The sequence below is a fragment of the Gouania willdenowi genome, chromosome 16, assembly GCF_900634775.1.
Source record: "Gouania willdenowi chromosome 16, fGouWil2.1, whole genome shotgun sequence".
Lineage (NCBI taxonomy): Eukaryota > Metazoa > Chordata > Actinopteri > Blenniiformes > Gobiesocidae > Gouania > Gouania willdenowi.
Genome location: NC_041059.1, coordinates 6,124,978 through 6,413,335, shown reverse-complemented (window position 1 = coordinate 6,413,335; position 288,358 = coordinate 6,124,978). Strand labels below are relative to the sequence as shown.

Below are 288,358 nucleotides of genomic sequence, written 5' to 3'. Positions count from 1 at the left end.
ATCTTAAATCACTGAGAGATGGCCACATTTAGTACATCTTTTCTCACCATGTAATTTCAACAAATGGTCTCATTGTTCCATGATTATTTAATAGACACACTGTAGATTTTTAGTTTAATTGGATGAATATTTTTTTTCTCCCCCCCCCCCATTTTCAGCTTCCAATATCTCAGGAATTACTGTACATCACCAAGGAAACTGAAATTTGGCATAGTAATACAGCTCCACCTACTTTCTCAGAATATACAAGAAAATATATCTGGTGGACATGCCAGCCCCTCAAAATTGGAAAAAGGTTTGTTGGGGTTTGGGGATGGAACATGTTTGGGCCTTCAGTAAACAACATAGCATATGCCTGAGCTCCATGTGATTTGATCAGCTTTGAGCTATGAACATAGACTGTTCACATCACTGATGATTAGTCACATATACAGTATGCATTGGTTTTTGGGTGACAGTCTCTTGAAATTTGGAAACAAATTTTTTTACTATTTTCATTGGCCCATAATTGCAGGTGGGAATGTAACAAACAAAATATGATCTCAGTTTTACGTAATTTATAGTACCAATATTAAGGTTATATACTCTTTCTTGGGATATGAAACAAATTTTCTTTATGCAACTTCAAGATTTTGAAAAAAAATTAAAGAAAGGGTTGTTCAATGAGAAGGTGCTACATTCAACCCCTTCACTAGTTACACAAACAGATTATTTCTACACTGAAAAAGTCTGATTAGAGAGAGAGAAAAAAACAACGTACAACATAAGCAGGTGGGTTAGCTGATAGTGAAATACATAGAAAAATAACAATATCAGTCAGACTGGCCATAGGCTGTAAAGCTTTGATCTGAGACTGTTAGCGGCACAGCAGGAGAAGGATGCAGAAAAAGGACAGAAAGAGAGAATAAAGGAAAGAAAGTGCAGAACACAAGCCGTAGAGGTTCAAAGGCAGACAGTTTTATATAGAATACTTGCAAAATGGAGACATAAGTGAATCTCAGTCCACCAGAGTACATCTCAATAGTATTCCATGGCCTTTTATCAAAATACATTACTCAATATTGGTTGTTTTGACTTTACCTGCATCAAGAACTAAGCTACTCCCTCACAGAGCCATCATTATTAACCCATAAACTGAATATTGTATTTATTAAAATAGGGAGAATCACGTTGGTATAAGATTTTTAAAAAACTTAATATTTGTGAAATGCTTAAAATTAGTAAAGAAAAGACTTAATTTGTGAAAACTATGGCGGCAATTACTAGGGGTGTGTATTGCCTGGCATCTGGTGATACGATTCATATCCCGATACATAGGTCACGATACAATACGATATATCCCGATATTAAAGTATAAGGCGAGTATTGTAATCTGTAAATGAGTACATCTTCATGAGAACATTATGTATGAAATATATTTTATTGGCATATTTTACACTCAAAACATTGGCTTTAACATGCCATGTGCCAACAACTTAAAATAAAAAAGTAACATGTCCAGGTTTCAGAGCACTTCTTTGTGCAGGTACAATGTTTCCTGCAGTGGAAAAGACTTTCAAAAAAAATAAAATAAATATATATATATTTAAATTAATTATCAATATGGATGCATTTAAAATCGATCAGAAAACTGTGCGACGTAATATCGTGATATATCACAGAATCGATTTTTCTGCAACACCCCTATTATTTACTATTACCTTTTCACTGTACACAATCCTGTTAATTCACTTAAATTAGTTAAAACATTTTAATATTATTTTTATTGCTATTTTTTTTTTTCATTGCTTTTTCTTAAAGATAAAGGGAGTAAAAAGAAATCCCATTTTCAATAGGGTTGAAAATCTCTTTGGGAATAGATAGATTCAATAGATTCAGAAGCGATATATTTGAAAAATTCATAGGATTCGATGCCGTGTTCAAATGATACGATATATATATGTTTTTTTTGTAAAAGACCATTTATCATATATCCATTATTTTAGGACAGGGACCCAAAAAAAGACGAGCTGAGTGAACATCTTCAAGATTTGTTGTGCTAATTGTGTGGCTTTTGTCGAGTTTTTCGTACTTCATGTAGAAAACCAAACACGTTCCAAACTAGATTTTTGTTTGGCTGTTGTGTTGAAAATCTTTTGCAGTTACATCCATTTTAGTCCCAAGGCATGGTAAGCTACGGAGCATGTGCAGCAATCATTTCGCGGGAAGCCATGACTGTTACGTTGTTTTAGGGATACACTCGCCAACCAATGGCTAGTCTTGCGATATACGGTCCATGTCACTACAACCGGTTCATCTTAGGATTCATGGATGATTCATATTGATTGAGGAGGCTGCTAATGACACAGCTGTATCTCTGTGACTTGTCAAACCGGATACCTGGTCATATTGGTTTATCGTTCATAACCTTAGTTTTAATTGGTACCCAAGCTGAATTGTTCAGTGTTTAAAAAAAAAAAACTTGGACAAACCAACAAGACTTTGTTGGCTTTGATTTGGAGATTGTTGTTTATTTTTGTCAATTCTTTACCCAGCAAGAGTTTCAGAGTAAATATATTTTGTGTTATTGCTTCTTAGATTTAGTCAAGACAAGGAGAAGTCCTCTGTTCAAAACTGATTGGACTGTTCTTTTTTTTTTTTTTTTTTACTTGTCTGCACTTGCTGTTATTAGGAAGTGCAATCATTATGAGACAGCAATGCATATTTTGTTATTGCAATAAAATACATTGATTTATTTTATTGCTTAATTGTGACCATCACCAGCCCTCCCTAAGGAAGGGTAAGAAATCTTTTATTATAGGGAGGATATAGAAAGGGAGAGCAGTGTTACACCTAAGTGGAGGGGGAGGGGTAAGGGGAGGGGAAAGGGAGCAGGGAGGAGAGACTCAAGACAGGAAATGGAAAAGGTGGGGAAGAATAGAAGAATAGCATATGTGCAAAAAAAAAAAAAAATTGGACTGTTCTAAGTAAATATCTGTGCTCTTTAATGTTGTTAAGATGTGAGAGGCAGGAAATAGTTTGCACAGTGCTGTGCCAAATATGAAATATTTCAACAGTGTTTCTACAAAGCAATTCAAAAATGCTACCTACTAAATACAAAGATCAGACTTTTCATTGGAGAAACCAAAGTAACTTCAAACACTCCTATGTGTCACTTTTTTTTAGTTAAGTGATCGTTTTCCACAACAACAAAAAAAAAAAGAAAGAAGTAACCAAGTTGTTCTAAAATTACCAATGCATTATTCATGCTCGCTGTGGACACTTTGGTGTCAGAACTAGACAACAGAATAGAGACAAACCACAAACAGTCTTCTGAGCGTGCAAGTGGAAAAATTTGCTTTAAAGCTTTTTTCTGATTTTCCGCTGCTCGCCACCCGTACGTTCCTCGTGCTCAGCAGAACGGGCTTTCGTTTCACTTTGTCACCTACGTCTGTGTAATGTGAGTAAAGAGAAGGTGACGGCTGATACAACACAGGGATGGTTTTGTTCTTCCCAGAGCCAACGTTTGACTCTGAATCATTGATACGCCGGGTAAAGAGGCAGTCTGCTGATGAAGCGTTTTGCTGGATGATGAAGCAGTTTCTCCATCTAATGAGTTGGACATGGTTTTAGCTCATATCACTTCTCTCTCTGCCTCTCACTGCTTTTCCTGACTGTGTCAAAAGGGGGACTCAGTACTTCAGAAATTAGAAATGGAAGTAAAACAAAACTCACCATTGTGTGCCAATACTTTTGATTTAGTATTCATACTTTTCCACTACGTAAGCCAGTAGAAAACAAGAAGAAATACTCTGTCAAAGTGTCCCAACCCACTGCAAAGCAACGTTGAAACAACGTGATGGCCGAAGTTGAGAAGACGTCTCTGGCAGGTTCAGAGTGAAAGTTTTTACAACATCATTTTTGACGTCTTCTAGATATCAGCATAAGAAAGATGACCTAGGTTGCAGTCCAACCCTGACCCAATGCTTTCAAGGGGGCTTATCTATTTTGATCCCACCTCACAAATTACAGTTATCCATAGATTTGCAGCCAAAACCTTGATGTATGATAGATAACACAGAAAACTGTAGTCAAGGAAAAGGGTTTCAAGTAGCACATTGTTTTCTGTAATCTGGGTTAGCAAACAAAGAAAATAAACAGTCTATATGTGGTCTATGGCTTTAACCTGGTTGTAGTGCTCTACTGTTAATAGAAGAGCAAACTGTATCTGTCCTTTAAAGGAGCATAGAGCAGGATTTGAGAAAAAATAAACATATATTTTAAGTTTTTTTTTAATGCTAATGGCTGATGAAGCGCTCTTAACCCAAGAGAATGAGTCCACAGACATTTCTACCTTTTGCCTTGAAAAGATTGTGTGATACATTTTGTACTGCTGTTCTGGGTCCGATTTCCCCGCACAGTTCTGCAGACGTGAAGTCAAATGACGCTGGTGAGCATTCTCGACGGCTTAAAGAGACGTTCCAATACCGAAGATACAAAAAGAATGAGAAGAAGACGGCTTGAAGGCTGAAGAAAGACACGCACAGTGGACTAAACTACTGTTTGGTTCCACAGATGAATGCAGAGGCCTGTGCACAGGTCTTGCAGTAAACAGTCACATGAACGGCGAGTAAATACATAACCGTGTCACAGCATCAGTGTCACGCACAGGCAGAGCCAGCAGTAGTCTCTCTGACGTCACTCTTGTGACTTTCTCAAACCGTGGATGCCGACACACACTCCTCCACACAGCACAGGTTAAACCAAAAGGCTGAATAACTAATGTGGTCTTAAACTTCTGAACGACTGAAAACGATCCAGCACCTCCGCCTGTCAGTCGTGGACCGATAATGGCTCCTAATCACTGATCCAACGCTGGTGCACACAGACTGCACCACCCACGCGGCACATGCACACATACAGGCAAACGCACACAGACCAAAAACAGACACACAGACAGCGGTGTTGACAGATGGGGAAACACACACACACACAAAGATTGGGATCCACACACACACCACAGTGATCAGGTCGCCTGTCACGCAGACACCTAAACACAGAAAAAGACAGACAGCTGACTGAAAAAACACGGATGGAGGCACAATGACAATCAGCTGCACAGCTATAAAGTTCACGCGCACTCCCGAGCCGGCTTGGCTGATGACTGCAGTTACAATAACAACCTTGGTGTCACTAAGGAGTCTGATTTCTAGATCCTGCCCTATGCTCCTTTAAGAGAAGTACCGTCTGTTCTCAGGCTTGATCTCCTATGTTTTTCCAGCTTCACATGTCCTTATATGCTAGCACGTTAAAGGTAAAAACTGTGAAGATTTACACTCAATAGAATTATTGATACCCTCACATTACCCAATAGGTTGTGGGCGGTGCACATACATTTACAGTAGCACTCCAGTAATGAAGCTTGTGTGCTGGAGGAGGCTCCCAGTGAATAGCAGCATGTCAACGAACAGATTTATGAACACAGACCTTAATTTAGCTCGTGTGCTTCAAACAGTGAATCACAAAGCAGATGCCGCTCGGACGGTTTGCTTTCTTATTAATCAAGTAATTTACAAACATGCAATCTCGAGCAAATAAACGTGATTCATGAGGATTGTTTCCATGTCGTGTGTGTGTGCGCGCGTGTGTGTGTGTGTGCATGCACGCACTTCTATTGTGTTGTGACGAAGTGAGCAATGGAAAGAGATTAGACTACGGTGGAGAGGACTATGAGGGTTCTTTGAAAAAACACACACACACACATGCTACAACAAATATCTAACTCAACGGTTCTGAACCTTGGAGCCAGGGCCCCATGGGGTCGCGAGACCCTGCGAGGGGTCGCCACATGCCTTTAAGAAACAAGAATATATTTTTGAACAATTTGAGCCCCTTTTTGCTGATTTTTACCCTTTTTTCTGCAACTACACCAAACTTGCCATATTGTAACCTATTTTCATAATTTTTTTCTTGCCGTTTTTATTCTCATTTTAATGTATTTTTGCTACATTACTCCCATTTCTGCCACTTCACCATCAAATTTCATTCCTTTTTTGCACATTTTTTCTCCTTTCAAGACATTTTTGGCACTCATAAACCCTTTTCCACCACTTTTCCCACCTAATGTCACATATGTTGACCCATTATTGTCACTTTTTACCTCTTGTCACCACATTTCATTGTTATTTTTTGCCAATTTAACCATATTCACGAACTATTTGTTCCAACTTTATCCCCCCATTTCTGCCACTTTTAAGCCAATATTGACACTATGAACCCTTTTTACCACTTTTTCTGTCCATTTTTGAACACTATTTTGCAACTTTTAACCAATTTCTGTGGTTTTTAAAATTTAATTTTCACGTACTTTTCCACCATTTTTGGTCACTTTTACCTCGTTTTATTTCTGATTAAAACAAGCATTTTCCTCTTTACGATGACTATAGACTATAGCACAAATTAGACTAAACTTCCCTGATAATGGTAGATAATATTCAGATAAATACACAAATGTGGTTATCACAGATTCATAGAATAGGTTTGGTATTTTGCTGACTTTATGGATGTAATGTGTCATAAATTGAAACTCTAAGATTTGTTGCAGTTTTAAGTTTCTAATTTTAGAGCTTGATAAACGCTGAAGTCTTTTTCCAGGAAAGGTTCAATCCCCAGCTCTGCATGTCGTCAGTTTGATTGTAATGAACAAATCTGTTCAGCACAAATTCTCCATCTGTGAAGCGCTGTTCATGTACAGTCGCAACAATATCTTCTGACAGCATCTGTAAGAATGTCATACTAAAAAGCTTCTATGAAAGACAGACGCATTTTGAAAGAAAAGGCTTGAATATTGTAGTTCCCTAATTTCAGTTTTCAGTTAATTTGCTCCGTCATTCATCTTTGTTTTTATTTTATTCATTCATTTTCTTAATATATTTTTTCACTTGGTTTGTCTGGGATTGAAATTCTCTAAAAAGTTGTAAATAATACTTTGCTTGGGTTTTAGGTCTTTTCATTGCACTATAAAACCGGTGAACTATTTTGTGGATTTTCATTTTACGACGCTCGAGGCTGTAAAAGGGTACTTTCACACCGGCCTTGTTTGGTCCAGAATGAATGAACCATTAGAACATGCATCATAAATCATGCCATAATCACATATTTAATTGATATCTATAATTTTACGAGTTTATTTCCTTTTTCTGTCATATTTAAACATGAAAAAACACTGCTGCATGCAATGAAATTTGGGTTTATTGTAAATGAGATATGACAAGAGACATCTGCAAAGTAATTATTGCACATCAATAAAAAAAAAAACATTACTACACCATCTATGGTCATGATGCTAAAGCTAATAAGCTAACTAATAATCAGGTGTGTGGTGTAGTGTCACATTTGTATAAAATAAATGCATGTTTTTTTTTGTGCAAATATTGCATTGTGCACAACAACCTTTATTTTACACTTTATTTCTTTTATCACATGCCACACAGAAAAAAACCCTCATTTTTAGCCTTAAAGAGTAACAAATCACTGCAGGTTTTTTTTTTCAAACTTTATTTATAGTTTTTCACATGTTACAGAATAACCGTGTGTAAAAACATATATAGACAAAACAAAACACACCCCATTCCACCTTTCATCCCGTCACTTGGGAAAAGCAAAAAAACAACAGCAAACATACCAAAAATGACTTAAAATAAACAGTAAATGTATAAATAAATTACAAAAGTATAGAAACACTTGACATGCATTTGTAAAATATTTATCTTCAAAAAATTCCCAAAATGCCTTGTTTTTGTGACAAAAGTTTCCTCCTAAACCTCACCGACCTCCAACATACCATTGTAATAGCCTGGTTTCAACCCATAGAGGGCAGTCATTCTCATTTTTATTACAACAAAATACGCCAAATTGAAATACTTTGACTGAAATGTTCATAAGAGTTGAACAAGAATGGATCAATGACATGACTTTATAGACAAATACATTTCATTTCAACTTTATTTCAGACCAATTTGGTCCATATAAAAGAGGTACAAACAACAATAAGTACAATATATTCACATAGCGCATATGATTAAAACACATTCACACATTGGTTTTGGGGACTAGTTACACTTTAGGATCAGTTTTTGTCATCATGATCCTCATTGTAAACTTTACATTACATAGAAATACATTATTTATAGAAATAAATCTATTCAGGAAGCACTAAATACTCAATCATTCCATCATTATGCTCTATAGTTGTTATCTTTCTTAGAATTCTGAGCAAAATGTTCTAGTCAGACAAAGGGGGTTCATGGATTCAGAAATAAGAGAAAGGGGTTCTTGAGCCAAAATAGTTTGTGCTCCTGTACGTTCATCTAATTTGATTCAATTCAACTTTATTTGGATAGCGCTATTTACAACAATAAGTAATCTCATAGCGCTCATCACAAAATATAATATAGATAAATATAATATCTGATAGATGTAACCAATCATTTCAGTCAGTCTATGAATTCAGTTGTTGTTCCCTACGGTACGACTATGGATAAACATCCACAAATCTGTTGCAGTGTTACTGAATTAGGATGATGTATGAATGTGGCCTTTGTTGATTTTCAATCATTGTTCCTTTGACTCAAATAATATGTGTTAATGCTTCAACACCAACGTGTGCTTTGCAAACAAGATGGGCTAATAAGCAGCACAACGCTATTTTATCACAAGCTTTTATTTACAGCCCAACACAATAGCTCTCAAGTTGTAGCTCGCAGGATAATTTACAGACTCGATTGCAGTATTATATTCTGCCGACACCCCTCTGGCACTAATGCAATAAAGAGTAATATTGAGATGGTAGCTATTACTGTATCAGTTTTTTTAGTGGTAAATATTTAGTGAAGTGGCCATCAAATATTTTAGACTAAAATGCTTCATTGTAAAGCAATGCAACTATTCATTAATTAGCAATTATGTCACTGTTGTGCTGAGTCACTGCTTCTCACCTTTTGTGTGTGTGTGTGTGTGTGTGTGTGTGTGTGTGTGTGTGTGTGTGTGTGTGTGTGTGTGTGTGTGTGTGTGTGTGTGTGTGTGTGTGTGTGTGTGTGTGTGTGTGTGTGTGTGTGTGTGTGTGTGTGTGTGTGCGTGCGTGCGTGCGTGCGTGCGTGCGTGTATACATTATCTTTGCCTCTCCTCAGTTTTACTTTTATATCCCACTCCACTGTCATCAAACTCTCCTATTATCCCTGAGGTCCATTTGACCCCATTCAATGTTTATCATTCAAAAAGTAATAGTTAACTTCTTTTTTTTGCTTCATATTTTATGACTTTTCCTAATTTGATGGGTACAGTTGATTAAGTATAAAATCATGATGATATTTTTCAGTGCTAAATGTATATTGCACGCATTGTTGTTGATCTGGGGTCAATTTGACCTCAAGTTGTCTTAGCTGTAAAACTTGTCAGTCTGTGTGTGACCCATGTGACCTTACATCCCCACACCTGCAGGTGCAGAGTTGATACTTTTGAGATGATACATGACATTGGGGTTGGGGAAGAAATAATATCTCATTTTGGAACAGCTGTTTCACAGTGAAAGTGATGTAGAGGAGACAGAGGACTTTTATAGTTAATAACCCAAAATATGTTACATAAAAATAAGTGAATATATATGTTCATGAGAGGAAAGGGGGGTCACCAACATAAATCAACATGATTCATTATTTGAAAGTCATGAATGTGCACCCCAAATTAGAAAATATTTGGATGAAAGCTTTTCAAGATTCACTAACTAATGGTGGCGCTGCAGGAAAGGTCATATCATCACCACAACCAATAGGGTTCACACTCTTGTGGTCATTAATGTTGTCATTAAATTTGAGAAGATTTGGATAAAAACTATTCAAGATAAATTAATTCTAAATTAAACGTTTGGCCTGATGGTGATGCTAGAGAACAGGTCAAGATTTAATTATCAAGGGGTTATTTATGTATTTCATAAATAAACAAAGTGCCTGACATACAAACTTGCTCAACAATTTTCTGAAAATCATTTTCTGGAGGCAAATATTTCTGGGGTCAGATTATTGACCCTAAGGGTAAAAAGTGTAATATTTGAGGATAATAGGAGGGTTCAACACTGTTCTGACTGAAGCAAACTATTGTTTCAATGTGGTTTACATGAGGTTCCTACATTTATAATCATAGATTATATGTAACACGTTGAATGTTTGATATAAATGATTTTTGCTGACAAAAATCTCCTTTCTGTGCTTTTTTTTTTATTATCAGCTATTCAAGAATAAAGTGCTGGAGCTGGGAGAGAAACTGCTGCCTGCCTTCAACACGCCAACAGGAATCCCCCGAGGAGTCATCAACCTGGGAAGGTGAGTCTCTGCACCAGTCTTACCCTCCAACAGTCCTCCAGATCTGCAAAAGATAATGCTAAGCTGTCAAATGCTTTAGCAGTCACACTAAAAAAATGTTTTTTTCATCACCACAGACAAAGTGTGTGTTTAAAACAGCTGGGGACAATAAATACAAATGCATTAACACAGATGAAGACATAGTTCAGACTCATGGATCAATAAATCAGGAGAAATTACTTCCAATGGTTGAAATAAACACAAATAATTGGTTTATTGAAAAATCATCATGTGACTTGAACTTTGGAAAAGTGGATTTGGAGTCTCGTAGAAGAATGGAAGCCATCTGTTTCTTCCCTAACTCTTTTTACCGTGATTTCTTCTTCACCAGACAAGCAATGGCTGTGTTCGAAATGTCACACTAATTAATGTACTACACACTACAATCTCAATAAGTATATACTGTCGACTATAAGTATTTATTCATTTCATTTACAGAATTTGTTTGTTTCTAGCGGGGACAAGAAAGAAAAACAAAAACCTCTTTGTGTCGAAGAAAACTCCAACAGAGAAAACGATGTTCAAAATAACATATACGATCCATGTACACTTATAATTGCAAAAATATGTTTGCTCGAGGGGTGGGAAGTAGAAAGACTTATTGAATCCGACCCCCATTTCTTAAATACACAAATACTAAACAGAATTGGAAAAAACTGACTAACTAATTATCAAAATTATGATTATGATGATGAGCATTCCCACTGAAGTATACTTCTAAATTTCCCAAGATGCATTTAGAATCTACGACAAAACTAATTAAAAACAAGAAGAGATGCTTTTGTTTTGAAAAGAGGATGTTTGATTTATAGCTTGAAGCCGGTCCCAGGACGAATTTTACGTTCCGATCGCAATGCGTCATGGGGCGGTTGAGTATGACTTGTGTGCCCACTGTGCACACTTAAAAGATGTCCCATTGTAGTATACATCCGGGTATTTCTCATGTACTCAATCTTTTCAAACGCACTACATTCTAATTTTGATGTCAAATATCTTCTTTATTCGGGTGTTTCCGTAAAAGCCACAATATCAACATCCACCATTGTTTTGTGAAAACATCAGAAGTGTCTCTTTGGTTGTGTTTTTGGGGTCACACCAGCATCAGACGTGGATAAGAACAACTTTAGGATGAAATACAGGTAGTGTAGGTAGGTAGGGAGTCGAAAATGTTTTTTATCAGCCCCAGCAGCTTGAAAAGCAACATAAAATCTGCGGCAAAGCCTTTTCACAACACAGATTGTAAGCTTTAATTCACATTTTTTATCTGCATTAGACGACGTAGGCATGGTGGAAAGTCGTATCTCCCAAAATCGTATATTGTTCCATTTAAATTCCTCTTTATTTCAGCCTTTTCTCCAGTCTCATTGTTTTCTAAGAGGCTTTCTGGCACCTCTGCTATCCACCTGCTACTAATTAACCCAGCAGCCAAACTGGACAGCTGCTGGCCGATTTAATTACCTTTCCTTACAGTTAATTCTTGCAGCATCTTCAATATGTGCTGGCGGTGAAGATATGCCAGAGGTAGCCATGCATTTCACAAAGAAGGTTACTCATACATTTAGTGAGAGAAAATTGGTTTAGGTTATTCTTGTGTTGTTCTTCTATCTTTTCAGGACTTAGATTGTTTTCTTGATAACAACGTGAGAAGAAGTGCAGACGTGAAGTAATTGTGCTTCGATTTTGCAGTCAAACATTACTCTGTCTTATTGGCTCTATAATATCTTACGTTATATATTCATATACGTATAGGTTTCTTTAAAATGATCAACATTTCAACAGCTTTGAAGTTAACACTGTGATTACCAGTGTTTGGAATCGCAGCGTTTAAAATAACGGTGTTTTTTTCAGTAACGGGGTAATATAAGGCGTTACAACGCCGTTAACGTTACTGAACGTTAAATGTGGTGCGTTACATGCATTGATTGAATAAACTGTTATCCAAAGCACCCCTGGCTTCATACGCAGCTGAAGTGAGGAGGTGGGCTAAAAACAAGGTGAGCGATTATGATTGGCTAAGGTGGCTTCATGTTTCATGGTAGCCAATCAGAGCCAGTGTTTTTACACATGTGGCAGCACACACACACACACACACACACAACCACTACAGATTTGATGAAGCAGCAGAGATGGTGAGTGTGTGCAGTCTGATGAAAAGTTGTCATTTTTTAAGGTGACGATACTAACACTACTTTAAATGAATTGTGATCAAAGACAAGAACATACATCTGAAGTGTACATTATATCCAGGAGTGAAGACTTTGTCCACATTTGTTGTAAGCAACTCAAATTTAATGAAGCACCTCACAACAACAGACGCATCTAAAAAACTGAATTCTTTGACATATAACAACTTTTTTTTTTAACAGTAACGCAAATAGTTACTTTCCTTGGTAATGAGTTACTTTTATTATAGAGTAATTCAGTTACTAACGCAGTTACTTTTTGGAACAAGTAGTGAGTAACTATAACTATTTACTTTTAACCAACACTGTTGATTATAAGTACATTCAAAACCAAGTGAAACCAGTGAAAAAGTGTAATGCAAGGTGGGAAGTGCATGTGTTTATCATTTTCCTTCTTTGTAAATTTAGCTTGTGTTTCATATTAATTAATTGTAATAAGAAGTCCATGACACAACCTGTTCTCCCTTTTGTCATCAGACAGAAAGTACAGAAGCACTGTACCCTGTTTACAACGTTTACACTGTTAAATGATCACTGCCCAGAGGTGGGAGTAAGTCACTAAATGCAAGTCTCGAGTCAAGTCCAAGTCTTAACGTCACAAGTCAAGTCACAACTAGGTGAACAAGTCATACCAAGTCGCACGCAGGCTTGTTTCACAAAGCCTTATTTAAATACAAAATTGTACAACACACACAGTTTATGGGTTGCAAAAGTAAATAAATTAACCTAAATGTATTAATTACAATAGCTTTAATTTAAGAAGCACTTTAAAATGTACTGAAATGAAAATACAATTAATAAAGATGAATTAAATGGACAAAACTTTGCAATGGTAATATACACTGTCCATATGGTGTTTATTAAATAAAAATGAGGTCATTTAGTCATAGTGCACATTCTACCTGAGGCACTCAGTTTAGATTCACCTCAAAAATATGTCGCAAAGTATGAACTACCTCTAGGGGGCAGTGCAGTGCTCAGAAAAAAATATAAAATGAAGGCAAGGCAAGGCAAATTTATTTATATAGCGCATTTCATACTCAAGGCAACTCAATGTGCTTTACATGATAAAACATTCAATTGTTTAAAATCAATAAGAACATTTAAATCAATAAGAACATTTAAAATCATCAGTAAAATCAATTAAAATCATCAGTAAAATCATCATTACATCAACAACATGACAAAAAATCTCTCTCTCAATCATACGCAGTAGAGAAAAAAAGTGCCTTTAACTTTGATTTAAAAATGTTCACATTAGATGCTGACTTCAGCTCTGCTGGCAGTTTGTTCCACTTCTTTGCAGCATAACAACTAAAAGCAGCATCACCATGTTTACTGTGAACTCTGGGCTCCACTATCTGATCTGTGTCCATAGATCTGAGAGACCTGCTGGGTTCATACCTGACTAACATGTCACTGATGTATTCTGGACCAAACCCATTCACAGATTTATACACCAGCAGCAGAACTTTAAAGTCTATTCTGAGGCTGACTGGGAGCCAGTGTAAAGACTTTAAAACTGGAGTAATGTGCTCTGACCTCTTTGTTCTGGTTAAGACCCGAGCTGCAGCGTTCTGAACCAGCTGTAGCTGTTTGATGCTCTTTTGGGGGATTCCTGTCAGAAGACCATTACAATAGTCCAGTCTGCTGGAGATAAAAGCATGAACCAGTTTCTCCTGGTCTTTCTGAGCCATTAAACCTTTCACTCTGGAGATGTTCTTTAGGTGGTAGAAGGCTGTTTTTGTGATAGATTTGATCTGACTGCTGAATGTAAGATCTGAGTCAATCAGAACACCAAGGTTTTTGACTTGGTCTTTAGCTTTTAAAGATCGAGACTCAAGATAAAAATAAAATAAAATGAATAAAAAACTTTTCCCATCTTGTGCTAGCCCTACATGTAGTTATTTTGCTGTGATGTTTTGATGTCTCCTATCAAAGTGTAAACTAAACAAAATTGTTCACAGTTTCAATTTAATCTAATTAGGCCAAGATGAACAAGCTTAAAAAGAACTTAGAACATATCTGGGCTTTTCTTATCTTGTAACGTGTTCGGCGAAGGTTTGTACTCTTTTATTTACTATTTATTTGTACACATTAGTCATAATAGATATGTACTTTTTACATATTTATCTTTTTTTGTTTTATCCCTTTATTTCAACTTGGGCAATATGTCACAGAAAGAAACACAGTTGTTTCATTTACGTAAATACTGAGGAAATGACAGATAAAAAGAACCGAATGGGTGGAATAATCTATAAGAGAAGGGTTTTGTTGTAAAAGTTTGTGAGCTATTAGACTGAAGCTTGAACTATTAAGGTGCTTTAATGGCCCAAAAAAATCAATGATGTTATTGGATGGTGGGATGGATGGAACAAAAATATTCTGCTTTGGTTTTCTTTTGCCATACACCTTTGCTGAAATTGATTCTTCTTAAAAGAGAAATTAGATATGACTGGGGCTGTAGCGACTAATGATGCAGCTCCCACAAACCTTTAATGGCTGCATTCATCAAAGGGGGAAAAACTCTTTGATTTTCATCCAGCCTCACACAAAGGTAACCTCCCAGTTAGCCCACACGTTTTTATCCCCCGTCTTTAGCTCAGCTCATTATCCGATATCCACCAACAACTCTGTATCTGTCGAGGCACATGCTACGATTTAAATAATCATTGACAATCTTTCATTCACAGATGTTAACGAATTTCTACCTTTTTCAAGTCATATCATTGAAGTGAAATAAAACTACAGCTCATGTAAAAATGTTAGGTCACTAATAACCACACACTACCGTTTGGTAATTTCCAGATATTTCTTCTGATTAAAATGTAATATAAATATCAATCACACTAAGCAGGAATCTTTTTTACCGTAAGGGCAGATAAAGGTAAAAGTTCTTCCTTACACTTGTGATTAGTTGAATTTCTAGCAAACAGAAATTCAATTTCCTTGACAGCAGATAATTAATGCTTTCGCTGCCCTAGCCAACCTCAGCTGCCAAGGTAATTTTATACATTTTAACTACGTGGTCTTTGAGAAATGATCCATTCGTCCTAACGTTCACTTTTCACTGCCAACTTTGAATTTAATATCTGCACTGAGCTGCCTTCAGCGTGTCACCCAGGGAGAGGACTTTAATATTTTACTGCCCAGAAAGTTTACCTCTCGGTGATATTTATCTTCAAATGTCAACAACTGCTTCTCATTGTTGTTTTCTCTACTTAGTCATAGAAGCTTTTCGTTTTTTGTTCAGCTCACAAGTCAGCAGACTGTCCCCGTGTTTTCATTTCAGAAAAGCTGATAAAGCTCTTTTTCCCCTTACACAATAATTGTTTTGGGACTTGTCCAATCACACAAAGCATTGTGCACATCCATGACCATGTGTGCATTTGTTGGTCCCTTTTGCTCAGAGACTGGTCTGAACAGTTAAGTAAGACATGGGTTCATATCTCGCAGGCATGAAAGATTAAGTCATTGCTAATTTTTGACTTGGTCTTACGCGTTTTTGTTGAATAACTAACGAATCAGACTCTGCACCGTTGTGGCCATGTTACTAAAACTGTGTGATCTTGCGTATTTTGGTGCACAGTCATTTTGCAGACTCTCAGAAGACCAGATCCCACAAGTGTCATTTCTACACTTTGCTGTTAGACATTGGACTCTGGTCGACTCTGTCCTAAAATTGAAGGTGGAGTTCTCTAAAAATCCCAATTTCCACTGGATGCGTAATTGCTGCGCATCTGCTGCGTGACAGTAACGGAGCTGATAGGTTTCCATTCTAGTCAATGTGTCAATTTCCACTGCATGTGTATGCGGTCCATCACGGCTGCATAGCTATTCCATCAGTATGTAGCCCTCCGCAGCACATACGCAAACCGTCTATTTTTCCGGGCGCCAGAACAACAACACATTAATGCAGCAAAGATCACCCTGTGCGGGACTGGAAGTAGTGCACAGACACAGTATTTCCATTCATTTTCCAATCCTCCTGCTCCTTTTCAGAGTGGTGGGGGTCTGCTGGTGCCTATCTCCAGTTTTCTTCAGGAACTAGGCGGTAAATCATATTGAACATAAAAATATTGCACTTATATATGGTTGAATCACAATAATCTCCACAAAAACGGAAGATCTACAGGCCAGTACTGAGTCGGTTTTCTTCTACTCCTCTCCAAGAACACAATTAACTGTTTGTATGGCTTTGTGGTTCTCTTTGTATTGACTACAACTCGTGTGAATTTTGGAGCTATGTTGGCATTTTGTGTATTAGGTTGAGGCATCTAGTGGTATATAGCAGGGCTATGGTTAAGGTTAGCATTAGGGTAACGAATAACAGCATAATGTCAGCCTCATGTATAAAACTTCAAGTAAAGCCTTACCGAAACGACAAGTATACTTAGTTAATATGAATGATTTCCTTCTCTGTTGCAGTGGCACCAGTTGGAGCTGGGGATGGGCCTCAGCAGGAAGTAGCATCCTGGCTGAGTTTGGGACCCTTCACCTTGAATTTGTGCATCTGACCGAATTGTCCAACAGCCCCATCTACACAGAAAAGGTTTGACGTCCTATCTGTTCTTTATCTTTTTCACAGAACTGTAGTATTCTTTACAATGATTAAAGAACAATACCACTTGGTGACAGTTCTGGTGTATAATCACGGCTTTGCTTAAAAGAGGCATTATGTCTTTGCAGGTGATGAACATCAGGAAACTTCTGAATAAGATTGAGAAACCTCACGGCCTGTACCCAAACTTCCTCAGTCCAGTCAGCGGCAACTGGGTACAACGTAAGTCAATGTTTGCAAAGCGTCTACCTATACTGAGTGTGTTCCCAGTTTCCCAATCACAAACCAACAATACAACAACTTCTGGTTTAATTTTGTCCCTTCGACACAAACGCTTAAATTCAGCTCACGTGTCAAAACACTCTCAGGTCGTCCTTTTGTGCTGCATCTTTCTGCCTCTTTTCATTCCTAATATCAGACACATTCAGTGGCAGCGACTCCATGAGTTCTATTGCACAGGGTTATTAAAATGATAATGAATTCAATCACTTCAGGAAATTGCATCTTTCTGATTCACCTGAAAAGAAAGTGAGAAAAGTTATACGGGGACTAAAAGTGCGACAATGTGGATGTTTAGATGAGCTCATTGTTGTGGCAAAAGAAAACTTTACATGAACTCACCACCAAGAGAAAGAGTGTTTATAGCCTTCTCCATCTGTGTGAAGGTTGATAATTTATTCAGTTATTTCATTTAGTTATTGAAAGCAACCAAAATCCCCCCAAATCTGTCAATTTAAGTGTTTGTTTTTTTGTTTTTTTTCCCACACAGCAGCTTTTCAATCACTTTAATCCAAATTAGAATCAGAAATACTTTATTTATCCCAGGAGGAAATTATTTTCTTACAGAGGCTCAAGTAATATTACCAATGAAAAGAATAAACACTAAAACACGAAAGAAAGAAAGAAAGAAAGAAACGTACATAATTAAGTAAAAGATGGTTAATTAAATAAGGATTTAATACAAGTGCACACATTAAAGTAGAAAAAAAACAAGATAAAAAAATAAAATAGTCATTATACAAATGTACAAATATAATATAGATATAAACAAGAACTAAAACGCTGTCAGGTAAATCCCTTTTTGACCACAAAAGTGTATGTGAGTATATGTACACTGAGTATATACTGTCTACTACTATTTACTATAGATATGATGATGATCATTCCCACTGAAGGATACTGTACTTCCAAGTTTCCCAAGACACACAGGCTAAATATCTCTGTTAATTCTCTACCTTTGAAAGTTCTGAAAACATATAAAATGAGGAAGTGAAGACAAGAAGAGATGCTTTTGTTTTGAAAAGGTGATGTTTGATTTTTAGCTTGAAACCGGTCCCAGGATGATTTTACGTTCTGCTCGCAATGCATCATGGGGCGGTTGAGTATGACTAGTGTGCCCACCGTGCATACTTAGAAATGTCCCAATATAGTATACATCCAGGTATTTCTCACTTACTCCATATTTTCATACCATCTAACGTGAATTTTTTTTGTCAGACTTAGTATGAGTAGTGCGTTAGTATGACATTTACAACACGGACCCAGTTTGCTATAAATTTGATGATTTTTTTTTTAGTTTTAAAAGAAATAAACTGCTGTTAAAAATATTCCATATCACAACCTTTATTTTAAGATTATTATTATACAGTGTGTACATGACTTTAAACCACTGCTTAGCAGAACACTGGTGTTTAGTCCAAAAATATCTAATTTCAGTGAGTTGGTCACACAATTTCAAACATAATTTATAATTTTGATTGATACTTTGTGATTTGGTTAAATATGATTAAAAAGCATTTATGTCCCTTAATACCTTTGTATTTCAATCACATGGAATATAAAATGCATTTGTTGTCATGAGTCTGCTTATTTAGTCACTCCCTGTTCCTTGATTTTGCCTGTTCCTGTCCATGTTTTCCTGCCTGCCCAGTTTTCCTGCTCTCCATAGCTGCTCCTCATTCCCTCGTCAAGTCGGAGGAGGTTATACATACTCCCTCAGTTCAGTCAGTCTCTTGCTAGATTGTTGACCTGTGAAGAGAGACTTTCAAGCTCATTGAAATTATTGAGAGTTCCTGATTCTGAGTGCAAAGTGTGGAATCTGTGTTCCTTAATAAACAAATCCGATTGGGGCATATTTCAGTTATCCTCCTTGTTTTGTTTGGGGCCCGTTTATTCAATCTGTAGATATTTCAGTTTCTTCCTACTCCTTCCTGCGTTGCATTTGAGTTCTTTTGTACACCCGTGACATTTGTGGTGACTTAGAGAGAAGTTTGAGAATCTTGTTTCTTGACAAGACGAAACTTCCTTTTTTGTTGAGAAAAGAAGACGTGTTCAGTTGGTTTTTGATGGATTTTATGTACTGCATCGAAAACATATACAGTGCACGTGAATGTGTGTGTGTACGTTTAAAGAAGACCCTGCTAAAAAATCTGTGATTATTTCTCTCTTGTTTTAGATCATGTTTCCATCGGTGGCCTTGGGGATAGTTTCTATGAGTATCTGATCAAATCATATCTGATGTCAGACAAGAAGGACGAAGATGCAAAGAAGATGTACTACGGCGCACTGGAGGTAAGGAGATCGCTATCTTTCCATGAAAACAAAGAGGCATGTTAACTTTATCCGAGCACTAATTAAAAAAAAGAATCTGCATAAGCTAATGATCAAACATGGAGCGCTACATCGATAAAAATGGTAATTAATACTAGAATGAATGAACGATACACAAACATTACGGATTCCACCTCAAAAGTTTTTTTATTTTTTTAATGTTTTCAATATTTTTCAATTTTTGTCTGGTCATTAATGCTATTTGTCTTCATCCTCTGGTATGCAATGTATGTATGGATATAAAACCAGTCAAGTTTTCATACAAGAGCGGATTCCAGTCATCTAAAAAACAAAAAATTAATTAAAAGCACTAAGACACGTAACTCTTTAATCCCTATATTTTTTAGAAAAAGATTTAATAAAAACAATCAGATCTGCTCTGGTTCTTCCACTCTCTATTTTTTATCTCATTTTTTTCAGATTGTTTATTTTGCTCAGGCACCTCAGGACTCTACGGTTGTTCAGGCCAAGGTTTTAATCTGATCCCCTCAGCATTGCAGTGTTTCTCTAAGATCAGATCTGCTAAATGTGGACAGATAATGTTTATAAAATTCACTACGGATGACTTTGTTTGAACTTAGAGGTCACAAACAGCAGGAATGCATTACATCTGCAAGAAACATGCAGGGAACTTTAATTACAGATTGGAACTTTGATTAATAAAGATATGTTATGTTAAGTTAAAATGAAACTATAGCTTTCAGATCATTAAATAATAATAAAAAAAAATAAAAAAAATACTTGGATTTAAAAAAAAAAAAAAAAAAAAAAAAAAAATTAGTATAAAAATAGAAGAGAAAATTAAAGTTTTTTAAGAATCAGAATTGAATGAAAAGAAGAAACGCTAAAACATAGAAAAGAAAGGAAATAAATGAAGAAAAAAAAATGTACATAAATAAATGATTGTTGATTAAATAGGGATCAAATACAAGTGCACACCTGCAGGAAAATATACTACAAATGTACAAATATAATGCAGATAAATACAAGTATAGTATAGTGAGCCATCTACCAATTAAAATACTTAAAATACATTTTAAAACAAAGCAATAATTACACAAAAAGGTTAAATACATGCATTTTATAATGAATAATAATTTATTTATCACTAAACATAGTTTTCTCTTTAATTAATCTAATCTAATTTCTCCTGTTACAATAATATATTAATACAGGTTGGGCCCTAAGTTTATAGGATTTCCTTTGTTCTTTCTAAAGGTCAAACCACAGGCTGAATCACTAAATATAGCCTCTAGGACCACGGATGAAGTAGCATGTAGCATGTTTATAAGGATCATCAGAGGTGTAAAGAGTACTGATATATCCTACTCAAGTAGAAGTATTGTTACTTGATTGAAATTGTACTCAAGTACTAGTACAAGTAAGTTATACATCAAATTCTCAAGTACAAGTAAAACGTAGCTCAGTTAAATAGTACTCAAAGTAAAAGTTTCTAGTGACTTTCACCCCCCACATTTATTTTTGGTAATAAATCTCTCCACGGTTCCCTTGCATACAGTAAACATCTAATGTATAACTTAAAAAGGAAGAGATGAAATCTTGCACAATTGTAACTTAATGTATTTTCCACAAAGGAGTCTGTATAAAATAACACCAATGAATTCAATTCAAAATTATCTAGGTATAGCTACATTTATAAACTCTAAAACTGAGGAAATAACCTGCATTCAATGCTGTTTTGGTGCCGTTCTTTACGTTTAATCTGATTGGTCGGCTATGATGTGATGCATTTGATTGTTGTGTGGTCATTTTATTTTTTGTAGTTTCACAATGTCTGTTAATCATTTTAAAACCAAAGATCATAATTAACTTAGTAACGATTGGGTGTAGAAATGTATCCAATTACTTTACTTACTTTAAAACATAGTTAAGTACAGGTTAAACGACTGATTTAGAAATAAACTCAAAAAAGTACAAGTTCAATTACAATAACATGAGTACTTGTAACCCGTTACTTTTACCTCTGCAGATTGGAGGTGAAAGCACTGCACGACTCATTATCAAATCAAAGGCAGGCATATAATTTAAACACATGGTTGCATTATAAATATCTAATTAAACTCCAGCTTTCTTCCTATAGATGAATAAAATATGACCGTGATTAGGTGACACCCTTTAAAAGGTCATTTTCTGTTATTGCTTGTTGAAGCGGTTGCAAACCCTCTTTAGAATAAGAAGTTTCAGAAAACAGTCAGAGAAATACTTGATGAAATGGACCTATCCCTTAGAGAGCTACACATAGATAGATACAGATAGAAATGAATAGCTGAACCTGAAGTTTCACAAGGTCCTTTGTCTTGTGATTCTCAGACTCCGTGTGGCGTCCCTGCTTAATGTCATAGACCGACGAATTTAATTAGGCAGCGTGAGATAAGACAGAAGGGAGATATGAGACAGACGGAATGTGCTGAAGAAGTAATGAACCATTAAGAAGTCACCTCTTGAGGTGTCCTTTTGTATTCTGTTTTATAAAATATATCCTACGTTTGAATAATAAAACTCTGCTCCTTGAAAGTGGTGAAACTTTCTTTTTTAGGGAAGTAACAGGATCCCCTTATTACATGGGAGCTTATTATATCGATCAGGATCAACTGGTAGATTAACGACAGTGCTCTCGACCACATCTATAAGATAATGTTCTGACCATATGTTACTGTGGAAACAGCATGTCAGTAAATCATGTAACGATGGGCTGTCTACAAACAAGCTGGCTTTATGAACCAACCCCTGCTGTTTGGAGTTTGGTTCTGCGTTTGGTATTGATAATGTGCACATGGTTTTGAGAAATAATATTTTATTTCTGCATTTTTTAAATGTCTGTCTTGTAGGCTCTGACACTCTCTTGCTCTGTTGAACTCAAGTACACAAGTTGTGCACTGTTTTCACATGACCTCAAGGTCACTGAGCGAGTGGAGCAGAGCTAGAATGCCCTTTAGGGATGTAACGGTATCTAAATATCACAGTTTGGTATATAACAGTAGTAACATCATGGTACGATAATTATTGCGATATTGTGGGAAAGCTCACGGCTTTATAGGAAAGCACACAATCTGCAGCAATGCTAACATATCCACTAAAGGCAGGCAAACACTGCGATTTTTGACCCATTTTAAGCCGATCTTTGACTCGTGCGTCTATTTTTGGGATTGCTAAGTCTCTGCTAAGTCTCTGCTAAGTCTCTGTCGTGCATCGTGTTGTATACATAAGGTCATGAGAAGTGATGAACACCTCACGACCAGCTCCCGAGCAGCAATCGTATGGTCGTAAGGAAATCAAACATGTTTGAAATCCAGTCGCTCCTTGTGAGGGTATCGTAAACTCTCACACATGCGCAAATACCGCAGGACCGCTGTAAAATTGACAGACTGTACTGCCCACGTCTGTCCAGCCAGCTCCTGGTCCATCACATCGCCGTCTTTTCTTTTTTTGATGAGATTTGCGAGTGTCTCTTCACTTCCAGGTTCTTCTTCTTCTGTTTTAATGGCAATGCTTCAGAGGTCTTCTTCTAATTTGTATGTTGCATTTCCGGACCAGACCAGACACAAGACCAGTGTGAGAACTTGCATCGTGAGCTGCGCACATTCGGGCTCTGCAATTGAGTCGCACATTTTGAGCTTGCCTTAAGCTTTTAAAGCCCTCATTGTCAACAACAGAAAACAGTCGTAACTGTGACGTCTCTTGTTATTTCTTAAGCCCTTGAGCTGTTCTGAAGGAGTTTGGTTGTAAATGCTTCCTTTACAGTTTTTTGTTTGACACAATCCTTAAACTGACCTTGCACACCATTGGCTCAACTGCCTGTAACCTATGACGCGGACCTAAAGCATTTTGGTACTTGTAGTTTACTCTGAAAAATTCCGCTACAGCCAAGCAAAAAACTTAATTATATGCGCAACGGCGATATCGAGGCTCTTGTACTACACTTGTATTGCGATATCATCAATACTGTGACATTCCTAAAGCCCTGTGATATACGGCTAGATCATGGTTGTACCAGACACCGCTTTGCATGAAGGCGGGCCAAGCCAGAAGATAACTGTGCTTGCTTTTTTGTAAACTTTTGAACAGATAGACAGATACATGCAGAAACAGAGATAGACAGAGACACACACGCATGGGCTTCGTCTGCTTAAAGTTTAATTGTAACTGTAACTTGAATAAACCGCATTGAAATTATACGACTCTTGTCATCTGTCCTCAGAGCTGTTCAATTTAAAGATCCGGGAAGAAGATAGAAAAACACCTTACAGTTTTATTGTTTTGTTTCATGTTCCACAAGTTTAAGACAAATGATAAGTAATATTCTTTGGTAGACAAAACTTGCATTTCCAACTGATGTCCCAGTTTTTGCAGGTGTTTGACAGATGAGGCACTCAAAGATTTCCAAAGAGGCAGAACAATCAGTGATGCTGATGTTTGAAGTCACATTACAACATGAATTATTCAGGAACATTTCCAAGTACTTCTCTTTATGGACACATTAATGAAGTTGAAGAATAGCAGATCAATGCTGGTCTAGACTGGTCTTGACGGAAAATCCAGAGTCTGACCAATACGAGAACAAGACCTTCAAAAGGTGGTTTTGAGTTCTACCACTCTGGATCACAGCTAAATCTATAAATAATTTAGTAGGAATTATGTTAAAGCAAACAAAAGGTACTGCAGAACTTTGCCAAGGGTGGGCCAAAGCAGGCTAGTGGTGGGAATTCCGGCAGTGTTACTCATTTTTACCCAGTGGACATTTGTGTATAATTGATAGTTTGTGTGCACTGCCAATGCTGCTGTTTGGCTGAAGAACATCTCACAGTGTTCAACTATTGTTTAATCTGTGCTTTTTCTATCTTTTAATTGGGTTTGTTTCTTTGTGCGTTTGTGTTGGTGCAGGCGATCGAAGCTAACCTGGTGCAGAAATCACCTGGTGGCCTCACTTACATGGCCGAGTGGAGGGGAGGGATCCTGGACCATAAGATGGGTCACCTGGCCTGTTTCTCTGGGGGAATGATCGGCATCGGGGCAGACGATGGAGCACCAGAGAAAAGGCAGCACTACCTGGATCTGGCAGCAGAAATCACACACACATGTCACGAGAGCTACACTCGCTCAGGTTGGTGGAAATGTCAGTGGTGGTACTTAGAGGGTGCTGACACTTTTTGCTTTTGAAGATTAGTCAGGATTTAGATTTTTAAGGATTTATGTCTACAGTGTCAACCTAAAAGAGTCTTCTGGGCTGTCTATTATGTGCATTTTAAAGCTAACCTTATCAAAGTTTCTGGTTTTTAAAGATGTGATTGTGTTTTTACATCACTTTGAAACATAGTCAATAAGAAAGTATCAGATCATCATACATATTCAAATACAAGATACAAAAATAACCTATGTTGTGTTTTCTTTAATCCATAATTCTAACTTAATCCATGAATTACAAGTATTGTGAAATTTTTCCACCTTCTTTTATATTTAATCCCCCACCACTCATGTTTTAAACAGTGCACCAATGCACAGTATCTTAAGTATCTTTTCCAGGTATAATCTACACTCCTGTGGTATTTTTGTCAACTAAAAATACTCATCATAGATTTCGTCAAGGACATTTTCTAACGTACAATAACAAGACAATTTTCTTTTTAAAGAAAACAACATGTTAACAAAAACTAAATAAAAATATATGCATAGCCTCATCTATGAAACTCTAATTTTTACACATTGATCACATTAAATCTCTGTGTGTTTACAAACATTAAAATAATCCTATATCAGGTTTATCAATAGTAATTGAATCTTGGGAAAAAAAAAAAAAAAAAAAAACTTGTGCTACTACTCTTTGAAGCTATTTGATAAAGTTTGGGCCCATCTAACTACATACTGCTAACTATACAGTTATTAGTGAGGATGTAGGCAAAATGCTATTGCTAGGCTAATGTTAATGCTAGATTAATGGTGTAGCTAGACGAATGCTAATGCTAGGCCAATGTTAATGCTAGGTTAATGTCAATACTAGATTAATGATAATGCTATTGTTAGGCTAATGCTAATGCTAGGTTAATGTTATTGATAGGCTACTGTTAAGCTAATGCTAGGTTAATGCTAATATTAGGCTAATGCTATTGCATTAGAGCTAATGCTCTTGCATTAGTGCTAATGCTAGGTTAATGCTAGGCTAATGTTATTGGTAGGCTGATGCTAATGTTAAACTAATACTAATGCTAGATTGATGCTGTAGCTAGACAAATGCTAATGCTAGGCCAATGTTAATGCTCGGTTAGTGTTAATGCTAGGTTAATGCTAATGTTTGGCTAATGCTAATGCTAGATTAATGCTGTAGCTCGTCGAATGCTAATGCTAGGCCAATGTTAATGCTATGTTAATGTTAATGCTAGATTAATGCTAATGATATTGTTAGGCTAATGCTAGGTTAATGTTATTGATAGGCTACTGCTAAGCTAATGCTAAGTTATTGCTAATAATAGGCTAATGCTAGGTTCATGCTCGGCTAATGGTATTGGTAGTCTAATGCTAATACTAGATTAATGCTAATGCTAGGCTATTGTTATTGGTAGCCTAATGGTAGTACTAGATTAATGCTAATGTTAGGCTAATGATAATGTTAGGCTAATATTATAGCTAGGATAGTGCTTTTGTTAGGCTAATGCTATTGCTGGGTTAATGCTAATGTTAGGTTTATGTTAGGTGATGTTAAAGGTAGCTAATGCTATTGTAATGCTAGGTTGACGTTAATGCTAGGTAACATCAAGCTAATGTTTTGTAATTCTAGCTAATGCTAATGCTGAGGTAATGCAGTGCAACATGGGCAATCACCTGCATCCTCACTTACATTTTCTTCAGGAAATGCAAATATTCTAGTTATCGTAGCTTTGTCTTTTGCATGTCAGAAAACAAAAGAGTGGATTATGAGTTTTCAAGCAGCACAAGCATGAAGACTTTGTACATTCTCCCTGTGATGTTTTAATTATGTCTGTGACCAAAAACAGCCCAAGCTGGACACTTATTTTCTGTATCAGCAGGTAAAACAAGGCCTAAAAAGCCTATTTTTGCTTATGTGAGAGAAAATGTACCTTCCCCCCTTTCTCACGCTGACAGCTAATCTAAGAGCTGCTAAGCACCATCCAGTCCCTGCAAATGAGTGAAGAGGAACCTGGCAGAGGAACTGTAGAAAATAAAAGTTATCAGCGTCTTCAAGATCAAAAGCATTCAGGGAACCTGCTCTGTGAGTCACATTAGTCGACTGGTGCGGGGAAGGACGAATCCTCTCAGCCCACCCAACGTTGAATAGGGAAAAAAAAAACAAGGATGAAATTAGGGAAGAACATTATTGTCTAGGCCCAGGCACATGCCAGGAAGGGGATCAAAGTAGGGTCTATATCTAAAACACAGGCATACAGTTAACTCTCATTGACTTCTCCTTTAATAACGGATAAAAGTTTGGTTTCCGATCATTGCCGTGCACTCATGAGCCGACAGTAATTGTGTTTCTTTCCAGCTCAGCCTTTTCTCTTTATTTAAAACTCAGTGAATATCAGTATTAAACACACTTAAAGAGTTCTGCCTACAGCAGTGAAGCATTAGAAAATAGCCAGTTTTAATCCTTAGCAGCTTTTTATTGGACCTGTCGTCTTTCTGTTGAAGTGAATCCACTGATAAAGCTTCTCTTTTTGAACCAGGGCAAAATTAAAACGCCTCAGGTACTTTTCATTTACTGCCTCCCATTTCTAGACTCAATTTTCTTTCTCCAAAATCCACTATGACCTCTCTTAACACAGTCTTTATATTTATATTCAACCCTAACACAGTTAACTCACTGGTTTACCCATGTGGCTCCCTGTTCATGTAATGCAGGGGTCTCAAACTCATTTTAGTTCAGGGGCCAAATACAGACCAGTTTAAACAAAGAGCAATTTCATAATTAATGTGCATTTCCAGGTATAAATTACATATAAAGTATATGAGACCGACAACATTCAAACTTAAATTAACTTACATTTCCTTGATTTTATCAACAATTGTTGTTTAATTATTTGAATAAGTTGCAGGATTTGAAAAAAAATGGAGGTATTTCATCAATTTGAGAACAAAAAAAATTACTTCCATCATGTGATATAAGCCTGGGAAATTTGTAAATTTGTATCCATGTGTATTTGGATGGGCTGAGAAATCTACAACTGAAATATCGGCCAGATTTGGCCCCTGGGCCTTGAGTTTGACTCATGTGATATACAGTAAAGTAAACAATTGTCAACTAAAAAAGAATGTTGCTTCAAGATTGGAAAACTATCTCCCACCAATCCGTCACCATTTCCATACAATGTCTCCAAGCCTTTCGAAACAATTCTTTATATAAACATTTTCACTAACCTTGTAAGTTGTGCTTCTTAATGTTGAATCAATACAGTTTTCATGCATATGGTTGAGAGAAAATCTTGCTTTTGATTTTTTTGGTTTTTTTTGTCCATATGATAACACGTTTTTATTCTTCCTGCCCTGATTTATGGCCTGTGCCGCTGGTTTGACAAAGCACTATATTTTCTTTGAAATTGAAACCACTGACTTCTTTGATATCTTCCTTTTCTCCTGGCAATGCTCACTTACACACTGTAACGATGGCGCTGACGGGGAAGCCCTGCTGTTCGTCAAAGCTACTTCTCATTTGATGATTTTTTCTGTCCCAGCCGCTCACAACCCCTCAGTGACCTCAAAGATGTTTTATCACCTAATTGTAGTTCTAACACTTTGTGGATGAACTACACACACAGATTTTATTTATCTTTGTGGATAAAATCTAAGATCAAGTTTAAAATTCCAAAGCTAACAAAATATTTTATGATCTATGATATAAGATGCTCCAGTCTGGACCTTGACAAGAACGGAAGGGAATTGTTTTGAATAATAGTCTGGATGTTCATAAAACCAATGATAAGAAGATAAAAGTCCCACAAACCATCTGGACAGCTAAGGAGAACTTGTTCATATAGAATGGAATAGAATAGAATAAACCTTATGCAATTAAAAGAAGAGCAGACATAGGATAATAGTGCAAAAACATTTGTGCCACAAGTAACATTGAATTGATGAGTTTACTCTGATTATGTGTTATTATAATAACCATGTTGAGTCATTACTGCTCCCTATTGAGGTAGTTTTATCTGAATGAGAAAGCTGCTCAACCACATTGATGACATTTTGTGAAACTACATGTACTGGTATGTTATCCAGAAGTTGTCTTTATCCATTACTGATGCTCGTGTGACCCAAAGGGACATGATTTTAAATTCAATTCAACTTTATAAGTCATCTCAATGCGCTTATTAAAATATAAAATTCATAATAAGACAGAAACTGAACAAGATCCACATGGAAAAGCATTTAGCGACAGTGGGAAGAAACAACTCTGGTTCTAACAGGAAGAAATCTCTGTTAGAACCAGGTTCAGAGGTGGCAGCCATCTGCGTCGACAGAAGGACCAACAGAACAGGATAGAGAGGTAGAACATCAGAGTGTCCCAGACTAGTTGAGATGTGAACCACAGATCAGGAACTGCCATCATCAGCTTCACGACACCTGAAATAGAGAAGAGCGAGGAGAAGGCACTGACTGCAGAAAAACATGATACATTATTATCAAGTCAACCTGCCTTGGCCTTGGGCTTCACTCCCAGTGGCCTAGTCAGCACTTATTATAAAGGTGATGAATCTCTTCCCGTTTATTGGTAAGTTAACAGCGACTCCAAGGTCTGTAAATGCGACCATTCATTCACAGATGAGCCCATGTCCGGTTCGGTGATGTTATGATTCAGTCCTGTTTATGCGGACTGTAAATCATAACCAGATACATTACAATTTTAATGTTGTATTCACGGATTAAAAGTTGTGCCAAAACAATGGCGGATGTTGATATTATGGTTCCCACAAAAACACTTGTTCAGGGACAAAATCATGGGGAACATTATATGTCATCAATTGAATCACTGTCGTTCTTGTCTAGTGAAAAAACACAATAAATCACGGTAAAAATGAAGTAAAAATGCTTTTTTTTTTTTGGTCTCATCGTTGCATTCTTCCATGGGACTCCAAATCCCACAATGCAATGCACAACATTTTTCTAAAGTTCAAGTCGTATGACAATTTGACAACAAACTTTATGTAATTGGTGAAATCAATAGCAAACTTTCGAGTTGTTTGTGACTGAATCCCTATCAGAGGTTTGACTAAAACAACTTCTGGATGACATAGGTGTACATTTTAACGTGGATAATCACCTTTAATAACAATAGGAACATAAATTATATATTATTGGAGGATTAGTTCAAAATATTTCTTTGTATGTTGGTTAAAAATTGTGACAACTTGTCTTTTTTCCGTCTCCGCAGCCACTAAATTGGGACCTGAAGCCTTCAGATTTGATGGTGGAGCTGAAGCTACGGCCACCAGACTGAGTGACCGCTACTACATCTTAAGACCAGAAGTCATCGAGAGCTACATGTACATGTGGAGACTGACCCACGACCCCAAGTACAGAGAGTGGGGCTGGGAGGCCGTGGAGGTGAGTCCATCATCAGTTCATACAAACTGTATACAGTACCCTGATCCAGGTGCACATATGTCCTGGATTTTCATTGTTAGGAATATTTTCTCTTTGTTTCCATCAAAGTCACGACATAAGGCCTCCCAAAAAGCACTTTTCATTTTTGAGATGTGCAAATATATCCCAAAAATAAATTCAATCATACCTAGAGGGAAATGTTAGCAGTTGTTAAATATGTTTTAGCATTACTCACTTCTTTTCATTCCTTTATTTGATAAGAAGGTAAAAGGTACAAGCACGTCATTCTCACATCTAACTCTCGGTTGCCTGGCAACAATCATTGGATCTGTCAAACCTTCTGTGTTTGTACTTTGTCTTGTAACCGTGGAAACGTATAACTTCGTTTGGCTTTAACTAGATGTACAATGAGTTTTTTTTTTTAAACTGTGCCGTTTTATAATGGAAATGAGCAAACATACTCATGTAAGGAGTGGGTAGACGTCCTTTATTATAGGAGAAGGACATTTAGTTTAGCTGCCACATCATCCACGCTCTGCTTTTATGCAAAGGTCTTTTGACTTCCTTGGGGGCAATTAATATATGTTATATATATATATACTGTATTATTATTATTACTAGTATTATTGTGGACTTGTGTGTAGGATTTTTAAATCCAGAACCACACTGACACTTCATTATTGGCTTATTAAAACTCCTGCTGAAAACTCATTTTTTAATAAATAAAGCTGTTTTCATTTGCATCAAGTAACTATAGCGATGATGTGGTGTAAAGCAGAGATTGGCAACCTTTATCACATTGGATGCCACAAAAATTAGATTTTTCCTAATCTGAGGGCCACATTATCAACATTCATGTCAGAATTTAGAATAATGTACAATATGAGCAATAATGCAGGAAAGAAAAAAGGGTTTGTGTGTTTTTGTCATTTTGTATATTTTTGCTATTGTTTTGTGTATTTTTCTGTCATTTTGTATGTTTTTGTTGTCCTATATTTTTGATGTTTAGTATGTTTTTTTTGTTATCATCTTGTATAATTTTGTCTTGATTTGTATATGCTTGTCATTTTGTATATTTTTGCTATGGTTTTATATTTTTTCTGTCATTTTGTGTGTTTTTATGGTTTTACTTTTTGATGTTTTGTGTGTGTGTGTGTTTTTTTTTTGTGTCATTTTGTAGCGTTTTGTGTATTTATCTGTCATTTTGTGTGTTTTTAGAGTCAATTTGTGCATTTACTTTTGGGGTCGCACAAAATCATACCAAGTGCCTCGTGTGGTCCAGTTTCACATGCCTGGTGGGCTTTAGAGCGAGGGTGGACCATGCTCTACCATTGACATAGAAACCACGGTCCAGAGTTTCATTTTGTGCCCTGCCCCTGTCCTGAATTCTCATTTCATAAATTGAACTCACCCACTGTGTCAGAGGCTTTTTACGTCTCCAATTACCCTCAAACCACTTCCTTGATATTTTTGTTGCACTATAATACCATGTGAATCAAACATTCTACATGCGGGAGTTAAAGGTTGTGCACAGATTACAATTATTAATGTTCCAATGAATGATACAGTATTAGTAGTGGTAGTAGCCTCGTGTAGAGGATCGCTGTAATAGATGTACTATTTATTCAGTGATGCCTCCAATTATCAGACTCAAAGGTTAAAGGTCATTACTTCTTTTCATGCACATCATGTGTAACATCTCATTATGTTTTTTTTGTTAATTAGAACTTAAGGGCCAGCCATTGGTAACAGGGTTAGTAATGAGCTAACATGCTAGGTTCGCTCAACCATTAGCACAGTTTTAGAATTAATGCCTGTAATTATCAGAATCAAAGGTTAAAGGTCAGGGATGGGTAACTGTATCACAGTGGGGGCCACAAAATGTGATTGTATCTGATCTTGGGGCCACATTATCAACATTTATGTCAGCATGTAAAATAATGACCAATCTGAGTATTAATACAGGGGGAAAATGGGTTTTGCCTTTTTTTTTTCTTTGTGGTTTTGTCAGTTTTTAGTCATTTTGTGTTTTTGGAGCCATGTGTGTTTTTATTTTTTGTATTCTTAGTGTAATTTTATGTATATTTCTTTCATTTTCTGCATTTTTGTTGTCGATGTGTTTGTTTTTGGGGTCACTATCTGTGTTTTTGTTCTTGTTTTGTATATTTTCCTGTCTTTTTGTGCAATTTTGTTGAAAGTTTGGAGTTATTCTGTAATGTGCTGGTTGTTTTTTTGTATTCTTGGTGTAATTTTGTATATTTTTCTGTCATTTCCTGCATTTCTGTTGTTGATTTGTGTGTTTTTGGGATCTCATTCTGTATTTTTTTTTTGTGTGTGTAATTTTGTGAACAGTTTGTGTGTCTTTGGAGCTAATCTGTTTAACGTGTTGTTTATTTGTGTTTTATAGTCATTTTGTGTATTTGTTTTTATTTTTGTGTACTTTTGTGTGCATTTTTCTGTCGATTTGTGTGTTTTTGGAGTTATTTTGTGCATTATTTTAAATTCTATAGTCCTTTCGACTTCTTGAATTACTGTTTTTGGGGATTTGTTTTGGGAGCTGCAAAAAATTAGGCCGAGGTCCACATTTGGCCCCCGGGCCACCAGTTGCCCATGTCTGTTATTATAGGTCATTACTTTTTGACATGCGTCATGTGTAACATCTCATGATGTTTAAGTAGAACCTATGGGGCGAGCCCTTTGTAGCAGGGTTAGCAAAAAGCTAATATGCTAGGCTAGCTCAACCACTTACCATTAGCGCATGTTATACGTGGTTTGTTCAGCTGTTCATATGTTTGTTCTTTTTCTACCTGTCGTCAGGCTTTGGAGCAACATTGCAAAGTGGAATCTGGCTTTTCAGGGATAAGAGATGTTTACACCACGATGGTCAGCCACGACAACATGCAGCAGAGCTTCTTCCTCTCAGAGACGCTGAAGTAAGATCATTTTTTTTTTATTAAGTTTCCTAAAAAATATCTTTCTCAGCTCTGAAACATAAAAAAAAAACATTATGAGTAACCTGTATTTTTATTTTTATCTTGTAACTTTTCCCCCCTATTAAAACATTTAAAAATGTTCTTCTAATTTATTTGATTCAAAGGGAAAATCTTTTACCAATGCTTTACTAAAATAACATTCAGATATACTGTATTCCTCTGTGAATATTAAAAATAGCTGATCTTTGAACAAAGATTTGTTAATTGGCCTGAATGATTTGATTTACAACATTTAGCTTAATGTCTTTTACCCAGCCTTTGTGAGAGTTCAATATGTATCCAGACCCGTATTGTTGTAAAGAAAATTGTAATAAAACCCAAAATGTAATAACTGGTTCATAATGTAACAAAAGTGCTGAGCAAAAGGTGAAAAGTTTTTACGTTTTGAGCTTAGCATCTTGTTACAATATTGACCAGTTGTAACGTTTTGGGTTTTATTACATTTTTCTTTGTAACATTTTGGGTCATTGTTACATATCAGGCTCTAACACGCCTTGTTCAAACTGTAAAATGTGAATAAATAACTTTGATTTATTTTAGAAGACAAACTACATTCCTATCCATTAAATGACTGATGAATTCAACATATTTCAAATGAAATTGCATAGAAAAGTGTAGATAAAAATCAATAACCAGGTTAGCGTATTTAAGTTTTAACTATTGTTTTCTCTGTACTTTCCTATTATAATAACTTGTCCCCCAATTTTAGTGAGATTTTACCGACCCAGAACACTAAAGACAAATGGCAAAATTAAATTGAATGTTTCCCATTCAAATCTATTGGAACAGTGAACACAGCACCCCCTGCTGTTAGTCATTATAATGCAGTTTACTGTATTTATGATTCTGACTCCGAGGGGTTCAGCTTCTCTATCCTCTCTTGCTTTTTACTTGAGAAATGCAGTTCTTCTAAAGCAGTGATTCTCAACTGGTGGGTCGGGACCTAAAAGTGGGTTGTGGATGTGTACTCGGTGGCTCGCGAACAGCTGGTCAAAATTAAATAAATGCTTAATGTCTGTCATGTTGTATTTTATTTTGAAAGAAACTTTTCTTTTGATAGGCATGCTGTGAAATGCATGATACACAGGAAAATATGTAGATTTATGTTGGAAAAAATATTATATATTTGTTTTCAACAGCTATTTTTGAAAAACAATGTTTTGTTGGTAAAAAAAAAAAGTGGAAAGTGGGTCGCGATTTAATGTCTGTGGCAAAATGTGGGTCCCAGGGTGGGACCAGTTGAGAACCACTGTTCTAAAGCACATGTGTCAAACTCAAGGCCCGGGGGCCAAATCCGGCCCTTCAGAGTATCTGATTCAACCCGCAGGAGAAAGTAAAAAACAACAGAGAAAACATGAATCATTGTGTCTGATTCCTCATAATTCAGTTATAAATTGTTGTTGAAAGAACTCAATGTTTTTCTTTCAAAATGCTGCAATTTTTCCTGAAATGATATCCCTAAGTTAAATAAAAATTGGAGCGTCTCTCACCTATTGATGACACATTCTTGATGCCTTTTATACTTTGTCTGATTTAAGTACAAACTTGGTCACATTAATGTTGAACTTGTTTGTTTTCCTGCTAAAAACCTGCGTCTCATCGTGTGTTGCTACAGTCAGAAGTTAAAGTAATGGATTACAAGTACTCACGTTACTGTAATTGAGTTGCTTTTATGGGTACTTGTACTTTTTTTTTGAGTATATTTCTAAATCAGTCATTTTTACTTGTACTTAAGTATGTTTTAAAATAAGTTAAGTAATTAGTTGCATTTCTACACCCAACCGTTACTGAGTAAAATCTATTTATTTTTTATTTTTTTGTTTTAAAATGATTGACGGACATTGTGATTCTACAAAAAATGAAATTTTGTTTTATTCCGTTATTACCCACATGGCACATTTGGCACTGTTTTAGACTTCATATTTCTGAGATTCCCTGAATGAAAAGTGTGTTACAAATAAAATGTATTATTATTTATTATTATTATAATGTAGCTATACTTAGAGCCTGAGAATTTTCTTTATTTTGAATTTAATTTATTGGTGTTATTTTATTTGTTTTTTTAAATTGTACATTTTGACAAACCTTTTATTTTACACAGATGCCTTAGTGGGAAAATAAATTAAGTTAAAATTGTGCCAGATTTGGTCTCTTCCTTTTTTATGTTTATATATGATATATTTACTGTATGCAAGGGAACCGTGGTATGATTTATTACCAACAATAAACATGGGGGGTGGTAGTAACTGTAACTTTTACTTTGAATACTATTTAATTGAGCTACTTTTAACTTGTACTTGAGTGTATGCGTGACTTACTTATACTTGAGTATAATTTCAATCAAGCAGTACTTCTACTTGTAGGATATATCAGGACTCTTTACACTTTTGGCTACAGATTCAAGATTGTTATTTGTCACATGCTCATACAAATGTGCCGTGAAATGTAAAAGACTGTCCCGCAAGGCCATGCAGCAACAACAGATTTAGTAATACGCTTAAATGCAGAAAAATAGAACACAATTACATACAGTTTCTGTTCAATGATTAATTCCCACCTAACGTTGCTTTTCCACCTCAGGTATCTGTACCTGTTGTTCTCAGACGACGACCTTCTTTCTCTGGAGGACTGGGTTTTTAACACCGAAGCCCACCCGCTGCCCATCATCCGTAAGAACTGCCTGCAGGACCAAGGATCACCACAGGATAACACGGCGTCAGAATAACAGTGAACACCTCGGTGGACACGTGCGCGCCCACAGCCCAGTGGAAGGATGGGATCAGGCACTTCAGCGCAGAACCAGAATGGTTTTTCAGGGGTGTCTTAGACGAACTCACAATTCCTTTTCCAGCAAAAAGGATGTTGTCATTTTACGCTGTGATTGTAAATCTTTTGGCCAGGGTTGCCGTCAGCTGGCTCCTCTTTTCTTTTTCTTTTTTTGTGGACAATCAAGGCAAACATGAAGAGCACCTTCTTTCTTTCCTTCTTTCCTCTGTGAGGAAACCAGTATAATCCTGGAGACCCAAATGTCAGGGTGGGAAGGTCGAACTTTTACGTAAAAACACATAGAAAACCACTTTAATTTTTTGCTTCTTGTTTTCGTTGTTGTGAATGATTTCCTTTGATCTCCTCTGTGCGTATACCCTCTCTGACCAAAGCTTTCTTTGCATTTGTATTTCCCTTTGTTTGTTTTGTTTGATGATGTGATTTGATGGTAGGTTTTAATTTTTATCATTGACTGATGTACAGAGAAACTTGAAATGTGACTTTTGCAATTACACCTCTTAACTAATATTGATGTCAAGTTTTTAATGAAACAAGTTTGAATTGTTTAGGTTTTTCTTTCCGATTTGGAGGGAAAAAGGAAAAAAAATATATATATATATTATGCATCCAGGGAACATTAAACTACGGAAGAGGATTAGGGTCAATTTTGATGGAGGAAATGATTTTGGCAAAATTAAGAACAAAATTGAAATGTCAAGAATAAAATAAATATCGTGATAAAAGTTTTGTCACATCTACACAGCCTTGTCCAAACTGTAAAATGTGAATAAATAATCTTGACTTAATACACAAGACAAACTACATTCCCATCCATTAAATCTGGGGTTCTCAACCTTGGAGTGAGGACCCCATTGGGTAACGCAAGACACTGGTAGGGGGTTGCCAGATGCCTTCAAGAAACTAAGAATATTTTTTTTTATAATTTGAGCCCATTTTTGTTTGTTTTTACCCTTTTTCTGAAACTACACCAAACACGTCATATTTTAACCTCATTTTATCACTTTTTCTTGCCTTATTTTGGCTCCTTTTAATGAAATTTTGCTATAAAATTGAAAATACGAGAATGAAATCAAATACATATTGTGATAAAAGTTGGAGGTTTGCTAATAAAGTCAAATCTACGGAAGCGGACTAGGGCCAATTCACCATAAACAACAGTCTCCATCAAAACTGGCCCTAATCTGTTTCCGTACAGTTTTTGGCAATATATCTTCAAAGTCCTTAAAGAGATTACAATGCTGTGTTTATGAGCTAAAAAAGAAATAATCTCTTTGTTATTAAACCCAACTAAGAAGTATAGTTTATTGTACGTGTCAAGATCAAGGCCCGGGTGCCAAATCCGGCCCTACAGAGCATCAAATTCAGCCCATAGAAGACAGTAAAATTATAAAGAAAACAAGAATTATTGTGTAAATGACCAAATAATTCGGTTGTAGATATCTCAAATTCACAAATTCAATGAAACTCCACAATAGTTTTAGGGGTTTAAAGTTTTCCCATGCTTATGTCACATGAATGCAGTCATTTTGATTGCAAATTATGGAAAGAAATCTCTTTTTTTTTTAGATCCTGCAATTTCTCACAAATAACTCCACAAAATTCCACAAAAATTGGTTACAAATTAAAGAATTTTTGAAGTGAAAATTCTGCAGGAACAATAATGTTTAAATTGCTCTTGTTTTACACCCACCTAAAATCTGTGGCCCACTTGAGATTAATTGATACACGGCACTTTGTAGACGGCCATGATCTGCGTTCTGTTGTTGTATACCGTGAATTGGCCCTCGTCAGCTCCCGTAGATTTGACTTCATTACCAAACTTTCATAACGATATTGTATTTTGAGTTCACTTTCAAAATGTCAACTTTAATTTTGTCCATCAACTTTACCGTAATCTATAGCAGTGGTTCCCAAACAGGGGTACAGAAGCACATTGCAGGGGGTACTCAGAAATATTTAACAACTATTTTGAAAATAAATGGGAAATGTTCCTAGTTCTTTTTTAGGCGATTTTTTGGACAAATTCACCACAAACTAACAGAACTAAAGCTCAATAAAATACTATATTTTCTTGTAGTTTCTTGAAACAAGATTATTTTATGCTGTAGAGGCCATTTTATCACACTTCTGACAATAGGAGACAATCATTATATGACCATTCTTACTTACTTATTGAATTAATTACATAAAAGTTGTAGTTTAACTAAATAATGAAGCCTTATGCCATATGAAATTATGGAGAGGGTACTTATAATATGAAGAGGGGGTACACGTGATTTCACAGAAATTCAAAGGGGGTACACAGGACAAAAAAGATTGGGAAACACTGATCTAGACATTACATTTCAACTTTGTTCTCAAATTGTCAACTTTAATCGTGACATTTCAACTTTATTCTTGATTTGCCTAAAAAAAATTTCGCCATCAAAATTGGCATTAATCCTCATCCGTAATAAACAATGGAACAACAGAATGCTGGAAAGCGTTCACAGTGTTTTCACTTATTCAATTTCAACTAGTGAAGAACTGTAGACATTAGGTTGGAGGACGACAGCTCTGAGGTTACAGATGGTGGAAGTTCAAGTTTTTGGGCGACAGGGATGAGTTTCCTCCTCCGTCAAAGTTTTGTCCAATCCCTGCTGTTCTGCACAGATGAGGTGTGAATGTGCTGTTCATACAGACAAAGTGGGTGACCCCCTGTCCCCCTGTATGTGTGCGTCAGCATTTTATTTCATGTGTTTTCTCCTTTTAAAAGAAAAGAAAATCTTCTTTATGTTTTCTCTGGTTTCGCTCATGATTTGCTTCCCTCAGGTGTTTTCAGTATAAAATTCATAACAAAAATGATCGTAAAGAGTTCCAAGTCGAGTTATTGATGATATTATTGATTATTCTTTATGTTGGATTTAACTTTTATTGTGAAATATTTTCAAATACTGATTAAAAAAAAAACCTGTGCAACTTTGTACATTTCAATTGATTTGCGTTGTCGTTTTTTTTGACTTTGACTTGGATCTTTGGTATTTTTAATTTTCACTGATACAAAAAAAAACACCCACTGCTCACATTTGTTTCAATATTCGCTGCCAAATGACTTGTTACAGACTAATTAAAGAGGGATGTCTCCAGTTTGTAGGAAGTTAAAGAATCCCAATCAGGAAATTAAAAATGCAGCTCTGCCTGCTGTTCTTCTTATGGGTTCCAGTGAGTTCACTTTTGGATTTGCTCGACTATATCTCATGTTATTACCATCAGTGTTTTCAGCTGCAAACAAAGTTTCACTATGGTTGATAGAAAAAGTGAAGGTCCATCCACTGGCTCTTGATCAGGGACGTACAGGGCGATGGTGAACATGTGAAAGCACCCGAGGGTGACAGTAAAGGACGAACATTACAAACAACCTTGTCTTTCTCTCCATCTGTGTCAGAAGCTTTGCAGGGCTGCAGAAAAGAGAAATGTCTGACTGAGCTGGAGCGTCACAAAGCAAGTTGAGTCATTACTATTGATGTGTTACAGTCCGTTAACAGGAACAGCACTGTTTCACGGAACATTACCGGTACTCACTTAATCCCAAAGAGGATTTAAGTGACTAAAAACAAATAGACAGAAATCATATTTTAATTTTTTTTTCTTTTTTTTTTTTTTTTTTTTTTTACCTTGTCTGCACATGCTGTCGAAGGTTAACACTACAAGAAGTGCAATCTTTTGACAGCAATGCATATTTTATTATTGCAATTAAATAAATTTATTTATTTCATTGCATAATTGTGAAATTATGAAATCATATTTTATACAACAATTTTTAAATCCCTAAATCTCTTATCGTTGGTGAAATTTCAGAAAATCATATCTGAGTTTGTAAATGACTGATCTTTATGAAATTTGACTCAGTCATGTCAGGTTGATTTCTTATAGTTACTCCAACAAGTTTCATCCAGATCAGATGCAGTTTGTTCATTTTATCACACACAAAAAAATGTGGGGTGTCTGTAATGATAACCATCAGGTTCACTGATTCAGAAAACTGCCAACATCTGACAAAGGCCATATTTGGTGCTTGGCAGAGGTTTGCGCTCTCTGACGGCTCTTGTTCTTTATGCTGCATTTGCAGTCGATCTTCATCAACTCCAACTTCCGTGACAACTGTTCATTCTTTTCGTCCCCAACACGTTTTCACCTGAACTAAACATTATAAATATACAAACACAGGCAGGACACCTCAAACTGTCTGACATCAATGCAACACAAAACTATAGGAATATGCTCTCAAAAATCCCAAATCAATCAGATATGATTTCAGACGCTCATTGGCCAACGTTGAGATAAAGGAGCCAGTTTCTGTGAGAAGTTGGAAGGCTGGAGGATGTCAAAATGTTGTAAAGTAATGAAAGACAAAATCTGAATGGTTTCTTCCGACGAAAGTAGGACTAAAACTAAAAATTTTACCAGAACATTAAAACGTTGAATTTGACAAAAAAAAAAAAAACTGAAGTAGCTCCTGTAAATGTTAATTTTAATAGGGATTGGTTGAGCATATGTTCATCTGGCGTTGCTGAGTGAAAGTGCTGCAGTTATAAGGACCAGAAGTTCATTTAACGTGGATTTTGTGTGGCACAAAGCATCTGTGACTTCAGAAAAGAAACGTTTCAGAGAATAATAAGCAGACAAAAAGCTTGGCAGCTTTAACTTCTCTTTTTTTGTTAGAAAAACGGTGAAGTGACAGGTTCAGTCGTCATATTCTTCCTTTTGTTCACTTCAAAATCCCTCAGATGTTTTTATCTGAGACACAACAATGTCATTCCAGGCAGCCTTCAAAACCAACTCATTTCACCTGAAATGTCACAAACTGACGAAGAACATTTTTGGAGACAACTTTTTCCATCGATGTCACTGCAGAACGCGTTATCCTTCTGATTTTTAGTGCTAGAAAAAATACGTTTTATAGCGATGATGCAGTAATATAGAAGATTGGTAGAGACGTTCAATAAATGTATGTAATCTTCCACTCTGCATAATGCAAAATTTACTAAAAACAAAGATTGTATTTTATTATAGTTCTCTACCAGCTGACATAACGGGTACCTGGGTGTACCATTTTAATTTTTGCACTTTCGATAACATAGTGATATCTTGATAATTTTCCCATACCAATATCGGCACAAATCATACACGCTTTTATTGCTCCCGGTAATTTTCGAGTGTGGAATGTTATATCACTCAGTGAACAATAGGTATGAGAAAACCTGATCCTTTTATAAACCAATGGGTTACATACATTTTAAACTTAAACTTAAGAATATACTACAATTGAATAAAATAAATAAGAACTACTTAAGAAAGAAGATTAAAAAGCAGTTGTGACCTGAAAAACTATCTGTGACTGAAGGGGGCGACAGTTCCCACACTGTGGTTTTGTAGTTGACAATTAAGTAGAGAAGAAAAGGAACCTTTACTCTCCCTTAAACAGTGCGCAGCTGATGCTCTAGTAGCTGAAGATGAAGGACTTCTATCCTCAAGGTTTGTGTGTCTTCAACATGCTAAAGGTCCCTTAAGAGAGCTCTTCTTCTCTGCTTCATTGTCTAAAACGAAACTAAAGAGTTGGAACTGTCACCCCCTGCGGTCATAGATCATTTTCGGCTCACAACTGTTTTTTAATCTTCTTTTGGTTAACAAAAGAGGATTACATCGACATCTTTATCTTTTTGTGATTATTTAGAGCAACCAAAAGCAGCACAAGTTTCCATTTTGACTGAAAAAGCTGCTAAATGATCTAAAAATCAGGCTGAATGTTTCACTCCAATAGAAAACAATAGGATGTTTACAGGTAGTGGGGCCGTGTGACATCATCAATCATGTGATTTCAAGATGGCGGAACACAGGCTCTAAAACTGTAACGTAATCCCATTAGTAAAAGTTAATAAAACAAATATAGTGCATAATATTCTGTTTTGTTCAGCATAGATATTCTAATAAGTTCATTTCAAAGATTTTAGACCACATTTGTATAAACAGCAGAGGATCCCTTTAATCACTTTTGGAATAGATCTTTTTTTTACTGTCAGAAATGCTAAGGCAAGGCAAGGCAAGGCAAATTTATTTATATAGCGCATTTCATACTCAAGGCAACTCAATGTGCTTTACATGATAAAACATTCAATTGTTTAAAATCAATAAGAACATTTAAAATCATCAGTAAAATCAATAAGAACATTTAAAATCATCAGTAAAATCAATTAAAATCATCAGTAAAATCATCATTACATCAACAACATGACAAAAAATCTCTCAATCATATGCATTAGAGAAAAAAAGTGCCTTTAACTTTGATTTAAAAATGTTCACATTGGATGCTGACTTCAGCTCTGCTGGCAGTTTGTTCCACTTCTTTGCAGCATAACAACTAAAAGCAGCATCACCATGTTTACTGTGAACTCTGGGCTCCACTATCTGATAACCATTACATCACCCTGCTGCTTTTAATTATTTTATTTTTTTTTTTCACTTAATTTCTGGGTCATTTTCCTTATCAAAAAAAACCTTGGCTCCACCGCCAATGTCACTCAAAATGCTTGGATTATACAAATCTGAGCAGCATTTAAAATCCTTTTTACAATGATTTTTAATTAGCGGAACATTTGTTTATGCCTGGTTAACTGGATGGCAAATAAAACTACATTATTCAGACATGTTATTATTTAATCCTAGAATCTAATTACTAATTGTAACGCGAGCTGTTCGTCTGCTTTCTTGGCAGCGAATGTTTTTAGCAACATTTTCTAAATGCCAAGTAATTCATCACTGACTTGTTGCAAATAGTCTTTAGCATGGCCAGTTGTCATCAGCTATTAGAGTGAGCATGCATATCTTTTTTTTCTGTAGATGGACGCACAGATCTGTGTGTCTTTCCCTCGCTTCATCATCATCATCATCATCATCGCACTGCCAGCAGCTGATGCTTTTCCTGTCCTGACCTCTTCACCCACACATGCAGGTACCTTGTTAGAGCCTGGAGGAGAAAACACAACTGCTTATTTAGCTGCTTAAAAAATATGAAATTAACAGCCAGATAAACAGCTCTCATATATTATTATTATTAACAGCTCTTGTATATCCAAGTGTGGATTGGTGGTAATGTAATACACATTAATTTTCTATATCATAATCCCAGCAGCCCAGCAGCAACATTTACATGCACGGATGAACTAATCTGAGGAATTCTGACTGGTTTAGTGACGTAAAATCACTGACATTACAAATATTCATATTTCACACTTTTTAGATTTAAGAGCAATTGTATTTCATGAACATTTGTCATGAGGTTTATTTTACGGGCCTTGAAAGCACCATCCTGCTAACCTGCTAATCCTGCAGTAAAATCTAAGTTTACAAAATAGGGATTCTCTATGAATTTAAATGTTTGTAAGAACCAGCAGGATAATTGCATTATCAAGTAACTTAAAGTTAAGCCTGCAAGCAGTGATAACGGGCCCTCACACCTGCCGTGCCCGTCAAGGCACGAGATGACTCCTTCCTACCTGCCGCGTTCAAAGTCAAACTTTATTCTGTACGGCACGAGGTCTGGTTGTGGAGTGGGGCATCTGTCTGAACGTCTGTGTGGTGCCGGAGAAAATGATTATGTTTCATAAAATGTCCACAATCCGTCTGCCCCACATACCGAGTCAGAGAGAGTATTAACAGATGGGATAAATCACTTGTAAAACTAAGAGAAACATTATCCAAGGTGGAGAGAACATGTACAATAAATCTACAGTCTGGATTTGGAGTGTTTGTCTCCTCTGCAGCTGGGATCAGGAGGTGGAGGAGTGGCTGTGAGCCTCTTAGTGTCCTCACAGCAGTGAGTGATACGTGATTTCATGTCTCTAAAACATCTCCAATAACACAAGATAAAGGCCCTACATTTGTCACTAGTTTCTATTGAAGAAAAAAGTCACTAAGAGCTGCACAGTTTGCAAGGTTACCGGTAAGGGACGATAGGATTCAAAATAGGGAGGGGAGGGTGGAGCGTCTCATGGTTCTACATACTGCAGCTTTAAGTCAGTGTGTAGTTCTGTGTGTGAAGGCCTTTGTGTATGTAATCTGACACCCAGGACCAGGGTAAGGAGGAGTGAATGATCACTCACATGCATTTCCTTTGTAAAATATAGCAAAAAAGCATAACCGCTGCTATATTAGGGTCAAGTACCTAATTAACAACATTTTGATGTCGGCAGACATATTGGTTTATATTTTTTCCATATCATATACAACTGGCAATATAGAAGGATATATGTGTTCATTGACTACCTTGGAGTTATTGTATTTTGTTTAAATGGCCTTAAAGCAACAGTCATGTATAATGGCATATAAGAACGACCCCGTAAGTCACATTTTTGGGTACAAGATGGTGTGAAATGATGTTATCAGAGGATCACGTGTAGCCAGGATCATCTATTGATATGGATACCACCTTGTGACTGTCACGTCTTTGTTCCCCAGAGGCAGAGGGCTGTTTACTTTTAGAAACAAGCTGTGTCTGTTGATTGCAAGCTTGCATTTATGATTTCTTTTTTATTTTATTTTTTTTATTTATGACTTCAACTGCAACTCAATCAAGTGCTTGGATCTCCAGCTAATGGAAAACCACACGATTTGATGAGTTCTTGAATACAAAAGCTGTTAACAGGCTGTAATTCCAGCACTCAGTGAGACAAGCAGTGGTTTGTTTGACAAAAGCTTTGAGAAAATAGAAGCGTTCATACATGTTTATTTTCTCCATTGTAGGATAGTCTTTCACAGTGTCAATCAAAATGCAAATATTGTGACTGCGTCTACCTGCTGTGGTCATGATTTTCAAGCACCGGTAACAAGTGTTGTGTCTATTCATGTATTCACAATACATTTACAACAAAGAATAATCAAAGGCAAGCAAATGACTGCATAAGATTGAATGAAGCCAAACATTAAATGTGATACGATGACAATAAAACAGAACGTAAACACACAAAATATTCAAACATGTGTAAATAGCCTGCAACGTGAACAAGGAAAGCAAACAGAGGCAAACGCAATGTGATGCTAACCACATTAAGGCCCATTTCTACTTCAAGTTTATTTACAAACTCATTATTTCAACTTTAAACATAAAAACAATAGGAAACCTGAATTTTTTCGACCTCGATTACTCCTCCCCAGGCTGACACAGCAAAAATAAAAGCTGTCAGAAATCGCAAACTTCCACCGAGTCCTAAATCTCCGCTTTGTCAGATTTTGTCAGTTGTCTGAATCAATGATTGAAGGAAATCCATATCCCCATTAATAACCAACAGTAGGTCCAAATGTATGGGTACCCGCATTTATTTTTTGAAAAATTGCGATAAAATGTGCAATCCATGTCCAATGTGGATTAAACTTAGTGGAGTAAATGAGGAACCAATCTGACATGCATTTGTCGGATTTCATGAAGATCGGTTAGTTACGAACTAAGATCATTTAGGCAATGAAAACAGATTTATTGGGATTTTGTCGATTTTTGAAACTGATCTAGAATCAGTTTGTTGATCTGGAACAGAATCTCCAATGGCATAAGGTCTATCTTTGGTTACATTTTTGTCGTCATTTTGACATTTGATGTAATCCTGTTTACAGTCAACAAACAAAAAACTTAACGCAGGTAAAAAATATTACCTCCTTGACAGAGGTAATGAACAGGTTGCAAAGACTCGACCTATGAGTCCAATCATGGTGCAGCCGCTAAATAACCTTTAAGTCTCTAACAGTTTAAAAAAGAAAAAAAAGGTTTTCAAGACACTTTTTACCATGTTCTGTTTAGTTCTAGTTTACTTTCACCCTCGTGGTTCTCTTTTGGTTTTTCCATTTGTTTATTCTGTTTAGTTTTTATTCTAGTTCTTGTTTCATGTTTGAAGTCATGTCTTTTTGTCTCCTCCTCTCAGTGACGTCAGTGTGATTGGGTTGTGAGTGATTAGCTCCTTCATATTTTGCACCCAGGTGTAGCTCTTTCCCAATCAAGCATAGCTATTTAGCTGAGTGTGAGTGTTTGGATGGATACTGCTTCACTGTCGAGGGCGGTGATCCTCGATTCGGGAAGTTTGTCATCCAGGTAAGTCGTGACATTTCTGCCTAGCAGCGCCAGTCGCCATATTTGTTTGGGGTATGACAACATGTTGACTCCCGTTGTAACAGAAGAGGTTTCATATCTGTCAACTCTCCCATTTTGGCTGGTAAACTACTCTATTTTACCTCTTTCATCCGCCATCCTCCCGTATTAGTATTGTCCCTTAAATATTCTGTATTATAATGTAATAATAATTCAAACATAAATAAATAGACGTTCATCTGCCTCTGTAAACTAAATGCTGTCACTAATCTCGTGGTAACTGCCACCTGAAGTGGCCTGGGTGGCAGTTTTTGCGAGATTAGATTAGATTAGATTAGATTAGATTAGTGCCGAAAGCAGGGACAAACCTGGAAACAACTAAGCATTCTGTAAGATTTGTGATTGCAATTTTAGCATTTCCCACAGGCGAAGGAACGACGTAAGTCAGCATGAAAAAATACACCAAGCACATGCGCCACAAATGTACATTCCTTTCAAAAAAACGAAGGCAAAGTTTGCAATAAATATGCATAGTAAGTAATTAGTGAATACCAGAAAACCACATGAGTGAGCATGATACATTAAAAAATAATGTAAATGTCTAACTTAAAGACAAATGTGAAATTAACAGTAAATATGAAACGTGTTGCATACATATATATATATATATGTGTGTGCTTCATATGCCTTTTGTTTTCATTTAGGCTATATTATAATGTCGGAATGTTCACAGCATTTCAATATCAACAAAGGTAAGCCTACCACATTGTATTCACCTAATTGTGTTGAGTAAGTGGTTGACAAGTTGGTATTTTAGATTTCTTGCATACAAGGGATGCTGGAGCTTGGTTGGGGTGGTGGGACGGCTCGTAGTGGGTGACAGAAAACGTATCTTTTCAAATTCAGAACTTGACAGGTACGCTTCAAAATTGAATGATGTTTTTTCAAAATATTTACTGGTGTGGTCCTAAAAATGTGTCAGTTATTACTGGTTGTGAAAAATAGGAAGGTTTGTATGGGTCCTCCATTGATTGTGTAACTGAAACACTGAATAACTCTAGTGCTCGCCAGTGTTTACCAATGGTGTTCACAAGTTTAAGCAAAGAGTAAAGCAAGAAAACAAAAGATCTCACTGATTATTTATTTACAGGCTTTACTCATATTTTGTGGCAGTTTGAACGCAGCTAAAAGACGGCTGAGGAAGATAAAGAGAACATGCGTCTGCTGCAAAATGACAGTCGATACAGACATCACTAGTGTGAGTCTTTACTGCTCCAAGGAATGTCAAGTTCCTCTGGAACTGGGAAAGCTCTTTGACAAACCCAGTAGTGCACACACATGCTAGCTGTCTGATGAGGGACACAGGAAGTTGGCATGATACCAGCCACCATGGATGAGCCTCCAAGCTGCCAGCATTGCGTCACATGAATTACAGATACATTAATCATGTCAGCCCCCCCCCATACCCTCTCATCTGGGAAAAATAAAAACACCCACGGCGTCGTTAATTAAGCAGGATATTGCTTTTATGAAAACAGAATGTGTTGGGACATTTAAAACTTTATTACTGATAATAGAGCGCACTGCCTGGAGATGCTGCTGCAACTGATTAATTCATTAAGGTCTGACAAGGACACAGGAAACACTATCTCTAAAGACACATCGCCATCCTGGATTCACATCAGTGGAACTTACCATCAGACAATCTTCGTGCAGATGAATTGATAAGTTTTTGTTGAGATTTGTGATATTTTTCTACTGATTTAAACAAGGCAACATCAAAATAAGATCAACGGAAAAACAAAAAAAAAAATAAAGCAAAATACAATGATTACGTTTCATAAAAAAATATTAAAAAAAAATATTTGGCCAATAAACTTTAAATCAACTCAAAAAACATATTTAATCTCAATTGTCACGTTCTCAACATTATTTTTAATGGCATAGTGCTGTTTTTCCACTGAGAAACTGAGTCTTTCAAAACAACTTCCTTTTCTAAAAGAAGGTACAAATATTTGACTTTTTTTTTTTTTACTTTTCAAAATAAAACTTGGGTTTTTTACACAAAAACAGAAGTATCGTCATTTTTTTCCAATTTTTTGGTCAACCCTTTATCAATATGCCAATAAAAACCAAGGGTGGTCGCATACACCTTAGCAGATCTTTTTTTTTTTTAATAAATTTGTGTAATTTGCAAAATCAAAAATGCCAAACTAAGCATTGGCAAAAAAAACCAAAAAAAAATCAAACCAAACCAAAAATAGGAAAACAAATTCATTTATCACAATGCCCCTAATTGATATGAAACACACAAGTAATTCAGAAAAGAATCAGTCCAAGTTTTTACATGTTCACTATGGGCTCTCTATTCTACTATGAGCGTAAGTCATAAAAAGCTGCGCTGTTTTTGGCCGTGCGCTCTTCTCCCCCTGTACTTAAGTCAGTCACTGCGCGCCTCCATCCCAGTTACACACTGGGTGGAGCGACCTTGAAATGTGAGCGTTCCCATTCAAATCTGGCCTTATGCGCATTCTCCCGTCTGCTTAAGTTATTTTCCTCGTACGCACTTCTAACCCGGGAATAAGTGCAGGGTTGGATCAAGTCATGATCTCAGAATTTTATAGAAGTTCCACAGTGTGGATAGGAAAATGAATGGGATACAAATATATATATTTATCTCTTGGTTGCCAGAACATCACCAAAATGGAACCACCTGTTCCTTGTCCCATTTATCAATTTTCCTGAAAATATCATTGAAATCCATTCATAACTTTTCAAGTTATCTTGCTAACAGACACAAACGGAGAGTAAAACATAACCTTGCGCTCCGTGTTTGGCGGAGGTAATAATACAAAATTAGGTAATTGACACAAATATTTATCTAATGTTTATTTTAGATGGATGGAGAGAGAAAAAAAAACAACAAAACTTGGACATACACCCTAAAAACAACTGTTTCTAATCGTCAGTAACTTGAAGACTAATGGGAAAACTTTAGACAAACCAGGTTAGACCTAATCTGTGTTTATGTCACATATTTATAGTGAGAGCAATAGTAGCTCAACACCTGTTCTGGTAATCCAATGATTCATCCTTCCTCATTCTAAAGACAACAGAACGCTATGAAAACACAAGGATTAGCTGTTGTTTAAACTGTTTTAACATTTCATCCCATTTAAGGGCTTGAGGTTTTACCCTTTAAAAAACAAACAGCACAGTAAAAACATCTGTTGCTGTGGATTTTGACAGCTTGGTTTTACATGTTTCCCCATGAGATGAACCTGTCGCGTCAAATATTGGATTTATTTTTTATTCTGCTCAAGATTGAATAAATCCAAGCATTAGAGGATGATGAATGATTGCTGTCAGCTTACTTTAAATGAAGTACGTTTCCAGATTAGATGACGGTGGAGGGAAAGCCCAACTGATTTAATAAATATTCCTCCCTGATTTAAGGTGGTGACCCATCCTATTACATTAGTGTGTGGATGGTTTATGCCTGATGTTGCTTTTATTATATTGAACTCAATAATGCTTTAATACATTTTATTCCAAAAAGAAAAGGTCACTGATCCTTTTTGAAAAGAAAACACCATAAAATATAAATGTTTCCATCATTGGGAACATTTTTTTTTTTAGAGTAATTATCACATCACTTCTTCAAAATCAAATTTTACTTTGATCTCCTGACATTTTTCAACTGCCAGCAGCCAGTCTTCCTCAGAGAGCTTTGATGTGTCCTTATGAGTTATTTTAGGGTGTGGCCAGTTGTAGAGCCTCTTAGCATTATAGGATATAAAGACACAATTCTTCAGGAATATGTTCTGTATATATGTAACATCTTTAAGAATTTGCTTTTACATATTCCCCTGGGAAATGTATTAAATAAATGAGTAAACCATATGGGCCATGTTCTATCAACATGCCAAACCATACATCCCTTTCTTTAAAAACATTCCTATAATATGTTAAGTGCAGAAAAGCTTCTAAAATCATCCTTAATTTAAAATCATTCTTAATTATTGACAATATTTTCAGTATATACGACACTAGCTCTACAGACGACACTAGCTTTTATTCTGAAATTTAAGATTAGGGGGCGTGTCCTTCAGAGCACCAGACAGGAGTCATGATACTGGAGTTATGAGACGTGAACTCCAAGGATGCGGCCGTACACTCTTGGACAGAACTGCTAAATTGGCCACGCCCATGAGGAGCTTGTAAGGACACATCAAAGCGATCGGCAGATACCTCTGAGGAAGATTGGCAGCTGGCTGTCAAAACATTTTGGGAGATGAAAGTAAAATTTCCTGAAAAAAGTTGTCTGAAAAAACTAAACCTTAAAGGGATTTTCTACTGTTTTTAAAAAATGTGGCTTAAAACCTTTACAATGTCCTTATTAGAAGTTCTATGCCTAACAAAACCATATTTGTTTTATTAACTTTTAAATCTGGAACAACTTTACCCTGTGCGCCGCCATGTTGAAATGACATCATTGATGACGCGAATCGCCCCTTCTTTTTTTTTTTTTTTTTTTTTTTTTTTTTTTTTTTTTTTTTTTTTTTTTTTTTACCTTGTCTGCACATGCTGTCGAAGGTTAACACTACAAGAAGTGCAATCTTTTAACAGCAATGCATATTTTATTATTGCAATTAAATAAATTTATTTATTTCATTGCATAATTGTGACCATCACCAGCCCTCCCTAGGGAAGGGTAAGAAATACTTTATTAAAGGGAGGATGTAAAAAAAGAGAGGGCAGTGTTTACACCAAGGTGAGGGGTTGGAGGGGGGTGGGGAAGTTAACAGGGAAGAGGGATACAAGATAGGATATGGAATGAGTGGGGAATAGTTGTTAGGTTCCAAGTGATGCGATGTGAAATTGTGGTTGTGTATATTGTGCAGTTTGGTGACCAGTGTGCGGTTTAGGAATAATAGTGGTGGCTGTGAACAGAGGAAGAGGTGAGTGGAAATTCCATAAAACAGGTATTTGGGAACAAGGTGTCTAAGGTTGAGCCCAGTATGAGTGTTATCCCACAGCCCAAGGCCAGTGCATACATGACAAATGTATTTCCAAGAACCGCCACTGCAAAACCCACGAGCCGCCCCCGGGCCCGAAGAAGCAGTCAGGCCAGCAGCGAGAGCGGGCAGCCTAAGGGCCCCCGGCGACCACCCCACGGCCAAGCAGCCCCCCGCACGCCCCCAAGGTCCCAAGCCGAGAGGCAGCCATCGCCCCCCCCATACACACCCGAGAAAGCCCCAAGGAGCCAAGGACCCAGCGCACCACGCCACCGATCCCACCCCCAACCCCCAGACCCCCCACCCCACCGACCCCCCCCCCCCCACACACACCCCCGCGCCCAACCCCCCGAGGGGAGGGCCCAGAGAACTCCCTGCCCGAGGCCCCAGCGGAGGAACCGAAGCCCACGCCCAGCAGACGACCAGAGCCGCGCCGAACGGGCAGCCGGCGGGCACCCGCCGGCGAGCCCAGAGCCAGCAGGGGCCCGACCCCAGGCCAGAAGGACCCGGAATGGATGCAGCACCAGGAGCAGCCCGCCCAGGGAGGACGACCACACCCCAAGCCGCATAAGGCACCAGGGGGCCGCTGGGAGTCCCCCTGCCGGCCCCCAGGCACCCCAACCTAGCCCCCCATGGCGCCCCAGATCACCCCCTGCTGATGCCGCCCGCGCCACGAGCTTCAGTTTTTTTTAAAGCCAGGGCCCCCCCCAAGGGCCAAGCCAGACCGCCCCGCCGGGATGTGGCCCCCTGTTCGGGCCCCGACACCCTGCCTCACGGGGCACTGCCCAAGCAGGGGCCGTACCAGTAGGTACGCAAGGGCGCGGCACGCGCCACCCGCCCCGAAAGACCCCCGCCACGACCGGCCCGGCCAGCAGGCCAAGCACCCCGGGCCCCAGGAGCACCCCCCGGGAACAGGACCCCCCAAGGGCAAGCCCCCGGGCCAAGCCCCCCGGGACGCGCCCCCCACCCCGGCCCAGGACCCGGCCACAGCCCAGCAGAACCGCACAGCCCCAGACGGCACAAGGCCAGCAGCCCAGGGCCCGCCGTCCCCCGGACGGCGCAAGCCACGGGGCAGCGCCCCCCGCCGGCCCGCGAGCAACCGGCGACCCCCACCGCGGGGACGGAGGCACCCCAACGGCACACATCAAGTAAGGGACAGCAGCCCCCAGCCAAAGATGCCCCGGACCCACCCACCAGTCCGCAGATGGCAGGACGTACCCACCAGGCGGCCGAAAGCAACCTCAACCACCGGAACAGCTAGCGCCGCCCCCCCAGTAAACAGCATCATCCCGAGGCGCCAAACAACCCCGCCCCAACCCCGGTGAGGACACCAGCACCCCCCCAGCACACCCACCCCCCAAACCGGCGAGGCAGGCCGCCCCGGGCCCGCACACCGCGGGGCCCGCCCCCAAGGCCACCAGGAGACGAAACAAGCACCAAGCCACACCCAAGGGGGAGAGGCACCCCCGCGCCCCACCAGGCCGACACCGCCCGGAAAGACCCCGCAAGGAGAGACCCCGGCAAAGCCCCTCCGAGACCCACCGCCACGCCCGACCGCACCATCGTGATGTATTTTTACTCTATGCAGTGGCCCAGCCACCAACAGAGGGGCCAGGCCCCCACCGGAGAGGCCCAAATGTGTGTACCAACCCACCACCCTGTTATGGTGCCTCTCCATTCCCCAATGGAGAGGCACTTCCCGATCCCCTGTGTGAATGTGTGTGTTTGGTGAATGTATGGGGTGTGATTAAAAGAAGGGGGATGGAGGGGAGCGGTGCTCCCCATCCAGCCTCTGTGGATTTATGTGTATGTGGTGTAATAGGCCGGAGGGTGTAAGTGATAATACACCCTCCGGGGGGTGGCATGTTGAGATGTGATTAAAATTGGAGGGATTAGTAGGGCAACTAGGGTGGGAGTGCCGCCCCCACGCCACTACATAGTAACACAGGTGGCGGCCCCCTCCACCCCCAGCCCCACCATCCAGCCCCCCAAGGGTTGGGTATGGGTGTGTGGTGCATTTTGTGAGTGAGCCAGACCAGCTGGGAGTGTGGTGAAGTGAACATGTAGGAGGCCTGTCCGGTGTGAGCCGGGCCCGTCCGCATGGCGGGCCACGCGAGAGGGTAGATGGCGCAGACGGGCAAGTGGCACTGTGGGCCCCGGAGCAGCACAGCCAGAGACCCCCCCCCACGGCACCCCCCAGACCGCGCCGGCCCCGCGGAGCACGGCGACAACCCCCACCCCCGGGCACAGCCAGGCACCAACCCCATCCCCCGGCGCCCCAGGGGGCGACCCCCGCCGCACGCCGGCCCGGAGCAACGCCACCCCGCCGCCAAGGGGAGCGGCCGAGCAGGGGGGAGGCCCGCGCCCGCACCAGGGCCAGCACAGGCCCACCCGGCGCCACGATACAACACTCTCCACCGGGAGGCGGCCCCGGCCCCCCCGACTAGAGAGGACGCCATCCACCGCCAAGCAGGGCCATCCCGCCAGCCACGGACCGGCAAGCCGGAGTACCGAAGCACCCCCAGCCCGGAACCGCCCCCCCCCCCCACCGGCGCCAATGGAGCCCCCCCCCCCCCCCCACGGAGGCGATCCCCGACGACCCACGCACCGGCACGAGACACCCCCCCGACGCCAGCCCACCCCGGACGACAGCGGGCCCGAGGCCACCAGCCCCGCCCCGCCCAAGGCTGCGCAGCGCCGCCACGAGCCGCGGCCGGTCCCCGGGCAGATGGCAGGAGAGCACCCCCCCGGAAACGTAGACCAAGGATCCGCCCCCGGGGCACCCCCGCCCCGGAATCGCGCCCACGGCGCCCGGTGCACCCAGCCAGCAGACCAGCCAATCCCGACAAGGATCCACCAGGCCAAGAACCACGCGCCGCGCCCCCGCACACCCACCCAATACGACCCCCGGGGAGACCCCATAGCACCCCCCACCCCACCCCTCTAGCCGTAACGGCCACACCCCGGCCATTGCGGTCAAACAAAAAGCCCCGGAGGGGGCCCCGCCTGGCTCGCCGCGCAAGCGACATCCCTGGCAAAGGCGCGCCCCAGGGAGCCAAGCCTAGGACCCGCAAGGGCCGACGGAGCAACCCACAGCCACACCCCGCCACCCAGCGACCCAGGAGGCAATCGCCGACCCCGGGCAGCAGCCACCCCCAAAGCCACCCCCACCCCGGATCCCCCCGGACCGGAGCCAAGGACCCCACCACCCCAGGCCCCCCAACGAGACCACCCCCCAGCCAACCCACCCGGCACGGCACCGCCCGTCCCCCAGGCGGGAGCCACAGCCCCCCCACCAGCGCCCCAGGCCAACGGGAGCCCCCCAAACCCAACCCAACAGGATGGCGGGCGCAAGAGCAAAGGAGGAGGGGGGGGGAGGACGAGACAGGGGGACAGGGAGCAAGGGGAAGGAGCGGCAGGGGAGCACGCAGGGCCCCAGCCCCAGAGACCAACCAGATGTGCACGCGAGGGGCAACAGCGCCAAATCAAACAGCCCCGGGACCTCGTGAACACCCAGAAGGAATGCACACCCGTGTCGAGGCAACAAGAGACCCCGGCAACCCACCCCAGCCACCCCGGCCAAGACCACCCCAGAGGCCCAAGGTGGCCCAAGCTTACAGTTGGGCTAGTGCGTTAGTAAAGAGTGGTGCTGGCAGTCGCTTGCAGGCTAGATCATCAGGGTTTTAAAAATTTAGATTTAATGCAATTAAAAAAGGAGTCCAACGCTCCTCAAAGCACGTTATTTTTTTTTGTTTTCTGAGAGCAGACATCTTTTCCATGGAAATAAATTCTGTGAGGAGATTTTGCCATTGGTTTATGTTTAAGGATTTTTTGTCTTTCCAATTTAGTAATATTGTTTTTTTTGCTATGGCTAGTGCCGCAAGGATTGATTGTGATTGGTTTGCTGGAAGTTGAAGCATTGTCAGGTCTCCAATCAAACAAAGATTTGGAGATAAAGGAATCCTGCAGTCCAAAATGGAGGACAGTTTTTCAGTGATTAGAATCCAAAAGTGTTGAACTGGGGAGCAAAGCCATAAGGCATGTAGATAGGAATCCGCTGTATTCTGGGTGCACTGAGAGCAGATGTCTGTTGCTAAGAAGCCCATTTTATGCATTTTCTGTTGGGTAGTGTGGGATCTGTGGAGGACCTTGTATTGAATTAGCTGAAGGTTTGTGTTTTTTGTCATCTTAAAAGTATTACAACAAATTTCTGTCCAGAAATCAGTGCTCGGGGTGATTGAGAGTTCGGCCTCCCACTTCGCGATTGGTAAGTAATTACAGTTAGTGTTCGAGAGCGCTCTGTATATTTTTGAGAGTTTTTTTGATTTTGTTGAGATTTTTTTCATATATATAGCCAGTTCTGGAGGTTGTAAAGTAGTTAAGTCTAGTGGAGTATTTTTCTTTATTGTCTCTGTTACTTGTAAGTACTGTAGAAAGTTACTTTTATTTATATCGAATGCTTGGGTTAGATTGTTATATGGCCTGATCTTGTCATTTTCAAAAAGGTCTTGGAGATGAGTGATTCCACTCTCTTCCCATGTTTTCAGATAGAGTGGTGTTTTTTTATTTTTAAAGTCAGGGTTGTGCCAGATTGGAGACAGTATACTAATTTTTAATTGGACATTTGTGATGTCCAGGGCTTTCCACCATGCAGTCAGTGTGGAGGCAATTAGTGGGTTTTTAAAGCAGTTGTGATGTTTGAGGGTCGCAGTGATAAAAGGGAGATCAGAGAGTTTAATGTGTTTGCAGTCTAACTGTTCTATTTCTAGCCAGGTGTTGTAGTATTCTTTTGGTTTTAGCCACTCTGTTAAATATAATATTTGGTTTGCTAAGTAATAATGCATGAAATTAGGGGCTTCTAAACCACCCTCGTCTTTGTTTTTTTGAAGGGTTGAAAGGCTTATTTTAGGTTTTTTATTTCTAGTATAGAATTTTGTAGTTGCAGAATCTAATCTTTGAAACCATTGTTTTGGTGGTTTCAGTGGTATCATTGAGAACAGGTAGTTTATTTTAGGTAAGATTTTCATTTTAACTGAAGCTATCCTGCCAAGTAGTGAGATGGGGAGATTGTTCCATCTCCGCAGATCTTCTGTGACTTTGTCCAACATCGGATCATGATTTAGTTTAATTAATTCATTTAAGTTTGGTGATATATTTAAGCCTAGATATTTAATTGTATTTGTGGTGGAGGGGTGTTGTGGATTTTGGTTTGCAGGATTCCATGAGTTTTTTGTCAAAGGGAGGATTGATGATTTTGTCCAGTTAATGGAATAGTCTGATAATTTAGAGAAGCTGTTTATTAGATTAAATACTTCCTCTAAAGAGGATTGCGGTTCTTCCAAATAGAGTAAGATGTCATCCGCGTAAAGATTAATTTTGTGTTCTGAGATGGATGAGTGGATTCCTTTAATAACAGAGTTCTGACGTACAGCTGCTGCGAGAGGTTCAACGAATATTGCAAAAAGCAAAGGTGAGAGTGGGCAGCCTTGTCTGGTTCCCCTCTGCAGTGTGAAGCTTTGGGATGTTATTTGGTTTGTGGTTACTGAGGCCTTAGGTTTATTGTACAGGGTGGAGATCCATTGTATGAATGATTCTCCGAAGCCAAATTTGCCAAGGACAGTTAGGAGGAATGACCAGTTTACTCTATCAAATGCTTTTTCTGCATCGAGTGATAAGATTATTTTTTTCTTTTTAGAGTTCTGTGCCATGTTGATCACATTAAACAGTCTTCTCACATTGTCTGTGGAGTGTCTATTTTTAATAAATCCTGTCTGGTCTTGGTGTATAATTGACTGTACTACTTTCTCTAACCTGGATGTGAGTGCTTTGGAAATAATTTTTAAGTCTGTGTTAATAAGTGAGATGGGACGATAGCTTGAGGGTAACATGGGGTTCTTGTCTGGTTTAAGTAACAATTTAATGTTCGCTGTATTCATGTGACCTCCTACATAACCTTTATTTTTGATCTCTGTTACTACTCTGAAAAATAGTGGAGCCAGCATTGACCAGAAATGTTTTAGGAATTCAGCAGGGAACCCATCTGGACCTGGTGCTTTGCCTGTTGACATGCTGTCTAAAGCATTTTGTAATTCTTGTAAGGTTAATGGTGAGTCTAAGGTGGTTTTCTGATCTATAGTGAGCTGTGGTAGGTTTAGTTTATTAAGAAAGGTTTTAATATCTTCAGTGTCAGGGTTTAAATTTGATGAGTATAAGTTTTGATAATAATCACGAAAAATTTTATTAATGTCCTGAGGTAAGTTTAAAGTTTGACCTGAGTTATTAGAAATTGTTGCTATAAAGGAATTTTCTTTATTGTGTTTAAGCTGATTTGCTAAGTATTTGCCTGATTTATTATTGTAATCAAAGTTTTTGTATCGTAATTGTTGCAAAATGAAGTCGGTTTTTTTAGATAAGATGATATCCAGATTAAGTTTTGTATTTTGAAGTTTTTCCCATAAAAGTTCAGATGGGTTAGCTGCGTATTCTTCCGTAAGTTTCTTAATTTTTTCTTCAAGTGTTTTTTCTGCTATCTGTTCCTGTTTTTTCTTAAAAGAAGAGTATGATATAATCTTCCCTCTAATGACAGCCTTGCCAGTTTCCCAGAGTAAGGACGGTGATATTTCCGGGGAGTCGTTTGTCAATAGAAAGTCCTCCCATTCTTTTCTTATTATTTTTTCAAATTCACTGTCATTAAGTAATGAGGTGTTAAAGCGCCATAGAGAGGATACTTTCTGATTAGAGTCACACTGCAGGGTGAGGGATATTGGGGCATGATCGCTAATAATTATAGGATGTATTTTAGAGGACATCTTATGTATGATGGAATTATTTGAAAGAAAAAAGTCGATTCGGGAGAAGGATTTATGCGCGGGGGAGAAGAAGGTATATTCTTTTTTAGTTGGGTTATTCAGTCTCCATACATCTCCTATTCCAAGATCTTCCATGTAATCAATTAATACTTTAGCAGATCGAGATGGTTTTGTATTTGAGCACTTACTAGATCTGTCCAATGATGTGTTGAGCGCCAAATTGAAGTCACCTCCGATGATTAAAGATGAGTCTGCAGAAAGGTCTGAGAGCTCTGAGAAAATTCTATGGAAGAAATCAGGGTCATCATTGTTGGGGGCATAGAGGTTTAGAATTGTGAAACATTTATTATAGATTACTACTTTGATAATAATATATCTACCCTCTGGGTCTATGACGGAGCTGATTATGTTAACAGGTAACCTTTTGTTGAGAAGAACCGAGACTCCTCTTTGTCTGGAATTGAAACATGAGTTATATATTTTATTAAAATTTGAATCTGTCAGGGATTTTTCTTCTGATTTAAGTAAGTGAGTTTCTTGAAAGAAGACAATGTCTGCATTTAATCTTGAAACATAGTCAAATATCTTAATCTTTTTAGCCTGCGAGCGAATGCCACGCACATTCCAAGAAGTTACTGTAAACTGATACATAGAATGAGGTGAATGTTAGTCCATACAGGTGTAAGCATATCTGAGAATCTGTGGTCATTTGTGCACAACTGTGTTATAAAAGGCTTGGATGCAAGAAAAAAAGAAGAGGAGACACACTTATCATGCGATAACACCACGTGGTAAATGACTGGATCAAAAAGGTTAGTGAAAAGCACAAACATACAACAACAACAATAACAACAACAACCAGTATCAAAAGAGTAAAAGGAGCAAGGGGTAATTATAGGAGGTGTAGGAGGTGGGGGGTGTTGTGGGTGTTGAGTGAATGTGAAAGAAAAAAAAGAGTGAGGGGTGGGAGAAGAGAGAGTTGACATGACGGTAAAGAGTGTCCTGTGAGAGAGTACGTGCCGAAAAGTGTTTACCAAAATCTAAGCTAATATGTAGCATACATACAAACATACATACATACACACACACACGTGTCCATATATACACCTATCCGTGTTTTTTTTTTTTTTTTTTTTTTTTTTTTTTTTTTTTTTTGGTGTTGTTATTATTTTTATGTATTTATTTATTTTAATTATTATTTTTTTTTTTTTTTTTTTTTTTTTTTTTTTTTTTTTTTTGGAATTATCATTATTTTATTTTATTTTTTTTCCCTCTATTTTTATATATACACACACACACACACGCACGCACGCACACACACACACACACACACACACTTTTTTTTTTTTTTTTTTAAATGTATTTATTGGTTTTATTTGCCTTTTTTTGTTATATATATATATATATTTTTTTTTTTTTGTTTTGTTTTTTTTTAAATTATATATATAGATATATACATACACACACACACACACAAACATATACATACACACGTACATCACATATATTTATTTTAACTTTAAAATAATGCCACCTTAACTTCACCTTAAGTGGAGAATTATCCTTTGAGTGTTAACTCACATATCACGTGTGCGTTTTTTTGTTTTGTTTTTTTTAATTTATTTATTTATTATTATTTTTAGATTTGTCTTTCTCAGTAGAGCCAGGGGGTGATGTTTGAATCCCTAAACAGTTGGCCATCTATGTAAAGCTTGTCTACAACCAGTTTGGAGTTTTTGCCTTTCTGTCGGTTTTCCTTAAAGATAGGATACAGGGTTTTTCGACGTTCGTTTATTTCCCGAGGGAATTGATCGTTCATGCCGAATTGCGTACCTTTAAGTTCCCTACCTTTACTTTTTACCTGGATTTTCTGTTGAAAGTGCTCAAATTTGGCAATGATGGGACGTGGCCGGTTACCTCTACGTGGTCCGAGGCGATGGACACGGTGAAATGTGATGTTTTTCACGGTTTCTGCCGGGATTTTAAGCGCAGACGACATGAAGTCTTTTAGCAGAGCATCTGGGTCATCGTTGGGGGTTTCTGGGATGCCTGAGAAAATCACATTGTCTCTCATACTGCGAGATTGGATATCCAGGACAGTCTCTTTAAGAGACTTGTTTTCATTTTTCAGCTCTTTTACCTCGGAGCTCACCGCAGATAAAGCCGAATGGATATCATGGTTGTCTTTTTGTAAGTCCTGGATTTGTTGATAGGCAAATTCCAGGCTGGCTTTCATTTCCTGAACGTCTCGGTGCAGTAAATCGAGCACATCCAGCCTCTTAATTATGGTTTGTAGGAGTTCCGTGTGGGACTCTACCTCGAGGTCTGACGTATCGGTAGCCGAATCGTTTTTTCGGCGCTTGGCCGACTTACCTGATGTACTGGCTTTCGGTCCGGTCTCCATCACGTACTCAGCGTAATATCTATCGATGAAATCCTCGAGGTCCTCCACTCTGGCTGGTGGGGGGGCGCGTGGTCGGCTCTCGTTGGTGGCGTTGATTTAACGGTAAAAATCGTTAATATGTGCACGTAAGCAGGATCGGTAAACTAGTCTCGGCGGCGAGCCGCCATGTTGAATTTTCACAGATTGTCACGTGACTCTCAGAACATCACGTGTGACTTACCTCCTTCTCTGTCCGTGTGACTTACCTCCTTCTCTGTCTGGTTTTAGAGCAACCCAAAGCAGCACAAGTTGTCATTTTGACTGAAAAATCTGCTAAATGACCCTGAATGCTTCACTACTATAGAACTCAATGGACTAAAAGGGGCGATTCGCGTCATCGATGACGTCATTTCAACATGGCGGCGCACAGGCTCTATAACGGTAAAGTAGTCCCATTTTTACAAGATAATAAAACTAATATGGTGCAAAATAATGCGTTTTGTTAGGCATAGATCTTCTAATAGGTACTTTTTATAGGTTTTAAGCCACATTTGTAAAAACAGTGGCTGATCCCTTTAAAGTATTATTAAAAAAAAGACAAAATGAACTTACTAGAATTATACAGGAACCTTTACATTTTAAAATGGACAAACTATCACCCTGAATAACACTGATCTGTACACACTGACAACCTTCCCTGCTAACCACAATTTAATTTAAAGATGCATTTTCATCCAAAGAGAAGAATCTATTGTTTATTCCAAGTGAGAAGAAAGAAATATTGTGATGACTATCAGCCCACACTCACGTCTCTCTAATTGCCCATGAAGTCATTTCCATAAATTATTGCTCCTGTTTATTGCAGAGGCTCCATCTGCCACACAGGGGTAATCAAATGAGCACGCTGACTTTGAGTAATGGCGATGAAAGGCCGGTAGTGGCATACCGAGCTGCAAAGTAAATGAAGTGTGATTCTCTGCATCGCAACAAAACACCGCTTTCCACTGGGTGATACATTCCTAACACCTTAAGTTCAAACATCATTAAATATCTGACTTTAAACACAAATTGATTAGAGGTGATTCGTTTTAGTCCAATTTGCATTTCCTAATGACCTTCATGATGTATTGTTACAAATGTGTTTAAATGAATAAAATGACATTAATGGAAGATATGCCTAATATTTCAGAGTAAAAATACAGTTCAGTATTTATTATAGCAGGGCTGTTTTCGTCTTTAGAAATTAATGTGAAGCAAAAGAGCCAGAGTTTAACCAGCAGCACGGCCCCACAGGAAAGTCAAGCAAATTTAAAATGCTGAAAGTTACTCAAACAGCAGAACAGCATGAAAGCAAAATCATTTCACTTTAGTAGTTTAGTCCATTTTAAGCTGTCACACAACGCCTGCATCATTTGATTGTAATAACAGTAACAATAATAGTGGATTGGATTTATTAGTTTTCTGATTGTGAAAGTCAAAGAGTGAAACTAAATACTTTACATCACTGGGGATGGAGAAGTAGCATCGAATAAGCAGTGAATTAAACAGATCAACCCTAATGGAGAAAAGGAAATAATTATGTAAATCAGTGGTTCCCAATGTTTTTTGTCTCTTGTACCCCCTTTGAATTTTCCTCAAATCATTTGCTAATTATTGTCTGCTATAGTCAAAAGCAGGCCCAGAGTGGCTAATCGGGAGGACTGGGACAATTCCCAGTGGGGTGGTCTGATGTTTGGGCCGCGAGGGCGTATTCTGCTACCGCTGTCCCTGGGTCGCCTCCGCTGGCTGCTTTTTGATTTTTTTTTGGGGGGAGGGGTTTTTTGCAGACGCATCCTGAAATGACACGTCCGTGCACTCAGTCGGTGGTGTTTGAAAAATGGAAAACAGAAGGAACAAGGGTGGCACGGAGAAGGCAATACAGTAATTAAAAAGAGGAAAGCTCTGGAAACAGATGCAGCCCAATGTACTAGGGCGACCGTGGCTCAGGTGGTAGTGGGTTGTCTTCTGATCGAGAGGTTGGGGGTTCGATCCCAGTACCAGTACGTGTCGAAGTGTCCTTGGGCAAGACACTGAACCCTAAGTTGCTCCCAGTGGTCGACTATTGCCTTGCATGACAGTCCTGTCCCACTGGTGTGTGAATGTGAGAGTGATGTGTGCTGGGTCCAGACTGCAATAGCTCTATTTTTAGGAACAACCAGAAAAAGTCAGGGCCCTATGGAGTTAATGCAGCTTCTTTAATTCCTGTGGTGACAGGTAACACAGGTAAAATTGTGAAATTAAAGAAAAGCAAAAAGCTTTATAGAGATAAAAATTTGACTCCTATAACATGTCATCCAAAAAGTCCACCAGTGTCTCCAGTAAAGTCTTTAAAATTAGCTCTTCTTAATGTTAGATCTCTTGTTAACAAGTCACTAATAATTAATGATTTTATTTTGACACATCACTTGGACTTTTTATTTCTCAATGAAACATGGTTGAATGATGGTATCAGTAATACTATTCTCAATGAAAGTGCGCCACAAGACTTTATTTATTTAAATAAGTGTCGTACTTGCAGGAAAGGTGGTGGAGTTGCTGCCATTTTTAAATCAATATTTCAGTGCAAAGAAATAACATTTGGTGATTTTATCTCCTTTGAATATATGTCATTCTTACTGAAGGGTGATTCAAGAGTTCTGTTTTTAGTCATTTATAGGCCCCCAAAATATTCTGGAGAATTCATGGATGAGTTTGCTGAACTGCTGTCAGTTGTATGCACTGAATACAACTTTTTAATAATAACAGGTGACTTAAATATTCATGTAGACAATAACATGGACAATACTGCCAAAGAACTGTATGCTTTAATGGATACTTTTGGTCTTACACAACATGTGACTGGTCCGACACACACTCAAGGTCACACTTTGGATCTGGTCATCTCTAAAGGTGTTGATATCTCTGCTGTTGATGTAAGAGACTTAGCTCTATCTGATCATTTCTGTGTCTTTTATGACCTAGAGACTGTAACATCTGTTCCCCCTAGTTATGTGTGTTTAAAGAAAAGATACATAAATGAGAACACAAGTGCACAGTTTATGGAAGCCATAGCAATGACACCAACATTGAGTGCTGAAACAGTTGATGATCTTCTGGATGAGTATAATAGAAACGTCTGTAATGTCATAGATGTGGTGGCTCCAATCAAAACTAAGAGAAAACCAAACACACAGAAAACACCTTGGAGGAGGACTGAGATAATGCAGAATTTGAAATCTGACTGTAGAAGAGCTGAGCGTAAATGGAGATCAACAAAACTCCAAATTCATCTAGAACTGTACAAAATAAGTCTGCGAAAATTCAATGATGGCTTGTTCAAAGCAAGGCAGCAATACTTTTCTGAAATTATTGCCAAAAATGTCAACAACTCTCGCACATTGTTTTCTGTAATTGAAAAGCTCACAACCCCCCCAGATCAGATAGCCCCTGAATTACTGTCAGCTGGAAAATGCAATGAATTTGCAGTATATTTCAATGAAAAAATACAATCAATAAGGTCAAACATCAGAACAAACCAGCAAAATCACAAAAAGCTTGAACAGCTTCAACCACTGAGGGATGAGTCAATTACAATGTTAGAGTTTATTACAGTGAACCCAAAAACAATAGAGGAGACTGTTCAGCAGCTGAATCCATCAACGTGTTGCCTTGACACAATACCCTCAAACTTCTTTAAAACTGTTGTAAAGTCAATTGTCACTGATTTGTGTCAGATAATTAACTGCTCATTCCAATCAGGCACCGTACCAAAATCCCTGAAAGTAGCTGCTGTGAAACCGCTGTTAAAAAAGAGAACACTGGATGCCTCTATACTGGCTAACTATAGACCAATCAGCAACCTTCCATTCATGGCCAAGATCATTGAGAAGGTGGTCTTCAACCAACTGAGTCAATTCTTAACATTCAACAAAATATTTGATAAATTTCAGTCAGGTTTTCGTTCTCATCACAGCACTGAAACTGCTCTTATCAAAGTGATCAATGACATAAGGTTGAACACTGATTCAGGAAAAGTATCTGTTCTCATTCTGTTGGATCTAAGTGCTGCATTTGACACTGTAGATCATACAATTTTTGTTGCACAGATTGCAAACATGGGTTGGACTAAATGGAAAAGTAATGCAATGGTTTAAGTCATACTTGCAGGAGCGAAGCTATTTTGTAAGGATTGGAAACTTTGAATCTGACAGATTACCAATGTCCTGTGGGGCTCCTCAGGGATCTGTTCTTGGACCCCTTCTGTTTAACCTTTACATGCTTCCTTTAGGACAAATTTTACAGAACTGTAAGGTTGATTATCAGAGCTATGCAGATGACACACAACTATATCTATCACTGAACCCAGATGACCATGGTCCCATTGAGGTGTTGTGTGACTGTTTAGAAAAAGTAAACTGCTGGATGAGTGAAAACTTCCTTCAACTAAACCATGACAAGACGGAGGTGATTGTCTTTGGTAACAAGGAAAAGAGGACTGCTGTCAGCAATTATCTTGAGTCTCGATCTTTAAAAGCTAAAGACCAAGTCAAAAACCTTGGTGTTCTGATTGACTCAGATCTTACATTCAGCAGTCAGATCAAATCTATCACAAAAACAGCCTTCTACCACCTAAAGAACATCTCCAGAGTGAAAGGTTTAATGGCTCAGAAAGACTAGGAGAAACTGGTCCATGCTTTTATCTCCAGCAGACTGGACTATTGTAATGGTCTTCTGACAGGAATCCCCCAAAAGAGCATCAAACAGCTACAGCTGGTTCAGAACGCTGCAGCTCGGGTCTTAACCAGAACAAAGAGGTCAGAACACATTACTCCAGTTTTAAAGTCTTTACACTGGCTCCCAGTCAGCCTCAGAATAGACTTTAAAGTTCTGCTGCTGGTGTATAAATCTGTGAATGGGTTTGGTCCAGAATACATCAGTGACATGTTAGTCAGGTATGAACCCAGCAGGTCTCTCAGATCTATGGACACAGGTCAGATAGTGGAGCCCAGAGCTCACAGTAAACATGGTGATGCTGCTTTTAGTTGTTATGCTGCAAAGAAGTGGAACAAACTGCCAGCAGAGCTGAAGTCAGCATCCAATGGGAACATTTTTAAATCAAAGTTAAAGGCACTTTTTTTCTCTACTGCATATGATTGAGAGAGATTTTTAGTCATGTTGTTGATGTAATGATGATTTTACTGATGATTTTAATTGATTTTACTGATGATTTTAATTGTTCTTATTGATTTAAATGTTCTTATTGATTTTAAACAATTGAATGTTTTATCATGTAAAGCACATTGAGTTGCCTTGAGTATGAAATGCGCTATATAAATAAATTTGCCTTGCCTTGCCTTGCCTTGGGTGAATGAGCTGATATGTAAAAGCGCTTGGAGACTGCTTCAGTGTGGTGATAAAGCGCTATATAAAATCAAGTCCATTTGCCATTTACTAAAATTGGCAACTTTTTCCCTAAAACGAGCTTGTGGTTTGAAACGACAAATGAGGACAATGAAACGGGTAAGGCAAGATCTTTGACCTTTGCCTCCAAACCACTGTTCAAGTAAATTAATTATCAAGTCAATGACTTGTGTGGCGCTGTGGCATATAACCTAACGTTATATAATTTAAATAATAGTATGATGCAATGCCACATAACTGGGAAACTTTGTCTTGTTTGTAGCCCCTCAGACTCCTTCCATTGAACAGCAGGATGTTGAACTAGAGCAAAAACTGTCCTTTGTGTTCATCTCATCCTCTCTCAGTACAATCTGCTACAGTAACTCATGCCTACCATGTGATTGGAGTGGCCCACATGTTGCTATCAACACTGTCCATCACACAAGTAGCCTGTGAGAGACGTTTTTCAACAGTGAAATGGATAAAAAACAGACTCTGGAGCACTTTTACCCAGAGGAAACTTGAGGCATTCATGCTCATGTGCACTGAGAAAGAAATGTTTATGTCTTTGGACAATGATACTGTAATAAACAGTCACAGAGGTCAGTGCACTGCTCAGGGGTTTATTATTTGTTTTAGGGTTGGCCATGTTTCTTTGAAACTATACTAAAAACAATAAAAACAATAATGGCGTCATCAGAAAGTGCAACAATTATTTTATTCATTATTCAGGATTTGATATCTGTGAACACTAATTTGCTAATTTGCAGAAAAGGACATTCTGATGTTGTAAAGAATAGTGTTGTGATGGAACTGTTTCCTTGCAGAAGAAAATCAGATGATAGTGTTAGTTATTTTTTTTCTTATTTCATTTTTAAGGTTTGGATATCTGTGAACATAGAATATAGATTCTGATATTGTTGTAAAGAATAATGTTGGAGATGTGCACTCATGATGAAATAAATCTACATTGTGACACAACCCTTACTTGCACTGAATTGGAAATAATTTAGAAAACACACTGAATTACAAGGCTTTACAGAACAGTGCGCTATTGTAGACTTAACATGTAAGGTTGTAATAACATGATTTTAATAATAACAGGTCATGATCTAAAGTGGGCCGGCCACTCCGGCCCTGGACAAAAGCGTGATAAAATGACCTCTACAGCATAAAATAATTTTGTTTCAATAAATGACAAGAAAATATAGTATTTTATTGTGGTGAATTTGTCCAAAAAAACTAATTAAATCTTTCCAAGTACCCCCTGCAATGTGTTCCTCTACACCCAGAGGTACACGTACCCCTGTTTGGGAACCACTGATCTAAATTATTGTTATGTGCATTCAGCTGTTACTAAGAACTTTACCTGTTAGGCATGTTTGCACGTAGTAGTGACGTTTTTGTAACTAATACTTTTGGACAGTCGAAAACATGTCAAACTCGAGGCTCGGGTGCCAAATCCGGCCCTTTGGAGCATCCAGTTCGGCCCCGCTCGAGAAAGTACAAATGACAGAGAAAACATGAATCATTGTGTAAATGAAACTCAACAAAATTTGCAGGTGCTCACAGTTTTTGCAGTGCTTTTATTGCATGATTGTAGTTATTTTAAATGTTAAAATAAACCCTCAAAATTTTTACAAAATTTATTAATTTTCCCCAAATTATTACATAACAGTTTCCTTAATTAAATAGAACATGGTCACAAATCTTTGACATTTAAAGTGAAGATCCTGTTTAGAATGATATCTGTCACTTATTGCTTGGATATTGTCATTTTTTTACATATTTAGTATTTTATGTATACGTAAAAGTACAAACTAGGGCACAATAATGTTGAAATGACTTGTTTTCCTGCATAAAATCTGTGGCCCTCTTTAGCTCAAACTGGTCCATATTTGGCCCCTGAACTAAAATGAGTTTGACACCCCTGGTTTAAAAAAATACTCACTGAAGTTGAATAAGTTCAATTTAACTTCTAAATATTTCTATTTTAGTTCCTGTTTCATATCGTTTACTGTAAGTGGCATCAAGTAAAAACCTCTGAAGGTGAAACCTTTAACGTCAAGTTGAATTTGGAAGATTTTCAGTCTGAATGGAATGTTCTTTTTATTTTTATTTTTTATCATTAGATGGAAAATGACAGATTTTTTCCCCTAATTTTCTAAAATGATGACTACAAAACGAAACACAGTTGCAACCTAAAGAAACAATTTTTAGCCTTATCTTTCAGCTTTATGGGAAAATATTTTTGTGCTACAAAAGTGAATATGTATTTTCACAGCAGATGATTAATTCCCTTTGTTTAGAATAACTCTGTCGTTTAATGACAACGTAAGCTCCTGTTTTCCACGTCGTGTCGATGGCAGAATATTTTGGATTAAGGGAGTGACTTGATTTGATTTATTTATTTTTGGACATGTAAAAACAAAAACAATACACATAAAATAAAAGGAATGTCACAAAACAAGTTGACTTCTAATAGAAGTCAAAAACACAAAGAAAGAAGATTTCAATAAAACATTTACACGTTGAAAACAGGACTTAATATTTTTCTTTGTGAAACCACTTATCCAGACCGAGGATGCCTGTAGTGGGTGTGTGTAGCAAAGTAATCTCCTTTCTTGCTTATATTTTTACTAATATCTTTACTGATATTTTAGCAATTAAAACCTTTGCGTAACCAGGAAAAAAAAGATCATAGTGTTTTTTTTTTGTTTTGTTTTTTAAAAACAACACTTTTTCAAGGGAGTGCTGTCTGGATATGATGTGGGTTGTGGGATTTTGTTTGTTTTCATAGTTATATTATGTGAAGGGTTCATTTATTCAGTCTGAATAAATTAAACTTTAACATATTATCCAAAAAGAAGAACTTTCTGGAATTATGATTTACTTCAATGCATGTGTTAGTTCTATTAGAAAATGTGTTTTTAGTTTGGAGTATCACAGGAGAAGTACAACTTTCATTCTGTTTTAATTTGTGTAAATATTGATATCAAAAACCATTCTGGCATGCAAAAGCCAAAGATGAATAAAGTTAATATTGTCTACACATTCCCATTTTGTTCAGGCTCATATTTTCCAAGCTTTTCTCCCTCTTTTATTCAAAGCAGAAAGTTTTCTCTGGTTTGTTTCATCTCCGATGCATTCCGTACGTTGATGAATAGTGCTCTTTGCAAGCAGCAGTGAGAGCATTAGGCTTTGTTGGTCACTGTTGTGGCCATGCAATGTGACTTTGCATGTAAATCACTATGTGAGCCCAATTTTAGTTGCTAATAAGGTCTCCTGAGTTTTCATGATGCGATGCGGCTTGCTGCCTAATAGAGTCTGTGATTCATCACGAGAGGGTTTCTGCATTTGTGGAGACACAGCCTTAGGCAGAGAGGCATCTAATGTTACCGTGATAAACAAATCAAACGCTACCGCTGTTCCCTGATGGCAGAGATTTACCAACTCACCCACTGAACAGAGTCTCAGTGCGTGACCAGGTACTAAAGGTGACTGAGAGGAGTAGATACTAATGCAGCTTAATTACATTTTATCCGTTGCCTCGTGGACACTGTGCATCTAAACAGGAACGCTTCACCGAGATGATGCAGGCATAGGAAATCCATAGATGCCACGCCCCACACTCAGACAGGCAAAGAAATCAGATTACCTCACATGCAAACGCACTCATAAAGACACTCGCCTGTGCGACTATGTAAAGGCAAGGCTGCTGCGTAAAAGCCCATTTATCAATATTTATTAGAATTGTTTGATTCTGACCTCAGATAAATAAAAAAAAAAAACAGTGTAGGCCTCATGGATCAATAAATCAAAGATTATTTGCTCGAGAAAAAGATGTAAAAGGTTGAAATTGTTGATTGGAAGTTTGTTTTGATCTCTACTGTAAACACTGAATTGAGGTTTACATGGAAACACGTTCTTTTGCCTTTATGTGTGTGCGCGCGAATGTCTGCATTTTTATGCTTTCGTCCATCCACTTTTCTCATTATATCCATGTCTTCGAAGGCTCATATTAAATAAATAGTCTTGGCTCGCCTCCAGGCGGCCATCTTGAACTATGTCGTCACTTGCGCGTTATCGCGACAGGACAAGAATGCGCAGAACGACCGGCATGAGTTTAAAGCGGAATGAACGTTTACAAGCTCGAGGAATTATTCCACTCGGAATTAAAATCTGAAAAAACCAGCCACTTACTTCCGGTTTTAAGTTTAATTCGGAATGACCATTTTCATTCAGATTTCGGTGTTTACAAGGTGATTTTGGATCATTTTTAATGAGGATTTAACTTATATTCAGTATTCCACGTGATATCACCTCACTCCGTGAGACGTTCAATATCAGATGGATTTTAACATTTCTAACTAAGCACCAAAATAAACATCCAACATTGTGTTTCTGCAACTTTTATTCCGTGGAAACCCCAGAAATGCTTTGGGAAGTCACTTTGGTTGAGTTTTTGAGGGCAAACACAAGAAATCACAATAAGAATGAAGTAAAAACACTTTTATGCATCAATCTATGGGACTCCACCTCCCACAATGCATTGCCTGAAACTTTTCAGGCAATGTGAATCTTTACAGTAGCAATCAAAACACATTTTTGAGAGGCAATTTCAACCTTTTGCTTCCTATTTCCTATTTTGAGCTCATAATCTTTAATTTATGGATCTATAAAGCCTACAGTGTCTTTATCTGATCAAAAAAAACTTCATTTTTATCGTCTCCAGCAGCTATAAAACGAAAATGAAATCACAAACTTGTTTCATTTTCATTTTATTGGCTAAGATTATTACAGTGGTTGCAAAAAACATTCAGTGATTCATTAAAAGTGAATTGTAATTATTGTGCAGCTGCAAGAGAACTAAAACATCTAGTAGAATGAATTTAAGATTTTCGGACACGAATTAGGAAATGTGCATGTAATTAGTTTTGGCTCAACTGTGAAGGTCGAGGCCTGAACATTTCTCTGTTATCTCAATTTGTTCTTTCCTCACTTTAATTTTGGATTATTCATTAAATACAGACATATTTTTATTTGTCTGGCTCGTTCCCATCGTATATGAGCTTCCAAACTGCTTTGAAACTCTCATCAGTGATGCTAGACTTTCAAATACTCAAGGATTCTATTCAGATAATGATTTCCTGTATGACTGAATGACCCGTCGACCTAAAATTGTGACATACAGTAACTCATATGAATACTAAATTTTCTGAAACAAAATAAGACAAATAAATGAATTCCAGACATAGGAACCATTTTAAATGAAACCAAACGTGTGAAATATTCAAGGAAATATAAAGTCAGACATTTTTGTTCCCCTGGAAAACAGACAATAGTGACTGGGCAAGGAAAGGAAACATAATCCTCTTGATGCTATTGTTTTCATCTTGGCTGTTTGTGATTAATGACGGGCTCAACCTTGGCATATCATCTATCACCTGTGATCCCGTGAGAGATTATTGGAAGGAAGTAAAGATAACTCTCTTTTATTGTGATCATGGAAACACCTGAGTGAAAAAGATCAAAAGGAAAATAAAGGATGAATGATTGAGTCTGGGTTTCAGTGTAGTGGCATTTACCCTTCATAAGAGAACAGTTCTATATAAAGTGGATCCTTCTAAAAGATGAAATGATGATTAATAGTGGCGTTCTAAATCATTCCATACATCAGCAAATGAACTATAGGCTTCCTGCTCGTCGCTTTAAACAGCTGCGTTTGATGCTGCTTTGAAAGGCTTTTGATGAATAATGTTTTACTTCTTGAACAACTAACATCAGTCAAGATCGTATTAGTAAGAATGAAGTAAAAGCACTTATTTGCATGGGTTTACAGGACTCCACATCCCACAATGCAAAGCGGGAAACTTTGTGTTTACAGTAGAGATCAAGACAAACTTTCCAGTGGCACTTTTGACCTTTTACATCAAATGTGTCAAACTCAAAGCCCGGGGGCCAAATCTGGCCCTTTAGAGCATCCAATATGGCCAACAGAAGAAAGTAAAGATTTTAAAGGAAAATGTCCAAATAATTCAGTTGTAGGTATTTCAGTAAATACACAAATTCAATGAAAGCCCTACTTTAGAGCATTCAATATGGGCCGCAGAAGAAAGTAAAGATTTTAAAGGAAACAACTCATTGTGTAAAATACCAAATAATTCAGTTATAGGTATTTCAGTCCCTATAAATGCACACATTCAATGAATCTTCACAATATTTGAAGGGCTCACAGTTTATCCATATTTATATAACATGATGGCAGAAGTTTTTAATCTGAAGTTGTTGAAAAAACTCTCACATTTTACAAAATCCAGCAATTTTCATCAAGGTGTTCCACAAAATTTCCCCAAAATAAATAAGAAATTGTCACAAAATGAAGGAAATATAAGTGTAGTTTCTGCAGGGACTGATATCAGTCACTCATTGCTTGGAGATTGTTGGTGGTGACATACTTTATATATCATTTAAACGTGGAAGTGAAAACTAGAGCACATTAATGTTAAAAGTGCTTGTATTCCCGCCTAAAATCCGTGGCCCACTTGAGATCAAACTGCTCCGTATTTGGCCTCTGAACTAAAATTAGTTTAACACTCATTTTCCATCTTTATTTGAAGGAATGATATTTGATTTATTGATCTATGAGGCACACACTTTGTCTCCCACAACTATAAACCTTTAATACCTGTATTCCAATATCAGCTGCTACAGTAAGTCTTTGCCTGGGAAGCTGAATAAAAGTCTGTAAAACTGTCATTGTGTCTGACTGAATTCTGCATTAGTCATGGTATGTTGGTCATACTAATGTACTACTCATACTAATTCTGACATAAAAATTAGTATGTAGTGCATTCACATTAGATAGTATGGAAATATTGAGTATGTGAGAAATACCCGTATGTATACTATATTGGGACATTGGGCACACTCGTCATACTCAACAGTCCCATGATGCATTGTGAGCTGAACATAAAGTCGTCCTGGGACAAGTGTCGTACTGAGATTGTATACATATATGCGCACTACCAAAAAATGAATTTTTGCTAAAAAAAAAAAAAAATGATTGATTTATGTTTATTTTTGTTTTCAAAGTGAACGAACACATGTTTTATTTGTTTATTGGATTATGTTAGGGTTAGGGTTATGATCTCAGTATGGAGGTAAACTCAGACCGTGACACCAGCTTCAAGCCAAAAAAAATCAAACATCTTTTAAAAATAAAAGCATCTCTTCTTGTCTTCCATTAGTTTTTTTTTTTTTTTTTTTTTAACACTTTTCTAAGTTGGACTCTTGTTTTGAAGTTAACAGGAAGTTTAGTCAGTTGCACAAAGTAAGGTCTCCAAAAATATTTCATGTACACTTGGTCATTAATTAAAATATTTTCAGAACTTTCAAAGGTGACGAATCTACAGAGATATTTAGCCTCAATGTGATTCAGGTTTTTGTTGTAGATTTGAAAAGCATCTTGGAAAACTTGGAAGTATAATTCAGTGGGAACGGACATCATCCTAACCACACTTATAGTGTATAATAAACAGTATATACTCATTGAGTTTTTAGTTTTTTCTCTACTGTGTAAGCCTGAGGAGGAGATTTTTAATCATGTTGTTGATTTAATATTTATACTGCTGATTTGAATGTTCATATTTTCATATTATACTATACTGCTATATTATACTTATATACAGTATACTCATATTTTTAAGCTGTTGAATATTGTCTTCCTTGTGTATGAAATACACTATATAAATTTGTCTTACCTAGTGTATAGTACGTAGTGTGCCCTTTCAAACACAGCCTTTGTCTTTGTCTGGTAACATTTTACTCTTTCCAGCAACTTTAAGGTAAAGTTTAAATATCTGATCCAGTCTGGTTTTTATCATCTGTCCTGCTAATTCTTTGTCTGGGAAGCTGAAAAAAAAAGTCTGTAAAACTATCAGAGTGTGTCCAAATGAGTTCTGCGTTAGGTCGTGAGTGGGCGTAATCTTAACAATGTTCTTCTGATCTGCTTCTGCTCATCCTAACTATCTTTTTTTTTTTTTTCTATTATCTGAGTGTCGAAGCTGCTCCTCAGCAGCAGTAGTTGAGCTTCCAGCTTTCACTCTTCAGCATACGTCACCAGGTCAGCAGGAGACAGCTCGTCACATTTTAAAACACACTCTTTCCAATCAGAGGGCGTAGGAAGAACGTGTGATTGAGCGCTCCGTGAGCGACGCTCTGGCATTACGTCGGTTCCCTCCAGAGAATGTAGTCGTCATTTAGAAACATTTTCCATTATCTTTATCCCACGCATCACTAAGTCCAACAATTCATGTTGGAGTCCTGTGGTTGCAGTCATTAGCATCAGGAGAAAATCAATAACAAACAGTTTGATATGCCTGGATTTAATGTCACCACCAGTGACAATAATTTACTTCATCGAAGTTATGACTGATGTTTGTTTTTTAGATGGATTAATCCTAAAATGTGGTAAACACCCTGAGTTTACTGAGCCTACAGAGACACTGTGATTTAAGACAAATTCCCTGGTACATAAAACAAACGTTAGCAATGATGTCACGCAGCTAAATGGTGTATTTTATTACACATCCCAGTGGTCAATTTGTAGGACAAACACATTTTCTAGCTGCCGTTTTTCTGGTGAGTACTTTATATCCCTTTAGTGCCAGCGAACCTGCCTGAAGGAAACCAGATCACTTAAATCTGTCCGTCAGTGAGTTTGCTAATGTTTGCTAACGTGGTAGCACCTGAGACATTAAGAAATCAGTTGATATCAGATTGATATCAGCCTGATTTGCTGATACTTTTAGCACTTGTTCCTTAATAATTCATTTGGCACAATATACTGTACATTTTTAGTTTTTATTTGATTGGGTGAAGACTTTTTGACATAAGACCAATTTAGTGAGGATGTGTCGATTTTCGTGCATCCTTCCATTTTCAGGATTTTAGGCACAGTAATACAGCTCCACCTACTCTCTTAGAATATACAAAAATATATTCTATAAATATACAGGTTACAAGTGGATGCAATATTATAAGACACAGAGGAAAGATACAATGGCCTCATGTAAATAATTTTAAATATACGTGAGTGGTGAAATAGCCCCCAAGTTTGGGGTCCAAAATAAAAATGAAGAAGTCACATAAAGAAAAATGGTCTTCTATCCCAAGAAAAAATAACCTTTATACTATAAATTAAAATGGATCAGATTGTTTTTCTTACATTCCCACATGGAGTTATGTGCCAATGAAAATAGTAAAAAGAAAAAACAGATTTCAAGAGCGTGTCACCCAAGAACCAATACATACAGTATATGTGACTAATCATTAGTGATGTAAACGGTGAACAAAATGCCAAGGCCATTTTTTGGTCCCAGTCCAGCCCTGCCCCTCACTAAATTGGCCATATCTCAAAAGTATTAATTCGATCAAACTAAAAATTTACAGTGACGGAACAATTGGTAAAAAAATTCTGAATATTTTGAGACCAAAGTGCGTGGCCCATTTGTTGAAATGTACATGTACCCATGTAATGAATCCAAATGTCACGTGTGTCAAACTCATTTTAGTTCTGGGGCCAAATACGGACCAGTTTGATCTCATGTGGGCCTTAGATTATAGGTGAAAGAAAAAAGAATAATTTTAATATCATTGTGCCCTAGTTTTCAATATCATTCCATTCACTTAAAAAAAAATAAATCTTGATTTCGCTACCAATTTTTTGTGTAATTTAGAGCAAATTTGTGGACTTGTTTGTGAGAAATTGCAAGATTTGTGGAAAAATTGAGTTCTTCATACAATTTGAAATTAAAAATGACTGCATTTATGTGACATAAACAAAGGAAAAATGCAAGCCCATAAAAATATTGTGGAGTTTCATTAATTTGGTTAATGTGAGATATCTACAACTGGATTATTTGATCATTTACAGAATAATTCATGTATTCTTTGTCATTTTTTGTTCTCCTGCGGCCCGAATTGGATGCTCTAAAGGCCCGGATTTGGCCTCCGGGCCTTAAGTTTGACACATGTGCCTTATGCAATGAATATATTGTGATATTGAGACACAAAAGATCCAACAAATCCCCTGACACTTCCAAAGTACAAGACGAAGAAGAGAATACATAAAATCATCAAGGCTCAATACTTTCTCCTTCATCTTATTATTCACAAAGTTTCCTGGAGCTGTGTCTGCTCGTCTCAGACAATAAATAAGCCAAAATGTTTCTCCCTCCACCTCTTGAGTCTCTCTTGTTCCTGCCTGCTTAAATAACACCTGATTATCTTTGGTGTGGAGCTGTGATATGCCAGGTCCATGAACACTTATAACAGGACCTTTGTTTAACAAGCTGTGACTCGGCACAAAACGCATGCATTTAATCCTACTATGCAGTGTGGGCGGCAAAGACTATTGTGAACATTGTGTAACTTATTTGAATGTTTTCCTTTTATATCATGTATTTATTACCATGCTGTCATTTCTCCAGTCTGCCGTGCTAATTGAGAACAACAATAATTGTGTTGTGTGTGAGGGTGGTGTTAAGTGGGAGCTGAATCAGAGCGCGTGAAACAGCAGGAGTTCTGGATGACATTTGGTTCCCGTCTCGGCCATCTGTAGCTTGATGGTCATTACATCTGTTTGTGAGATCTGTAACACTCTGGATGACACAACATGTGCAACGGGGCGCTTGTGTACGTATCTCCAATGAGGATTTAACACTTAGAATAGAACAGAATACTTGTATTGTCATTGCACAAGTACAACAATATTGCACATGCGCCCCCTCCCAACAATGTATAAGTACACTTACCTCAAAGATTCAAGCCAAACAGACAATCATCATAAAAACAACACAAGTTACGGTTAAAGTCTGTAGGAATGAAACGTTCATTCGTATTCTAACCAGGGTTGGGGTCAATTACATTTTTCAGTTACAATTACGTCTTCAATTAGGATTACAGTGACCAGCATTTTTTACATTTAAACTACAATCATTTTTTGTCCTCAGTCAATTAAATTACATTCTTAATTAAAAAAGTTCAATTACAATTAATCATAATTACTGAGCCTGAAATAAAAAACCTCCAAATAAAAGTTTTAAAACAACTTCTTGTGTTAGCTTTATGATAACGGTCCTAAATCAGCTGTAAAATACACTAAAAACAAATATCTATCATCTCATTTATTTCATATCGATTGGTTACCTTGTTAGGCTTCCTAATCAATGAAAACATAGGTTTTAATTTTTATATTTTTGGTGTCGTGTTTGAACCTTATCTGTTTCAGTAAACCACGCAATTTAATTTTTTTTTGAATGAAAAAATGTGGTAAAGCTTGATATGAAACACATTTTAATAATTAACTACATATGTGTAGAACTGTACATGGAACTATAACGTGGTTCCCCAGTTTTGCGTTAAATCATAATTGACATTTTTTATAAAATTTTCATGGAAATTACAATTACAAAGTAAATTATCTAAACTCGATTACAATTTAATTATGATTAAGACTGCAACAGATTTGCCATAACTGTAATGATCAATTACATTATTATTATATTTGACCCCGACCCTGTTTTTAACCCTCCTATTATCCTGAAATATTACTAACATCCCAGGTATATTTGCCTCCAGGATATGATTTTCTGAAAAATTTTGACCAAATGACCCCAAGAGTATGAATCCTATTGGTTAAAACCGCTGGGGGTCAAATTGGCCCCAGAAAAACACCAATGCATATAGTATGTGTTCAGCACATTGACCAAATATTATTAAAACGTTATGCTTAATCAATTGAACCATCAAATTCGGGAAAGCCCTTAATTATGAAGCCAAAAACAGTCAACTTGTTGTTTTTTGAATGATAAACATTGAGTTGGGTCAAATTGGGAGGGTTACGGTGAAGGACATACGTGAAACATTTGAGGCCAATGTGGTACAAATTAGGCTTGTGATGAAGCTAAAAACAAAAGAAAGGAAAGTTTGGACACTTTTGCACAAGTATTCCATCATGCACTTCACATTTGGCTTGTGTATCTCTACAGAGACGACAGAAAACCCACATCTCCATGTTTGTGTCAAACACTGCCAGCTCACACTGAGTAACCTCAAGCTGTTCCCTGGGCCAATGGAGAGATTAAATCACTTTAGCGGGTCCTGAAAATGACTTTTGGGTCTCGTCCTAGTCTGCTGTGTCTGGTATACCAACTAAGACAAGGACAGCAGAGAAAGTATTTTAGTCGGGTGCCAAGAAACGCTGCGACCTTGATACTCAGTAGATTCAATCAAAACCAATAAGCTACAGTCAATCAATATGTTTTACCAGATCTTCATTCACTGTTAAAGATTCTGCCAAGTAGTGTTGTCAGCCAGTGTGTATTAACATTTATACCATCAGCTCTGACTTTTATTTCTAAATCTTTTATCAATATCAGCAATTAAAATAAGATAAATCATATTAGCTTCATAAAAAAGGAATAATGTATACAATGTTTACAACTGCTAGGATATGACTCACGATATTCTGAAGCAGATGAGTTCACAGATAGACGGATTGATGCAGCTTGGTGGTCCGAGCTAAACCAGAACACCATTTGGTAGATGGTTCAACCTGCTGGGTAATAATACTGCTCACTCAGCAACTCCTGTGCTCTTGCCAACCAATTAAAAAGAAAACCTCGTACTTGAACCCTAGCGTGAGTTGGTCTGCGTGTGAAGGTTTTATGTCAACATAAAACCAAGTTTGAGATTAAATCTGATACCATGACCATGAGGTATCGGGTATTCTTTCAATCGTAGCAGCTCATCCTAGCTTTAAACTGAGCCTCTGTCCATCTTCCCTGGTCTCAATGTCCATATCTTCTCTTCTCTCTGTCCCCGAGTCCTCCTCATGTCCCCTGGATAGTTCTCCTGTGTTGTCAGTTGGAGGCAGGTGCTCCTGCATTAGCATCGTTGCTACGGGTGTTACTCGCTACGCTACGCTAACTGCTGCTGCTCTGCGATTTCCACAGAAACTTGGAGTTCTTTACCTCAGGCTTAGCTTCACTTGTAACTCTTGTAATTTACCTGTTTTCAACCATTTTCTACCATCTTCCATGCTGACAAGAGACAATTTTTGCGTAAAATCACACTTTAAATGCTGTGTCTGCATTAAATTTTGCGTGAACAATGGCATTTCCTGTAATTTCAACTCAATAAAAGACACAGCTGTCCAAATATGATACTTCTAAATTGAATCAAAATACATAAAAGCAAATGAGATGTTGGATCCAATCAAATAAGTGTCGGTCTTAACTTTTAAATAAGAAACGAAAGAACAGCTTTTCAACTTACTTCGTCGTGTGTACTTCCTGTTCCATTCTAAAATAAAACACCATATTGTGTTTCATTTAACTATGTATTTATTAATCAAACAGTACATTGATCTATTTTAACTTTAAAAAAAATAAAATGAAAGATTGGATTTTCAACTCTCTTCGTCATATGTACTTCCAGTTCCTTCAAAATAAAATGTCATCGCGTTTTATAGTGTGACAGTATGAGTTTACCTCTGTACGGAGATTCTCTTACAATCTCAGTACGTGACACCTACGTACTGAGATGTACCAGTGATGGATTAGTCATGCACAGAGATTGCTGTACTGATTTTTTTTTTTTTTTTTAAAAAAGTGCCTAAAACATTACATGAGTCAACCATCAATAAAAAATTGACCAATGATAAAAAAAATGATTGTCATGATCAGATTTATATGAATACAACAGCTTATTATTGTAGAGTTATATTAGGTTAACTGTTATTTATTGCAATGTATAGTATAATCATGTTTATTTGTGGTGTTGGAACCTCTCCTGCCTCACATATTGAGCAGTTGTACATTTTTCCCCAAGAAAAGGAGCCATTCAGCACTCGTCAAATAACATTAGCTTTGAACATTAGCTTTGAAATTGAGTTTTCAATCTCAGCACGGCGGAAGTAGCAAAAATTCATTTTCCGGTAATGCGCATACTCATAATCGATCTCCGTACAAGGTAAACTCTGACCATGACCCCGAACTGAGGCCGTTGAGTTTGACTTTTATTTTGAAGCCTGAGGCAATGCCATTTCACAGCGTTTGCTTTGACAAGTGAGGCCGTTTCATTTGACGGAGGTTTTGCTGAATGTCAAAATGAATTTCTGTGATTGCAACCATGTCGGAAATGAACTGAATAAATAAATAAATAAATAAATGAGTCCGTTTGGTCTGATAAATTAGGTTGACCTGATGCCTCACTCTGGGAACTGAGCATGTGCTAAAATGTACACCATACCTTAGATTGCTTTCTGCACAAGACGATCATCAAAAATAATTCTGCTGACAGTTGTCTTTACATGGCAGAACAGCAATTATTTATTTGTCTTTTCATTAGCAATGATATCTCTCTATTATTAACAGGTCACCCAAGTTTTATTAACCCCCCAATAACTAGATTAAGCTTCCATTCATTGCCTGAGGTTTGTTTTCAAATCCTTTGAGTCTTCCACAAGGACATCAGATGAGAGTGGGACCAAGTGAGGGATACAGTTTACAGCTCAAAGTCTGCTTGACATATTTCATTTTACGCAACACGAGGCAATACTACCAATACGCGAGTGTTGCTCATGTTGTGCCCCGCACTTCTTTGAGTTGTGTAGACTTGCTGTAGTAGCAGCAGCTGACTCACACAGCACTGATGGTAGTGAAATCCTCCCTGTGATCGGGAACCTAAAAGTGTTGCGGTTCTTCCACAAGCTGTTTGTGTCAAAAAAAAAAAAGAAAAAGCAGGCTGGGTGCTGTTCGGCAGTGCTCTAGAGCCAGAGGGGTTTTAAGTTGTGTGTATTTTATCACAGAAGTGCACAAAATACACAAAAATGAATAAAAGAAGTCTTTTTTTAATGTGTTTTTATTTATTTATTTACTATTATGTGCCATGGTAGTGCTCTCAAAATATACAGGAGACAGCGAAGTGGCATGTTGAGTGCTTGGGTTTTTTAAAGATGTATTGCATCTATCGTATCTGAGTAGTATAATCAATGCTAGCCAAGTTACATTGTTTGGTTGGCTAGCTCTAGCTCTCCTTAAGGCTAATTCTATCCATCAACTGGACAATGATAAAGCTGTTGTTTTCTTTCCTGGCAAAATGTAGAAGAAGGGTTTGCATTTCCTGGACGAGTGGTCACATTAAAATTCAAGTAATTAGCTCAGGAGCAAGCTAGCAACTGAGATGGCAGAAAAAGTCTGTTATCTGATAGAAGTTTTACATCAACAGCACATTGCACTGCATGATGATGTTTGCTCTATTTATAATATTTTAAGTAAGACATTAGTCTCTGAACTGAACTATTATTAAATGTGATCGCTTCATAAACTGGATTGTTAAAAGGTTGAATTAGCAAAGACCTGACGTGGTGAGTTGATTTAAAATTATACAGTCCAAGCAAACAAACCACACATTATTGATTGTTATTGCGAGGTGTATGGCCTGCTAACAATCATAAGAAAAAAAATGTTTATCTGCAAAACACCAACTCTGTCCTTTAATTATTATTCCTCATGTCCCCTTATTTAAAGTCTTACATGGAAAAATAAAAACTATTAAGTATTGAAATAAATGATGTAGCAGGCCATAAACAGGTCTACGGAAGCGGATTAGGGCCGTGAAATTAAGAATAAAGTCAAGATTAAAGTTTACATTTTGAGAATAAAATTTAAATATGTAATTCTCGAAATTTCATTGTTGACATGTTGCCCAAAATTTGAATAAACCAAAAGTGATAACAGCGTTTTTAATGATTTTCAAAGAAAAATAGAAAAGTGTATTTTCTTAGCAGATTCTGAAAGTATTTTTAGGTTTTTATCTTTTTTTGTTGGAAACTTTCCTCTACTTCAATGACAAAAGAAGAATAATTTGTGCCAGAAGAAATCTGGCTTGCACCCTAAGTAAAGTAGGACAATCTTCCCCTAGGTGTTGATGATGGATAGAGAAATTATTGGATAGAAGAACAAACCTTTCCAAAATAAAATCTGCCTAATGGTAAGGAGTTAATGTATACAGCTTGTCCATGTGATGTTTTATTTATACACTATATCCAAATATAAAGGCTACAATTAAGAAAATACGCAGAGAAAGTGCCTCATTTATAGACCTCTTCAACAAAACATATACAAAATGTGTTTTTGAGTACTGCTGAGAAAAGTGCCCACCAAACAGAAGGGAGCTTTGACAGGCTTTGAATCCAATTATGAGTCCATCTGGCACTTTCATATTAGCTATAAACCAGCCTTTGTTTATAACATTGATCTTTTTCAAAAATATAAGAGGTTTTATTGAAGTTATTTTACCTTCGCTTGAAATGTCACAATTTGTTTCACTCTAAGAAGAAAGGTAAGAACACCCTAACGCTATGCAAATGAGAAAAACTACAAAAGGTTTTGAAAATAAAAAGTATGCAGATTCCTGTGTGGTGTCTTCAATACATGTAATTATTTGTTTATATCAACAAAGCTAGTGGCGACTAGCACAAACCTAGCATTAGCCTAATATTTACCTAGTGATAACATTAGCCTAGCATTAGCACTAACCTAGCATTAGCACTGACCAAGCATTAGCATTAGCCTAGCATTACTACTGACCTAGCATTACCTAGCATTAGCAGTAGCCTAGCAATAGCATTTGCCAAGCATGAGTACAAACCGAGCATTAGCACTAACCTAGCATTAGCATTTGCCAAGCTATAGCAATACCTTGGCATTAGCATTAACCTAGCAATAGCACAAAAACACCTCCTGCATCCTCACTAATACACTTTTTCTGACACTGCAAGTATTAGTATTAGCATTAGCCTAACATTAACCTAGCAATAACATTAACTTAGAATCAGCATTAACATAGCATTACCATTAGCCTAGCAATAACATTAGCTTAGCATTAGTGCTAACCAAGCATTAGCCTACCAATAACATTTGCCTAATATTAGCATTAACCAAGCAAACAGCGGTAGCCTAACAATAGTATCCGCCTAGCATTGGCATTAGTTTAGCATTAGCTTTTGCCTAGCATGAATACTAACCAAGCATTAGCATTAACCTAGCAATAGCAAAAACTGATGTTCTTTTTTTTTACTGATTTATATATTTTTTGTTTTAATCACTGTTTTTGCTATTGTTGTTTTAACTTGTTTAGTGTTTCTGAGTTTCTTGAAAAGAGCTTTTAAATGAAATGTATTATTATAACAAAAGCGAGGATGTGTCCTGAATCCTCACTAACGTATTTTTCATTTCTCTGCTCTTTCAAAGTGACTCCATGCAAATAAAAATGACTGCTGCAGCTTCTTATTTGTCCCTTTGACCATTGCATGCTACACCGACACAAATTAATTACCTCCTCATTGGTCACACAGAGGTCGTATATTGATGTTTCTTATTTCACAAGCCTTTGATTTTTCTTGTTAGTTTGTTAGAGTTGCCAGTGAAGCCCCACGGTCTTGAAATAGCTAATGAGCTGCTCTGTTTGTTCCTGCTGCTTTTTTAAAAACACTTTGTCACTGCTCCCCCCTCTCAGCTAACTTAATGTGCACCTCAGGAGACTCTAAAACTGTTCTCCGCAATACAGACCGAGATGATCCGTTCTGTCTGCGCCGCTTCCAACTGAGAATGTAATTAAGTTGCGCTGATTGAGCCATCAAGCCCACTCCATGTGTGTTCTCACTCATTTAAATCCTACAGGCAAGTCATAGTGCAATATCCGGCGAACTTCTGTTTGGTTGTTGATGAAAGTTATTTTCTTAATCCAGACTTCCCTTTTTGTTTCTATTTTGGGGCATTAAATTAGGTGATGAAACAAGAATGTCTGACACCCGTGGTTTAATCCTCAGAGCTTTATTAGCAATAATTCAGAGTTATTTCGCCCCGACTCAGTGTGAGGATTGAACCACTCAAAATGCATGCAGCCCTCTCTGTTTGGCTAAATTATTACAGCCTAAAAAACACCCTTCAAAGCCTTTTGTGACTTATTCCAACAACCCACGAGTGCTAATTTCCATCCATGGGGTTTGACTGGGATCAGATGGGAGTTGTTAGAATGTTTTTCGAGCCAATTATGAAGAGGAAATAGAAAATCTGTATTGCCCCACGGGGACAGAAGTGCAGCCCACTGATCTTATCCTTTTAATTTTAAAATGTAACAATCAGTTGATGACCATATGACAACGCTCTAATATACAAAAATGTTCAATGAGACATTAACCCTTAGGCAAAGATATTTAGCTCTACTTAGATGTTCGTTCTACCTCAGGTGTGTAGTATAAGTTTTCAGTGAAATGGTCCCAGGCAGCGTCCGAATAGTCCCTCCTATCTCCTTTCATATCCACTTTTCCTTAATCCCCGGAAGTGTTTAAGTGGCAGCCATGATAAGGAGTGTTCCAATTCTCTAAAAGCTAAGGACAGGAGGCTCAATGTTTCCTTTATAACCTCCTTTAGCCTCAGAAACACTGATGCTTCCTTCACCAAAGGTTACCAGATACTGCTTTTCACTTTTGTTCCTCGTATCCTGGTAGCCTCTTTTCCTTTGACTTTAATTCAAACCTTGTGGTATTTGAGAATATATCAGTCATTAGAGGCCCAAAAGAAAGTGTTATAAATACATTTTTAGTAGTTCATTTTGCAGCTTTTTCACCACGGCAGACGTCACTAACCTTTGCCGCAGTCGGTTTCTTACGTCACCTAATGGAAGTGCATCTGATTGTCAAAACAATGTGATGACCTTTCTCCTAACTCCTTTAGGAAGTCTCTGAACACCTTTCCTTAACCCTGGTGACATCATACAAGGGGTTAAAGAAAAGTGGATAGGAAAGGAGGTAGGGGGGTCTATTTGGATGCAGCCTCAAACTTTTGAGACTTTAGGTTGGTTCTTCCTTCTTCTTCACAATGTAAATGGTGAAGTGACACTGCACCCAGCAGTTCATGTATGGTACTGCAGCAAAAAATAAGCAGAAAGCGACCGCTGCACTGATATTATCCTGAGGTCTATATATTTACTACTATTTTTCTTTTGCCCTCCCTAGCAAGAATGTTAAACTCCGCCTATGGCCTGAATGTATAATTGGAGTTTCATGGCTTTGTTCAGGTTTTCCCGTCCTTAGGCACCAGCAGACCCTCGTTATCCTGCTCAGGATAAAACAGGCACAGAATATAAAGTCATGAAGTCGAGGGACATCACCAAAACAAATAGTGTCTTTGTTTGATCTTATCTCTTCTTATAAAACAGCTTTTTATGTCGTTTGCTTAGCGGGACTAGTCATTTTATTGCAGAGAAGCAAAACTAAAGTTGCAGCTATAAAAACCTGACATGACTTAAGTGCACAGACACATTTTTCAGGTAACACGCTGTGTTGTTGTTACAGGAGACGAGGAGATGAGAAGCTTAGGCTTCTAGGCATTGTTAGAAGTAACAGGCTGGAATGGAATGAGGAGAGACAACAGTGAAATGAATCCTGGTTGGTCTCTCGCTTCAATTAATCAGATAACAACAAATCGCAGCAACGCATTGGGATCAGTCAGCAGGAAGTCACTGCATGAAAACTCTGCAAAGAGGTGAACCACAAAGGGATGAAAGAAGCGTGTTTGAGGTATGAACGAACGAGTGCCAGATTATCTGTCACACCACCAGGTGTCAGCAAATCAAAAAGCTATCCTGGACACACTAAATGAAAATTTAGACAAATGTTTCACCCTCATTTAAAAGCTATGTGATTTAAAACCTCACAATAAGTGTTCTGATTTGTGATCATCTTCTTCTCATCCATGGATCTATAATGTCAAAATTAATACAATGTTGTGTTTGTGTTTGTGCTCTATGCAATGTGACACTGTTTACTTCAATTTCACGACAGATTCTCATCAGTGCCTTAATTGAACATTAAGTCAATGAGTAATAAATACTCCTCACTGTCAGTAGATGGCAGTCATTGGTCCACTGTAGCTGCTTAATGTTTGTCATTGACGAGGTGTAAGAACTCTTTCTAAAGGTGCGTTCACACTGAACGGGACTTCAGTGACTCTGGCAACTAGATAGACATTCAAAATCAATGTAAATGACGCAACGTCAAGCGACACGACTCCAGAGACTCAAGTTGAAAATTTGGAACTTTTCAAACGACTTCGAGTGACGCTGTGTCGCGACATCCAATCGGCAAAGAAGCGATAAGGCGAGCAAAAAGCACAACTATATTCGAGTGACTCATCGTGGGCAATTTAAGCAAATATATTCGCTTTTTAGAAAAATCTGATTTGATTTTTTTTGTGCCCCAAATTAATGTGAAATGAATGTAACCCTAAAGTGACCCCCATGCACTACAGAGGTCCTGAAGTACTACGTGACTACATCTGTGTGTAGCACTGATCATATGTATGTACATAGACTATCCTACTGTCTATTTCCCACTCCGTCCTTCACCATGGCTGTTTTTCCCCTCTGCTGCTCCTCCTGTGATGCAGAATTGTGACATTTATCACATTTCTTTTAATGTTTTTATGAAGGATCCCCATTAGCTGGTACATTAGTAACCAGCTAGTCTTCCTGGGGTCCACAGAGACAACAATAATATACAAATACAGAACAATCCCATGAGCAACAATATGTGAAATTACAAATACAATTCATAATATATTACCCGATGTAAAAACAAGAAATATTACGACACACATTCAATAATCCTAATGAATAAAATAAATAGAAATCCTTTTCTGAAAACTGAATTATTTCATTGTAATATATTATGAATGTAAAGGTGCGTTACACATAATATAATACATTTAGGACCACATATAAAAGTATCCTGGGTCGGATTTGACAAAATTCATATTTGTGATTTTCAACAAGACAGGTACTGTATATACACAGCTATTCAAACACTCAATACACCAAAAACATTTAGCAAGCCATCTTTTTGACTACATTGCATATATAAGCTCCTAAAAGTGGAAGAAATAGTGATAAAGAATGACCTGGGATAAACAGGGGTCTAAGGAAATGTGAGATTGATTAGTTTGTTGGATCATCTGTTAAATCTTTGCACTGCCTTGGACTGACAGCAGCATCATGTTATTTTAGCCACACCTCTCAGTTTCTAATGAAACTGCAGTCAGGGTAAAATAGTGTCTTCCTGTCCACCGTTCTTCATTGCTTTCCTTAGATTTGCAATTATCACATTCTCAAAGTGTCTCACATCATCTCTGAAGGCTAAAGGCGAATCACTGTGTCTAACATGATGATTGACAGCACCATTGACAACAAATTATTGAGCTAAAAGAACACAATCACACACAGGAATCACCTCCTGCCTTCTTGTGTCCGTCATTGCTGCCGTGTATTTCTGAGCGTGTTGCGGAGAGCGCTGCAGAGGGCTTCAAATCATTGTCAACCCTGACCTTTCCTTTTAAAAATTGGCCCTCGTGCACAGCTTAAAATGCGTGTGGGGGCGAGCAGGAGATCTCGCTGCATATTTATAGTGTGTGTTAGCCACACTCATTACCCGTCGTTTCTTTGGGAGAAAAAGTTTACACAAAATCAATTTGCAAAAGGTCACATGTGACATTTCAACACTTTTCTGATTCACACATATTTTGTCGAGCCTGCCCCGTCTATACCTTCACTTCTTGCTCTCTTCAACACCATCTGCTTCGCCATTTTAAAACCATCCTGTTTGGCTAATTCCATCTCTGGCTCATCTGAGTATTCTTTAAAGATTGATGCCTGAATTAAATACCTAAATGAATTACAGTAACACTCTTGGGTCCCTGTTTGACCTGCTTCCACCATTTATTTTGCTCAGTATTATAAATGCTATTTTGTTAGCAAAAGTGTAATTCATTATTTGTATACTTTAGGTTGCTCAGGGCAACTGTTATGGCAGTGTTTTGGTTTTGTATGTTGTATCTTTTTGGGAGGTGAGTGAGTGCATCTTTGCATGTGAAAGTAAATTATCTCTTGTCTAATGTGAAAGAGTACTATGGCTGTGTTGTAAATGTCATACTAACATACTACTCGTACTAAGTCTGATGTCAAAATTAGTATACATTATATAGTATGAAAAGATTGAGTACGCGAGAAATACACAGATGTATGCTATATTGAGACATTTCCTAAGTATGCACACGAGTAATTTATACTCAACCGCCCCATGATGCATTATGAGTGGAACATGAAATAGTCCTGGGACAGGCTTTGAGCTAAAAATCAAACATTCCCTTTTCAAAACAAAAGCATCTCATCTTGTCATCCTGTAGTTTTAGAACTCCTTTGTAAATAGGGCTCTTGTTTTGAAGTTAACTGGAAGTTTTATCAGTAGCACAATGGAGGGTCTCTGAAACTCTCCAAAATGTCGGTGTGAAGTGTGTTTATGGATCAAATGAGCACATGTTGATATTCTACTTGGTCACTTTTCAAAGGTGGAGAATTAACAGAGATATTTAGACTGGTTAGTGTGATTCAGGATTTTAACGCTGTAGGTTCAGAATGCATCTTGGGAAACTTGGAAGTATACTTGTGGGAACACTCGTCATCCTTATCCTCACAGCTTGATTGTTGTAAATATCGGTATCATATTTTTGTATTTGTTATTATTAGTATTATCTATCTTACTTTATTTTTTACTACTGTAATGTGTGTGTTTCTAATCCTTGTTTTTAACAGTCTTTTACTTAATTCTACACTTATTTAACATTTATTCTTTCTTTCGTCTTTGTTTAACATTTATTCTTTTATTTGTGATACTTTCTTGTGGCTGTAACAAAAGCAATTTCCCCTGGATTATTAAAAAAATTCTGATTCTAATCCTGGGTTTTTGATAGGTGGTGCTGCATGATTGGTGGAGACAAACGGCACTGATTGGTCCTCCACGTATATCCACGTAACTCGTCGTTTGTTTCCAGCCGCAAAGGAATCTGAGATTTGTTCGAGAACAGTTTCTGTTGGTATCTCAGTATGACCTTAGTTATGATTTTGTTTAATTTTTCTTGGTTAGTCCAAAAAAACACACTGTGGAAAAATCAACTGTTTTATTTTTCAGTGCTAGACTGCCTCCTTTGGATCCAGCCTTTTGTTTGACGGTTATCTGTTTTGCTTTAGTACATTACTTGTAAAAATCATAAATTCCGAATACCCTGTTCCCTTGTTTTTGATCATTTATTTGGGGACTGTAGACAACAAAAACAATTTTTTTAATACTGGTATGTTACCTTCCTCCAAGACGGGTGCATAACATATTTTGGGGGCTTGTCCGGGCCTGGACCTGGACCTGAAACTTGCCCTTAACATAAAAGAGGTGGAGGTCAAAACAAAATTCTGTGTGCTTGAGCTCATGCACCTCCGTATCTGATTTTACAAATACATTTGCAGCAATTATCGCACACAGCCGTTTTTGCGCTAAGTTTAGTGACACACAAAACTGCGGGCACTCAGTAAAATGATGTCTTAAAGATCCCTGCAGCCCAATACAGTAACAAACTTCTTTTTTTCCTCAGTCGTCCCAAACATGAGGAGATAAACTAGGATTTATATCAGATTATTATGAAGTCTAACTGCAGAATGAAGAAAAGGAGCCACGGATGATAATGTAGTGACGTCTTTATTTGTCATAATCAATAAATCGATAAATATTAGTTTGAACCATGATTTTACATTTCTCCTGTCCCTGCATTGAGAGAGCTAATGAGAACATGGCTTACTTAGAATCAGCTTCATTAGAAAATTAAAGTGAATGATACATTAGTTTGTCAATGGTTTTTAGAAATATGATCAAAAGAATGAATAGTGCAACGTTTTGAACCACAGATTAAACTAATTCTGTAAAATGTGAGTTGGCTTTTTTCTGCTATTACTTTAGGGCTTTTTTCCCTGTAAATTATGACTTTTTCATAAAATGTTGTAATTTCAACCGGTGGATGTAAAATAAAAATGTTCATTCATTTTTTTTAGCCAAAAGCACTTGTTTGGTTTTGATGCATATTATTCAGTACAACATACAATATTATTGTCATGCAAATAATAAAAGCGGTTTAAGCCTGAGAATGTTTTATACATTAATAAAAACTTTGACATTCACTGCTTTATGTGCTACAGAATTTAATTAACATACAAGGAGTATCCAGAGACTCAGAGGACGGCAGCCTTATGATTCATAATTACACTGATCTCCATAGGAACAAAAACAAGCTGTGATTAATTAACTATTTAGTTAATTTGTGCTTTGTTGTGGAGTATTTACATAATTTAAAAATGCAGACGGCAGCTTTTGAGGCTTCTTTAAACCAAAAAAATAAATAAATAAAAAGGTTAACGTGGAACACAAAATGCTCAAGGATAATGGTAAAATTCATTATACTAATTTATTAAAGTAGTTTGATCTATTGGGTTCACCCAAACAAGTTTGTATCAGTATTTATTGCCATGTCACATACTGTACGTGGTAAAACTCTGAGTCGCGACCACAGACGCAATATCAGACAAGGACTTTTTAAAAAGAGAAGTACAGTAGCAAAGTACAAATACTTCATTACTGTACCTAAGTAGTTTTTTTCTAGTATCTGTACTTTACTTGAGTATTTATTTTTTTGGCGACTTTTTATTTTTACTCACTTTTTAAAACAAATATCTGTACTTTCTACTCCTTGCATTTTTAAAAATGAGCTTGTTGCATTTAAGACTTTCAAAGATGGCGTCACAACTTAAAAAGACACAAACCAACAACCAACGAGCTTTTCAGCACAGCACGACTCATTTTCAGACCAAAAAGGACACGTCTCCATTCCAGAAACCTGGAGAACATGATTCTGTTGAGGCTGAATGAAAAATGTTGGTAGTTTCAGCTTTTTTCTGTTAGGCAGGCCCCATTTTCAAGTTTTTAAAAATGTTAAACTCAAAACTGTTCTGGATTTAATTGAGCATTTGCTTTTTCTTCTTCTTCTTCTTGAAATACTTTATTTACAAAGTTGATCTATGAGTGCTACATGTTCCAGGTGTTCAAAAAGGGAAACGGATTTAATGTATTTCCATGTACCAGTTTTCAATTAGTTCTTAAAAAAAAAAAAAAAAAAGATATGGATATGGAAACTTTTGTTTTACTTTTCACTTTTTTTTTTTTACTTATGTACATTTCGTAGCATGTACTTTTTTTTACTTTTACTCAAGTAAGGGAGCAACGTCAAAACTTTAACTTTTACCAGAGTCATTTTTTATTTAAGTATCCATATTTTTACTTGTGTACTGAAGACTAGGGCTGGGCAATATGGACCAAAACTCATATCTTGAAATTTTTTCTCAAAGAGGCGATATACAATATGAATCTTGATATTTCATTGCATTATGTGGTTTGTACTGTGATTGTATAAATAAAAAACAAGTTAAAAATAGATATATCTCGACATAGGTGATATTGTCATTTTCTATATCGCCAAAACTCGTTATATCTTGAATCATGCATATACTGTATTGCCCAGCCCTAATGAAGACTAGTGCTTTTGCCACTTCTGGCGACCTGTGAGGAAATCCTTGAACATGTGACTTGGAGGTGTCCCTGTTCTTTTGGAGGACATGTTTATGACTCTTATAATTCAATTCTCCAGATGGAAAGCAGATCAGTCAACTTTCACAGAGGCCACTGACTAGAGGGCCGTTTGCGCCGAAAAATTGTCACATTTTGATTTGTGATTTCTCTGAGAAGCCCAGTAAAGACTTGCATTCACTTACACATTATTCTATTTTTGATGTATTTTATCTTTTCTCCCTGTCCAATATGCTGATTTCCTTGGGAAAAAAAAAAGATGGATTGCAGTTGTCCACAAAGGATGACACATGGGGTCTGTGGTTAACTCTGTCACTGGGCTGTATCATCCTCAGCTCTCACTGGAGTGGGATGTTGAATGAAAAATGGCTTTGATTAAAACCCCTACAGCCCAGTTCACTGGAAATTCATATTGATATTCATAAGTTAACTCATTGCATTAATGCATTGTATCCTAGTTCTTCAGATCTGCCATAAACATTATCATCTACACCAATAGATAGCCCATATAATAATGAACAATTCACTTTATTTATTTCAGATCTGTCACTTTCCTCTCTCACAATCAGCATTATTTTTATTTTGTAACAGTGAATTTTATTTGCTAGAATCAAAACGAAATCCTGTTGTCATTTCATAGTTTTTTTATTCGTTGGACGACTTCAGAACGATACATTCCTTGAACAGACGAGAGGAGGTGGGACACAACCTATCCTCTATCTATAATCTCATCATCTCTTACCCGACGCCTTAACACTATTTTTATTCGGGCAAACCCACAACCTTTTATTTTGCTAACAAGCCACACAATATGTAGAAATAGGTGGAGTTTGAGATTCTTGCCAGGGGAAGCAGCAAAAAGTAAATACTGTAAAAGTAAAAATTAAATACATAGAAAGTCTCGAGTTTCACTTCTAAAATAAGGAATGAAAACAAATGTACCAATCTAACTTTTATCTTTATTATAATCATTTCTGTAACATAAGTTTCTAAAGCTGTGTTATGGACCGGCCAAAATAAATCCAAATTCCAGCATGAAATGTTCAGCACCCACTGTAACTTAAAGAAGGAGAGAGTAAAGTTGCTCAAATGAAGCAGTGTTGTTATTTATGATGTTCTACATGATGTATCATACAGCACTTGATACATGTGCTTTAATATGAGATACACTTTAACATGGAGGGACAGACTTGCTGTCAGTTGTATATCACTAAGTTAAACAACAGGTAGGAGAGAATAAAAGCATCCATATTCAATCCAACTTTATTTGTGAAGCACTTTAAAACAACCAAAGCTGACCAAAGTGCTGTACAGACAAAAATTTAAAAAAAACAAAACATGGTAGCTCATGTGAGATATATATTTTTAAAAAAAACTACATTTGAAATACAAATCAAATTAAAAGGCATAAAACATGAAATATAAAAATAAATTAAGAAGCATAAAAAACATCAAGGAACGTAGTAGAATAAATAAAAAAAATAAAATTAAAATTATGTCTTACTAGGTGTCAAAAGCCAAGGAAAAGAGATGGATTAAAAGCATTTAAAAGTGCAGCATAGATTACATCATTACAGCATTAAAAGTCTCTAACAACGGTACTACACAGTCCACATTCGCTCATTGTCTATGTGCTTCCGCGGCCGGTGGATGTCGATTTTGACGCGGCATTTTGACCCATAATTTGTGACGGTGGATGTTAATCAAACGACTCATCGACGCAAATATTTGTACTCAACATTATCAACTCGAGCACTCGGACAGCGCAGACCTCCACCAAGTAGCTACAGCACGAGTGCAGGGCGGGACATACACACAATGCACATCCCTACCACTACTACATTAAAGGTGTAGGCTCAGGCACAACTCCTATTTTCCTATTTTTTTTATTTTCTCATTTTCGGTAATCCAGAACATTACCAAAATGTAATCACCTGTTCCTTGTCCGATTATCAACATTTCCTGAAAATGTCATCCAAATCCGTTCATAACTTTTCACATTATCTTGCTAACAGACAGAAAGACAGATAAACGCAGGGTAAAACATAACCCTCTGCTCTTGGCGGAGGTAATCATGTCACTAGTCATTTTTGTATTATTCTCTATGTTACACACACTGTGGTTGGAGCGAATCTCGAGACGGTCTATATATTAATTCTATTTTTTTCTTTTGCCCTCCCTGGTAACAATCTCAAACTCTGCCTATGATTGCAACATAAGGTCTAACAGATAAACTATTGACCCTGGAATAGCTGAAGCAGGCATAGAATTAGTTGGAAAGACGTGTTTTTAACTGCTACCATAGTAAAACACCAGATTTCTCATGAACTTTGAGCTTGCTGTAATGACATGCTAACAATCACACCATAGAAATTATACACACGTTACACTTTTAAATTATTCCACTTTTCCCCTTTGACTCAAAGTGCTGTTATTACAATAAGCAGCTACTAATTGATAGGTTTGCAGAATGCAAAAGTGACAGGGCCAGGCATGCATTACGTAAATCACTCACCTGATCAAAAAGAGGAGGCCCTGCTGCCCTCACACATTATAGATGAGGTTTACATCAAAAAAATAAAATCATTCCTTGTTAATTTATGAAAAGGGCATGTCTTATAACTCCATTATGTAGCCATTATTGAGCTCCAATCGAACTCTACCTGTTCAGAATGAATGCACAAAGAACTTCATTACTGTGACCTCTCTGCTTCCTGGTGGGTAATTAATTATGTTATGTGTAAGGTAGACAGTATGTTTCCACTCAGGCAATAGCAATGTGCGGCTCGAGTAGATTAAACATCATTACTAATGATTGTAAAAACAATGAGGTTTTATGGACTTACTTAAGGGTTTGTATTTTGATTTAAATGTATTTTAGTGTCTTGTAAGGGCTGGTTTGTTCCCTCAACAGCTAAACCAATTTACCTTTCAACCTTTGGAAATCTATTTTAATACTTTTTTTTTTGGTTTGCCCAGTTGCTGAAATGTTGTCTAATGTGTCATCACAACACATTCATTTTGAGTCATCTTTATATGACTTACCCTGAAAGCTTGTGAGAGCCTGATAAGTAACAACGACACAAAATGTAACAATGACCTGAACTGTTAATAAAAAAAAAATGCAACGCAACCCTAAATGTAGTAACTGGTCAATAATGTAACAAGATGCTGAGCCCAAAACGTAACAACTTTTTGCAGCGACTTGCACAATTGTAACAACTTGTCACATTTTGGGTTCTTTATTCTATTATTGGGCAGGCAAAATATTTTACCCCTAATTATGCGGCACCGATTGTAAAGTTGCGCATACTAAAATAAACAGTATTTAAATAAACAACATTTAGCAACATACCACATTTAAAAAAAACCTATGTTAATTTTCTTTTATGTTCTTTTGGCCAGATTTACAGCAATGTTTGAGAAATTTGTGATATTTACTTTTTTGGTAAAAATATGTCAATGTTAAATCTTGCACTATTGTACAAAATATATATTGAATGTGTATTGTGATATAATATTTTAGTTTCCTATATTATCTAGAGCATGTTTCAAACTCATGGCCTGGGGGCCAAATGCGGCCTTTTGGGGCAATCAATTCGTCCTGCAGGAGAAAGTAAAAATGACAGAGAAAACCTTAATTATTGTGTAAATGAAACTCAACAATATTTGCAGAGGTTCTCGGTTATCCCAGCGATTAAATCGCATGATTGCAGTCAAACTCAAAATTCTTGAATTTTCCTCAAATTATGACTAAATATTTCCCTTGATTGAATCAAAATTGGTTACAAAATCAAGGAAATTTAAAGTGAATATGTTGTTGGGACAGAAATCTGTCACTTCTTGATTGGAAATTGTTAGTTTCTTATGTATTGTGTATTACATGTACTGTACATGTAGAAGTGTAAATTATAGGCACAATGATGTTGAAATTATTTGTTTTTCCTGCATAAAATCTGAGGCTGACCTGAAATCAAACTGCTCTGTATTTGGCCCCTGAACTAAAATGAGTTTGACACCCCTGAACTAGAGAGATTTGTTTTGTTTTTTTGTGATGGGATAGGTGCGTGTACAAGCTTTTTGCTTCTTTTCGACTGATTAGTTGAACAATTGAATTTTGTTTGTTCTGTTTTGTGTTTTTTCTGAAGACCGTCAAAAGATATAAAAAGAATAAAAATAAATAAAATGAACTTGTCCTATATAAACTGGGCCTCTGCTGGCCACACATGCAGTGATTTCAATAGTTAGAGTTACAGTAGGTTCAGTGATAGAAACAATGTTTTCACACAGATGATGACGTTCAAAAATCTTTATAGGAGAATAAATAAGACTTGAATCTGTAAGGGTTACCTCCTCTTCCATCATGTGAAAATAATTGCTCTCTGACTCACATAACAGTGACTCAGCACCAATCCATTCTATGCACTTTAGTTGTCTCAGTAATGTCACTATAGTGTAGAGCTACAGGTTTATCTATTGGTCACATCTGCATCAGGGGGCAAAAGGTGGGACATCATCAACAAGATGCCTTTAAATTAATCAATTTGTTGTGTTTTTTTTTAATTAGCTTTTCACCCTTTTAATTGTAGGAAGGACTTTTATGTATAATATCAGTTAGAATTAGATTGAAACATATTTCATCATGATTTGCAGTTAATCTGTTGAAAGTATCAGTGCTTTGTGGTTGTTTGAGGAAAGAAAGTGACATCACAGAAAGAAAAAAAAATCACAAAAAGAAAGATGGAGATTTTACTGTTTATTGTGGTGGCTGACAAATTAACAATTTTGAAAACAAATCACATAATTATCCAAAAAATACTAATAGCGAAACACTTTTACAAATAACTCAACAAATTTACAATTTTGAAAACAAATTTGTTACAATTTTGAGCAGAAATTTGTTACATTTTTGAGCAAAAATTTGTTAAATTTTTGAGCAAAACATTGTTACATTTTTGAGCAAAAATTTGTTACATTTTTGAGCAAAAATTTGTTACATTTTTGAGCAAAAATTTGTTACATTTTTGAGCAAAAATTTGTTACATTTTTGAGCAAAAATTTGTTACATTTTTGAGCAAAAATTTGTTACATTTTTGAGCAAAACAAATGTACAACTTTGAAAACAAATACACATAATTATCTAAAAGAAATACAAATGGCAAAACACTTTTATGAATTCCACAACAAATTTATAATTTTGAAAACAAATTTACATACATAGCAAAAAATAAATACAAAATTACAAACACAAAACACGTTTACAAATGAACAAATATGAAAACACTTTTACTCTTTCAATGCGTCATTGTAAATGTTTTAAACATCTGTAAAAGTGTTTGGCTATTTGTTTTTTTTTTTTTTGTTTTTTTTAGTAATTTAATTAAATTTGTTTTCAAAGTTGTTTAATTTTGTTGTGGAGTTTGTAAAAGTGTTTTGAACTTCTCAGCCACCATAGTTTATGGTTTAAATATGTCAGCTTGTTTATTTTCTCAGCCTCTTTATTTAAGTTTAAACTTGTGCCTGGTCTGTATGTTCAGTAATAAATTGATCATGATAGTGTGAATGGGTTGATAAAAACCTAGGTGTATGTACTGCTTTTGCAGCTTCTACTCATCATCAAAATTGATTTAAGGTCAAAATCTGGCCTTGATTAGATCAAAGGTTTGGCTCAATGTTTGTGATTCAACGAGGGTGGTCAGTGGTTGGATTTGCAGGATCAGACCCAACGATAGTACCTTGACGATGGCCTTGAAGTCCAAGACACACATTACACCATCCTAGTTTGTGTCCAATAACATCAAAGGACTTCAGCTCACAGGGAAACCTTCAAAGTGAATTAATGTAGCAACAGCGAGAAACAGGAATGGTTTCCTTACAGTATTCTCCTTCAGAAAAATAAGATTAAAGAATAAGAATAAAAAAGCATCTGGGATGTTTTATATCATTTTTCTTTTCTTTTTTTTAAATCTGGATTTTATTCCACATTTTATTCATTGAAATGCATCTGAAACTTTTTCCAAATCTAAAAAAGAGTGATGAAAAAAATATTTATTGTGAAAATTTCTAATTTTAACCACAATAAATGGTCTGTTCAAAAATCTTAAAAAAAACAAGCAAAAAGGATAAAAAACAAAAACAAAAAAGGGGTAAAGAAACAATTATATCAAACTAATTACCTTTGTTCAAACGCTAGACCACATTTTGATCAGTTTCATTGGATTACTGAACCATTTGAGGACAATAGTACAGTATTTTACAGGTTAAAGGTTGTCATTAATGGGAATTACACAAAGTAAAAACACTATATCAAGATTTTAAAAAAAAGTTGTCTTTCATTCATAAATAATGAAAATACCTGTGGTATTTATTAAATATACTTTCATATTTTGCAATGTTTTTCTTCTCATGTTGTTTTGAGGCACACTTTTTTAACTTGCAAATTAAGTATTTTACCTTCCATATTGTTCATCTTTTATTTGATTGTTTTGCTGTTAACAGACTTGGCTGGGTTTAAGATAAAAAACATAAGAATATGTACTCTGCTCAGAAAGGGCAAAGATTTCATCTTATGGAATCAGCTTCTCCATCCTTAAAACTGCTTGACCTGATAACTGACATTTTTAAATGTACCTGTATTTCATCCAAAAGTTGCTCCAGTCCACTACCGATGCCGCTGTACCCCCCAAAACACGGCCAAAGTAACATTTATGGTGTTTTCACAGATTTAAATTTCTTACCAAAACAGCGGAAAAACCCAAAAACGGCCGAATTTGGACTGAACGCCTTTCATACGAAAGAAAGGCACCAAAGGAGACAAACTGGGTAAACCAAAACAAAACTGGTGTCAATCACTGTCTTCCTTGTCAAGCAAAGAAACACAAGAAGTCATGGTAAGAATGAAGTAAAAATCCCTCTTAAAGAAAATTTTCCGCTTTGTAATTTTCTCGGGGATTCCCAATCCCATAATGCAATGCACCAAAATATTTCAAAGTTTAAGTCACATGGTTATTTGTCAACAAATCTATTGCTTATGAGGGATAAAATACAAACTTTGCAGGTTCAGGGTAAACAATAGTACCTTGACGATGGCCTTGAGGTCTAAGAATCTACAGAAGCACATTACACATCAAAGGACTTCCTGCTCACAGAGAAACCTTGAAAGTGAATTAATGTAGGAACAGTGAGAAACAGGAATGGTTCCCCTACAGCATTATCCTTCACAAAAATCAAATAAAAGAAAGAGCAAAACAAAACTGGTGTCAATCACTGTCTTCCTTGTCAAGCAAAGAAACACAAGACGTCGTGGTAAGAATGAAGTAAAAATACCTCTTAACTTTTCTGCTTTGTAGTTTTCTCGGAGATTCCCAATCCCATAATGCAATGCACTAAAATATTCCAAAGTTAAAGTCACATGACCATTTGTCAACAAATCTATTGCTTGCGATGGATAAAATACAAACTTTGCAGGGTCAGGCTAAATGATAGTATCTTGATGATGAGTTGAAGAATCTACAGAAGCACATTACACCATCTTAGTTAGTGTCCAACAACATCAAAGGACTTCCTGCTCACAAAGAAACCTTCAAAGTGAATTAATGTAGCAACAGCAAGAAACAGGACTGGCTCCCCTACAGTAATATTCAGAAAAACTAGATAAAACCATAAATGGTGTCAATCAATGTCTTCCTTTTCTAGCAAAGACACATAACAAGTCACACAGTAAGAATGAAGAAACAATACCTCTTAAAGAAGGGTTAGGGTTTGTAATCTTCTCGGAGATTCCCAATCCCACAATACATTGCACCAAAATATTCCGAAGTTTAAGTCACGCAACAAATCTATTGCTTATGATGGAGTAGAGAAGTAATTTCAACCTTTGACTTGATTTGTTTGTGAGTAAATCAGAGGATTACTTTTGGATGACATACAGTACAGGTAACGTATTGTAAATGTTATTTATTAGGTCAAGCAGCTTCAAAATTAAGTAATGTAACCTTTCATAATTATTCCAGTATTAAGGTGACCTAATGGTCAGGTTACCAAGGCTTAGTGCTGTATTTTGGCTGCTTGTATGATTGACTGTATTAAATAACTGTGTGTGTGCTTGTCTGCTCGAGTTACACGCCTTCACACATTCAGTAAACGTGACTGTTGCCTTTTTACTTTTGGTTTTGCTGGATTCCCGTAAGGATCATTTCCAGTACGCTGCCGGTCCCTGAAAAAACCTGAAAGACTAGGAGAGAGAGAGAGAGAGAGAGAGAGACAGAGAGAGAGAGAGAGAGAGAGACAGAGAGAGAGAATAGAACATACATAGGGAGTGAGAGGGAAATTGAGATTGAAGGGAGTGTGTGGCAACATTCATAAAGTAGTAAAACAGGAACAAAATGTGAACATAGGCCAAAGTACACCTGCTCACCTGAGGACAGCCACTCCTTTCCCCCGAATCACAAGAGATGGCTGGAAATTTCCAACACTTTACATGCGATTTATTTTTGTTAGTCGGATACCATTAATGTTCTATCGTTTTATGGGATGTAGATTTTACAGAGCGTATTTTCAAAAGGAAGGCAGGTACGGTCTTATCGGTAGTATGTGAGATTTGCCCCAGACCTGATGAGAATGTGGTCGATGAACATTATGATTCTTCTTCTGTTCTGCTATGGTGAGTAAAAACACAAAAACAGCTCCTTTTTGTCAGAATGTGGTTTGGATTACTGATCAGAATCAAGACAGACAATAACACAAACATTTTGTCTTGAGTAAATACTAGATCTGACTCATGTTCGACAAAAGTTGTTTTTCAAAATGATTCAAGAAGTCTTTCATAACTTGGATGATAAATTTTAAGAGTTAAAACCACTGCATGGTTTGTATATACATTTTAACATTAGGAATTATATCAATATACTGTAATTCGGTATTGTTCCTCTTACCAGTCACTTAAGATAACATGGACATTAGAAATGTAAAAGGCTTGTTAACACCAATCTTTGTCAATACCAAAGATGGGCAACTTTTATCAAAGCAAGGGCAATAAAACTGTGATTATTTGATTCAATGGACACAATATCAACATTAATGTCAGCATTAATACAGAGAAGATTAAAAAATGTGTGTATTTTTGATGTTTTTACTGGTGTTTGTCCATCCATCCGTCTGTCCACTCATGTGAATGTTTGTTAGCATTATATCTCAAAAATTTCTGGAGGGATTTGAATTAAATTTGGTGTTCTGGTAGACAATGTCAAATGGAAGAAGGCATCCAGAAGGCACTGTAGATACAGTAGCTCTTAACTTGGTGGAGGTTTGCGCTGGTTTGGTTTGTCTTTGGTGTCATTTTGTGTATTTTTCACTCATCCTGTGTATTGTTCTTCTTCTTTAGTTTGTTTTTGGAGTCGTTTTGTGTGGTTGTTCGGTTTATTTTTCTGTCATTTTATGTATTTTTGTTGTCCTTTTGTGCATTTCTGTTGATGTTTTTCTGTCATTTTATGCTTTTAAATCTTGTCTCGTACACTCTTGCCAATAAAAAATGTCATTTATTTCTAATATTTAACCAAGAGAAAATGTAATAAATGTCTTATAAGAGTAATGCATCAACAAGTGAACTCTAAGTGACCTGAGACAACAAAGTGCATCTGAAATCATCCCCATCTGGTTAGTTTCAAAACTAAAAAAAAAACATCTAAAGCAGTGGGTAGCTTACTTCTGCATTCAGAATCAAAACAACCTGGATGACAGACAGTTTTTAGGTCCTGTATATTACAATAACACTGTGATTTTCACTAGTTTTCAAAACAATAAAGGATTTTTTATTTGGACAGGTGATGAATCATGTATCTCTGTTGTTTTTACAGCCTGTGTTTCCACCAGCAAAGGCAAAGTTTATTTTGTTTCAAAGAACTTTTTCAACGTGCTTCACTGGGATCCTCTGAACAAGGCTTCTCCTAGCGAGAATTTTCACTACACTGTCCACTACCGAAGGTAATAAAAAAACAACAAATGATGGATTAAAGAAAAATGCTTTGACTTCTGCTCACTTTACAGTGTCCATATGGGAATAAGGAAAGAGTCAGACAGGAGAAATAAGCTCACAATTCCTCTTAGGAATAAAAAAAAGAATTCTGAACATTTAAAAAAAAAAAAAAAAAAATGTTATATTTATGCGGTTAACCTCTACAAACCACCTTTCTACTTTATTAACAAATTGTTTTCAGACACAGCATTGCCTTTGCAACCACTATCTCATAACATTTATTGTTTACTGTTTTCTAAGCCAAGCAGCCAAATATGGCAAAAAAAACAGCATTTTAATAATTTTTTTGGATTCTAACAATTAATTTTCTGAAAAGTCATTTAGAAATGAACTACATTTGCACTTTTATTGTTGCACATTGAATTGCCTTGTGCATGACATACTTTATCCACATAAATGTGTCTTGCCATTTGATCCAGATTAAGTTGATAACTTTCTGCATGCCGCACGGCAACATACAGTAAATGACAGTTGATGGCAGACAATAAGATGCGTTGAATTATTCCCTCCCATGGGTTTGGTTCTAAGCTCTAAACCATCTCAGCATTTGCAGCAATAATGTCAAACTTGGACTTTGCCAAGGATTATAAATGATCTTTTCCCCTATTTTGGGCGGTATACAGTAGGTTCCTAGTTTGACAATATATGCACGGCAGAAAGTGTGTGATACAATACAGAACATGACATTAAATACCAATAAACAAAAAAATGTAGTTTTGTGCTAAGTTGTAGAATATTGTAGAGACAAACCTAGAGCCAAAGGATGAGAAGTTGCATGTCAGATATACACTGAATAGGGCTTATTATCAGTGGCTGCTGGTGCGTCTTTCTCCAGCCATATGTAATAGACTTTTCTCACCTAAATTTGAGTGTTGGCATGCTTGAACACGTTTTCACAATTAAACCCAACCAGCACAGAATTACAGTAGTTAGAGTGTTATATTGACTTTGGAAACATAGAAGTTCCTTGGTACCAGACTGGTTTCTTTTTGTAACTGCAGCTGTATGTCATAAGGGTTCTGATTCCGGCTCCAGTTCTTTGACAAATGGGATTTTTACCACCTTTAGGTTCACGGTAAACATTTGTTGCTTCCTCTCTTTGTGCCAGACCTTGGTCTTGATGATCCACCCGGAAGTAAAATTACTGATTTAGAAATATACTCCATAAAGTACCCATAAAGCAACAGTATTGTGAGTACTTGTAATTCATTATTTTCACCTCTGCTGACAGGTTGAGGTTTTGCAACTAATTTAAGGCAGCAGTTTTGTAATTAGCCTAGTTCTAAAGAGCCTTAAGGTCACTTTAGGATCAGGGTCAATAGGAGAGAAAAGAAACAGTGCGGAGACCAGGGAACAGATCACAGATGGAAAAGTCACATGCCAAACAATAAAATGGCGAAATGCATGGAAACTCTATTATGTGTCTAAATAGTGACTAATAGTGTAAAGCACTTTTAATAACCATGTGAGATAAAGGACTTTCTATAGTTTCAGATGACTCTGACTCATGTACTGTTGCCTAAATGAAATGTAGCAGTCTAAGTCTTTACTTTTCTCTTTCTGCATTCAGCTCACAGGAACCCAAACACGTTAGCCACTTATCTAGTCTAATTACGCCTGATGGAAGTTCTCAGACAAATGTCAATAACTTCCTGTTGACTTTTCTCCCTGGTGGTGTTGTCGAGAATCACTTGACTGATTTCCAGCATCAAATGAGATAAAGAAAAATCCACTTAACCCATTTGGGGTTAATTATATATTAGTATTTAGTATTTATATATTTATATATTAGTATTAGTTTTAGTATTTGGTATTAGTAAATGTTTTATCTGTTGTAAAAATTGTATGTCTACCTTAAGTATAGGAATGTCTTTTCTTTTGTGCCTGAGCACTTTATCTGTTCACCGTGGGAAGTGAGAAACGTCTTCTCGATTCCCTTGTATGTTTGTGCATGTAAAGGAATTGACAATAAAGCTGACTTTGACTTTGACTTTGACTTTGATAATGACTAATAATGACACTTTGTATATTACTTTTTCCTATCTTTCCTACCTTGTACATATATATATATATATATATATATATATATATATATATATATATATATATATATATATATATATATATATATACCTTTATTACTTTTTAAATGATTATAATTATTGTTAATATACTTTTCTTTGTTTTAGTTTTGTTCTTCGCTTGAAATGTGTTTGTTTTTTTTCTTTGTGGCATTAAGTGTGGACAGCAAAGTAAGAATTTCATTGTACAGGGAAACATGATAATAAACACCTTGAATCTTGAATTTGGGTGTATTTAGTATGGAAAGATTGAGTAAGCATGAAATACCTGGATCTATTCTATATCGGGACATTTTTTCAGTATGCACGGTCAGCAAACTAGTCATACTCAACCGTCCCATGATGCATTGCGAGTGGAACCTAAAATCGTCGTGGGACCGACTTGAAGCTAAAAATCAAACATCTTCCATTAGTTTATTAACACCTGTAAATAGAGCTCTTGTTTTGAAGTTAATGGGAAGTTTTATAAGTACCATAATGGCGGGGCTCCAAAAATCTCCGAAATGACAGCATGAAATGTGTATATGCAAGTTTTATGGATCAAATGAGAACATGTTGATATTCTACTTGGTCACTTTCTTACTTAAAATGTTTTCAGAACTTTCAAAGGTGGAGAATCAACAGAGATATTTAGCCTCAGTGTGCTTTGGGTTTTTGTCGTTGTCTATTTGAAATGCATCTTGGGAAACTTGGAAGTATACTTCAGTGAGAACGGTCATCATCCTAAATATTCTAATAGTATATAGTAGTCTTGGTAGACAGTATATACTTAATGAGTTTGTAGTGCATAGTATGTCATTTTGAATACAGCCTTAGTTTAGTGACAGTCTCTCTTTAATTAACACAGAAAGTGAGCAATGAAGTGTTGCTGAACAGCTGTGATTTTTATTAAAGAGCCCATTTACCTCCATTTTGCATTTGTGCAAACATTAATGTTGCAAGTAAAAGGTTTGGAAGAATATTTGCTTAGTCGAAGGTTTGGTACAAAGCTAACTATTAAGTTTGCATTTCTAACATTACCTCTTTGACTTTTGCGTGTTTGCATTTTGGTGGTGTGTTATAAAAGCTGAATTACTGAAGAAGAGAAAACAACATAATCCACAAAACAAGTTCCTTCATTCCTTCAATTCTTTCAATTACATTTTAAGGCACATATGTCAAACTCAAGGCACGGGGGCCAAACCCGGTCCTTGAGACCAGTGGTTCTCCAACCTTTTTGGCTCAAGTACCCCCTTTTTCTTATTTCTGAATCCAAGTACCCCCTTTGTGCGACTACAACAATTTTCCACTCTCCCTCTCTCTCTCTCTCTCTGAAGTACCCCCTGTTGTGCGTGCCCCCATTTGAGAAACACTGCTTTAGACTATAAAATTTGGCCCACAGGAGAAAGTTAAAAAGACAGAAAAAAAACATACATTATTGTCCAAATGACCAAATAAATCAGTTGTAGATAAATCCGCTCAGATATCTAAATACACAAATTCAAAGAAACTCAATGAAGCAATTTTCCCATGCTTTTTACACGTGACTACAGTCTTTTTAAATTTCAAAGAACTCAATTTTTATGAAATTATATCACACAATTTTGTAAAAATTGGCCACAAAATCAATGACATTTAAAAGAGACTTATTTCCTGGATGTTTTTACATACCGGTACTTTATGTACAATTTACACATCGTGTAAAGTACAAACTTAAAATCTGTGCCCCACTTTAAGGGGACATATCATGCTAAATCCACTTTTTTAGCCCTTAAATGCATTTTGTTGTATATTTAGAGTGCTTAGAAGTACAGAAAAAATCAAATAAGTCTCTTTAGGTGCTCCGTAGATCTCTTTATATTCTGTTTTGCTCATATTTTTCAATCTGTTTTGATTTTTCTATTCTCTATTACGTTTTTTGAACTATTACATCACAGTATTTGCAGCGGAACTGCCAAATTAGTACATCAACTCCAGGTCCAACACTTCGAGCAATCCGCCATTTTTATTTCTTGCTTTTATTTTGTAGTCCAAGCTCAAGGATGCAGAAGTTACGAGAGGATAAGTCAAAATGTTTGGTTGTTGGACATTCAAACAAGCATGACTCACCCTCTGATTTCATTCTTCAGGCACGCTGAAGAACTACATTCTGTGAAGGAGTGTCAGAATATCACAGCTTTATCCTGTGACCTCACTGCATTCACCCCAACACTTCACGATGTTCGCTACTACGCTCATGTTTACGCTAATGGACGCCCACTTGGCTTCACCAAAAAATTTTATCCTTTGACAGAAAGTAAGTATTAAATCTCGCCAGGGTTGGGGTCAATTACATTTTTCAGTTACAATGACGTTTTCCATTACCCATCTTCAATTACAATTCAATTATGATTAGTGACCAGAATTTTTTTCAATTACAAATTACTATTATATTTTAACTTCATAAAGTCAATTACAATTACATTCTCAATTACAAAAGTTCAATTACAATTAATTACAATTATTGAGTAAGAAATAACCTAATAAAAGTCAACCTTCCTCTTGTGTTAGCTTTCTGTTAGCATCTCTTATGATAACTGGTCCTAAATCAGCTGTAAAATACACTAAAAACAAATATCTATCTTCTAATTTCTTTCATTTCTATTGGTTACCTTGTTATGCGTCTTAATTTTTGTGTCAGTATACCCCTCGATTTTTTTTATTTTTTAAATGTGGGGAAGCTTCATATGAAACATATTTTAATCATTGTGAACTACATATGTGTAGAACTGTACATAGAACTGTAACATGGTTCCCCAGTTTTGCGTTAAATTAAAAATGACAATGTTTATAGAATTTTCATGGCAATTACAATTACAAAGTCAATTATCTAAAATCAATTGCAATTTAATTACAATTACAATAGCAACAGATTTTTTAAATTACAAATGCAATTGTAATGATCAATTACGCATTTGTAATTGACCCAAACCCTGAATCTTACACAACATTTCAAAGCCATACTTATTTAATTCTGACATGTATTAATCAATTATTTCTGTTTTCTGTTTTTTAGCTCATTTTAGTTCCCCAAACTTAACGATCCATACAACAGCGACGCATCTACATGTTAAAGTCACTTTGCCTCTGGGGCCAAATGGAGTCTCTATTGCAGACATCTTAAAAGTCGGATTCCCCAAAGTTGTGTTTGATTACAACTTAAAAATCACGAAACCAAAGTGGGCAGCACATGTGAGTGACAATGTCTTTAAGTCTTCTTATAAATTTGCTTCTTGAAAAAAACACCAACAATAGCCTTATCTTGTTTAGGGCTTTATTATTCTCATTGATGCTCCTGAATGAAACTAAACTAATTTAAACTTCTTTTTGACACAAATTCTTCTTTTTTTTTTCCAGGAAATCCGAAACAACACAAGTGGCCAGTTTAACATTGCCTTGAGGAGTAACCAGACGTATTGTGGCTATGTGGTCTACCGACCCTCTGTGCAATGGAACCACAAAAGTGAAAAAGCAGAATTTTGTGCCACTCTGCCTAGTATACCTGCAGGTAAGCAACATCAAAATAAAGTAAAGACAATGTAGCAATTTATGTTGTTATATGTGTTCTGTTAACATGAAACTGATTTTTATGAGGTTTGATTTCTTATGAATTCCTGAAATACTTGCAGAAAGCTGATATTAAGGATTCTCTTCATCTTTAATAGGCTACGTGCATTGTATCAAAGTGCACCGATAAATATACAAGAGAAAAAGTGTCTTTACTTTAAAAACTTGCTCAGCTAAAAAAAAAAAAAGGCTGTTTTGTGGTTTATTGAGTTACACGTTTTGGGAAAAGTCAGAGTTTAAAGAATGGTATCAAATATTCTAGTTTCAGCAAATGCTTCCTCCACCCTTATCATCTTACCAATTCAGAAGTCGTAGAGTCTTGTACTGAATGACAAGATATTGACAGTTTGGCTAGAACTCAACTCAACTCATTTTCACCTCCGTTTATTCATGTTTTTGTTGGTCTCTTAGCAGAACTGCATCATAAGTACTCAACAGATTAAGACACAATTTCAACCAAAGATGGACCTTACGCAATGGAAGATTCCATTACATTTAGGAGGGGATACACATCAATAAACCAATTCCTCTATCAGTTTCAAAAGTTTGAAAAATCGGTTATGTCTGGTTGGTTCCTCAATAATCCCATTGAGTTTATTTAATTTCATCAAATTTGTTTTATTTTATTTTTTTAATGGGGTTGCCCATACATTTGGACCTACTGTATCGTTATTGATATGGGCATTTCTTACATGACTAAAGTTTAAGGTAATAATAATACAGTTTATTTGGAACAGCGCCTTTCCGGTCACCCAAGGTCACTTTACAAGGGCAGAGGTGGTCAGGTGAGAAATGTTATTGTATATAGGTGAGTTTTGAGTCTGGCTTTAAATTGAGGAAATATTAATAAATGATAAATAATAAAACAAACTGATTGATCATGGTACCATGACATTTCCAGTGTTGTGCTAGTTACTGAAAAAATGTTACCGTTACTTGTTACTTCATTCATTCACAAAGTAACTCAGTTATTATTTTGATTACACACAGCTGTCCGTACAGCTTCACATCAGTGCTGTATCAGAAAATAATCCACTGTTGATCAACTCTGCGGTGGAGGAATAGTGGTTAAGGAAGCTGGCTTTTAACCAGAGTTTTAAAGGTTTGAATCCAGCCTTCCACAACTGCTCCTGTATTAACTTTGCTTTGGATAAAAGTGGACCAAAGTGGACCAACCCTACAGTTTCTAATCTTTTGCATTCACAGTACTAAACTCTGCTCAGTGTTAGTCTTTACAAACACCAATCTGACGGAAACACAAAGTATTTTTTCAATGCCAGTTTGGCACGGCATCCCGTAAAAATATGTAGCGTTACGGTAAACAGGAAGTATACTATAGCTAGCCAAGTAACGGACTTTACTTGTTTACTTTTTTCATCCGAGGCCAACAGTCTTTCCAGACTACACATGTGGCGAAAGCTGATGGGATCGTCCTACCAACAACTTTTTCTCAGTTTGTTTTTATTGGCATCGCTATCTTTAATATCTACAGCTCCTTATTAGCACTGTTGTGTTCCTATCACACCTACAAGACATTTGTGCAGGTGTACTTTCCCCGAGAGCGTGCACAAACTTGTTTGCTGAACAGAGAATTCTCAGCGCTCCAGGGCATCTACTTTTACAGGAACAATGCGCCAATAACTCTTCTATTCTTCTTCAGGCAAACCTCCGATATTCCTGCCCTGGATTGTCCTTGGTGGTGTGGTTCTGACGGTTCTTATAGTGCTGCCGGCTGTATGTGCGTGTATCTATATGAAGGGTGGAAAGCCAAAGACACCGCCGCATTCACTGGTAACTCCAATGTTTGTTTGCTTTACTTGGAAAGTAGTTTCTATACATAATTTGGATCATGCACCTGAAAGTAATGTAAAACTATTGGCATTACACAGAAGAAAAAGTTTATTAGAGACTGTCTGAAGTTGCTTTATTCATCTCTTATATTGCCTTACCTGGCCTATAGCTCAGAAAGCTGGGGTAATACATGTAAAACATATATAGATCCATTAATGAAATTACAAAAGAGATCATTAAGAATAATACATAAAGTGGAATTCTGTCATGTAGTATAATAAGGCCATGTAGAATAATGTATTAATAAGTACTTGATAATGACTAATTAAAAGCCAATATGTTACTAATTAGCAACTAATCAATGGTGAATATGTGTACCTTAATATAAAGTGTTATGAAAATTATTTAAAAAACAAAATATTTTGCCCCTATTGAAACATAAGTTGATAAAGTGATGAATAACACTGTTATTGAGTTGTTTCTATTGTGTTTCATATGATGCTGTTTGGGGATGGGCTCTGATAAGCAGTTACTGCTTCAGCACATGCCATTTTTGGTTGTTAAAATGTGTGTTCATTCTTTGTATTGTATTGTGTACTGTATGTTTGAAGACAGCCAAGAACAAATTAAAAAAAAAGTCTTATCTGTTCACACAGGTGGCAAGTACTGGAAACCAAGACATACTACGTTTCCCAGACAACAATCTGGTCATTTCTAAACTGGTGATCTCTGAAAGTGAAAAAACTGTCTACGCAAAGATCTTGGTGAATCCTATTTCATCCTCTCCCGGGGTTGTACCTTATTCCCCCCAGGAAATCCCCCGCCCCTCCTGGCAAGACATGGTTGGTTCATCCAGTCCAACCCCAGATGCCGGGAACAAGAGTTCCCAGTTCTCTGAAATCTACAGCTCTGTCGCTCATAATGTCCCCGATGAGGAGAAGGATGAAGAGGTTGAGCAGGTTGAAGAAGACATGGAAACAAACCATACACCAGTGGCTGTCAGTGACGAATCCCTGGATGATAATAGCAGGAGTCTGAAACCGACCTCACAACATGTGTCAACGGTACCTGATCGTTCCACTGTGGAAAACAATCCAGACAATCAGATTATCTTGCACACGTTTCGGGATACCGAGGGGAATCTTGTGTTCCCGTCACTGGGTTTTGAGTCACATGGCAGAACAGGTGATGCTGAGTCATCATTAACTGCAGAGAGGAAACCTCTTTCATCAGAGCATCTAAACTCAAATGGAGGGCCTTTGTTTGCGTCTTCCAAGAGCTCAGAGTGTTCGGACTCCGGGTGCGATGACAGCACATTCAACACCCCGACAGATTTGTTCTGCAACACCAATTATTTCCCAGCTACAGTTTACTCTCCCAGCATGCACCTGGAGCCTCAGAGCAGACTGCTTGGTAACGGCTCACTGGGAACAGACTATAAACCAAACTGGACACTTTCTGTCCATCATGATCCTGCAGAGGCGTTGAATTATCCTTTTGCTTGGAATGGTGACAGGATGGAGGACGAAGTCAGGGGACACGAAGGCAACATGGAAGAGGAGGATGTAACAGAGATTTTACTGGGAAACTGGAAACTACAAGTACAGGAATGAATGTACGTGATGGCAATGACGAGGACTATAAACGTATGTAATTTAATATCCACTGTATTTTTGTAATATGAATTCATGCTTACACTTTTATTTAACAAAATGGATTGTTTACATGATTCTAAAAATTCTACATCTCCATGAGTTATTAGATAATCAAAATAATCCGTTCTGAAGAATACAAAATATTTTAATCTAATTTTCAGTCTGGTTATTTTATTATGATTATTATTATTGTTATTATTATTATTATTATTATTATTATTGAGTACATATCTGTTTATCTGTGACATCAAACTCAAAGTTCCGTCTCGCCATGTTGAACATATTGATGCATGTGTTTTAAAGTTAAGTTAACTGTAGTAATATGGGAACTATCCGTATATTGAATTGGTTTATAGAGGTACTGTATAAGGATCTGCTTCTAAAATTGTGATTGTCGTTTTAAAGTCCTGTAATATGTAATTATTTAAATACATCAAAATTCATGCAAGTGCAAACAAACAAACCAGGTGTGGCCAACTGTATATACACTATACAGTATATAGACCATTTCTATTGGAGGGAGATCAAGAACTGATTAGTGTGTTTACATTTGACGATTGAATTTACTTATTTTGCTTCATTTACTGTTCAAAGACATTGTTTGTCATAACATTGGACTTATTTGAATTCCAAACAATGTCAAATGTTGGAATCTGTATCTAACTTTAACTTTTATATGAGTGATCATATGAATGAAGGAATGTCATAGGGAAGAACGGGAATACTCTGGAAAAAGTCACTTTTATGGATGATTTCATTTCAGTCCAGTGAGAAACTTTACTTTTTTAATAATAATAATAATAATAATGACTTGGATTCATACAGCGTGTACAGAAACCATTATGCAGTCAGACCAGTCATTCATGTCAATCATACCTGTGGTGGTAAGCTGCAATGTAGCCTCAGCTTCCCTGGGGCAGACTGACAGAAGCACCCAGGGAGCATTTAGGGTTAAAAGACCTGCTCAAGAGCCACGTTTACATGAGAGCTTTAGTTCCTATTTATTTCAGAGTAAAGGTTAAATGCTCTTTAAACTGAACTTGTAAACACTAAATTCCAAATTAAACTTAAATCTGAATAAAATGGCTGGTTTATTCAGTTCTAAAAAATTGTAAACACTTAATTCCGCTTTGATGGGCCATGTTGGATTCAAACAAAACCATTTCCAGTTACAAGCTTGATTCCTTAACCGTTTGCCCACCACTGCCCATAAAACCATTTTATCTCTCACCACTGTGGAGAGATAAACACATTTTTATCACGACAATGTTGAACAAACTATTAGACCAGGAATCATTTTAGTTCAGGGGCCAAATACGGACCAGTTTAATCTCAAGTGGGCCACAGATTATAGGTGGTAAAACAAGCTATTTTATCATTCCTGTGCCCTAGTTTGCACTTACACCTGTAAAAGTAATTAAAGTCAAGTATGCAAGGCGTCAAGGCATTTTAATTTAATTTGAGGAAATTTTTGGGAATAATTTCAGGACAATTGTAGGATTTTAGAAAAATCTTACATCAATTTGAAGTTAGAAATTAGTGCCATTATTTAGATTTTTGGCATGGGAAATGCACTGGAAAAAATCTGCAGTTTCATTGAATTTGTGTATTTGGAGGTACTGAGTTGGCGATTTACACAATGAGTCATGTTTTCGCTGTCATTTTTTTCTACTTCATCTCGCGGGCCGAATTGGGAGCTTTAAAGGGACGGATTTGGCCCCCAGGGCTTGAGTTTGACACACAGGTATTAGATGATGTTCTTCTTTTGGGAAAATGAAGTAATAAGACTGAAAATCCTTAACCTCTCAGTGTTAACGATAAAAGCCATCTGCACATACACAAATTGAAGACATTTTTTTCAAACGGGAGATGTGTGTGTCTGTCTGTCTGTCTGTCTGTCTGTCTGTGTGTGTGTGTGTATGTGTGTGTGTGTGTGTGTGCGTGTGTGCGTGTGTGTGTGTGTGTTAAACATATTAAAAGGAGGGTTTATGGTGCGGTCTGCGTCACACTGATGACAGTAAGGCCGTTCATCAATCTTTCAAACCCAGCTGTAAAGCCATAACTTGGTGAGTCATGTTTGAACACATTGTGTACGTATATATATTGCAACATGTTTCTATATAACATGAATCTTGCACTTTTCTTCATATGCTAGGACTCTCTTTACAAGTTGTAATGTAAACGTTTCATCTGCAGTCTAATATAAGACTATAAACTATGCCTATTGTGTCTGTTGTGGATTATTTTACTGTAAAATTTTTATTCACTTTGATTTTAATGCAACAGAAATGCAAAAACAGGTCATTGTTTTGTACAATTTTGTTGAACTTTCTACAGTATTTGTGGTTGTTGGTTGGAAAGAAAGAATCGTAACAAAGAGGTAAAGATAAGGGGTGACCTATATTCAGCTGAGGTCAATAAGTACGTGGGTTGGTAAAGATGAACAGACAATAAAACTGTTCTGTTTGGATGGATGAATAATCCAAAGTTCAGTTTAACAGCCTGTTGCTATGAAGCACATTTAGTTTAGTCAAACAAAGCACACAACGCAGCTTAGCTTTGACTAATTGAGTCAAAATTTTACTGCGAAGTTGTTTTAAATGTCGAACGTGCATCCTCCTTCAGTCATAAACCACTGCCTTACATTCTTTGGCATTGTTTTTGACAGAATTCCCAGAATGCAGCTTGTATAATAGGGCAGGGATTTAATTCTAATGTATAAATAGATCTTTTCGTTCAGGGAGAGGAAGTGTTTGAGACATTACTGTAAAAAGGTTTGATAGACAGGTTTAACAGTCTTCATTTATTGGGTATTGTCAAAGGAAAGTTATATAATTACCCTCCTCAAGATCAAAGCTTTCATATGTAAATCCCTCAGTATCAATTGTCATTATTAAAGGTAGAGAATGCTCCTTTAACATAATCTAGCTTTCCTCAATAATAGTCATGTTCCAATCATTCTTTTAACGTACTGTAATACACATAGAAAATCAATTTTTGCAAAAATCAACAAACAGGCAGTCGGGCCAGCCTCCCTTGTCTTTTGATTTTTTATGCAGACAGTTGTTGACCTGTAACTTCAGGATAAGTATTGGCTCTGAGGGCTGGGTCGGTCGAGCTGGAGTGTGAAGCGGGGCTGGGCTCGAGCAGCGGCTGGAGGAGCGGCAGCCTTCGGCGCCCTCCTTGCCGAGTTGGTGGCGCTCCCCCCTACTCCCTGGCCTAGCCGCCGTCGTTGGTCCCCTTCTCCGGGGGTCGGCCGTGGTCGGGGCGGACGAGGGAAAGGCGACCCAGTGTGCGCGGGGCGCTGTCCGGTGCCGGACAGAAGGCGGGTCGGAGGAGGGGGCCAGGTCTCGGCCATGTCTTTTTAGCCTCCTCAGAAACAATAAAGTTTTTGCTTGCCTCGACCATGTCCAGGAGTCGAACAGGTGGAAAAATAGTAGCAAAAGCCTTAGCTCAACAAGTATATCCGAGCCTGTGGTCACGTGACTGCCGTAAAGTGATACGTTTTCCAGGCATTCTCCAGGTCACATGACCTGGCCAAAGATGGTCCGTCTCTCCAAACTTACATGGGCGGTATTTCAAGAGGGAAGCCTCGCTCGGAGCATTGTTACTGTCAAGTGTTGAGTAATGGTCTGAGGAATCATTTAAAATAACTCATATGGGTCAACTCTATAGGTCACAATGTCCGCGGTGTGCCTTTAAGGAGACATCACACGAACTGTCTGCACCAGGAGAAGGACACTGACCCCGGGGACAGGGCGCTGAGACAGAGCCCCAAGTCCAGCCAAAATGTACATTAATATCAAAGCATTTTTTAATAAGTTAAAAACATCAAGATTAATATAGTATTTGCCATTTTGAGTAAAAATTGGTCCATATCGCCCAGCCCTATCCAAAATCACTGTATTGATAACGATTCCCCCCAAAGTTTAATGGAATCTTCCATGGCCTTTTGACATAATCCTACTGACAGACAAACAAACAAATAAAATTAACTAAAATTAACTTCCTTGATGGAGACAAAAATAACTGATTTAAAATATAGGCTGATGGCCAACCTCAGTAATCACATATGGACACTTTTGAAAAGACATATATGTTGGTATCTGGACATAGCAGTCATGACAACAAAACATTTTATGGAGTTATCTCGACGTTTCTATTGGGGGAGGGAGATATGTTGCTGTGAGTGTTCCCCCTCCTCCCCCATCCCCCCAACCCCTACAAGTGATTGTCCATTCATTCTCTGTCCTTTCTTGGCTCCACCCCGGGGCTGTCGCCTCCCTGATCACCAAATCACCTGCTCCTGATTCCCAATCAAACACCATGTTGAGAAGTCTGGTGAAGCTTCTCTGGGTCCACCACCACCATTCTCCTGATACCAGTGGTTCCGGATGGTAGTTTCTCCATTCTTTGTCTGCTCCATGCTTCTCATCTGTGAAAGAATAGTTCCCCCAACAACATTTGCTTTTTCTATTTCCCTCAAGCATCAAACTCATCTACAGTCTCTCCCAGTCATGTGGTCCCTAATCTTCTCCGTAGAGAACCTACCTCGAGCTACCGGTAGGTGTCAATACTAAGTACTCCTTTCTTTCTTTCATTATGTGATTTAAAATGATTGATAATGGTTAGGAGTATTCACATAAAACCTTGCACATATAGGTTCAACATTTGAAATCGCTGCACAGCACATTTTTATTGCCTGTGGTCATTCAGTGAACCCTCCCCTTAAAAATATCAGCATGGACAATGTTTTAATTAAAGAAAATGTAATTAAATTTAATTTGGTGACCTCTAATCATTATTGAACTTCAGGTTCAGAAGTGAGCACAATGTTACACATGAAGCCATAAAAAAAATAAAAGGGATTGTAAAGTTAAATCCACGAGTGTCAAACTCAAGGCTGGGGGGCCAAACCCGGCCTTTAAGAGCATCCAATTCAGCTCGCGGCAGCAAAAGTCAGAGAAGCCATAAATCATTGTGTAAATTACCAACTAATTCATTTGTAGATGACTCCAAATTAATACAGAAATTCAAAGAAATTAGCAGGGCTCACATTTTTCCCATGCTTGTATCACATGATGGCAGTCATTTTTAATCTCAAATTATTAAAAGAATTCTGAATTTTGTCTTGCAATTTTCTTCAAATTATTCCACAAAATTTCCTTAAATTACTTAAAAATAGGGATCACAAAATCCAATAAATTAAAAGTAAAGATCCTGCACTTACTTATATCTGTCATTTCCCAGATAGCATGCATACGTCTCGCCGATGTCGGCCTCAGATTGTGCGTCGGCATTCTACTCCTAATGCGTCATTTTGTGTGTTTTCCCCCCAAATCGGTGATACCACTTATAAAATTGTAAAACTGTAAAATGTCACTTCCATGAAGCTGTTTTTGTGCTGGAGCTCTTTTGGCTATGCTGCTGAAAATGCATTTATGATCATGAACTGTCTCTCTTTTTTTTTTGTCCACACACAATAAGCTATTTAGTGGTAGTGTATTGTTTTGGGGGTTTTTTGTTCTTGTGATATTGTCATATTCCTATCAGATTTAAGTAAATACTGGACTATGGATACTGAGATATTTATACTAAATTAATGATCCGAGCGAAAAAAAAAAGAGTAATACAAGCTGTAGGAAGGCCGCGCTGAGCATCTTTAATCCATCGTTCAAACGCCAATGTCTGCCCAATGACCAAACGTTCTCCATAATACTTCATTCATCGTGCCGACGTAGGCGAGATGTGTGTGTGCTATCAGGGTTATTGCTTTGATATTATCAGTCCTGTACATACTTTATAATTTATTTATAAGTGGAAGTGCAAACTAGAGCCCAATAATGATTAAATAACTCATTTTCGCAGCTAAAATTTGTGGCTCACTTAGAATAAACTGCTCCGTATTTGGCCCCTGAACTAAAATGAGTTTGAGACCTCTGGTTTAATCTGAAATGAGAGCAAATTTAACTGTGAACCTTTATAAATCAACATGTAAGTTTAATAGAAAGACAAACATTTGAATAAAACAATTAAAAAGAGAGAAAACCACTTACAAAATAATCAAGTATGATGTATAACAGGTAACCCACAAAATACTTGAACAGAAAGAAGTTCATGAGAGGGTTATTTGTCTTTGTAAGAGATGAGACATTTTATTGACCATGTTGTCGAGCTATTTATCATTCTTCCCTCCACATCTTATTATGTGATGCTTCATGGGGGAATTAGTCCTAAAGAGCGGCCCTGACAGGCTGTATTCTTTCTGTCTGCCTGGAGGCTGGCTTTGTCCTTTTCAGATCCTCAAGTCTCCAGAAGATCGAACAGGCGATTGCATTGCGAACCCTCGTGAGTATTACTGTCATGACGGAACTTTGAATGGGAATTCTAGTTTAGCCAAACTCTGCTTGTCTGCACAAATAGAGGTTCAACCACAGCTGAGTAAATGAGCTATATTGAAGCTCAATGTCTGTGTAATGGTGGATATTTTCTTGAAATTCAAACCAATGTTTTAGAAATCTAATGTAATGTATATTGATTTTTTTTTCAAGCTTCCATTACCACTAAGGGCAATTTAGTAAAAAATAAAATAAAATATGCAGGGTGCCAGGCCATGAGGGCATCTGTACCAAAGCTAATATGGTTTCATGACAAACAATGGCGCCTCCACTGTAAAAATGAGCTGCATTGGAATGAGAAAGCATGGACACATTGATTTGACTGACACGTTTTGACCTTGACAATGCTGCTAGAGGACGAGGGTGTGGAATATCTCTAGCCATTTTGTTGAATGTTAAAATAAACTTCTGCCTGTAACAAGCATCAATAGTAGCTGAGACTTTGGGGTCATTCCAACATCCCACGCATGCACTTTGGTCTAAAAAAATTCTGAAATTTTAACAAATTGTTCCGTGATTATTCAATAGGCACACTCTACATTTTTAGTTTGATTGGACACACACTTATTGAGAGTTGGCCAGTTAGCGAGGGGGGTATGTGTCCATTTTTGTACATTTTTCCCTTTTCAGCTTTCAATATCTCAGGAACTACACCACATAGAAAACTGAAATTTGGTATAGTAATACAGCTCCACCTACTATCTCATATTATGTTAAAAGATATGCTATACTTCCTATCTGGTGGACATGCCAGCATCTAAAATTTGGAAAAAAGTTTGTCTAAGTTTTGGGTTCTAACATGTTCGGGCCTTTAGTAAACAACTTGGCATATGTCTCAACACCCTGTAAAAAAAAATCGGATCATTTAACTTCATTATTTTTGACCCCAAATTTGGGTCTCTTTCACCACTCAACAAAAATGTCAGTTTCTTATGTGTTTGTGTAATTTTTGAGATTTTGGAAACTGGAAAGAAAACCAGCTTAGACAACAAGTGGCTTTTTGTGAGTTAAAACGCAAAATTATTATGAGGGCAAACATCACAGGTTCATTACAAACACAAAAGTATCTACAATCATAAAATATCTGTTATATGGTGTGGGAAAATGCAATAGATGATATTATGCTCATGATAATGATACAATAGGTTATTTTTAAAAAGGGGAAAAAAGACCAAAAAAACTGCATTTGAAAAAGTATTCATGCTTTTATTTGGCCTAAACTATGGACACATTTACATACTTACTCTGGGTACGACTTTTTCATTTCAATAAGAATATAAAAAACCAAACCATATCAAACTGGTATGTGGAAGACTGTGGGGATTTTTATTATCTTCCCCAAACACCCTCCCACAGTACCACTCTTACTCTTGAAGATACATCTTGTAATGTTTTATTATTGCAATACATTCTTGCACAAATTTACGAGTTGTAAACTACAGCTATAGGTGCAATCAGACCGAACGCGACTTTAGCAACTACAGTTGCATCCCCCGTGATGTCACTTGAACAGTCACACTTTTTGCTTACTTCATCGCTTCATCTGCCCCCCCAATTTCATAGCTCATTTCTGGCTCAATTTTAACATGGCTGATCTACCTCTGTACTTGTTGAAGAAAATCTAGTAACTCCGGGAGGCTAAACGCCCTCATCTTTAGGTTCATTAGATCCTATTTTCTCCATGTGTCTCCAGTGACGTGACGAAGTGACGCAGAGAAAAGCACAACTTAGAGACACACAGTCACTCAAAGTTGCTTAAAAATGTTCAAATATGTCAACTTTGAGCACCTTCCAATGACACAGATTGCCCAATTGAGTCGCTAGAATTGTGTGAGTCACAAGAGGTCATTTCGTGTCATTTAAATTGATTTCGAATGTAATCTAGTCTCTGAAATTGCTTTCGCTAAGGAGATGCTGAGTTCACATTGGATGCGTCACGAAATGTCCATACGTCCCGATTACATACAAAGTCAATGGATAGATGCGTACCAGATGCAAAATCTGCAAAAAATGCGGTCTGATCCGCATGTCAAGTGCGTTGGCCGTGCAAGCGCGCTCCCAATTTTACGCATATACGCACATTCGCAAGAGTTGAAAATATTGAACTCCTGCAACCGTTTCGCATGACAAAAGCCAGTTGGTCTTTGTTGACGATGACGTCAGGCCGTCAACACGGATACCAGTTTGTTTACCCATTCAACCATGGAGTAGAAGCTGTGTGACCACCTGGAGCTGTATGACACGGCCTTTATAACCGGGACCGGACTAGGAAGGATTTAGCATGAAGGAAAATCAGCGAATAGGCGCTAGTAGCAGGTAAAAATTCTCTCTGTAGTTTTCATCTTTGGAAGTCGGCACTGAGCTAGGAAGCATTTTTTGATCCTGCGGTACGTTTCATACGGCAGATGCGTCCGGTGCCGCAGAAGACACATTTGGTGTTAACGCAGTACAGTGTTTAAAGGACACTAATCAAACAGATGCTTCCCTTTTTGAAAACAGCACTAAACTATTTAAACCAAACGAGCATTCAATAAACTATGATGGAGACATTCTTTCAACTGTAAAAATGTTAATAGAATGGACAAGATAATAGTATGGGATGATCCCAGTGAGTCCAGTATCTAATGCGTCTTCTAAATAAGAGCTAATAAAGTTAGCTTCCAGCTGTTTTTATCCTGTAGTTATTTTTGGCCTGACAGTCTCTGTTGACATGTTAGAAGAAAGGAAGGCCTAGCAACGCAAGCCAGTATTGTCTGTTGATCTTCCATAGGCAGGTGTGCCAACTAAATGGCTTAATAATAACCTTCATTCAACACTGAGGTCAACAGGGATTGGCTGTTTGCTTCTAGCAATCTGGAAGCTGTTTTTGGACCCTGTCACTCAAATCACAACCAGACGTAGGGATGGACACAAAGCAATGAAAAAACGTTTACTTTTTAAAAATGTACAGTTAATTTAGTTGACAAGAACAATCTGTATTTACTTCATTTAGGTTTAAATGGGAGGAAAACAGGCTCAGTATATTCAGGAAACAAGGCAGAACACACCCTCCAATGATCACATTGCAAACCTTTATTTTTAGAAAAGCCTGAGCTTAGTTTATAATTAAACTGGTCACAGAAAGTAATTAAAAACAAAAGGGAAAAGGCGAGTCCTGAAACAATGAGAGAGCCACCTAATTTATTCAACATAAGGAAAAATCAATTAACTACCAACTAAAACAAATGGAACAATAAAGAGGTTATTATGAAACATAAATCACTAAATAATAAGCTACAAGACTTCGACATATTAAAATGCAAGTGTACAAAAATCAATATGTTGCATTGATTTGTTAGAAGATATTAGGAGTCAGTCAGTTTACTGTACATCAGACAGACAACCGGTGGCACCCCTGGTGCAGCCCTCAAAATGGCACTGACAACACACAAAATGACAAAAATACATAAAATAATGGCAAAAATCATACAAAATTACAGAAAAATAAACAAAAGGACAACAAAAATAAAGGAAACTACCCCAAATTACACAAAATGACGACAAAATATACAAAATGACTCAAAAAAACCACAGAAAATGACTAACAACCACACAAAATTATGACAAAAATATACAAAATTATGACAAAAGCAACATGAAAAAACTATTAACTATTAAACTCTTTCCTAATTCCTTGTTTTTCTTATATTCTGAACATAAAAGCAAAGAGGAAGTCCTCTGAAATGTTGTCTGTAGTTTGTAGTCTGTGGGGGATTAGTTGGAAATGAGCTCCAGTGCTAAATCTGCCATACCGTTTCATCCATTAAAATACAATGTCCCTTCCAAATAAACAATTTATTTCAATATTAACCTCAATTCGTTAGAAGAAACAAAGGCTACTCAAAATGGGACACTTTCCAGTTATTGCTTCTGAACAAACAATCCTCAGGTGGGATTGTTTCTACAGTAAGTGGTTCCTCTGGAGCCAGTTGTTCTCTAGGGGCCAGTCCAGCTGTTCTCCTCAGCTGCTTGAGGCTAATTGCAGAGAGAGGAATCGTGTCATGTTGTCAGCTGTTTGTCTACAGAGATGTCTGTAAATCGAACAGGCAAATGGAGCCTTTGTGAGGGTGTCATCGGTCTATATATACCTCCTTTAGTACGACAGAGCATTGTGTTGTCCACATACTTGGCAGTGAAAGACATTTTGTTTTCAGGGTCATCGTCATCACTTCATAAAGCGAGAGACGGGGAGAACAGTGCAAGACAGACAGCAAGAGGTAATAAAAGACCAAAGCCCATCTTCAAGGACAGAGAGTGAGACGGGGAGAGGACGTGATATATTTGTCCTATAGATCTGACACCCAGAGGACTTCACCTGTTTCTTTACGAGAAAGCGTGAGTGGCATTTACTCAGGCTTGGCCTTCACCTCTACGCTGTATGTCAGAAACAGCATTAATATCTGCCTTTCAACACCCAACTCAGGCTGCAGATTAGGGTGGTTCACAATAGGATGGTTTACAAATTTTGCCAGATTGCATTTTGCCTTGTTCCTATTGACATCTGTACCAAAAATTGAGTCAATATAACGTTGGTTAAGAGTGGCACACTTTTTCACCATTTTTATTGCTCACCCGGTGAATGCGTAACTTTCACAGATACCAGAAACTTGAACAATATAAAGGTAAGTATTGTCAATAATAGTCTCTTCCTGTATTTATACTAAATGAGTAAGAACATTAGAGTTCAAACACTATTCCTGAAAATGAAAAAAAGTCAACATTATGAAAGTGTGCTACCCCTAAATGTTTAGCAATTGAACAGATGCTAACAATGTCAATGTGAACAAGGCAAAAAGCGATCTGGCAAAATTTGGTGAAAATTAATTTTGTGAACCACCTTACTGTACAGGATTTAGTAGACGTGTAACGATTCATTTTAGCGTCGATTCGACTCACGATTTGTTGTTGCTGATTCGATTCAAGGACGATATTGGTTAATCTAAAACGATTCAGTGACTTTTTAGCCAAAATAATAACTCAACCAGTGTGACTGAAATAAATACCTTGATATTGTACAGACCAGGTGAGGTTTTCTTGTAAGGGAATCATCTAACAGGGGTTCTCAACTCAAATTCATAATAAGAAAGAAAAAACCCAACAAGATCCACATGAACAAGCATCAGCGACAGTGGGAAGAAACAACTCCCTTTTAAAAGGAAAAAATCTCCGTTAGAACCAGGTTCAGAGGTGGCAGCCATCTGCGTCGACTGGTTGGGGTTAGTGGACAGAAGGACCAACAGGATACAGAGATAGAACATCAGAGTGTCTCAGAATAGTTGAGCCGTGAACCACAGATCAGGAACTGCCATCAGCTTCACGACACCTGAAACAGAGCAGAGAGAGAAGGGCGAGGAGAAGGCACTGACTGCAGAAAAACATGATACATTATTATCAAGTCAGCCTGACTTGGACTTGGGCCTCACTCCCAGTGGCCTAGTCAATACTTATTGTAAAGGTGATGAATCTCTTCCCGTTTATTGGTAAGTTAACAGCAACTCCAAGGTCTGTAAATGTGACCATTCACAGACGAGTCCATGTCCGCTCTTGAGGTTGGGTATGTTATTAAGTCCTGTTTATGTGGACTGTAAATCATAACTAGCTACATAAGAATTTGAATCTCTTCCTGTTTATTGAACCAGTCTACTGTTTAGCCCATGTCCGCTCTAGCGGTTAGGTTATGTTATGATTCTGTCTTGTGAGCAGTGTTGTGCTAGTTACTGAAAAAAAGTAACTAGTTACCGTTACTAGTTACTTCATTAACAAAGTAACTCAGTTACTGTTTTGATTACTTACACCAAAAAGTAATGCGTTACTGGAAAAAGTAACTTGAGTTACTTAGAATTAAAGAATGTATTATTTATTTTGGGTCATTTGTGTCCATACAGCTTCATATTAGTGATGTAATAATAAAATAATCCACTGTTGATCAACTGCTATAAAATAACCATAAATTATGTGCATATAAAGCACAAAACAGCTGCTCCAAAATTAAAACAGTAATCCAGCTGTCCACAACCAACCCAGTACAAGTCCACGACCCACTTTTAGGTCCCGACCCACCAGTTGTGAATCACTGGTCTATAAAGTAATTAAAAACACAAACGAGAAAGTCAACAACATTTAATGGCAAATGTATTCACATTGTCTAAATTAACGGGATGTTAACTTTTCTGTTCTCATTTTCAATAATCAATACGTTATCAATAAAAATACGTATTAGGATTACCTGACTGTTTTGCTTGTTTTTTATACTTACAAATAACACAATGTTAATATAAAAAATGAGGTTAAAAGAGCAGTGGTTGAATCTGACACTTTCTATTTTAACTTGATGATTATCATGAGGCTTTCTACAGAGCTAACGCTACATGTGCTGCTGCTGCAGTGAATGCTGCCTGAGGGGTCAGGTGGTCGAGGGTGGACACAGTGAGCGACTCCTTCAGAATATCTCCAACTGTGTTAAAGCCTAAGTGTTTCCACACACTGCGCCCATTTAAGCAAAATGCACTGCTGCTCTCTGGGTCTTTTCTGTCAGTGACGCGACTGAATTTGTAAAAAACCAGGACAAATCAATGGTTTGGGGGAAGTCGACCGGGACATATAGGACATAACCCTGAAAACCGGGACTGTACCAGGTAAATTGGGCGTCTGGTCACCCTACCTCATGCGCGTGACGTCACAGAGTCGCAGAAACATCTTTAATATTAAAAGCGCTTTTGAAACACATCCATTTAAAGTCTGCTGTGCTTAACAATGTCTTATTTCCTTGTATCGATGCAGTGAATTGATTCCCTTTTTAAATGATTTTAGATTGATTAATGTCATCCAGAAGGCCAACTAGGCGAGCACAGATTGATCTAGTTAAATCGCAGGAATATAAGTCGATTAATCAATCTCATGGATGAATCATTACACCCTTAGGATTTAGAATTTCTGATCAACAATCCTGATTTATCAATTGATAAATATCTTTCGAAAGGTTTCTGCTCATATGTTTCTCCTGAGAGTGCTTTGTATGGCCCGTTAGAGCCTAATGGCTGTTGTTTAATGGCTTTATAGTGGATGTACCACAAAACAACCCTCCAGAGACTGCATAAAAAGAAGCTTCAACAGTATTTAGGTAATGCAACAGTAAATCATCTCCCTTCTCTACAGGATATGATTTCTATTATCAGACCTGGAGACAATTTTTTTATTTTCCTCAAGAGACCAAAAGCTGCATTGTGGGTAAAAAAACAGAGGAAAAAAATGCCCCCAGGCTTTTTCTTTTTTTCCTCCTCCAAGGATGCAAGATCAAAGCCATACCATGGAGACTGATCAATTTTAATGTGCCACAGGCTGACATGCCATTGAGATTAATGCAGTAAACTTTTTTTTAGCATTATTATAGCTGTTTTTTTTACAAGTTCAACAGTTCTATAATGTGACGAACAGAGATAAAATGAAATAACATGTTGTGAGATAACTGCAGTGGTTGAAGTTGGAAAGGCTAAACATGATTAATGGTTAGCTACAGTACAACGGTCCTCATTTGATGAATTATTAGTGGCTCAGCAGTCCCCGAATGAATGACGCGTTATAATACATGAGTGTAGTGCAAGAACAGCCACAGATGTTTGCATGACTTTGAATATTTTGATCATCAAAATGATTTATTTGCTGAAAGTTATTGCCTTTCATGATTAAAAAGAAAGGACTTTTGTTGATTTAATTATGTACCAATTCATATAAGTACCCTAAACTCGTTTAGCAAACATAAAACACAATAACTGCTCGAGAACCAAAACCGCCCCACAATCTTGTATACGCTGTAGTTCTCATCTATCAAACTGCGAAACGTTAGCCAGATTTATGACCTCGATATGTATATATATGTATAACTTAATACATATTTTAAAACTTGCATACACTTGAAACTCTATGCAAAGTGCAAACAGGGCATTGGGAAATTAATTTATTCAAAATATTTTTTTGACAACAGGGAAATCAACAATTTCATAAGTTGGAAATTATGTAATTAAATTATGCACCTCTGATATTGTGATGCATTTTTAGCATTGATCGTAAAGTCCTGGTTAATTAGTGGTTCAATGTTGGCCTCTTCTCTGAAAAGCACATACCCATAACGAATAATGTTTTTCAAAGCTTCTACTTGACCTACATGGTGATTTTTTTTTTTTTTTGTTTCAGATTGAAGTAGGACCCTTAGTGGTTACATATGATGTGAAATTTGGAAATATATGATACTGAGTGACAAATCATGTTTTAAATACACAAATCTTAGTCCTCCCAAAAAAACCACCAGAGATTTTCATCAAATATAAAGCCAATTCTCAATAGGGAAGGCTACAAAGGCATCGACTCAAGCAAATTTGGTGATAATAATAAATATGTATATTTTGTGCTGCATATTTAGTCATTTTTGCTTGTACTGTTATTGTTGCATCTCAGACCAGTCTCACGAGGGAAGGTAAATTAATCTATCTACTGTTTTCTGTTTCAACACGATTATCTCATTTGTTTTATGCTGATAGGAACAAATATACTTCTGGAAGCAGATTAGAACCAATTTTGATGTAGAAAATAATTTTGGGCCAATCAAGAATGTCAAAATGTCGATTAAAGTTGAAATATAATGTTGATATTAAAGTCAAAATGCAAGATTAAAGTAAAAATTTCAGAAATAAAAAAACAGTGTTGTGATAAAAGTTTAAGGTTTGCTAATGAAGTCAAATCTATGGAAGCAGACTTTGGCCAGTTCCCCATATATGACAACTGTCAACATCAAAACTGGCCCTAATCTGTTTCTGTAGCTCCTCAATAGCAGACGGGACTGACAGTAGCAGCTGTTGGTACCAGAGCCAAAACAGCCATCTTTAGTGTCCTTAAAGAGATCACAACACAGTGTTTATGAGCTAAAAGAGAAACAGTCTTTGTTATTCAACCCAACTTCGACGTATAGTCGCATTCATCCACACACAGCGTTTTGCAGCCGCAATCTTCTGTTTGTCGTCATATGGTGATTTGACCCTAGTCAGCTTCCGTAGATATAGCTTCATTAGCAAACCTTCAACTTTTATCCCGATATTGTATTTTGAGTTTACCTTTCAAATGTTGACTTTAACCTCGTCTTTTCAACTTTAATATTAACATATTTCAACTTTAGTCTCGAAAATTCAACTTTATTCTCATTATTTTGACTTTATTCTTGATTTACCGAAGTTCATTTTTTTCCATCAGAACTGGCCCTAATCCTCTTTTGTGCATATTTCCTGCTGCTTGAAACAAATTTGATCTGATGTATTTAAAATGAACAGTAACCTTAACTATTTCCTCCAGCCCTAATCCTAAACACGCCCCCCTCGCCCAGATATCCAGAAATAATTTTAGTGATTTTTAATACTTATCTATGCAGGCAGGATTTTTCTTAGCTGTAACACATCATTTTCTATAACTCCTCCTATAGTGCAGTGGTCAAAGCCTCTATCTTTCATAGAGCCATCAGAGGTTTGATTCCCTGTGTGACGTTTCCCATCTGAAGCATATATTTATTTTTCATTCTTTTAAAAATACTATTTAATTTTGTTTTTATTTTTTGCTCTTTTTCACCCAAAACACCAAAAGGCAAGAAGAGAAATAACTTCTAACTGAAATTCCTCGTTTCACGATCCGATCATGGCTGCTGGACTAGAAATGGCAACTAGTTATTCCTATAATAATGTACTTTTACATGTTCGTTTGTAGTAATCTGAAATCTAAAAGTTTCCATATGTAGTCGTTTATCTCTTAATCTTTTCCAATTGGGCTTCAGCTAGACAGTTTTGACAAAATTCTAAATAACATGAACTACTGCATTCCAGATGACTCCACTGTGAGGTGATTAGTCTGGTTATTATAAGCAGATATGTAAAATAATAACAGACTAAGACGCTCACACAACAGCTCTGTTGGGGTTGAGTATAATTCAGAAAACTACAGTTCTCTACCACAGGATATGTTGTGAGCTGAAAAACAACAGCTCAAAACCGCATGATCCAAACGTTTGAGACAAAGGAGGAAGGAGGATTCAGAATTTTCTGCTAAATCTGTATAAATTAAAATGACACACTGTACGAGTGGCCAATTGTGAGCCCTCCATTCCTTTCTTGGGGAGATCTCAGGACATTTGAACTGAATAATGCATTTCTTTCAATAAAGCTCGACCACCATTGACACGTATAGGAATTCCAGTCTGAATGAACTACAGAATGTGACAAACACAAAAAACAATCGTTGGCTAAAATTTTAATAATCTAATTTGCAACGTAATCAATGTCTTAATGCTATTATGTCGTCAAGGTTATTAAGATAATCATTAGGCAAAAACACTCTACAAAGGGCAGCTTTGTTACAGTAAAATAAAATCCACAGCCAAAATAAATATTAAAACAATAAACCCAATTAGGACTATTAACGTGGTTTTAAAAGGACCAATACAAATGGGATTTTTTCCCCAATGAAATAAATTGGCTTGATGTTTTAAAATGTACATTTTTGAAGAAATCATTTTTTCTGGTGCATCAAACTCTACATTCATTTAAATGTGAAATTATGAAGCTTTAGCTGAGTGCTTCGATCACAGAATGAGCTTTCTCTTCTCTATTCTCTCTCTGTCTGTCTCTGTCTGCGCTGTCCGGCAGTTATCTGTCTGTAGAGATGACAGTTCCTAAACTGTAATACCCAGAAAAACCAGCTTGTGAAATGTTGACTGATGATATCTCTCTATCCTACTCTTTTTCCTAACCCAGTATAGAAGCAGGTGGCAGCCACTGTTGAGTCTGCTGCAGGTTTATTCCTGTTCAAAAGAGCTCTTACCCTTTATCAAACCCTTATTGTTACACACGTAAAAATGTCCAGTAGTTTTTATTTTAATAGCTATTTTAGGTTGTGCAAAAAATAAATTTCCACGTGGAGAGGGCGTTTCTTTTCTCAACTTCAGGGAAATCCTCCTCTATACCTTCAAACAAATAAGATAAAACAAACAAGATCTTATCTTTTACAAGTTATCTTCTGTATTTGCTTCATCTTGTACAGGTTATGGGGGTCTATCTTAGGCCCTATTAGACCCAATGCAGGGTACACACGCCACAGTAGGCCACTCTGTTGCTGGGCCATTGTAATATGCACACTGGGCACACTAGTCCTACTCAACTACCCCATGATGCTTTGTGGGCGGAATGTATAATTGTCCTTGACCGACTTCAAACTAAGTCAAACATCCCCTTTTCAAAATAAAAGTATCTCTTCTTATCTTCCATTGGTCTTTTAAGGATTTTGTAAATATGGCTTTTGTTTTGAAGTTACTTGGAAGTTCATTCGGTAGCACAATGGAGGGTCTTCGAAAATGAATGAAATGCGTTTCCGCAAGTTTCATGGATCATATGAGCACATGTTGATATTCTACTTGGTCACTTTCTCACTTAAAATGTTTTCAGAACTTTCAAAGGTAGAGAATCAACAGCGATATTTAGCCTCATTGTGATTCAGGTTTTTGTGGTAGATTCGTAATGCAAGTTGGGAAACTTGGGAGTATACATCAGTGGAAACGCTCATCATCCTAATCATACTTTTAGTATATAGTAGACAGTATATACTCATTGTGTAGTGTATAGTATGGAGTGTGCAAAAAGCTGTGGGCTGTTTACAAACAACAAACAATCACTAATACAGTTTGTCTGTCCAGCGACTCCCACTGACTTGGTTTTGTAAAAACCCAGCGGACGCCCATGTATTCTCACTTTAATCTCACGACTCATCCTCTCTCCTTCATCCTATGTTCAGGTACCCACTGTAAGACGTTACCATGGAGACTAGAACGGTGACGCAGCGGGAGCAGGAGGAGCAGTTGTCCCAGTTGTCTCACAGCATTCAGATGTCCTCCCAGATCAAGAAAAAGACCTTCACCTCCAGGTGCATCCATCCCTCACATAATGCATACCGTTAATGTAAAGCAGCAAGGACATGCTTTTGAGGGTTTTTTCAACACAAAAAATGAAAAATAAGACGTTCGGACAAAAGTTCCATAACCATTTTTCAAAGAAGTACACAATACATCTTTTTTCCCTGCACCATGTCAGCAAACATCAAGATCCAAGAACAGGCAGTAAAAGATTTCAAAGAAGATAACTTTCAGATATTTTCCTGTTCTATCCACCTTTTGAAAATGGGCTGCAGTGACTTACTTTGAACTTGAAAGGATTTAAGAAAAACTGGGAATATATTTTCAGTTGGTCTTTTTATAAGCTTCTCTGTAGTGTGGAGAAGAACTTGACTTTTTTTTATTTATTTTTTTTTAATCCTGCTGTTATCCTTGGGGTTAATTTGACCCCATTCAATTTTTAAACCTCTAAAAAATGCATGACTACGTTATTTTTGCTTCCATTTTCATGAATTTTCCTTATTTTGTGGGGACTTTAACATGACGTTTTCAGTTTTCTGTTTGCATAGATTACGCATCGGTGTCTTTTGGGGTCAACTTATTTTGAGTATTTTTTATTTATTTAATTTTTTCCAGGTAATTTTATTGGGTTTCATATTTATTTTTACATATATTCTTCTCAAGGTACATACAACTATTTTTTGACACTAAACTGTAAATGCACAAAAAGAATAAAAGTAATAATAATAAAACAATTCCACTGTATACACAAAAAATGAATAAATAATATAGCAAAATGACAAAATTATATCAGACAAACAAAATCAGGTAAATATAGTGAATTACACAAAAATATGTAATTTTAGATATACAAAATAATTATGGTGTTTTTAAAGTTGGTCGGTACGACCCATTAATATCCCATTACACAAAACTGTAAAATAATGGTCCTGCAAAGATGACATATTATTAACTAAAGAGAGAAAAGGGCCCCAAGTCTTATTAGAATGGTCTCTTCAACCTCTTATACTGAACTTTGGGGTCAATTTGACCCCATGCAGTTTTTAATGGATAATGTTTGTAATGAGAGATAAGCATAAAGTGCCTGATACACAAATTTGGTTAACATATTTTGACTAAATATTTGATGTTGCTTTTCAGGGCTGGGGTCAAATTGACCCCAATAATAAAACAAAATGTGTGGGTAACAGGAGGGTTAAAAGGAATGGCAAAATGATTATTCACCATTGTGTAGATATAATGAAAAATGTTCTGTTGCCATTACCAGCTCGGTAATAGAAACAGTTCTGGTATAATATACCCCTGTTGCAGAGTCGCATCAAGTTTTCCATCATTATTTTGATAAAAACTTTTTTTTTTTTACCTAATTAAAATCACACCAAGACTTTATGCAAACAGATAAAGACTCAATTTATTAACAAATAATTTTAGATAAGAAAATGAAAGTTTGTTTTTTTGTGGGGGGGGCGGGGGGGGGGGGGGGGGGGGGGGGGGGGTTAGGGGTTGTCATAGTTTGGTAGAAAGATAACAAAAAATAAAAATTTAGTTTTGGATCAACAGTAAATATTTGTGGGCAGAGACAAATCAAAGTCTTTATAATTCAAACTGCAAACACACACATTCTCTGTCCGCTTGTACTGCGGTGGATGACAAGAAAGACAAATATCTCAGTGTGAGCCAATGATCCTGGATGATCCCAGTGAGATCAGACATAAATCACTTCTGGTTCGCTCTAATAGTCTCAGGCCAAATTTGGGTTTATTTTCACAACTACCCCCAATGCTGTGAAATATTACACTAGGGTTACCATTAGGTTTCCAATCACTACAGAAGAAAACTAGAATTGGACACATTTGTCTCTTTAGGGGATGATGGACACGAATGGTTAAAGCAAGAGAGAGCAAAGAGAAAAAGTTGAAATGCCAGAGAAAAACTTTATCGGGAGCCCATATTTATTTAAAGATGGCCTATGGGTAGGTTTATCTAACTGGATTTTCAAAGTTTTGTATTTTTATTACTAATAAGGCCCCAAACAGTGACTGAAAACTCTTACCTCCTAACCCAGATATAGGCAACTGGTGGCCTCGGTCTAATTTCATGCGGCTCCTAAAGTAAACATACAAAATGACAGAAAAATACACGAAACAAAAGCAAGAATGCTTTAAAAAAAAAATACAAATAATGACAACACTGCAGGAAAAAACAATAGAAGACCAGAAAAAACACAGAAAATACTCCAAAAACACACAAAACTACTACAAAAATGAACAAAACAATAACAGTAATACACAATTTACTCCGAATGACACAAAAACACACAAAGTGACTCAAAAAAGTATACACAATTACAGAAAATAAAAGTACACATAAAGACAAGCAAAGCACAAAAAATGACTCTGCAAACCCACAGTACGAACAAACAAGTAAAAGGACAACAGAAATACCCAAAAATTACTCCAAGTAATGCAAAATAACATAAATACACAATATGACTCCAAGAAACATACATTTTACACAAAAAATACACAAAAGAACAACAGAAATGCACAAAATGCATTTTTTTTTGTATTTACCAGTACTTAAAATAAGCTTTACATCTGGGATTTTGCTGCTGCTAAATAAATTAGTGAGTACAACTTCAATCAACGGTACTTCTACTTGAGTAAGATATATTAGTACTCTTTACACATACGAGCCATGTAGTATTTCAAAATGCAGAAGCATGTCAGAGTTCCGTGTTTGTGTCCCCATACAAGCATAACTCCAGGCTGTATACCGGTGCTCTATCGCACAGCTTCACATTGTATTATTCAACAGGCTGAATTACACAACCTCAGCCGAAGCAAAGTCAAACAAAAGAAAAGCAGAAGTTGTCCTCTGAGAACCATGAAATAGGGAAACGTCCCCGGCTACAAACAGAGGAAAATGAGAAGTTGTCGATTTGCATTTGCCATTTGTGAAGTGTGTGGTTTAAAGCCCTGCCTGAGGCTTGATGTCGGCAGCGGTTTATATACCAACGCACCTGTGTAAACGCACAAGCTGAGCTCATCTAATCCTGTATTTACTGTTTTAGTTTTGTTAAACTTAAACCGCTGTCAACTTAATGTTTTTAAAGTATTCCTTCACTACTATTGTTCTTCTAGTGTGGCTATTGTAACTCTTAAAGCTTCTGTTGTTACCATTGCCCTTTAACCACAACACACAGTGTAACCAACAACAGTTGCTCCTTATCATTGAGGATGTGAAGAGAAAAGGTCACACACTAGTTTGTTGTTGCTGTTCTTCATGCAGACTTAATGAATCCATTATGACTCCTGTCACAAAAAAATGTTTTAAAGTTGGTTCTTTTATTTTGTCTTCCACAAAAACATTTCTTAAATTCTCATAATTTTGGAAAATAGATTTTTGCTAAAAATTGCTACAATAGGCCAATGGAAAGAGAGATGAACGGTGTAAATGAGTGCAGTGGTGTACCAATGACTGGATACTGGTGATCTGCTTTTCATATATTGTCAGTAGGGATGTAACGATTAATCGTAAGTCAGTTAAAAATCGATTCATAGGTATCACGGTTGATATCAATTTTCTGACAATTGAATTGCAGTACTTTTTTTAACCAGCAGAGGGCGCCATCCGGAAGTGTTGGCGACGGGCGGAGTCTGCTAATACTTTCTTTCTGGCCGCCTTCCACTCTTAAATATGTTAATAAATGATTCATTACCCCTTTAGCACCGAAAGAATATTTGTAATATTACTTGAATATCTGTAAAAGTCACATTTTTCTATTAGCTCTGTCTGCTAGCATCGCATCTCTTCTTCACTGCAAGATATCTGCATGCCAACCGACCACTGGGTTACCAGCGCCCTCTGCTGGTCCAAACAAATATGACGTAAATCAGTGCAATGACGGTTTTTTTAAAGTCCAATTGTTAAGGCACAAAATACATTTTCAGTTGCACTTTTAAAAGAAAAAGAACTATTATGCAGTTTTGCATTGTTTATTATAGAACCAGAATTTAAATTAATAGGCTTAATTTTCATTTGTATTATTCCTTTATTTATTTAATTCAAGATTTATTTTTAGTTAAATTGCATTGTTTTTAATAGTTTATCAAGGAATTCTTTTGACAATGAAAAATAAAAGGAAAATAATACAGTATTTTCTAGTTTTTTTTCCCAAAAAAAAAATTTGTCTACAGTCCCATTTTGTAAATGAAAAAATCGTGAGAGAATCGTATCGTGAATCGTATCGGGAGTTGAGTGAATCGTTACATCCCTAATTGTCAGTGCTGTTCATTGTTATTGTTCTCTATCTAACTGGATAAAAGCAAAAAAGAGAGAACATACAGTAAATGGAACGAATAGAAAAACAAAAGCTTCTAAATCTTGTTCCAAAAAACATAATGAACAGTAAGTAAATTTGTATTTTTATAGTGCTTTTCACAGATACAATCACAAAGTGCTGTACAGGCAAAAATGAAACTAAAACAGCAGCAACATCACAAAAGGATAATAAAACACAAGATAACCTAAAACAACAGGAGGAACATCATAAAAAGATAATAAAAATTAAAAGCAATTTAACCAAAAGCCTTTCTGAAAAGAACACCTCATTTGAAGGTAGAAAAGGTGTCATAATCAATGAAAAATAACAAATCATCATGCTCATATGTACACTTTTACTTGTTTCTATGGAAAATATCAATAAGTGACAATTAAATTGTGTTTCTCCCCCCCCCCAGTGATGAAGACGCTTCTCACTCTGATTTCTTCCCCATCATACCAGCTGATGTGATGTCTGTTAAAGAAATCCTCGGCATAGAAAACTTCCCCCGGCACCGCACATGGTGAGACTTTTGTGAACCTTTGCATTGCTGTAGGATGGGTATAATATAGACAGACTGATATTATACACCTACTGTGTGTATGGAGGTTTAAATACTCCATGCAATAATCATTTGGCCTTATCACATTAATCAAGTCATTGTTTACTGTTTGCACAAACTTCTCTAAAAACCTGATTTAATCATGTTTTCAGTTGGTGCCATAGGTAAGAGCAACCTTGTGAACAAATGAGGAAGCTTTAAGCACAGCAATTACATTTTTTTACAGTAGTGCTCCAAGCAGTCTGGGAACCATTTTTATTAGTAAACCATTTAAAGTATTTTGGCAACAATAACGTCAAACAAAAAACCTCACAAATGAGGCCGACCCTGCGTTAAAGAGGAACTTTAAAAAGCTTCCTCTGAGGCGAAGGCCACAGATTTCATGTCTGTTCTTATGGTTGTTATTGGTTAGTTTATAGAATAAGGCCACAGCATTACATTAAAGCATGGGAAAAAAATACTCAAAATTCTTACAAAATCCTTCAATTTTCCTCAAATTATTACATAACATTTTCCTTTATTAAAGAGAAATTGGTCCCAAAAATCTAAGAAGTGAAGAGCAAGATTTATTGCTCCAATATTGTCGGTTTCTTACATATTTAGTATTTTATGAAGTGCAAACTAATGCACAATGTTGTTGAAATGACTTGTTTTCCTGGAAAAAATCTGTGGCTCACTTGAGATCAAACTGCTCCATATTTGGCCCCTGAACTAAAATGAGTTTGACACCCTTGAATTTAGGTGTAGATTACCTTTATAAACATTTGAAATAATCTCTTTGTATCTGACACGCTGATGTGTTCATTTAAAGTTGGTATGCGGTGCAAAAAATTCTTACAATTCTTTAGATAATGTTTCTACAACTCCTATAGAAACACAGATTGTAAAGAGTGTTAAATGAGGACACTTTGTGTTATTCTGGGTGAAATTCCATCCTCAGAGTGGTAAACACATTATGTATTCAGAAAAAATAGCAAAAACGATCAGAGCTCTGTAGTTGTCGCAATCCTGTAAGAACTCTGACCAATCCCAGCCATTCGGTCCTTATGGAAAGAACCAATCAGATGCCTTCATGTCTAATCTGCGTTTTTTTTTTTGTCTATTCTCTATTATTATTTTCTTAAGATTCATTTTTAAAGACCCTTTTGTCCGGCTTTCATTTACGGTAGCCGTAAAAGCTCCGAACACAAAATGAAGAACCCCACAAAACACCCTGAGAGCTCACAACACGAAAGCAGTCCAGTAAAAATCCATGAAGAAGAGTGACAATAACATTAATACATTAAAAAAAAAAAAATCCATGAAGAAGAGTGATGTTAACTCTTTCAGTGCCATTGACGTAATATTACGTCATTTACGTTTTTTCACGGAGATTACTAGAATACACCCTGACGGAGGTCCCTCATCAATATCTAAGATGTAGTGACCAACTGTGCCCTGAAGGTGGTAGCAGTGCACCTTTAGATGAGAGATTAGCCACTGATGCTACCATTAGCTAAGGAGGAAGAAGCAGGAACGGGGGATATTATGTCGCTACGGAATCATATTGTGGCGTATCCAGCAGCTCACAGCCCCACATACTAACACAGAACATGTGTGGACCTGAGTGGATTATTCATAATGTTGCCATCGTGAGATAAAACCATCAACTAAACGGGTAATCTCTGCGTTTGTGGAGAATGACGGGGGGAGAGACTTGGAGGAATGCCAAAATGCAGTAAAATCCCCATTCAAGCCTGACATAGGTTGCAAAATAATAATCATTTTGCCATCAAAAGCCCGGTCTCAGTGTTGTTTTTGTAGTTTTATAGAAGGAAACCAATGCTAAGGGCGTCACTAAAGCAAAATAAATAAATAAATGCTTCAGTCACTAGTTTTTTCAGAAAAATATGTTTTTCTGAGCTTTATGTCACAAATTAGCGATTTGTGTGAAACTTTCCTCTATTCAACTGCGAATTACAGAAGAACAAAACAAGCGAGAAACAAAATTATTTTTTCATATAAAGAGACTTTAATCTTTAAGAATCAGAATTCAGATTGTCATCGTACAAAATATTCTGTGGGTCTTTAAAAATCAGTCAAAATGCTCTAAAACGGCTGGCACTGAGTGGGGTAGAAATTCTGAAATTGTTCTGGCACTGAATTTGTGTCAGTGCCCAATCATTTCCCAGGCCTGATCCTTTCCTCACTCTTCTTCGTGGATTTTTACCGGACTGCTTTTGTGTTGTGTTGCAGGGTTTGTATTTGTGTGTGCGCTTTAGTTCAGAATCAGAATCAGAATCAGCTTTATTGACCAGGTACAGTTTAGAACAATACGAGGAATTTGACTTGGTAGTTGCAGTGAAAGAAGACACAACACACCGGAGCAGCCATTTGCGGCGCCCACAGTTTTGCGTTGTTGTGCGCTTTTACTGCCACTGTATTAATGCAACTCTAGCCACATTTCACTGAGCCTGCTGAATAATACAGTAGTCTGAATTAAAGGGTTTATGAGGACTCTGTGTTTTACTTTGAGGGGACAGTGTAGCTATATAAAAAAAGAGTATAATCAACAACAAAATGGCTAAAATAAGTTTAATATGTTTGCAAATGGAATTCATTCAAGGAAAACCATTGACCATGAAGCTCCATCTGTGGTCATTGACAATTGAAAGCCATTTCATTCCAGCATGTAGTAAAAGACTTCAGGGGATGCAAAATAGAAACAAATGAACCACGGGATAGTCTTTCACAAACAGAGGCAAAGCTTTTACTTTTTCTCCAGAGGGACTTATTTCCTGAAACTCGATCCACTCCACTTATTTCTGGCTAGAGATTTGGTCAAGTTCCTCTGGTGCTTTGCACAGCGGTCTAATATACAGTGCAGAAGATTTACCAGAAATCAGCTTTTTTTTTTTGTTTTGTTTTCTCTTTTTGTGCACACTTCCTGGTTTGCTGAAAGGCCAGCTGGGTCCCTTTTCACTTGCTGCTCCACAGATGTTATGAAGCTCCAAAGCCACGGCCATTCATTCAACTGAGTCATACAGTGTTGGACAAGTAGTCATTCAGAAAACAAGCTTTTAGGGTTTGCTTCTATTTTTGGTGCATATGGAGGAGGAAGCGGCTTCTTTCAACTGAGAACACCAAACTTTTCAAAACATATTCTGTAATACTACATTAGTTAAATTTTGTGTCATTTTCAAGGTTTTTAGTTGTCATTTGTGCTCATGTGAATATACAGAGGGGAATTATATTATTATTATTATTATTATTATTATTATTATTATTATTATTATAATAAACTCAAGGCCCGGGGACCAAATCCGGCCCTTTAGAGCATCTTCTACGGCCCCCAGGAGGAAAGCAAAAAAAGTCAGAAATTACCAATTAATTCAGTTACAGATCTTTAAAAATTAATATAGAATATTAGCAGGGCTCACATTTCCCCCCATCCTAACCCTTATCACAGGACGGCAGTCATTTTTAATCTCCAACTGTCAAAAAAAAAAAAAAAAAAAAAATATATATATATATATATATATATATATATATATTTTCCCAAATCCTGCAATTTTCTTCAAATTTTTCCACAAGTTTTCCTCAAATTACTTAAAAATGCATCGCAAAATCAAATAAATTGAAAGTGAAGATCCTGCAGGGATTGATTTTTTTTACTTATTGCTTTGATATTATCAGTGCCATAAATATTTTATCATTTATCTATATGTGAAGGTGCAAACTAGAGCATAATAATGATTAAATGTTCCAGTCTAAAAGTGTGATAAATTGAACCATATTTGGCCCCTGAACTAAAATGAGTTTGACACCCCTGGTTTAAACAGTTAAAACATTGATTTTTTTTATTTTCTTTAGATGTTTTTTTGGACTGTCATTTTTAGGAAAACTCTCCACGATAGTCTATTAGATTAAGTTTTTTTTTAAAGAAAAATCAGCTGAGTAACTTTTCTAAAGCAGCATTATTACATAAATTTGATGGTTCTTGTATGTCATGCTGGAAATAAGCTTAAAAGCCTAATTTGCTCCTATCAGGTCATCTGTATTTAAAAAGGATTATTTGATCTATCTTGTTCAAGTCTTGTTATCATCTACCCAGGACAGAAATAGAGCTCTTCTGTCGTAATCGTAAAGAGAATGTCATGGAAGTAATGACAGAATCCCAGATGAAATAAGGTTAAGGTCACTGAGCATTGTAGCATTAATTGTCTTGATTTGCTTTTCCAAATTCCGTCTCCAGCTGAGGGGGCACCTTGTCCTGTTATATCCATGTTGGGATTACTTCACTATCTGGAGGCTTAGCAGCAGCTTTTTTTATGTTCCGCAATGCAAATAAAACAAGATTAAAAACTTTATTAGAATGTTGACATCATTTACTTTGACAGAAGTCATCAATGATAGAAATAAAACAGATGTTTTGATATTTATGGGGTTTTTACATGATCATGAAAAATGGACAGAAAACATGGAATTCCCATTTTTGAAATGGTAAATGTAAGGCTAGAACCAGGAAAAAAAAGTTGTGCGTGTGCAGAATGTAGAGTGGCTCCTATCAAGCTCATTAATATCAACTTACAGTATATACTTAAAATATCATAAAAACTCAGACATTTACTCGTATTACTAGTAACACAAAATTTGCAATTATGTTAGGCCTTTCCCGCTTTTTTATGTGTTGCAAATTTGTTTTGTTACACATTATTTTTCACAGTAAAAAGACCCATTTTTTCTTCTCTGATTTGGTGTTTTTGTGGGATTTTTAAGTTTATTGCATTTTTACAGTTTGTCAAAATTAACAATTAACTATGAATTCATACAGCTGAAGATGTGCTAAAAAGAATAATTCCAAACAAGGCCTGCTAAACCATTTTTATGGTGAGACGTCAAAGGGTTAGGGTTAGGGGGTTTGGAGGGTGGGATTTAAAATAGAAATAAAACATCCTTCATTCAGATTTTATCTACCAACAACATAACATATAATTGTCAAATTCATTTAAACCTAAAGTAAGACTCCACACACTAGAATCAATAGTTGCAAAACTGAAAGGTAGTCTTATGAACATTTTTTTTTTCATTCTCAAACTAATTTATAAAACACAACAGATATAGAACAGAACATGTTGTTTTCTTTCTTCTTTTTTTTTTTTGTTAGCAACCAAACAGTTCAAAAATCTCCTTTCTCTCCACTCCACAGGAGCACTACACTTTTTAAAAGCTCTGAAATACGGATGCATTACACAGCTCTTTATGAACTACTGCTGTGATAAAATGAAACAAAGCAGTGCAAAGCAGTAGTGAGAAAACGCAGCTGCTTCTTAAAAGTTTCCGCTCTGTGGCCATACGGAAACCTGACACCACACTGTCTGGCTACTTCTTGGCTCATTTGCATACTAACAGTGATTGGATGTTTTACTGAGGGCTGAGGGGAGGTGTCTGTGTGCGCTCACAGCGGAAGGACAAAGACGAGAGGAAGCTGAAACTATTGTCTTCGTGTCGCCTTTTTGGCGGATTTTTCCACTACTTCTAAAATTTTGCTTTGAGGGGGCAAGACATTTATTTGAGGGGACGCTGCCCCCTCTTGCCCCTGCGTAGAGCCGGCCTCACTGATTGGTTGTAACATTTTTAAAAACCAATGGTACTCCGGCTTTCCTTTCCCTGCCCCTTTCTTGGCATATAAAGTGGTACTAGTGACGCATTTTATTTTACTCCTGCACTAGTTAATCAAGTCTGAGTACATGTACTCCAAATTTTAGTATTAGTAGCTAGCTTAACTATGTTTGATGTCACGATTATCGAATTTATGCTGAAACGGCTTTCCATTTATGAATCCGCAATTTCCAGGTTGGCTAAACTATTTAAATTCATCTAAAAATCCAGTTTCTAACATATTTAGCCATGTATTTGGTTTTCTCCAGCTGCATGTAAACTCACTGACTGTTACAAATATATTTTCTCCCTAAATATACACTATATATGTATTTTGTAGTTTTTTGTTTTTTTTTTCTGTAAATTTCAGTTGATTGGGAGATTATTTTTCTTTTTGCTGTTTTGGCATGAAGGAGATTTCCCCTGTTCCATCTGGTTCACAAAGATAGAATTTTGCCAAATACTCTCAGGCTTCTAAACTGCATGTTACTTTCCAAATTAAATGGTTTTGTTCTCTTAGCTTCAGGTTAGATCATGCAAATGAAGCTTTTTCTGTTCTATAGGCAAGGCAAGGCAAATTTATTTGTATAGCGCATTTCATACTCAAGGCAACTCAATGTGCTTTACATGATAAAACATTCAATTGTTTAAAATCAATAAGAACATTTAAAATCATCAGTAAAATCAATTAAAATCATCATGACATCAACAACATGAATAAAAATCTCTCTCAATCATATGCAGTAGAGAAAAAAAGTGCCTTTAACTTTGATTAAATCTCTGTTGTTCTCAAAGATACAAATCACCGCTAAACGAAAGCTTCGTAGCTGCAATGTTTAATTTTGACCACCAGCACATTATGGGTACAAACAATATGCATGTGTACAGATTATGCAAGCATTTCATCTCACTGAATATTCCAGAACCTTCGTAGAGCCAGTCATGCTCTGGTGCCCTTCCAAGCTTACAGAAACATTTCACTGATTATTTAAGACTCAGGTTCTGTTGTGACATTACATTAGACAAAACACACCCTGGGTTAATGAAGCTATTGGGAATGTCAATCAAAGGAATATTTAGGATGCACACACCCCTCTGGAAATGAGAGTTATATATCAAAATGCTTGTGTTTAATTGCTGGCAATATTCATGATTGTACGAGCTGCTGGTGTGCGTATGTATGGCCATGCATATGGATGAAGAGTAAAGTATGCAGCCATGTGCATGTTCTGTACATACGCAGAATCCCACAAGCCGTGCCATGTGTGTATGCATTATGAACTACCTGTGGGCTAACACAGGCTGTATAATGAGTTTAAAGTGCCGTGTGGCACAAGCTTCCACGCACACGTCAACACTAAACCATCCGCACAAAGTCGCATCCTATGTTACCTTGCCACAGGGATAAAAAGAAGATGAAACACATGCCCCTTTCTGCATCATGTCTCCATGACAACCAAACTTGATGTAAAGGAAATCAAGTGGGTGACATAACTAGTCGCTCTTTGAACCGTCGACATCTGAAAGAATTCTGGATTGGTCGATCAGCGTTTTCAGTGCCAAAGGCAAAAAACTTTTTTTTCCATGTTTGAGAAAAGACATGTACACTAAAGCAGGTCCTCAAAGTAGTAATAGGCTCATTCCATGTCATTTCAGCACATTTTCAGGACATCACACACACTTTTACCAATTGTTCCTTAATTATTAAATTGGCACACAGTGCAAATTTGTAGTTTGATCGGATGAGTACTTTTTGAGATATGGCCAATTTAGGGAGGGGGAAGTGGGGGGGGCGATTTTTGGACGTCCTAATTTTTCTTCCATTTTCAGCTTCCAGAACCAATGCATATATTTTCCTCTCTCTGCATGACTTTAAGAAATGGCTCAAATCATTCTTTAAAATAATTCCTCTATTGCTTTATTCTTCTGTTTAGTTTAGAGCTCTCACAAAGTTTCAATTTGCAGAAACTCTAATTATCTTTAAAGTTAATCAAGAATAATGAATTGCCAAGGTTACATTTGCTGCTTCTCTGCGAGAGATTTTCAGTTTGAATAACATTATTTTAAATCAAAAGCCAGAATGTATCATGAAAAAGAGAAATCCTGTTCAATTATGTATATTTTAACCACCAGGGAAACCCTGATGGAAACCATGACTACTAATGAAAAGTACCAGCGACAGAAGTGGACTTTGTTTGGAAACGAGGCCGAGAAGACGGAGCTGGCCGTGATCAGGAGCCAACGTGTTTTACGTACACGTATAGATAGGATGGCTCTTCGTCAACAGGTATCAAACTTTGAATCAAATATACACACAATGCATTCAATAACTTCTTTATTTCTCTTTTTCAGGCTGAAAAGAAGGCAAACTCTCACATCAAGTACCTGGAGCAGCTGAGTCGGAAGGCCCCGGACTTCCTGATCCCTCTGAGGGCCCACACAGTGTGGGAGGGCATGACGGTGCTACTCTGCTGTAAAGTTCAGGGCTGTCCGACCCCAAAAGTCTCTTGGTGAGAAAGAAACGTCTTCAGTTAATGCATCAAGTCTCATGATCTCTTGTTCTAATGCACGGGTATTCACCCAGCCCATTCCTCAAACGTAATCTGCCCTTGGGCCATCTATCAATAGTTCGTGAATAAATTGTTTAATGTTCGCTAAAAACTGTACACACGCTGCTTTGCGACACTTCACGGCACTCTGACAGTTTGCAGCACTTTGATGTTTTTTGGCACTGCTGCTTACAGCGCATATTATGAGAAGGGTCTGTTGCATATTATGGGAAAGGCACTTCAGATAAACAGAAGGCATGACACATTCAAAGGAAAATATACAATGTTTGACGACCCACATCAACTGTGACTACGGCTATCCACCAGGTTCAGATGCTTGGCAAATAAAACTGTAACCACTTCAATGATTTAAACTACCAACAAAGCTTGGTTATCTTCTCCCTGCGCTTGCACGCTACAGCAGAAATATGATCAAAAACAAACAAAAAGTCTCTGGGGTCAACATAAATGTGATATAAAAATGGGGTCATGACTCGGAAAAAGCTTACCAGTTGTATAATACCTTGCCCTGTATTAGGTGTAGATGAAATTCCACTATTAATATTATAGTTGCCTTGATAAAGTGATAAACACTAGCAGAATGGTAGAGCTGAAAGAGTTCACAAAGTTGCAAAAGGAATCATAAAGCAAGGCTTAAAAATGACCATTTTACATTAAATTCAAGTCGAAAAACAGCAAACTTTGAACGTTGGGTACAGGTTTTAGTCTAGAGCTACACATTACTAAAAGGAGAGAAGCAAAGTCAATGTGTTGCTGACAAGAAAAAACTTGGTCAATGACACTCCTGCGTTGACATCCTGTGATGAATATCACACGCGATATTAATATGAAATCACCCGCAGTAATTCAGGCAGTCTGCCAGACTGTCGACCTTGATACGTCCACTCCTGTGAGACCTGCTGATGAAAAGGATTGTGGGTGCTCAGTATTCACCTTTAGATCTCCTGAACTTCTGGCTGATGGGTTTTGCCAACACATATGGGAGCCCAGCAAGCGGTAAAGTTGTGCTCCAAACAATGGTTCGCAGATGGTAGAGGGAAAGCTCAATGCCTTTACCCTCTCACTGTTTGACATTTCACTGATACTCCATTATTAGAAGGTAATCACGGCCCTGCACTCATGTCCACAAATCTAACTCAACACTTTCCACAGGTTTAAGAATGGAAAACCTCTCATCCCGTCTGCCCAACCGTGGAATTACAGCTTTCAACAAAAATTTGGTTTGGTCTGCCTCCAGATCAGAAGGTAGGTCACCTGTGCCTGTAAAAAAAAAAAAAAATCTGCTGCAATCTTTAGCAACATTAATAGTCTGGTCTAGTATGAAATTTGGCACACTTGTGGTTTTTGAATTCAAATCTGCCAGGAACAGGAGCCAATTCTCAATGGGGTCGCTCTATTGGACCATTCAAAATGGTGTCCACCCAAAAACAGTTTTTTTGTTACTAGCCAACCAAAAGTCACATAATTAAAATAAAATAAAAATTCAAAGGTTTTGGACAAAATAGAAGCCTGACATCCAAGATCAAGATTTCCCTAATTGATGTACCAAATCAGGCAAAATATAGAATGAAAAAAGCAAGAAACACATCTATCAGTTAAATGAACAATGTATTAATATTCCTGTCCAAAACCTTAGAAAAGTGTTTTGAATTTTTATCATGTGACTTTTTGTTGGCTCGTAATAGAAAAACCTGTTTTTGGGGGGCTGTCAATTTGAATTGTCCAATTCAAATTGCTCCAGCTCCCGGTAGATTTGAGTTCAGCACAATTCTTGCCCTAACAGGCCAGACGATAATGTGTTTGAGGGTTGTTGTGCATTTCACGTCAGAAGTGCAGGTGATATCTTTATATTTCAACATCTCAGAGTTAAAAAAAAATCTCTTGTATTGTCGTGGCTGGTTTTCAGATATCCTCTGGTTAAACCCATAATGTTTGCCCTGTGTGATGAACTCCACACTGAGACAGCTTTGTTGAAAAAGTCTTTATAAAATTTAAAAGGATGATGCAATTAAAAAATACAGAGACAAAGTCCCGTTCCCCGGAGGGGAAGAAATGTAAAAAAAAGCGTGTACACCAGTTCTGTGAAAAGGGCTTTCTGTCCTTTCATTCCCCAGATAGCACACAGATGTATAGTTTTTTTTCTCTAACTCGCCCAAAGTTTCTGTGAGCTGGTTCCAACCGGTTTGATAAGGTTGACTCATGCCGACTCCAACAGTTTCTTTATCAGAAGAGAAACATTGGCCATGTGTCCTTGTCCTGGTTGTGTTCCCGAGATAGTTGTTTTCTGTATAATCTCTTGACAAGTACAATGAATAATGCAGTCGTTGTGCATAAGCACATGAAAAATTGTACACATGAACACACATTTGATGATATGATGATAAATATAATAATTGCCGTAACTGTATCCTGCTGATTTTAGTGTGACAGTTGGAAAACTAAAATGCATGTCCACTGTGTGTATCTTCTACCAAAGGTGCTCTCCTGGTGATGCTGGCGAGTATAAAGTGGTGGCAAAGAGTTCCCTCGGTGACGCAATGACCTTTGGAACACTCGTGGTGAACTGTGAGCACTGTTTGCTCCACTTTGTGACAAAATCATGCCTGTTTTTTACATTAGAAACATGTCACGTTAATAGATTTGAACCAAAAAAAAGTTGATGTCAGGAACAACATCAAAGCCACTGTATTTGTACAATATGCTGATTTTGCATAAAGTATTCTAATTTTTGATTGAATCTTTTAACCTCAGATTTAATGACCTATAAGAAGGATAGGAATGAAATCAAGATCGTTACGGGCCAAATAGGCCAAGGTTTAGTTAAAGATGCTGCGTCATCTACGAAAATATACAATTATTTGCAGATGACCAAGCCCACGGTTGGTGACTAGCGGTCAGCCTTGGTACTAGCTGTTTCCATTACTTTTTTTTTTTGCAAACTAAAAGCAATATTTCTAAAGTTTCGACAAAGTATAATTGCGCTTTGAACTTGTTCATTAAAGGTTGTTTTGGAGTTTCTTAACTCCTGCGAAATCTCATCTCGCGAGACTTTGCTGCAGGAAGATGGACGCTCAAAATGTCATTGTAACACTCTGCATTACTTGTTTGCTGTCTAATATGGCAGTGATCATTTTAAAGTATAATGCTACGACATGTCTCAGTATCTCTTCTGTCAACACACACCACGCTGTGTGTTCTCAGAGAGGTGTGGTCATGTGACCTGATACGTCACGTTCTGACTTGCATTTGCGGAACAAGTGTTTTTATTGTGATTTTGCGACACATTTCAATATCGAAACATCTGAAAAACCTCCTCGTGAAAGTGTAAAAACTTCATAGCATTATTTTAGTGGGGTTTTTTTGCGCATTTCCAAGAGTAACGAAAGCTCAGTGCTCATTGCTTGACTTCATCTGGCAGGATATGGAATGGAAAGAGAGAAGACCTACAGAAAGATTGGCATCACTGACTATAGTACTAAGTGACAAGTATCTTCTCCGTTAGCAGATGATGTAATGTCGTTTAAATTAATGGTGTAACAGGTGTAGAGCCTCCAACTTTCCATGATCATGGAAAACGGAAGGAAAAATCTAAAATGAACTTCCTGTTTCCATCTTTGAGAAATGCAGTCTTCTTTTTTCTGTCAACCTCTTAAATGTTAAAATAGCCCAGGTTCATGTAATAAGTGACTGCCCCTTGTTGGATTATTTTCTCTGTATCTTTTACACCTTATCATTTTCTTTTACTGTCCATATCTCTGACCTTTGCTGTCTTCCTCCAATCTGCCCTACTCTGCCTCTCAGCGTACCATGGAGCCATGGCTGGATCCGATCGTTCACAGAACATCAGTGAGTTTCAAACCAAGGCTTCAGGAAAACTCTCCTTATTCGGTTATTCAGCATGCAAGAAATCCATCCAATCCCAACAATCATGTCCTTTAGCAAATTTATCTTGACCTATTCACACCACAAGCTTCCCAAAAGGCTTCAAATGCACACATACAGCAACTACCAGGCATTAATGCACCGACTACATACGGACACCTAACATCTAGACACTGAGCTGTGGAAAACATAGGCTGTGTTGGAAATGGTATACTAAAGTACTACTCATACTAAGTCATAATTAGTATGAATTGCATTCACATTATTAGATAGTATGGAAAGATTGAGTATGCGAGAAATAATCAGATGTTTTTAAGTATGCACGGTGGGGAACACTAGTCATACTCAACCGTCCCATGATGCATGGCAAGCGGAATGTAAAATCGTCCTGGGACCAACTTCAAGCTAAAAGTCAAACATCCCCTTTTCAAAACAAAAGCATCTCTTCTTGTCTTCCATTAGTTTTCTGTCAGGCTACTGTAAATAGGGCTGTTGTTTTGAAGTTAACCAGAAGTTTCCACGAGTTTAGTGGATCAAATGAGCACATGTTGATATTCTACTTGGTCACTTTCTCTCTTTAAATTGTTGATTTTCCACCTTGGAAAGTTCTGAAGAGATATTTAGCCTCAGTGTACTTCAGGTTTTTGTCGTAGGTTCAAAATGCATCGTGGAAAATTGGAAGTATACTTCAGTGGGAACGCTCATCACCCTAATCCTTCTGACCATACTTAGTAAATAGTCGACAGTATATACTCAGTTTGTAGTGTGTAGTATGGAGTGTGCCATTTTAAACACAGCCATAGTCTTTCAATATGTTGCTCAACTAAATAAAAGGAACCCTTAAACAACACAATGTAACCAGTTCCAAAACAACACTGAATATGAATTAATTTCATCTATTTTATTGGTTATTTTATTCCATTTGAAACTTGAAAAACTCATAACAAGTTGAAAACCAAACAAATTTTAATAGAACATCTTGTAACTTATATCATGAACTCAGTCCATCGACTGTCCCTGACTAACGTGTGCACAAACAGCACCGCCAAAGAATAATGGGTGTCAGTAACCTACGGATACATCCAACTGATCCACCAAGAACCCTAAACTCCAAGTCACTGGCTTTAAATTCATTTTCTTAATAAATAATTTTTCTACTCTGAACTTCCATCAACAGCTCTCTCACTCAACTATTATCAATGAAGAACCTTGTTGAGGCTTCATTGGTTCTGGATATTTGATGAAAATTTATAGGAGAATACCTGAAAATCGTAAATTTTAGTCCTTGCCTGATTGTCTACGTGATTTCTCGTTAATAATTTACATTAATATATGAAACATTTTCTACTTTTTAAACAATATCTGCACCTTATTTTTTAAAATACTACTTCCCTTATGTAAATACTTGCTGCTGTTTTTCTTTTTTTTAATCCTGCAATACGAGCCAATGCAACGAAATGTCGTTCTTATCTGTACTGTACATTTCAGGTTTGAATGACAATAAAGAAAGTCTAAGTCTAAAAGGAAACAACAGTTTGATTGCATCATGCAAAGTTTCAGATTTAGAATACAATGGAAGTAAAGGTGAGTGAAGTAATTCAGTAAGTTTATATTCCAGACAGACAATCAGAAGAAATTCTAGCCTACAGACATCAAAGACTGTTGCACATGAATATCTTTGGAATGAGCTGAGGATTTCTCTTAGTATTCATAACATAAAACACCAGAATGACTATGCATGATTCTTTGATTGTGTTGCTACCTCTGGTTTTTATCTTTTCAGTTTCACGTCATGGTTCCTACGACACAGTCTCAGAGTGTTCAGAGGAGCGAGCAGCATACGTCAACAATAATGAGTTGGTTTCATAATACCAACATTAACGCTACAGATAGAGCTCTGCTTTTAATGGTTCGCCAATAGTAGTGCGTCATTGACATTTGCAGCAGTCATCTATAACATATTGAATTATATATCTTACATATGGTTCAGGTCTCTTTTCTGTAACCTTTGATAAACCCATCAACAAAAGACCAGCTTACAGCTCCAGGCCAACTACGAACCTGTCACTGGTATCCAGGTTTTTGACATGTGGGCATTTCTTAGACCAGTGCTTCTCAAATTGGGGTATGTGTACCCCTAGGGGTAGGCAATGGTTCTTGAGAGAGAGCGAGAGAGTGGAAAATTAACAAAGTGTCAGTCTTGACAGAAATTAGAAATAAATCTATTCAGGAGTCAATAAATTAGGGTTTTTTAACCTTGGGATTGGGACCCCATGTGGGGTCGCCTGAAGTTTCTGAAAAATTAAACATTTTGAAGTGTTTTATTATTTCAAAAAAATTAAAAACATACTTAAAAATCAAAATCTTAAATCAAATCAAATCTAGCTTTATTGTCATTTTTCCAACCATACACAGTAGTGCAGACAAGATGAGAGAATGTTTCTCCAGGATCCAGTTAAAAACATACATATCTTCCATACTATACATGCACGCATACTGACACACACACACATCCCTGAGACGTCTTTATAGTTAAATAAATAGTTAAACTGTATTTCTATGCTGTCACTTTGTGAATCTTTTTATATCAAAATGGGGACACGATCCAAAAAAGGTTGGGAACCACTGCACTAAATACTGTTTCTTTCCACTTATTTACAAAAAAATGATTCAAAATGTTTATCACTTGTTCATTCCATCATTATGCACTATTGTGGTTTTTAAATAGTTTTCTAAGCAAAATCTTGTAGTCGGACAAAGGGGGGGACTTGAAAGAAGAGAAAAGGGGGTACTTAAGCCAAAGAAGTTCTAGATCCACTGTCTTAGACTGTAAAATGCTGCCAGTTAAACAACTACAAGCTTCATCTTTCCTTTATTTTGCAAGTTCTGCATCCAGACGCCCATTTTGACTTGTCCTTCCCTACAACCTGGGTAAAAGAGGGCACCAGTCTCACACTACAGTGCAGCTTTACCTCCACACTGCTGCCCTTTCAGCAGGATGTCCTTTGGTTCAGAGATGGTGAGCACAAAGAAAACACATGCACCATGCTTTGGAAATTAAATCCATATCTGTCATATTTTGATTAATTCTTCAAATAGGTGTGCAACTGAAGCAGTCTGAGAAGGTGGACATTATAACGTGTGAAAGCAGTTCCACCATGACTTTACATGCTGCACACAAGGAGCACGAAGGAGTCTATACAGCCCGGCTCAAGACTTGGGATGGAACACAGGACCACAGTGCTTTTGTGTATGTAACGGGTAAGGACCGCCACCTTTAAAACATTAATTTTCATGAGGGGAATGCTTATTAAAGCAAAAAAGGTCTTGGGTTCAAACCCTGAGGTGTACACTTGGGTTCTTCCACTGTGTGTAGTTTTTCACATACTATTGGTTTTCTCCCACCATCCAAAAGCATGTGTGTTAGGATACTTGAAAGCCTTGAGATGTTAGCTGAAGCTAGACACGAGCAGAACCCTGCAACCCTGAACAGGAATAACGTGATTATTTATTTTAAAAACAAAAAAAAACTGAACATGTACTGTATTTTAATACACATTGTCAAATATAAAGGGAGAATAACTTAAACTATTTTTAAAACCCACTATGCTGTTGGATAAAAGTCTTCTTAACTCCAAATGAGTTGATGAGTTGAAAGCAAAACCAAGATTAGACAATGTAGAGAAGGAAGATTTACTTTACCACACCATGCTATGTGAAAGCGGTATGCTAACCTTCCTCCTTCTGCACTAGGGGCTCAATACACACTATGCATGGTGCAATGTCAGAACGAGCCTGAAAACATGGCCCACCCATTAATGAGCCTGTTAGGGTTCTTTATTTATTTATATATATATATATATATATATATATATATATATATGTCTTTTGAGAAAAATCTCCGTTTTCACTATAACAAGCGGGCCAATCATGGGCCAACAAATGTAGTGTTGATCGATTGATTTTTGTCCAACTCTTGACATTTTAGTCAAAGTATTTAAATTTGATGTATTTTGTTGTTACAATGTAATAGTGGCTGCCCTCTATGGGTTGAAACCTGGCTATTACAATTACATTTAATTAATGGTTCAGAATAGTGGTTTGTGATGTTTTGGTGGATTCCTATGTCGCGAAGCAGCACTGTTGGCCCCAACAAAATCCTCATTATTTTGTTACTCTTTAAAAAGTAACTAACCTCCCTGGTTTTTGCTGACATGCCACTAGGGGGAAATTCAAAAAATGTCTTGATTATGGGCGGAGCTCCTGGAGCAAATAAGACACGCCCAGTCTATACTATCAAATCTCCAAATGTATACTAACTAGCTACTCAATACTCACTGTACTTCTCTATTCACAATTATCTCAGTCCAACCTACTCACCACAGATTGCAGAGTCCACAAGTGCCAGTTCTTAAAGAAGGGGCGGAGCCAACAGTAATGCACGACAGTCCAATGACATCACAGAATATTGATCTCAGCCAATAGCAAAATAAAATTGTAATAGTCGGGTTTCAACACGTAAAGGGCAGTCACTCTTACACTTTACACCAAAAAAAATGCTAAATTAAAATGCATTGACTAAAATGTTGAGCGCTGCACCAGGATCAATCAACAGCACTAATTGATACCCAAATACATTTGATTTCAGCCAAAACAAATGTATTTGTTCAGTTAACATATCAGAACACAGGCTAGTGTACACTGTGGGAAAGTCAATTCCAGAACTCAAATACAGAGAAACAATCAGACACAAGATCCATACTGCAGTTACTTAATAGTACCTGAAGAAAACCAGCACATGCTTTGTGAGAACACGTAAACTCAAATAGACTTGGATCTGGCTCAGATCGATGCAATACCACTACTTTCTATAGTAGAGGTACAGTCAGCATTCTGTTCTTTATCTGGGAGTCTAGCAGTTGTTAAAATAATCACACACAAATGCACATTTTTTCTGAAAAGTAGCTGTTGTCTTGGCAACTACTGATGGAACCTTTAATACACATCAAAATATGTTATCAATGTGTTCTGTCACTCACTGAATCACATCGACCAATTCTAACATTTCGCCCTGAGTGAAATGTTGCTTTTACTGTTTAGAAAAAAACTTGCTGATTTATCTGAGATGATGAAACCTTTGCATGTGCAAGTGTTTACATGGGTGGAGTCACCATCTAGAGCTGAAATAACAGTGTTTTGACCAAAGCCTCCCCCCCTTCAAACACTATTTGTATTCACCTGATTTTGGTTCCTTTTTCATTTCCTGTCAACAACCCACGATGATTCATACAGAGAAAATTACACCATCAATCAAAGTGCTCTAGTGAAGGGCTTGTTAACTTCGTCATATATGTTTCTCAGCTTTTTCTGTTTTTTTGTGTTTTTTGATACATTGTTTGCAGCAAAAATGCAGCATTCGTATGACTCGACAAATATATGAAAATCAGGCTGCCCTGCAAGGGAGATTATAATGTTTGTATCAAATGGTTGATATGAATGATTTATGTGTGTAAGCTTGCCTTAACTGCTAGTAAAGCTGTGAAATACACTCTGAATTATTCATTATTGGGGTGCGCGCACACACTCACACACACACAGAAACACAAACATGGGCACAGCTAGTAAATCACTCTGAAAAAGTTTGTTTTCTCATAAAGGAGCTTGTTCCTTACCAAAGCTGGAGGTTCTAATTACTGAATCGTAGAGCTTTGCTGTGTGTGTGCATTTCTACATTCATAACTTTCCCAACTATACAGCTGAGAAAGAATCATAGCAGAAATTAAATAAATGTTTCAATAGGCTGATAATAAACACAAGGAAGAAGAGAGAGAGGATGCAAATTTAAACTTTCAAAAAATACTCTGAAGAGAAAATTGAGATCTGCCAGGGAAGTGAGATTTTGCCATGTCGGAATATCACCTGTATATGTTGCAGAGTAACCAATAAGGTGACAAAACCTTAGCAATTTGAATATTCAATTTTATGGTGATTGTGTTAAAATACTCGTGGCCTCGAGACCACTCTTGGTCTTGTCTCGGATTTTGGCTTTGCAGGACTTGGGATTTTCTGTCAAGACGGGTTGAGACCAGCACTGATCTGCTATTCTTTGAGGTCTTTAATGTGATAACAAAGAAAAGCACTTGGAACTGTTCCTGATTAACTACTGATGTATTTTGACTTAAAAACTTTAGCATTGGCTTACTGATTGTGCTTCATCCTTTTGAATCTTTTCCAGTGCCTTATGTGTCATACAGCTGCAAAAACTCAGCAATCAGTCCATCTTATTTCTAGTCAGAAATACATCTGAACACTATAGGGGGGAAGGGAATAGGGACGAGAGACTCAAGGTCAGAAACGGAAAGGTTGGGGAAGAGTTGATTATTTTAAAGTGAGAGTGAGATGAGAAGTTGTAGTTGTGCATATTGTGTTGTGAAATCAAGCCAGTCTGGTGACAAGTGTGAAGCTTGGGTATAATGGTGGTGGCTGTGGACAGAGGGAAGGAGTGAGTGGTAATACCTAAAAAAGGTATTTGGGATCAACGTGTTTAAGGTTAAGACCAGTACGAGTTGTATCCCACAGCCCAAGTTATGCCAGTGCATCGTAGACCAATGTATGTGCAAGATATGTGTATGTGCTAATACAAACCCAATACAATTTAACTGTTCAACCTTGTCATTGTTTTTAGAATTGATTTTTAAGTACTTGGTCTTGGTCTTGACTTGATCTCATTTCCCGAAAGTCTTGGTCTTGCATTCTGGTCTCGGGCAAATCTTGATTTCCAATCGTGTGGTCTTGAGTAAAATGCCATGATTAAGAATTAATAACAATTTCCTTTAAACCAGGTTAGCTACAGTTAGGTCTCTACTGTACAATTATTTTCTTTAAGAACAAAAGCTGTCAGTTTTGTCCTCACTCAGTCCTCGTGGGCCACAGTCGTTCATGTGAGGAAATGAGGAGAGCTTTAAAACCTCAAAGACTGAGGCTCTCCAGAACCTTGTTTTGACACCTCTGCACCATAGAAACTATACACTTTTCAAAAAAGGGTTCAGCTTATAGCAAAGTATTTGTGTTGACTTCTTTAAGCAGGTTTCTATCCGTCTGTACTTGTTTGTCCTCTGACTCTCTGTATGAGACTCATGGCCTTCGTTTTGCTCCTCTGCTCTTTTAGATGCGTCCGCAGCCGTTCTCGGAGGTCCAGCGTCTCCTTTGGCTGTGCAGGTAACCGATATCAACAAGGACTACGTGTTCCTCTCTTGGCAGCCGCCCAGTGCAGATGGAGCTTCACTTGTTGAGGGTTATTATGTGGAGAGGTGAGAGTAAATCCCATCCACACGCCACTGATGTTCAGCATTTTAAACATGTAATCTCATTTGCACAAATCGAATCCAACAAACTTGGGTAAAAGATTGCTAATCTCACAGCATTTAAAAAGTTCTTGTTGTGGCTTGTTTAGTTTATGAGTAACTTCTGTAGGAAACCTCGACAGATGCTATTACAGATGCATGCAATTAATCAAGGCTCATGTTGGCTTTTAACAGAAGAATAATTCTATCAACAGTGAGAATGCAAAGTCTCATAATTGGCTAAACATTAGTCACTTGGATCACTTGCATTACTCTAAATCAGGGGTGTCAAACTCACTTTAGTTCAGGGGCCAAACACGGAGCAGTTTGATCTGTAGTGGGTCACAAATTTTATGCAGGAAAATGAGTAATTTCAACATTATTGTGCCCAAGTTTTTAAGAAACCGTCATAGATTTCCTAGATTTTGGCCAATTTCTATTTAAGGGAAATATTATATAATAATTTGAGGAAAATTGAAGGATTTTGGAAGAATTTAGAGGTTTTTTTTTTTTTTTTTTTTAACAGTTTGGCTGCTAACAAAATGGCTGCAATCATGCGATATAAGCACTGAGAGTGTTGAGTTTCATTTACACAATAATTATGTTTTCTCTCTAACTTTTACTTTCTCCTGCGGGCTGAATTGGATGCTCCAAAGGGCTGGAATTGGCCCCCAGGCCATGAGTTTGACACATACTCTAAATGGAACCAAACAAAAGAGAATCTACCCAATAACATACAAAGTTCTTTCATAATCAATCTCAACCATGTCCCCTTACTAGTGTTAGGTAACATAAACATGATATTCTATAAAACCAGGTTTTATTAAATTAAGGGAATCTTGGGTTAAAGAAAATCAAGTTCCTGGTTTAGGTTTTCCAATATAATTTTTTCAATTTTGATATATCGATATTGCAGCCTTGTGTATCGGCCAATACTGATAATTATTTTTAAAAAAAAAATCATCAGCTAATAATAATAATTTCCCCCGGGATCATTACAGCATTTCTGATACTGATATTGACCCGATACAGTATTGGCACAAATGATACATACTTTCATTACTTATTTTGTAGTGTGGAATGTTAGAAAAAGGCTTGATCAAGTGGTTTTATTTTGAAAATAATAGTCAGCAACAATAGGCATGAAAAAAACTGACCCATTTATTATGACCCAATGGGTTCTCCAATTGAATAAAATAAATAAAATGGAAGACCCTGAAAGATGACTTCAATAAATCCAATAAAAACAATGTATATTATATTTTAGATCATGGATGCAGGCCGATATAATCCGAATACTCTTAGTTTCTGGTGCATGTTGCATTCAACTTAATGTCTGTCTCGTTGAAAAATAACAAAGATTAGCCTTGAATAATTGGATACTGAGACACATCTATCAAATAATGCAGAATTACCCAACCTCTATTTAATTCGAAGGTGCAAGACTGCACTTTACTGCAGAAATTTGCATCAGAGGGCATCAAGAATCCTCTCAAAAACCAAAAAGTTTAAAGAAAAAGTCAGCCCATACATAGGCTACAGTGAGAAGAAAGCTCGAAGATGTTCTGCAGTTCACCTCGACTGAGGTCAACAAGGAGATGAAGAACTGTAAACAAACAACAGAACCTAGCGAGTGTGGCTGGTGTGGCCAGAGCAGGATGCTTCCAGGTCAGAGCAAAGAAACAAGGAATATAACAAGTGAAACAGTCAATATACAGAAAAAGGAACACACAAAGTTTATGCCTTTAAGGGAGACAAACAAGTGCAAGCAAAGTAAAAGAATTTGGGCAATCAATGTCCTTTATAATTTCCTTTAGAGACTTTTATAGGAAATGTAATCACAACAAGAAAAGTATTGATGGAAAGACTTTGGACTCAAACAAAGAAGTCTAATTGATTCAAAGCTCATAAGGAGACTTAATTCCACAACACAGCCACTTCAGGACGAGCCTGTTGAACCTTGTCTTGCTTGGTGTGCTGCTGTGGAAATCCAATTGTTTATTGTAATCGGGCAGAGTTCACAGGAGATGAATGATGTACATGGTAATTATCAGCTCAAGATGTTCTGTTAACAGCACAGTCAAAAACTCCCCAGGGACAACAGATGCCACACCTATCAGCGAATCTAATCCATCAGGATCCCCATGTAGAGGAATGGAGATAAACTGTGCTCGCATTCATGCATTTCATCTTCATTTGTGTACGTGTGTGTAGCTTTGTGTTATGGGCATTGCAGAGCAGGAATGCTCCTTACTTCTATCGTGATTGATCAACACCAACATCTGCTGCAATGACCAGTATTTTATGTTCTAAAGCCATTTCCTATCTCCCTTCTTTGTGTAGATTGGTTATTATTACTTTATGGTAATACAATTCAAACGCTCTTGTGCCTTTTATTGTCCCCACATTCATTTATAGCTTCAATTTCCTGAAAAACAGTTGTCTGAATAAATGAAACCTTAACATATAAAAACTTGCTGGAATTATTACGTGGAAGTCAAAGAAACATCAAAGCAATCAACAGACACCTCTGAAGAAAACTGACAGTTGACAGTAGAAACACGTCAGGAGATCAAAGTCAATATCCTGACAAGCAGTTGTCTGAATAAATGAAACCTTGACATATTATCCGGAAAGAACTTGCTGGAATTATTATGTGGAAATCAAGGAAACATCAAAGCAATCAGCAGACACCTCTGAGGAAAACTGGCAGTTGACGGTCGAAACATTTCAGGAGATCAAAGACAATATCCTGACAACCAGTTGTCTGAATAAATGAAACCTTAACATATTATCCTAAAAAAAACTTGCTGGAATTATTACGCAGAAGTCCAGGAAAAATCAAAGCAATCAGCAGACACCTCTGAAGAAAACTGCAGTTGACCATAGAAACATGTCAGGAGATCAAAGTAAATATCCTGACAAGCAGTTGTCTGAATAAATGAAACCGTAACAAATCCTAAAAGAACGTGCTGGAATTATTATGCGGAAATCAAGGAAACATCAAAGCAATCAGCAGACACCTCTGAGGAAAACTGGCAGTTGACATGCAAAACATTTTTCAGTTTATTTTTCAATATTATAGATTTATTATATAGATTAGTATTTGGTCCTTTAAAAGTGTCTTCTAGGAAAAGTGCAGCCCTCTGGGAAAAGTAGTTGCAGACCCCCAGTTTCCTAACAACTTCTTTTTAACTTGAAACCTGCAGAATTTTTATCTTTATTTACTACTCCAAGTGGCGACGTGTTGTCAAGAACAAAGCGAACAAATCAAGGCTTTGCACTGTGTTGCTGTGAGAATTATTTAAAATTGGTTTTGTACATTTTTAGTTTGCTGCTTATTTGTGCAGATTCATAAATATATAATTGAATTATATTGTTTGTGTATTTTTTCTTTTTTTCTCAGATGTGTTGTTGGTCAGTGCGAGTGGGTTCGATGCAACAAGGACATGCAGAAATTGTGCCACTTTCCCGTGTTTGGGTTGAAGGCAGGCGTCCTGTACCAGTTTAGAGTCTGTGCTGTAAATAAAGCCGGTGTCGGACGTCCATCCAAAGCCACGGAGCCCATTCTCACCGCAGACCCCCTGGAACCCAGCAGGACCATGGGTAATAAAAACAGTAAATATAGACATATGAGAATTATCAAAAGGTCTCCCACAGCTGCGAGGATGCCATTGAGGGACGGATTTAATGATAAATCAATGCTCGAGGTTTCAGGTTGGTTCATTAAGTGTGTAACGACAGAAGGTTGACACCCAGTAGACTTAGTGTTAGCTTCATTAAGCTAGAACCCAGAGGTTTGCCTTTTTAGATTTAAACAGTGCAACTGACAATAATGGATGGAGTGAGATAGCATTTTTTGTAGAAGTTTGCTGGTAATTTATTTAAGGAACAAATAAAAGCTCACCGACATCACTGGGATGAACCAGATGTTGTTTGTGAGCCTCGGGTGCAGCAGTCGATGTTTGAAATGTAAAGAAAAACATCCAGGAATAAACACTTAGTCAAGCACAGCATTAAATACTTTTTTTTTCTCTTTTGCATCAAATTACAAGTGATTCAGTCCTCGATGGGAATAGAATAATTTGGTTAACTTGGTTAATTTTTTTTTTTTTTTTTCCAGCAATACCCATATGTACTATGAACCTAAGAACAATGTGTCCACAAAGTTCAGATTATGATGTAGTATTCTGACTAAGGAAATATTCATCTTAGAAAATTAACAGTACGAATCTACAATCAGTCAACATCACCATCGTTAAAACACGGCATTTTCCTAAAATAAATGAATTTCATATGTTATGGTTTAATTTATTTTTCAGGAAATTTACTTTAATCACCTGACGTGTTTCGACTATCAGCTGCCAGTCTTCTTCAGAGGCGTCTGCTGATCGCTTTGACTTTCCTTGACTTCCGCTTAATAATTCCAGTATTCCATTCCATTTTGACGATAGAAATTGTCAAAATGATTTGCACATTTTAACTAGCTTTAGGTGAAATGTAACTGATTTTGTTAATTGGGTGTATAATGTCAAATTGATCGAAGGCCTATGAATCAATCATATCTAAATCAAATCGCGGCAAACTTTTAATATCACCAAATATTGTACCGTTGTCCAAAAAACCAATGTTATATCGTATCTTGGAGAAATTGCTGATTTACACCTATTCTGGTCTTTTCGGGAAATAATTGTGCAGATTTGTCTAGAAGCATGAAATTTTGCACACGTGGTTTTTTCTAAATTTGGTCGTCATATTAGACAATTAAAGATGGCCGTCACCCAAAAATAGATTTTGCTGTTACTAGCAAACAAAAGATCACGTCATTAGAATTAAAAACACTTATCTCATTTAGGTCATTTAGGTTAGAGAGGGACCGGAGAGGGTCCCATTCCTCTTTCAAACACTCCCTCTATGTCTGCTTACTCCCTTGTGTGTTTGCTCCTGTACTCCTTCTGGCTTTTGTCTTGCAGGTCCGTGGGATCCTCAGTGTGGAGTTACAGAGACTCAGCGGCTCTGTCTCCACCCTTTTCTCTGCACACACCCAACACAGCATAACGTGGATGGCTGTTCATCATAGGAATGGGATCCACACAAGGTTCCTGCTGCTTAACAGAAGGTTTTCCTTGCCGCCATGATGAATTCATGTTGGGTGTGGGATACATATGTATGTGTATATACGTATATATGCATATGTGTGTATCCATAAAATGAAGAGTCCGTCCTTAAGACTGCTCTACTGTAAAGTGCCTTGAGATACCATTGGTTATGATTTGGCGCTATACAAATAAAGATTGATTGATTGATTGATTGATCTAAGGTTTTGGACAGCACATACATGATATTATTAATACATTGTTCATTTGACTGATTATTTTTTGCCTTTTTGGTTCTATAGTGTTTATTTTGTAGTTATTCACCTGATTTGATACATCAATTAGGGATATCTTGATCTTGGATGTCAGGCTTCTTTGTTGTAAAAAAGACATTTTTGGTCATAAATGTTCAATGTTAAATATTCACAGGTGGCTATATTAGATTTTCCAATATGGTGATGGCAGTGAAGGTTTGTCAAATAGGCATCATATTTAGAATCCCTGAGGTCCAAAACATTAGAAAAGAGTTTATTTTATTAATTTTATTATGTGATTTTTATTTATTTATTTATTGTTTTTTTGAGCTACCGTTTGCAAATAATTCTTTTTTTTTTGTCCATTTTTTCAAGTTCTTTTTGACACTTTTATCCAATTTTTGTCCTTTCTTTAATTTGTTTTGGCCACTTAACATTCCAATAGGCTAACTTTTAATAAAAAAATAACACTTTTTTCCTTTTTCCTTACATTTTGCCTCTTTTTGTTCCATATTTTTGCCCTTTTTCATTATTGTTTGCCACATTTTGCCCATTTAAGCTATCCTTTGCCATTACATAACACCTGGTTCTTCTTTATTTGCCCATTTTTTTTTACCCCACTTGACTGTTTTTGGACCAATTTTAGGCAATTTTCTTTTTTTTGCCACTTTTGGACCATTTTTGTCCACCTGTTAACATATTTGCTTCCACTCGCTCGTCAAATCCCCTAATTTTGTGAACTCTGAAACAGTGCCGTGCCTAATGTTCCATGCGGGTAACGACATCATAGGTAGAAACTCCAAACTAAACCAAAGTGGCTGGGCGTTGATCAGTCATGGCACGACTAAGAACATATGATTATGTTCAATGTAACGTAAATAAATAAAAAAAATAATCGCACAAAATAATAATTTGATAAGCAACGTTTGGGTGTAGAAATGTAAGTAAGTAGTTTATTTATAAAGCGCTTTTTGCAGATAAAATCACAGTGCTGTACAGAGTTGTGGTAAAAGTACAAGTGCAACACAATAGAATAATAAAACAAGAGTGCATAAATATCATAAGAACAGCAACATTAAAGGATAAATAAAAATTAAAATCCAGTAACTAAAAGCTTTACTGTAAAGTGTAGTCTTCAGCAGTTGAGCTCCCTGAGAGACTGGTGCAGGTTATTCCAGAGTCTGGCAGCTACAGCCTGGAACGCCAGGTCTCCTCTGGTTTTAAATTTAGTTTTTGGGGTCTTTAGGAGACCCTGACCTGAAGACCGAAGGCATCGCCCTGATGAGTAGGGGCACAACAAGTCCGAGATATATTTAGGGGCCTGACCATGTAATGCTCGGAACGTGAGAACTAATATTTTATATTCTATGCGAAACTTAACTGGAAACCAGTGCAGAGTAGCAAGAATGGGGGTGATGTGGGATGTTCTAGAAGCACCAGTTAAAAGTCTGGCAGCAGCGTTCTGAACGATCTGGAGTCTGTTTAGGGTCGACTTATTAAAACAAGTAAAAACAGAATTACAGTAGTCAATACGAGATGATATAAATGCGTGTATGACCAGATCCAGATCTGATTTTGATAATAGATGCCTCACTTTAGAGATATTTCTCAGGTGGTAAAAACAGTTTTTAGTCAGTTGACGACAATGTCCCTCCAAAGACATGGACTGATCAAAAACAACCCCAAGGTTTCTGAGGCTGGTTTTAACAGATGAGCCCAGATCACCAAGAGAGTTTTTAATTAGAGGGATGTTTTTATCAGGAGCAATGGTCAGAGTTTCTGTTTTGTTTGAATTTATCTGGAGATAATTTGATGACAACCAGTTTTTGATACAGGATATACAATCTAAGATCTCGGATAAAAAGTGAAACTCTGAGTCATTAAAGGAGCAGTACAACTGGATATCGTCAGCATAAAAATGATAAGACACATTTTTAAAACCACGATCAACCGACCAAGAGGCATCAGATACAATAAAAACAAAACAGGCCCCAGAACAGAGCCCTGGGCTACTCCACATGACAGGTTGGACATATGTAATATATTTATTTCTTTTAAAGAAGTACAATTACTTATTTAGAAATGTACTAAAATGTGCAGGTACCCATAAAAGCAACTCAATAACAGTATTGTGAGTACTTGTAATAAACTACTTTCACCTCTGGTTATGTAAAATCATCACTCTTTTACATGTAGAATCGATTCCAGTGAGGAGTAGCGTTATATTAGCAACTTTTTTTTTCACCCGCCTGAGTTGTCGTATAACAAATGTATCTCTCGACGACAAGGAAAAGCAGATGTTGTGTTTAGATCTCAGCCAGTGGGTGTCTTTCTGTCACGGCTTCCTAATGACATCATCAAGCAGAAAACCTTCTTTTTTTATTATTATTGCTTCCTACTTCTGGAATCTCTCTGTGAAATGCTGCGGTTGAATGGGATAGATGATAGTCCATGGTGTGTGTGTGTGTGTCTGTCGGTGTTTAACAGGGTGGACAGATGGACTATGGTCAGACGCTGTGGATCATTAAACACAGATGAAGGACAGGCAGAAGGTTGAGCGGCCCCGGGCCTGTCCTCCATCCTTCTACGATTCTCTCTTTTTACTGTGTGTGTGTGTGTGTGTGTGTGTGTGTGTGTGTGTGTGTGTGTGTGTGTGTGTGTGTGTGTGTGTGTGTGTGTGTGTGTGTGTGTGTGTGTGTGTGTGTGTGTGTGTGTGTGTGTGTGTGTGTGTGTGTGTGTGTGTGTGTGTGTGTGTGTGTGTGTGTGTGTGTGTGTGTGTGTGTGTGTGTGTGTGTGTGTGTGTGTGTCACCAGAAGCTGTTGGTTCAACATTAACACTGATGGTGTCATCATTAGCTCTCCTATGACTTTATTACAGTGATGTCATCCCTTTGTGTGTGTCACAGAGAACACACACACGGATTATTATTCTTAAAAAACACCAGATTTAAAACAACTCCCAGATCTCATCCGACTAATAAACTGTCCAAGTTTTATATAAAGCAAACAAATGTTCACTTCCAACTCTGAGAGAGAGAGACAGAGATATTATATTTTTAAAAGGAAAAACTACATTTTAAGATACACATGTCAGAACAATAGTGAAAAAGATGAGTATTACAATAGCAAGGATAAAAATATTGAAATAAAATAAAGCACCAACATGAACCAGTTTAAAAAGCTTTTTAAATCATATATGCAGTAGTTGCTCTTCTTTCTTATACGTACTAAGGTCAGCAATTTTTAATAAAAGGTATATATTGTGATAGAGAATATTATACTGAACAGTTTGTATCTATAAAACTTTAAAATGCATATTGAATGTTTATTGTAAAACTAGTATCATGCATTTCCTAATTATTATTATTTTTTTAAATATTATCTAGAGCAGTGGTTCTCAACTGGTTGGTCGGGACCCAAAAGTGTATCGCAGACAGCTGGTCAACAATCAATGAATACTTAATGTATCTCGTGTTGGACTTCTCTTTTATTTTGAAGGAAACATTTTCTTTTGACAGGCATGCTGTGTAAAGCATGTTGCACAAGAAAATATATAGATTTGTTTTTAAAAAACATCTATTTTTGAAAACATAAATTTGGTTGGTTGAATTCTTAAAAAAGTGGATTGCGACTTAATGATCGTGGGAAAATGTGGGTCCCAGGGTGAAACCAGTTGAGAACCCCTGATCTAGAGCAGTGGTTCCCAAACCTTTTTGGTTCAAGTACCCCTTTTTTCTTATTTCATTATCCAAGTACCCCCTTTGTCCCACTACAAAAACAACTGTAGAGTATTTAGAGCAGTGATTCCCAACCATTTTTGGATCGTGACCCCATTTTGATATCAAGAATTTTTGGCGACCCCCAGAATTTGTTTTTGATCATGTTTGAGCTCAAATAAAACATTTTTTTACTGCATTTTAATTGAACTAGATTTATATTTCACAAAGTGAAAGTATAGAAATGCAGTTTTTTAAGATTTCCTAAAAGAATAATAATTCAAAAATCTTTGAATTTTTCTGAAATTTCATATGACCACACATGGGGTCCCAACCGCAAAGGTTGAAAAACACTGATTTATTGGCTTCTGAATAGATTTATTTCCATAGTTTTAATCTTTTTCAGTCATCTCGCCCCTGAGGTGGTACCCACTGACACTTTATTTAAGTACCCCCTGTAGTGCCATCTCGTATGCCAAGGGGTACACGTACCCCTGTTTTGGAAACACTGATCTAGAGAGCCTTGTTTTGTTGGGGTAGGTGTGTATAACGTACACCCTTTAGACCGATTAGTTAGATAAATGAGTGTTCTGTTTTTTTTTTTTTTGTTTTCTGAAGACTGACAAAATAAAATTCAAAATTCATATTGTGTTTCCTCTCAGTGGTGAAGATGAACAGAGGAGGAACCGTCACCATTACCAAAGATGAAGTGGAAGGTAACATGGATTTCTTTTTATTTTTTAGTTCATCATTTTGTGTTTTTTAAAAACCATTTCATGTTTGATTTCGTCTACTTTTCAAACCGACCGCCCACCCTCTGGCTTCTGGCTTAATGTGAGTTCATATTATATTTAACAATGAGCTGCAGTGATTGTAATCAGAGGCAATGAGCATTTGCTCCATTTACAAAAGAGAGGAAAAAAAGAATGAACGTTCCCTGGTGGTCTTCTGGTAAATGCACATAATGGCCTCGGGGAGTGTGAATGGCCGTAAAGAGAAATGATAACCTTGGCAATAGAAGTCACAAATGGAGAAATAGAGAAAGGAAAATGTTTTTTTTTTTTCTTTTTCAGAATGGAGACTGAAAATAAATGTAAGATAAAGGACATAAAGAGATTCTTGCAACATGAAACAGCGCACAAAGCATTAAGATTGGACAGTTAACTGATGAATTAAATTAGCTTTTTTATTTGTTTTTAAAGTCTGGTTTTATTGTCAATAATATTGCATGTTTAAAAAAAATAAGGGTTTTACATCTGACTTCCATCCACCACAAACAGGTCAAATTAGATTATTAACTTCAACTAATAACCAAGCAAAGCAGATTGTGTCGCATTATTAGAAGTGCAAACGTCTTGTCCATGCTGTTTCATTTATGTAAACTTTCATCAATAATTTGGTCGGCAGCACTAATGGTCGCATGTTAGAAATTAAACAAACGCTTTTCTTTACACGTCTGTTTGAGATCATCGCTATTTGTCGTGTTGAGACGCATAGCACGTTGTTAAACATGAGATGTGAGCAGGGTTAGGGTTAATTATCAATTGAATCACGTAATTGATTGTTAATTACAATTTCGACATAATTGTAGTTGAATAAATATGTTGCTGTTGTAATCGTAATTGGATTGTAATTGAGTTAAAATATTTGACATTAATTGTAATAGGCATAGAAAGTTTTTTGTCATTCTGTCTCTGAGAAAGTGGTGACTGATCACCTGAGCTCACGCTGCAGAGGCAACTCTACGTCTAATAAGAGAACATGTACTTTAGCTTGTGTTTCAGCGTTTTTGGGGCTTTGCATTCATTCTCTCCGACCTTCAAACTTATGTCTGCGTTCTTGTGTTTGCTGACCTTTTCCTTCAGGTGAAGTCAAAGTGCCTTATCCTCCCACAAACGTCCACGCCTGTGAGGTGAGCGACACCTATGTAGTGCTGAGCTGGGACGAGCCTGAACCCAGAGGCCGGGAGCCGCTCAGCTTCTACGTGGAGCGGGTCAGTCTCATTAATGCACTGGAAGAGAGTTTTTAACTGTTGCAGCAGTTTGCTAACCTTGCCTGTAAGATGGATTCTCCTGGTGTTCACAAGCACCAGAATCCATCTTGTGCTGTTCCCGCCTTTGCCTTTCGATACTGAACCAAACCGATTAGAACCAATCATGGGGCAGTGTTGTGGTTTAGGGCGGGATATCCGTGTTTGATGAAGGCAGAAGCGCTGAAGCAAAACTGGTGCATGCGCAGTCGCGGGGAGAGGAACTAGCTGGGCTACCACTATTAGCATAGCTTCGAATCAAAATAAAAAGATTTCGACGCAGGAGGATGGTTTACGTGCCCTTAACTCACTTACCCATGTTGCAAAAGTCACTCAACGACATAATGACCGCAGCATTACTATCCCAAAAGAAAGTTTTCACCAGCCGAGCGTTGTTGTTGTAGCAGTGGATCTGCGGCGCATGCCGATGACGACGTCATCATTTGTTACCGTGTGATCATGCTGAACAGACTCTTTTCTCATTCAGCTTCAAGCATTCTGTTCATGTCCTTCCCTTGTTCCCATAGGATTGAGCGAGACACAGACCCAGATCGATGTGGAGAACTGGAGTTGCAGGGAGGGCTGCACATCAATCTGGTTCTTGCCAGGTTATCAGTTTGCATTAACTAACAGAAAAGTTCAGTCCTAGATGTTTCCTTCTTGTTAGCAGGGTGGAAAACACATCCAGTTCATCAACTTTTGCAGTTGACATTTCTTTATCTTGTTTCGTTCTTGATGCAAGTCACGGAAGACTCCAGGATCTGCTCCAACAGTCAATATTTAATCACAGCCACCAGCATCAACAAGCAGGCTCATAGTGCAGCATGCAACAATCACCATGACTGTTTACTCACACACTTCCTCATTTACCATCTCTGAACGTTTGCCATAGAGTCCAAATGACAGCAGTGTGTGTTTTAACAGTGTTGCAGGGCAACAGCACATAATAAAAGGATTATATAAAGTGTGCTGTAAATCTAAATTAAAAACACAAGCCAGGTAGTTTAGCTTGGTGTTTGTTGTATCTTCTCCTTTGAGGGTCATTGTCAGTGCCCGATCCTTTCATGTACCTGATCCTTTCAGATCCTTTCAAAGCGTTTGGAGTAGACTGCGTCACTTTCTTCACTCGCAATGTTTACGACAGCTCCTGGGACGTGATTTGAATGTAAACCGATCACACGTTTGTTAAATGTCTTAATAGTACGCTTTTAAATACGTGACTGTATTTGTGTTGTTTTTAATTTGTTTGGAAAAGCCATCACAAGACTGCATATACAAAAATGGATCAAAACACAATACACAACATTGAGAATCAAAAACCAAACAAAAAATAAATAAAAAACCTAGATGTTCATTAATTTAGGAAATCTTGGCAGAAGGTTTACAATTATATAGCAGGGTTTCAACCTTGAATAGTAAACAAACTGCCGTAAAATAGGTCGACCGGATGTAGATGTGTTTTGCACATGCATTTAAAGGATCAGTGTCCATAAAAGGATCAGGCACTGACAGTTCTGGTTTTCTATCGCATTCTTGGTGTGGTTTTAGTATGAAAGTGTCTGTACGGTTGCCGTACGGACAACCCCCAGTGCTTATGGTACGGTTGCCGAAGTACAAATACGTAACGGGTTAGGTTTAGGTTATAACCCAATATCGCAACAATTTTTAGGGTTAGGTTTAGGGTAAGGTTCAGTCTTAGTCACGTGACCAAAACTGCCCAAATAAAGGCGCTGTGTACGGATACAATGTCGGTATATTGATACGGCAACCGTACGGATAGCCACTGCCTTTCAGTAAAACTGCAAGAATGCCGACTTTGTTGAAACACAAAAGGTTCATTCTCAAAAAATACAGCATTCTTCTCCAATCAGGCTGAGCAAAGCCTCCAAAAATGTTGGTCACCAACTAAACATGTTCCAGTCTTACTCCATTTGAAACCTAATTCTAATTCTGCCCTAATTCTAATTCTACGTATGTTTAATTGAGCACTCCTCTCAGTCAAAAAAAGAGCTTCTCCACATCTGGAAACTGTGGAGAAGCTCAAGGCTAGGGGCCTTGTTTTTCTGCTATTCTCTGCCTACTGTATATATGGTAAAGATATGTGGGAGGCCCTATTTCTTGATAAACAAGTGATGGTCATAATTCATATAGAACTTTACCCAACCTGTGAAATGTGAAAAACAGATGGACTCTTAAAGTACAGAGAAGTTAAATATATTTGGTTTAATATTTCAGATATTTACGGGGATATGATGATGTTGCCATCAACCACATGAGTGAAAGAAGATAAAGAACGGGAGCTCTATACCCGAGCTGGGATTCAACTTCCTGCAGAGTTAAAGTTCAAATTGTCCTCATTAAAAAAGGCACTCTATAGGACACCGTCAAGCTAAACCGTGGCCGCGAGGGAACGTAGAGCAGGTGGTGTGTGCGAATGTGTTTAAACAGAGCAATACCTGCAACTTGGAATTTTGTACTTGAATGTTTGTGAAGTTTGTGGCCTTCCAATGCACTTTTTCATGTCTTTATTGTTAATTCTATCTCAGTCAGCCATGTTTTGGAGATATTTCTACGTGCTGCATCTGGAACGCTTTCAAGATGGAGATCAGAATTTTTAACTTGGAAATGCTGATTTCTGAGTTGCATTGAACGCAGCATTAGCTGGACCGTTAAAGGCCATATGTGGACTTCCGGGGGAGTGAAATCGCACCTCTAGGTGGCGCAAATATGGTTGAAATTCTATATAGATCCGCTTTAAGTAAATTCACTGGCCCATTTTGCATATCAAAAATGACGCTTGGTTTCACTTGGTGATTAATGCACTTGGTAATATCTGTTTTTGACATATGAAAATGACTTCTCCACTTTCCAATAGTTATTTGTTGTTACCTCTGCCAAGGACACTATATTTTCACCAGTGTATGTTTGTGGGTTTGTTTGACCTTTAGCAGGAAAACATCAGAACTACAAAACAAATTTAGATAAAACTTTAATCAAAGATGAACCTTAAGCCATTGAAGGATACAATAAACTCTGGAGTGAATCTAGATCAGTTTCTCTTCATTGGCAAAATTTCAGAAATTTCTATCTCTGTTCATAAATGACCGATCTCTCTGAAATTTGACTCAATTGTCTGATCAATTGCTTGATTACCCTTCCAAGTTTCTTCAAGATCAGCTCTGGATTCTGTATTTCATTGCAATTTTTTTTAAAAAATGGGGGTGGGTATGCATTTCAACCTATACTGTATTATTAATGGCTATAGAAATGTCTTAAAGTGTGAATGGTCATGGTACCATGTTTAGGATCACTGATCCAGATAACTGCAAGAGAATCTGTTAAAGAGATTTGATCCGCACTTGGCAGAGGTTTGTGCATTGAGTGCTTTTGTTCAAATAATTTTAGTCCAATTATTTCCGCTGCGTGCCAAATCTCACTCAAACCCTCACTCAAACTAATGCCCTTGTGCTTACCAGCGCAGCTTGAGCTCCTCCAAATAAACCAAAATCCATTCAAGCTTGAAAAGACATTGTACAAAACTGTTTGTCTTCCATTGTTTGACACACCTGCTTGTCTTACCAAACTGATTATAAGCCCACAGCAGGGAGTTTCCCAGTGGTGGAAAGCTCAGTGTGAAAAACGAATGAAAAAATCTGCAAGATTTTTTAGTGTGCACTGACCCTTTATTGTTTGTCAAGTCCGTTTCTGAATCTCAGTAGTAATACAGTTTTTTTGGAAATTTTTGTTGTCATTGTGTATGTCTTACTGTGATTTCTGTCTACCTTTGTTAATTTTTTTGTTGATATTTTGTTTTTGTTGTCTTTTGTGTATTTTTGATGTTGGATTGTTTGTTTTCATTGTCATTTTGTGTGTGATGAGTCATTTCTTTACAGTGTTGCTGACATTTTAATTATCTTTCTATCATTTTTTGATTTTTTTTTTTTGTGGTCTTGTGCGTATTTGTGTGTTTTTCATAATGTTGTGGGGTTTTTTTTGTGTATTTTCAGTAATTATATCTGCCCATGTCTTATAATTTTTCTAGAAGAATCTGTGGAAATGTCAGAGTAATATATGCTCCATAGAAGAGGCTTTAAAATATCCAAAAAAAATATGACTTTCATTAAAGATTTACATAAAAAAGAAGACAAACATCAAACTTGTTTATTATATAAATAACCAGTTGCATCCATTCTGCCAAAAGCTGCATATTTCCATGTAATTTAAGTTATAATCACCCACAGTAAGGATGATTAATGCCTCCACATCCCAATCAACACAAGAATAACTGTTGCAATGTGAGTGTAATTACCAGTAGACCCCCAACAACAGTTTTGATTAAGGAGACAAAGGGAAAAAACATCATTACCACACGCGTGACTGTGATGTTAGTTTACCACAGAATTGATCTGCTCATTAAAAGTGAGCTCATCTCAGTGGTGTTTTTAAATGCACTGCATTTCACCATCAAGGATGTGATTTTCTCACTTTGTGTACTGAGTGCCACTCCTGGCTTTATAAAATGGTTAAGATTTTTTATATACGTCTTTTTATTTTCTCTCTACTTTCTGAATTAATATTCGAAGTGTCTTTAATATCTTTTCAGAAGGTGAGTCTATCTGCAAAGGGGTTTCAATCAAGATTTAAACCTCAAATATTACTCCTGAAAAGGATTTATATCACCGTGTGGGATCTGACCCGTGTACTTTGCAACAATAAAAGGCCTCGGCTGTTTAATATCAACCTAGTAACTCAACTGCTTTGAGCTGGAATCATCAGGAAACCGCCACAGGAAATAGATTTTATTGAAGATTTATAAGCTCCAGAGGTAATAAAACTGTCAAAGCTGTCAAAAGCATCAAAAATGACTAAGGTCCGCCTCCTCATTTCAGCTCATAAATTATAGAGAACAGTCATATATCCCTTTTTTTACCCTTGAGTGCTCACTTTATAATCACTTCTATTTTTGACGTCTGCTGCTGCACTGTTGGTTATTTCACTTTTGCCTGAGACTGAGAGACGACAATAACTTCAATGCAGAGCAGATTTGCAATCGAGCAGATACAAATGTAGGGTAGCATTTCTAACCGAACCCTATTTTACTTCAGTTAACGTTGAGGCTGCTGGGATGGCAATTTTTAGTCAGATAAAGATATAGTGTAGGTCTCAATAAATTGAGATCATTTGTTAAAAAAAAGATGTCAAACGTTGAAATTGCCACTCGAAGGTTTGTTCCACTGTTTGTATTTTGCGCATTGCATTGTGGAATGTAGAGTCTCGTAGACTGATGCGTTGTTGCAAGTTCTTTCGTAATTTCTCATCTTTGACCCCAAAAAACTCTTCCAAAGTTGAATTCCCTACACATTTCAAGTGTGTTCAAGGACTGGAAGTTGTGACAAAACAATGGTGTACTTTTTATTTTGTATTTATTACACTGAAAGATCTGAATCCGGACAAAATTAAATGTCTTATGGATGAGGTGGTATCATGGGGAATACTGGGAACAAACTTGAACAAAAATGGTGTCAAGCCAATCACTGTCCTACTTGTCTGGTGAAGAAACTCAAGATATCATGAATGAAGAATGAAGTTAAAACACTTCTATGCATCCGTCTACAGGCCTCCATGTCCCACAGTGCAATGCGCGACACTTTTCCGACAGTCAATAACGCTACATTCACACTGCAGGCAAATGCGACCCAAATTTGTGCTTATATTGTACGTGCCTGCAGGGGTCATGGGTCACCATGGATCATGGAGTTATTGATCTATAAAGCCTACATTATGTCTTTATCTGACAAAAAAAGGAGGTATGCTCTCCAGTAGCTTTATAGAAAACCATTTATCAAATGAAATTAAAGATGAACACCTTTTCATTCAGTCTCTGGCAGGAGGGAGCAGTTGGGAACTGGCCAGTCTGGACATGGAGGTGAACTCTCCCAGGTTCCCAGTGTTTGATTTGGTCAAAGACGAGCAGTACTGCTTCAGAGTGCGCTCCATCAACAAGTTTGGGGTCAGTGAACCCTCGGAGCCCAGTCCACCAATCTCCCTTGGAAAACCACAAAGTAAGACTGTGTGATCTCCTGTTTTTTTTTTTGTTTTTTTTTGTTGGCTGCTTGTAACCTAAGTTTTCTGCAGCTTCACACAGTTGCTGTAGATGTGCAGTTAACATAATTTAAACGGATTAACATCAATATAGACATTATAATATAATTAGGGTTACTGGATTATATAATCAAACATTGAATTTTGTTGTTGATGACAATTTAATACCAAACTGGCATTTTTATCTCAGATAGCAGATGTACGTCACTTAACACTTATCACTATCTGTTCTGTTTTACATGACATTCAGGGACACGCTACAATAAACAGATAAGAACTAGACTATGAGATATGGAGTGCAAACAGGAGCAGTGAAGCGTTTGTTTTCGTGTCCTATCAGGTTTCAGTTCTGCATCTTTTTAGCAAAATGTTGAACCCCACACAAGGGGTGCCACATACAGTGCAATTTGATCTCAAACATGTAAAATAATGTTCTATAAATAAATTGCATTTTAAATTTGTTTATTTTTGCGCAAAGAAGTATTGATGCATTAAGATGTTGACATTTTACTGAATTACCCTGTTAAAACACATCTTATTGGGGGAAAAAAAACTAAAATTTTAATAGAATAACTGCATTTTTAACAATATTATGCCTCAGTTTAATTAAACATGCACATTAAAACAGACCTTAAAAAATAAAATAAAAAAAATACTTGTACTCCTATTCTTAAAGTGCGCCCCCTGTGGTCAAAAAGACATTTTAGCGTTTACCTTTTTTGCTTTTTGTAATATTTGGAAAATTCACCTGCCGGGCCATTTGGTCCCTCTGACAAGCCGCTTTTGGCTCGCGGGCCACATGTTTGACACCCCTGGCCATGGTCTAGTCTTTTAACATACAGTATAGCCACAACTTCTAATAATTCCTTAATTTTCATTTGTTCATATTTGGTTTTTGTCTTCAAATTTTTCTGATTTCTTTCAGCGACTCCTGCCCGTCCTCACTCCGTCATGACCTTCAGAGACACCAACACCTCGGTGCAGCTGCAGTGGAAGGAGCCTGAACATACGGAGGACATCCTGGGCTACTATGTGTACTACAGCGAAGCCGACACCAATGATTGGAAGACGGTGAACAACAAGCCTGTTAAGAAAAACAGGTACGGTAGATTAAAAATGCAGAATGATAAATTATTATTTTAAGTTAATGTTGAACATCCATCTTCAGGTTTACAGTTCACGGACTCAAGACTGGCAAAGAGTATGTGTTCAGAGTGAAATCTGTGAGCCACGCAGGAAACAGCGACTACTCAAACCAGTCCGAACCCATCGTTGTAAAGCAAGCCATTCGTAAGTATTTGTGTTTTTTAAAAGCTGTTTTAATCACAGCCAGAACAATTTTGACTTTTCAAAGGAAAATGGAGGAGCGTTAAAGCCTGATATGTGAAAACAACTTCAAATGTAACAAGACCTGAATTGTAATAACGGGTGAATAATATAACAAAAGTGCAAGTTTAACATTAAGGGCGGGCAAAACATTTCCCCGAATAGTGTAACAATGTTATTACACCAGAGAGTTGGTCAATTATATATGGATTAAAGGGCTTATTGCTTCTATATAGTATCATAACATTTATGCACATGCATTTTCATAAATGTGTGTGTCTCTCTCTTGTATGATTGTGGTAGAGTGGGTCGTCCAATCACCGAACGGTTGGGGGTTCGAATCCCTCTCTCGCCTAGTCATTGTGTTCTTGGGCAAGGCACGTTACCAACATTGCCTAGTATGAAAAGGTATGACTTGTGCATGAATGTTGGTGGTGGTCAGAAATGGCAGCCAAGCTTCTCTGTGTGCTCCAAGGGAGCTGGGGCTACAATGTAGCTTACCACCACCAGTATGACTGGTGTGAATGAATAATCCATGAATTGACAGGGACCTGTCAATCATTGCCGGTTGAAGTCACACACTGCGCAAATTAAGAGTCCAACAATTTTGATGTAATTACAGCTCAACAAACACTAGCCACAGCTTATAACAGCAGTTGTTCTTACAGCCTATTTATTTTTAAGCATGTTAGGGTTAAAGACGGTTGCTCCTCAGTTGAGGCTGAGCTTTGGGGCCCCCTAGTGGCTCATTGGGCCCTATGCCATTCCACGGTCCGCATATATTATCCAGAAACTAGGCGTCAAACTATAAATCATCATCATTTAGGGCCCATTTATTGACATTGAGCAACATTTTAGATGCACTGCTTTAAAGTGAATATCGTTTTTAATTCTTTCATTGAAACATTTTCTAATTAGAGAAAGCATTTTGTTCGCTTCATTAACTCACAGTAATAAAGTCTGTTGCCCCCTCGTGGCTTGCTGCAATGAAAATAATGTGTTTTTAACAATGACTCAATGTTTCTGGGTAATTGGGATAATAATCAATGTGACTGAAATCCAAAACAGTTAAAAACATTTAAATGATTAAAATCAAAGAACAAAAAACCTGGATTATTCTCTGGATTAGTTGAAAAGTTGTTTTGAGATTGAGTCTAAATCAAGTATTTGTTTGTAATGTGTTGAATATTTTCCAGCTTCCTTTCAATCTCAAGCTAGCAATGCCAAGCTAGTCTAAGAACTCCTCAAACGATATTTAACCAAATATTTTCCCTCTATCTACTTTTACTGCTTTTCTAGTGACACATGCAGCGTTGGAAAGTGCAAACTGATTAAAGGTGAAACCTGAGTTTGTAGAAAATGAAGCTTGAAAGATATTGTAATCATGTGGGACCAAGACTTCTGCCTCACATCAGTCTCTGCCTCATTTGTCACAAAGCCCCCATCGGATGATTTATCAGCCTGCACTTGAAAAGCTGGCTTCTCTTCTTCCTGTAGAGCAGTCTGAAAACGCTCACTGACCAAACAACCACATTCTCCACTTGAACTGAGATATTCCAGAACTGTCTGAGTACCGACCAGTGGAACCAAGACCGGGTTTTTGACGATCCTACACGAGAAGCACCAAGAACTGTCGGTCGGTATGAGCGGCTTTAGATCAGTGATTCTCAACTGGTGGGTCACAATCTTGTCAATACCAATACTAGTATTGGGAGGGGCCTCGATTCGGCACTACAAGGTATCGCCAAGTACAAACTATCAACACGCTGATGCCATTTACAGCATCAAAGTCTTCAAACGCAGCATCTTGTGTTTTTCTCTCTCCCGACTCTCATTACTGCCTTGACTCCGAGTCCAGATCACAGAAACTTGTATTGTTTACGTGTTCAGTGCACGCCGAGGCAAGCTATAGCTACTGGCCTAGAGCTGCCGCTTTGAACCAATCACGGGGCTGCGTTTTCATGTTGCTGAAAAACAGACATCCCGACACAGGAAAGACAATGTTGGCGGTTTCAAGGACCTGCGAAAAACAGGTCATATCTTTTTTTCAACACTGCAGTATCGGCATGTATCGATATCGGCCAATACTATGCATATGGGTATCGGCAGGGTTGGGGTCAATTACATTTTTCAATTACAATCTGTTAACTCAATCAGTTATCCATGTTCAATTACAACTCAACGTTGACTGGAATTTCTTTGTCTTAAATCAGCTGTAAAATACACTAAGAAATATTAACTATCATCTAATTTGTTTCTCATCTCTTGGTTACATTGTTTAACTTCCTAATCAATGAAAATATGAATTTGAATATTTTTGGTGTTGACGTCTGAGCCATTTTTCTGTTACTATACCCTTAGATTTCAAATTATGGTCAAATGATCCTCAAGAGAACGGACGAAAACACATATTTTAATAATTTATTAACTGTGTGTGTAATAATAACTGTAACTTGGTTCATCAGGTTTACATTTAATTAAATTGTAAATGACAGTTTTTATAGAATTTCTTTGACAATTACAATTACAATGTAAATTATGTGAATTGAATTACAATCCAATTACGATTACACCAGCAACAGATTCACGTGATTACAATTATAATTGACCGCATCGAGACAAAAAAAGGGTATCGGAACAACAGTAGTTGCGACCCAAAAGAGGGTGCACATTCATGACTCTCACAGAATGATTGATGTTGGTCTTTTCATTTTTGGAAGGGATTGTGTCTGCTGGAGTGTCTCAGACACATTGTCCTCTACGTCACTTTTACTGTGAAAGAGCTGTTCCCAAACCTCATTGACAGTAAACCTTTTCCTACAGGGCCTTTTTTAAGAGAGAGGGGAGCTTAAACAGCTTGGGATCAAATTGACCCCAGAGGAACACCAATGTGTGCAATATGCATTCAGCACATTGAAAAATTCTCATGATAATTTTATGCCTAATCATTATCAACTGAACCCATCAAATTAGAAAAAGTCATGAAATACAAAGCAAAAAAATAGTCAACTATTATTTTTTAAATGGGGTCGAATTGACCCCAAGGATGATAGGAGGGTTAATTTTTTACCTTTGTGATCCTCTGTGTTCCAGATCTTCCTTCTGCTCCGTCTGCTATTGCCCTCCTACTGTGCACAGAGTCAGAGATGGTGTTGGGCTGGAGGGCACCGTCCGATAACGGGGCAACACCTGTACGAGGATACTACCTGGACCAAAGGGAAAAAGAGGAAACCATATGGAGAGAGGTCAACGTTAAAGCCTCCAAAGAGAGGAAATTAAAGGTGATAAAATCCTTACAGAGAAAGAAAAACCCTTTAAAGGTTTATATAGATATAGATAGTGTGAGCACTATAGACAGTGCAACTTTCTAACTTATTGTTGGATTTTCTTGGTTCTCGATTCCATACGTAATTGTGAGAATGCTGTGAGGCAGAGGTGGACAACTGTTATGATAGTGGAAGCAGAAAAAATGTGATTGTCTGATCGGGAGGACTCATTAACAATATTTATCAGCATTTAAAATATTGTGAGCATTAATACAGGAAAGGACAAATGGGTTTTGTCTGTTTTTAGTGGTCATTTTGTGCGTTTTGGTCATCATTTTGTGTTTTTGATGTCATTTCACATTCTTTTGTCCTTTTTTTCTCATTTTGTGTGTTTTTGAAGTTGTTTTGTGTATTTTCAGGTCATTTGGGTTATAGGTCATTTCGTGATGTGAACCATCCAAACTGAAAACTCTTCATTTTCTTGCTGACATAAGTATTACGTAGTGACTACAATATTACTTTTTCTTGTTCATTTCTATTGGAGGAACATCAAAGGACACATGCTTGCATTAAACAGCTGTTACCATGGAAACAATCAGATACCGACCATTTCCATGATTGCAACATGTGTCCTTTGATGTGTCCATTGAATTCTCTATTGAAATGATTGAAAAATTAGGTTCTTACAAAGTTCACCTAAATGAAAATTAATAGAAAATCAACAAAAATGTCATTCTCACTTTCATTTTCTCTGGAAATGCTAGTTATTGTTCTAGTCCAAAGAAAATGCAGCAAAATTACAACTGTGCTGCTAAATCTGAAATTTTCCATCTGATGCATGTGTTATGTGCTAATTAGAAGGCACTAATGTGCTCATTTTTTTAAACAAACATAAAAAAAAAAAAATCAATTTGCAGGTAAAAGGAAACTCACAAAGACGCTTCAGTCACTCACCAACAATAGGTGCTTTTAGTATAATCGTATTAGTGCGCGTTATTGCTCCCATTTGCTTCCAAATAATGGCAATAATGGCTCAAGCTTCTTCATCCGCTTTGGCTGTGTCACTAGGCAACAGGCAGTGTCCATGGAGACCTGGAGAAAAGTAAAATCTTTAACCTGTTTAAAAGAAAGTACCGGTGCTCATTAATTAGACGTACAGATGTGTTGTGGGCAGTTTTTTTCCAAAACAAAGCCAATTAAATAGAAAAGGACTAAAAAGGACTGGTGCTGCTGGTGGTGGTGTACATTAAGATTGTTCTGTAAAGGGTTGAGTACACACATCAGCATCAGGTTTGAGCCCCAGGAAGGCTTCGTGCTTACAGGAAACATTTGATGAGTGCGCGCACGTCTCTGCAGCAGCACCTCATTTTAAGTTGAAGGGAAACGTCTTGTGCATGATGAGGAATGCAATTCTATTTGCAGAAGCTGCCATGATTGGATATGAGTGGCTCACATCCTGAATGTAGATTTGTGCTGTTTGAGCATCGATTGTTGTGCCGCTACTGCCTTGAGTTCAGTGTCACTTTATACGTGGAGGATTTCAAATTGGAAGTAAAGTATCCCTCCTCACTGACTCACTATAGATAACATTAGGTAACCAAACAGGAATAATCATGTAGCATAGGCTACTTTTCGCACAACCTGAACATGTTTTTTCTTCTAAATTCCAACTAAAAGCAACAAAAAAGTTGGAAAAATACTGAATTTGATCTTGTACTCTATACTGTTATACATGTTAAAGCGCGTGTCAAACTCAAGGCCCAGGGGCCAAATCTGGCCCTTCAAAATGTCCAAATTCGGCCAAGAGGGTCCAGCTGCAGAACCTCCATGCACTTAAGCTTAGGAATTTGGGCAATATTCAAAAAGTAGAAACTATTAATGGGAATTATTTACTAAAATTAAGCAAAAATTGGGAGTCATCTTAAATCCCTGTATCATAAACAAACAAAAAAACATTTCAACAGATTTATTTGGATGTAGAAGTTTACTATTATTCAAATGAAGTTTCATTGAATTAGTCACAAATTAAATAAAACAGGGGTTCACAGTTTTCCCCATGCTTGTATAACATGATGGGAGTCAAATTGTTGAAAGAAAACCACATTTTTCCAAAATCCTGCTTTGTTTGACATTTTTCCAATTAAAACAGATATTGTCAGTGCCTTATATACAACACTTTTATATCATTTATACATGGAAATGCAAAGTAGCACTAATATTAGAATTTTTTGATTCCCACTTGAGATCAAACGTATCCGTATTTGGCCCCTGAACTAAAATGAGTTTCACGCCATGCAATAAGCATAAGCCATGCAATAAGCATAAGACTCATTTTTAAGAAACACCCTGATGTGTTGTCCTCTAGCAGTGGTCCCCCTCCACAAAAACAAAAGCTTTGAAGCAGAATTGTCACAATAAAGGTTACATTTTTGATCCATTTTGTTGAAATATTGTTGCATGCAGGGGCTGAAAGTTTTTCTCTTTCACCCTTCAGAGGAAGGTGCAACAGAAAAAGTTTGTGAACCACTGACTGTATTATAGATAAAGAAGCATGTTCTCTCCTTTAGGCAATATTTTTTTGACTAGTCCCCATGCGTCAAACTCGAGGCCTGGGGGGCAAATCCATCCCTTTGGAGTATCCAATTCAGCCCACAGGATGCAGAAGGAAGTAAAAATGACAGAAAAAACATGAATTATTGTGTAAATGAAACTCAACAATAATTGCAGGGGTTCAAAATGTTCCTGGTGCTTATGATTGCAGTCATTTTTGAATGGTGAACTGTGGAAAAATAACTCAAAATTCTTACAATTTGAGGAAAATTAAAGGATTTTGTGACATATTTCCCTTGATTAAATAGAAATTGCCACAGTAAAGGAAATGTAAAGTGAAGGTCATGTTTGGACTGATATCTGTCACTTAATGGTTATTGTTGGTTTCTTATATATTTTGTATTTTATGTATACGTAGAAGTGCAAACTATAGGGCACAATAATGTTGAACTTTCTCGTTTTCCCGCATAAAATCTGTGGCCCATTTGAGATTAAACTATTCTATATTTGGCCCCTATATTAAAATGATACCCCTGGTCTAGTTCTTTAAGAACATATGAAAGCATTCGTTTGATGATGATGATGATGATGATGCACGGGTCCTGTGTTCAGTAGAAGCAGAGTTGCTGAAACTAAAGGGACTCAGAGAGGAATAAAAAGTCCAAGTGTTACAGTAAAATGTTACTTTTTTGCCATCTACTGGAGAAAAGTCATATTTCCGTGCCCTTATTTTACACATTGTGGGAAACTACAGCATTTTTGATCTGATGAAAAGTATTCAGTGTGAATGCAGTGGATTTATTTATAGATGATAAAGGGAGGCTGTTGGTGTAAAAGGTGGTGATTTTTTTTGGGCGTGTGAAAGCAATTCACTGTGGTTATGACAGGTAGAGAAGAACAGAAAGCTGCTCATGGAGCCGATAAGGGCCTTAAAGTCTAAGAGGTTTGAAATAGGGAGATCAATAAAGATGATTCTGACAGAAGGATGCAGAAGTAGAAGCAGTAAAGGTGTTTCTGTGCAAGCAGGATGTGGAACAGCATGCACATAATGCAGCAGATCAGCCTCTGTAAATAACAAATCATTTAAAAAGAAAAGGGGGTCAATAAAACATCATTTAAGGGTGTTTTTATTCCACTTTTTGAAAGTGGAGTAAGGTTGTTTCGACACTAAAATAAAAATTCAGGTGATTTCTGTTATCCTTGACAACTACTTATCATTGAAATTTACAAATCAATTACAAAAATACATGGAATTTTATACATTTTTGTTTTAATCATTTATTTTGAGCTAGGAAATAAAACAAACACAAAAAGGAATTAAGTCTTTATCAAGCTCTTGAAACAAGATACAAAAAAAAAAAAACATAAATACCTAAAATGGAGAGGGATGAAGCAAAACTCACTTTAACTCACCCAGCGTGAAATAATAAGCATCAATTTCTGAAAAAAAAAAGCATTTAATTTCATTAAAATCGTAAAACATAGATCAAGCTTGTAATGTCATGTATGTAATGTTAATTTTCCCAAATTAATTAATAATAATAAAGAAAGCCAACATCTGTATTTCTGTAAAGCTTTATTCCTGCAGAACACAAACATTTTTGTTTACACACCAGCCTAATTCTGCTGTTTGCTGCCACCTACTGGTTGGAGTTATATCCTACTTTTTACTTTGGTAATTCATTTTAATTACAAAGATGTGCCTCTTTAAAATTTACCAACCTACATCATGACTTCATTTATAGCTTTTAAACATGCATAGTATTGCATCTTGTGTAATATAAAATTATTGTTTCTATACGAAATAAATTGTATTAAATCTTTCTTTAGAAATATCTCCAGAAAAGCATGTGTTGGGAAAGTTTGTGCCACTAGGTATAAAGTTGGGTACATTATTACCTCATGTACTCATGTGATTCATCCCCCCCCCAAAAAAAGTGTATACTTTTTTAAGCATTTTAGGTTTTTTTTTTTTTTGTTTTTTTTTTTTTTGCAATAGTTTCCTGAGAGTATCTTAATGAACAGACATTGTTAGGAAACCCTACTTCCTCGTTGTTTTCTGTGCGTGGGAGTTACTTAAAGGGATCCGCCACTGTTTTTACAAATGTAGCCTAAAACCTTTGAAATGTACTTAATAGAAGTTCTATTTCTAACAAAATGCATTATTTTGCACCAAATTCATCTTAACTTTTAAAAATTGGACTACTTTATCGTTATAGGACCTGTGATGTGAAAAGCCCCATTTAACCCATTGTTTTCTATCATAGTGAAGCATTCTGCCTGTTTTTTTTTTTTTTTTTTTTTTTTAGATCATTTCGTGGTCAAAATGACAACTTGTGCTGCTTTTGGTTGCTTTGAAAAATCAGGAAAAGTTAAAGATTCCGATGAAACCCTTATCTGACACACACACACACACACACACACACAGAGAAAGAGAGCGCTGAAACATTCCAGATACAGTGAAAATCAGCCGGTTTATGATAGAGATAAACAGCATAAAGTTGCCAAATATCCACGTTATGTTTGTTCAGAAGCGATCGTGTTTTCTTTCATATAAACACTAGGTTTTTCTATCAGATATGTGTAAATGTCTGGCCATTGAACATCAGGCCAGGAGAGCACATCGGATGACCTCTCGTTTTCGGGAATGCTGCATGGGTCCCGCAATCGTTCACCTGTACTTAAAGTGAGTTTCCTTAAATAAGCGGCCACATCCTCAGGTGACAAGCTTTCTACAAACTTCCAACTATTTTCGAGCCATAACAGCGGTTCATTCATTGCCATTTTTCAAGCGTCACTTATGTAAACAACATGGTTTCTGCACAGAGTATGCACGCGCACGTCAGTCACGTGTCTCATGTTTGCACACATTGAAATCGGTTTGTTGTGACCCGAAAGAAATCTGTGACCGCAGGGGGCAACAGTTCCAACTCTGTTGTTTCAGAGAAGGCATGAAGCAGAGAAGAAGAGCTCTCCTAAGGGACCTTGAACTAAGCAATAAAACGCCAGTTTTTGAAGTACAATCAGTGTTGACATGTTTATGCAAATGTATGTGGAAAAAAAACATAGTTTGGGGTTTTTTTTCCACCTGTGTTAATGCTTGATGCATTTCTGCAGGTCTGCAACCTGACATGTGGACATGAATACCAGTTCCGGGTATTTGCAGCCAATAAGGTGGGTGTCGGAAAGCCGTCTGAGCCCAGTGATTATTTCCTATGTGAGAAGTGGACAATGCCGGAGCCAGGTGAGTCTCAAAAGTGATGTAACTTCATTTTAACCAAAAAAAAAAACTGTGTGGTGTGTAAGGTGCCCAAGTCTGGTTCTGGAGACCCCTCTCGAGCATGTTTTAGATGCTACCCTGGTCATTAGATTCAGGTGTGTTGAAGTAGAGTAGAGGAACATCTAAAACGGCCATGAGCCCTGAATTGTTAGAGTTGGGTAAACTGTTAGGGAGAGCTGCTCTGCCTTCGGACGTCCGCCGGGACGGTCGCTTATTTTTGTTTCATCTTTGTCCTTTTTTTTTACTTAGCTTATAATAAATCTTTTTTATAAAATCATCAATGCTCCGACTGGACTCCATCATTCAACCAGAGCAATAAATCATGTCTCCAAATGAGGTCAACCGCAAATTCAGCCGTAACAAAGTGTAATGAATTTTTTTTATTTTCGTTTATATTCAGATCAATGTGAATAAGAATTCCAGCAAGTTCATTTTGTCTTTTTGAAAAATTTGTGAAGGTTTAGTTAGTTTTACTTTGATCTCCTGACATGTTTCGACCGTCAACTGCCAGTCTTCCTCAGAGGCGTTTGCTGATCACTTTGATGTGATCAAATGTGAAAAATTCTCTTATTTTGTTGTTGTCTTTTGTGCGTTGTTGTTCTGCGTTTTCTTATTTCAGTGTTATTTGTTGTTGCTTTTCACATATGTAGAGATTGATTTGATTTCTAACCATGGCAAACATTTGGCGGTGTTTGGTTTGATGGATTGTTTAAAACTCTTGTGGTTTTAAAGCTACGTTAGCGTAGCGCTTTGTTTCATTGTGTCTGTCATTTAGAACGTTTTGCTCCTCTCTCTCAGGCTGCCCGTACGACTTAGGCGTGAGGGAGGTCAGAGACGGATCACTGGTCCTCTTGTGGGAAGCTCCTCTGTATGAAGGACGAGGCCCCGTCAATGGCTACTTCCTGGAAGTCAGCATTGGCACTCAATCAGAGGAGTGGACTGCTTTGAATGACAATCCGATCATTGATACTCATTTCAAAGTAATGTTCATAATTAAACAAAGAAATACTAAGGGTGTACAGACTTCACTTGTGAATATTTTACATGATTTCTATGACTTCCAGGTGTCTGGGCTGGAGACCGGTCAGACGTACCGTTTTCGTGTGTCGGCTGCCAATGAGGCCGGCGTCGGTTGTCCTTCTCTCCCCACTGAGCCCATCGTATGTCAGACCTCACCAGGTAGGGCGTGTTGGTGCTAATATTTGTTTACAGCTGATTTAGGAACCGTTATTATAAGAGATGCTAACAGATAGCTAACACAAGAGGAAAGAAAACTTTTTTTTTAATTTCAGGCTCAGTAATTGTGATTAATTGTAATTTAACTATAGTAATTGAGAACGTAATTGTAATTGACTTTCTGAGGATAAAAAAATAATTCTAATTTAATAGAAATTGGAAACAAATGTTGGTCACTGTAATCATAATTAAATTATAATTGAACACGGGTAATTGAAAGCGTAATTGTAACTGAAAAAGGTCATTTACCCCAACCCTGGTCAATATCAATGATGTTTTTTTGTATTATTATTCATGTTACACTGTGGTTGGCGTGACTCTCGAGACGGTTTATATATTTAAGAATCTCAAGCTCCACTTATGCATATTAATGTATTGAGACGTGTAATCACACCAATAAACAGCCTGTGGTGTAAATATTCCCGAAGAAGATCCGGAGTTTTGATCTTTTCACAGGTACCAAGAACATTGAGATTGGTGTGGATGATGATGGATTTATATTTCTGGGATACGAGGTGGAGGAGATGAATGACGAGAGCGAGTTCCTCTGGAACAAAAACTACTCTGAACCCATTAAAGCTGGACGTGTGAAGGAAGAGACCAAAGAGAATAAGTAGGTTGTCTGTGTGCGACTGTGGAACAGAATGACTCAGATTTAGATGTTCTTTGTTGTTTTTTTTTAAAAAAAAAGCACACAGGTTCATATTCAAAGTGTGTGGAGAAAGTAACACATTACTCACTGTCTACTTATTATTCTAATAAATGACTGACTCTCGCTGCTGTTTCTAAAGGTTTTCTATGAATAATTCAAGCTCTTCTGTGCATAGCAGCCGTTTTCTTATGACTGTATTTATTGGTCATTCATCTTCTGCACTTGCTGAATCCTGTATGTTGGAGTTCAACCGACGGCTAACCTAGCACACATCATCCTTAGCTAAAAACATACTATTTCACAAATGAAGCCTGTCAATGTAAACCCTGGAACACTTTCGCTCAAATTAGTGACACCATCTCTATTATAATTATAATCAAAATATATCAAAATTTGACAGTACATGACAAAGTGGAGTTGTGTTCTTTTATTTTCAACTACGCCTTGCCCAACAACATGAAAAAAACTATCATTAACCTAAATTACTTAAAAAAATAAAAAAGAGGAATGTAAGAACAAAAACATCTTATTAAAAAAAAAAAAAATGAAACTGGAAACTTGGTCATTTTTCCAGTCCGTTTTTGGCATTTTCTCGATTTGGTAAAAATGATCACCTGACCAAAATATTTTATCACCATTAGAATTTCCTTTGAAATTGTCATTTTATATTTATTTACAACTACTGGACTAAATAAAGATAACATAGACATTTCAGGCCCACTTTTACCTACTTTATTCCTTAGATGCACAGAGAACATACAGTGTAGTAATAATGGGACGCTATCGCTATTACCGGGTGAAAATCACACCATGTGCCTGTAGGAAAAAGCGAGCTTTGGAGAAGTGGAACATCCACACCTTCTAAAACACGTGTGAAATTCAAGGCCCAGGGGCCAAATCCGGCCCTTTTATAGCTTCAAATTTGGCCCGTTCGAAAAATTAGGAATGATACAAAAAAATGAACATTTTGTAAATGACCAACTAATTCAATTGTAGATTATACAGTTCCTTTAAATACAAAATCAATTAAACTCCACAATAAGTGCCCATAAGTGTGGCCCACTTATGGGCAAACTGGTGTGTATTTGGCCCCTCAACTAAAATGAGTTTGACACCCCAGTTATAAAACATCAGAAGATGCTGAACCTGGAACCCAAGACACTCTGACAAACACAACTTCATGAAAAGTGTGTAAATACGTTTGCTTGGGTGAAAATCACCCACCGATAGTGTTCTAGGGTTAAAGCAGCATATTGAGTCTTAAAATTAAAAATCCTTCATTTTGGCTTTTCTCATTTGTCTTTAACTTTTTCTCTCAGGTCCATCCTCACCTTCACAGATCCTTCTGAGGAGGATCTGGGTCTCTACACCGTAGAGCTGAGTGACAACCCTCAGATGTCATCCAGCTACGATTTCACTGCTGAAGGTAAAGTGGAGCCGACAAGGACGAATATATCCATCCCATTATATACAGTAATTCTAGAATTCTCATGGTACATCTTCTCATGTGACTGAGCCAAGCCTTTCATTTAAAGCCATTATGCAGTAGGTATTGCTCGGAAACTTGCAATTACACCCCCACACAACCACTCCTACAAGGTCACTTATACACAACAAAGCACATGAGCTGCTGTCAATCAACTGTGGATCCCTTGTTGTATATCTGTGGCCTCATTAGAAGCATAAATACTCAGCCTCTTTCTGCACTTTTTCCCCAGACCTCGACCGACTCAAAGACCTCAGCTGGCAGATCCGAAACCCCCGTATGTATTGCAAGAAATCCGATCCAAGAGACGCATGTTGAAGAAATACTAACTGCATCTTTAAGTTAATTTAAAGAGTAACTAAACCCCTGATTTTTGCTGAAAACAAAGTATTTGGTATGAAATGTGGTTGACTGAAGAAAACTTCAAGAATCAAAAAGAATTTCACATATTTTGTTGTTAGTGACTGCCCTCTATGGGTTGAAAAACAACTGTTAGAATCTAATTTTGCTATTGGCTGATATGGTGACATTTTGGTTGTTTCTTATGTTACGAATCACCACTGTTGGCCCCGCCCCTCCTCTACAAACTAGCACCTGTGGACACTGTAATCTGCGATGAGTAGATTGGATTGAGAGACATATGAATAGAGGTATAGTTAGTAGCTTGTTAGCATAACATAGAGATTGTTCTTTGCAGATTATATAGAATAGGCTAGGCCTGTCTGAACTGCTCCAGGAGCCCCGCCCATAACCAAGAAAATTTAGTATACAGCAACTGGTGGCTCGGGAGCCACATGAGGCCCTCGGTCCAATTTTGTGCAACCCCCAAAACAAAATTGTAATTCATGAAGTTTGAAGTTATATGAAGCCAAACATAACTATAGTAAAATGCACAAAATGTGAACACAAACTCAATAAACAACGACTTAAACACAATGTCTCCAAAAACAACAAAATGTAAAAAATGACTTCAGACACACAAAATGCCAATGAAATTGCTCAAAATTACATAAAAATACACAAAATGACAACACCACACAAATATAACAAACACATATAATGACTCAAAAAAACACTCAAAAAGGCCACAAAAAATCAACCATATTGACAAGAAAATAGACCAAATGAATTAAAAAACACACAAAATGTCTAAAAACTCAAAAACATCAAGAAAACCCAGGTTTCAAAACCTAGGTTAATGCTCAGATTGGTCATTATCCTATTATTACTGTTATTATTATTATTATTATTATTATTAAAGGGTAACATGAATGTTGATAATGTGGCCCTCGGATCAGTCATATTTTTGTGGCCCCTGCTCTGATAGAAGTTGCCCATCTCTGGCTTAGACGCACGTCAGCTAAACCTCAGGGTTGAATTTCTCTTGAATTATTCAAATTTAATGGAAAAAAAACAAGTCATCTTAAAAGCAATACATTCAACATTATGTTTGTTTGTGCCAACAATCATTCGATAAATTTCTCTTGGCAGTTATAGCTTTGAAATCCGGCTGGCAGATAGAAGTCTCAGAGATCGGCAACGTGCGACTTTGGCTTCAGACGGAGAGTCTGAGTGATGAAGCAGAGCTGCATCTCGTCTTTAACGACCAGGTCATCTCCAGCACTCCTGTAAGTTCCTCTGCCAATATCACCCCCCCCCCGCCCACTGTAACTCATTCTCATCACATACAACAGTGTTCTACTCTGAACACACCAGGCTGCACTTTAACAGTCTGTTATTAATTAATGAGAGGCACACATCCTACTGTGCAATTATCAGGAAAGTGTGGGTACACAGTGTAGGGTGCAAACGGGAAGTTTCTCCAACTGTTGAGAGAGAACCGCTATCTTAAACCTTATAGTTGTGCTATTTTTTAGGCCAATAAGTGACACTTTACAGTTGTTGATTGAAATGGGCATTGACATGTAATACACAAGGCAACATAATGTGCTTAACATGATTGGAAATGCAACACAAGTAACCACAAGTTTACCTCCCAAACTACAGGGGGAGCTCCAGTTCATATTTTTGTCTATCAATGCTGTTGTTGTTTTAATGCTGCAAAGTGTCTTTGAGTGTCTGGAAAAGTGCTTTTAAATAAAATGTATTATCATTATTATTATTGGGTGTTAAATTCCAACTGCTCTGATATTCACATAAGAAGAGTTTAAGGAAATTAAAAAGAGTGGCTGTGTTCAAAAAGACACACTCCGTACTATGCACTACAAACTCAACGAGTATATACTGTTTACTATATATTGTAAGTATGGTTAGGAGGATTAAGATGATGAGCATTCCCACTGAAGTATACTTCGAAATTTCCCAAGATGCATTTGGAGCCTACAACTAAAACCTTGTTCACACTGAGGCTAAATATCTCTGTTGATTCTCCACCTTTGAAAGTTCTGAAAACATTTTAAGTGAGAAAGTGACCAAGTAGAATATCAACATGTGCTCATTTGATCCATGAAACTGGCAGAAACACATTTTATGCTGACATTTCTGAGATTTTCGTAGACCCACCATTGTGCTACTGACAAAACTTCCGGTTAACATCAAAACAAGAGCCTTATTGACAAAAGTGTGAGAAAATAATTGGAAGACAAGAAGAGATGCTTTTATTTTGAAAAAGAAATGTTTGACTTTCAGATTGAAGCTGGTCCCAGGACCATTTTACATTCCGCTCGCAATGCATCATGGGGCGGTTGAGTATGACTAGTGTGCCCACTGTGCATACCTAAAAAATGTCGCCACCCTGGTATTTCTTGCGTACTCAAACTTTTCACATTATCTACTGTGAACCGAATAAATACTACCATAATTTTGATGCCAAACATAATGAGTACTACGTTAGTATGATATTTTGAACACAGCCATTATCTAGTTTTAGTTTGGTAAGTAAAAGTATTTTGGGGTATTTAGATTTTGAGGTCACGTGGTTGCTACATGCTCATTCTCAGTCGGATTTCATCTTTATTTCACTTCCTTTTTTGTCTAAATCAATCTGATTACTCATTATTGACTGATCACAGCTGAGGTTTCATAACTCAAAAGTCACTGTTGATTAAGACTGTCTGGCTTTGCCGTACATCTCTAATCACTTCCACCGCTGACTCCCGTCAACATGCAAGACACACACACGCACACGTATCTTGATGAACATAAAAGCTCTGATTGTGTGTTTGCAAAGGAATAATTCATCTACCCATTGCTACGTCTGCTCATGTCTAATATATACTGTACATACTCTCCCCATGAGCAGCTGCTTATGCACAGCAGTCTGCAGCGAGTGTATTCAACAGTGATCCGTCTGATTAGGGGCTTGTGTGTGTAACATCTGTGTGTGTGTGTGTGCAACATTTGTTTGCTCTTCTGCAGCGACGTAAGATCAACTTGGACAAGGCCAAAGGTCTGGTGGAGGTCCTGTTTGAGCAGCTCGCTCCAGAGGACGAGGGCTCGTACACGGCCCAGCTGAGGGACGGCCGCGCCAAGAACCAGTTCACTTTGGTTTTTGTGGATAAAAGTGAGTCGCTGCTGGAAAGTCTGAGTGAAACTGAAATATCAAAGTTAAAATACTAGCATTAATTTAAAAGGAAGGTTTTTTTTCTCCTCCTAGCTTAATATGAGCAAAAACACGTGATACACGCCAAACAGGCTGACAATTAATAGGGTCAACATAGACGTACGATGTGAAACACATAGACTCACACACTGTTATTGTACATTATTAGGGATTTTTAGTAACCGACTAACAAAACACAAATGTTGTGTTCATTGGGCCTGAATCTGTCTGTCTGTGAGCCTTGTAGTTGCCGTAGATTGAATCATGCCTTGCGCCCCCTGTTGGCCAGTTTAGGCTCCAATAGAATCCAGGGTTTGTGTATTTAAATTATTAAACACCAAATGTAAAGTGTAGTAGGAAAAAAAAACTTTAACATAGAAGAAGTAAAAAGTAAATATTTTAAAAGAAAGTGCAACATTTTTATCAGAAATCCAAAAGTGCATGTTAAGGCCATAAGGAAAGAATCTACTTCAGGCTTTTGTGAACGACAGGCACTGACCTGCCCACTTTGTATAATTTAGCTTTACACTTGGCGACCGATTTAGCATTTAAATTTAATATTTAGATTTATCATTTAGATTTATCATTTAGTTTTGTCATTTAGATTTATCATTTACATTTATCATTTAGATTTATCATTTTGATTGATCATTTTGATTTATCATTTAGATTTAGATTTATCATTTAGATTTATCATTTAGATTTAGATTTAGATTTATCATTTAGATTTATCATTTTAGATTTAGATTTATCATTTATCATTTAGATTTAACATTTAAATTTAGATTTAGCATTTTGATTTAGATTTAGCATTTTGATTTAGATTTCTTTTTCATGTTTACACATTTTTAAAAATGATATAGAACATGCTGTTTTACATGAATTTGACTCAGATGAAAGAAAAATGAGTGAATTGTGACGGAAGTGAGCAAAATGTTCCAAATATGTCGGCTATGAAACATTAACCAGGTTTTTACAGTCGGACACCCATAAGTGCACTTAAAAAATAATTAAACAAATGTTGCAGTTTGAAAAGGGGAAATAATAATTCATTTACCTTGTCTTATGGTCATTTCTCTGTAGGAAGACATTTTAACACTTAATATTTTGAGGGGAAAATTATTCCATTCCGCCTGGTCATAAGGAATATGGATGTTGTCTATAATGTCATTCTGCCTCAGAAAAGTGACCTTTGAGATCTCTCTAATAACATATCCCAGATATTAATGAGAAGAGTTACATCATTTCACATTGTTTGCCAAATTTTATTCATTAAAAGTCTGAAAAACATGTTGCTGTAAAAAAAAATTTGAGAACCAAATTATTAATTATCTGATTCCTTAGCAATTTGCCCACACAAATCATGGCTAACCACTGTAAATGGATATCGGTCATGAATCCTACCCATTGAAAATTCCTTTCAGGTTTAATATATGGAACTTTGCATTCACGTCCTATGATGTTGAGAATATCTTAGGCTTTATGTGCTGACCTGCTGGTTTATGTTGGATGTGATAATTGATTATATGGCACTCAGTGAAATGTTGCATTTCTCTTTCTCTCAGAGTTTCGTGAGACATTTGCATTGGCCGACGCAAGGCGCCGTGACTACAAGAGGAAATTTGGTGAGAAATCTCTACGTAACAAACGGTCAGACAAGGTCGATCAAAAATGCTGTGATTGCTCTTTTTGCTTCAAAATGTACTTTTTTTCATTTATAAGATAAAGGTTCAGCCTTTCAGAGCAGCTGTATGCTATAAATATTCATTTGGAGCACATTTGGGATGTAGAAAATCATGGAATTTAAAGGTTGCAGTAGCTCACTTAATTTTCCATGTTTAACATTGGGTTGAATGATGAAGGTCTTTTCACTTCGTTGCCTTTTTGTGGTAACGGAGTTGAAAAGACAACATGAAACTGGATCACAGCATCACACACTAAGGTATGACTCAATGGTTTCTGTTCTAATACCTAATGTCCTTCATTGCTTTTTAAAAAAATTGACATAAAAAACTTGTCCTTGGGTTTCCATGGATACGGTTGATGATAACGGAATGGAAAGGAAAAGTGCTGAAAATCGTCAAACGAACCTGCGTTACAAAAAAAGCTATTGCAGAAGTAGAAAGCTAGAATTGTTCTGCTTTATTGAGCAATACACACTTGATATTTCAGTGGGAAAATGTTTTCCTGAAAACAATATGTTTATAATTATCGGGCCTGGGGATATTTTTCCCCAGATGTGCCCTAAATGAAAACGTTGCCCGTTTAGGTCTGTGGGTATTCTTTGTATCTAAACACTACAGATTAAAAGAAGAGGAAATGTCCTGTGTTTTCATCCTTTCACACACGTGATAAGGACAAGCTCCACAAATGTGTGTCTGAGGTCACTGACCCAGTGGACGATGAAGCAAGCAGAGAGTTTCTCACCCGGCCAACGTTTAAAGTCCAAGTTACAATCAAAGTTTATCCAACCTTTACAGGCAGAAAAACTGTTTCAATGTTTAAATTCTAAATCACACACAAAAATCATTCCACAAGATGATGCATGATGATTAATGCATAATAATGAGAACACGTTTTGTTTTGAAGGTCCCTATTTTGAAGAGTTCTTGTCGTGGAGTGTGAATGAAGATTGCAAGATAATCTTGAAGTGCAAGGTATTTTATATTTTTACATTTTATATATTGACTTTTCCCATTGGCAGTGAAGGATATATCTTTTATTTCTGTAATTTTATATGTTTCTGACAATCTGTTGCTTTGGTTTGAACACTCACACAACTGTGCACTGTTTTCACATGACCTCCAAGTCACGGAGCGAGTAGAGCTAGAGATACAGTAGATATATAGAAAACAGAGACACATGGAGATGATACGGAGATATTCTTTATTTTGTCCCACAAAAGGAAATTTGCATTTCAGTTGCATCCCATCCAAGAAACATGAAAAGACAATCACATATAACATGGGAGGACAGGAGCGGGAGAACTGTGGGTGGCGCCCTTTATCTTAGATGAAAAATGGAAAAACAAAAGGAAAGGTGGGGAAAGGCAGATCCTAAACTATGTTCCCTTAGGGGGTGCACAGTGTAGGACTAGGAAAAAACTCCTGAGCCCACAAAAAACAATTACGACAAAAAATGACATATCATGTATGGTTTACAGCTGGCCGCTGGGGTACATAGATATATTGGCTTCTTCTGCTATATCTACCCTGTGTGTATTTTACTTATGACTAACAAGAATAAACCATATTGAAATAGTACTACTCTTGTCATTCGTCCTCGGAGCTGCTCAATTAAAAGATCCGGGTAGAAGGAAGAGAAAAACCTAACAGCAGCAACGGATTTTTATGAATGCGCAGAAAGTCAATCAATGAAAGTCGATCAAGGATGCTTTCGCTCATCAACTACCTTTCCTGTTCGGAAATGGAAGGAAAGTTCGGAGAGTTAAAAGAAAATATAGTAATTTATTGAGCAATAGTACTGTTAGTTTGTGGTGAATTTGTCCAAAAATTGCCTAAAAAGGAACTAGAAACATTTCGCGATTATTAATTGATTAATTGTTAAATCTTTTCGAGGACCCCCTGCAATGTGCTCCTGTGCCCCCAGGGGTATGCATGCCCCTGTTTGGGAACCACTGATTTAGAGCACATTAAGGATGAAATTGTTCATTTCTCAAATGTAAGATTGGCGGCCCATGTAAGATCAAACATATTTTGCTCCTGAACTAAATGAATTTGACAAGTATTTATAAAAAGGGATGTTCGACACTTTATACATACATATACAGTATAGATAAATACATTTATATTTTTATATGATATATTGCTAAGGGAAAAGTAAACTAAAGTTTCAAAACAAATTTTAAAATATCAAAATGCAACTAAATATCACACAAAAAAATAGTTTACCAGTAGTTACAATATTCATTTTTTTTTTTTTTTTTTTTTTTTACAGTTGTGCTTTTGTATATTTTCCTTCAGGTGACGAACACAACCACGGACTCGTCTCTCAGGTGGTTTAAAGACGACATGGAGGTGAAACAGGCCGTGTACGAGAAAACATCTGGAGTCAGCACTCTCACCATCAACCAGGTGTGCAAACCACATCTGTATTTAAGATGAGTTCAGCAAAAAGGAAGTAAATACATGGTTACAGGAAGTGGTGAAATGTTTGTAATGTCTACAGCTTTGCTTTCAGGCACGTTTAGGTGTTACCTTATTTATTAAAGATGTTATTTTAACTTCAGGTGACAAAGAAAGACGCAGGCTGCTACAGAGTAGTGGTGTCTGATAAAAGAGGAGAGGACGTCAGCATCCTCAAATTACAGGATGATGGTGAGACATAACAATGTGTTTCATATTAAACATCTTATAATAGATTTTACAGTCAATGTGCTGCTAAAATGACGTAAATGCAACTTCTGTCCTTTTAAAATCGTTTTTTTTTTTCACAGAGTACAACAGGCTTCTTCAGAGGCTGAGCAAACAGTGTGGTATGTTGTAAAATATAATAGATTTTTTTGGGTAAAAACTTTAATAATACAACAAATAGTCATGCTTAATGCACATGTTATAATTTTGTTGATTTTACTTAAAAATATCATTGAACAGGTCAACAAATTAAATATTTCATACAAAGATTAGTTTTGTTTGATCTACTTAATAAAATGAAATGTGTGTGTAGTTGAAAATTGTTTTCTGAATTGAAAATTTTGTGTTGAGTTATGTTCAATCTAGATGAATAAATTAGGTTCAGTTTACTTCAAATTTGTTTTTCATGCAAATAAATAAGTAGGTAGCTCAAACAAGGAACAATCTGGCTTGCTTAACATAAATAAATAGATATAGGAGAATATTTTTCTCATTATAGTTTTCTATTTTTTATTGTGTTTGGTATTTTAGTTTTAATTGTGTGATTTAAATTAGATTGCTAAAAAATAAACTAAACAAAAAAAAGCATATATATCCCTCCACTCCTCTCTGCAGCGCTGTCAGCTGGTCCACTAAAGGTTCAAAGCACCACTGAAGGTCTCAGGCTTTACTGCTCGCTCAAATACTACGTCAGCTTCATGAAGAACAGCTGGTTTTTCAAGTGAGTTTGACAAAGTGCAGCATTACAGCTTTACAATCACACATGGGCACAGAAAAAAACATACAAACCTCACCAGTAGCAGAATTATTCTACCTTTGGTCCTCGAGGACTGCATTACTGCATGCTTTTTTTGTGATTCCATGTTTGAATGAAGTTGATTGACAATGTTTAAAACTCTTCAAAAGCACTGGAAGAGTAAAATTAATAATAATATTAATATGTTAAGGTTTCATTTATTTCGACAACATTTTTTGAGGAAATTGACTTTGTTCGCCCTATGGTCCCACATCTAGCTGAGAATCTCTTCTCAGAGAACTCTCAGGTTGGCCCCGCCCAGAAAGAACACATCAATGTGATCAGCAGATGCCTCTGAGGAAGACTGACAGTTGGTAGTCGAAACATGTCAGGAGATCAACTTACATTACAAAGTAAATTTCTTGAAAAACATATTACTTCAAAAAAACATGACAAAATTAACTTGCTGGGATTAAACAATGTTGTTATAATATAGTATAGTTAAATAATATATAGTTATATTAAAATGAAAAAGATTTCCTCCATCCTAAGAAATGAATTTGTGAAATGAGGCTGTGTTGCCATCTGCTGGAATGTAAAGGAATGGCAGCTGTAAAAGTGATTAAATAACAGTTGGGCATAAAAGGGATATGGATTGATGGTGATTGATTATTTATGCATTTATAGGCTAGATATAGCGAACTGACTACACAATTGCATGGGGCCCCGTGAGCCACTAAGGGGCCTCAAAGCTGAGTCTTTCATATCACCTGAAGAGAATGAAATGCACATAGATATGATTGAAAATATAAGAATGAAAGAAAGTGCAATCATAAGCGCTGGCTTGCATTTCCAAGGAACAATTAAGTGAAAAATCATTAACACTGGCTGCACATGCTGACTATACATGATGAAAATTAACAACAGTGTCGTTAATTCAGACTGAAGAACCATCACACAATATTCATACATGAAGCAGCATATCTAAAATGCATATGCACCATCAATATCGCGGACTAATAGTAGGGCCATTCCATGTCTTTTCAACAAATTTTCAGTGTTTCCCATGCACTTCAGTCTAAAAAAAAATCTGAAATTGTTCCTTAATTATTCAATAGGCACACTGTCAATTTTTAGTTTGATTGGATGAATACTTTTTGAGATATGTAATTTAGTCCTTATTTTTCTTCCATATTCAGGTTCCAATATCTCAGGAACTACATCACATAGGAAACTGAAATGTGGTATGGAGGGTTTTCACGGCGCGTCATCCATCGTGTCATCACCCCGGAAGTCGCCATTTTGGAGATAAAGCTGCAGGTTGACAAACAGCTGCAGACCAGATAATCCCGAATTTCGAGAGGAAATGGTGAACTATTGCCGTGTTTTTGGCTGTACCGATCGGTCAAACAGTCAGACACATTTGGAGTTTTATAGATTAGCAGAAATCATAACAAATCAGGGAGAACAATCTCACAAGTTATCAGAGCAAAGGAGGCGCTTGTGGCTAGCAAAGCTAAACCGGGATCGACGAGGCAAAAATCCGAATATGTTCGGCCCATTTCTTAACTAATTTCCTAGTGCGATGATAACAATATAACTATTAAGAGTTTCTTCCCCCAGGCTGTCACTTTAATGAACGCTAAACAGTCAAAGGGTGTCAGACCTGTTGCTGTGAAATAAATTGTAACTGAATGTGCATACACGTATATTATTTAATTTAAATGTACATCTACGCACACTCGTTAATGTAAATACTGGAAAAGATAGTCACATGTTTACTTCATCATCCTTTTGCACTACTCACCACTGCAGGTTAGTGTGTACCCTACTGATGATGTGGTGTTGCTATATTCGAAGCGCCTCCTTTCCTCTGATAACTTGTGAGATTGTTCTCCCTCATTTGTTATGAGTTATGTTATTGCTAATCTATAAAACTCCAAATGTGTCTCACTGTTTGACCGATTGGTACGGCCAAAAACACCATTTTGCCTCGAGATCCGGGATATTCTTGTCTGCGTGATGTTTGTAGACCTGCTGCTTGATCTCCAAAATGGCAACTTCCGGGTTGATGACGCGCTGTGAAAACCCTCTATAATAATACAGCTCCACCTACTGTCTCAGAATATACAATAATATCTGCTATACATCCTATCTGGTGGACATGCCAGCAACTCAGGGTTTCAGTCTGGAACATATTTGGACTTTCAGGAAACAACTTGTATGTCTCAGCTCACTGTAATATGATCAGCTTTGAGCTATGAACATAGACTGTTCACATCACTAATGATTAGCCACATATATGCATTGAAATACGAAAAAATGCATATTTTTTTTACTATTTTCATGAGCACATAAACATGTGGGAATACAAGAAGAAAGAAATCTGATCTGCTTTAGTTTATAGTAGAAAGTAAGAAAGTAATCATTGACAGTACTGCTCAGTTATAGAAACTTGTCAAAGATTTTACAAAAAATGAATGTTTTTTTGTAAAATAAAATAAACTAAAATAAAATGTGTTTATTGGTATTTATGGATTAAAATGTGCACTTTATCATATCATATGCTGTGTAAAAAGGCATGTTTACTGGCAACACTAGAAAGTTGGTTCCTCCTTTATTCTGCCCATGATAACATAAGTAGTCTGTTTTCCCCAAGAATTTCCTTCTCTATACTTCTTTACAATAAAGGGAGAAGAAGCTGGACCAGGAGGCCAGAGTAAAGTCAGGCAGCAGCACACAGGAAGTGTGGATGGACATCTCCAACCCGTCTGAGAAGGATAAAGGCTGTTACACCTTAGAGATGTTTGATGGCAACGAGACACACAGGAGGTCACTGGATCTGACTGGAAAAGGTGTGCGAGTGTGAATTAATTCCACATTGATTTATCCATAATTATCAACTTCTTTATGGACATAAAATAAACCATGTAAATTCAACTCATTGATTATTTAAACTTTCAACAGTTTTTGAAGATGCTTTGCTGGAACACCAGAGGTTAAAGTAAGTGCTACAACAACTCTCGTGGTTAGTGCTAATGCTAACAGCTAACACAGATTGACTGATACCATGCTTTCTTTTCATCCCTAGACAACAGGCCATTGCTGACAAAAGTGAGTCTGATACATTTCTGTCTGTGTAAAACAGGGGTGTCAAACTCATTTTAGTTCAGGGGTCAAATATGGGGCAGTTATCTTGAGTGGGCCGCAGATTTAGGCGGGAAAATGAGAAATTTCATCATTATTTTTGCTCCAGTTTGCACTTCCTCGCATACATTAATTATAAAATAATATGTAAGGCACTGATAATATAATCAAAGCAATAAGTGACACAAATCAGTCCCTACAGGATATTCACTTTTAAAATTATTTTTGGATTTTTGTGGCCAATTTTTAACTAATTTAGCGGAAATTTTGTGGAATTATTTGAAAGGATTTTTAAAAAATCTAGTTGTTTTTTTTTTTTCAACAATTTGAGATAAAAAATGACTGTCTTATGATATAAGCGTGAGGAACATGTGATTCCTGCTGATATTGTGGCGTTTCATTATATTTGTGTATTATTTTGAAAATATAACAAATGAAAGCATTAAAAATTATGGGGTTTTGTTTATTTTTAGTTAAATTGATAATATACTAATTATTACATCAACTCACAAAAACAACAGCAAAAATACACAAAATAGGAGAAAATATATTGAATAATAAAAAGACCAGACAAACGATAAAATACAGACACACACTAAAAGAGAAAAATACTTAATAATATCAGCAACACACGAAATGACAACAAAGTCACACTAAATGAGGGAAAAACACACGAGATCACTACAAACTACACAAAAATAACAGAGAAACTTACAAAATGACATAAGAAACAACCAAAGGACACCAAAAAAACACACACTGAGACAAAATCATTTAAATAATACCAAAAACACACAAAAACAACAAAAAACAGCAAAATAAGAGAAACATATACTGAATAATAAAAGAAACAGACAAAAAAAAAATTACAAAATACACAAAATGGCACAAAATGTCAGTCAGTCTTAATCCCACTTCAAGAGGGAGATGATATTTATCTGTCTATAATTACAAGGATGGTTTGTGTGTGTGTGTGTGTGCGTGTGTGGAGCAAATATCTCCTGGACACGGTGCCTGTTCGACCTGAAACTTTGCACAAAACTATACAAAAAGGCTCCAAAAACACACAAAATGACTCCCAAAAAACATATATTACAGAAATGTACACCAAACGAAAAATACACAAAATGACTCCAGAATCACACTATAGTGGCAACAAGAAACAAGAATTATACAAAAAAAATGCACAAAAAGACAACAGAAAGATACAAAAATACACACAATGACTGCAAAAAACATACATTACAGAAAAATATATCAAATGAAAAAATATAAAAAGGAGTAAAAAAAAGACATTTATCATGAGCATGTCCCATAGAATTAAACAAGGGAAATTGCACACGTTATTTTACTTTGCACCTGCAAATATAGCCCTTTATAATGCTACAGAGTACGTTGTTGTTATTATGCCCGTAATTGACAACTCTACTTAAGCTCCCACTATATGAATACAAACTTCCACTGTACTAGTAAATAATAAACACAATAGAAATAAATCTATTCAGGAGACATTAAATACTGTTTCTTTCCACTTATTTACAAAATGAGATTCTTTAAAATGTGTATTATCACTCATCATTACATCATTATGTTCTCTAGTGGTTTTTTCACTGAATTCTGAGCAAAATGTAGAAGTCAGACTTAAAGTACTTGGATTACAAAGTAAGAGAAAGGGTACTTGAACCAAAAATGTTTGAGAACCACTGCTCTAAATGGCCAGATTTTGCCCCCGGGCCTTGAGTTTGACACCTGTGATGTAGAAGATTTCAACTTGATCGTTGCTTTATATTTGCTGTTTTTTCAGAGCGAGCCAGAGTATTAAAAGGTCTTCCTGATGTGGTTGCAATCATGGAAGAAAAGGTACTTCATTGCTGCACTTTGATCCAAACTGAGTTATTCTAACCTCTCCCATCTCCTCTCTCTAGTCTCTCTGCCTGACGTGCTTCATCGATGGAGATCCGGATCCAGAGGTTTCCTGGTTCCGTAACGACAAGGAGATCTTTGACCAGACCCAGTTCACCATCACAAAGGAGCCAAAGTGCAGCACCATCACCATCAACAATGTTAAAACGGAGGATTCTGGAAACTACAGCATTGTTGTACGTAACCAGCACGGATCTGATAGGGTGGACGTGACGGTGAGCGTCTACAAACGGGGCGAGAAACCCCCCGCTAATGCAGTGAAGATGGGTTAGAAGATATAAGCAAAGGGAAGGAATTTCTGCTTGTGCATGGATTCTAGACATTAATGCAGGGGTATCAAACTCATTTTAGTTCAGGGGCCAATTACAGAGCAGTTTGGTCTCAAGTGGACCACAGGTTTTATGCAGAAAAACGAGTAATTTCAACAATATTGTGCCATAGTTTGCACTTCTATGTCTACATAAAATACAAAATGTGTAAGAAACCGACAACATCCAAGCAATAAGTGACATATCAGTTGCAACAGGAACTTCACTTTAAATTTCCTTCATTTTGTGAGCAATTTCTATTTAATTAAGGGAAATATTATGTAATAATTTGAGGAAAATTTGGTTAGAATTTTGAGTTTTTCTTTAACATTAAAAAAGACTGAAAACAAAAACAAAGTTTCTTTTACACAATGATTTTTACTTTCTCCTGCGGGCCCATTTGGATGCTCCAAGGGGCCGGATTTGGTCCCCGGGCCATGAGTTTGATACACATGCTGTAGGGATTTAAAAAAAGTACAATTTGATATTTGCCAGAAAAAACAAAACAAACATAAAGCAGAATTCTGCTGCTTGTTTAAGATAAAGATTAGTTATTGGTTCAACTTTAAGGCATTAGATGTTTTGTGTGTATGTAATGAATAAAGACATTTTCATGATGAACATTGTTTATTTTTTTTTAATTACTGGTATTTATGATAAATAATACCTGGATCTCTTCCAGTGTTGATTTTGGCAGCAAATTTTCAGTTTGTCTTTTGACTAAAATGCAACTTAGGTTTAGTCATCAGGACTAATTCAGTTATAGTCAAGTTTGAGTCAATTAAATGACATGAAGATTTTAGTTGAGTAAAATTCAAAACGGAAGTTTATGCATTCTTTGAAGATTCAATGACTTACACACTTTGACCTTTTCAAGTCAATTGGAATTTCCACCAAGCACCAAATCTCCTTTTTGCCAAATATTGTCAGTTATCTGATCAATGATCCTGATCATGCTATCATAATCAATAACACTTTAAAAACTTCTTCTCTTTTTTTTTCTTTTTTTTTTGCTGAACAATCGCAATTAAGCGCACAATATGGATCCAAATCGGAATGAAACTTGAGGTGAGAATTGGGGAACCAACCTGGCATATGAGTCAAATTTTATAAAGATCAGTCAATTACAAAGCGAGTTTTTGCCAACAATGAGAGATGTGCATTTTTCGATTTTTTTAAACGGATCCAGAATCAGTTTATTGATCTGGATCCCCTCCAAAATGTAATGGACTCTTCCATGACATAAGGTGTATTTGGTTAAAAGTTATCAACACGCCCTCAAAGTGGGAAACGCCCCTTTCTGGTGGGACATAAATTAAATTAAATTGAGTTTAAGATGGTGGAACAAAATCTTTCTCAGACTCCTCTGACCACATGAACATTTGCTGAACCTTTCGTGCAATGAGAGAAATAACTTTTTCTAGAAAAGCTTGTGCCATTGGTAGGAAAACGGGTGCAAATTTCAGTCGTATCTGTCCAATCCCAACATACAATGGATCGGCTAAAATTGATAGTCATTAACATGTTATGCCCTCAAATATTTCTGGTTTGGAGGCCCCGCCTACTGAGGTAAAACAAACATTAGCAAGGAAATAAAACATTTCTGAGATGAAAATGAGCATCTTCAAAGCTGAGGTGACGAAAAACAACGATGTTTGTTTCGGTAGTGTGAAAACTGGAGCTCATTTAAACGCTCTGTGGAAGAGAATAATGGAGGCCGTGAAGGTTTGAATTAAACTCTCAATAATTAACTTAACCAATGCCTAATGGTGGTTTAAATACCCACAGCTTAAAAGCGTAAATCGCTGCCATTTGATCAAGACAAATCTTTAAATTCTGTAGGCCAGTACATTACGCTCACGTCAGAATTGATGAATCCCGAAGTTTGTGTGAATTTGGTCGAACGCACATCATAAGCTCAGATCTTAACTTACAAACGGTTGATAAATGAGGGCCAGAGTGTCATCGACCTCACTGCTCTGCTGCATGTGCTCATTAGACTGTGCAGCAAGTATTTTTAGGACATATTCCAGATATGCATGAACTTCAGATGGCCACAGAGATCTAATGATTAACTCGGGTTGAAGTTCTCGTTTTTCAAATTTTGAAATCTGTGCAGACGGTCGGTGACTCAACCCTTGCATCCTGTCCAACTTTATTCTGTGTCGTTTAAAAGAGATGCAACACAAACTGGAATTGGACTCGTGCTCGTCACACCTCCCCCCTGCATTATTTCACGCACGTCTTCCTTTCTCAGACTCAATGGCAGTGAAGCTATTCGTACACCCTCATCCTCTGGGGTGGATGCTGAAATATGACCAAACACGGGTTAACTGAACTCCCGGTTGTTCAAACAGCGGTGATTACTTTAGATGGGTTTGTTACTCATTACACATGACATTGGACCCTCCGTTTGCTGTTGAATATAAAAAGGTGTGGGATCACATTCCCAGTCTCTACCTTGTGTTGAGCTTCATTCAGCCTCCCACAGCCTCCGGCCACATTTGGTGAAGGAGAACAACACCCCTGAGACATCATGGACTTCAACGGAACATGGCAGGTCTATGCTCAGGAGAACTACGAGGAGTTCCTCAGGGCTATGGGTGAGTACCGTAAATACATCATCTCTAGTGGTTTTAGGACAAATTATTGACATATTCTTTGTTGGAACATCAAATTCAACTTTCTGAATTAATAATTTCTTTCCCACAGATCTTCCAGAAGATGTAATCAAGGTGGCCAAAGACATCAAGCCAATCACTGAGATCAAGCAGAAGGGCAAAGATTTTGTCATCACTGCTAAGACTCCTGGAAAGACCGTGACCAACTCCTTCACTGTAGGCAAAGAGGCTGATATCACCACCATGGACGGCAAGAAGCTCAAGGTAAAGTTCAGTTTGTTTTAGGAGATAAAAATTCAGTCCAGTGATAAAAGTTAATCCAACACAGCCATATGTTATATGTTACGTTTCATGCGATTATAAATGAAGAGTTAATTTGCAAAAGCAGGTAACTAATAATGAATTGATTAAACGTGAAGAATGGTGCACTATGGGGCAATATAGATAATATACTATTTCAGATTTTAAGCATGTATACCATTAATTTTTCTAAAAGAGTTACTATTCATATTTAGATCGAGAATAAGAATGATTCTATAATTATACTATGTATTGTGTGCTGGGTCTTAATATGTAATGTATGGCATTATTTTATACCTGAATATTTTGCATACAGGAAGTTTTGTTTGTTTTTTTTTAAATTAATTAGTTACTTTTATTTCTATATTGTGTAATTTGGTTAATGTTATGTATTATGTACGTTTTGGTTATTGTGTTTAATTTTATTTTCTGTGTGAATGTGAAATGTCACGCGTATACATAACTACCGTGTTTGCAGCATAGCTAACGGAGATTTAAATAAAACAAACTTATGAGGTAAATCAAGCTGAGCGGCTTTTGAAAAACTCGTTTTCTGAAAAATGATATTAAAGTTTTCTGCTTTTGCAAATGAACTCTTCCAATGCAGTTTTGACGTTGAAAACTTGACACTTTTACAGATGTCAAATTAATTTGTTACAAAGAGAAAATATCTATCTTATCTTATTAACTCTCCTCCACAGTGCATCGTCAATCTGGAAGGAGGCAAACTGGTCTGCAACACTGGAAAGTTTTGCCACGTCCAGGAAATTAAGAGTGGAGAGATGGTTGAGGTAAATGACATTCAATAAGACAAAAACCACTCAATGCTTGATATTATATCAGTTACAATACAATTCATTTTCTCATGCCTGTAGTTTCAACGTGTTATTTCTCATTTCATTTCAGACTTTGACCACAGGCGCGACGACTCTCACCAGAAGGAGCAAAAAAATGTAACAACCTGGACTTGAAGAAACCAGAGAGTATTTAAATAAAAGTATTGCTTCATATGCAGTGTTTGTTGTCTTTGTGTGAACCTTACTGTGAATAAAGCGTAGAGATGTAACCATGCCCAGTGTAGGAATGCCAGCACTCGGAATGTTGCTCACTAAGTTCCTCCAATGACGAACTTCACCTTAGAACAGAGAGGGCCAGCTTTTATTACAGCAGGGGCCACAAAAAGGGATTTTTCCAATGCAGGGGTCACATTATCAAACATTCACGACAGCATTGGGAATAATGATTCATTTGAGCAGTAATACAGCAAAGAACAAAACGTTTGTGTTTTTTGTAATTCATTTTGTGTGTTTTTGACGCTTTGTGTGTTTTTTAGAGGCATTTTGTGTGTTTTTGTGCATCCCAAGTGTGTTATGAGGCATTTTGTATATTTGCTTGTTAGTTTTGTGTATTTTTCCTGTTGCCAGGAGAATTTTTGTCTACTTTTGTTGTCATTTTCTGTTGTGTTTATTTTTGTTTCCTTTTATGTATTTTACTGTAATCTTGTATGCATTTGAAATCATTTTGTTAAATTATGCTGCCATTTTTTCTGTCTTTGCATATTTTTTGATTTACGTTTGTACTTTCGCAAGTGATTTTGTGTTTACTTTTTATTTGGGGCCACAAAATTTTAGTCAGAGGGCCCATGTCTGCCTTAGAATGTGAAGACTCAGGGAATATAGCAGAGTAAACTTTGAGTCTGCAATGTTTGTTTGTTCAGGAAAATCTATATAAAATAATATAGTTATGGTGTAAACTATTGATATTTTACTGATTTATTGTAGGATCCCAAATCATAATAGAGAAGATAAAAAATTGATGATTGATTAATCTCGAATTTATTTACTATTATGAATCAATTCTTAAATTTTCAAAGATCAATAATCAAATTGATAATCGCTAGAATCGGTTTGTAATGAAATTGGGGAAACATGGCTTATTAACAGTTACTACTAAATAAAGCCTGAAAAAGAGGTTTGAATGCTAACAATTCCACCACTCGTGACGTTTTTAGTCAAATTTGGTCATATATTGTCAAACAATAGAGAAAATCGATTATACCTAATTCGTGAAATTTTGTATTGTGAAAAATTTATTTTTTTAATAAAATTAAAAATATATATATATATAATTAATTTAAAAATATATAATATATATATATATTACAAAAACTTTAAAGTCTCAAAAAGGCAAAAAAAAAAAAAAAATGGACTTCAACACTTTAGTTAATATAAAGGTAATAGGTTTTTTCTTCTTTCTTTTTCTATGTTTAATGTGCTGTGAACATAATTTAAATTAATGTAATAAATGTATGTTTTTATTGCCATTTGTAGGAATAAATTACTAATTTCAGTCAGTTAAAATCATTGTAGTTTCAGTTAACATCACTAATAAAAACAAATGTAAAACAAAACATTCAGACACATAAGTGGGGGGAAGGGAAAGGGTTTTTATTCTTTTAGGTTTTGTTTTTTTTCCTCTGTCAATTCATGTTTTCTTTTCATGTTTTTTTTTTTTTTTTTAAACACATTAGTTCAAATTACAACATTGGGCACAGTTCTTTGTTTGTGGTGACGGTGTAACAAGGGGACAGAATTGAAAAGCCAATTTTTAAACGGTTACAAATTTAGAAATAGGAGACAGTGCGATGCATATTTCAACCTGGTCAGAAAAGAAAATTTAGACAATAAAAAAAAATGAAAATAATATTGAAGGGAAGTAAGTACAGCAACAGCGAGGAGATTTCTGCTCTCAGCCGGCGGAAGAACGGCCGAGAGCAGAAAGTTACTCGTGAAAACATCGGTTCAACATCTGGAATCACTGCCAAACGCACACTTTTACATTTCAGCAAAGATATTAAACTTAGGCACAATTTATTTTCAACATAAGGATAAAACGTCACGCTTACCCATAGTAAGCACATTGATAATCAAATTTCATATGCATGCAAGTCTCCATGAATCAAATTGAAATGTTTTTTTTTTAAAGATTTAGTCCAATTTAAAGTTAACATTTTTCACCCTGCACTGCGTCATATAAAACAATAAAAAAACATGTGCAAGATCTCTGGAAAGATAGCAGCAGTGCAGGGGGGGGGGGGGGGGGTGAAAAACACCAGAGCCAGGTTTTTTTTCTGTTTTTTTAACAAAAATATTCTTCTGTATTGAAGTAAAGATATGTCCTTAGCACATCTTTTACATTCAGTGTTATTACTAAAAATACTTTTGTCAAGCAGACCTCCAACAAAAGGCCTGCGAATGTACATATGCTACAAGTACTTTACATATTTCATTATTTACATGGCTCTTAAACACACCCTAACGAACTCTCCGACGCTTTTTGTTTTGTTGTCTTTCTGCTGGCTATTCTCCAATTCTGCAAAGGAGGAGAGCAAATAAGAGCTTTGATAAAGGATTAAGTCACAAAAATAGAGACTCCGTGAGTAGATCGTCAATTACGCCTCCCTCCTTCTTTATGATAGCATTATTGTCTAAATTATGCAACGAAAGAAAGAAAAACAATGGTTGTTGATTGCAGTGCAGGAAGTATAAACATGAGGCAAAGACAGGAAGTGTCTTTTGAATGAGGACGGTCTAGACCAGGTTTGTAAACGTGTTAGCCCTCATGGGACACACTCCGAGACCCTCCATAGCTATGCTTCGTTGTACATTTCTGCAGCTTAACAAGGACCAGGTTGGAGGGGCTTTTGGCCCCCGTATCCAAAGGCTAGTCCTCTTCCGCGTGTTAAAGTTGCAGCAATGCACGGAGAAACGAGTAAGCTGAGTGAATCTGGCTTTGCGAAAAAAATTTAAAATAAAAAATACCTGGACGTTTCAAATGGCAGTGGCAACGCCGCTAACCAAAACAGATGTCATTAATTATTCTTTAAAAAGCAAAAAAAAAAAAACTGAACGTTGCTTTGGTTAAGCACAGAAGGTCGTTAACTTTCTTCAATAACAATGATAATAAGGACTTTTTAATAAAATAATGCTATGATAGAGTGCAGAAGGCCTTGGATGCACACAACTCTTATAGTGCATGTGCGCACAGCGCAATAAAAAAAGGATACAAGAGTTGCGGATCGAAGGCCAATGTCCCACCATTGCTCACATATATCATCTTTTTTGAGGCTTACGCAAAGTGACCTGTCCTTACTCACTACACACCTAACTCCAGCTAAACAGCTCTTATTCCCTGCAGAAGTGTAACTAAGTGCATTTTCCATCCCAAACAAGGACTTCTTACAACAAACTAATAAAGGGTGAGTGACTTAAAAAAACAATGTAAATGAAAACGTATTCAGCACCTCCACCATTAGAGCTGACTCATAAGAATTCTCTCATAGCCCACATAAAAACAAAGAAAAAAAGTGATTTCTGTCCAAAAGAAATGGACCGTATAAGGGTTTGATATTGACCTGATTGATACTAGCTAGCATCCTTGTTTGGAGTATAGAAAGAACACTTTAAAAGTTCCTAAACAGCCAACATTAACAGAACAAAACAGAATAAGAGGAACAACAGACATCCAGTTGTGTCAGTCACAGAGACCGACTTAACTTTCGGCCTCACCAGCCAGCAAGGCCCCAGTGCAGCAGCAGCTAAAAGAGTTGAACCAAAATGAGTCGGAATCTTTAACATCAGAATAACTAGAACCCTCAATGGGGGCAAGTCTTAAAAGAGCTAAAATGATTACAGTACTGAGGCATTGCTGGCCGGATGGAGCCTGAACAAAGTCAAGTTTATGTACTGGCAGTTTTTAGATTATCAAAGGTAGGTTAGGGGTGGGGTGGGGGGGGTATCTCTCTCAGGCCTGCACATTTAGGAGGGTCTTAAGCTGGAAGGACATCATCTCCCTGTTGTCGCAGGAGCCTATGGGAAAAGACACCCAGTGGCTGGGTGGTTTGGGCAACACGCTGGGTGAAGGCGGCTCACTGAACTTGGGCCCTGCGTAGCTCGGGCTGCCCTGGGTGGCGAGGAGTGTGTTGATGTGGGACACGGCCCCCTCCCAGGTCTGGTCATACTTGGTGGCGAAACGGACTGAGGCACATTTCTCTGCGGATGCGGCCTGCCGCACTTCCGGAGACCTGTGGTAGGCGGCGACCTTGTCGCTGCGACGGTGGTGATGGTGATGGAGGCCGCCGGCCCCGCCCACAGATGCTGCCACTCCGTTCTGATCGCGACGACTCTGCTTAGCCCGGCCAATCTGATGGTTCTTCTTTGGCAAAGGGCGTTCAGGATGGGAAACTGGAATGTTGTACCTTTCTCCACCTCCCATTGTTCTTCTGCACTCTGTGTCACCTAGGAGAGATTAGCAGAAACGTTAGACCAGTGGTTCCTAGTGCTGCTCCATTATAGAGAAAATAATTGATAATTTTAGTCAGAATTGTAATCAAGATTATCCGCGGGGCAGATGAGCTTGCATGCTCATACATTAAACATCTCAAAGTTTGTATTAATATTTTTAGAGGAAAAAATTGAGACCTTTGAACAATTTCAAATTAAAAATAACTGCCATTGTGTGATATAAGCATGGGGAAAACTGAGTTTCATTGAGTTTTAGTTTTTGGAGAAATCTACAACTAAATTAGTTGGAAAATTTACACAAGGGTTCATGTTTTCTGTCAATTTCACAAAAAACAAGGTTAGACATTAAGTCAAAAATGTTTATAACAAACAAACTCATTAACTAAAAGAAAACTCTAAAATGACAGAAAACTTTTTTTTTTATTTTCCCCATGTCATTTCAAACATTATTAGTGTTGGGATTAGATTACCAAAACAAATCTGTCTTCCAAAACATGCAAAAAGGAAATCACAGCAAAAATGAAAACCTCTCAATTATGAATCAATTGTCGTTTATTTCGAACTGAAGTGTTGAGCTTTAATGAATACTTTGCGAGCGCTCCCCTCCAAACACAAAGAATGAACCCGCCTCCAAAAACAAGCACAGAGGCTACGTGCAGAAACGGCAGGCAGCCAGGACTGCGTCTACCCTCCCCCACCCAGACAGGAAGAGCAAAACAAGCCCAGCCTCCAGCTCAGCTTACCCACCTCTTTGTTGTCAGAAGGTTGAAGAAGAAGCCGAGATCTCCCTTTAATCGTTCACCTCCAACAGGGCCCCAGGTCCTCGAAGTAGTTTCTCGTCTACTTCTCGCTGCACTTCTTTTTTTGAGTCCAGCAAGGTCTGAGGTTTTCATGTGCCAATGAGCGGTGTTATCCCGTGGAGCCGAGCTGAACATTAATTCACCTCGGCACACGATGCTCCACAAAGTCGATCACCTAAAGGGAATATCAACAATGTCAACTATACATATAACAGATATTAAACACTGGAATGACAGATGAATAACCTAATGTACTTTTAACATAATGGAAAAGCCATAAATGTGCAAACAAAAAATAAATAAAATTAAATTATGTATTTACATAGTTACAAGTTCGTTTTTGTTCATCTAAACTCGAGCTGTTTTTAACTCACTTGTTTTTAGTGCTGGGACTCGGTTCGATTCGCGATTCAATTCGTGTTTTGGTTTGGTTGAGGATATTTCAGTCAAAGCATCAATTTTACTTGAATATCGAAGAGATTGTCAGACAACTAATGCTGTAATCGCACATATTAACTCTAACTTGGTACAGTATTAAAAATATCAATGTTTATGAATCGAATATTTGGCCATCCAATGGAAAATCCATTTTAATCGATTAATAGGTTGTTGTTTTTCGCCCAGCCATATTGTCTATAGGACTTAATTCATTGAAAAAAATAAGTTTCTGAATGAAAATCAACTTAAATTGTTATCGTTTAAAGAACATATGCTCTACATTGTCCTAGATCGTTTAAAGTAGTGGTTAAAGGTAGGTTTTTAAAGGGTTGAGGTTAACCCCGCCTCTTCAGAGCAGTTACATTTTTCAAAATTTACCACAGAAATATGAAGCAGCAGAAAAAATTTACTTGATTTGACACAATGACAACGTTTGGAGGCTTGTTTTCCGTGAAAACATCGACCATAGCATCCCTAGTGTTGTCTGTTTCAGAGTGCGTCATCATACAATTACACCTAACAAGCGTCTCCCTTAAGCTTATTTATTGCTCAGCGAAGTAAAACTAAAATAACATTTTGTTATAAATGAAAATAGCTCGGAATCAATGCAGTAGTTAAATGTTACATAAGCAATTTGCGACATAATCCCATTTTAGTTAGCTCGACATTTGAGATTGACAAAACAAGAATAGATTAAAAACACTTTCAGTGAAATGTCGTTATTTCCTTATGGATTAATACAGGTTGAATAACGTGTTTGCTAATCATTTGGGTCGCTCCACTTTGGCACCGAACCAAAACAAAGAAGCTCAACTCCAACATGGCGACGGAAGAACACAATCGGCTGTAGCTTACCGACTTCCCCTGGCTTCGTTGTCAAAGCCCTTAGTCACAGAAATGATCGTTTCCGGCCTCTTAGTATTCCTCGGTGGACTATGGTGAAAACACAGCAAGAAAATAATGCTGTATTTGCTCAAAATCCGTCGAGGACTTGTTAGTCGTATCCACACGACTTTACTCCTCCCTCTCCCGACCTGAAATGCAACAAAATGGGTCTCAGCAGAGCTTGATGTACAGACGTCGCTGATGCGTCGCTGACCAATCAGGCGTCGAGGACGAGCGGACCGTCCAATCAGCGAGCAGAACAGCAGCCGCATTCACCGCCTGTTGCCAGACGGATGACGTCAAGCCCCCCTCCCCCTCCCTTCGTGTCCTTTGTTGGAGTTCGGGTATTTCCGGACAGAAGTACAAGAAAAACATCCAAAAAAACATCACCTAAAGGGATTTACGGCTTCAAACTGCCATACATTGTGGTCAAAACCAAAACTACAACATGTAAATTATTGTAATACAAACTTTTCGATTTTCACAGCGTACATTAATCCCATCTGTACTTATATACTGTAGACATTTGACATTTCTCACAAAGGAAATACATTTTCTATCTTTATATTCTTTGCACTGCACAGAAAGGTGCGACATCTCTTTGCCAATAAAAGTTGCAACAGGCTGTAAGAAGAACAACAGCTCTCCATTGCCCTTCCCCCTCATGAGGCATCTGCACTCGTCATAAAAGCGAAACTATAATTTCCCAGCTGTTGAAACAGCGGTGAAACTAAATCTCATGTTCTTCCCCTTTGGCCTTTACTCATTCACCTATGGAAGATACAGTGGGGTCTTAACTTGGCTTTGTTATGACTTATAACTCATGTGAGCCTATTTCTAAAAAAAAATAAATACAGCTTATAATGATGTTTTACTCAAGTAACAGAGTCAGGAGTGGTTCATAAAAACAACAACCTCTACTATAACACTTTGATAAATAATCCTTGGTTCAGACTGTTTTCAGTAAACTTCACTGCTTGATAAGCATTTGAAAAAACAACTCTTCAGATATGTAGGCCATACTTTTAAATATCTTACCATACCTCTAGTTTGTTACTTGAAAAATGTGTTATTGTTTTTTATTCAAGCAGATACTATTCAGTTTACATTACCATTTTGTATCTTTAAGGATTTGAATAAGAGAAATAACCAAAACAACGTTTCACGGCCAGGCTTAGTTTATTGTGTTTGTGTTAGTTTGTATTATGTTCAAGTTGTCTTTTCTCCTTTTTACTTAAAACTAATATCCGGTGTTTCTGAGAAATCTGTTTATGTATTATTCTTTTGAAATGCGAAAAAAATACCTAACTAGTTTTTTACTCTGGTCAACTGCCAGTGGTCATTCATATACTACGTCAATGTATATAAGTCCCGCCTTCGTCCTATAGACCCCTATACAAATTTCAAATCACGTCGCGATCACCCAGCCAATAGGCTTCGACTTCCTGTAGTGGAGACTGTCAATCAAAATGAATGCACGTGCGTGGAAACAAGGCCGCACGTCACAACAGCAAACAGGTATCACTCTGAGCAGCATAGCATCATGGAGGAGCGCTCCGAAACTCCAAAGCTTCTCCCAAAAACTAAAGAAAAGTCCGGATACAAAGCTTGTGGATAAAGGTCTTTGTGACCGCAACAGGATTTATCTCTGAGCTGCTTTTCATCAAAGGTGGAGGGAGTTGCTGCATTTTAAAAGATTCTGAACGGACCCTGATTTGACGACATTTCTCATGGACAGGTAATAAACACGTTTTAATCAAACTACCATAAGTGTTTTATGAGTGAAAAACAACACTACACGTGTGTTAAACATTGTTGTTATTTTCCGCTATGCGCGTGCACAAAAGTAGAGGCGTGGCTTCTGGTAGATTGGCAGAGACAGCGGGAGGAAGTGGAGCTGTTTAGGGAGGGACATCGAGACGTTTACTTTTGAATTTTCTCTCTTTTCATCCTCCGGATATCAGCTTTAAAGCTACTGTTATATTGTTGAAGATCCAATCGAACATACAGTATATCTGTATTTTCCAAAATTCCAAAAGTTGCGGAAAAATATAAACAACAAAACAAAACTAGGGATGTTTGATAGGAACTTTTTGCCAATATCCGATATGTGGATATTGTCAAACACTAAATTCTTGATATACGATATTTTCCAAAACATATATATATATATATATATATATACTATTAAATAAGAAGTATGTGTAACGTTTGCAAGCCTTTGATAAACAATCCTTGGTTCAGATGTTTTCGTTAAACTTCACTGCTTGATAAGCACTTGAAAAAAACAACAACTCAGCTATGTTGGCCTACTTTCAAATATCTTAACCTATCTCTAGTATTATTTTTACTTGAAAAATGTATTTCTTTTTTTTTAAGCACATACTGTTCAGCTTACATTACTATTTTGTATCTTTTGGCATTTTTTTTTTCTTGCAACATGTTTTCCCTCTTCCCATCTGTACTGTGTACAGGCCCATGTACAATATATACTGTATATATTCCTACTTATCTGCTGCTGAAACTCTGCAAATTTCCCCTTTGTGGGACGAATAAAGCACATCTTATCTTGAATGAGAGAAACAACAAAAACTAGGGATGTTTGATAGGAACATTCCACCAATATTGTCCAACACTAAATTCTTGATATCCGATATTTGCCAATATCGATATAAATACGTACAACCACTCCCCATCAACCTAATTTTAGACGACATAATATCTATCTCCATGTAAACAATAGGTTATGGCTCCTTTTAATGTAACAAATAAACATCATTGGTGCAAAATAGGAACTCTTATTCAACTTTAGTAATGTAAAAGGGAATAACTTCAGCATTTGTTTTAATAAGTCGTCTCAATCATCACATATCAGTTTTTATCAAAAATCGATACCGATGTCGATCCACATCACAATTTATGGCTAAAATCAACCGATAATGTTGTTGGGTCGATAATATTGGTCATCTCTAACCAAAACCTTATTAATTCACTGTTGTTTGAGCACTTTTGGATGGTTTGAATGTAAAGGCATACATACATTGCAGTAGTTTGCATTGTTTATTATCTCTGATCTCTGTGTTTGTTAAAGTCCTACAGCTAAACTCTTCTATTGACGTCCTGCTAATAAGTCACCCAGTCACAGAAAGGTTAACCGAGGCCCATGGCCATGGCCAACAACACGCGACATAATCTCCCTGGTTGAACTTCGGGACTTTAAAAGAGTTGTGCAACCAAGTCTGTGACGAGTCAGGTGATTTGGCTGAGGGCCGTGAAAAGACATTCCCTAAGGCAAGTAAGCTTCGAAGGGGCCAGTTGGCTATGTAAGGAAAGTAGGTCACTGTCATTCTTCTGTGGGTCATCCCGTAGGTAGGTGGTGACATATCACCATATTTGACTGGTCGCAGAGGTCTGCTATGTAAACACAGTCGTGTGAGAAGCCAACTCATGTAAATAGCCAACAGTTTCTACAGGAATTTGAATAGTGTGTGAAATGTGTCAAACCTTTACAAAGAGTGAACAGAGACACTGAAGTGGTTTCACATGGCATGGAAATAGCATGAGGTCATATATCCCTGTTTCATTGAGCTTAGTCAGAACATTATTGATAAGTAAAGTACGTTTTCCACATGAATACATAAAGAATAACAGAAGTGATGAAGACCTCCTACACATGGAAGTAAATGTGTTGAAAGTAATATGATACAGAAGTGTATAATGCGCCCCACCGTCACATGACCAATGGAGCTAAACTTGATTGGCTGAATGTTGGATGATTTGATACAGGAATCGATTGCTTCTCCTTGTTACCCAGATGATGACTAGGAATGTTTTTATACTGAATTTTTTGAGACATTTAATTTTATTTGTACTTAATTTTTTTAAACATTAAAAAAAATCATTAAAAAAAATTCAGTGCTAGAAACTAGATGTAAAAAAAATTCAATGCTGAAAATTTGATGGGTTTTAAAATTCAAAGTTTGATTTAGATGCAAAAAAAAAAAAATTCAATGTAAAAAAAATTCAGTGCTAAAAATTTGAATTCAAAATCTGATGGCACAGATTTACATAGCTTCTAACTAAAAACCCTGGCTATTGATGACATTTTTCACACATAAATTTAGAGCTCTACATTAAACATCTACAATTGTTTGACTGTTTCTTTCTCTATAAAGTCCTGCAAAATCCTAAGATTTACATGTCAAGCTCACAAAGTGTGATGTAACAACATAGGGTTGAAATAGGTCAGTTTCTCTTATTCTTATCTGGCTGATAAGATGAAGGTTTTTCAATGGCAACATGTTTTTCCCTCTCGTTGAAGTCCGGAGACCATGGCAAGGCTTTTTTCTTTTTTTTGCTACATTGCCAAAAACAACAGACTTGAGGAATATAACTTTACATTAAGAAACAGAAGTTTTGTTTTGTTAAAGACAAGGTTTTTACATCTTTTATATCAAATGAATCTGTCTTGATGTGCATTCTACCATTATGTGAGTATCTCACTTGCTTCTTAGTTGATGGTTCTATGCTGTTCTACAGATGGTCACCACCTGTCACATCTTGTTCTACTGGTGATTTCTACAGCAGTGCTTCTCAACTGGTCTCACCCTGGGACCCATATTTTGCCACAGTATTTAAATCACAACCCACTTTTTTTTTTTTCAGAATTCAACCAACAAAAGTTTTTCAAAAATGGCTCTTGAAAACACACATATATAATCATTTTTAAAATATACATCTATATATTATCCTGTGCAACATACATTTCACAAAGAAAAGTTTATTTCAAGATAAAAGACAAGCCAAACACAATAAACATTAAGTATTAATTTGGTTTTGACCAGCTGTCCATGACCCACCCAGTCCAGGTCCACGACCCACCTTTGGGTCTCGACCCACCAGTTGAGAATCACTGTTCTACAGTACTTCCCTCTATCAGAAAAAGATTTATATTCATTGACTCTTCTAGTAAAGTATGGGTCAGAGAAAAATAATTCCATTTAATTGTATTTCTGCAAATAAATAAGCTTTACATGAATTATTTTTATCAATCAATCTAACCATTTTGAAATTGCTAACAAAGCATTCAAAGCAGACTTAAGACTCGTGTCAAACCCGAGGCACGGGGGCCAAATCAAGTCATTCACAGCATCCAAATGGGCCCACGGAAGAAATTAAAAATGAGAGAAAAAGCATCAATCACAGTTTAAATCACCACATAAATCAGTTGTAGATATCGCCGTCTTGCCAAATTTCATACATTCATTGAAACTCCAAATTATTTGCACAGTTTCGCTAATTTCCTGTGCGTATATCACAACACAGCAGTCACAAAGGCTGTGGTCAAAATGACACACAGTACAAACTCAATGAGTATATACTGTTTACAATATACTATACATATGGTTAGAAGGATTAGCATGATTCAAACTGAAAAATACTTCCAAGTTTCGCAAGGTATATTTTCAAACAACAAAAACCTTGTTCACACTGAGGCTAAATATCTCTGTTGATTCTCCACCTTTGAAATTCTGAAAACATTTTAAGTGAGAAAGTAGAATATCAACATATGCTCATTTGATCCATAAAATTTGAGATTTTCAGAGACCCTCCATTGTGTTACTGACAAAACTTCCTGTTAACTTCAAAACAAGAGCCCATTTACAAAAAGTAAATAAAAAAAACAAACCAAAAAAACTAATGGAAGACAAGAAGAAATGCTTTTGTTTTGAAAAGGAGGATGTTTGACTTTTATCTTGTAGCTGGTCCCCGGACCATTTTACATTCCGCTTGCAATGCATCATGGGTCGGTTGAGTTTGACTAGTGCCCACCCTGCAGACTTAAATGTCCCCATATATTATACTTCCACATATTTTCATACTCTCTAATGTGAACGCACTACTACATACTAATTTTGAAGTCAGACTTAGTATGAGTAATAGACTACATTAGTGTGATATTTTGAACACAGCCAAATTGTAGAAAGAAGTCGCAATTTTTCTAAAATCCTGCAATTTCTCACAAAGAATCAAACAAAATTAAGCTAAATTATGGGAAAAAAGATCACAAAATCAAGAATATCTGAAGTGCAGATCCTGCAGCGACTGATATCTGTCATTTACTGCTTAAGATATTGTTAGTGCCTTACAAACTGTTCATATCAGTTATACTGTATGTGGAAAGGAAAACCGGCACAATAATGTGGAAATAATTTGAGCTCAAACTGCTCCGTATTTTTCTCCCGAGTGAAAATGAGTTTGACAATCTCGGCTTATGATATTAACATGAGAATTATAAAACAATAATTCTAGAAAATCTTTACTTTCTTTGCACAATTATGGGCTTTTTTAGTTTTAATAACTACCCCTAATTAAAATGTACATTTTTATTCACTCTCCAAATATGAGGCAATAATTTAAATAATTATTGATTATTAATCTTTGGGATGATCCATACTTTATTTTCCATGGATTTCATGTCAGCGATCCATACTAAAGGTCAGGCAATCTGGAAATGAGCAGAGGGAATTTGATTAATGGTTGCGAGTGGTATTTATCAAAGCCATCTCATGCTGCGTGGATCATGAGTGATTACTAAAAAGGCATTGTGTAACAGGATGATGTAATTCAGCAGATAATTGAACTTTTTAGGCCTTTGTTTGTCCCTGTTGTGGGTTGTTTTTGTTGCTAAACTGTTCCAACTGTGACAGAGTTGAAATCTTATTGAAGCTGTGCTGTCTTCTCTTATAATCACATTTCCTGCCTTCTGGCCAGTTGATGTATCAGGTCAGGAGGGGTAGAGATGCATGCAGGCCACCAGACACTACTATTATAATAAAGGAGAAAGCACTGGCCTTTTTTTGACCTTTGTTCTCATCTTTCAAAATATGTTTATGAGCTTATGGCAAATAATGGAACATCTTTATTTTTTATATCTAGTTCTAGATCTTCTTGCTTTAGGGCAGAAGTGTTAACCATTTCACCACCATAAAGCCCATTGTTCCTAAATGCGCATTACAAATACATATACTTTAAAGCTGCTGGGAAACTTTTTTTTTTTTTTTTTTGTCAGATAAATATATAGTGTAGGCCTTATAGATCAATAAATCAAAGATAATTTGCTCCAAAAAAAAGATGTAAAAGGTTGAAAATAATGGTGGATGTTTTTTTTTTTTTTTTTTGGATCCAAATTCGCCTGAATTTAAATTTCTCGCAGAGTGAAGTGAGATTGTGGAAAATATTGGGGGAAAAAAACCTAGAAAAAAGAAATGGTGTCAAACAAACCACTGACCTGTGGTGAAGAAACACAATGAATCACAGTAAGAAGAATGAAGTAAAAACAATTTGATGCATCCCACGACGCAATGTGCGAAACTTTTCCAAAAATGTCAATAATTGAGATGAAAACAAATTTTCAAGCGGCAAATTTAACCTTTTTTTTGTTGAGCAAATTATCTTTGTTTTATTGATCTATACGCGAGAGGATTAGGGCCACTAAAAAAACAAAAAGAAAAACAGAGCCAGTAATGAAAAAAAAAAAAAAAACAGGAACCCCCCCCCCCAAAAAAAAACAGAGTGAGTTATGAAGGCCTAAACTGTCTTTATTTAATTTAAATTATTATTATTATATTTTTTTTTTACAGCAGCTCTATTATTTTTCTATTTTAAATGTTTTTAGTTGGAGTGATGTGTGTGACTGTGGTTGTATAATCAATGTGCTCACCAAGTTGTAGTGGTATTGGTTCTGAAATGGTAAGTTTGGCAGCCATCATCCACCCCCCATAACAAGCTGAGACCCTAAATGAGGATATTTAATAAAACAATACATCAGTTTAAATGGGACATCATTCTAAATATCACAGAATGGAAACACAATCACAATAAATAAAATCAAAATCCAAAGTATCAAATTCAAATTCAATATCTAGCAAGCAGTGATGTTCGAAGGAAAATATTCTCTTTTGTACTGAATCTGTGACAACCATATATTAAATAAAGAATTCTGCATCTTGAACCACAATTTATCTTCTTACATTAAGAAGGAAAAAGGCCAAAAGTGCAAATTTGGAAAAAAGTTTTAATCTCTTTAAGTCCACAACTCTAAGTAAGCTACTGAAATACCAATAACAAGTAGCCTTAAAAAAAAGTTATAGATTAGTGTCATCTAGTGTTTAAAGTGTGAATAGACATCACTGGTGCAAAAGAAGAAAAAAAAAACTCCTTCAAAATAAAAGCATGTCCAAATGTTCACAACACTGACCAAGATTCAATAATTATGTAGAGGAGTATTAAATAGATAAGAGCTATAACTTAAGTGGTGAATTTAATCTTTATTTTTGTTTGTACATAGGTTTTACTGTCATTAAAACACAACCAAAAAAGTCTTTATATCACACCCTTTCCTTTAACATATATTTTGATGCATTTGAAAGACCCGAGCTGTGCTTTTGAAAAGATTTTGTTAAATCTAGAAATTAAAACAGGCTGTTCATCATTTTTCAGAGAGCCCGAGGGGTCAATTTCTATATCTTGGTTTCCTTAATATTGAGCTAATATACTTGGTTGCACGACTGAGGATCGACCTAGATTAATGTCCCTAATTGATAGCTGACATTATGGAGCATTTTAGTTTTTAGAACTTTTATTAAACAATCCAATATTCAAAAGTGATTCCCATTGTAGTACCATGTGTTGTTGTTCTCTCAGATAATCACAGTATACTGTAACTAATTAGCTGGTGCACACATCTCTTTAACTTGGAAAAATATTTAACATCAAGAACATATAAACAGTCACTGGCAGAAGGGAACGTAATGGATTACAAGTACTCACGTTTAGGGGTGTCTTGCTCCGATATTGATATCTGATATCGGTCCGATGTTAGCCTGAAAACAAATATCGGATTAAAATTTCCGGATTCTCTGATACTTTTTTTTTTCCAAATTCATTTTTTAATTTATTTTATTCAATTGTAGAACACTGTAAATATTATGTTGAAGGTTAAAATGTATGTAACCAATTGTTTAATAATAAATGAGTCAGTTTTTCCTCATACCTACTGTTACTGACAATTGTTCTCTGTTTGAGTCACTTGATCAAGCCTTTTCTAACATTCCACACTATAAAATAAGTAATTGTATTTTTTTTTTTTTTATTAAAGAAAAAAAAATACGCAAGGTTATAATATCGGTATCATATCGTAAATGAAGAAGTTGTATCGGGACATCCCTACTCACGTTACTGTAATTGAGTGGATTTTATGGGTACTAAATCAGTAATTTTAATTGTGCTAAACTTTGTTTTAAAGGAAGTAATTTGTTACATTTCTACACACAATCATTACTGAGAAAATTATCTTTTGTTTTAAAATGATCAATGGAAATTGTGAAATCAAATGCATTACATAATAGTCGTCCAATCAGATTAAAGATAATGCACGGTGCCAAAACAGCATTAGATGGAGGTTATTTTCTCAGTTTTAGAGTTTAAAAATGTATCTATATGTAGAGCATGATAATTGTTTTTATTTTGGATTGAATTCATTGGAGTTATTTTATTTTGACAAACCTTTTTTTTAGATACAGATGCTTATGTGGAAATTAAATTAAGTTTTAACTGTGCAACATTTGGTCTCTCCCTGTATGTAAGGGAACCGTGGCAAAATGTATTAATAAACATGGGGGGGGGATGAAAGTAACTAGTAACTTTTACTTTAAGTACTATTAATTGAGCTACTTTGCACTTGTACATATGTATAATTTACTGTACTTGTATTTGGGTAAAAAATTTTTTATCAAGTAACAGTACTTGTACTTGAGTAGGATATATAAGTAATCTTTACATGAGAGAAAGCGTATTGATAGTGAAAAAACATAAAATAAAAACAGGATAATTAAAGCTGCGGGAACTCAAGCAAGTAAGAAATACAAGATATTGCCAATCTTTGAAAACACGTGCACAGCCCTCTGATGTAATCCAAAGTTCCTACTCTTGGAGAGCTCTCGAGAACCACAACAGACAAACCCATGACGTTTGTATTTGTTATTCTCAGAGATATTGGCTATATTTTATCCTCTTCTCTCTCCTTATAACTCCCTTACTTCACTCACACCTTAGTCTTCGTATATTCCCAGAGCCAATGACTTTATATTTATAGTGATATAACAACACTCTGCCATTATAGTTGTCATCTTATACTCGTAGAACCAAGTCTAATGTTTCCAAAGCCTTCAGAAATACAAGTTTCACACCCTTTAACTTTAAGTGCTCTCCTCCCCAGAGAACCAACCTTGCTCAATGACTTGGAATACCATCAAAAAGTCTGAAAAAAAAAAAAAACTAAACAAAACAGAAGAACTGTGACTGTGCTAGATCTTTTTTATTGCATCTTTGTACGATTGGAACGTGAACTTTATCAGAAATAATCATTTGTTGAATTTAAACTTATTGGCTTAATAAATTGTGTGTCAGCAGCACTAGGGTGACACACGAAAACACATTATTTCTATATTTTTTCTCAAAATGGCAATATATGATAAAAAACTTCATATTTTTAACTCAATAAAGTCTTACCAGAAAGACAAGTTTAGGTTAAATTTGCTGATGTAAAATAGGCGCATTTATCAGCAAACAGCTGAACAATGTGAACCACGTCTTAGTTAACGACGTGTTGCAAACAACTCGAATAGGTGCATATGGCTACCTACTGTACTGGAGTGTCGACATCTTGGTGTCTCATACTTCAGATTACTAAAGAAAAAAAAAGGAAAAAACTAAGTACTAATGGAGCATTAAAGGGTATACAGTATAATCAATGGCAATCTGTGCCACTTTTGGCTTTTTCTCTTATAAGGGACAGCACGTGTGAGTGAGTTCCTTGTTTGGGGGGAAGGTTTGGGTTACGACCAAGGTCGGGGTCAATTATAATTGTAATTGTGTATTGGATAATTAAGTACAATCATGGCGTAATTTATCTATTGCTGTCGTAATCATAAATAAATTGTAATCAAGTTTAGAAAACTGACTTTGTAATTGTAATTGTCATGAAAATTCTATAAAAAAAATTGTCAAATATAATTTAACACAACAGCGGGGAACCATGTTACAGTTCTATGCACAGTTCTACACATACTGTATGTAGTTAACAATTATTAAAATATGTTTCATATCAAGCTTTCCCACATTTTACCATTTAAAAAAAAATGAAATCGAGGGGGATACTGAGACAAAAAAGACTCAGATGTTCACACCAAAAATATTAAAACCTATATTTTCATTGAATAGGAAGCCTAACAAGGTAATTAAGGAAAAAAAAAGAAATTAGATGATAGATATTTGTTTTTAGAGATGCTAACAGAAAGCTAACACAACAAGAAGGTTATTAGGTTATTTAATTCATGCTCAGTAATTGTGATTAATTGCAACTGAACTTTAGAAATTGAGAACGTAATTATGATTGACTTTTTGAGGATAAAACAATAATTGTAATTTTGTTGTAATTGAACATGGGTAATTAAAAACGTAATTGTAACTGAAACATGCAATTGACACCAACCCTGGGTGGGACACATTCAGAAATCCATCTAACTGTGCTTTTTGTGCTGTTCTGAGAAGTAACGTGTGAGTATTTAGATTTTTTTTAAAAAGCTATAAAATAAAATAAAAATTATCATTATAGGCGATATTGTAATTTTCAATATCGCCAAAACAGATTTCACGATATATCTTGACTCTCAATATATTGCCCAGGCCTCGTCAGCACCTCTATAGAACATTATTAACTCTACATTTACATTGTACTCTCTCTCTACCTCTGTCTCTATCTCTCTCTCTCCTGCTTCTACCGCCACTCACTGTCCTTATTCTCTCCCTCCAACCACACTTAACCTCAGTCAGTCTGTGCATGCAGGTTGCAGCTGTTCTGCTGGTGAGAGGCAGGAAATCGCAACCGCCACAACAGAGCTCTTCATCAGGAAAGGCCAAAAGGTAAGTGTATAATAATATATTATTACAGGAGGTATGCAATGTATACCGGAGGAAAAACAGCTTTATTTCTAATACAGATTTAAGTTTCAATTGCGTGTTATTTCAAATTTTAACACTTTTTTTTTTTTTTTTTTTTAACTTGACTGGCTTTTGACTTTTTGCAACAGAGGTGCAGTGACTCAAGGCTTTATTGCCACATTGTGTGTTCACGTGCATTATGAATCTGTTTCTGCATTTTGAAAAGACCAACATAAATCCACTCCTATTGGTATTAGTTTCTTGTCAAAAGAGAGGAAAGAGTCATTCAGAATTTTAACCATGATGTAGAAAAGCCCCGCGGTGTAATATCCACGGTATATTCAGTCAACAGACCAGTACTGGAACTGAGAAATGTTTTTCATTAAAGTCAATAAGGTTGGTAAACGTTCACGAATCACTATATTGTATCTGTATCATCAACCGCTCGGAATTGTTTACCCGTCACTTGAGAATAATCTTGAGAATATGAACACAATATGGATTCTACGGTTAGAATGTATTTGTAACATTATAACACCATCTATAGTGCTCACATGTGATTTTGGCAGCATCATTGACTTTAATCAAAAGCCTCACACATCATGCTTCCCATATTCCATTTAATCTATTGATTGCATAAAGACAATAACTCCACAAAGGATTGATCCACTCCAGTGCTGTTGACCTTCATACGCTGATGAAAGTGTTAAAAAACACACAAGCCTTGGTCCACTGGGAGCACCATTCTACACCACAGTTAAGGGATTGATAGGCCTCATTTTGGAGGGAAAATGGAGCAATATCACAGACAAAACACATATTTGTTTATTTCACTGTTGGGAGAAGCTTTTTTTTTAATATTGTGAAATGGTAACAAGACACTGGCTCACTTAATTGTAGATTCAAACCCTGCTTTCAAATGGGATATTTGTGTAGTTTTTTCATGTTATCCCTGAGCGTGCATGGGTTTGTTCCACACTCCATATGTGTTAGTTATCGAAGTTAATATAATTCACAACCGAGGTGATTGTGTGTATACAGCAGAGATTCTCAACTAGTGGGTTGAGATCTAAAAGTGGGTCCTGTGCTGGGTGGGTCGCAGACAGCTGGTCAAAAATAAATAAATACTTAATGTCTCTCATGTTGGACTTGTCTTTTATTTTGAAAGGAACTTTGCTTTTGACAAGCATGTTGTGAAATGCATGTTGCACAGGAAAACGTAGAGATTTATGTTTAAAAAAAAAAAAAGAAATCATATGTGTGTGTTTTCAACAGTTATTTTTGAAAAACTAAATTTGGTTGGTTGAATTCTAAAAAATAAATAAAAGTGGGTCTCAATTGGATGACTGTGGCAAAATGTGGGTCCCAGGGTGAGACTTCCTGACCGTACAGTGATTCACACAACAGAGTCACCATTTCGCTTGTTGTACACATTTTTAGTTTGTAAAAAGAAAACGTAAGACTACAAAAACTGAAGAAAACAGTCAAAGAAGATAGAGACGTCGGTTTTAGTTCAAACCTGGGCCTTTTTCTTGAGGTCAGGTATTAGACCTGCTCGGCTCATTATGCAAGACACACAAAAACCAAAACATTTGTAATCTCCTTCATTGCTTCAGAAATTTAAGATCCATGAAATGTAGAAACATAAAATCCCAACAGTGATTAGAAAGGGGAGATGTCAGGAGTAAAGCTGAAACCATTACAGATAAAAATGAACGCAACAGTCAGGACCGTATAGTCTATGTGTATGTTTCCATCATACAGAGTATGGTGAAGAAGCTATATGGATGCGTTGAATGCATTTCCTTTTTGCTTTATGGTTTTATGGAACCACAGCCTACCAGACCATTATCTCTCTGACGTGAAGCGGAAACTTAATGTTAGTCATCGGTTTACATAGATCTCTAAATGACTTTTAGACTTTATTCACAAATGGTAATGTTCCTTTTAAGGTCCAGGATGCAAATAGACAATGATGGAAAGAGTGATACCATTAAATGAAAATGTATTTATTTTGTAACAGGAAGCTGAAAGTCTCATCTGCTTGATGTGACGAAATGTTTGTAAAAAAAAAGAAAATTGGGTAAAATTATTTTTTGTTTAATGATATCTCTGTATATGCTCTTTTAAAAAGAAATGTGTTGTTTTTGTATAACAATAGCATCTATTGCAATGGCGGAATGGGGACATACCACGTCGCTCAAACCCATTGAAGCAAAAGACATCAACACTTCATCACCAAATGGTATGTTGCCTTAATTAAAAGATTTAAAAAGAAAAACTGCTTGATTGATGTAAACGTGGAGTCAGGTGTCTTCACGGTATGTCTTGTATGATTAGAAATGTTGAGTAAACTTACTTGATTTATTTCTTTATTACCCAGGAGGTATTTTCCATTCTAAACTAAGAGTTTAGCATTTATTTCTTTGAGTTTCCCTTGCTACATTACCGACATTTCGGCCATTTGTGCGATAGGCTTTGGCTTTGTACAAGTCACATTTTCTTTGAAATGTTTACCTGCATGGAAACATCACTGATGTTTCTCAGTTCTTTAGCTGTTCAATAATTATATTATCATTATTATTATTATCATTATAACACCCCTTCAAGTGTAACTAAACCCCAAAACTACTTTTTTCTGCAAAAAACAAGTGCATTGGGTATGACGTAATACAGTTAATGATTCTGGTAAACTAAAAGCCTAGTAAAAGTATTTTAATTTGGTGTAAATGTAAGAGTGACTGCCCTCTATGGGTTGAAACCGCGCTATTACAACAAAATTTTGCAATTGGCTGAATATCATTTTTATAGCTTCTTACTTGACAAACTAACAATGTTTGCCCCGCCCCTTCAAAATAAACTAGCAACTTTCATGTGACTGAAGGAAGATGTCAGAGAGTAAGTGGGCGTGTCTTAACTGCTCCAGGAGCCCTGCCCATAATCAAAGCCTCTTTTTTAGCCTAAACAAAAAAAAAACAGGATTTTAAAGAGTGTCGTTTTCTTCAGTGTTAGTTGCAACAAATAAGGATCTCCCTTACCTGCAGAATAGTACATTAGTATGCAATTCCTAACACAGCCCTGCATTTGTTCATTATTATTGAATTGATATTTTTTTTTATGTATTTAACCATTTCCATGCTCTCATTGATTCATATCTGCCATATGTTACGTTTACCATTAATATTTGCCTTTTTTGCCACACAGCAAATGGGTCTTGTGAGAACCTGGAGTGTTACATGGTCCTGATGAAAGCGGAGAAGTCGGCCATCGGTTTCATCTGTTTCCTGGCTGGTCCTTTCACGCTGTTTGAAAACGCTCTTGTGCTGGTGGTGATCGCCACCACAGTCACCCTGCGACAGCGCCCATCCTATCTGTTCATTGGCAGCTTGGCACTGGCTGATGTTTTTGCTAGCTGCTTCTTTACCACCAGCTTCCTGGACTTTCATCTGTTCCGCCGCAGTGATGGGCCCAACGCCTACCTTTTCAAGCTCGGCGGGGTTACCATGGCCTTTAGTAGCTCTGTGGGGAGTTTACTGCTGACTGCCTTTGATCGCTACCTCTGTATCCATCAAATTTCCAGCTACAAGGTGCTACTGACCCGCCGCAGGGCCTTGCTGAGCCTTCTGATGCTGTGGAGTACTACCATCATCATCTCGTTCTTGCCTCTGATGGGCTGGAGATGCCCCACGGGCCTTGCTCCACCCTGTTCACACCTGTTTCCCTACATCAACCAGGGGTATCTGGCCTGCTGGACAAGCTTCATCCTGGTGCTTCTGGTGCTCATCCTGGGAGCTTATGCTCTTATTCTGTGGAAAGCTCACCGTCACGAGTCTTCCATGAGCAGCCTCCAGGGAGCGGCAGGGACGGGCCAGGCGCGCATGAGGATGGATATCCTGCTAGCTCGTACGTTCGTCCTGATTCTGCTAATACTGGTGGGATGCTGGCTCCCTGCGCTCACTTTTATGCTCGCTGATGTTGCTGTGACCTTGACCCTTGCCCAACAGAGAGCTTTTGCTTTCTGTAGCACCCTCTGCCTGTTGAATTCTGCAATCAACCCACTGTTGTATGCCCTACGCTGCCGAGAGCTAAGAGTTGCTCTTCTGCAGCTAATACAAAGGATGTGGAGCAGTGTGAGGTGTAATAAATCTGGACAGGACGTAACCCGTGGACTTCCCACTACAGAGAACCAGACTAGTGCAGTCCTTACTGAGGATGAGGTCCCAAGATCCATCCAACTAAACTCCATCTCAGAAATAGTGAACAGGCAGCAACTACATGTTAAAACATGAAGCAAGTAGTGAAATACGGTAGAGAAAATAAAGGTTTACAAAGAAAAAAAGGTAACTGAAGTTAAGGAAAACAAACCACCATGATTTTAATTCAAACCCATTTCAATAAATTCCAGCAAGTTCATTTTGTCTTCTGTTTTGAAATAATATGTTAAAGTTTTCTTTTATTCGGACAACCTTTTTCAGGAAATTGACTTTGATCTACTGACATGTTTTGACTGTCAACTGCCAGTCTTCCTGCTGATCGCTTTGATGGCACCTGATGGTCTCAGGTGTGGATGACAGAACTACTGGTGACAGTTCCAAAAAAGTTGTCTGAATAAAAGAAAACCTTAACATACCATTTAAATCAAGTTATCTAAGGTTGTATATCTGTAAAATATTTTCTTTTCAACAATGCTAGCGTAACTTGTAACTAATTACAGTAAGCAGTACATTGTGGAGTGCCATTAACTTGTATTTAAAGTGCTTAACACGTACACACATTGTTTCTATTTCAAAAGTCCGATTAGCTTATCCTATTTAGCTCATTTTAATTGAAGAAGTAATCACGCAGCAAATAAATCCAACTTGGCTAGGACTTAAATGTTAGGTGTATTTTTGTAAAGATTATATTCAAATGAGATTGTTTTTTGTTTAAAAATATTTTTCATCAGATTTTGACATAATGCAGGTCTCATAGAGCAATAAATCAAACATAATTTGCTTGATAAAAAGATGGTAAAGGTTGAAGTAGCCACTCAAAAGTTCCTTTTGATGTCTACTGTAAACACACTTATTGACATTGGAAAAGTTCCGCACTTTGCAATGTGGGATGTGGAGTCCTGTAGGCGGATGCATAGAAGTGTTATTACTTCATTCTTACTGTGATTTCTTGTTTGCTCAGAAAAGTCTGCCAAAGTGACTTCCCAACACATTTCTGGTGCTTTTACGAACTGAAAGTTGTGGATGTTAATGCATGAGCTTACGCAGAAAAATCCAAATCTGGCCGAAATTGAATGAGAGAGGTGATATCACCGGGAATACTGGCAACGAACTACAACAAAAATGCATCAACAAATCACTGTCCTGGTTTTCTTGCAAAGAAATACTAGAAATCACAGTACGAATGATGTAAAAACACTTCTATGCATCTAGCAATATATGCATATATCTATGCAACGCCAAAATTTTTCCAACAACGTTGGTAAGAGAGTGTTTACAGAAGAGATCAAAGCAAGCTTTTGAGCATTGATTTCCACTGTTAACATCTTTTTTTTTTGGGGGGGGGGGCAGATAATCTTCAGTTTATTGATCAACAGCTGTGTTTCCATTACAGGTTTTCGAAAATATAAAACCGATATTTCTAAATGTTGACAAAGTATAATCGCGCTTTGTTTCCATTGAAGGTATTTTTAGGCAGAATTCCTCGTAACTCCGAGGAAATCTCATCCCGCGTGACTTTGATGCAGGAAGATGGATGCTCCAAACATCTTATAACACTTTGTATTCTTTTGTTATTTGTGTCAGTAACAATTCCAAAGTAAAATGCTTAGAAACGTCTCCTTCTGTCAACATGTACCGCGCCATGTTCTGCCATGCGGAAAAAAGTGTTTCCATTGCGTTTTTGCGATACATTTAAATATCGAAACATCTGACATTCCTCCTGATGAAAGCGTTAAAACATTTTAGCGATATTTGAGGGTTTTCATTACCAGTTTTTATTGCACTATTTAGATTTTGCAAATTTCCAAGGGTAATGGAAACCCAGCTTATGAGACCTACACTGTCTTTACCTAATAGAAAATTATCGTCTCTGGCAGCTTTAAAAATATTGTTCAGAGAACATTTAACGTTCTGGAGGATTTTCTTTTTTTTTTAATATTGCCATGGATTTTATTTATGTTGTTTACTTTAAAAAAAAAAAAAAAAAAAAGTATCTAAGTAAGAGGAGCCAAATGATACATGTTGAACTTAAACCATGTCTTTCTCCAACATCAATGTTTTCAAACCTATAGTCTCTTGAACTGAACTGCTGACTTCTGTGTTCACCACAGAACAGAACAGAGAGCTGGAATTGTTGTTAGTACATTTTTCTCTTTTTAGGTGGGGCTTTTGACCCCCCGGGTGTACAGGAACTGACGACCCTGTGGGATGCCCATCTGCACATGAATACCAGGATCCCTCACAACAATGGTCCCTGCATGAATCCAAGCAGTGTGTTGAGATGAATGGAGCACACGTTGGAAACAGTCTTTGCAATAGCGACCATAGACCTGCTTCAGTGGAGCACGAGCACAGAGCACCCGTTTAAAATCACAGAAGTAGAGAAACAAACAGGAAGAATGGGACACTTGTTGATCCCAAATAGCTACACGCTGCTTATTTAACTGTTTTACATATCTAATCAGTAGAATCAGTAGTATTTTAAACTACATCTGGAAATAATACTACTGTGTTATTATTCTTTCTGAGAGATAAAATACGACCCCAGTAGTATGATCATTTTTTTCCCTGAATAATGGATTAACATCTATTCCATTTACAGTAAAAATTGGAATAAATATTTTTATCTCTTTATAACTTAAAGAACAAAAGATGAAAAAACAAAGCTGCACTGTTAAATAAACCAGTTGCACACAAAACCACTTGTTGCATAATGTATTTTGTTTCAACTTTGTTCTTTATAAATAAAGCATAGACTCACCTGTTTGATGGCTGATTAGTACATTTGATGATGATATTGATGATGGCAGTTATAATAAAATAAATAAAAACAGACGAAGGCTATTGATACATGTGGTTTATCTGTGTGTGGTGTGCAGTTCTTTTCTCATCACATGTCTGTGTCAGATGTGAAATCACTAATTCTCTACATACACAATTCATTTTAATGCACCGATCACGATGCAATACATTTCTAGAACGGCAATCATACACAGCGTTATGAAAACTTTTCTACACTGGGTGAACTTAAGTGTACAGTCAGTTGATGATGTAACCAAAACAGCTAATGACTGTTACGAAGCAAGATTACCTCTTATCGCGCTAACTTCCAGGATTTAATCAGTGTGTGCTGAACTGAGAAGCTCGCTAACGTCTTACGGAGCAAGATCACCATGAAAACTTATGCTGAATGGCTAGCCTGGTTGAAAGCATGTTACTTAGCGAGTAATATAGTCCCGCCTCCTGACCAATCAGATCCCTTAGAAAGGGAGCCGTCCAATAAAAGGTGATGTGTGAACACGTCACTGAGTGGATCGGATCCGACAGCTGAGATAATATTTAGACATCGATGCAATCCTTTCATTTACCAATGACATCATTTAGGAAACATATAGATTTATATCTGATGGACTGATCTACAATCAGCTGATGAAGCCTGTGTCTCGATGAAATGCTCGGATGGGTGAAGCCATATGAATTCAATGTATTAATTAATATATGACTTCACTCGTCCGCGCATACGGATCGAAACACAGGCTTCATCAGCTGAGTCTGTGAATGTGTAAAAGCCTCACATTATTTATGATAATCAATTGAATGGTATATCCCATCCAATGAATTAATATGATGAATAATACGCATTAAAGGTGTCAGCAGCGTCCCAATGATTTTTATCCACATCTGAAAGCTGCTGTGATCTGTTGTCTGTTTTTTTTACATTCATTTTTTAAAATGTAGTATTATCTAGGTTTTGAACAGCCAAAACACAAAAGTAATTCACCAAATTCTGCTGAAAATGTATTGTGTAAAAAGCCTAAAGGTACGTTTTTTTTTTTTTTTTTTTTAATTAAATCAAAACAAAACAATCTTAACCAACTTTATTATAGTTATATAGTTTAATATATTACCTAGCTTATTTTATTGTGAAAGTATATACTTTCACAACAAAATAATCTAGTTCAAATAAAATTGACTATAAAAATATCTGAGGTGGCACATCGCGTCAATTTATGCACCGTCTACTTTGTATTTGTAACACAATATAAATTAACTAATGACCAAAAACGAAATATAGAAGAATGTTAAAAATATCTCAAAATGGGAAACCACAGGACTACGGCCTTGGTGAAAATGAACAATGTAGACCTTTTACTGTACTCAGGGTCGGAAGCAAGGATCGACAGGGGTAAATAATTAGCAAGTAGCTTGCATTTATATTATGCATATTTAGGAGGGATATACCCTGGACAGGACACATTTATACACACATATCCACATAGTTTCCAAATTATTTGGCACATAAACTTCTAAATTTAGTATAGGTTCTAATATTTGTTAACGTGGTTTAGTATTATTATGGTGAATTTTAGATGGACGGCTGAAAAACTGCGAATAAACTTAAATATTAGTTTAAACTCACCTGATTTACTAGTAGTATTAGTAGTAGTAGGAGCAGCAGACGGGCCTGTTCGTGAACCTTTACGGTAAGTTCATTGGTAAACAATCAGCACGAAAACAAATGGGTGAACGAAAAGTGTTAGCTTCGTAAAAAAAGGCTAACAAATAAAATATATGTTCATTTACCACAACTTAGATTCATTCATACAATTAGGATGACAAAGTAGTACATGTATTTTTTACATTAATGTGAAACTATTTGAATACTATTTGTTAGAAAGTAGTAAGACTCCCCTATGTGTGGTAGTGGTACGGTCCTCCATTGTGACGTTTTAAAAATTGAGCAGGCAGGCTAGTCGCTCACACACACACACTGACTAACTCACAGAAGAATATCCGTTGTTGTGGAGCGGAAGAAAGGCCAGCTTCAGACCCTAGGATCGTTTAACTCAAACATCACGCTTTAAACCCCATTTTGCGGGTTATTTTCCCCCCCGCTACCTAATCTTTTTCACTCTCTACACTTAACATGGCTTGTGGAGCGACGTTAAAGCGTTCGATGGAGTTTGAGGCCCTCCTCAGTCCTCAGTCTCCCAAGCGGAGAAGGTGCAATCCACTACCGGGGACTCCTGGCACTCCGTCCCCGCAGAGATGCAACCTCCGTCCGCCAGTCGACAGCCCGGTGCACTCCATGTCTCCCCCAATCATGGGGGGCGAACACAGGCTCACCCCAGGTAAGGATTTCAACGCAATTTGGTGTCTTTTAATGCGTTTCAGGGTGGGTGTCATGGGGGAGGGGGTTAGGGTGGAGTGGAATGGAATGGATTGCTAGGGGGTTGGAAGCTACACTTTAGCCTTCCTATGCTAATGCTAATAATGCAAATATATATTAACAAATAATCCCTTGGCTGCGCATTTGTCTTTCAAAAACTTGCATTAATTGTTTATATGTGGGACTATACAAAATGTTAATTATTTAAACGCCAAAGCCACTTTTGATTTATAGGAATGTAATTAAAATATATAAGACGTTAACGTCTTCAGAGTACACGTCGAGATGTAGAAAAGTTGTCTGTTAACTATACATTATAAATAGCTGTGCAGTTGTTTTACAGTTTTCATTAATGGCTGTTCACACTTTTACATAAAGACGTTAAAGATAGTTTAGAATTTGTTACAACTGAATTGAAGTGTAAAAAATGCATTCACACTGTACATTACGGTGTCAAATTTAAGGCTTGGGGGCCAAATACGGACCAGTTTGTTCTCAAGTGGGCCGTAGATTATAGGTGGGGGGGGGGGGGGGGGGAAGAAAAGAAGTTTTTACATCATTGTGCTCTAGTTTTCAAAACTGGTTCGAATTTGTTTCCAATTTTTTTGTGTAATTTAGAGGAAATTTGTGGAATTGTTTGAGGAATGTAAAGATTTGTGGGAAAAATGGAGTTTGTAACAACTTGCAATTAAAATGACTGCATTCATGTGATATAAACAAAGGAAAAATACAAGCCCCCTAAACATATTGTGGAGTTTCATTAAATTGGTGAGTTTGAGATATCTACACCTGGATTATTTGGTCATTTACACAATAATTCATGTTTTCTCTGTCATTTTTGCTTTTTCTTGTGGGCCGGATTGGATGCTCTAAAGGGCCGGATTTGGCCCCTGTGCCTTGAGTTTGACACGTGCCTTAGAGCCTCCAGCTTGGCCTACTGGTGAAAGTAAAAATGACAGAGAAAATATAAACTATTATTGTGTAAATGACCAAATAATTCATCTTTAGATATCTCTGCCCCTCCAATGACACAAATTCGGTGAAATTCCACAAAATAATGCTTATATCACATGATGCCAGTTATTTTTCATCTTAAATTGCTGAAAGAACTCTACATTTTTTCAGAATTTTGCAATTTCCTTTAAATTATTCCGCAAAATGTAGCCAGATTAGATTAAACAATTGGCACAAAATCAAATAAATTAAAAGAAAAATCTGTAATTTATTGCTTGAATATTGTCGGTTCCTTACATACTTTCAATATCAATTATACGCAGAAGTGCAACCTAAGGTACATTATGTTAAAATTGCTGATATTACCGTGTGAAATCTGAGGCCCACTTGAGATTAAACTGCTCTGTATTTGGCCCCTGGCTCCACTTTTTAAAGAGCTGTGCAGACTTTAGCTGGAATTAAAGTGCAAGGCTACATCAGCCAACCTTCTTCGGAAACAGTTGAGTCTACTTGTTATATCTGATTTAAATGAAGTTATATAATCGTCAGGTGTTAGCAATGTTTCATTTTATCAATTGACAATATCTTAGATTTAATGTATTTTATCAAATTAATACAAAAGTTATTGACAACCCTAGGAGTTTTCTGTTCTGCATATCATTTAATCTAACACTAAAACATCTTTATATATTTACCGAGTTGAAAAATTCCCATGATGTGACAATCAACTGTTTTCAGGTCACCAGACAGTTTTTTGAATATCTTCGTAAGTAAACAAAAGTTAAATTGAATAATGTTTCATGCACAATAAGCAGCAAAATAGTTAACCTGGAGTAAATATTCTAATGCAGATTGTACAATATTTTTGTTTATTAGTGTCCTGATGTAACTGCAATATCGCAGCCTTGCGTGTATTGGCCAATGCGATATCGAACTGATACAATATCAAGGTGGATACATCTATTTAAATTTTTAAATATAAAAATATGCTACCATTGAATGAAATGGATTTGAGAAATAACTTGGAAGACCCTGATAACCCTAAATAATAATAATAAAATAAACAATATATATTATATCAAAGATTTTTAGACACAGGCCAATATATGCCTTTTTTTTTTAGTTGAAAAAAATGTCTTACTGAATTCAGACCGATTTAAAAATCAAATGGACACCTTTATTTCAACTTAATTTACATTTAGAGTTTTTGCTTATGGCATACTGTCTTTGACTGTTAGAAATGTTAAAGTATTTCATTTTATTACTTGTATCACACAAACAATGGGTATTAGGGCTGGACAAGTTTGACCAAAAATCGCATTTCTATATTTTTCCTCAAAATGGTGTGATACAATATAAATCTTGATATTTTTAACATAATAAAGTCTTACTAGAAAGACAATTCTGGGTTAAATTTGCTGATGCATAATTCCACACAGTCACCTATATTATTTTTATTTATTTCAGCAATCCATCTAACTGTGTTTTTCATGCTTTTCTGAGAATTACTGCTATAAAATAAAATTATATGGTTATAGGAGGCGATATTGTAATTTTCTGTATCGCCAAAATAGAAATCTCAAGATATGTTGGAGTAGGATTTATATTTAAAAATAGTTGTTGTGTGGAGGGACACCAACGCTTTTGAAATGTAATGGGGTTTTTTTTTTTTCTTCAAGTGCTAACATTCAATCTGGTTTAGTAATGTAATAATAATATTAAAATGTTATCCATCAACATAAAAACTCTGGAGCAAATTTTTTTGTATTTGATGGTGATCACACATGACACGTTTTGACCTTTAAACTTTGTCTCAATGGCATTTGCTGCACCAGCAGATTTACTTCTTTGGCTCTAGTGAAGACAATTGTTAGCATAGCAGCGGCTAAGTCATTGCAGCATGTTAATTGGAAGCTAAGGGGAGGGGGGTGGGGGGGTGTAATATTTCTTGGCTTTAACACCACCATAGTCTTGCATTGAGGTGGGGGTTTTCCATTTTGCACTACATCCATCCATTCCTCTTCGTCCTGAGGCATGGAAGCCATTGTTCCTTCCTTTTATTCCTGCTTCTCTCTCCTCCTGCCTGGGAAATGAAGCTCCACGTTTGAGCGTTGGATGGATGTGAATGTGAGGGCCAGCGAGTAGCCACTAGATAATTACCTCGATTCATTCACTGCAATCTGATGGCTGAATGTATCTGCCAGTCAGTGAGATTTGGCAGCGTTACAACAGGAAGGAGCTAATCCATGTGCTTCCTGAATTTGTATTAAAGAATCACTGCATAGACCTGGAAATATTTAATCTCATCATAGAGGAATAAACGGGGTTTAGAAGACGGACAACACTTAAAATGTGGTTATATAGCTAATTGGAATGTTTGGCATGTGTGCTTCTTTTAAAGTTGTGACAAGCGGAGAAGCTGGTGTGAAATGACCAACATTACTGCTTCAATGTAGCTGCTGTGTTGTGCTCTGATGGGTGGTTTTTGGGAACATGCTTCTACTTTTTACTGAAATTCAATCTGTTTTAATGTTTGTAGTCGGATATATCCTAAATCAGCTAATAATCAATGCAAATAAGAGGGGATTAAGATCGATATAGCACAGTATGTGCTTCAATACTCTGCTTGAAACAATAGGGGGTGCAGTGACTGTTTTAGGGCCACTTGTTTAGAAGTCAGCAGTAGAAGAAGAGCTTTAATCGGACCAAAAAAGAAGACCCGTCTCGAGCCCAATTGAACACGGCTCGAATTCATCTGACCCAAATGAAGCCGATGTCTCTTTAAGCCCGAACCTGTTTCAACCAGACACTATTCACATTTTGTGAAATAAATGTAAATTCCAAGCCAGGAACATAAGCTGCACTTTAAAAAAAAAAAAAAAAAAAAGAAAGTCACCTTTTTTTCACTGTATTTATGATTTTAAAAAATGTCTTATATTTTTTCATGTTGTTTAAAAAAAAAATACTAATGCTGGGCAAGTTAACACATTATTGCGTTAACACATTAATTAAAACCGACAATTATTTTATCACGCATTAACGCAGTTTTTCATTATTTTATTTTGAAAGCCCGTTGCTCATTGGGTCGGATGTTGTCATGTTACATGATGAAGAGCCGGAACTAAACAAGTAGAAAGGTACCGGGCTCTTGTTAACACAACCAAATCACCCAGTCCACGTTGGATGCATCGTGTGGTCGAAACTTTGATGAACAAAAGCAAGACAAGCTTACAAATGTCATGGCGAAGTGGAGACTACTGGTACAAGGGAGTAAGAAAGTGTAACGTTGGAGGAATGAAAAAATGCAGTTAATTCTGTCATTGTCAATCTTTTTGATTGATTTATTTTTACTGAGATTTTTCAAAGAAAATCTAGTACAACATGGACTTCAGACTAAAAATCTCCCGCAGAGGAAATTGCAGCTTTGTACTTTTTTTGGTGTGGTCAACCACTTCACCTCACTGAAAATAGTCTGTTTATGCTGCTCCCTAATAAAAGAAAAATGTCTGTTGTAGGGCTGAGCATTATACCAGTTCATACCGAATACCGGTATATATTTTCCATATGAATTTTTAATAAGTCCTGGTGGAGCTGCAAACAAAACGCTACCTTATTCATCATAAAAAACCACCACACCGTGTATGCAGCATTTAACGCTAAAAGATAATGCTATAGTTAAGCTAGCAGGGCAAAGAGCCAGTAGCTGTTACATGTGTGGATGCCTTAATAACAGACGGAGTCAGGCTGTGTCATTGTGGCTTGTATTACTACTAGTGTGGAATTATTCTGCAATATTCACTCATCATTATTGACAGTAAAATAGACCATCCTAAGTCAATCTACTGCAGTAATTCCTCTATCAACCAGTAGAAAATGCTGTGAACACCTGATTATGCATGAAAAAAAAATACCGTGAAACCGTTAGAATTTTGAAAAATACCGTGATATACAAGTTTGGTCATACCGTCCAGCCCTAGTCTGCTGTTACCTGTTTAGAAAAAAAGGAAATTGATTTAAAAACATTGCTGTTGTTCAGACAGTTGATCCCTGCTCCGGACTCTGGGGTATATTATATTCAAGGCTGGAGTAAAACTCTTCACATCCAACTTGTTTTACTTCACCAGTCACACTGCTATCAGTTCTGATAAAGACAGAGGACAACATGTACCATCGGAGAACAAAACAACAAGGAAAGAACATGGAGTCGATGAGCTTCCAGCAAGAAATAAAAATCGCCAAAATGAAGAGGTCAACCCAACCCCCACATCTCAGGACCCACCTGCTTCACCCCAAAATTCACCTACTTCCACCTCATCCAGCTTCTCTCCTACCCCTGCCTTCTTGGATTTAACTGCCCAGATGAACGAGCTGGTTCTGGCTGGCACAAGACTGACACCCCACCCTTTACCCCACCATGGTCCCATCTTATCTTTAAAAGCTAAAGACCAAGTCAAAAACCTTGGTGTTCTGATTGACTCAGATCTTACATTCAGCAGTCAGATCAAATCTATCACAAAAACAGCCTTCTACCACATAAAGAACATCTTCAGAGTGAAAGGTTTAATGGCTCAGAAAGATCAGGAAAAACTGGTCCATGCTTTTATATCCAGCAGACTGGACTATTGTAATGGTCTTCTGACAGGAATCCCCCAAAAGAGCATCAAACAGCTACAGCTGGTTCAGAACGCTGCAGCTTGGGTCTTAACCAGAACAAAGAGGTCAGAACACATTACTCCAGTTTTAAAGTCTTTACACTGGCTCCCAGTCAGCCTCAGAATAGACTTTAAAGTTCTGCTGCTGGTGTATAAATCTGTGAATGGGTTTGATCCAGAATACATCAGTGACATGTTAGTCAGGTATGAACCCAGCAGATCTCTCAGATCTATGGACACAGGTCAGATAGTGGAGCCCAGAGCTCACAGTAAACATGGTGATGCTGCTTTTAGTTGTTATGCTGCAAAGAAGTGGAACAAACTGCCAGCAGAGCTGAAGTCAGCATCCAATGTTAACATTTTTAAATCAAAGTTAAAGGCACTTTTTTTCTCTACTGCATATGATTGAGAGAGATTTTTAGTCATGTTGATATCATGATGATTTTACTGATGATTTTGATTGATTTTACTGATGATTTTAAATGTTCTTATTGATTTTAAACAATTGAATGTTTTATCATGTAAAGCACATTGAGTTGCCTTGAGTATGAAATGCGCTATACAAATAAATTTGCCTTGCCTTGCCTATGTTGTACTACTGTGTAAAGGGAATTCTGCTGTTAATAAGCACCTTATTTGTTTGTGTTAAGTGTTTATTAGCCCAGTGTTGTTTCACTTTAGTTCATACAGCAGTACTTTTCAAATAAAAGTGTGCAATATAGTACGTTTGAAATTATGATTTAATTAATTGCAGAGAATATTACAATTAATTGCGAATAAAAATTTTAATCGTTGCCCAGCACTAAAAAATTTAAAAAAATTGTTAAACTTTGCATGGTGATAAATGAAGAAATGCCCAGTTTATTTTGGTTTATGAGTTAAGAATATATTTGTTAAAATTCTTGAAAATGTAATTAAAAGAATGAGATTCTGTATTTTGACTAAACTGTTTTTTCCTCCAAAATATGACCTCTATGTATTTAAATTGAAAGGAGTTAAGTGCAACATTACATCCCAATTTTTGATTTTAATTTTTTTCTAAGTCATGATTTGAATCGTTGGTTGAGTGTGACCTTACACCCTTAGTTTGTGGGGATTCCTAATTAGTTTTGTGATTTTGAAGAGTTTTGATGGCTCACATTGGAAACCTGATCAGATTTCTTCTTTTTTAATGTCTTTTTTTTTTTTTTTTTTTTTAATGTAGCTGAAGATTCTTTTTGTTCCGTGTGTTTTGCTAAGAGCATGTGCAGTCAAGACAAGGCATTGCCAATGTATTATTCAGGAAAAGTTACAAAGGTCCACCCACACCTTTCACATCACTCAACGTTACAGTGCCTGTTTGGGCCTGTACAGTTTGTTCGTTAGATAATCATAATATGAAAAAACAAAAAAACAGCTGAACTGGCTCTGCCAAGTTAGGTTTACCAACAGGAAGTTTTTAAGTTTATATAATTCAAATAAAATCTCTGCTTGTTTTTCTAAGCTTTGCAATGATTGATTTGGCATGTGTTTAGTATAGATATGTTTTTCCAATCCATTGATGCATCTACTGCCACTACTGAGATTTTCTAAACTTGTTTTCTCACTTTTTTGAAGCCCCATGCATTTCCTCCCTCAACTTAAGACCCACGTTTCATCAAAACCTACTTTTAGGCACTTCAGGAATGGGAAGCTCTTCCACTTCCAGTTGTTTAGCAGTGGAGGCTGAAATGAAATGACTCAGCTTTGTTTTCTCTTCACAATCTGCACATCTCTCTTTCCATATTCAGTTTGGTTTGTGCCTAAGCCTTTTAGCTCAGGCCTTTTTGTCCTCTGCATTCCCCCTGCTCCCGGAAGTATCTGTGATTGATTGTTTGGCCTAGTTTTAGTCGGATCATTGTTGCCCAGCAACAACAACCTCTTCTCAGCCACTCGTGACTAGTAGTTAAACAAGTACTAGTAGAGGTACGCACAGCAGTAGACGATTCTTTTAGTAATTTAATAATGTATTCATTTTTTAATCGATTAATCATGTAAGAGAAATACGTTCTTCCATTTTTATGCTTCTTGTACTTATTCCACAATTAAACATGGAAGAATCGAACAAATGAACTCATCACCTTTTAAATAAGTATTACATCAACAAAGGCCTAATAAGCAACATTTCTTAAATAAACACAACTGCAGTGTTTCACTAAACAGTGCATTTAGATCCAAATTAAAATAAAACCCCAAAGTTCAACAATGGACAATAATATTTAATATTTTTGTATTTAACTTAAAAAGTAAAACAAAACAAATTGAATTTTACAACAAATAAAGCTTCTTTAAATTTGAAGGAAAAATAACAGAACATTCCTGTATTTTGAGAATAATATTACTACTTGTTTCTGAGTTCATATTTATGCAATTTATTTCTGTTTACATTTTAATTTAATTTCATATATCAACATATAATAGTGTTTTATTTAAAATTACAAGAAGGTACATGTGATTTTATGTCTTTATTCATGGTTTTATTTGTAATAAAACTGAAAAACTAATGGTTCCAGACATCGGTACAATGCACGGGTGAACTGGAGATGCATCGGTCACTGCGTGTCTGCATCGGTAAAATCCATGGTTGCATCGGTTTTTTTCTGACCCGCTTGTTCCTGTTTTCAGGGTTGCAGGGCAATTTTTTTTTTTTTTATTAATTTTTTCATGTTGTGTTTGATCCTATCCTGTCTTTCCGAGTTACATTGAATGCACCACGTGCTTCGTGTTTTGATGTGAACACGACCTGTAGCCGCGAAGCACATTGGTACTGCAACAAAGTTATTAACAACAAAATAAATCCTCTGCCTCTAGTACAATACTGAATTGCAGCTACTTATTTACTATTTAAATTGATTGTATATTTTTTTTGCATCATGTTGAATAGCATCATACAAATTGTATCGTATCGCATTGTGTAGAATTTAGTTGCCATCAATATCAAATTGTATCGAATCGGGAACAGGGGTGAATCATATCGCATTGTATCTCCAGGGGATTCAATGTATTGCTAATGTAGTGTATCGAATTGTTGTCAGTAATGGAGATTCACATGCTTATTCCAGACACATATTTACAGATATATCTGCCAATTTAGGAATAAGTGTTTAGCAAAATGAATAATAATCCTCACCTGTGGTGACTCTTTGATAAATCCATTGTGTTAAATGGATCCTTTAGTCGAGCTGCTGTTGTTGGACAAAGTGGCGCCAAGTAATGCTAAAGCTGCTTTAAAATAAACACACCACACAAACACAGTGCTATCTATGTTCAGTGTGTGATGATCCAACTCTGGATCCTGTTAACCTGGACTTTTTAACTCACTTTTGGTGAAATATTTTCCTGGTTATGATTAGTTGCTGAACAAAGGCTTTTGTGTTACAACCTTTGAGTTTCTTCAGCTTTAAAAAGAGAAGAGTTTTCTGTCTTAGGATACGTCATGGTTTCCGTCTAAATGGCCTATGCTCCGCTCCCCTTACAAACCATATTATCGATGAGTAGGCTGAAAAAGCACCCCCGCTTCTCACACTCCCCACCCCTGATAAACGAGGCCCGGTCCCCAGATAAAGCACAAACTTCACTCCCAGGATCCCATCCTGTTAGATAAAGTTCTTCCACTGCGTTTGGTTATCTGCTCACACCAAGGACGTGGTGTGTTTCTGCTTGCTTTTCTCACCACACGTTTGCATTCATGTTTGTTATAGGATACATCAACCAGCTTCGTTTTACTTGGAAACTTTTAAATATTTACTTTGAAACTTTTAGATATTTCCTCAGAATCTATGCCTTAGGTACGGCGTCGACACAGAGGGTGGCCAACAGCACTTTTGTGTCGAGGAAACACATTGCTATGCAGTTAGCCGCCATGTCGCTAGGGGGTCGTGGCTGTGTGTGGTGTCAGAAGAGCTTTTAAAAGTCCTTGTTTATCTTCCGGTCACAGTAAAAAAAAAAAAAAAAAAAAAAAAAGTATGTTTTTTGAGCATCTTGAAATACAATTAATTCCTATTTTTCAATATAAACATATGCAAACATGAAGTTAATGGGTGTCTTTAGGTGTAGACTTTAATGACAACGTTGTGTCTGTTCCACTGGCAACCTCCTCAGCGTGTCAGTCATTGTTTGCTGTTAATGAAACACACACACACACATGCATAGAGTAGTGGTAATAACAGTAAACACACACCTTTTGTCTGTGATTGACTCCGTTTGGTGGTGCTTCACCTGCTGCAGCCATGAAAGGAAAGAATCAAACTATGGCACTTTTTGTCCATCTCGGTTCTCTCTTTACGACTCAAACGTCAACGCGTCTCGCATTGCTCCACAAAAAGTTGCAACATGGCGGGATTTGCAGGAAAAGGCAATGATTGGGGGTGAGGTTTGGGGCGGGCCAATCACAGCCCCTACGTTCAGCGTCAAAGTCAAATCACTCGAGATTTTGTACAAGATTTGATGTCTCTCCATTTCCTAAAGTTGCTACACATTTCACCACCTGTTTTTACGGTGGAAAATTGCGTGTAAATGAATATTTTCCCAAAACATGTTTGCGAAGTTCCCTGTGTCATATAGCCATATCCGTTTCAGTAGAGTATTGACATTGATGTCCTGACCACACCTGTGTGGTGAAAGATTGTGTAAATGTGTAATATTTTCCCAAAAGATGCATGTGAGGGTATATTCCCTGTCACATTGTAATTTCCACTTGATTTTGTAAAAAAAAAAAAGAATAAAAAACAGATTTTTTTAGAAAATTTTGTTCCCATTTATTTCAACAGAGCAAATCTTCCAGAACCTTCGCCAAGAGTACAGTCGGATCCAGAGGCGGCGACAGCTTGAAGGAGCGTTCCAACAGACTGAGGCCTGCAGCTCCAGTGACGCCCCCAGCCCCAGTTCCTCTCTCAGTGCTCCCAGCTCCCCACCAGGTAAAAACATTCACTGAAACAATAAAGAAAAGAATATAGTGAAAGAACATACTCATAACACTGTCATTTACACACATTCACCCTCTGACCATTGGTTCAGTTAATTAAACGAGTAGGTTTTTGAAATGTGGGAGGAAATCAGGAATAAAGGAGAAAATTCACTATTGTATGGTGAGAAGGGATAAAAGAAGAAGCCGTTTTGCTGCGAGGCCAAGCTGAATTAGAATTTTCATTATTTTTCCAATTTTTTTAAAAATTTTATTTATTATTTTTGCCAGATGTACATAATAATAAAGTACAATCAAAAAATGTGGTTTTCGTTGATAACTTCTTGTTATTAAACACATCGATATTTGAACTTTTAACATTCAGAGTCCCCATGGTCATGAAATTCCTGGAAAAGTTAAAGAATGAACTGTTTTGGAAATATAGCCTATTTTATTCAAGTGTTAAAAATATGTTTAAATCCCAAAGATGATATGCGTTATCTCAAAGTGAAAGTGCTGCATACTGGCACTACAGATTCACTCAAAATCACTCTCCGCCTCATTTATAAAACTGTGCGTAGGTTAGATCAGTGATTCTCAACTGGTGGGTCGGGACCCAAAAGTGGGTCGCGCACAGCTGGTCAAAAATAAATAAATAGGATTTGTCTTTCATTTTGAAAGAAACTTTTGTTTTGACAGGTATGCTGTGAAATGCATGTTGCACAGGAAAATATATAGATTAATGTTTTTAAAAAGATTATGTATGTGTGCTTTCAACAGCTATTTTTGAGTGGGTCGCGATTTAATGACAAAAAGTGGGTCCCAGGGTGAGACCAGTTGAGAACTCCTGGGTGAGATCACTTCAGCTGGCGTACGCTAAAAATGATCTTCACGCTTCAGAACTAAGTCATGGAAATTTAGTAAAATATTTGGAAAACTTTTGAAAAATCATTGTCAAAAAAGTGTGGGAACCCTGAACAATATTTTCCACTGGTTGAAAAACAATTTTTGAGTTCCCACGCAGCTCAAGATGCTCTTTTTTAAGTTCTGTGTTTGCTGTTTTAGGGTGGAATGTTCTGTTTTGACACTCATTGAAATACACAACACTGGTCAGTGACATAGAAATATCACTGACCAGTTCAAAAATATTTGTAAATTTGTGTTAAAGTTATGCTCGTTGGGTTTGTGGTTGATGTGTGATTAATTTCTGATAATAAATCTAAAAAAGACTAATTCAGTTATCATTTAAAAAAATTCTTTACCCTGTTTTTTGAGCCAATTGAAGTCAAACCCCCCCCCCCCATTTTATTTAAACAAATGAAATATTTTTCTTTAGGTGCTTCGAGGAAGGACCAGCCCTCATTCACACTGAGGCAAGTCGGCTACCTGTGTGAGCGCCTGCTGAAAGACCACGAGGAGAAAATCCGGGAGGAGTACGAACAGATCCTTAACACAAAACTTTCAGGTAAGAAAAAAAAAACCCAAAAGGCCCAGAAAATAATTGCATTTTTCAGCAATCAGCACCAGACGACAGTGTTTTTACTATCAGCAGATAGTGACGTGTAAACACCTCCTCCTCAGTGTCCTTCACTTTCTAACTAATGACTTCTATTGTCCTGGTTTCCTTAGACCAGACTAACTCTGAGCTTCAAGAGGCTGAAATAGAAAACGGACATTGCATGGGGTGCTAATGCCTTAAGAAGAAACAAGTGCTGTAAAGACAATAGAATGTTCCCTTTAGACATTGTAACAGTTATCAGTTCTGTAGCACAGCAGCACTGACCTAAACTGATGATAGACACACAATCCTAAACACTGGAGCCTTTGTCCATTAAACTTTAGTTTATTTTATCACGTGCACCGATCAGCCAGGATGATTTTACATTTCCCTGACTGATCTGCTCGCATTGCATCATGAGTAAGCGATAAATACCAGGATGTATACTATATGGGAACATTTTTTAAGTATGCACGGTGGGCACACTAGTCATACTCAACCACCCCATGATGCATTGCGAGCAGAACTTAAAGTCGTCCTGGGACAGGCTTCAAGCTAAAAGTCAGACATCCCCCTTTCAAAACAAAAGCGTATCTTGTCTTAAATTAGTTTTTATGATTTTGTTAATAGGGCTCTTGTTTTGAAATTAACCAGAAGTTTTGTCAGTAGCACAATGGCAGGTCTCTGAAAATCTCCAAATTGTCAGAATTAAATGTGTTTATGTGAGTTTTATGGATCAAATAAGCACATGTTGATATTCTACTTGGTCACGTTCTCACTTAAAAAGAGATAATTAGCCTCAGTGTACTTCAGGTTTGTGTTGCTGTAGGTTCTAAATGCACCTTGGAAGTACAGTAGACATCAGTGGGAACGGTCATCATCCTAATCATACTTCTAGTATATAGTAGACAGTATATACATTATAGACAGTTTGTAGTGCATTGTACAGAGTGTGCCAAACATTTGTGTGCATAAAAAAAGTTCCAGATCATTGAGTATTCAGGAACACAAAAGTAGCATCTGTATCTTGATGGTACATACGCCCTCCTTCTGCCCTCTGGTGTTTACATCTGTCTGTTCTTCCTCTTTCAGAACAATACGAATCTTTTGTGAAATTCACACAAGACCAGATCATGCGAAGATACGGAGCTCGGCCAGCGAGTTGTGAGTTCCTTGTTCCTCAGGAATAATTAATAATAATAAAATGTTAAAGTCAAAGCTGTAATCTAATGGTGTTGATCATCTCATGTGTTCCAGATGTGTCCTGAGCTCACACCAGTGACATCCCAGCTTCCTCTCACAAGATGGCTGCTCTTCTACTGCCTCTTTTCTGTTGATTTTACTTTTTATTTCCCCTACACCCTTCCCCTCTCCTCCTCCTCTCCAACATTCTCTTCAAACTGTTTTTGGTGCCATGGTTTATTCATTTTTACTTAAAAATAATAAAAATAAAAATGACTGCTGGCCAAAAGCTGGAATAAAAAATCTGAACGTTTCAGCACTTTCATGCTGTTTTTTCTCGATCTTTCCAAACACCTTTGACTAAAGCCGATATTTGTTAAATATAGGTGTAGAAAAAGCTTATTGGGTCCTGATCATTGGATATGTATGACCTTTCAGCAGTTGTAGTGATTGACCACTGCTTCCACCCTGTCCCTCTTTTATCCCCCACAATCCTACCTAAGAAATGTGGATCTCGCCCCCCCACCCCCCCTTTTTGAAAATAAAATGAAGTTCTGTGACTACAATCTGTTGTCGTGAATTGTTTGTTACCGTTGGTATTGCAGAGTCTGGGACCTTTTTAAGACCACTTTTATGATGCATATTAAGCCCATATGTGGAAGCATGGTTGCACCTTAATGACCAATATTATCCATCCATCTGCTTTTCCTGTTTAAGGTCAATATTTATCAAAGGAAATTATGTATTTTTTTTGGATTGAATAGTAAAGACACAGATTTTCTTCCATAAGAAACACAACTGGAAAAAGTAATATAAGTAAAAAACAAGTTTTCAAACCTTGCTGAGAATAGCTGCGTACACACTGTGTATTTCAAATAGTCTTACATCATTCGCTCTCAACATTTAGGTCGGGACCCGAATTTGGGTCACATTCCCATTTTTAATGGGTTGCAAACAAAGAAACCAAAACCTAAAAACTTTTTCTGTTCAAATGTCAGTCATCCCACCTTTTAAAAGCTGAAGTTCAGTTTTACAAATGAAACCTAAAAGTTAAATCAAACATACTACTTTTATTTTTTTGGGTTTTGTAAATAAACTTCTTAAATTAATTTATTAGGAACTTGATAAAACTGCACTTGTTTCTCTAATCTATTGGGTTGATTTTGTCTTGACTTCATTAAAATCAGTGTCGACTCATACAATAGTTTTACCATTCCTTGTATTTTAAGAATTATTCTATTACACAATTTGTTTAGGTAAATGTATTTTATTTATTTATTTATTTTTTTTAAAGTAATCCAATTATTTCATATCACAATTTCTAACTAAATTTGCACAATTGTTTTTAAAGCCCACCCACACTCCAAATTGATGTCCTTTATTTACATTTATTAGTGTTGGAAACCCTGTTCACCTAATCATTGAACTAACAGAATGGGAGAAATGTATATTTTTTTTTTAAAAAAAAATGACAAAATACATTTAATTCAGAATAATTAAACTTGGAATCCATTGAAAAGTATTTTAAAATATAACGGTTTTACTGATAAGTGGGAAATACTTGTTTTGTTTTCCAATTCTTCCACTCAAAGACTAATTATGACTATGAGATATAAAATAATTTTTTATTTTTATTTTATTTTACATTTCAGAGTTTCTTTATTATTTTTTGTACTGGCAGTAATAGCCTTTCATAGTATTGTTTGTTAAAGCCTTTTCACACTCTGAAAGTGCGCATGCGCGACCGGTGGGGGTCATAGGTCAAAAGTGATATAAATGTAAACACGACGCTGTTTGCGCTATGCGCTGAGATTTTTAGCGTACTTTTTGTACGATAAAGGTAGGCCAAATCTATCTGACATTCAAAAAAAAAAAAAAATGGGGCCGGCATAATCAATGGTTAGCTGAATGTGTGAATAAAATTGATAAATATAAATTATATGTTGTTTAACATGAATTATAATTAAACGTATAATGGTCGTGGTACTGCTAGATGGTGAAAATACACAGAGAAAAACAAAATACATTTCTTGATTTGGTCTAATCTTGATATGTCCATGAATCATGACTAACAATTGATCCATATGTAGATGTATATTAAACTAGCCATTATAAGACACCAGGGATGTGGACCAGGCAGGAATTACATTATGAATTCTCACTTTGCAAATGTACATTTATGAGGTTCACCATTCATTAACCAGGTTCATATATGTGATTATTAAGCTATTATATTATTTAAATTTACAAATTTGAAGGAAGTGCACAAGATGGACAGGTAATTTCATTTGCACATTTTCTTTGTGTAGTCTTGCTTCTTTTTTTCTGCGTGTGTATACACAGAAAAAACAACAGTAATAATAATTATATATAATTATCAATAATATTAGTGTTGTTTATTTAAATACACCGCTATGCCATTTATATCATACTTTGTTAAACCCATCGGTGTTTAAGAACAGAACCAGAGCGAGAGTGTGAAAAGGCTTAATTAAAAAATAAATAAATAAAATTTCAAACAAAATAACCAAACATGATATATACTGATTTTAAGTTTTGTGAAGTAATGTATTGTAGTGCCACCTAGCGGTGACCACGTTAACTACCGCCACTGCTTCATGTGACCCACACTTTATTGCACTTGTTATTTTATTTCTATTTGAACCCAAGACACATAAAACGTGTATAATACACTTTACTTAGCTCTTGTGATATATATATTGTAAACTAAGTGGTTCATCTTAAATGCAAATGTTGGTTAAAGTCCTGCTTGGCTGTGTGTGACGTCACCAACGCAGGTGTGGCACAGGTAGGATTAAACGTAGTGAGCTGTGAGGCGTTTACAGACGGTCCGTAAACCAACAACAACACGGAGAGACTCTGGATTAGCGTCCGGTGTTTGTTTGTGTCGAGGAAGGAAGCTTTTAGGAGGAAAAAAACCCAAGTGAGGGTCTATAATTATCTCTACGTCGTTTCTTTCTTTCACTCGCTGCTACAGGACGTTCAGACACACCGAGGCTTTTTTAGTGAACATGGAGGAACTGTGTTAAAAGGAAGAAACACCCGCTTTGTTGGATAATGTTTCCACTGTGAAGTTGTTTGAATTACGGTTCAATAATCGTCACTTCTGAGTGTTTGGAGTCTAAAAGTCATCTACTTTCTATATTCACTCTTCCTGTTGGAGGACGAGGTGAGTACCGGACTATTGGGTTTTACGAGGGACCTGAAGTGGTCCCAGTTTGGACCGTTATGGTCTGGCTTAGAAAACCCATTAAAGATGATAGTTGACACAGTTTCACCAAATTAACTATGATAGCAAGTTAGTTGTAAATGTTATATTTGACAGACTGTTTACTAAAAAAAGTAATACTAGTTCCCCCCCAAAGATCATACGCCTCTTAATTGTTTGCATGACATTGTCAACATTCATGTATTCATTTAGAAAAAAACAATCTGAGCTTTAATACAGGAAACAACAAAGGGTTTCTGTGTTTTTTTTATTTATTTTATTTTATCTTGTGCCTTTTTGTAATTGTTTGGCTTGTTTTTTGTTGTTGTTTTGTCATTTTGTGTATTTTATTTTGTCATTATGTGTTGTAAAATGTAATCCCTTATTTTAATCAGAAATAAAACAAGTTAAAAGGCACCAAAAATGGTGGAAAAGGTGGTGAAATGGGATTTAACCCCCCCCCCCCCCACACACACACACACACACACACACACACGCACAGAAATTGAGTAAAAGTTGCAAATTAGAGTGGCCAAAAACGGAGAGAAAAAGTGGTTTAAGAGTTCAAGTGCTTCGTTTGTGCTTCATTTGTGCTTTGTGCTTCATTCAGGGTTCGTTTATGTTTCGTTAGTTATTCAGGCTTTGTTTGTGCTTCGGACTTAATTTATGCTTCGTTTGTGGTTCAGGGTTCATTTGTGCTTCAAGGTTTGTTTGTGCTTCTTTAGTTCTTCAGGGTTTGTTTGTGCTTCAGGGTTCTTTTGTGCTTCGTGCTAGATTTGTGCTTCAGGGTTCATTTGTGCTTCGTTAGTTCTTCAGGTTTTGTTGGTGCTTCGTTTGTGGTTCAGGGTTCATTTGTGCTTCAGGGGTTTTTTGTGCTTCGTTTGTGCTTTGTGCTTCGTTTGTGCTTCAGGGTTCATTTGTGCTTCGTTAGTTCTTCAGGGTTTGTTGGTGCTTCGTTTGTGCTTCAGAGATCATTTGTGCTTTGTTTGGGGTTCATTAGTGTTTTGTGCCTCATTCATGCCTCATTTGTGCTTCAGGGTTCGTTTGGGCTTCGTTCGTGCTTCAGGGTTCATTTGTGGGTTTAAACCCATGGCGCTCTTGGTCAGATGAAGCCCTGATGAGATTCACTCCTGCTTCTTCGTTCACTCAAAGCCTATTAACTTTGGTTGAGTAACGTGTGCTTGTTTTAAATGTGACCAACTCTTGGCTGTGCAGAACATCAGCAGAGATGGGTGACATTGACCTGGAGCAGCAGGAACCATTCCCCGTGGACCGGGAGGAGAAGCCAGTGAGAGGTGGAGCGGATCAGCCTGATGGGGACAGAAAGAAAGGATGCTGTGAGAAGTTCCAGGACGCAGTGTCCAGGTGGATGTTGCCTGAGGACTCCCGCAGTACGTACATGGAACGAGCCAACTGCTGCCCACCCCCCATCTTCATTATCCTCATCAGTATTGCAGAGGTGGGTGTGGCCAGGCCACCATGCACACAACAACACACATGGTAAGGTAGTATAGATCGAGTGAACTCATTATAAATGCTGCAGCCTACATTTGTCCTCCATGCTGCCCTGCTGCTAATTATGTTATAGATTTACTGTTATTGTATTTCGAAGTGTAGATACTGAGGGGAAACAGAAGAGGGGGGAATATATGGTAATATTGACATCCTGGGAAGCATTTAGTCCTCTTTGATTACACCTGCAACCTCTGTAAACATGTAAACAAACATTAAAGCCTTTCTATTTTCTGCGCTGAGCTGTTAAATGAAGTCCCAATTAGGGATGTAATGATACAATTGAAATACATAGAGATCATAAATTGGAGAAAAATAACAGATTACTCAAAATACAGATTCTTATTCTTTTATTTATTTGGTCTAAAATTGTTTTAACTAATATGTTTTTCTTCTTTTTATAACCTTCTTACAAACCGTTTGAACTCATAAACCAAAATATACTGGACATTTCTTCATTTATCACCTTGCAAAGTGAAAGAATTTTATATATATATATATATATATATATATATATATATATATATATATATATATATATATATATATACAGTATTTATATGTATAAATGTTAAACATATAAAATACAAATATAGGAAGTTTTATACAGTGGAAAGTTCACAGTATGTTGGCCACTTCAAATTTTCTGGATTTTGTGACCAATTTTCAAATTTAATTTGTGGCAATCTTGTGGAATAATTTGAGGAAAATTGTAGGATTTTGAGTTTTTGCACCAACCTGAGATTAGAAATGACTGCAGTCATGTGATTCAAGCGTGGGAAAACTGCAAGCCATAACAAATATGGTGAAGTTTTTTCACCATATTTGTTTGTAGAGGCTGGGATATCAACAACTGAATATGTTGGGAATCAGTTTTTGCCCTCTTGCTCCTGCGGGCCAAATCGGATGCTCTAAAAGGCTGAGTTTGGCTCCTGGGCCTCGAGTTTGAGGCATGTGATCTACAGGATTCCCAACCCCACAATGCAATACACAAAACTTTTTCCAGAGTTAAATTTCCATGACCATTTGTCAACAAACCCATGGTTTTATGGTGGAGATAAAAACAATCTTGTGAGCAGCAATGTCAACCTCCAACATTTGTTTGTGTAAATTGTCCTGTTGGTTCTTGGATTTAGGAAAAGGTTGTGAATTATGACAACCAATCTGGCGTGGCGGGGGATGTTGATGACTGTCTTCTTGTTTGTGTTGTATAAAAAAAGTTTTGTCATCTCCAGCAGTTTTAAAGATAATCCCTCTAAAAATGTGGTTAAAACTACATCTGTGTAGTTTGAGGTCAGGAGCTCAAAGGTAGAGACTCAGCGTTTGTTCATATAACTGGACATTGTTGCTGTAGGAGTTCTACTTATTTTACACTAGTACGTCTAAAAAAACAGGAAGAAACTCACTGTATTGAATAATTCCAGTGCGCATGTGGTGTTTTTACATTTCACACTTTTATTGTATACACAGAATGTATCTTAGCATTGGATTACATTGCTAAATAATTCTGGTTAATAATACTTGTACTTTGTGTTTGCAATTATATATTAGTCCAACATACTGTATATTCTTAAAGTTCACAACTATACTGATATAATTTTACAGTTTTGGTCATTGTTTTTGCTAAATGTAATTCTCTTACTAGCCATTACTTTTTAACATATTGTAACAACCTGCATCCTGCTGCATCTCCATTGATGTGATTTTTTTTTTTTTAATTTTTTTTCTAAATGCTTATGTAAATAATTACATTTTAAATGTGTTCAGTTACTTCTCACCTATTGCGAATCAATATTTAAAAATACATTTCAAACTACAATGTCTTGGAGAAAGTTGCAAATCTGTAGCACATATGGTTGATTTTATGAGTTTTTAAATTGTTTAAATTTATACTGTGGTGTGTAGACCAAGATGTAACGGTAATTAACGGTATTTAGATCAGCTGTACAGCGGAGTGATATGATCCGTAAGAAGTCCCGGTGCTGTTGTCCAATCAAATTACTTGGTCAGAACTAATGTAACTGTTGTATGAACATCTGTAATTTGTCTAATGTCGTGGAGACATAAGCCTTTATTTGATTGTACTTAAGTTAAAACTTCTTAGGGACAGCATTTTAATAAAACCTATAGATTTGATAAATCTGCAGCTAATGGGATGTCTCCAGTTTCTTGTAGTGGGATAAAGAGCTGACTGTCAGATGATTTTAATGTTTAAATATCCTTATTGATTGAAGACAAGTAGTGATTTAGTGAAGTCTGTGTAGCTGCTCTTGTTTAATCCCAGTGGGGCACATTTGGCTCTGCATTCTGGTTTTACATCTGGGTTAGATTTGAAACTGTATTTGTTTGAGCTATAACTTGTATATTGTCATAATAATTGGTTGCCTATTTTTCCCACCACCACTACTGTTGTTGATCAGTTGGCAGTGTTTATCTACTACGCCGTGTGGAAGCCCCAGAAGCAGTGGGTGACCTTGGAGGAGGGCATCTGGAACAGCCGTCTAACCTACAAACCCGACCTAAGACAGGAAGCATGGAGATTCATCTCCTACATGTTCGTTCACGCCGGGTAAGACTCGTCAACACATCTCAAACACATGAGAGGCATGGTGGTGTTTGTTGGTTGCTGATTCAGTTATTTCGCTCATATTTTGTTCTTAATTAATGGCTTTACAGCTTTTGTTGGTCAGTCCAAACTAGTGCTTTCACCACTTGGTGTATGACCTCATTCTATGGGGCTATTTGAAGTAGTTTGAATTGCGGCACATCTGTAAAAACACCTCAAAGTCCAATGCAGTGGTCAAAATAAGGCCAGAGGAATCATGAGGGAATTTGCCTGAACAACACAGGAAAAGCAAAGATGATGACTACACAGGAAAAGGTCCAGAGAGGAACAGTGCTCAGTCTTTACAGTAACTCTCTGCAGACTCCCGGTTTTCTCAGAGGAAACTGGTTATCCTTCATTCCTGCAGGGGAATGTGCTCAATCTATAGTGGGAAATTATTTTCCTCATGTTTGTTGTTATTTTACTGAAAACTATTCCTTGTTTATCTTTGTTCTAAAGAATGGTACTAATGGAATTATTATTATTTTTACTATTATTTTATCTGTATTTTTTGCCACATACAACTCAAACACAATTACAGAAATAAACACAGACAGACACATCTTACACATTATAATACAGTTTGTGTGTGTGTGCGTGCGTGCGTGTGATGGGGGATGGGGTATAGAAGAGCGGTGAAGAGAACAGCAACAACAATAAGAAATGTAATAATTATAATATTGTGCTATTAGTGGATGTGGGGAGGTGTGATAACAAATTCATAATAGACAAATACGTGGGGGAAATGAACAATATATATATATACTGTATATATATATACATACAAAATAGATATAATAAATTTGTGAGAAAAGAGGAAAAAAAAAAAAAAAAAACTTAAGAAATAAAAGTTTCAACCTGGAACCCAACGCCCAGGGAAACTAAGCGGTCAGGTCGGCACCCGGTGTCCAGTCATACTAATTGTTGACTTTTGATCCTTCCAAGTGTTGAGCACATTTTGGGAAACCTCTTCATGCAGCTGCTGCTGGGAATCCCACTGGAACTTGTTCACAAAGGATTTGAAGTGGGAATGGTTTACATGGCTGGTGTCATCGCAGGTGATGTATTTTATTTCTTTGTTTTCTCTGTCAAGTGTTTTTTTTTTTTACCCTCCTAAAAACAAGACAAATGTAGGATTTATATGTGAGCTGATTATTTGTGCACGGCAGGAGTTTGGACTCCTTCCTGTTTGTGTTAAAGCTGCGTCTCCTTCTCCTCAGGCTCTTTGGCCAGTTCTATCTTTGATCCCCTCAGTGCTCTGGTGGGGGCTTCAGGGGGCGTCTACGCTTTGATTGGAGGCTATTTCATGAACGCAGTGGTGGTGAGCTTTCAATGAGTTTCACAGAAATGTCTCATTAAGTGTTTGTGAGAAGAGTTTCCTGTTTGATAAAACCTTTTGGCAAAGATAATCGCCCTCATTTATCAACCGTTTGTACATTCAGATCCGAGCGTAAGATGTGCGTTCGACCACATTCACGCAAGCTTCGGTATTTATCAATTCTGACGTGATTGTACTCTACGATCAGATCAGACCTGACGTCAGGTCTGAGCTCATGTACGCAAGGTAGGAAATTGGCTAAAGGCATAATAAACACAGACAATGGTCAACATTGTCATTTTTAATGCTTTTTTTTAAAAAAGCGTGCGGTCTGAGGTTGATATAAACCTCGTATTTGTGTCTCCCCAGGATCTCTATTGTAAAGTTGCTCACAGCTCACACAGGGGGGCAGACGTCTCCTGCTCAGTAGCTGATCTTAAGTCCAATTTTCACACGTTCAAAAAGCAAATCTTTGTTTTGCTCTACGTCAGATGTGAAGATGCCATTTTTTTCATCTTGGAAAAGTTTATTTTCTTATTTGACCTCAGTGGGCGGGGCCTCCGAAACAGGAGAGCGTAGCAAGATAATGACAATCAAATTCATTGGTCAAATACAAATGTTTCACATACAACCAAACGTTCACTCACATTTGCACCCGTTTTCACGCAAGGTTGTGTCACCAATGCTCCCATTGTGCACATGGAGAGAGAAGACTGCCCCATGTTTTAATAGAATGTTGTCAGAAACTTCTCTGGGTTACATATGCGCCTGCAGAAGAAGGAAACCACATGTTTACATTGCTTTCTAAACAGTAACTGCCATTGAGGCTGGTGTCAAATTACAGAAAATTTGCTCTGATGGCAGCTCAAGTGACCAAAGAATTTGGTGCAGGCTATCTACTGAGCGAGTAGAATTAAAGCTTTTTCTAAGAAAAACTGTGTATTTACTAAGGGTGTAAGAAAAAAATGATTCAGCGATATATTGCAATATTGCACTCCGCATTTATTGTATTGATCCAAAACATGTCCAAATCAATTGTTTTAATCATGTTTTTAAAGAAAAAAATGGTACTTGAATTACAGTTAGTTACCATTTACTTGTTCTTGCAACTTTAAAAAAAATATATATTTGTAATTCATGTCATTTTGTACTTTATAATTATTGATTCCTCAATGTATATTGTATTGTTTAGTATCAGTATATATCCTATTGTGACATGCAATTCTTATCGTATCGTCATAGTCATTAAAATGCGACTCTAACTTGCGACTCTTTGCAGAACTTCCGAGAAATGATCCCACTCCTTGGAGTGTTTCGTATCCTTGCCATCCTGGTCATTGGTATGTATTGCTGTGCCACTTAATTTCTAACAGAAGGAGATCTACTTCCCTTACCTTTAAAAAAAAAAAAAAAAAAAAAAAAAAGATCATTTTTTTTTTTAAATTCCTTGTCCCATGCACTTCTTAAATGTTTGGACTTGTAAATGTTTTTTTTTTAGTTTTTGATAGATGTTTAACTCTTCCTACTTTTTTTTTTTTGCAGTTGGCATAGATTTTGGGTTTGCCTTCTACAGAAGATTCATGAGTGACGAGGCCGGAATGAAGGTGAGATTTATTTCAAACAGTACACGAGAACCAAATACGCCTGTTTCAGACAAAGACAAATGTATTTAGATCAGGATCTCCCTTTAATCTCAGCTGGGTTTGCTTCAGTGGCTCTAAACAACACAGTCTTTAAATAAACCATTGTTTATGTCAAAATGTTTTTAGTTTTGAAAGTTTCTATGAACATATATCTTATCTTCTACAGAAGGCAAGATTTTGATTTAAAACAGTTTTGCAAGTTTGGTGTTTTTGGAATGTTTTTCAAGGGCTGAATATGAAACGTGACTTTATGATTTCATGATCTCAGGTTTCTTTTGTCGCTCACTTTGGAGGAATAGTAGCCGGCATGACAATCGGCTACGTCTTCTTCAGCGATTACAACAAGAAGCTGCTCAAAGATCCACGTTTCTGGTTCTGCATCGTAGGCTTTGTCGTCTTTATTATCTTCGCTGTTCTTTTTAACATCTTTCTTTCACCTGCACCGTAAAGGCAACAAGCACACATTGTGCTGTTTGTTTGGTTGTTTTTTTTAAACATTTCTCAGGATATTTTTTATTTTTGTTGTCTTCAGCCATTTTAAAGTTTCTTAATTGTATCTACTTTTTTGACTGTGAATTCCTGTTTTACGTAGACTTAAAGTAATGTTATTGTTAAACAATGCTAAACAACAAACGGTGCCTTAAAGGGGAGAAATTATGGAAGAGGATTAGGGCCAGTTTTGATGGAGAAAATATTTTTGGGCAAATTAAGAATAAAGATGAAATGTCAAGATTAAAGTTGGAATTTCGAGAATATAAGTTGAAATATAATGTTGAGATGAAAGTTGAAATTTTGCAAAATGAAGTCGAGATACTTTATTGTGATAAACACTTGGCTTATAAAGTCAAATCTACAGCAGGTTACGAGGGCCAATTCACCATATGACAACAAACAGCAGATTGTGACCGTTTACAAAATGCTGTGTATCGATGAATGCGTTAAACTATGCTTCGAAGTTGGGTTTAATAACTAAGATTATTTCTATTTTAGCTCATAAACACGTAATCTCTTTAAGGACTTTGAAGAGATATTTCCAAAAACTTAATCTGTATCACTGTTGTTGTACATGGTGAATTCAAAATTTTGATTTTAATCTTGTGTTTTAATCTACTTAATCTAATTTTTTCAACTTTAAACTCAACATTATATTTCAACTTTAATCTTGACATTCCAACCTTATTCTTGATTTGCCCAAATAAATTTTCTCCATCAAAATTGGCCCTTATTCGCTTCCGTAAGAAATATTTATCGCTTGCTGTGGGTTTTAATGTTAGTTTTCTTGAAGAATGTCTTTGATTGACAGTCGTACAATAAGTCACTCACTGTTTCCCACCAGCTAATTGTTCTCCTACTGAATCTTATTCCAGGTTATCTAATACACTAGCAAGAAAAACACTGCTGTTCAATCTACTTTTGTAAAGGCTGTCATTTCTGACGTGTGAAGAGTGTAAAATTAGATGTCTTCGTGTCAAAAACCAGCCTGATTTTTTTTTTTTATTCACCTAATGTACTGTACTGTATATAAGGAGGGAAACTACAACCAATATTGTTGATTTGTCTTGCAACATATTAACACATGATGGTTAATAAAGTTTAATGATTTTTTAAATGTGTTTTCAAACATTTCAACATAATACCTTTCTGATAAAGTGTAGTTCTCTTCCCATCGCACTGATGGTGGTCTCACTGGTCAGCATTGGCTGGTAACTGGTCTGCAGCACCAGTGCTTACTATTATGCAATATGTGGCTTCATTACCTTCATAGGAGGAAACGGGACAGGACTCATCGATTGTTGAAACCCATCGACTGACCAAAGCCTGTGTAAACTGAGCAGTATTGATGATGATTGTTATTACCACAACACTCTGTGTCTCTATGTGGAACACTGGAACTGTTGACTGCAGTTGCATCTGAAGAAGTCAGCCACTTTAGCCAAACAGTTTCTGAAAGCTGCTTTGTAGTTTTGTCCACACAAATTACTTGTGTCATTTGTGTTGTTAGCTGAATTGAGGACAAGCAACTTATAACATTGAAACAATTTAAATCCTTCCAAAAAAAAAAAGTAAAATAGAAAAAAAGCTGCAATTAAAAAGATTTAAAGTTGATGTATTGTTCCAAATGCCTGGGAGCATTGAATTGGAGCCATGCTCTGAATGTATTGGCGAATTTGCTGGTATCGACTTTTTCTGGACAGAGTAGTTGGCGACCTTCCCTCGACCGCTTAGTTGTTTTCACTTTGTTTCTGGCATCACTGTGGCACAGTCGGAGCAACACACATTGGGGGATGACCAGCAATTCAAAGAGAGGGCAAACGATTTCTTAAAAAGACATTTGGTGACCGTACCAGGGCTGCATGACCCGAGGAGATATAGGTCATCAACGGCATTCAGTTCATGCTGCTGCAAGGTAACTAGAGCACAACTTTTTCACAGCGCATCTAAATAAAATGTTTCATTAATTCATTCAATCCCTATCCTATTAATGTGTTTGGTCAATAACCAAAGCTGTTTGTTTACCTTCGTACAGTCATAATGGTGGAGTGAAGATGGGGGACTGGAACTTCCTCGGGGGCATTTTGGAAGAGGTGCATATCCATTCCACTATGGTTGGTAAAATCTGGCTCACCATCCTGTTCATCTTCCGGATGCTCGTCCTTGGGGTGGCAGCCGAGGACGTGTGGAACGACGAGCAGACCCACTTCATATGCAACACAGAGCAGCCGGGATGCAGGAACGTGTGCTACGACCTGGCTTTCCCCATCTCTTTGATCCGCTACTGGGTGCTGCAAGTCATTTTCGTGTCCTCGCCTTCACTAGTTTACATGGGCCACGCTCTCTACAGGCTTCGCGCGCTTGAGAAGGCACGGCAGAAGAAGAAAGCCCTGCTCAGAAAGGAGCTGGAGCTGGTCGACGTGGAATTCGCAGAAGGCAGGAAACGGATAGAGCGGGAAATGAAACAGCTGGATCAGAGAAAGCTCAACAAACCTCCCCTGAGAGGGTCTCTACTCCGTACATACGTTGCACACATCATCATCCGCTCGTTCGTCGAAGTAGCCTTCATGAGCGGTCAATACCTTATTTACGGTTTCCACCTAAAGCCGCTTTTTAAATGTGAACGCGATCCTTGCCCCAATGCTGTCGACTGTTATGTTTCCCGGCCTACGGAGAAAAGCGTCTTCATGTTGTTCATGCAATGCATTGCTGCAATTTCCCTCTTCTTAAATGTCCTGGAGATCATGCATCTAACCTACAAGAAAATCAAAAAGGGCATCTTGACCTTCTATCCTCACCTGAGAGACGAAAAAGATGAGCTTGAGGAGTATTTAGCCAATCGAGGCAAAAAGGAATCAGTCTTTCAAATATGCCCCAGTGCAACTCGGAAAGCAACCATGGTCTCAGTCCCCAATGACTTCAACTTCCTGATGGAGGGATTGCATGGCCAAATGGTTTATCCAAACCTAATCAAACCTTCAACTTTACCGTGTTATACCAGTCAAATGACCCCTAAACAGGAGCTGGATGGTACTAAATATCTAGTTCAAAGCCTTCAAGACAAAGAATTCTGCTTACCATGTGGCGATTCCTTCGTCAACACAAAGCGGGAAGCCGATGACTTTTTGAACCTTACTCATAATGGAAGGACAAATGATGGAGATGATGGAGCTAAAAGGGGAAGTCAAGACACTGGGAAATGTTCACAGAGAGTAGCTCACGCTTCCAGCCTTCCCACACCACCTGGAGGGTCTTCAAAACACTCGTGGAAGGTTCAGAGGTCTTTCAAATGCTCCACGGTTTTAGAGGGCAAGAGTTCGGACACAAATTCACGCAGCGGTGCAGCTCTGCGCTCGCCCACACATTCAAATCCGATTATTGAGCCACAAATTCCACTTTCATCTTCACAATCCAGCGATTTAAGTTTGAGCTCCAGGCAAAACCCAAGACCCCCGTCTTCTAACTGTAAAGAGTCAGTGACGAGTAGCACGAGTAGTCGGCGGGCACCAGATCTGCAGATCTGAATCCTTGTGTTTTCTTTGTATAGATGCTCTGACAGAGAACTATTTGATACGTGAAGGTTGGGTTCTTTTGTTGTTGGGTTTTTACAATTGAACTTACATATTCAATTGTCTCCCTGTAGCTTTGCAGAGACTCATTTACTGAACAAATAACGGTCACTGACATTTGGATTAAAAATAGTTTTATCCCATTTTCATCTCATGTCACTGGTAATCAGATCTATGCATATCATTTGTTAATAATTCCAGCAAGTTGGTTCTGTCTTTTTCAAATTAACGTGTTATAATTAAATTTATTCAGACAACTTTTTAAAGTTAATTTACACTGATCTCCTGACATGTTTCGGCTATCAGTCTTCCTCAGAGGGGTCTGCTAAGTTCTTTCTGGGCATGGCCAACTTGACAGTGCTGTCAGGCTGATTACGCCCCTAGAAAGAACACAAAGACACAAAGTGATCAGCAGATGCCTCTGAGGAAGGCTAACAGTAGACAGTCAAATCATGTCAGGAAATCAAAGTCAATTTCCTGAAAAAAGTTGTCTGAATAAATGAAACCTCAACATATTAAAAGCATAAACGTTGTATCCAGCAATTTATTCGTCTTGTAATTTGATCAAAATATTCCATCAATGATATTGATTCGTCACAGTTCCATTTGTGAACAACAAGCATCCATTCAGCTTCACAGGAATTCAATAGTTTGTTTTTCACCTGATTAGATGAATAAACATCTAAAGTAACAACACATTGTGTGAAGTTTTTCATGTTGGTTGGATGAATATATTATTGTCTGAGAATAAACAATACTCCACTAATAATGAGATCAAAAACAACAAAAGGTGTGTTGACGCTTTTCATTTCATTTTATTTTTTACTTGTATGTGTCTCAGCATATGTACATCATATTTACAGAATCAACAAAAACACTGGGCTGCTATGAGCAGATTTGGTTTAGATAAAAAGTAAAACCTAAAGCATATGCAAGAGACCAAGCCTTAGTAAAACAAATACACAAGATCCAAACACTTGACAAAAACTATATTTAAAAAAAAAAAAAAAAAGACATAAAATAGAAAGTATACATGTTTATAAACAATAAGTTAGCATAGAGATTTTTTTTTTTTTCAAAACATAAAAATAATCTTGGCTCTTATTGAAAAAGCTGAGCAATGTTCATGAGACTTCCACTAAGTGAAACTTTAGTTATCAGTGCCTTTGTCTTCTGATGCAGGTTCATAACGTTGCAACTAGGAAGAAGAAAAAGAAAGTAAACCTATGACAGTGATCCTATAATAAGTGTGTACAACCAAACATCCTATCAGCACAATATTGTAAGTGAATGAAACTTAGGAGAACTGGCGCCATCTGGTGTTTGTTTTAATGCACTTAACCTGCAACATTCAGGGAGCAATGGCATACTAACTAATGTACCACTCATACTATGTCTGACATCAAAATGAGTATGTAGTGTGTTCCCATTAGATAGTATGGAAAGATTAAGTACGTGAGAAATACCCGGATGTATACTATATCGGGACATTTAAGTAAGCATGGTGGGCACACTAGTCATACTCAACCGCCCCATGATGCATTGCAAGCGGAAAGTAAAATCGTCCTGGGACAGGCTTCAAGCTAAAAATCAAACGTATGGAATCAAATGTCAAAAATTGCAAACAAAAAATAAGACTTTGCCAAATAAGTCACCTGAAAAATAAAACATGACTTAAGTTTCGCATTTTGACTTTTTGCTTGTAATTCTTGAGTTTCGATTCTCAAAAACGAACTAGCCAATGAGGATGTGCGCCTAATAAACCCCACCCACACGAGACGTGTGTTTTATTTTTTAGATTACTTTTTTGGCAATGTCTAATTTTTTTTTTTTTTTTTTTGCAATTCACTAATTTTTGTTTCCTTTTGACGCAAATTTGATTCCATACAAACATCCCCTTTTCAAAGTAAAAGCATCTCTTCTAGTCTTCCATTAGGTTATAACACTTTTGTAAATACGGCTCTTGTTTTGAAGTTAGCCGCAAGTTTCGTCGGTAGTACAATGAATGGTCTCCGAAAATCTCTTAAATGTCAGCATGAAATGTGTATACATGAGTATTATGGATCAAATGAGCACATATTGATATTCTACTTGGTCACTTTCTTGCTTAAAATACTATCAGAACTTTCAAAGGTGGAGAATCAAAGGGAGATATTTAGCAGTATATACTCTGAGTGTGTGGTGTATAGTACGTTAGTGTGCCATTTCCTGCACAGCCCATGTCTTGGCTTTGACTTGTTCAGGAAAAGTCGCCCGAATAAACACATAAACATAAGTGGGATAGAACATGAATGGATTTAAACAACGTGAAAATGACCACAAACTAACACTAACCCGTGCCTTGAGGCTCTTGTTTTCGTCCGTCAGACGTGCACACCTCTGTCTGAGGTCCATCACCTCCTGCTGCAGAGCCTCAGAATCACCACACGTCTCCCCAACTGCACCGAAGTGCTGCTTAACAAAGCTGGAAAGGAGCAGGTTAAAGAATCTTCAGCGATACTGAGTGGAGGTGTGATGACGATGATGTTTTAAAGGATACTCCAGGGCGTTGCTGGGTCGTTCTGGTTGCTCGTACAACGACAAGAGAACTGAAATCCACAGGAAGAGAAATGTTAGGTTGTAAAAATAACTAAATGGCACTAAATGTATTGTTTATTTGTGTCACAAGACTAGTTTAAACCATTTCCTGTGTCTAGTCTAGCATAACCTTGGACTTAAGCATTTTATTCATCTATTTCTGATGTTTTGGCCATTTTAAACTTCCAATTTAGGTATATTTTAAAGAGTTGTACCACAATTTGTTATCATTGGTTGAGGAAAATGTGTAAAAAATAGGGTAAATGTTAATGAACCCCTGGATGGGAACCACTGCTTTAGGTGTATACATCTTATTTCCATTCCACTAAATTTTAAAGACAATTATTGTCGTTTTTACTCCAGATGCCCTCGCTACTCCAGTGTTAATGTTGTCGCATGAAAAGTTGTCATAGTTTTCGTTGACTTCCTTTCTTTACGTGACAATAACTAGATGACGACGAAAGAAAATGATAATACATGTTAACAAAAACAATATTTTGAAATACATTTATATTTTCATTGTGTAATATAAACAAAACTAGAATTTCGTCACGTGGGACAAAAATCTTAAGTGCACGCACTGATGACATTAAATCTGTCTTTGTGCATTTACAAACATTAATAACATCCATTTATCAGACTGTTAACTATTGGAGCCTATTCCCGCCAGTAAAAAATAAAATAAAAAGTACTAGGAAAATTAAAATAATAAAAAAAAAATTATTCAGTCAAAAAAATTGCATAAACTCTTATGCTGTATATTTTAGTCGACAACATTTTGACTGAAACTACAAATGCTCCTTTAATTATTGAAAGGAACTCTACCGTTGGTCAAATTTGCAGCCAAACCAGTTTTCTCCAAATATCTTCGAAATTGTTCTCTTTTGGAGTCTGAAGCCTGAAAGGAAAAAATACAACACGTGTTAATCAAATTCCAACAGTGACCATTTAGTTCTATAGTGATTTAACGATGACAATGACTCAGACTTTTAGTAAATATCCATTCACAGCCCTGACAGCATGTTAGCAGGGTGTCAGTCGATTATATCAGTTGTAGACAAAAACTCGACAGCATGTACACTTACTCTGTAATGCGCCATGTTTAGACAGGTCGTTAAAGTTCACCGTCACTCTTCAAAAAAACCAACGTTGTGACTTCAAATACGTTCACGGTTTCGTTTCTACAGTAGTTGTTTCCATGTAGTCTGTAGTTTGTTTCAGCTCATGAAAAGCATGGTTTCGTTTTGCGGTGTTGCGGTTCAACTGGTATCCTAGCAAACTGGTGACTGGCTATCGACGGTGTTGGTTTTGCGAGGCGAAAAAAAGATGTTAGAAATGTTTACTGTTAACGAATTTTACAAAAATAAATACACAGATTTTCGGACAACTGTAAAAATATATTCTCAATGTTTTAATACCGAGCGCTACCGCCAGCAGCTTTCAGCACACACGGAAGTTGATCACAAGACACAAGGGGCACCAGTAGATTCAAAACACCAGCTCGGCTTGTTTAAACTGATGTGTTCAAGTGTTCGTCGTAATCTCAAGAATTTATTGTGATTTATTTATGAATTCGTAACGTTTTAATTCAAAACGTCTTATAGGCCATTTTCTGTGTTTCTTGAATAAATAGGCAGACAGTATGGAGGTAGATCTGTGTATAATTTAAAAAAAAAAAAGTCACTTAAACCAAAAGTTTACGTCAATCAAAATAAATTATATATATATATATATATTCAATGTGCTGAACACACACACACACACACACACATATATATATATGTATATATATATATATATATGTATATATATATATATATATATATATACCCAAATCATTATATTTGAACACTTTTTTCTTTGATTGAAAACGTTTTTTTTTTTTTTTTAAATTATTATTATTTATATACTTATTTATTAAGTATTTTAAAACTCTTGTTAGTCATTCAATCTTGCACAAGCACATTGGTATTTATTATTAACAATAAAGTTATTTCTTTCTTTCATATTTTTTTGTTAAAAAATAAATATATAAATAAAATAAAAACATATTTTGCACCATAATTTTTGTCACCTCCAGCCTTCACGAATAAGTATATACTGTATATATATACTGTACATTTAAAGGTAAACTGAGCCACTTGTATATTTAAATTTTTAGACTTCCCACATTTAAGATGGACAGTGAAAGCCTCATTTTCTTGTTTGTGGGTGCTTGGCATCATCGAGCGGTGACGTTATAACGCGCGTAAAGGTTTTTAAAAATTATTTGTGTCACTTTTTAAGCGATTTAAATTAAGTTTTGAATAACCAGTAAAAAAAAACAAAAAAAAAACAGCACTATATATTATATATTTTGGCTTTTAGCTTGTTAATAATTTTATTTCCGTTTTTGTTTTTCTTTTTTGCAAACAAGTCTGAGTACCAGTCAGGTGACAGCGCCAAACCATAAAAGACTGACAGGTGTTTAAACCAATCCGCTTTCGTGTTGTAATCCAAGCCAATCAAATTCGAGAGGTGGGGTCGTGCTGTGTAAAGGTCTTTAAAAAAATATTTGTGTAGTTTTTAAAATATTATGTAAGCCAAGTTCCGAATAACTTGTAGAAACGTGCATTGCATATTTTACATGATATTTATTTTTTCTTAGCTTGTTAATAATTGTATTTCCGTTTTTCGTTTTACCGTGTGATAGGTCACTAAACAAGTCTGAGTACCAGTCAGGTGACAACACCAGCCACAAATGATTGACAGGTGTTTAAACCAATGTACTTTCGTGTTGTAATCCAGGCAGCCAATCGGATTCGAGAGGCGGGGTCGTGGTGTGGGTATTTTTTTCATCGAGGAGGAAATCCTTCGGAAATGTGGGATCACGCTCCATGTTCCTGACCAGCCTGGACCGCTTCACTCACAAACTATTCCTGCTGCTTCACCGAGGCTGTAGACATTATTGAGCTGACAGCTAAGGTGGGGGAAACGGGGAAGAAAGCGACCGTCAATAGGTCAAAATGTCGATCCAGTACGAGGTGGAACAGCTGGCCGACAGCTACGGAGTGGCCGATTCGTTCCCCAAAGACTTCGGCTACGGCGAGGAGGAGGAGGCCGACATCGAGGACAACCCGTCGCCGTCCGACAGCAAACCAAGGATCCTGCTCATGGGTCTGAGGAGGAGCGGGAAGTCCTCCATACAGAAGGTGAGCAAGCAGAGACGGTGAAGTTAGTGTTAGCTTACAAAAGCTAACTAGGTTTTCACGTTAACACAACATTGATTTACATTGGATTTAAAGGGAAACATCCAGCCACAGTTGTCTGTGTTGCTTCACTACCGCTGTAAATCGTTAACTACACGGTGTCTGAGGTGCTCGGTTTAACTGATATTCAGCATGTGACTGTTTGGCCAAAAACTTGTCAAACATGTCTCAGAAATCTTAAGTCCCACCCAGATGTGCAAGGCATCCTACCTATGTGTATGTGCGTGTGTTTCACGTGACTAGAATCCGACCACACCTTGGAGTCTGAAAGGCTTTGTGGTAAAGGCGTAAGAATGGGGTACTACCAGTTTACCCCGTTAGGCGGCGGAAATGAGTCATTACCGTGTTTACATGGTATTTTAACCCTTCTGTTATCGTTGGGGTCAATTTGACCCCATCCAATGTTTATAATTTAAAAAATTAATAGTTGACTATTTGTATTGCTTAATATTTCATGACTTTTCCTATTTTGATGGGCACAATTAAGTATAAAATTATCATGATTATATTTTTTCAATGTGCTGAACACATATTGCACGCATTGGTGTTTCTCTGGGGTCAATTTGACCCTAAGCTGTTTATTCACTTTATAGTGAATAACCCCAAATATGTTTCAAAAAAGAGATAAAAAGTAAGTAAAATAAATAAGTAAATATGTTCATGAAAGTAAAGAGTCACCAACATCAAATTTCCCCGAATTAGAAAAGATTTGAATGAAATATTTTTAAGATAGTTCTTGACCTGATGATGGCGCTGCAGGAAACGTCATATAATTACTAGAACCAATAGGGTTCATACTCTTGTGGTCATTAATGTTTATTGTTATTTACAAGATTTTGATGGAAACTATTTAAGATTAATTAATTCTAATTCGAACATTTGTCCTAATGGTGGCGCTAGAGAACAAGTCAATGTTTTGTTATCATGGGGTTATTTATGTATTCAACAAATTAGGGATTTCAAGATACAACTTCTTTACTTCTGATCCGATACCGATATTGGCATGAATCATACATACTTTTATTACTTATTCTGTAGTGTGCAATGTTAGAAAAGGCTTTATCAAGTGATGTTACTCAGAGAACAATAGTCAGCAACAGTAGGTATGAGAAAAACTGACCCATTTATTATTAACCAATTGGTTCCATACATTTTAACCTTCAACATAATATCTACAGTATTCTACAATTGAATATAATAAAATTAAAAAATGTCCATTTGTTTTCTGGCTGATATCGGACCAATATCAGATCGGGACACCCCTATAACAAATAAACAAAGTGCCCGACAAAAACTTGGTCAGCAATTTTCTGAAAATAATTTTCTGGAGCTAAATAATAAATATCCCTGGGGTTCAATTGATTCCAAGCTTAAATTGTGTTTAATAGTTGAGGAAAATAGGAGGGTTAAAAGTAACTAAACCCCAAAACAGTTTAAGTATTACAGTTTAGCATGTTTTGTTGTAAAAATGTAAGGGCGACTGTCCTATAGGTTGAAATCTGGTTTTTACAATCAAATGATGGTTTGTGATCATAAACTAGCACTGTTGGCCCCGCCCCCTCCTTTAAAGCACCTTTTATACACAACACAACCCAAAGTGCTTTACACAAAACAAACATCATAGTAGCGCTAGCACACCATAAAATTACATTCGTGAATGAGGTTAAATTGGCAAAAAAAAAAAAAGGCATTAAATATGGTGAAAAGAGGTTGAAAGTGACTATAATGGGTGAACATTTGTGACAATAGGTGGGAAAAGTAGTGGAAAGGGTTCATTAGTGCCGTAAATGTCTTGAAAGTGAGAAAAAATGTGCAGAAAAAGCATTTAAATTTGTTGGAGATGTGGCGAAATGGGAGTAATGTAGCAAAAAAAAATGGCAAGAAAAAGTGATGAATATCGGTTAAAATATTGAAAAGTTATGTAGTTACAGAAAAAGGGTTAAAAATAATGCCAAAAATTGGCTGAAATTGTTCATATAATATTCATAGTTTCTTGAAGGCATCAGGTGACCCCAAATGGGGTCCTGACCCAAGGTTGAGAACCTTTTGACATAGTACTTTTTTTGGGGCACTTACCTAACTTTTTCATCACACTAGTGTCATAATAACCAAATTCCTTGAGGCTCCTAGATTTCCCATTATTGCTTGTGCAAGTCCAACACATTTGGTTTTCTGAAACTGGGCGTCCACTGCAGCCCTTCCACAGCCTCTGGCAGTCTTGTGATTCACTGAGAAGATTATGGTGAGAACAGCACGAACGCTCACCGAATATACTTCACTCTCAGCTGAGATGGACTTTTAAAATGCTCTGATAGTTTAATCAGGCACTAGTGTTTAATATTTTATTTTGTGAAGTGAAGTGTAATCTGTGCGTGATGTACCGGGCTAATGCACACAGTATTCCGTCTTCATCAGCAGGCCTTCAGTTAGAAGTGAAAAGCAGGTGATTTGGCTTTAACTGGTCAAACATGGGGTAAAAAAAATATCATGGGGGATTTGAACATTCTTCCCAATCCTGAAATCGTCCCTCCCCATTCCCCACATCATGTTATTACGTTTTAGTTTTATTAAGGGAAAGATTTATGTGATTGTTTTTAGCTGTCAAACTGCTGCAGATGTTTGCAAACTTGGCACAGAGCTGCAAAGAGCTGATTAAAGCAATGCACGTTGGAACAGAAGAGTGAGTCGGCACTATTTTTGCCCTTTTCTTCGTCTTTCACACGTGATGTCTCAAACCCCAAAGACGACTGTTCTGCATTGACCAGTAAAACACAGTACTACTCTTACCTAGGGCTGGACAATGTTGACCAAAACTCATATCTTCTCAAAATGGAGATATATACGTTATAAATCTTTATTTTTACCTAAAAAATGTCTGACCAGAACCAGAAAGACAATTCTAGGTTAAATTTGCTGATGTAAAAAGCCACACATGCACATTTATTAACGAACATCTGTGCCACTTTTGGCTTTTTCTCCTCTAAGGGACAGCACGTGTGAGTGAGTTCTGTAGTGTGTCTTGTTTAGGGGAAGGTCTGTGTTAGAACACACTCGGTAATCCATCAAACTGCTTTTTATGCTGTATAGGCAATATTGTAATTTTCTATATCGCAAAAACAGAAATCTATATATTGCCCAGCCCTACTGTTACCATGTACAATAAAATAAAAAAAGTCAATTAAACCTTTTTGCTTTGACGATTTCTGAATTTGCAAAATCCAGTGTCGGCTTGTGCAGAGCTCGGGATAAGTGCAACTAATAATTAAATCAAATGTAAGTTATCTTTAATTGTTTTATTAAAAACAATAACACATTGTCTTTTTTTCAAAGGTTTAATGTGTTATGTATGTATTTATAGTCAATACAGTTTAATCATTTTATGTTAAGGTTTCGTTTATTCAGACATTTACTTTGATCTCCTGACATGTTCTAACTGTCAACTGCCAGTCAGTCAGAAGTCAAGGACACATCAAAGCAATCAGCAGACGCCTCTGAAGAAGACTGGCAGTTGTCAGTCGAAACTTGCCAGGAGATCAAAATAAATTTCATGACCTTTCTTTTCTGAATAAACCTTAACATATTATTCTATTATAACTTGCTGTAATTAATCATTTAATTCCTTGAATGATTATTTCTGTATTGTCCATAAAATAAAAAATATAAAGTCAAAGCGCACACACAGTATTCACAAATAGTTTTTAACATAGCCATATTATGAGAAGGAGGCCTGACCTTGATTTATCTCAAATTGTAAAATTGTTTTTTGTAGCAAGTTCAAAATGTATGTCCTAATCAATTGTTGTTAAAGTTTATAAAGTGGTGTAATTTCCTTCTTATGGGTTATCCTTTAAATTTGTTCCAACCACATAAAACTATTATTAACATAAATCAGTTGGTTTGTTCTTGTTGTAACCCTCCACTGTTTTTTTTTTTTTTTGTGTGTGTATCTTATTATTTTTTTTTCAGGTGGTCTTCCATAAAATGTCTCCCAATGAGACGTTGTTCTTAGAGAGCACCAACAAGATTTACAAAGACGACATCTCCAGCAGCTCCTTCGTCAACTTCCAGATCTGGGACTTCCCCGGCCAGGTGGACTTCTTCGACCCCACCTTCGACTACGAGATGATCTTCAGAGGAACCGGGGCTTTGATATTTGTTATTGACGCTCAGGTGAGACACGTCACAGACATTATTCAACATGTTGATTTTACAGCCAAACTTATATCTATAGAAGACAATTAAACCTTTGTAAAGCAACTAATAAATACCTTTTCAGTCCTTAGAAATGAATACGCAATTTTATATTAAGACTGTCTATAGCACCTGTGTTAAACTCAAGGCCCGGGGGCCAAATCCGGCCCTTTAGAGCATCCAATTCGGCCCGCAGCAGAAAGCAAAAAAGTCAGAGAAACCATGAAGACCAACTAACTCAGTTGTAAATATAAGTTAAAAAAAATAAATTAATACACAAATTAAATGAAACTCCACAATATTAGCAAGGCTTACATTTTCCTCATGCTTATATCACATAACGGAAGTAATTTTTAATTTGAATTTGATTAAATATCTCTAAAATCCTGCAATTTTCTTCAAATTATTTCACAAAACTTTCAGAAAAAAATATACAAAATGGCCACGAAATCAAATAATTATTTTTTTTTTTTTACATGGAAGTGCAAACTAGAGCACAATAATGATTAAATTACTAATTTTCCCACTTAAAATCTGCAGCGCTCTTAAGATGAAGTACTCCATATTTGGCCCCTGAACTAAAATGAGTTTGACACCCCTGGTCTACATAATGCATAGTGCTTTTAAACATTAATGTTTATGATTTAAAAAGGCTTTGTTAGTAACACAGCCTTGATAATAGTTGAATCAGCTTCAAATCTGGATATAATAGACTCGTTTATACTACGTTAACATTTATACTGTTGCACAAATGTCATGCATCCCAGTAACTTCCTGTCTTTCATTTTGAAGGATGATTACGTAGAGGCTCTTGGTCGGCTTCACCTCACCGTGTCGCGGGCCTACAGGGTTAATCCAGAGATTAACTTTGAGGTGTTTATCCACAAAGTTGATGGACTGTCAGATGATCACAAGATTGAAACTCAGCGTGACATCCATCAGAGAGCCAACGATGATCTGGCAGATGCAAGTTTGGAGAAGCTGCATCTCAGGTAAACTGTCCACGCACAGTGACTGAAAACTCACCACACACAAATACATGCAAATAGCCACAGACAGTCAGGGATTAGATATCTGAAAAATAAAGGAACATGTTCAAGTGCATGATGTTATTCTAGTTCAGTGAGGAGAGTTGTCAAAGAATGTTGGGAGCCACTGTTTTTCTCTAGCCTGGTGATAAGCCACACCCACTTCCTTAATTTTTGTAAGAAGGTGGATGGCAAGAAGAGGGTTTTAGGGCCCTATAAAACTACGTTAACGGAATCGCGGACGGAGTCACGGAATCGACCAGTGAAAACGATTAAACGCAGAAATGGACAGAATTGGCATGAAACACAGTCACTGTGGGGCAAGGAATTTTTTTTTATGGGGAAATGACGGATATGAAATATGGCACCACCCTCCCCCTCTTGTCCTGGCTGCATTAAACTCTTCCTAAAAACAAAACAAATCATCAATGACTCCTAAATACAGAGCCACCAGTGCCTGTTTAACATTACTGTGCCTGTAAAGTTCTGTCCTTTTTTTGTGTAGCGCAGCGGTGCTACGTGAAAACGTGATCAACTTTAATCATCTTCACCTGCTCAGTGTTCCAACTGTTGTGTCTGGCTAACTAAGAATTTAGTTTTTTTAATTCCAGCCTTTTGTCCGTGTCTATAGGTACACATTCCCAGTCAGCAAGCTACCTCAAGTAGAACCGGTATAGTGGGAACTTCCGGTTTACAAAATAAAAGTCCGTTGGAACATCTCATCAGAGCTACAGAAGATAGGATAATTTAAATTAGCTTAATTTAAACCAAGTTGATCAAAATTTAATCAATAAAACTGCTCAGATTCAGTAAATCATTGATCCCTGAGAGGAAATTGGGTGACATTAATGCTGTTCTCATACATCTTTATGACATAAATGATTAAAAAGGAGCAGTAAGAATAATTTGTCACTACAACTTATATCTACCTTTTAATTGTATCTAACTTTATTTTTGACATACATTTTTTTTTAATTGTTTTATTTATTTTGTTTCCTCACAGGAGTTTAAAACATATTTTCTCTAAAAAATGATAAATATTTATATATAAAAAAAAGACTTGGAGTGGAAAACACAGAATTTGGGAAAAAATAAAACAGATTTTTTTTTTAGGGCCTGAGGCTTTAAAAGTGTAAATTTCTACCGTACTACACACCATTTTCCTCTTCCGTCTCCGTTTAGGGAAAAAGATGTACGCTTGTTGTGTTATTGTCGTCAGGCCCACTTTTGGTTTGATTGGTTGCTCTGTGTGTGTTTGTCCTGCCCAGCTAAGCCCCCCAAAACTCAAATGCCTCATGAGAGCTTCCAGACTAATTGCCTGTATTAAACGTTGAATAATACAAAGAAATTAGGATGGATTCCGGGAAGAAAAAATTTCCCCAGTTTCTACAAATATCAGTGAGATTATGAACTTTTTATGTAACCCAAGCTTTATTAATCTGGTCCATCGTATTTTTTTGTCACAAAATGACTAACTAGTGATGCACTGAATATTCGGCCACCGAAAATGGCCCAATAATGCTTTTTCCCTTTTGCGCTTGTTTGGAACCAGACCAACTTGTCTGCAGACTCAGAGCGGTGATTTTTCAGCACATTTGAGCACTAAAGCATTTTATGAAGAGCACATACGTGTGCTTTATGTTTCTGTGTCACGTTGACACTGTAGTTACGTGTATTCCTCCGTTAACACAGACCTCTACACGCAGCCTGACGCACAGCTGGTCACCAGAAGCATGAATTAGTTTTTTAGTTTGTCAGCGCATGACTGTACTTGGTCAGCGTGATAACTTGGATAAGATTAAACCAGCGCACGCAAGAAATGATGCACGCAGCAATGAATTCAGAGAACATGGAGAGTAGCGCTCACAGAGTCACTGTGATAAAGCAGTGAAGCTGATCTTCATCAATAACTTTAATGCACTTAATGGTTTTTTTAAATTTTTTTATTAGAGAACATATTTAATTTGACTTTTTTTCAGCAGCCTAATCAATCAATCAACTTTATTTGTCTCCAATAGGGGTGATTCATAGTCCAAAGATATGGGGAGTGTAAAAGACATACATGCCACAATATAACACATAAGAGTACATGTTACATAACATAAAAATATGTAGCACTGCAAGTTCACCCATGAATAACACAAGGTAATGTAGAAACAATGAGAGAAAGGTAAATCTGGCGAAGAAACGGATTTATTAACACATCACACTTGTCGAGTTAACAGACGACTACAGTCAGTTATACTGTAGATCTTTAGAATATTGTTTAATGTATGAGTGGGGTCAAGTTACACATTTTATTTTTTTTATTTTATATTGTGCATTGTTGGAATGTCAGTGTTGATTTATTCTTTGAAGCATCGATATTAATTTATACAATTGCAATGCTTTGCTTTTCCTGAGTTTAGTACACATTTCTAACCTGAAATGCAATAGAACTGATAATTTGCATAATTTTTTTGGGTTTTCAGCCTTAGTTTCTCATTTTCGGTTTTCAGTTTAGAAGTTTCATTTTGTTGCAATCCCTAGTTTCTACAGTGCACACTCAGGGAATCCCCACCTGGCCCTTTTTTTGATTTTGTGCACAAAAATCATCTCCAAATACACCTTTAAAAAAAAAAAAAATGTATCTCCCTCTATCCAACCAGAGCCCTGCTAAATCCACATTTCATATGTAGTGTAAATTCACTTCTGCTTTTACACCCACGTGTTGAAAATGGCAGTAAAGTGTGACAGACAGTCACACACTGATCAAATACGACTGACACTAAACTGTGACGTTGATTCACGTCAGTGCTGCTGCTGATGATGTGTTTCACTCAAACACCTTTTACACTTTCAAAGCTCACATCAGGAACCTTTAACTCCTGACGGTGGACAAACAGGCTCCAACATCTCACATGATGTGTCACATTTATTTACAGACCAGGTTGTAGTTTTTATTTTTTTAACCATGTGAGCAGCACGGCTTGTAAGCATCACTTGATTATCACAGGCTCATTTTTGTCTCTGTAGCAATCTTAGGCAACTTTTCCTGTATCTGTTTTACTACTTTTACATTCAATATTATCATCCTTTCACCTCTTAGTTCAAAGGCGACTCTGTGATCGTTTCTTGGCTCAGCTTCATGGTCTACATACCAAGTGTTACAGTGATATTCCTCTCAGGCCTGTTAATTAACACAGTCAGAAAGCAAGTTATAACGGCATCTAAATTAAACTGTTGTTTAAGGCTTTGTCACTGTGTCATGGCCCACCATTATAAACGTATATTACCTGTAGTTGTTTTTAAATAGTAGAAATTAGGGATGCACCAAAATGAAAATTCTTGGCACAAAACCGAAACCCCAAAATAAATTATTATGCCAATTATTACTATAATGACAATGTATTGCTATATGAATGTGTACTAACCTCACTATTAAAGCATTGTAATTGCATACATTAATATTAATGATTAAAATTATAAATCAGTTAAAAACATATGAAGATATTTATTTAGCAGTGACATTCCAACAATGCACAATATAAATTGAAATAATAAATTAAATATTTAACTCAAACATTAAATAATACGTGAGAAATAACTCGATGTATACTATATGGGGACATTTTTCAAGTATGCACGGTTGGCACACTAGTCATACTCAACCGCCCCATGATGCATTGCGAGCGGAATGTAAAATGGTCCTGGAATCGGCTTCAAGCTAAAAATCAAACATCACCTTTTCAAAACAAAAGCATCTCTTCTTGTCTTCCTTTAGTTTATTCACGCTTTTGTAAATAGGGCTTTTGTTTTGTCATTAGCACAATGGAAAGTCTCTGAAAACCTCTGAAATGTTTTTACATGAGGTTTATGGATCAAATGAGAACATGTTATTCTATTCGGTCACTTTTTCACTAACAGATATTTAGCCTCGGTGTGCTTCAGGTTTTTGTCATTGTATGTTCCAAATGCATCTTGGGAAACTTGTAGGGCTGTAGTCAACCAAGGAAATGGTTGATCGACCAAGACTGTGGCTCACGTAACGATTAGTCGACCAAACAACAAAAAAAAACTGAAAATGAATGAGCAGGTATACAACTATATTGTTTTGTGGTGCCGATTTGCTTTTAAACAAAGACCATTTATGATATTAAGCTTTGACCACAACCCGACAAAGCAAAAGTGAAACCTACAGGTCCGACAGACATTAGGTATTTATATCAGAGCCCGACCTGAAACCAACAATGAAAACCTATTTTTCCCTCTTACAAATGACATATTTGTTTGTTTTAGAGGTAAGCCTACTTTTATTAACAGACAACTGTTAATGTCAACATCAGATCAGCGCACGGGGAAACAAATGTACGTCAAACACAGGTGCGCAGTGTTCCCGCTGCGCCAGAGACGGCAGTGGATCTATTTACATAATCCACTCATCAGATATAAGGATAATCCATGTTCTTGTGCAGAAAAAGGATTGATGTAACAGTGGATACCTAAAGTCCTTCCCTCTCTGCTCTGATCTGCTCTGAGGATAGTCCACTGCGCTGACAGCTGAAGCACAACACTTTTTTTTGCAGTGCAGCACGCACTTACATAGCTGTTGGTGGACATAGAATCATGTTTAGACATTAAATAAACCCTATTTGATATTTAATCATCATCACCTTGTAATGAACAGAACGTTTGTTACGTGCACTTGCACTTTTATATTCACTAGCACTTTTATGCACACTGCACTTGAAACATGCTAATTTGCACATATAAAAGTATTGCACACGTTGGTCAGTTTTAAATTGTTTATTGAAAGGATTTGTTGTTGTTGCCCGTGGGTCCGGTCGGGATGCGTCGCCTCCGGTAATGGCGGCCGGTCCTGCGGAGGCAACGGGATATTTAGGATTGGGATTGTGCAATATTATGTGCCATGTTTTAAGAATTAGTTGATGCTTTAGGTGTTGCGTGCATGCGGTGAATGTTTGGGTGTGTGAATGTGTATCTGTGTGGGTGCAAGCTACTTACGTTTCCTCTTGTGTCCAGGGTGGCGGTGTCTGGCCAAAAGATTCCCCAGGGAAACAGACGCCGCTGAAAAGCGTTCCGGGCTGGACCAAGGGGCGAAAAGCTTGGGGGTGGCTGAATAGGTTTTAACCGGTTTTAGGATGTAGTTTGATTCAGTTAGGTGATTTTGGTTGGGAGTTTATTGTAGTGGGGTTTTTCTTTGTTTATATTATGGCTATGGGTTTTATTGGAGGATTTGAATGTGGTTTTAGAAGCTAATGTTATTTTCTACACCTGCGTAGCTTTATGGTTTTATCCAGTTTAGTGGGAGAGTATTTAAGGCGCCTGATGCCCTCACTCTAGGTTCTGCTGCTGGAGGAGACCTGTCAGTCCTCTGATGCACCTTTGGTTTGCACTGTGCACTTTATTGTATTTTTGCACCAAAAAAATAAATATCCCAAAAAAAAAAGGAAGTGGACCACTAAGATGGCCTCCCTGGTCTTTTTTGCTCATTACTCACCGCCTCCTGCTCGTGCCGCCCTGTCACACACCTATAAGTGAATTAATTTTTTTTTTTTAACGCTATTGAAACTGATACCGTTGCTGGTCAACCAATTAGTCGACTAAACGACCAAAGTTGGCAGCCCTAGAAACTTGGAAGTATACTTAAGTGGGGAACGCTCATCATTCTAAACCCCCTAATCATATTTATAGTATATAGTAGACAGTATATACCAGGGCTTGAGACTGCGACCAAATTGGCGGCATATGCGAGTATTTTTTGCAGTTTGTGCGAGTGAAAATTTCATCTGGTCGCAGCTCTGCGAGTGCGTTGGGTGACCTTATGTGACGAAGCGACTGAGTGCCTCGTCACGTCCCACAGAGTGCACTTCTCTCGCTCCACGCTGCGGGTGAGGAGACGGCGCCGAGTGGAGTGATAGAGCGTACATGCGCAGCGAGGGCCAGTCTTTACACTGATGCTGTGGAGGACCTCATCAGAATCTGCATTAAGGGGCCAGAACTGATGGACTATGATGCCAGGCCAGATGTTCAGCTGTGGTTCTCCCAGGGGAAGAGGGTTAGGAGACCTCACTATAAGATATGTTATATTATTGTTATATAAGAGCTGGCTCCTGATCATCTGCATTGCTTCACCACATGATATTCAATGCTAAGTTGGTTATGCTACTGTTAAGTTAATTCAAGAACAGTATTTCTGCAAAATGAAAAAAAAAAAACAGAATACTTGTAACCTGTTATGCTTTGCTGTTATTTAAAACATTTTTGTTACGTTTTCTTTTAAAATGATATAAAGGAAATTACCTGTTATTTCAGCCACTGCTTGTTGCAGAAATAAATAATATGGACACTAAAACCTTAAAGCATTTTGCAAATATCATAGCTCAAGTCACTGTTAGTCTTTATTTAATACAAAACTACTGCACGCCAGTTAAGTCAACTATTCATCAGCATGCATGGCTATGCTTCAATAGTTTTTATTTTCCAATAACTTGATTATTGGTCCGTGCTGACACACAGAGCAGTAATGTTTGTGCGTATCTCACACGTACAGTCCTGTTAGCTGAGCAGCGCTGGCACTGAGATGGATGTTTGTTCCGGTTCGACAGCCCATCACTGGCCACACAGCGGCTGTGCCTCGTGCAAAAAACACTTCCATTTGGCTTCCTGCATGCGCTGCTGACCTTTTATTTATATACCTCAGGAACCAAAGTCCACAAATCACATGCGTCCAATTTCACAGGAAGCCTGCGTCTCTGCTAAGTAAACATTTTATTTTATCTGACGATGCTAAACTCCCGACTCAGTCAGCCAGCAGCGTGTTGTTTGTCATGTGACTCCATGTCTGCTTGTATTTTTCTACCTGTTTTCTGATGCTTTTTGAGGAACTTTGCTGCTCACTCACTTCCTGTTTCTCCATTTTCATTTAGCTTTTACTTGACCAGTATTTACGACCACTCCATCTTTGAGGCCTTCAGTAAAGTGGTGCAGAAGCTCATCCCACAGCTCCCCACTTTGGAGAACCTGCTAAATATCTTCATTTCTGTAAGTGTGACAGAGCGGTTATTTTATATACAGTATGATATGATGGTGGGAGACAGAAACTAATACAGGCTTCACTCACTCACGTTGGACTGTTAAAATAAAAAAAGCAGAAATTATCTTATGTTGGGACTTTCATGTATTTTCTTACCCAAAATACAGGTCCATTGCAAGTCCAATGTTCCTTTAATGCAGGGGTGTCAAACTCATTTTAGTTCAGGGGCCAAAAACGGACCAGTTTGATCTCAAGTGGGCCTACTTTGCACTTCCGCCTTTAAATGATCAGTAAAGTATGTAAGGCACCAACAATATTCAAGAGATAAGTAACTAAATTTACTTGATTTGTGATTAATTTTTATTTAATTTGAAGAAAGCTTGTAGAATAAGTTGAAATAAAATTCTGGATTTTTGGAAAAATTGAAAGTTCTTTCAAGAATTTGCTTTTGAAAATGATGATCATGTGATATAAACATCTGGAAACTGTGAATGCTGGCAAATATTGTAGTTATAGTTTCATTGAATTTTGAGGGACTGTGATCTACAAGCAAATAAGTTGGTAATTTGCACATTAATTCAAGTTTTTCCATTACTTTTTCTTTCTCCTGCGGGCCACATTGAATGCCCTTAAGGGCCAGAATTGGCCCCCGGACCTTGAGTTTGATACATGTGCTTTAATGTGTACTTCACACTGACTGAGTGGAATAGACAACTTGGATCAAGCAAAAAAAAACCCCTAAAAGTTACCCTGATTGGTACCCAATATAAGCCTCTCTCAACCATCACCATCTAACCTTGTGTTTTATGGTTGGATGATGATGATGGTACATCAAAGAACAATATAAACACATTATTTTTCAATCTTAAATAAAACTGCCATTCTCTGCTTTTCTGCTCACCTTCAAACCATCAGACTAAGTGGTTCCCAGTCGTCTGCTCTTATGTTCTGTTCGGCAGCAGAAAATGCCTCTGAACGTTTTTTTGACACTTTCCAACAAATGTATTTGTCCCCGAGAAGCAATTCACTTCATACTTTTCCTGTCAGAGAAACATAAATAAGAAAATGTGTACAATTCATGGGAAATTCAGCCTGTTACATCCAGATAAACACACGTCTATATCACGTAGCGACATACGTGCTTACACACATAAAAGTGCAAAAATAATACGATGTTGTAGAACTTTCTCTCCACTCACCACCAGTTAGTTCAACCCCCATCCCTCCCCATTCAGAAACTTGAGGCAAAAAAAGAGAAGTTTAATGCAACTGCACAGTAACGTGTGTGTTGCAGAACATTCCCAGAAAAGTTAAAATATTTTAAGTTACATTTGTCACAAACCGGAGACACAAAGTATGACTTAGGAGCTTTAAATTGAATTAATCTCTGGCTGTTGTTAATTGAACGACTATTATTACAGGAGAGAGCTCAACATTAATTTAACTTTCCCACGCCTTCATAGTACATTTAGGAAATAAAGTCTTCCAACATAAAGCTTGTAAATGAATTGAATTAAACTGTCTCTTTTTAGGGAGGACTTCAAATCAGAGAGATTTTCTCTCTTTTTTATTTTGCTTTGTTTTAGAATATTTTCTATATAAAATTCATTAGAATGACACAGACGACGTGTATATTAAGGGTGCAAAGATTAATCGACATTGTTGACCAAAATCGATAACAGAATTTGTCACCGACGAATGGAATTGTTGACAATTGTCGGTTACGTCACCACCGTCTTTTTCAAGCTGTCGACGTAGTTGTTTTTCATGAGGAGTGGCTCATCTCACCTTCTTTATATCTTTGCTCAGAGCTGTATGCACGTTACGCCCTCAATTTAGCAAAGAGTGGCCTTACAAACCTTGTTCCACGAGCCAAAATTGCCTCCAAGACTTTTGTCAACAACTTATTATTCTCTAGAGTGCAGTTGCCGGCGGTGCCGCTGCACCCCCGCCCCTGGTTAAGACCAGACCCCCACCCAACAAAGTGAACCAGTCTAAGTTCAGATCACATACACATTGACAGATGAATCTGCAGCAACGATTAGCAACTGGATACTGGCCTAAAGCTAACTAAGCTAACCCAACAAAGGAAACACAGACTGGGCTAAGAGCTGAAGCTAATGACTTCATAAAAAAGTTTATATGAAAGAGTAAAAAGACTATTGGAGTTATTTTTGTTTTCATGTGCTTTTCTTTTTTTTTTTTTTTAGAAAGTGTGTCATTAGCTTGGAAGATGAAAAATGCTTGTATAAAACAAACTGGAGAGAGATAATCTAGTCGTCTCCATTCTTGTGTTCCGACAGAATTCAGGGATCGAGAAGGCCTTCCTGTTCGACGTGGTCAGTAAGATCTACATCGCCACCGACAGCTCTCCTGTGGACATGCAGTCCTACGAGCTGTGCTGCGACATGATCGACGTGGTCATCGACGTGTCCTGCATCTACGGGTGATTGTCCCACGTCTGTTTGTCCCGTGTTGTTGTCACACTGAGAACCCACAGGACGATAACAGAGCGTTGTGTTTCTAGTCTGAGAGAAGATGGCAGCGGCAGTGCCTACGACAAGGAGTCCATGGCCATCATCAAACTCAACAACACTACTGTTCTCTACCTGAAGGAGGTCACCAAGTTCCTGGCCCTCGTTTGCATCCTTAGAGAAGAAAGCTTCGAACGCAAAGGTAACGCAGGAGGACAAGTGTTAGAATTAGTATTTTTTATGGTGATCTGAACTAAAACTAGACAAAGACTAAATGCAACCAGTAGTAGGATGACCAGGTTTGAGTTGGTGTGAAGGGGCGGGGCTTGATGAAAAATGAGCTGTACTGAGACCAGTTAGAGCAGTGGTTCTCAAACATTTTTGGGGTATTTGTAGCCATACCAGCCTGTCATTGCTCGATCCCGTTAGATCTCTGAAGCCCGTTAGTTGGATGGGAGACCACTGAGAATTCCAGGTGCCACAGTGAGGTGGCAGTCACCCCAGTGGTATCTGTCATTGTGTCCTTGGGCAAGGCACTTCACCCGCATTGCTTAGTATGAATGGAGCGTGTGAGTGAGAGTTGGTGGTGGTCGGAGGGGGCGATGGCGCACTATGGCAGCCTCGCCTCCGCCTCTGTGGCTACAACAGTAGCTCACCACCACTAAGTGTGGAGTGAAAGAATAATACCTTAATTCTGTAAAGCGACTGAGTGTCTATGATAAAATTGATGCATTTTTATTCCCCTTTATGAACGAAAGTGAACTTTCAAGCACCACCTGCAGCCATTGCACCCCAAAAAAATTCTGAGAAATATCACATTTTTAAATTGAATGAACTAACAGGGAACGAGAAACATATTTCATAATAAAGCAAAAACAAAAACTTAAACTAATCGCCTGCATTAGTGCAGTAGTCAAAAGTACAGCAAATAACGAAGCATTGTTTGTACCAAAAAGCTTAAGAAAACAAAAAAGGAAATTATTTTTTGGAGGTTTTTGTTCCGCTCCACTTCACATGCCAACTTAAATCATTATTTTTACTCTTTAATTCCTCGTCACATTTTGTTCCTATTCACACTAATAATTTAATGTTCTTTTAATTTCTGCTGCATTTTTGTAGGCGTTTTGTTTTACTGTGTATGATCTTTGTCAGTGAAGAAAAGGTATTTAAAGGGATCCTCCAGAGTTTTTACAAGTTTGGCCTAAAATCTTTGAAATGTACTTATTAGTAGATCTATGAATGTATGATTTAGCACCATATTTGTTTTATTAACTTTTAAAATTGGGACTAACTTTACAGTTTTAGAGCCTGCGTTCCGTCATATTGAGATCACATGATTGATGACGTCACACGGCCTCATTTGCTCGTAAAATTCCCATTGTTTTCTATTGGAGTGAAGCATTCAGCCTGATTTATAGATCATTTAGCAGCTTTTTCAGTCAAACTGACGACTTGTGCTGCTTTTGGTTGCTCTAAATAATCAGGAAAGTTAAAGATGCCATTTGTGAAACAAGCATTGCCACGATACAAACAGTTGGATGTTGGTTTGATATATTTGTTAAAGGTTTATTATAATTATTACTATTATGAGAAAAAAATTATGGTATATTAGAAAATTGAGATTTAATTTTTTACCATTTATTACAACACAAAAGTACAGAAAATTGAGTATCGGTTCAAATGTGAAAAGTACCCATCCCTATGTGAAGTCTTTAAACTTTTGTGCATTGAGTTGTGAACTCTTGCTGATGGAAACGAGCACTTTACTGTTTGAATGGAGCACAGTTTTAATGCTAAATAACGACACCTGAGAGTTTTCTCATGTCTCACCAGGATTGATAGACTACAACTTCCACTGTTTCCGGAAGGCCATCCACGAAGTATTTGAGGTGGGCGTGTCCACGCAGCGATTGTTACAGGCAGTGGGCTCGCCCTGCACCAAGGCCGTCGCGCTCAACGGCACGCCACGCAACACCGTCTAATAAACGCACACACGCAGAGAGAGGAAAAACAGAAGGATGAAGCGGCGCTGGAAGCCCTTTTTTTAAAAAGAGAGAGAGACTAGTGAAAATGAAACCGAGGCCTCGCCGGTTATTGTCCTTGTCCAGAGACGTCACGAGAGCGTCGGAGAATGGACGAGTCCAAGGGGCTGAGACTGTGGAGGAAAACTGGGCCTCTGATTCAGACTAATGCGAAACACTGTTTGCATGAGGAGGTGTACACTCCTGAACTGTGACTAGAAAGGAAAAGGTTTCTTTCCTTGGATCTGGTTGCTCTGCCATATGTACTGGTTCATACACAGATCTGGATCTGATCAAACTGACGTCAGTTTGGAAGCACCGAGGACGGCGCCCCTTGCTGATCAGACTGTGGACGCCCTCGGCCTTACTGAAACATACACAGAGCATGACCACCATGCAAGCTTCTCTCTCACCTTTATCCAACACCCAAACCTGCTTTTTTGTTCCACTGGTGAAGGGAAACAAGCTTCTGCAAGCGGACGAAGAAGGGATTGTGCTCTCCATCTAACTTTATCTGTCCATGTCTATGTGTGACTGAGTGAATGTGAACCTCAGTAACAACATTTTTGGTTATATCTCTGATTTAATATCGTAAAGGAATGATTTAAAAGCATGAATATCCCCCAGAAAATGTAAACATAACTTGGCTGTTCTGTGACTTTTCACTTCAAAATCAGTAAACAAATGAGGGCCAGTTAAATTTTACAATGATTTAAGAAAAAATAATCTTCTTGAAAGTGTAATTCTTCCCCTGAGAATTGGGTGGTCTTCATCTTGCAGATTAATGATGATGACAACGATGCGAAATATGAGCCTCTACACTTTATCAACCACTTACGTACATCAGTCGCCACATCTGGATGATTGAGTTCATGTGTTGTGATTCTATGCTGTGTGAAATAAACAAAACTTACTTTGAGTTTGAATTGTCCAATCACAGGATACGTTACAACCATGTGCCTGATATAGTTTATTTTAATTGTAAAGATATGGACTCAGCTGCACTGCCATTACAGATGTATTTTACATCAGGAGACAAGCAGTAGATCCTTCACTTTAAAGTGGCACTTTTATGAAAAAAATCCCCTTATAATGGTTTTGCTACAGTAATATAAATCCCTTTAGCCTCATTCAGAAGATGTTCTGTTTCCTCCCTCCCTTGTTATTTCACATTTTGTAAAAAGTCAGCTCCAAACGGGCGAGTTTGATTTTTCTCGCAAATTGATGTCACCTAGCGGAAACTCCTCCTCCTCACAATCCTGGCTCCTCCTACCCTATAAGAATGTGAGCTCCTCCCTCTCAAACTACCTCACAAGTAAAACAAACAATGCGGTTTAAGATAGAATATATATTGTACTTTATTGTCATATGTAAAGCTACATACATTAAATGTGTTCTCTGCATTTAACCCCTCCCTGTGGAGCACCTGGAGCAGTTCCATTTATAGTACCCGTTATACCGCCTTGTATCACCTTTGACATGATCTGATGTATTGGTGACCCAATGCCACTCACCTTAAATGGACCATTTCTGTAATACGTGGTGGAGAAGAAGGACGTGATGTAGCATCTCCGGTGAGTGTTTGAAGCAGCTGACAGCTGATTGACTCCGCTGCTGCTGCCGCACACAAATCCTGAAACAGCGTTTGTCTGGCTCACAATAACAATAGCCGCTTAAATAGCCATGTGTTTTATTGTAATGTGCAGTTTTTTGGCTGAAAACAATAACGAGTGTGGATAGCAAAAGAAAATTGCTAGTGGTCAGGTGTTATGTGGAGTCAGCGTCTACAGATACGCCCACTCATAAATATGCATAAATAGGCTCCAAAACAGCCTGTTTTTAGAACTGCTCACAAAGTGGCTTTTCAGAGGCTAAAACTCTGGAAAACAGGTGAGTTTGGGAAAATGAACCTCAAATATTATGTTGTTGGGTTTCTTAGAAAAAATGGGGATGGGTGAAAATAACATAACACAGGACCTTTAAATGAAAAAAAAAAAAGAACTCCCAAAATGCACATGACAAAAAAAATACCCACAATGATAGAAAAAAAAAAAATAACAAACCATAAAAATACTCCAAAATGACTCACAGAATACACAAGACAACAGCAAGCACACGACAAAAACACATCCCGACAGAAAAATATACAGAACCACAACAAACATACACACAAAATGAGAGAAAAACATGCCAAAATAACTCAAACACAATGATGGGAAAGAAATGTGCAAAAACTGTATGGAAAAATATACAAAATGAGTGAAATATGCCAAAATGACTCCAAAAACACGCAATGAAAAGAACATAACATAGCAAGACGAATAAAAAAAAAATAAAAAGCACACAAGAATTAAGAGGGAAATATACAAAATATAAATAAAAGTACACTAAATGACTCCAAAAACATAAACACACAAAACGAGTTGTTTCCAGTATTAATGCACAAACCTATGTGAACAACACTTCACATAGGTTGTTACTATTGAAATTTACATTTAAATTTTTTGATAACCTTTAACATCTCTACTACTCGACTTTTCCCAGTTTACCTGCTTGTCTTTCCTTAATAGACCCTTTAACTTATTAATTCTGACCACTGTCGAGCAGGATCATCATCATCAAAGAGTTGCAGTTTGGAAAAAAAAAACAAACTTGTTTTTAAATCAAATTCTAGGACTTAAACTTAAATCTCGACTAATGAGATTATCAGTAAACTTCAATGCTTGTAATTTATTGTGCAATAATCTTATTGAACACAAGATGGCACTGTAGGACTGTAGGAGGGATTGCAGGACCCTGGACAGTCCTAGAGGACTGCAATCCTGTCGATTTTAGATGTCACCCTCATCCAGACACTCCAGATTAAAAGGAAAATATTTTTACTTGGATTGTTTCACTCTTGCCTGACGACATCATCATATTCAGGTGTGTTGGAGAAGTAAAACATGCAGAAATGACCAGAGTTAGGAAAACTGGTATAGATGGACCTGCATCTCTTCTTTTTAAATGTTGACGGGTTTTGTGACCGAACAATAAACTTCTGCATCTTTTATATAGATTTGGTGTTAATTTACAGAAGTGGATTTGGGCCAATTTCGATGAAGAAAATTAATTTTTTTTTGGGAAAATCAAGAATAAAGTCAAAATGTCAAGATTAATGTTGAAATTTTGAGATTAAAGTTGAAATGTAATGTTGAGATTAAAATCCAAAAGACTAAAGGTTAAAGTGGAAATTTCGAAAATGAACTCAAAAAACAATGTCGCGATAAAAGTTGAAGGTTTGCTAATAAAGTCAAATATACGGAAGCTGATGAGGGCCAACTTGTTAAACTTAAATATTGACATTTCGACTTCGATCAAAATTGGCCCTAATCCACTTAATGTTGAAATTTTGAGAACAAAGTTGAAATATCATGTCAAGATTAAAGTCGAAAAAACGAGGTTAAAGTCCAAATTTCAAAAATGAACTTAAAATATTCACTTTGTTCTCGACATTTTTACTTTATTTTTGATTTGCCCACAACTATTTTCTCCATCAAAATTGGCCCTAATTCACTTCCATATAAAATAAAGACAAAATAGTTTATTCTTTACGCAGGTAAGCATTAGTAACAACTTCCTCGTTACAAAAAATATGGGATTATTATAGGATACACATGTATTTGTAACTAAAGCATAGCTAAAGACAATAAAAAAAAAAAATGCCTACTATGGATAAAAGAAAGGCTTTCATTGTTTCTATTGAATCAAATAAAAGCCAAAGTTATTGTTCTATGATGTGCCTAATCTTCGCTAATTTGCCTAAAAACCCATTTCTGTGATTCTTCTTGTGTAAAATGAGGCTGACTAGTAATTGCCAGTTTCCCCATGTCTTGGCTGTTGTTCAGATGGTTTTATAATGAAGGAGATGGGGAGGAGGGGGGGATATACCACCACCACCACCACCTCACCTATAAAAACAAGCCAGTGAGTGGCTTTTGCCATGCAAGTTATTCACCAGTTAAGTTAAATAAGCCTCACAGCTTCTGTCACGAGCCATTATGTGGGGAGTAGGCGAGACAGCTAAACACCACTTCCACACAATTTAGATGCAATAAAACACTGACAGCTTTTTTATCCACTTCATTAAGCTGGTAATTTCTTATAAAAATCTCTCGCATTAATCCTGTCGATTGGTTTCCCCGCGGTTCCTTAAGATCTCCTCCAACCTTAGCCGCCTTGCTTTGATGCTTACTCAAATAGGCGCTAATTTCAGATAAATTATGCATCTGCATGTAGCCCTGCTCATGCCAAGGAATATAAAGTGTGACACCCTGAGAGATGGTGAATTAAAGCAAAGTGTGATATCCCGACAGGCCAGTGATGGCTGATAGGTTAGAGCCGTCATCCTGATGGTCCGTTGATCTGCGTTGATTCACTTTGTATTCAGAGAAGACGACGATGGTGGTGGGGTCATGTTTATGATGTTTTGAAGGTTGTCTGGACTCACCGAGCGTTTGTTTTCTCAGAGCATGGGATGAACTTTAATACGTCTTTGGATGAGTTTAATTTCCCCCATTATCTCTCTAAGACACATGTCAAACTCGAGGCCCGGGGGCCAAATCTGGCCCTTTAGAGCAGTGGTTCTCAACTTTTTAAGCCCGCGACCCCCAAAATAAAGCTTTGAGAGAGCGAGGACCCCATCTGTACCAGAAGTGGGTTGAACACAGTTCTGAAGATTGAAGAACAGTCATGTGGAGACATGTCCATCTATGAGGGGAAATAAAGGGGAGAGATTTTTGGGGTCCATCCATAAAGTCAGTAAAATGATGGTCCATTGTTCTATGAATCTGTGATAACCACATTTATTTATTTATTTATCGTAATCATTTCCACTGTTATTCATGAAGTTTATTTTTATTTGGGCCATATATAGTCATCTTAAACATGTTAATTCTTGTTTTAATCAGAATTAAAATGGTTAAAAGTGAGCGAAAATGTGGTGAAATGAGATTTTAAAAACCACAGAAATTGATTCAACAAGTCAATATTGGCTTAAAAGATTCAGAAATGGGGCGGAGCGGGGTTGGGGTAATGTAATTTAAAAAGTAGGAACAATTACTTTAAACTGGCAAATAATGGGCAAAAATAAGCATGAAATATGTTAAAAAGAGGTTAAAAGTGACAATAATGCATCAACATATGTGACATTAGGTGTAGAAAATAGTGGAAAGGATTTACAAGTGCTGAATATGTATTAAAAATTGAAAAAAAATTGCAGAAAAGGCATTAAAATTTGTTGGAGAAATGGCAGAAATGGAGAGAAATTATAGTTTAAAAAAAGTGATAAAATAGGTTAAAATACGGCAAGTTTGGTTGAGTTGCAAAAGAATTGTAAAAACAAGCAAAAATGGGCTAAAATTGTTAGAAACTTAGTTTCTTGAAGGCATCTGGCAAACCCCTCCTAGTGTCTCGCGACCCCAAATGGGGTCCTGAACCGTAAATTTAAGAACCTCTGCTTTAGAGCAATTCAGCTCGTGAGAGAAAGTAAAAATGAGAGAGAAAACATGAATCATTGTGTGAATGAAAGTCAACAATATTTGCAGGTGCTCACAGTTGGAAAATTTTCCTCAAATTGTGACACAATATTTCCCTTAATTAAATAGAAATTGGTCACAAAATCTAGGTAATATAAAGTGATGATCCTGCTGGGACCATTATCTGTCACTTGTTACATGGATATGGTTAGTTTCTTACATATTTTGTCTTTTATGTATGTTTATTTAGAAGTGTAAAATAATGCACAATAATGTTGAAATTACTCATTTTCCTGCATAAAGTCTGTGGCCCACTTTAGATCAAACTGCTCCGTATTTTGGCCCCTGAACTAAACGGAGTTTGACACCCCTGCTCTAAGACGAGACAATGTAACGGCAGCATAAAAGCCAACAGATGTCTGAGTAAAAACAAGCATCAGAATGATGACGAAAAACTTTTAAAAACAAGCACTTGCGGGAATAAAATTGTCTGGTGGTTAAAGTGTCTTTTGCTTTTGGTCGACATCTTTGTTGTCGACCAGTAAAAGCAGCAGAAATATTGTAGAACTTCCATAAATGATATTTACACCTTTATCCACCCTGTACGTGTCAGGATAGAGGGTGAAAGTAACTTCTACTTTCAGTGCTATTTAATTGAGCTACTATTGAGTGTTTTATGTATGACTTACTTGCACTTGGGTACAACTGTAATCGAGTAGCAGTACTTCTACTGTTCTACTGTAATCTAAACCAAATCCTACATATAGAACCCAAATAAAACCACTCCTAAAACCTGATTTTAAGAGTCCGTTTTAAAGTAGTTTATTAATATGTTTGAAGCATTAGTTTTTAATATATTTTATTTTCTCTAATGAAGTGAAATGTGTGCAGCCTGAAGCTCTTCATAATTCATGTCAGACTGGCATGAATTATAAAGTCTGTCAGTGGCACTTTAAAAAAACAAAAAACAAAAAGGAAAAATCTTGTTGACATTGTGCCTTTCATGTTGAGTTTGGAACTTGAAAAGCTTTTACAGAGTTCAAAGGCAAATCGTTTCTGTAGTAAAAAACACAAAAAACAAAACACATTGTTAAAAGTTATTTTTTGGTCTTTTTTTGGTCTTTGAGTGACACGTGATGTATCGTATTGTGACATGAACTCAGTGTATCGTCCCGCCTCTAATATTTATACGTCTATTCTTGTTTCTCTTCACTCCAAAAAAAAAAACTGATTGGCTCCAATTCAAAAGACATATAAACAAATATATGTTTCTGTATCCTTTGAAATGTGGCCCTTGAAGATTTTTTCATCTTCTCATTTCCACTGTTTAACAGTGAGCATCAGTAGATGGAGCTGTTGTCTGCTGTTTTCTCTTCATTCTTTCTCCATCTATGTCAGCGCAGCCTACACATGAAGATCAATAAACCATTGCAAAGACCCAGAGAACTGGAACCTGGTGGAGAACCTGGTGGAGAACCTGGTGGAGAACCTGGTAGAACACTGAAAAAGTGAATGACTTGTAATTTGATCACCTGATGGAAGCTGAAATTGCATCTCTTTCATCCACTAGCATCGCTCCATCTGTCTAATAATGAAGCTTCGGCTAATAAAGAAGTAATCTTAGCCACACTTTTGCCTTTGATGTCACTCTCACATCCGTCCATCGCTATGGAATCTTCCTCAGAGTCATTAGAACAGTGATATTAGCATTAGGCTCTTAATAAAACTCAGAGTGTGTGATCTGTTATCTTTACATGTTATTAGCTGCAGCTTTATGAGGAATGTGGGAACAATGATGGGACTAAGTGAGATGTTTCTGTCGCTGACAGATGTGATCCAGACACACCACATTATAGAGATGTGATAATAGGATCTGTGGCAGATCACTGCAGCTGTGGAGTTGATACATAATCAGGTGGAATCAACATTATTTCACATGATATACAGATAAAACTATTTAGATAAAGAAATAATTAAAGAAAATCTGATTCAAAGTATCCAGAAATGTCCAATAGAGAGATTCCAGTATTTATGAAGATATTTAAAGCAGCTAGGTAGGTATCTATGTATCTACGTATCTATATGTATATCTATCCATCTATGTATCTATCTATCTACATATCTATCTGTATATCTATCTATCTACATATCTATCTGTATATCTATCTATCTACATATCTATCTGTATATCTATCTATCTACGTATCTATATGTATATCTATCCATCTAGGTATCTATCTATCTACGTATCTATATGTATATCTATCCATCTATGTATCTATCTACTTACATATCTATCTGTCTGTCTACGTATCGATCTATCTATCTATCTATCTATCTATCTATCTGTCTGTCTACGTATCTATCTATCTATCTATCTATCTATCTATCTATCTATCTATCTGTCTATCTATCTGTCTATCTATCTATCTATCTGTCTATCTATCTATCTGTCTGTCTGTCTGTCTACGTATCTATCTATCTATCTATCTATCTATCTATCTATCTATCTATCCATCTATCTGTCTACGTATCTATCTATCTATCTATCTATCTATCTATCTGTCTATCTATCTATCTATCTATCTATCTATCTATCTATCTATCTATCTATCTATCTATCTATCTATCTATCTATCTATCTGTCTGTCT

The 288,358-nt window shown here is 37.1% G+C and overlaps 11 protein-coding genes and 1 long non-coding RNA gene across 17 annotated transcripts in view; 9 read left to right on the top strand and 3 right to left on the bottom strand.

Annotated features, from left to right (window-relative positions):
* The window catches only part of LOC114478330 (mannosyl-oligosaccharide 1,2-alpha-mannosidase IA), a 310,653-nt gene extending 273,124 nt beyond the window's left edge, over positions 1 to 37,529 (top strand). Inside the window, exons 5-12 of the mRNA XM_028471329.1 lie at positions 10,261 to 10,355; positions 17,006 to 17,129; positions 17,267 to 17,360; positions 19,594 to 19,709; positions 24,651 to 24,870; positions 30,148 to 30,320; positions 33,138 to 33,253; positions 35,894 to 37,529. Of these exons, the coding sequence (XP_028327130.1) occupies positions 10,261 to 10,355; positions 17,006 to 17,129; positions 17,267 to 17,360; positions 19,594 to 19,709; positions 24,651 to 24,870; positions 30,148 to 30,320; positions 33,138 to 33,253; positions 35,894 to 36,038 (1,083 nt within the window). The 3' untranslated portion in view covers positions 36,039 to 37,529. The remainder of the gene's footprint in view (positions 1 to 10,260; positions 10,356 to 17,005; positions 17,130 to 17,266; positions 17,361 to 19,593; positions 19,710 to 24,650; positions 24,871 to 30,147; positions 30,321 to 33,137; positions 33,254 to 35,893) is intronic.
* Positions 37,530 to 99,796: 62,267 nt separating this feature from the next.
* On the top strand, positions 99,797 to 112,789 carry ifnlr1 (interferon lambda receptor 1). The gene is made up of 7 exons (XM_028469661.1): positions 99,797 to 100,086; positions 101,279 to 101,405; positions 105,647 to 105,813; positions 106,573 to 106,748; positions 106,914 to 107,064; positions 108,784 to 108,914; positions 109,571 to 112,789. Exons 1-7 carry the CDS (start codon positions 100,038 to 100,040, stop codon positions 110,525 to 110,527), a joined length of 1,758 nt encoding a protein of 585 aa, XP_028325462.1. The 5' UTR covers positions 99,797 to 100,037; the 3' UTR covers positions 110,528 to 112,789.
* A 1,094-nt stretch (positions 112,790 to 113,883) lies between these two features.
* On the top strand, positions 113,884 to 198,522 carry myom3 (myomesin 3). 3 transcript variants are annotated; one of them, XM_028471589.1, is made up of 39 exons: positions 113,884 to 114,966; positions 115,057 to 115,132; positions 121,161 to 121,341; positions 128,827 to 128,955; positions 133,687 to 133,791; positions 141,604 to 141,757; positions 141,823 to 141,980; positions 143,193 to 143,285; positions 144,517 to 144,605; positions 145,842 to 145,886; positions 148,807 to 148,941; positions 149,022 to 149,183; positions 153,091 to 153,232; positions 156,672 to 156,871; positions 162,993 to 163,046; positions 164,196 to 164,323; positions 170,238 to 170,421; positions 171,387 to 171,561; positions 171,630 to 171,751; positions 174,881 to 175,068; positions 180,721 to 180,847; positions 181,682 to 181,863; positions 181,948 to 182,062; positions 182,576 to 182,732; positions 184,091 to 184,197; positions 184,490 to 184,534; positions 185,749 to 185,885; positions 187,636 to 187,780; positions 189,385 to 189,444; positions 190,409 to 190,476; positions 191,803 to 191,913; positions 192,069 to 192,156; positions 192,276 to 192,314; positions 192,808 to 192,913; positions 195,620 to 195,783; positions 195,896 to 195,932; positions 196,020 to 196,042; positions 197,880 to 197,935; positions 198,001 to 198,522. In XM_028471589.1, exons 4-39 carry the CDS (start codon positions 128,849 to 128,851, stop codon positions 198,268 to 198,270), a joined length of 4,278 nt encoding a protein of 1,425 aa, XP_028327390.1. In that variant the 5' UTR covers positions 113,884 to 114,966; positions 115,057 to 115,132; positions 121,161 to 121,341; positions 128,827 to 128,848; the 3' UTR covers positions 198,271 to 198,522. The 3 variants fall into 3 exon arrangements, with proteins under 3 accessions (XP_028327390.1, XP_028327389.1, XP_028327391.1); XM_028471588.1 differs by lacking the exons at positions 113,884 to 114,966; positions 115,057 to 115,132 and adding an exon at positions 116,849 to 116,917; XM_028471590.1 differs by lacking the exons at positions 113,884 to 114,966; positions 115,057 to 115,132; positions 192,808 to 192,913; ... (2 more) ...; positions 197,880 to 197,935; positions 198,001 to 198,522 and adding an exon at positions 116,849 to 116,917 and having other exon boundaries at positions 195,620 to 195,777.
* Positions 191,749 to 202,571, bottom strand: LOC114478490 (uncharacterized). The gene is made up of 2 exons (XR_003675860.1): positions 202,270 to 202,571; positions 191,749 to 192,108 (listed from the first exon to the last, which is right to left on the bottom strand). It is a non-coding gene; the product is annotated as an uncharacterized LOC114478490 (long non-coding RNA).
* On the top strand, positions 200,740 to 202,237 carry fabp10a (fatty acid binding protein 10a, liver basic). The gene is made up of 4 exons (XM_028471593.1): positions 200,740 to 200,909; positions 201,019 to 201,191; positions 201,929 to 202,018; positions 202,134 to 202,237. Exons 1-4 carry the CDS (start codon positions 200,843 to 200,845, stop codon positions 202,182 to 202,184), a joined length of 381 nt encoding a protein of 126 aa, XP_028327394.1. The 5' UTR covers positions 200,740 to 200,842; the 3' UTR covers positions 202,185 to 202,237.
* Positions 202,572 to 203,657: 1,086 nt separating the features above from the next.
* Positions 203,658 to 208,824, bottom strand: pnrc2 (proline-rich nuclear receptor coactivator 2). The gene is made up of 3 exons (XM_028471591.1): positions 208,624 to 208,824; positions 207,278 to 207,505; positions 203,658 to 206,524 (listed from the first exon to the last, which is right to left on the bottom strand). The coding sequence occupies exon 3, from the start codon at positions 206,499 to 206,501 to the stop codon at positions 206,031 to 206,033; it is 471 nt and encodes a 156-aa protein (XP_028327392.1). The 5' UTR covers positions 206,502 to 206,524; positions 207,278 to 207,505; positions 208,624 to 208,824; the 3' UTR covers positions 203,658 to 206,030.
* Positions 208,825 to 220,547: 11,723 nt separating this feature from the next.
* cnr2 (cannabinoid receptor 2) lies at positions 220,548 to 227,113 on the top strand. Of its 2 annotated transcripts, XR_003675838.1 has the most exons (4): positions 220,548 to 220,638; positions 222,818 to 222,901; positions 223,861 to 224,996; positions 227,031 to 227,113. XR_003675838.1 is itself a non-coding variant. In XM_028471302.1 (3 exons), exons 2-3 carry the CDS (start codon positions 222,829 to 222,831, stop codon positions 224,943 to 224,945), a joined length of 1,158 nt encoding a protein of 385 aa, XP_028327103.1. In that variant the 5' UTR covers positions 220,548 to 220,638; positions 222,818 to 222,828; the 3' UTR covers positions 224,946 to 225,015. The 2 variants fall into 2 exon arrangements, 1 of the variants encoding a protein (XP_028327103.1); XM_028471302.1 differs by lacking the exon at positions 227,031 to 227,113 and having other exon boundaries at positions 223,861 to 225,015.
* A 2,506-nt stretch (positions 227,114 to 229,619) lies between these two features.
* On the top strand, positions 229,620 to 243,778 carry akirin1 (akirin 1). The gene is made up of 5 exons (XM_028470451.1): positions 229,620 to 230,002; positions 240,434 to 240,580; positions 241,904 to 242,032; positions 243,158 to 243,229; positions 243,323 to 243,778. Exons 1-5 carry the CDS (start codon positions 229,798 to 229,800, stop codon positions 243,331 to 243,333), a joined length of 564 nt encoding a protein of 187 aa, XP_028326252.1. The 5' UTR covers positions 229,620 to 229,797; the 3' UTR covers positions 243,334 to 243,778.
* A 2,257-nt stretch (positions 243,779 to 246,035) lies between these two features.
* rhbdl2 (rhomboid, veinlet-like 2 (Drosophila)) lies at positions 246,036 to 255,163 on the top strand. Of its 2 annotated transcripts, none has more exons than XM_028470470.1 (8): positions 246,036 to 246,191; positions 247,692 to 247,935; positions 250,409 to 250,557; positions 251,539 to 251,651; positions 251,814 to 251,914; positions 253,191 to 253,251; positions 253,454 to 253,515; positions 253,823 to 255,163. In XM_028470470.1, exons 2-8 carry the CDS (start codon positions 247,705 to 247,707, stop codon positions 254,000 to 254,002), a joined length of 897 nt encoding a protein of 298 aa, XP_028326271.1. In that variant the 5' UTR covers positions 246,036 to 246,191; positions 247,692 to 247,704; the 3' UTR covers positions 254,003 to 255,163. The 2 variants fall into 2 exon arrangements, with proteins under 2 accessions (XP_028326271.1, XP_028326270.1); XM_028470469.1 differs by having other exon boundaries at positions 246,045 to 246,437.
* Positions 255,164 to 255,302: 139 nt separating this feature from the next.
* Positions 255,303 to 258,229, top strand: gja9a (gap junction protein alpha 9a). The gene is made up of 2 exons (XM_028470468.1): positions 255,303 to 255,961; positions 256,082 to 258,229. The coding sequence occupies exons 1-2, from the start codon at positions 255,909 to 255,911 to the stop codon at positions 257,568 to 257,570; spliced, it is 1,542 nt and encodes a 513-aa protein (XP_028326269.1). The 5' UTR covers positions 255,303 to 255,908; the 3' UTR covers positions 257,571 to 258,229.
* Positions 258,230 to 258,580: 351 nt separating this feature from the next.
* On the bottom strand, positions 258,581 to 261,577 carry LOC114477836 (c-Myc-binding protein-like). 2 transcript variants are annotated; one of them, XM_028470473.1, is made up of 5 exons: positions 261,278 to 261,577; positions 261,018 to 261,090; positions 260,155 to 260,203; positions 259,956 to 260,079; positions 258,581 to 258,813 (listed from the first exon to the last, which is right to left on the bottom strand). In XM_028470473.1, the coding sequence occupies exons 1-5, from the start codon at positions 261,290 to 261,292 to the stop codon at positions 258,766 to 258,768; spliced, it is 309 nt and encodes a 102-aa protein (XP_028326274.1). In that variant the 5' UTR covers positions 261,293 to 261,577; the 3' UTR covers positions 258,581 to 258,765. The 2 variants fall into 2 exon arrangements, with proteins under 2 accessions (XP_028326274.1, XP_028326272.1); XM_028470471.1 differs by having other exon boundaries at positions 258,588 to 258,813; positions 259,950 to 260,079; positions 261,278 to 261,569.
* Positions 261,578 to 263,001: 1,424 nt separating this feature from the next.
* Positions 263,002 to 281,109, top strand: rragca (Ras-related GTP binding Ca). The gene is made up of 7 exons (XM_028471219.1): positions 263,002 to 263,383; positions 267,407 to 267,610; positions 268,424 to 268,623; positions 275,589 to 275,703; positions 277,999 to 278,141; positions 278,223 to 278,371; positions 280,003 to 281,109. Exons 1-7 carry the CDS (start codon positions 263,198 to 263,200, stop codon positions 280,149 to 280,151), a joined length of 1,146 nt encoding a protein of 381 aa, XP_028327020.1. The 5' UTR covers positions 263,002 to 263,197; the 3' UTR covers positions 280,152 to 281,109.
* The last annotated feature ends 7,249 nt before the right edge of the window (positions 281,110 to 288,358 follow it).

Bases quoted from the DNA above. Each gene is read 5' to 3' on its own strand.
- ifnlr1 (XM_028469661.1), top strand. From the start codon at position 100,038: ATGAGAATGTGGTCGATGAACATTATGATTCTTCTTCTGTTCTGCTAT. The intron at 106,749-106,913 runs GTGAGTGACAAT...TTTTTTTTCCAG, and splicing joins AACCAAAGTGGGCAGCACAT to GAAATCCGAAACAACACAAG. The intron at 107,065-108,783 runs GTAAGCAACATC...ATTCTTCTTCAG, and splicing joins TCTGCCTAGTATACCTGCAG to GCAAACCTCCGATATTCCTG.
- myom3 (XM_028471589.1), top strand. From the start codon at position 128,849: ATGGAGACTAGAACGGTGACGCAGCGGGAGCAGGAGGAGCAGTTGTCC. The intron at 149,184-153,090 runs GTAAGGACCGCC...CTGCTCTTTTAG, and splicing joins TGCTTTTGTGTATGTAACGG to ATGCGTCCGCAGCCGTTCTC. The intron at 156,872-162,992 runs GTAATAAAAACA...GTTTCCTCTCAG, and splicing joins GGAACCCAGCAGGACCATGG to TGGTGAAGATGAACAGAGGA.
- fabp10a (XM_028471593.1), top strand. From the start codon at position 200,843: ATGGACTTCAACGGAACATGGCAGGTCTATGCTCAGGAGAACTACGAG. The intron at 201,192-201,928 runs GTAAAGTTCAGT...TCTCCTCCACAG, and splicing joins TGGACGGCAAGAAGCTCAAG to TGCATCGTCAATCTGGAAGG. The intron at 202,019-202,133 runs GTAAATGACATT...ATTTCATTTCAG, and splicing joins AGAGTGGAGAGATGGTTGAG to ACTTTGACCACAGGCGCGAC.
- pnrc2 (XM_028471591.1), bottom strand. From the start codon at position 206,501: ATGGGAGGTGGAGAAAGGTACAACATTCCAGTTTCCCATCCTGAACGC.
- cnr2 (XM_028471302.1), top strand. From the start codon at position 222,829: ATGGCGGAATGGGGACATACCACGTCGCTCAAACCCATTGAAGCAAAA. The intron at 222,902-223,860 runs GTATGTTGCCTT...TTTGCCACACAG, and splicing joins CAACACTTCATCACCAAATG to CAAATGGGTCTTGTGAGAAC.
- akirin1 (XM_028470451.1), top strand. From the start codon at position 229,798: ATGGCTTGTGGAGCGACGTTAAAGCGTTCGATGGAGTTTGAGGCCCTC. The intron at 240,581-241,903 runs GTAAAAACATTC...ATTTTTCTTTAG, and splicing joins TGCTCCCAGCTCCCCACCAG to GTGCTTCGAGGAAGGACCAG. The intron at 242,033-243,157 runs GTAAGAAAAAAA...TTCCTCTTTCAG, and splicing joins CCTTAACACAAAACTTTCAG to AACAATACGAATCTTTTGTG.
- rhbdl2 (XM_028470470.1), top strand. From the start codon at position 247,705: ATGGGTGACATTGACCTGGAGCAGCAGGAACCATTCCCCGTGGACCGG. The intron at 247,936-250,408 runs GTGGGTGTGGCC...GTTGTTGATCAG, and splicing joins TCCTCATCAGTATTGCAGAG to TTGGCAGTGTTTATCTACTA. The intron at 250,558-251,538 runs GTAAGACTCGTC...GATCCTTCCAAG, and splicing joins TACATGTTCGTTCACGCCGG to TGTTGAGCACATTTTGGGAA.
- gja9a (XM_028470468.1), top strand. From the start codon at position 255,909: ATGACCCGAGGAGATATAGGTCATCAACGGCATTCAGTTCATGCTGCT. The intron at 255,962-256,081 runs GTAACTAGAGCA...ACCTTCGTACAG, and splicing joins TCAGTTCATGCTGCTGCAAG to TCATAATGGTGGAGTGAAGA.
- LOC114477836 (XM_028470471.1), bottom strand. The intron at 260,204-261,017 runs GTAGAGTTCCTT...TGTGGATTTCAG, and splicing joins GGCTGCAAATTTGACCAACG to TTCTCTTGTCGTTGTACGAG. The intron at 258,814-259,949 runs GTTAGTGTTAGT...TCTTCTTCCTAG, and splicing joins ACAAGAGCCTCAAGGCACGG to TTGCAACGTTATGAACCTGC.
- rragca (XM_028471219.1), top strand. From the start codon at position 263,198: ATGTCGATCCAGTACGAGGTGGAACAGCTGGCCGACAGCTACGGAGTG. The intron at 267,611-268,423 runs GTGAGACACGTC...TTCATTTTGAAG, and splicing joins TATTTGTTATTGACGCTCAG to GATGATTACGTAGAGGCTCT. The intron at 268,624-275,588 runs GTAAACTGTCCA...ATTTTCATTTAG, and splicing joins TTGGAGAAGCTGCATCTCAG to CTTTTACTTGACCAGTATTT.